This window comes from Alligator mississippiensis, chromosome 1 (assembly GCF_030867095.1).
Source record: "Alligator mississippiensis isolate rAllMis1 chromosome 1, rAllMis1, whole genome shotgun sequence".
Lineage (NCBI taxonomy): Eukaryota > Metazoa > Chordata > Crocodylia > Alligatoridae > Alligator > Alligator mississippiensis.
In genome coordinates, this window is record NC_081824.1 from 123,508,670 (window position 1) to 123,797,027 (window position 288,358).

Below are 288,358 nucleotides of genomic sequence, written 5' to 3' on the forward strand. Positions count from 1 at the left end.
ATATAAATCCTTTGTCTAACCTACTAGACAAACTACATAATCAATCCTGACAGAACCACAAGACATAACACCATACCCTCCTGCAGGTAAAGCACAAGGACCATTATTCACCAATCCCCATAGCCCATACCAGTCTGATCATGGAGTAAACTTCCTTCCTAACCCTAAGTATGGCTATCAGTCTGACCCAGAGGGGAGAAGTCAGGAACTTCTCAGTTTAAATCCCATTGGCACACCCAAGTTGAAATCCCTAGTTGTGGCTACAGCTAACACTCAATGATTCTGCGGAAAGTGGAAAAAAATAAAATAAAAAAACCCAAAACTCTGATACATTGCAGCAGCAGCAGGAGGGGAAAAAATTGCCTCTCAGCCCCATGTGGCAACCAACAAAGCCGAGAAGTATGAGAAATACTCACAGTAGAACATAGACAAAGCTATGCCTAGATCATCCTCAACTTGAACACCTCTAGTGATGCAGATGCTACAACTTCCCTAGGCAGTCTGTTCTACTGCCCCACTGTTCTACCAATGAAGAAGTTCTTCCAGGTATTCGATCTAAACCTGCTTTGCAGCAACTTCAAGCCATTGATCGTTGTCCTACTCACTGCAGCAAAAGAGAAAAGGTGTTTCCCTTTTTCTTAATGGCAGCTTTTTAGACATTTGAAGATTGCTGTCATGCCTCCTCTTAAGTGTCTTTTCCATAAACTGAATATGCATGCCTATTTCCTTCACACTTTCCTCATATAATTTGCCATCCAAGCCCTTTATCACTTTTGTTGCCCACCTCTGGACCCTTTTGCATCCTTTTAAAAATGTGAAGACCAAGACTGCACAAAATATTCTGGATGAGGCCTACCTAATGCATAGTCAAGTGGCATTATCACTTCCTATGTCTTGTACCTAATGCATCTATTGATGCATTCCAAAACTGCATTTGCCTTTTGTGCAGTTGCATCACATTGCAGACCAAATTGAGTCTGTGATCTACCAAGACTCCCAGATCCTTTTCCATAGTTCTGCCATCCGGTCAGGTGCCACACATTTTGTATTTGGTTTTTTTTAATTATTCTATCTGAGGTGCAGCACCTGGCATTTGTCAGCATTGAGCATCCTACTGTTAGCTCCAGCTCAGCTTTCCAATCTGTCAAGATTCTTCTAAATCTTTCTCTTGTCCTCCAGTGTGTTCATAATTCTTCCCAGTTGCATGTTGTCTGAAAATTTGCGCAAGAAGCCTTCAATGCCAGCATCCAAACCTTTAACAAACACATTGAATATCACTGGGCCCACAACAGACCCCTGAGGGACTCTGCTCAAAACTTCCTGCCATTCTGACGTGGATCCATTCATAATTACCCTTTGCTTATGGCTAGTGAGCCGGTTGTCTATTCATCTAATAGTAGATTAAGCTAACACACATTTCTTCAGTTTTTTTTATGAGAAGGTCATGTGGGATCTTCACAAGACACACTGTACCCACAGTATTCCCTTCACCCAAGTAGCTACTTTGTCAAAGAAGGAGAACAAGTTTGTTTCACACAGTTTGTTCTTGGTTAATCCACACTGGCTGCTTATAGTCAGCCTTTCCTCCTCCAGATGCTTGCGAATGGCCTTCCTTAGGATGTGCTCCAAATACTTCCCAGGTATTGAGGTGAGGCAATTCAGTCTATAGTTCCTCAGGTTTTCCTTTTTGCCTTTTTTAAAGAGGACAATCATACTGGCCTTTTCCAGTCCTCTAGCATGTCACACATCTTCCACAACTTCAGAACTATTATTGCCAAGGGCTCCTGGATCTCCTCGTCCATATCTTCAGGACCGTGGGATGAAGTTCATCAGGCCTTGCTGATTTGAATTCATTCAGACCCATCCAAAGCTCCCCACTTGTTTTGTTATTTCACCCTTCAGCTTGTCCTCTTCCTTCAGTGACAAGAAATGGGAGCAGCATTTTTTAGACCAAATGCTGGTCTACAAAATTATGATTCCCAGGATGCCTTGTGCTCTATGACACACATTGCCTCTGTGGACTGCCCCAGATTTTCTCATATATCTTGTTTTTGAAGGTCAAATGAAGAAAAAAAAGCTTTTTTTGAAAATATTGGTAAGCATGGTATTTCTTCAGGGAAAACACAGACAGCTGAATTACAGAGGCACACAAAACATTGCGGCTGCTCTATTAACTCCATAACTGTGGGATGCCGTAAGATACTGCTGGCTGAGCCAACATGCATGACCCCTCTTCTCTTCTGGAGCTGAGCTGGGGGATCTCTAAGGTTAGCTGAGATCTCAGTCCCAGCCAGCAGCACCAGCAGAATCAGCTGAAGGCCCACACAGCTGATTCAGCAGGAGCCTCTGCCCTGGCAGTAGTGGCTTGGCTCTGCTTTAAAAATACAGTGAAACTTCTGCAGCATGAGCTTCTGCCAGGGGCAAGGGAAAGTAATGCTGCACACAGATGATGCAGGGAGCATGCAAGGCTCCTACTGTCCACAGCTAGCAGCTAGGAAGCACCACATGCTCATTGTGCTGCCCCTTGGGCAGCATCTGTGGTGTTACTTTATCTTTCCCGTGGCAAATGCTCCTGCTAAAGAAGCTGCTAGTTCCAGTTTTCCTCACTTAAAATATGCACCTTAATTTCTAGCACCTGATGTTTGGAAAAAAAAGGTGTATCTTGTATGTGAGAAAATACAGTATTTCAAATATAGAGGAGACCATCTCTCTTTTCATGACAGCGGGATTAGTTAGGAAGTTATTCATACTTAAGGTTTGGAATGTATGGTACATTACAAAGCAAGATAATGGGTGAACTGAAAATGCTTATTTTTTATTGTGCTAAAAATGATAGTCTTTAAAAGACCCAGGTGGGAACAGATAAATCAGTCATACTCATAACCAATTTACTATGTTTTCCTCACCTGGGAGGATGTGCCCCCTATAAATCCCTAGGTGGCAGTAGAAATGGGTTAATAAAATTTGTAAACCCAATTAGCCTTTCCTGGCTGCACCTGCAGGTCAGACAGGTAATTGAGTTCATTCAAGCACACATGCAGAGGAGTTAGGTTTCCCTTAGAAGGCCAGGGAAAGCCCAACAGAAGGAAGCTCTGAGAGGGAATTTTTTAGTTTGCTGGATGGAGGCCTTAAAGAGTGGGACTTATAATGTGGCAGACTGAAAGATGCCTGGAAGACTAGTAACTTAAGCTGCAGGTGAACTGATGTTGTTTAATTTGGGGTTTTCCTTAAGTACTGCAGGGAGATTCTAGGGATTTTCTGCATTCTCTTTTTCTGAAGAGACTTCCAGGATGTAAAAAAAATGACATGCTATTGAAAATCAGTATGGTACAAGGCTGCCCAATATTGAAGCTGCTGGGGCCCACCTGCTCTGCAGGTGCTTTCTTCTCCCATCAGGCACCCTGTGTATGGGCCCCAGGCTCCCACTGGGCTGTGCTGCCCTGCCCAGTCCCATCCCCGTGAGTGAGGACTGGCAGCTGAAGCTGTATGAGGGAGGGGGAGCCCAGAGCCCCTGGTAGCAGTAACATTAAAACAGTGGAGGAAGCAGTGCTTGAGCAAGAGCTTGTGAGCCACAAATTAATCCTCCATGGGCTGCCCATGGTCCACAAATTAGACAGCCTTAGCTTAGGCCATTCACTTAACCTGAAATTTAAGAATCCACAGTTCTTAGGGGTGGGTCACAGGAAAAATAGGATGCCGCAAGTCTTATAGCAGCAGTGCTTCACATAAGGATTTAAATTCATGATGTTATGCTCAGTCATGAAGCTGTGCAGCAGTTGGTGAGTTGACCTTCTATGGTGGAGTTAAAAGTCTGAGGAGGAAAAGAGACAGCTAAAATGTTTTGAAGATTTCAGGACCTTGGTGCATGAAATCAATTCCTCTCTGTAGTGCTCTCAGAGTTATGACTTGCATCTCATTATTGTTAAAACTTGCAGGGACTATTGGTGTCTAGTCTCATTTCCTATATGCTACAGGCTGCTGAATTTTACTGGAATACATAAATTCAAAGGTGTTAGTAACACAAACCATCTCACCCTTCAGAAGACCAAGCAATGCTATCGGTAGAGAACAGGGGACACTGATGTTATGGATGTACATACATTTGGAGCCATTTTCAAGTGGGAACACTTCAAAAGGACCTGTTAAGCTGTAGTTCAGTGGTTCTCAATCTTTTTTGGGGGACCACTTGAAAATTGCTGAGGGTCCAGCAGACCACTTAATAAACTCTTTTGTTCTACAAATCAAAGAACACAATTCATATTTTAATATCAGTAGTCTTACCTTTCTAATGTGATGGATGTGGCTGTTTTTTCTGAGCAAAATTCTGGGAAGTCAGGTGTAATGTTTGTCAGCTTTAGCCTTAGGTCACCTTTCTCCAGACCACCTGAATGGAACTCACGGACCATAGTTTGAGAACATCTGCTGTAGTTGTTACCTGTTGACAAGCTTGGAGTGATGGAAATGTAGTAAAACTATTTTGTCCAGGATATTCATAGTAGGGTGGGTAAGGAAATTTGATTGCATAGAAGTCCTTGCTTCTTCATTTTTCTTTAACAATAGCTTTCCCAGCTGACAAATTGATTTGGTCTTTATTCCTCCAAGACTTCCCTTTGAAGAAAAGTTCAGGCACAAAGAATGTTTCCCTTTGCTCAGTTGGAGGAGTCTCTTCATTGTGGATTGGCTCATGGAATTATTTCTTTCCCAGTTGCTGACCCAAGAGTTGAAGGAAACTTCTTCCTCTTGCTCCTAAACAAGTACAAGAACCTTATCTATGCTTTTGCTTCAGGCTTCCTCTTCATGACTAGAAGTAGGACACTTAAATGATCCTAGGAGAGGTTCATTCAAGAGAGAGTTTTAACTGCTCATTACCTGAAAGATGCTAGATGTGTGTCTTTGCTATGAAAAAAGAAAGCCCTCCTCCTTCCCAAGGCTATTTGAGTTAGATTATTTTAATAGAATAAAAACAGGGCACATCCACACATGTCATTAATGTGCAGCAATGAACTCCAAAGCTGACTGCTCCTGAGTTTATTGCTCTGGGAAGCTCCTGGGCATGCAGTTTACACATGTGCCCAGACCACCGCACATTAAGCCAGGTCAGAGCAGCCCCAGGTGGCAGTGGTCCCAGCGGGTCAGCCTGCCAGCCCCAGGCTGCTCCAACTGGGGTCAATGTATTGAGGAGGACCTGGCTGGGGCATGAGGAGGGTGCTTCAGTCTAAGGGTAGCTGACAGGTCTGCAGTAAATATCAGTAAATGTATCCTATAGATGCGCCCACAGTGATACATGTCACAATCCAAAGTTGTGAGTTTTTGTTTGTGCGTGCTTCGGCATCACTAAATTATGTTCCTGCTAAATTGCAGCTTCCTTGCACGGTGGAGTTCTCTGCTGCAGAAGAGAACTCTGGTGCAACAGGGAATTTCCCGCCAATTTGTAGCTTTCTTTGCATGGTGCATTTCTTTTACATCTCAGAGATGCACGGTGCAAAGGAGTTCCCGCCATTTGTATGAAGATCCATGTCACGTTATTGGCCGATTCTAAATTATGCACACGTGGCAGCTAGCGATTGGCTTGTTAGCCGTATAAAGAGGCTTGAGTGGTTTCCGCCCAAGTTGGAGGACTCCACGAACACCAGGAGGAGGATCATCTTTGCACTGTGTGAAGATCTCTAAGCGCTGCGGATCCTTACGGACCCAACGCATTTCTTAAGCAGGCAACAGGGGTCTGATCAGCCTCTAGCCTCTTCCCATTACCGAGTGCAATCCCGGCGTATCCCACTTCCCTGCGCGCAAACAAGGATCCACGGAACCTAGCAAACTTCGTGTGAGTGAATTGTGAGTGAATCCAGAGCTCTTGTTTTTTCAAGTACTTTCTTCGGTTGGCGCGACGGGCTCGCGGTTTAGAGCCTCGAACCGAATGGGCTAGAAGAGTGTTCACGGGAAGGAACTCTAGTCCGCCTCTCTTCTTTTCTATCTGCAACTGTAACTCAAGCAAGTTTTCCTGCCTACACTGTGACCATCTTGGGTGTAAGTAAATAATCTTTAAATCAACCATTACGCCTCTGTGACTAATTCTAGCCCGTGCGTGCCTTGCCACTGCACAGTTCTCTCCGGCCCCGTGTGCCCGGGCTGCTGGCCACAGCCTACGTGCGCAAAGATGGGCCCGGCTCGCCCCCGGCCCACACAATACAGACAAAGAGAACACGCAAGTCACCAGCAGACTGTCTATATGGCTGACAAAGGGTGTTTGTGCCTGAGCGCATGAAAAGAACAATTTTTCCAACTCTGTAGTTGGTCTAATACAAGATATCACATCTACCCAAAGAACCATGTTTGCCAGTTGTACTGCACTAAGCATTTGAATACAGAAACAGAGATTGGGACCCCTGCTCTAGAGACCTTATAAACTACAGAGAACACACTTGAAGCTATTTCTTTCCTTTGAGTTTGGCTTATAACAACTCAGAGATGGAAGACATCATAGACCTGGAGATTTTAAGGTAGTTGCTTCTTAGGCTGCTTATACAGCAACGGCTTTATAAGCTAGAGCTTAATATAGTATAATGCAGAACTTTAGCCTGTCTTATAAACTGTACACTGTATGCCTTTCAGGTGTGTAACATGCAGACTGAAGAAAGCCAATACATTTATTGGAGCACAGTGGGTGCCTCTACACATTCATTAATGCACTTGAGATACTGCAGGTTTAATTTAGTACTTCCTTAATAAAGTACAAACTAAATGCACAGTAACTAGAGTTACTATATAGTAGTGCTGGTGCATAGTTATTTTGTGATGCTTACTGAATATTAGCCTAATAACACTGTGCAGTAGGTTATTAGCATGGTTTTTAACTGCCAAAGTACTGTGCAGTGTTATAAGGCTAATCCGTAGTAAGTGTCTCGTGTAGACGTGCCCAGTGTAAACAATGCTTATTAATGCCACCACACTGTTTAGTGATGTGGGATTAGTAGTAGTCACAAAACTGACTAGCTCCTCCCTTTCAAAGCTTCTAGTGTGGGCTTTAGGATGGCTACTACACATTGAAAATGAGGGGAGATAGCAGCTGTGATACTGAGTAGTTGCTGTCATTATCAAGGCTTTTAATAGCAGCCCTCTGACAGCTGCTTCCCCTTCACTGGTTCTGGCTCAGTTAAATGGTATAGTTACTGGTAGTTACAAAGTAGACAGACAGTGGGGCAGAAAGATGCTCCACTCTTAAATGTTCTATGCCTTAAAGTGGTATGCAGATAAGAGATGCTTTTTTAGAATATGTCATAAACAACAAAGACTGATACTATGTTGTTATGCTGCTAAATGAAATATGCACATAAAGGACTACACAAATACAATATTTTATATAAGGGATATTTAGGGCTTTATTCCACACTTGAGGCCAACAGTACAGGTCCCATTCGCTTCATGGAACATGCCAAGCACTTAGAAGCACATACTGCCAGCAGGCCTGTTCTTTCCTCTGTCTGATCAGCTATGACTTCCCTGCACTCAGTCTGGAGAGAAGTTGATGATTTGCCTACTCCTTTCCCTTCATCTCCCCCCACCTCCAGAGCACCCTGTGACTCACAGCCTATTTGGAGTGGACACCTGTTTTAAATGGACCCACAGGAAATGCCTATGTTGCCTTTTCATAATCTGCCTCTATGAGGGTTGGCTAAAACTCAGTCAGCTGACTAGCTTAAGGAGAGGGGGAAAAAAACCACATCTCCTGCCCACAGTCTGATGTAAGCACTGCCTGACAGCGCTTACTGGAAGGTGAAGTGACAGGGCAGGCAGCTTCTGGTGGAAGAAGAGTCTACTGTTCATTAAAACAAACCGTGACTCAATTAGACCAGGCTCATAGTGTTGTCTTGGCTGTGCCCAGTGGCATCCTGTGTCTACTGCACTCTAACAGCCTGAAAGGAAGACAAATGAAGTCCTTACAAAGGCAAATCTCCCACTGATTTATGGGCAAGGGCTCTACATAATAGAGTATATTAATTGCCATGTACATGTATATGTGTATAAGCCCTAGCTCAGGGAAATCCCGACTTTTATGGGTGAGGCCTCTACATGATAGAATGTATGTGCATATATGTATGTGTATGTATTATTGGGGTAGCTCAGGGAAATTGCCATTTAATTATGGAGCACAGCATTACGTAATAGAGTACATGAATTGGCATGTACACGTGTATGTACACATGCATGTATATCTACATGTACACGTACATGTCTGTGTGGGTAGCTCAGGGAAAATCCCCACAATTCTGGCTGATGGCTGTACATAAGAGTATATGTATATGTGTGTATATCTAGTGTGTCTGTGTGTGTATTAGAGGGTAGCTCAGGGAAATCCCACTTAATTATGGGTCACAGCTTTACATAATAGAGTATATGTATATGTATATGTATACGTGTGGTAGCCCAAGGAAATCCCCACTAAATATGGGTGAAGGCTCTACATAATCGTGTGTGAGAGTGTATTGGAGGGGTAGCTCAGGGAAACCCCTACTTAGTTACAGGGGAGGGCTCTACATAACCAAGTATATGCATCTGCATCCAGGGCATTGCTGTTTCTCTCAGCTACCGTCCCGGTGCATGTCCCGTGCACGTGCCGTGGACCAGAGAGGCCCTGCGTCCCCCCTCCCCCCTGCTGCCTTGAACTTCCTCCTCGCTCTGCACCCCCCCCGGCACGGGATCACCTGCTCCTGGAGCAGGGCAGGTTTTTGCAGATCGCCATGGCAACCCCTCCCTCCAGCACCCCCCCGGCTTGCCTTTCCTTCCCTGGGCCCGCCGGGCCGGCAGCTGCCGGAGGATCCGCAGCTGTGCCGGGCGGGGCCGGGCGCTCCCCGCAAGACGCCCTGCGCCGCTGCCTCCCAGTGCGCGCGCACTCGCATCGGCCCGCGCCGGCCCCGCAGCCGCATCCCCGCGGCCCCGGGCGAGCGGGGGGGAGGGGAACGGGAGCAGGAGCAGGAGTAGGAGGCGGGCGGCAACAGTGGCAACATGGCGCTTGTCCCCTGCCAGGTGCTGCGAGTGGCCATCCTGCTGTCATACTGCTCCATCCTGTGCCACTACAAGGCCATTGACATGCCCGCGCACCAGACCTATGGAGGCAGCTGGAAATTTCTGACGTTCATAGATCTGGTAAGTCCCCACCCGCCTCTTTCCCGCCCCTCCTCTGGGCGTGCGTCCCCTCTCTCCCTCCCCCTGGCTTGCAGCTGCGCCCGCGTCCCAGCCCTGGGCGCGCGCTCCGGGCTGGCACCTCGGACAGGGGACTTTGTCCTGGTGTCACTCACGGGAGGGGACACGACGGAGATCTTTCTTTTTCTCTCTCTCTCTCTCTCCTTTCTTTCTCTCTTTCTTTCTCTCTTTTTCCTTTCCTTTCCTTTTCTTTCCTTAACACTGTCTGCAGTTCCTATTTAAACAGGCCGCACAAAGCACCTCGGTGACAGCACCTGCGCCCAGGCAACAAGATCTACCATAAGGGAAGGTGGGGTGGGGAGGGACACCCCCCCCCTTCCCCCCTGGTAAATCTTCCATAGGGCATGCTACATAGCACAGTAGTGAGGTTTAACTCTCTGGCTGGCTGCCCTGCTTGCATATCCTCAGAGCACTTCAGGAAGGGTGTAGGTGCCATGTCATCTTTCTTACCCTTCTTCTTCTTTGTTTGTTTTCATGGGTGAAGGGACAAGCCAGAGCCTACTAGATCCAGCTAGCATCTGACCCATTCCTACACCCTGCCACCCACATTCACAAAACTGAAAACTTGATCTGCCGCTCTTGGCCCAGCAGAAGAATCATTATCCTGAACGCTTGCCCTGTGTCGGAGTGTCACAGCATTGTATCTGACAGATCGTGCCAGATCCAGCCAGTTTTGGTTGCAGGCTTATAAAGTCACCTGTTAGTAGACAAGAAATGTTTCTGTTTGCTTTTCACTTTAAAAATGTAGACCGTGAACTACTAAGTACAAGACCACAGAAAAAAACCTGAATCCAGCATGTGAACTGGATATCTACAGGCAGATTTGGTTTTCATAATCAGACTGCCTGAATACCAAATGATGATTTTCCTAATCCATCAGGGGAGGGGAGGGAAGGGAGACAAAAACAAACAACTCCAAAAAACCACAAGCCAGGTCTCAATACATCCTGTTATAGGATTATGGTGAAAACTCTGTCTACCACTGACATGCAACCAGCTTTTCCCCCCAAACTACAAATTCTAAGTAGAAAGAAATGTTGACAGGCCCCAATCACAATAATCTACACTCTGATGTCTCTTGATTCAAAAACATGGAAAAATCATGCATCAGCATCTGTTTCTGCTGAACAAGTATAAATGGTCCAACTGCATAAAATGCTAATACACATAATGCCTTCAAAGTTTCTGCGGCCTAAGATCTCTTTAGTTTTCAGGTGCCATATGCAGGCTTTTGTGACAGCATAACACTAATCATCATCTGTCCATATTTTTCTTTTTTTTTTTTCTTTCCCCCCATGGAAACACATATCTCAGACTGCTTATGGCAAGCTAGTAAAGTAATATGTGACTTTGAAGATGTCTAGTAAAGCAGTGGGTTGCAACCAGGTACTGCTCCTTTAACTCACAGCTGTCATCTGTCTTAGAAGGTCTACCCCACAGTTAAGAAAATGTTAATGTTTCTTTCTAGCGTAGTCTTGATTCTTGATCAAACTGTGAGTAAAGGACCTTTACTTGAATGTCTTTCTCAGTTTCATCAGATAAGCATCTTTGCTTGTTGATGTTTAGTAATGGCCCTCTTAATGTCTCCTATTAAAAAAAACACCACCTTTCTTTATTTTGATAGGGGAACCTCTTGTGAGTTTGTAATGGCCCTCTTGTGTCTCGTATAAAAACACCTCTTGACCTTGTGAGGAAAGTTTGGATGCCATTAGGCACATTTCCCATATTTTATATGTTGGCTTTAAGTCTTGCAAAGCTCTTTTGTAAGCTTCAATTTCCTCAACCATTTGTAATGTTCCTGCATCAGTCAGATTCAAAAGATGTCTAGACAAAATATCAGAAACACCAGAGTTTTGGCAAGCACATGTTCTCACTGTGGATAGTATCTCAGCAAGGAGAGGTTTAGTCTTTGATATCTCCCTGGCAATCATAGATGATGTGTAAGTATTGACAGTGTGGGGGGGCACAACTCTATGCTGCCACCACCCCCACTGCTGCCAGGTGCTCACTTTGGCTGGGCTGCAGCCCTGTGCCCTGCTGTTGGGGCAGAAACCGGGGAGGGCATTTGTCCCCTGTGCCCACCACACACATTGCCTATCCTAGCAATGCGGCATGAATTCTTGCTGTTCAGTATGGGTACTAGCAGTTTGTGGGCACGAAGATGTGAATTTAGAACTCTAATCTGAACATGTCATTTGGAAACTTTTCACATGCCCAGACTTGAATGGGACGCTCCTCAATCTCAGCAAGATTTTCAGCATCAGGTAGTGTAGTAAAGACTTGGTATCTGAATTTAATACGTTTTTTCATGAAATGACAGTCTAGAAGCTAAGAGACATTTAAAGCAAACACTAAAGACAGCTAATTTGGACAGTCTCCTTGCAGTAGATTTATAATCCTCTCCTTGTTTATTCAGGTAATTGAACAGTCAGGTCCTATTAAACTACTAATTGTAGTGTTGCAGGGGTTTAGGTTGTAGCCGTGTTGGTCTAAGGATATAGGCAGACAAGGTTCCTTGGGTGAATTTGATATCTTTTATTAGACCAACCCAATTGTAGTGTTGTTTGGTGAGAGGGTAGAAACCAAGGTTAACGGTGGCTCACCCTAACATGCTCATTGATATATTCCTTATTTATGAATTATGCCTACTGATATAGAATTTGGATCTCCATTCCTAAATTATTTTTCTTTAGATGCTAATATTCATGTATGGTCTTTCTTGCTTTTAAATTAAGGGGAAGAAATAGCTCCTAGTAATGCTGACTGATGATTTTGCAGTTGTAGAATGCAGCATCCTTTGTAGTTCTAACAGCAATGGAAGATTTACCTAGTTCATGACACAGTATTGGGAATGTATATTATCACTCAGCATACAGTAATGTTTACCTGCAGCTACGAACAACTGCCTACTTTAATTTCTGTTCTTGAAATTTTGAGAGGCCTTCAAAGGAGTAATAATAATGATGTTCTCCTGTTAGCACAATGCAAAGGAGGTCAGTAATGTTTTACTCAATTTACAAATTTGGTAAACTTAGACACAAAGAGGTGAAATGCAAGTAGCATGAGTTGGGGGGAGACACAAGACTGGCTTGGTCATCACTGTGCTACTGGCAGCACAGCTACTGATGCTGCCTCATTCACAGCTGCCACCCAGGGTGCTCAAACACCCAATTACATCTCTGGTGAAATGACTTGTGTAAGGTCAACCAGCAGGCCATTTGTAAAACCAGAAGTAGAGTACAGGTTTCGGGAGCACCAGTGCAGTGCTCTTTCATCTAGGCTGCATGCTACCTTATATTCTTGGTAAAAACTTCTTCATAGCTTTGTTGCCTTACTTTTAATCCCATAGGTCTAACCAGGCCTCAGAAGTTTACTTTATACAACGTGGTAAAGAACAAAGTGCATGCTGGATTCTTCATAGTGTAAACTATCTTGCTTTATTTAGGTGCCTTCATAAAATCTCCATTCACCATGTAAAATGTTCAGAGTTTGTTAGTAGAGAGCCAACAGTTTACACTTTCAAAGTTAAACAGCACTTTAACCTTCTGTTGAGTTAGGACTGGTGTTGGAGCATTTAGCACAAGGGGACGGGGGCGGGGGAAATTATTTGGCCTCAGGAACCACATAGGAAGTTTTGATGAGTTGTGGTAGGCTGGGTCAGCACCCCACTCCTGCTTCCCCCTCCACTGCAGGACAACTCGCCAAAACTCCTTATGTGGGATGGGGCCATGGGTGGACAGGGAGCAGTGTTTGAGAGCAGGATGGGTAGGTGAGGCTGGGATCATGGGGAGGAGTTACAGGGCAGTGACAGCATGGGGCTGGGCCCTAAAGCCACTCCTTACACACCCCTGCTCTGTGGGAGGGGACGCATGTGGGGGGAGGGGAGGCTTGGGTGCTACATCCTGGGAGCCAGCTGGGGGCAAGGGAAAGGAGGAGGGAGTGCATGCAGCACTTCTCACCCTGGTGTTGTGGTCCATGGCTTCCCCTGCAGCACTCCACATGGGGCTAAGCCCTACCCAGTGTAGCCCACACCTTGCTCCAGCCCACTCCTGGCAGCCCAGCCCTAGCCAGCACACACAGCTTACTAGCAGAGTTGCTCACAGTGCAGCTGCAGCTGCCTGGGTGCTACTTGGCTCCCTTTGTTTTCAGCTTTAGGTGGCTTCTCTTCCTGCTCCTGTTGCACTGCTCCAGGTGCAGAGGAAGCTTCAGACAGGTGGCTTCTGCCCCAGTGCAGGAGGCTCTGGCTCTCACCCATCCAGCTGGGTGGAGTGGGTAGATGGCAGCTGGCAGCTGGAGCCAGAGTTCTATATGGAGGGGAAGGAGCTGTCTGGCTGAAGCTTCTTCTCTGCCTGGAGCAGGAACAGGAGGAGGAGCCACCGCTGGAAGCAAGGAGAGATAAGCAGTACCTAGGCAACTGCAGCTGCACCAGGAGCCATCTCATTGGAAGTTGTGCGTGCTGGCCTGAAGCATGGCATGGGCTGTCCCAGGTGGGGCTCATCCCCATGCAGAGTGCTTTGGGGGCAGCCATAGGCCAGATCCAATCAATTGGTAGGCCATTTTGCCCACCCCTGATTTAGCAGACAAGAGGTTAGCCAGTCGTGTAATGGTGGTGTCATTTTGATGCATCTGTCATAAGTATGTGTTTGAAATTTAGGATTGCTGCTTGGTGATAGTGAAAATATAATAATGAAACCATGACATTGTGGGTTTCAGTGTGGGCCAAGTAAGCTCATTCAGGAACTTGGGTCCTTATCCAGCGGCTGAAGCCCATAGTATTGTGACTTTAGGGCTAGAGACAGAGATTCAAAAAGCCTGAGCCTGAATTGATTCAATTTTGCTGGTTCGTCAAACCTGGCTATGCTGAACCAGTTTGTAACCACACAGACATCCCCTCTGGACTGAGGAAATGCAGACACATGCCTCCAGTGGCTCAGGCTAGAAGCCGGGGGAGCGCTAGAGCAGCCCTCCCTTCCCTTCCACAATGCTGAACTGAGGCGGGGCATGGCTGGTCCCCTTGGATTAGGGAGGGGTTCCCCCTCCACCTTGCTGCTCAGGATAGAGCCAGCAGGGAGTTACACAGCATTTACTTACACAGCAGGGAGTTACACAGTGTTTATCAGCCCATCAAGAAAACAAAAACCTTTGTCATTAATTCAACCTCTTAGCTCCAAAAAGCTCTCACTGGACACTGTCCTGTCTGCCTTTGTCCTGTCTACCTTACACAGACATCTCTTGGCATTAGCTAGCATACCACATGCTGGCTACAGTCTGTGCCCTGGGACAGGGGAGTAGGGAATCCCTGCTTGAGTAGAGAATAGTGGTGGTGTTGGGAGGGGAGGGGTGGAGCAGGGGGAATCCAGGCAGATACTGCTGTGCCTGCTGTCTCTGCCAGAGTTCCAGCTAGGGAGCAGAGGGGAGGGGCTAGTTCAGCTCTCTGGAGCAGAGAGCCCTGCCCAGGGCTGCAAAGCATCTGGAATGCTGGAGGAGTCTGGTTTATCTTAAACCAGAAAGGGGTCTGCGACAGATGTTGCATAAACCAGTGTAAGCCAAATCAGTTAAGTCTGATACTACATTCAACTAGGTTTATCTCGAAGTGTTTTCAGCCATTTCCAAACTGGTTTATGTACAATGAATGTCTGTTCTGTTACAGGTTTAAAGCAGTTCCTGATCACTTAAACAGATTTATGTCTAATGACTGTCTCTAGCCTAGGGCTACCAGTACCTGAGCTAATTAAACAAAAACTAGTTGGGATGATTCTCCATGTGTTGCACTACAGTCACACCTTTGATTGCAGCATAGCCATACCCAACTATACTTGTTGAAGGCTCTTTTCTGCTCCTTTCAATTGGGAAAATCTTCAGTATTGTAAGAGTTAGATTTTATCCTGCCATTTCATATGGCTACCAGTTAGGGAGAGGGATTACTGAGGTGAGGCAGAAGTATATAGACAGTGGATAACTGGGATGAGAGGAAGAGTGCAAAGGAAGAGGTTTCATACTTTGCATTTGTTTGTGTGAAAATTATGAGGGATGTAGCCAAGTATTAAATCAAACGTCTTTAGTGAAATTTTCTAGTCTAAATCATTTCTAACTTGTATCATCCAACTCCTGATAGAAAATTTTATTCATCCACCTATAGAACAAAGTTGGCATAAAACAAGGCACAGTATTGCACACATGCATACAATAAGAGTAGCCTCCCCACGCCAACCCCTTTTTCACTCAGTGAATCTCTGCTGTAGCACCAGTTGTGACTTTCTTTTTAAATTAGGTCTAGATAACTATGATTTGTTAGTAGCATTGCCTTGACTATACCAGCAGTTCTTGACCTTTTTACACTGTTGTACTCAGCTTACCTACTTTATAAAATAAACCTAATGCACCTCCTTCTGCTGCAGCCAGTTCATGGTCTGGCCCCACATGTGCCTCCTCTAAACAGGTGCACCAGAGTCTAGGGTTCAATTCAAATAACACTGGTTCTGCCTGACTTTCCAGGCTGGCATGCCTCTGCCACCAACCAGAAGGAAGTGTTCTGCATGTTTCTGTTTAACTGAGAGGTGTATGTAGGGCTGAACTGATGAGCAGCTGCAGCAGGAGGTGCTGTTCCTGCCTGCAGTGGGTTTCTTTGATAAAACTGCTCCTGCCGTACTTGCTTCAAAGACAGGCTTCTCGTGTCTTTCCTGGGAATGGAGATGCATGGGGCACTTGTGCTTAGTTGCAATGGCACTGAGGTTGATGCAAAGAGTCTTGTGCCACCCCAGTTGAGAATCACTGGAATATATTCATACCTTGTGATTCATGGCACTGAAGCTAGGAAGGGACTGATCTTTTTCCTTATGTACAACTTTGAAGGGATTAGCTAGATAGTTTGTTATTCCTTTAAAAAGTGAGATTGCCAGTGAAGTTATATATAAGAAATGTCCCAGGGGGCACATGGGGGCGGGCAGGGACAGAACACCACCACCCCTCACAGGAGTAAGGCCAGGGCAGGGCGAGAGCAGGATCACACAGGTGCCATGCTGCCATCGCTCCACTGCTAACCATGCCCCCGGTCTGCATCTGGCTGCTCACCACCCCTCTCCCATGCTCCATGTCCAGCCACTCACCACCCGCTTCCCTCCCAGCTCTGCATCTGGCCTCTCACCACCCCCATGTGTAAGAAAACCCCTGATGTATAAGAATGATGATTTGTAGTAACACCTCATAGATGAGTTGCTAATGAGCTAATTAGGCCAACCAATTGACTGCTCCAACATGTAGTGGCAAATTTTTATGTCCCTTTAACCTTAGAAAAACTTTAAAAACTATTTCTGTGATCTGGCAGACATAAATCTACATCTGATTCATCAAGTGTATTGAATAGTCCAAATCCCAGTTGAAACAAGGCTGCTTTTGACGTGACTTGAAACTGAATTAATGCTAAAAGAACTTTGGATTTCTTCCACTTTACTGCCATGATTTGAATCTGTCGTCTTGTGGTCATCCTTGGCAGATGCAATGCATACCTGTAAATTTGCTTGCAGAAAACTATATTACATTTTGTCCAATTTCATTAATTACCAGAGTAGAGTTTTTAAAAGATTTTGAGGGAGAAAAAACCTGAGGCATTGTTTTGAGATCCAAACTGCAACTTGAGTTAGGTTGTATTCTGTTTCTAAGTCTGACATGGTGTGGCAGGACACTGTTTGTGCCTGCCACTTTAAAGGCTGGAAGCCAGCAGCCAGCAGGTGCCTGATGAGGGCAGCCATTTTAGATTCAAGGCTGATCATATAGACAGAGCATTTTGCTGCTGGGAGGCCAGGCAAATACATTGCCTGGCTTCAGGGCTGCTGGTATCGTCGGGAGGTAAGGGAGGAGCTGTAGGGGATGGTCAGGAGGCTCCTGGTCCTGGGCATGACCTAAAACTGCACCCTGCCAGGAGTGGGTAGCCTGGTGGGGTTCCCAGTGGTGCGGGAGCCCCCAGGAAATACCAAGCCAGTTACCATCCTGGTGAAAGGTGGGTCAGGGTGCCTTAACCCCTAGCCCCCACAACCGGGTAGGTTACCCCTTTGTAGGGTCTGGAGGGTAGACCCCCAGAGAAAGAGAGTGAGGCCATAGACTCATGTCTGTCTGGACTTCCCCTGACTGGTCAATGCTGGGGCCAGGACCAGAAGGGTCAAAGGGCCAGGGGCCCACCATGAGGAACGCCCAAGAGCCGAGGGCCTGGGGTCCCGACTGGCCTAGAGGTGGGCCAGGGCTAGTGGAGCCAAAAGTTCTGGGGGGACCACACCCAAAAGGGAAAGCAGTTCAGGGAGCTATGCTGCCCAGGATGAAGGTGGGTTAGGCCGCCGGAATGGAGGGACCATAGAAGGGTTCAACACTAGGATTATGGGGCCCAGCATGGGGCTGGTGACTGTGAGAACAAATGGATGCCATCTGTGAGGCTTGGGCTGCAGTGTAGGGGAGGATTGGAGCCGCAGATAGTGCTCCCTGGCATCGGGGCAAGAAATGGGCAGTCTCCTGCTTGATTAACATCTATTAAATAATTACCAACAAGGCATGGCTGGTGAGAAGGCGGGTGGTTAGCTCAGAAACAGGTGGGTGGGCCACTGGGAAGTTGGCCCCGAGCGGCCCCCTGTTACACATGGATTTGGTGTATAAACTAAACTTATGGGTGAAATCTCCAGTGCAGAAGACACAGGCAAAATCCTGTTTGTCATGTTCAGAGAGGCTAATGTATATATCGGTTTATCCAGATTGTCTGCACCATGGTGATTTTCAGATTTTGTGATCCTTGCTCATCTGAAGTTGGTGTACATGTCTCTGTCAACAGTTTTTTAGGTTTTCTTCATTAAAAGCTTACACAAGTGTAACATATTATTATTTATTATTCTTAAGGGTGATTCACTAACATGTTTAGACTTCAAACTGTTCTTTCTGTGACTGCTGAAAATATAATCAGAAAAATGCATCAATTTACAGAATAGGAAACTAGGGGATTGCATTTAAATGATAACAAGGTGTGGTTTCTTAATGGTGCTTAATGCATTTGAAAAAAGAATGATATATATGTATGGGAGCATTTTAATAAACATTAGTTTTAGAGCTCTCTCTCTCAGGTTGTAAATATGTCATAAAACAGTTATGTATAGCCCTCTAGACACTCTAATAGAATGTAATACACAGTAAAGGTGCACTGATACATCGGTCCAATATTGGATCGGCACCGATATAAAGAAAATTGACTGTATTGGAAATCGTTTTTTTTTTGCCTGATGTGGCCGATAAATGCCCCATGCTTTCGTGCAGCTGCAGTGCAGCATGGAGGCAGTGGGGAGCATAGTCTGGCAGCTTGGAGAGCTGCATCTAGCTGGTAAGTCTGTTGTGGTGGAAGGGGTGGGGGGAGAGATGGGGTGTGGGGGGGGGCAGATCAAGGCCTCTATGGTGAGCAAGAGAGTGGGGCTGGGGCCGGGGCTGGGGCAGGCACTTCCCAGCTGGGGTGGGGTGGGGCATGAGACAGCTGCATCTCATCTGGGGGGTGTAGGGAGGGGGGGCAGCTCCCGCTGCTGTGTGCACCCCGGGAAGGCATGGGAGCAGTGTGCCCCTGGATTTGCAAACAGGGTGGGGTGGGGCGGGCTGCTGCTGTGGGATGGGGCTGGAGGCTGCACTGGGCTCCTCGCAGCGGGCCTGGGCCAGGATGCACTTGGGGCAGGATGGGTGGTGACAATAGGAGGGGGGTTGGAGGAGCTATGGTGAATTTGGGGTGGTTATAGGTCCCCAGTGCCACCGCTACCCGCCTTGAGCGCAGTCCAGCCCCCACTGAGAAGAGCCCAGCACAGCCCCCAGCCCGCAGCGGCAGCCTGCCACACCCCATGTGCAGATCCAAGGGGCACACCCCCCCCCCCATGCCCTCCCAGAGTGCGTGCAGCAGCGGAGCCACCTGCCTTGTCCCCCGTATGAGCCATGGCTCCATCCTGTGCCCCTCTCCACTCTGCCCCAGCTGGGCAGAACCAGCCCTTGCCTCAGCCCCAGCCCCTGCCCCACTCCCTCCCTCACTGCAGGGGCCTCAATCTGCCCCCTCCCCCCGAAATTGGATCAGTCTTGGCCGATATGCCTCCTTAAAAATTGGCTATTGGTGTAGGCCCCAAAAATCTCTCTTGGTGCACTCCTAATATACAACACTGTTCTGTTTGTTTTTCCATTGGTCATGCAGTACCATGCAGTAAATTGAATAGTTGAAGACTGCATCTAAACTTTCTGTTTTAGCATTGTACTAGTATAGCTTTATTTCATATCTAGATTTAAATGCATCGAATGTAAATTTCATAAGAATTTGTGTATGGATACTACTATGAGATTACCTTCCAAAGAGAAACAGCACAGAGTAGGCAAAAACTTAGTTTTCTTTTTAGTGATCAAGAGTTTAACTAGTAACACTAGCACTTTTTTACTGACTTACCTTATGTAAGTTAAATATATGGTTACATAACAGTGCTTCATTATGAAACTTGGTGATTATATTTCATGTTGCCAGAGCAGTGCCATATACAGTAAAAGCTCCAGTAACCAGCACCATACAAACTGGCATGCTCTGTTAACTGACATGCCGGCTTGTAAGGTAAAGGGAAACTGGAAGTGTCCACCATGGCACTTCTGGTTTCTCTGAGCCCCCATGGCCTGGGAGCATAACAGGCTGCGCGGGGCCTGCCTCCTGTCCCATGGGGCCCACAGGGCCTGCAGGAGGGCCGGAGATGCTGCAGGAGTGGCAGCAATGCTGCGGGAAGAACAGTGACACCCCGGATGTGGCAGGAGAAGCAGCGGCCCGAACAGGCAAGGATGCCTGTTTAGGCTGCTCAATTAACTGGCATATTTTGTTATCTGGCATCCTCATTCCTGGGGGATGCCGGATAACAGAACTTTTACTGTAAGGATGAATCCATGTATGTGGTCTATCAGGCTAAGTACAGACTTCAAAAAGCCCAAGCCTGAATCAATTCAATCTTTGCAGGTTAGTCTAACCTGTATAAATTGAACCAAGAATCAAGTGAATAGACACTCACTTTTGATTCCAGAAATGCAGGCACATGCCCTCTGTGGCTCAGGCTTGAAGCCAGGGGGTGCTAGAGCAAGCCCTCCCTTCCCTTTGTCAGTGGCCAGAAAGCTGGAGGGAAGCTGAGCAGGGATGGGGGGAGGGGCAGGGTGTAGCTAGGCCCTGGCTGGCCATTTGGGGAGGGGTTTAAACCCCCACTCTGGCCGGTACAGTTCCCAGCCAGGGTGTGCCTGGAAGGGGAAGGAGGAAGAAGCCCTTGCCAGGCATTTCAGTTCCCCACTGTTGCCGCTAGAGCAGCAGGGGGCATGGCCAGATGCTGGCTCTGGCGGCAGCCTGAGTTGAAGTGGGGAAAGGAGGGGGAGATTGAAGAGGGGTTAAATCCTCCCTTGTTCCCCCCCCTTCACCTCAGGATGCCGCCGGGGCCAGTGTCTGGCCACATCCCCCACTGTTCGGGTAGCGAGCTGGGGAAATGCTTGACAGGGGCTTCTCCACCCCTGCCAGGCAGACCGGACTGGGTCCCCAGCCAGGTTTCCCATCCCACTCCCTTGTCACCCAGCCCTCACTGCTCTGGCTACAGAGCAAAGGAGCGGGGCCAACCCTGCTCTGTACAGACAGCACAGCCGAGCCCAGCCCAGGGCTGCAAAGCATGCTGGGATGCTGGGGGACTGTGATTTGATTTAAACCAGGAAGGAGTCTGGGACAGAAGTTCCAAGCAGCGAGCCCCACCCAGCCCAGAGGGCATGCTGGGATGCTGTGGGAGTCTGGTTTAACTTAAACCAGCAAGGGGTCTGGGACAGACATTGCATAAACCAGTTTGAGGCAAATCACTTAAGTCTGATACTGTATTCAACCAGGTTTATCTTAAACCAATTTCGGCCATTTTGAAACTGGTTTATGTGCACTGAACTTATGTTCTGTTCCAGGTTTAAAACAGTTTCTGTTCACTTAGGGTAAGGACAGACATTACACACAAACCAGTTTAAGTGATCAGAAACTGGTTTAAACCTGGAACAGAACATAAGTTCAGTGCACATAAACCAGTTTCAAAATGGCCGGCACCAGTTGAGATAAACCTGGTTCCACCGCTGCCAGTGGAAGTGCCAGCAGCAAAACTGGAAGTGCTAGTGGAACCTGGAAGTGCCACCAGTGCTTCTCTCAGGGGGGGTGTGGCCAATCTCAGGGGGTGCCCATGCACCTGCATGCACCCCCTACGTGTCTCCAATGGCTGGCTGCCTCTATTGTAGGGGCTCCATGATGTGGGCCTGCATGTGAAAGCAGGGGGCGGGGCTCCCTCCACTCCTGTACGGGGACCTGTGCAAGAGGGAACAGGGGAAGCAGCAGGATCCAGTGTGGGGCTTCCCCTGCTGCAAGTGCTGGAACTGGAGGCATGGGAGGTAGATCCCCAGCTATGGGCAGTCTCTGTTCCACTGTCCAAAACAGTGCCTGCCCATTTAAATGGCAGATTTAATGGGAATGTGCATGGTTAAAACTCAGTATGGCCCACTGAATAATGTTCTTAATTAGTAGAGAAAATTGCCGGGCTTGTGTTTGCACTAAAAAAATTCCTGCTGTTGCTTGTTGTTTTTTTTTAATAAAGAACCAACATAATCAGGGTTTGCTGCAACTATAGCATTCCGTGCGTGGCAAAAAAAGGATGAGAGTCTATGCATGCAATCATTTATTTTTCCTTAAACTAGAAAAGGAAATGGAACTTTTATCACCATATGCCAAGCATGCAAAACTATCAACAGATACAAAGTACACATTTTTAGTTAAATAGTAAGTAAAAATTTAATCCTTACTGACCTTTGATTGTATATTTAAAAATATGTTAATATGCTGACATATAATAGTAAATTTATAATAATATAAAATTATATGACATAAAATCCTCAGGAAACCAAATTAACAAAACTTTGAAATCCCACCAAAGAGTACTTGCTGATTATTCTTGAAACAGAAAGTAAAACCACAAAGAAAGGACAAAGTTCAGTAAATATAAATGATCTGCAACACATTTAATATTGTATAATGTAACAAGATAAACTGTGCGCTGCTTATGCAAAGACTTTCAAATCCACAGGATTGTACACCAAATGTGTATTTATCTGAAGAAAACACTGAAACAAAAATATCTCAAATTCCTTCCATTGTATGCGGTCCCTTTTGTGCTGCAACTTTTCATATTTAAGCACTACAAATGTCAGTGTCTGAATGCTGGAATGAATATAATAATAATTGGAAAGCGTGTTTCCAAAAGTCCTATATTAATTTAGGTCCTAATTTGCAAAGTGCTCATGAAACTGCTTTTAAGAATGCAGTTTTAATTCTTAATGCAATTTCAACCACAGAATGCTGTATAGACTTGAACTGCTGATAGCTTTATATACTTTTAGTAGAATTAAAGATCCTTTTATCTGAATTACTGTTCTAATAAACTTCTGAGTCTAAGACCTGCTATTCCCACTTAACTTGAAGCCCAAATATTTCTGTAGATTTTTGTCACTAAGAAAGAACATGAACAACTTGTCTGCGTCCAGATGTGTGTGGTCATGTGGTATGAGGCACCACAAACCCATTTAGCTTTCAGGTGTTCCCCATGCTGCTACCTTGCAGCGTGAGTTTGGTTTTTTTTCACCCCTGGAGATTCCAGAGTAAAAAAAATACCCCTCACGGGGGAAAAAAGTGGGGCAGTGCATGTGGCAGCACCGCACACCCCCCAAAACCAGAGCCTGGCCCACTCTGGCTGCTGGCCAGGCACCAAGCTGCAGGAACTCTGAGGTTGCAGCTTGCCTGGCTCCCAGGACACCAGGTAATGCTGCTGGGGCCAGCACAGTTGCTGGCCCCAGCCTCCCTACCCCACTTGGGGTAACCTGTGGCGTGCCAGAGGGTGAGCGGCAAGGGTGTTCCTTGGGGACAAGTAGTGGTGACACAATGTGTGCTGCTACTTCTTGTCCCCAGGAAACCAAACATGGGCGCTTGTGTGCATGCAGCTTTTGGCTTATTTTGAGGATCTAAATGGTGTTTAGTTTTTATTGTCCTCTGGGGGGTGAATTTTATCACTAGTTAATACTGTCCTAGGTTCTGCCCTGCTCAGCTGCATTTCTTCTGATAGATATATCTCACAACCTCTGAGGTGTAATTCAGTATTTGTTGCACATACAACATACCCTGCTAAATTCACCGATGTTTCATTCACCCTAGGATTTTCTAAACACACACTTCCCAAAGAGTGCAGTTTTATTGCATAGATAATAGAATCTACATTTCAGGCAAGGTTTGGACATTTTGGTGATTGGGTTGTTTCTCAGTGATAATTGACTTAAAGTGCCTAAGACTTATCTAAAATATAGTTTTAATATAGTATCAATGCTACTGGAATTTCACCTATTTGGAGTTACTGATCGAAAATGACAGTATGGTAATTTGCATCTTCAAGAAATTCCAGAGTATACTGGAAAGTGCTAAACAAAACAGGATGCAGGTAGGTTCTGCCTACATGGATAAAAAAGTGTACTTTTTCCAACTGAATTAACTTAAGTTGACTGAAAACCACATGACCAATTCAAATGACTGAACACTTCTGTTGATCATTTTAAGTGGTCATGTGGTAACCCCAGAGGGAGTTTAATTGTCACAGGATTTTGGATGGTTTGTTCTCTTAAATGGCTTTGAAGGTCTCTGTCTGTATATGTGGCTGAGATCTTTCTTTTTCTAGCCTAGCTGTATAGTATATGTGCCTGCTGGTGAATCTGAGTTGCGCATTTTTTGGGAGGGGAGAGGTTGTTTTGGTTTTGGTTTGTTTTTTTTGTGGAGTTTTTTGCTTTTGCTTTTTTGCCATTGCTTTACTTGTAGTTTATCAGGTGCCTAGAAGCCTTCTGGCATTGGCAACATGTAAGTAACAAATTGTTATTTATTATTACTGCTGTTATTATTAGACTCCAGTGGGAGTGGGAGTTCCACATGGAGAGCACAGGTGGCACATGTTCCTAAAATGTTCTTGATCAGCTATAAGTTAAAAACAGGAACTGCCTACTTTTCAGTGCTGCTATACTTTTTTAATGGAGAAATGAATGTAAAAAAATGTATCTATGAATATTCACTGAGAGATGCTTAAGAAGAGCTTGACAGCTTGAGGAAAGTGTTACAGACCACACATTTAGATAAAGTATTCCTCTGGTCAGCCCAGCATCTGTGTGGAGATCTGAAACACTGGAGGAAGGCCCTCTCCAACAAGGGAGATATAAGATTTGAAATTATGCAGACATAAAGGGACAGAAATTACACACAAACCTGTATAAGTCATCAGAAGCTGGTTCAAATCTGTAACACAACAGAAGTTCAGTGCATATAAACCACTTTCAAAATGGCCAGAACCGATTTAAAAAAAACAACCTGGATGGATGTAGTATAATATTTCACTGATGTAGGTTAAATCAGTTTGTTGAACTGTCTCAGATAACTTGAATCTGGAGGGTAACTCGCAGTCCCCCAGAATCCCAGGATGCTTTACACTTCCCCTGCAAATCCCCCCTCTCAGAGTGGGCACGCGAACCTTGGCCCAAGCTATCTACTCCACCATGGGGTAGGGTGCTTTAGCACTGCCCGGCTTCTTACCTGGGCCACTGCAGGCAGGTGGATACGTTTCTGGAATAAAAAATGAATACCTATTCACTTGCTTATCAGTTAGAGCTACTCAGCTTAGACTAACCTGCAAAGATTTAATTGATACAGCCTCAGGCTTTTTGACCGTCTGTACTTGGCCAAATAGAATTGGAGTCGTACCCAAAAGGTTCAGGTCCGTAGAGAAAGCAGGAGTCAGATAAATTGGGAGATGTTGAATTTGGGGTTACAAATTATTGAGTAGTAGTTGGCATCTAACTGGATGTTTATAAAGGGGCACGATGTCCTTCTGAATGGGAGTATGTGAGTATGTTTAGAATGTGGATCAGGCAGTGCTGAGAGAGACTGGAACTATTGATGTTCAGCAGTGCTAAGGTTAGCAGGGTATGTGAGAGGAAAGAGGGATTGAAGATGTGGAATGTTCAATATGTTAGGCAGTTCTTTGGGGCTTCTCTCCATGTATCATCCATGTAGTACATTCCCTGCACATGATGAGCTGCTTAACTCCTTTCTGCACAGTGAAAGGTGCCTGCAGAATTTTGCCCTTGGTTAGAAACCATATGCAGTGACAGATGTAGAGGTCCCCATTTGCTGTTCATTTGAGTTCACAAACAAAAATTAAAACTCTGTGCTGTGAAAATGCACTTAACCTTAATTTACCTGTTACAGCTATGTTCCAAGGAACACAAAATTTGCAGGCATGTTAGACACAACTGGTAACATTCATATTTATTCCAAGAAGTGAACCCTAAGAATGCATGAATCATAAAGGAAACCTTTATTCTTGGAATTGTCACACAGCATTGTGCTTTTAAATGGGGTATTCATGGCATTGAAAGAGAATGAAATTTTGTATGACATACGGTATATACACTCCTTATAGTTGTTTGGTGGAATGTTATTTCTAGATGCTATACATAACATGACAGGTTTTCTAATTAAAATTTTTTTATTAATAAAGTAATCCTACATAGTTTCTTATATTGCACTGATCTTGGTAGTTATTGCCTTCCAGTAGGAAATTGAACAACTGCTACTGAGGTCAATCTGCTATGTACATATCCAGTTTATAAAAACTCACTAATTAAGTTAACAAGGGATAGAAAATTACATTGCTCTGAGGTCCAAGAATTCCTTTGTTAAGTCTTGGATGGCAGTCAAAATTACATGGCTAGATTAATGGACCAGAGTCCACTACCATATGACTTTAAAGAACTAGAAAACAATGTTCCTGTATCAGTAAAAAGGCTGCCATTTGTTCTTAAGCAGGCAAAACTCTTGGGACAGAGGTGATATCTTTTATTAGACCAACTAAATACTGTAGTTGCAATTTTTTTTCTTTGCAAGATTTTGGGCTTAGATGCCCTTTGTTCTTAGCCTTATATATGTGTACCAGATACTCAGTTCAGTTCCTGAATGATGTCAGAGGCTGCGATCTTCTTTACCCCCAGGATTCAGAGATAACATGCAATAAAATTGTGAAAGCTGGTAACTCTGAAAATCAATTGGTAATGCAAATTCAAAAAAGAAAATGGTATTGTGATGAAATTATGTTAAGCTCCAGTTTACTTGTCAGGCCTACAGATATTTTGCTGTACCAGATTGGGACTCTTCTTCAAGCTATTTTACCAAACTAGTGTCAAGAAATAAGTCACTGAGTGTTGCCAACTGTTCTGGTTTTATTATGAATCTTGCTGGCTTTGGTGTTTTCCTTAAAGTCTAAGCTCCTGGAGTCACGTCACTCTTCATCTTTTCTTTTCTTTTGGAAAGGTCTGTCTCCATGGCATGGCATAGCATGACGCTGTTTTGATATACCCAAAGTTTCTAACCCTCATGATTAAAGATATAACCTTTAAAAGTATGAATTGTTAAGGCTTGAAAATCAGAAGGCAAATAAAATGTCACCCTGCCGCCCCCCCCGCATGTTTTTATGATTTTTTTTTTTTTTTACACTTGTATTTGGTAGTTCTGAAAACAAATCCCTGAATAGAAATTGATGTTATAGTAGAAAATAGACCATACTGGACAATCGGGCATCTCAATTTATTACAAATATTTTTAGTTGGGTATTTTTTTCACATTTCAGGTGAAGAAAATAGTACATGCTAATAAATAATTTAAGTGATTTTTTTTCCCCTCCCATCATTTCAGAGATTGAAATTGGCATAGTTTTGAAATAGGCTTAGAAACATTTTTAATTTATGTTTCACACACTGACACAGTTTGGTTCCATATAAAATAAAAGGATTCTTAGAACTGACCATTTAATTAAAAAGGAAAGTGAGTATTGTTTTTGTTCTTGTAATGATGATTGCAACGGTTGAAATTAACAGTTTTAAGTGTGAGAAACAACAAAGTTCTGGATAACTGGTGATCATCATTAATAGAAAAAGCTTCCTTTTGTCCTTTGTGTACATAAATACTTGATAGGATATTGATAACGTGGTGTATCTGCAGAGACAGCATAGTTACAGTCTAAAATACAGAAAAAAAACCCAGAGAGGGGTCAATATGTGCCAAAGTGCTATCTTGTAACTTTGGGAAAATACTCCTTTTGGACTGTATCCACTGAAGCCCAAAAAGAAAGCACTATCATTCTAAGTCCTCATTAGTGAGTGTTTAAAATTTTTCCTTAAAATGACCATGTGGGTTAAAATATTTTATGCTTCTCATGAAGTATTGGAGGTTAAATTTAATCATCTGAATAATAGTTTAGGCTGGAGAGATTTGGGGCTCAATCCAGGGCTCATTAAAGTCAATGGGAATCTTTCCATTAATGTTATGGGCATTAGATCAGGTCTTTAAAATGCACAGCAAAAGAAATGCATAAAAATATTCACAGTATGCCACAGACTGTACCAATTGATTTTGGTACAAAAACATCTTTCAGATTATATCAGCTAAATTTAAAAAATGAATATAGAATATCTAGTAATATAGGAGCTCCAATTTTATTTCTGTATCTTACATTTATTCTCCAAACTCACCCCAGAACAAAATCGTAATCTTTGAGCCAGAGGTTCTCATGGCATGGATTCTGTATCAAGATTCTCTAATGAAGACCTGTGTATTTGAGTGCAGTTCCATTGAAATTCGTTCTCCAGGATTATCCTATGCATGAACGTCACAGGAGATGTGTGGATCCTTAACATCATTGACAGACATTAAAAAGAAGTCAATCTGACACATAATCCCATGTGCATGGCAAGAGGTGTGATTATGGGATCAAGCATTAGATCCCATCATGCTATACTGCCAGTGCAGGAAGGGCTTGGGATCATGATCCCAGGCTCCCCTTGCACCAGCAATCTTCACTCCCATGGCTGGGAGCCCCATCAGTTGATTGTTGCTTTCAGCCATGGAGCTGGGAACTCAAATCAGCTGGCAGAACTCCCAGCCATGGAAGTGCAAGGTGCAAGTGCAACCCCTATGGCTGGAAGCTCCAGTCAGCTGATGGGACTCCCAACCATGGGGATGGGCACCATGCACTCCCATGGCTAGGAGCTCCATGAGTTGATAGGGAGTTCCAGCTGGGGGAGTTCATTGTGCTGCCCCAGGTGGGAGCCTCAATCAGCTGACCAGTGCTCCCAGCCTCTGGCACACGTGGGACAGTGTTCCGGTGTCTGGGAGCACTGGCCACAAGTTCAGTTAGAGGCATGATAGGACCTAGCCACGAAGTTATTACACATGTTATCATGCCATTAGTTGAATGAATGTGTGGCCAGGTCACTACTTAAGATGTGATTAAACAGTTAATCACATCTCGAGCGTAACATGCGTCGGGGGCCTAAGAAGGTTCAAGGACTGCAGCTGTATTTTGGCATTATTACTTCTGGTTATCAATAAGGAAGAGTTCTTACTCAGCTACCATCTGCCTTCTGCTCATTTTCCTCAGAAGTTAAAATTGGGAATCCAGTTCTTTATTTTACAGAGCTCAGTCACCTCACCTCACAGTAGTCAGAAATGAAGGTGTCCGGCATCTTGCAAGATGAGATCCCAAATACATACAGTCAGGTCAGGAAAGTGACTATTTGCTAACAGAACACACAAGAAACCCAAAATTTCTATCCCAAAGGAAATTCATTGATGTAGAAATTTGGTTTTGTTCCATATTGGCACAAAATCTCCAAATCTTGCCTTTTTTCATGAAATGGAATACTCTGAACAATTTTGTTCCAAACGTATTGTTTTGATAATGCTGAAACAAAACATTTGATAATTTCCAATAGGAAATTTTGGTGAAAACCATATGTTCCTATAAAATCTTCTGGTTTCATTGAATCATCATTTTTATGGTAAATTACTGTGTCGGAAAAATATTTTCCCCGGTCTTACATATTGATATACTTTAAATGTTTTTATTATTTTCCCTAAGCATGCAGTCATTTTCAAAGAAAGAGCCTGATTTTTCAAGGTGGTAGTCTCCCATAATTCTTATCCTCCATTTGCACTGTCATTTAGCTCTCCCAAGATAATTTTTATTTACTTTGAATTTGAAAGTAAAAGCATAGACAAACTACTAGCCACCCCCAAAAAGCATAAGCTGTTGCACGACACAGCCCAAAGATATGGGAACATGGTCAGATCCAGTGGTACAGCTGCACCCCCATTTTAGACTAGAAAACACCATGGGAGCCTCCTAGGACTTTTTAAGTCCTTTAAGGGATGTGAAAATCACCCTCCACTCCTCTTTCCCCCACCTGCACTGCAGGGGTAACTGAACACCCAGCTCCCAACCTCCTCCATCCGTGGCAATGTGGACAGACCACCCTTGGCAGCCTCCAGGGACTTTTTAATGTCACTATAGAAGGTGAAAATGCCCCTTCCCCCACCACCCCCACCAGCTGCTGTTGCTTTCTCTGTTGTCCCGGGTTTGAGGAAGCACCAGAGCTGTTCCTGTCTGCCCCAGGGGTGTGGGCTAGGCTCAGCTGGAAATAGGGAAAGTGGCAGTGGGGATGTTCAGGCAGGATCATGTTCCCCATTCAGGCTTCTGGGGACAGGGCAGGGAAGAGGGAACTACTTTACCACCCTCCTGTTGCCACTGTCCCCAGCTCCAGTGTAGCCCGGCTGGGGCTGGCAGTAACATCCCTAGTGCTTCCCCTACTTCTAGGACAGCAGGGAAAGCAACAGTGGCAGGAAGGAGTGGGGGAATTTTCACCAGCTTTAAGGACTTTTAAAAAGTTCCTGGAAATTCCTGAGAATGGTCTGCCCACATCAGTGAGAGCAGAAGAGGCTGGGAAGTAGGGGTGCAGCCACCTGTGCAGTGTGGGTTGCTGCTACTGCATTCCCCTTTGGGAAATCCTGGTTCTGCCCCTGCATGGGAATTATGAGAAATCGTCACTTTGGAAATGTTTTGTTTTGGTGTCGGGTTAGTGGCCAGAAGAGTATAAAGAATATGTAGTAAATGAGTTCTATCCTTGGCTGGTCTGTTTTCCTTGCAGACATCTTTTGTGTGCTTGAGTTGAGCCCAGTGAATTTGACTGAATAGAATTCCAGTTGTTCTGCCAGAGAAGAAGATAAGGTGACAGGGGTAAAGCAGTCATATGAGAAGCCTATATGTCTTGGCAGCATCTGCCTCTGTGTCAGTGACAAATGCTCAGAGGAGGGTTACACAGAACTGCAGAAGCCAATTACCCTAGTTGCACTCTGTTCTTTGTCCACAGCATATAGATGGTTTTGGTATGCTGATTTTGAATTATAAGCCTTGCATGAATTTGTACTTGCAACTCTGCATCCTTAGTTTTTTAGACTGTGAAAGGTGAAAGTGACCTCTGCAAAGGAGTTTTCAAGCCTCATAGATGGAAATTCAGCATCGTGAATCAAGCTTAGAACAGCTCCATCTTTTATTGATACAACTTCTCCTGATTTACTGCAGGAAATTGCTCAAATGATTAAGAGTACCAACACTGAATAAAATGCCTGGATGACCTCCAAAGCACTATGACAAAGAAAACCCTTAAAGCCTGTGTGATCAGATCATAGAAATTGAAGCCATATCAGAGTTTGAAAACGTTTATAAACAGGATGGAGGAGTGGGGATGAGGGAGATCAGCATCAGGTGGCCAAAGAACTTCATTCTGGGGTTTTTGGCAACTTCCCCCTGTTCTTCTACTTTGAGAAATAGTATAGAAGTGGCTACATGGAATATCTGATTGACTGCTAAACCTTCATCCTTAATCTTATTTACCAAGAAATAGATGAATATACCTATTAGTAAGCATCAGTGGAGAGGTCTGTTTTGTCTCAGGACCAGTATTAATACTATTATTATACCAGTAAAATTATTAATAAACTAAAGTATGTTGCAATTTGGCAGTGCATTTCAGTCTAAGATCTCTAAGCACTTTAAAAATGTTAGCTAATTAAGCCTCACAACATCCTTCTGTAGAAAGGCATAATTTAATGCAATCTCCAACCCAAGTAGGAAAAATATCGCAATGAAGATGCGGGGAATAGTACTTTTTCTTATGGTTAGTTCTATCGTGCTATGTGTATTTTAAGAGAGAGATTCCCTATCTGGAGAAAATACAAAGCAGCCTTTGGAGACTTCCACCCCCATGACCTGGCTTGTAGAACATCTGTGGAGGTTTCCTTTGAAACTGTACAGAGCAGCATTGTCTATACATGTTTGAGTAGGACGTGTGTTTCTTTTGGCTGGAAGGAAATAAGGTACAGTTGCGTTGCCCAGATGGAATCTTTGAAATATGCATGATAGTGGCAGCTGTGTGTGGGAAGAATGACTTGAAGTGTGTTGAGGAGGAGGCTTGTTTACTGCGTTACTGTGTTCATGTAGCTACAAAGTGGAATGGAGAGACAAATGAGGAACACAATTCGTGTCCATATATTACTGCTTCACTGTGCTGGACAGTTGTCTATTGTAAAAAAATATACATATTGTACATTTACTTTACAACAGAAATGTAAAACAGTTGTAAATTCCGAATGAAGCAGACAGGAAAATATAGGTAGTATCTTGGTAAAAAGATGCCATCATTATGGGCAAATTACTAATCTCAGAAAATTTAGTTTAGCAAGAATTCATTGTAGTTCTGTGGCTACCCGCATTGTACAATAATCTTCTATCTTCACCTCTGTTAAAGGTCTTTTATATATATATATATATATATATATATTCTATATTTTATGCTATAATGTACAAATTATCCTTCGTAAAACAAGGTGGTATTTTATATGAATCCTATAGAAATGAACATATTGTTCTGGCAGGCTTCCTTGATTTTGAATTTCATGCATGCTCGCCATATTTATTAGCAGCTGTTTTTTCTAGGTCTCCAATCCTTCAAACACTTGAGCACATGTGTAAGCACTGCATGATAGGAACCCTACTTTATTGTTAGTCGTGTTTATAGTATGCCCTTTGTGCCCTGCCACCAGTCCTGATGTGATATGTCAGGAGAAAAGTTTTTGAGACATTTGGAGGTCAACCCCATGTGGTAGAAAAGGAGCTTTCCTGAAAGTTATGCTTGTAGGTTTCCAGTTCTTGAGTCCTTCCAAGCTAAAGAGATGATATGTAAATCAGGGAAAGAGAATATGAGGAACAACAAAAAGTGTTATGTTAATCTAGAGACTTTTCTGGGATTTTTATAATTGTTTTTCATTTGTATCTTACATCAATGAATTTCAGTCATCTCATTAATTCATGCTTTTCTGTAGGGAATACAAAGGTTTATAGTTTACTTTTTCTCTTTCAAGAGTGTTTTCTAAGGGTGTTTTTAAATTTAATACATTTTCACATTCCTATACCAGAGCATAAAATCAGTATGTTCTGAATAATTTTATTATTTCCCTGTAAGGTACGTAGCCAAAAGATGTTCATTTAATTAAAGAAAATTGGTTTTAAAAGAGAATTTTTAAAAAAGCAAATGCTCTAAGTTCATTTTATGCAAACTTTGTAAAAATTAAAATATTTATAAGCATCAACAGAAGTGAGTATACTTGTACAACAAAAGTATATATACTTGTCAAAAGGTAGAACTGAAATCTTGAAAGAAAAACTATTAAAATTTAAACTTGGTTTTAGATTCTCTAGATCTATAGCCATATCCTATGTACTGGGCTGAATCTCAAAAGGGAAAGTCTGTTTTATACTTTGAATTCAGATAAGGGTGTATGTCTACTTAAATAGAATTCAATATAAAGTGGCAGAAAGCTTGTGTAAATTCAGAAACTCCTGCCATTTTTTCCTGTAGCTGCATTACAGCAATTTTCAAGATGGTGTCATTGCTGAATCTTAAATCTTAACCAGGGTGGCCACCTGTAGCATATGTGCCACAGGTAGCATAGGCAGCTTTTGTGTGGTGCATGGTAGATCAAAAGGGGACAAGCTGCAGAAACTAAGGCAGCAAATCAGGCAAGCAAACAGGATCTGAGTGGCACTCCACAGGCATGGGAATAATTTGTGGCATGCCTATCAAAAAGGTTGGCCCCTACTGCTCTAAACCTACTCTTAATAGGGACAGAAATTGCACACAAACCAGTGTAAGTGATCAGAAGCTGGTTCAAATGTGTAACACAACAGAAGTTCAGTGTACATAAACTGTTTTCAAAATGGCCAAACCCAATTTAAGATAAACCTGGATGGATATAGTCTCAGCCTTAACTGGTTTAGTTTAAATCTGTTTATTGGACTGTTTATTGGAGGGGAAACCCAGAAAATTAAGATTACTTACCTGCTTTAGGGCTCCAGACTCCAGAAGAGAGATGCCAATGAGAAAAACCTGTGTGGTTTGTCAGCCACGCCTATATACAGCTGGGGTCGGCGGGTGACATCACGGACAATCACCGGCTATCCAAGATAAAAGCCGGTACCAGCTGGGAGCCAGGGAGAGTGGGAGAGGTAGCAGGAGCTGTGGATGCTCTCCATGCCAGCGGCGATCAGTGCCAGCACAACAAAGGAGATGCCAATCAAGCAGGAATGCCCAGGCAGCAACGGCTGCTGAAGAACCCCACACCGGTCATGGGTAGAACTGGTGTGTCGGGGGAGACCCAGCTCCAGGAAGAGCCAGGAGAAGATCGGGAAGCGGGCAACACTCCCCATGCCAGGCACGTATGGACCGGGTCAGGGCAGGATAATTAGCTGTGAGACAGAAGCCCAGGAAGCTATCAATCAGGGCAGAGAGCCAAACAGTCTTGAGGGACACTGCTAGGCACAGGCTTTAGGCAGAGTCCGTCTAATAAGGATATCCAGTCTGATTTTAAGTTTTCCTTTTACGTACCTGCCTTCATTTTCTTTCCAGTGTGCTTTTCCCCTTTTGTTTCCTACTAACCCGCACCTGCTCTTTTGTTGTCTTTCATCTTTCTTTGTACTTCTTATTTGTTTGGCTACACATTGGTGAGGGGCCCAGGTGGCTGCTGGACACCAAGGACCGTTCATGAGAAGCGGCAGTCACCCAACGGAAAGTAAGAGTGACCTGCAGGAGAGGAAAATATCCAACGGATTCAGAATCCATCAGGAGAAGAAGAAAACCCGATACCTGGAACAGATGATGGGTAAAAGCCATCAAGACCAGAGGGCTGGCCGCCTCAAGATAAGGTGGCCCGCCGGAGGCTGGCATATGGAAGGTGTATAGGGGAGGTGGAGCCCCACGAATATCTGCCGGGAGGAATACCCAACGTCGAGGGACCACCAACAGGGAATCCCACCACTGAAGGAATACTCAGTCATGGCAAGCGAGTTCTGGGGTTCTCCCCGGGGTGATCAGGGTCCCTGTCAGAGGTTGCATGAAGCCTCCTTACGCCCATCACCAGGCGCCCGCATCAAGCTGGTGTGTGAGTGGGTACTTGAAGCAAGGCGGGCACACCAGGATACTTTGCACCTCATCCACAATCCACCCCTCGCTGGGTGGGCGGACTAGCCTTGGCCCAAGTTGTCTGCCCCAGCTGAATAGGGTGACATGCTCTAGTGCCCCCTGGCTTCAGGTCTGGGCCACTGCAGGCATGTGGCTGCATTTTTGGAATCAAAAGTGAACGTCTGTTCACTTGTTTATTGGTTCAGTCTATGCAGCTTAGACTAACCTGTGAAGAATGAATCGATTCACCCTCAAGCTTTTTGACTGTCTGTATATAGCTGATGTGAACAACTTTATCTCAAGGTTATCTTGTATATAACTTCATATTTTATGTACTGTATATTTCCAAAGTGCCAAGTACATCGAAAATGTTCCACTAAGAAACAGTGAAAATGCGGCCATGAGAAATGGAGAAAAGCCATTTTATATTATGGATTTTCTTGTGCACTGTTTAAAGTGCAGACTATGCTTGTTCTTAATGATACTATTCTTTGGAAGCAAAAATTGAAATAATATTGAAACTTGTAGTTTATAGCATCATGTCTCTACAATGACACAAAATAACAGTGTCAAGAGCCACAGTTATTTGTCACAAAACATTTCATATCCCTGTTTCTTGCTATCTTTAGGAAGAGGATATTTAATAAGTATCTTGAGGCTAATTTTCATGGAGGCCCAAAAAAGAACTGAATTGATCAAAACATTAGAACCATCAATGAGGAAAATTAACAAGTGTTTGTTTCTGTATTGGACAAACACAACATCTTTAGAATACTTCAAACAGAAGATGTTGCTGCAAATGGAGTGTGAAAAAAATATCAGTTTAATTAGTGGTAAACAATCATGGCAGCTAGAGAATTTTAGGTGTTGATATTGTTGATTAATTATAGTCCAGATTTGCTTTTGAGACTTTCACTTCGAGAACTGTGATTGTTGTTTTGTTCTTAGCCTTTTCTAAAGGCTATATGGAAACTCAGAAGTTGAAGCATTAATAAGGTTATGGCAGTCTTCATCTTCTTTTAGAGCATCTGCCTTGAACCTTGTGTTGCCATTAACATCTCTGTGAAGTGAGTACAAAACATAACTATTCTGATTTGCTAGCAACATGCCTTCATTTTGTACAGATTTAAATGGCTAGACAAGGTTTGAGGGGAAGGATATCAGGCCCATCACAGATTGAGCCTTTGTGTCCCTATGAAACAAGTATCAGTACCAGTTTATTCCCATTTTGCAGCTAAGAAAGCTGAGGCACAGGGAGGTTAAATGATTTTTCATTTTAAGGTGAGAGGCAAGAATAAATACTAGTGCTCATAACTCTGCATTTTAACCCCGGACATATTTCTGCCCCATTACAGGCAGGTAAAAGATTTATCATCTATCTGTAATTGTGTAGGCAGGAGGAAAAATAAGCAGTGGTGATTTAAAAATGGGTATTTGCGTATTTATATTTCTATGCAGTGTTATTCAAAGAACGCTACGTGCATTAGGTGCCCGTATCTAACTAAATTTATTTCAAATGTCTCTGGGGCAGAAAGCATAGCTCAGTGATCTTTATCAAGTCAGGACATCTGGTGTCTAGTTCAGACTACTCTATATCTGTTATGGCTGTGGCATGACTGTGTCTGTGTCTTGTTCCTATAGGTTTATATGACATGCGTGTATATGCATGCATGCACACCTGGATTAGTTTTTGTTCTTATGTGTTAATTACTTGTTTACCTCTGCCAGCACAGCCTCCTTCCCCTCTTTTTTTCCCTCCCTCCCTCCATCCCTTTCCTGTATTTTGTATTCAAATCACTCTCTCTCTCTTTGATACACGCTGCTCCGCGCATAAGATGCTGTGAAAGGACATGAAGTGAGCTCCGGCTCATGAAAGCTTATGCTATACATCTCTGATGTAGTCTGTAGTAGTGGTTCTCAACCTTTTTTGTAGCAGGACCCATTTGTAAACATCAGTGGCCAGTCCTGACCCAGTGCTCCTCACTCCCAATCCACTGTTCTCCACCCCCAGGTCCCAGCCCCGAAATGTGCAGCTAGGGGTGGGTGTGCAGAGCAGGGGAGGACCCAAGCAGCCCCTTGCAGGCTGGAACTCCATTTTTAAAGTTTGATCTATTTTTAAAGTTCTTCCATGACCCTTTCATATAGTTTTGTGACCCACTTGTGGGTTGCAACCCATGAGTTGAGAAACTTTGCAAATCTACCGTGCCTTCTATCTTCCTAACCCTTACAGATGCAAACCAAAGTTGTGACATGATCTACAACTACAGGACCTAAAACTTCTGAGATGTGCATGGACGTGTCATTGATTTGCAAACAGTGTTCCAGCTCAAATAATAATTTGTCTTTAAATTACTGCTTAAAATAATGCATATAAATCCATAGATTCATAGATATTAGGGTTGGAAGGGACCTCAGTAGATCATCAAGTCCGACCCCCTGCCCTGGGCGGGAAAGAGTGCTGGGGTCAGACAACCCCATCTAGGTGCTTGTCCAGTCTCCTCTTGAAGACCCCCAAGGTAGGAGAGAGCACCACCTCCCTGGGAAGCCCATTCAAGATTCTGGCAAGCCTTACTGTGAAGAAGTTCTTTCTAATGTCCAACCTAAATCTGTTCTCCGTCAATTTGTGGCCATTGTTCCTAGTTACTCCAGGGGGTGCCCTAGTAAATAGAGTATCTCCTATTCCATGCTGCCCTCCCCTGATGAATTTATAGGCAGCCACAAGATCACCTTTCATCCTTCTCTTGCAAAGGCTGAAGAGATCTAGGTCCCTCAGTGTCTCCTCATGGGGCCCTGCCTGCAGGCCTCTGACCATGCTAGTGGCCCTCCTCTGAACCCTCTCAAGATTCTCTGCATCCCTCTTAAAATGCGGCGCCCAAAACTGGATGCAGTACTTCAACTGCAGCCTGACCAGTGCCACATAGAGGGGAAGCATCACCTCCCTGGACCTGTTCATCATGCATCTGCTAATGCACGATAAAGTGCGGTTAGCCTTGTTGATCACTTTGTCACATTGACGACTCATGTTCATCTTGGAGTCAACTATGACTCCAAGATCCCTTTCCACTGCTGTGCTGCTGAGAAGGTCATCCCCCGGCCTGTAAGCGTGTTGGTGGTTCTTTTTGCCCAGGTGCAGCCCTTTGTGTTTGTCTTTGTTGAACTGCATCCTATTTTGTTCTGCCCATTTTTTTCCAACCTGACCAGATCTGCCTGGATCCGTTCCATACCCTCTGGTGTGTTAACTTTGCCCCATAATTTGATATCATCTGCAAACTTGGACACGGTGCTCTCCGCACCCTTGTCCAAATCACTGATGAAGACATTGAATAGCATTGGTCCAAGGACCGAGCCTTGCAGGACTCCACTGCCCACATCTTTCGAGATCAGTATCGACCCATCCACCAGAACTCTCTGGGTGCAACCCCTAAGCCAATCTGCCACCCACCTGACAATGTAATCATTTACATAATAATCAAGAACTAAAGAAAATCAAGAATAGAAAATAATAAATAAATGAGCAAACTGAGAGAAAAGAATTGTTTTTTATTTAACTGCTTTTCCTCCCACCCCGCCCCACAGTGGCCCCTCTGCCCAACAGGTCCCATGTCACTAGCCACAGCTAGCTGGGAAAGGTCCAGCCCCACTGTGCCACCCTCAGCAGTGCCCAAGGGCCAGCCCAGTTTGGCTCCAGTCCCAGCCCCAGCTGACACAGATGGATGGTGGGGCCAAGCTGGGCCATGGGGCAGGGCACTTCTCAGTCAGCTGCAGCTCGGCCAGGGGCCGCAGGAGCGGTGCAGCCGGATTGCTCCCAGCTCCCTGTGCCCAGGTTGGGCTGGGCTGTGATGGAGCCACAGCTGGCTGAGAAGGGCCTTGCCTCTGCAACCCAGGCCATTCCCTCCACACCCAGCCTCAGCAGCACCTGCAGCCAGCCCCACTCATCCCCAGCTGAGGCAGGCAGATAGCAGGGCTGGCCCAAGCCAGGCAATGGGGGTGGGGTGGGGTGGGGCCCTACTCAGCCAACTGAAGCTCTGTGACAGCCTGGCCTAGTGCACATGGGTGGTGGCTGGCCAGGCAGTAGTATGGAGGCGACACCACTGCAGCTGTGGGTGGGCACCTTGGCAGCCGGACTGGCCATGCAGGACATGTTAATCATGCCCACAGCTGCCTGGGTTGGCTCTGAGGCACCGGCAGGCCCAGAGCCTGGCAGCCGCCTGCCATGGGGGCTTGGGTGTCTGCAGCTGCCGTAGCACCTCCTGCACAGTGCAGACATGCAAGCCCCATGTGGAAGGCATGGCAGCAGCGGATGCAGACACATGAGCCTCTGTAGTGAGCAGCTGCTGGGCTCTGGGTCTGCCAGCACCTCCAAACTGGCTCAGGCAGCCATGGGAACAATTAACATGTCCTGAGCAGCCAGTCTGGCTGCCAAGGCACATGCCCACAGCTGCAGCTGCATCATCTCGGCACTGCTGTCCAGCCAGTCGCCACCCATGCTCACTGGGCTGGGCTGTCATGAAGACACAACCAGCTAGGAAAGGCCCTGCCCCCAGGTTGGCCCGGTTTACCTGCCTGCCTGGACCAGGGCTGAGCAGTGCCAGGTGTGGGTGCTGCTGAGGGTGGGTGCAGAGGGGCTGAGGTTCCATGACTGTCTTGCCCAGACTGGGCTTCGGAAGCCAGAAGCAATCAGGCCACACAGCTCCTGTGGCCCCAGCTCAAGCTGCAGCTGGGTGGGAAGGGACCTGCCCCTATGACCTGCCCAGCTTTGGCCGGCCCCTCTGTGCCTGCCATCAGCAGAGTTTGCAGGCTGGCCTAGCTCAACCCCACAGTCCCAGCCTCAGCTGCAAGTGAGCCAGGTGGATGGTGGGGCCATGCCAACTGGCTGACTCCTTAGCTTTAGGGGGCCATGCCAGGCCAGCATCTGGCCACACCCCTGCTCCTGGTCCTGCTAGAGAGTAGAGGGGCGGGGCCAGCCCTGCTCTCTGGAGCAGACAGTATAGCACAGTCCAGGGCTGAAAAGCATGCTAAGGTGCTGGGGACTATGGTTTAACTTAAAGCAGGAAGGGGTCTGGGACAGAAGTTGCATAAACTAGTTTGACCCAGATCAGTTAAGTCTGATACTGCATTAAACCAGGTTTATCTTAAACCAGTTTCAGCCAGTTTATGTGTACTGAGCTTCTGTTCTGTTACAGGTTTAAACCAGTTTCTGGTCACGTGTGTTTATGTGCAACTTCTGTCCCTAGCCCTGAAGACTCCAGGCAGTCATGCCTGCTTTATGATGATTTCTGATCTCAAGCCACCCATAAGAGCACTAACAGAGATAAGAGGGAAAACACTGTTTTTCTCTTACTACAGAGATTAGAACACACATCAATGTCTTGAAGTTGCAGCAACGTAAGTTCAGACTGGAAATCAGGAAAAAGTTGGTTGCTGTTTGAACAGTGAAGCAGTGGAATAGACTGCTTAAAGGAGCTGTGGAATCTCCATTCCTGGAGGTGTTCAAGAAAAGGCTGGATAAGCATTGGTCAGGGATGATCTTGGAGTATCTATGCCTGTGCTGTAATATGGTTTGTACATGCTTCTGGACTTCACTGGTTGCTACATGAGGCCAGAAAGGATTTTTTTTTCGCCCTTCTACTGCTACATACTGAGGTTCTTCCTCTCTTCTCTCCTCCCCTCCCCCTCCTCCCCCAGAGGCATTGGGTATTGGCTGTAGCCAAGCCTGGGGTTTTTGACGGGTGTGCCAATGTGCCTGCTGAGACTTAAACCCAGGGGTTCATGGCTTGAGGGTCTTGCCCCTTCACTCAGGGTCAGACTGATCACTATACTCAGGGGCAGGAAGAAATTTTACTTCGTGGTCAGATTAGTATAGACTGTGGTGGGTTTCGCCTTCTTCTGCAGCAGGGGATGTAGCCCTCTTGGATCTCTCAATTGTATTTAACAACCTTTTCAGGAGAAAAGTGTCCACTGTGGACCCCTGCTTTCCTATGGCAGGTTAGGGGGTTAATTCTTGTACTTCTGTTGGGGTTGACTGAAGTTTTGCTAATATGTCAGACAGTGGATTTGTATACAATGATATGGATAGGGATGATCCTGCCTTATGTGGAGGACTGGTCTACATGAGATCTGGAGGTCCTTTCTAGCCCTACTTTTCTATGATTTGATGATTACCTCTTTCAGAAAAAGCTTTGGAGCCTAGATTTTTAAAGGGTGCAAGGACACAAAACAACTAGTGCAAATGTGAAAAATTAAAATGAGTTTGAGTTGCAGTAACAACTTTAATAATGCTTCAGAAAATAACGCTTATCTTTCCTTGTCCTCTTATACTCGTCCCTATTTTGTGTGTCTTGCAGTTGAAGCTGGCCATGCCCCCTCCCCACATCTGGATTGGGGCTAGGCCATGCCCCTTCTCCCTGCAGGGCCAGGCCATGCCCATTCCCCCCCATGGGGCCAGGTTGGGGCCAAGCCACACCCCTTTTCCCCCATGGAGCTGGGCCATCCCGCCTCCCCCCTGCAGGGACTGGCTGGGGAATGGCAATGCCTTCTCCCTGCCAGAGGGCTAAGCCACACCCCCTTCTCACAGAGTTAAGCCAATCCTCTTTTTCCCTAAAAGTTTGATGCCAAACTATGCCCGCTTCCCCTCTGGCCCAGGTTGTGGCTTGGCTACCCCCTCCTCCCCCACCCAGTGCTGGATTGGGACCACTGGCAGTATCCAGCCTGTGGACAGATGGGGCACTGCCCATCCAGCTGACCAGGGAAAAAGATTGAGTATCATTGCCAAAGAGCATTTAAAATTTGTATTTGTCAGATGGATATCACCTAGAGCACTTATAGAAGCACCTATGTTACCTGTTTTGCTAATTTGGAAGGAATTTAATAATTCTGTATGAAAATCAAGACAGTTTTACTATTTAGGACACTTGTTCCTCAGCTCTGTCGGTCTTTTAGAACTGTTGTCTGTTTAATAGAAATACCGTTGATAATCTTGTTTTTGCATACAAGACATTTATTTATAATTCATCAAGGATTTGTATACAGTATGTACTTGAATTATCTTATTTCCTATCAGAATATACTGCACATATAGGTTTTTCAGTAGCTAGTCTTCATGTTCTAATTGGAACTAATTCTAAAAGGGCATGTTATATATTCTTGTGGTCAAAGTATTCAACATCAGCTTCCATAAGAAACATTCTTATGCAGCATAAAAGAAAGAGAGTAATAGGAGATGAGTTTAGCCTGTATCTTCAAATCCCTAAGAATGCACAGAGTAGATTTGTTAGATCTTAGCTCTGCCTCCCTGATTCTAATTGATTTATACTTAAGATACTATTTGCATGTGCCCCTTGCCTCATCAGTTAGCCTAGGGAGAAGAGATAAATGGCATTTTATTCAAGGTCTTATCTACATTGCCAGCTCTCATTCGCCATTTCTAAACAGCAGGTTGTTTCTGGTAAAGACTAGTACCAAAACATTTAACTACTAGCAGATTGCCCGTCATGAATGAAGGGAGGTGGGGGGAGAATGGAGCGCTGCAACCCAGTCCCCTGCAGTGCTGCTGATCTGCCTCTGGCCTCATGCACCACCCTCACCCCCTGCATCTCCCCACCCTTCATGTCTGGCCCCATGGGCCCCCTCCACCCCCTGCCACCACCGGCTCCCAGGAACAGGGGGGGAGGGGAACTTGCACACAGTGGCGGCCACGGACACTCAGTACTCCGCACTGCTATCAGTCCATGTCCAGCTGTATGCAACAACCCCACCCCACCCCCCCGTCCTCTCTCCCTCCCTGCCATTACCCGCTCTCTGCTGGCTGTTGTCAGAGCTGGGTGGTGGCAGCAGCAGAGGTGGGGAATGCTGCCACCAGAAACACCCCCATTCTCCATCCCACTCCCCTCTCTCCCTCCCTTCCTCCCCTCTTCCCCACCGCCTCCCCCTCCCTGCCAGGGGGGAAGGGCAGGGATGGAACGTTGCTACCCACCATCCTGCACCACCGCCACCACCTGCCAGGAATCCGGGAGAGGGGAGCTTTCCCCACTGTTCCTACTGCCTGCACCCTGTGTTGCTGCCGCATCCAAGGAGTGGCTTGCCCCCTCCCCCAGCCCTGCTCCATGGAGGCAGTGGCAGCATGGGCTGCAAGGTGTATAGCGCTGGCCTCACCCCCCACCCTGCTCTGTCCCTTCCATAATAGTGGCACTCTACCATGATGGCAGGGACAAAGCTGGCCAGCACCACTGCCACCTCCAAGGAGCAGGGCTGGGGGGACAAGGTCACCCCTTGGATGCAATGGTGAGGCTGGAGCAGGGGGGCAAGGACAGCACTATGCTACCAGCACCCTGCACCACCACCTCCTCCAAGGAGCAGGGCTGGGGCAGGGGTGAGGCCAGCGCCATTGGCCTCACCCCCGCACTCCATCCCCGCCATCATGGTGGCGCTCTGCCATGCCAGTCTGTCCCCACCATCCTCCTCTGCCTCCAAGAAGCAGGGCCGGGGTGGGGGGAAGGCAGGGGAGAAGAGGCCATTTCTTCTGGCCTCACCCCTCGCTTTGGCCCCTCAGTCTCTGCTGTCATGATGGCGCTCCGCCTTGTGTGCATGTCGGTGTAGAGCACTCTGATCAGTTGTTTCAGTCAGCATTGTGATTGGCTGCCGACACAACCAGTCAGAGTGCTCATAAAGTGTTATGGACAGACAGACAGACAGACAAAAGCTTTTATTATATTAGAATGTTCACTGTTTCTTTACTGAACTTCATTGTTTTCATCCTATTGATACTAATGGTAGGCATGTTACCCACCACTAAGAGCTATTTTACCCAATCCATCTCAGAATAAATATTCTTTAAACACTGAAGTGGTGGATAGTAGTCTTGAATGTGGCTTAACAAGCTACTTGGGGATTTCTCAGATGCAATGAAATCTCTTTGATTATGAAGGGATGTTACACCTGCTTCTACACCTCCCATACTGTCATATAGTGTGTGGATGTAATGTTGATTTGAACTGTTTAAACAGCTCCTTGTGAGTTGTTTGCACTAGGCAGCTGCAGCCCAGAAATTGCTCTACAATACACCATGGGTTGTGGGAATGCAAACCTTTTTGTCTTCCCTTCTCCCAGCTGTACTGGTTGAAGCTCTGGTGCATCAGAAAATACATTTCCATGTCTTGCCTTTGTCCACAAACTTGTTAGGACAGCACTGGACTGGTTTAAATGTGGAAGGTAGCTTTGCAACTAGAAAAGGTAATTAAAAAAAAAAAAGTAGTTGTTTTGAAGAAGTTGATTTCGTTGTTGAACCAAGGCCATTCCTTGGTTCTATCCAGTTATAGGGAAAAGTCTCTCTCATCTCTGGCTGCAAGCTTTTTAGAATTTGTCTCTCTTTGTTTATTCTAAATGCTCTGTGCTTTAAAAATTGCAAAATGTTTTCGAAGATTCAGTCAGTACCTACCAAAAGCTTCATTAAATTTAAAATGTTTTTGGCCTAAAACACATTTCAGGATCTAAGAGCTCTTTTTTTCTTAGCTCTCAAAATGTGTAAATTCTTTGAAATAAGGAGCTAGTTTTCATTATACATGTGTGCTTGTCACAGTGGGGTCTCCTTGTAGCAGTATAAATAAAAATATGAATCATAGCCTTGTTTCCATGTTTTTAATGAAATACTTTTCAAATTGCTCTCTCTTAACCAGTTGGTTGTTATTTTGTAATATAAATATACTGTATATATAAAAATATAGAAATTATGTTACAAATAAATGAAAAATGTGATGCAGGATCCTATTACTTGGAGTGCAGAGTCATATGTATGTTAAAGTCATTTTACTTATTGCAAAGCTGAATTTACATACAAGTGCAGCAGATACTTTTATTTCTTTATTTATATTATTTTGCTAGTTATAAAACAATAAGATAATACAAATGCAAATGCACTTTGCAAGTCTGAGACTCTGTACTCTACCAATCAAAGTAATTGAACTTACATTCATATTTATACATTTCTGAAGCAAATCCAAATGTTGCTTTCAGTTATCCATTCTGTTGCTTGCTAATTACATTTCAATTGTTGTGAGATTAGGTACCATCCTGGGAACAGTACTGCTTATGCTGTTTCTCTTGGATGGTGATATCCTACTGATGAATGAAGAGCAAATGTCCATGCTGATATTGTTAGCATTGTCATCTGCATTTAACATTGTTGACCATGAGGTGTTGTTAAAATATTTATGACTGATGGGCAGATTAAACAGTGCTTCTTTTAAATGGATTAATCCTGTTTCAGAGCCATCCTGAAGAATTCTCTTACATGTCTCTTCCAAACAGAGTTCTGCAAAATCCCACATTTCAATATTCAGGATGGATAAAAATAGATTATTTATTTAAAAATTGTTCATCAATTGTATTTTTATGTAAATAACATTTTTATTTTTAGAAGTAACTATTTAAAATTAAATTTGGAATTATGGTCAATGATATTAAGACAAAGTGTTATAAAGATTTAAAATAATTAAAATTTTAAATGAAGCCTAATATTCAAACAATACACAGTTCCTTCTTAAAGTGTTAAAGAAAGTTCACATCTGAACTGGTGGAAGTTACTAGCTAAGTATCTCATCCTGTTCAACAAAATATTGAAGTAGCTTTTGACACCAGCGGCCTCTTCTGCAGTGGCAAAGGAAATATTTTCAGCTTTTTATTGTGTTGATCCAATTCAGTTAATTGTTTCATTGACAGGGTATATCTTCTTCCTTTGTCTTTTAGGAAAGGAAATATTGCTTAAGAGAAAACTTTGAGACAAAGAGATATTGGTTTCTTATTATGTTAAAGATGAGCTTTTGAGCTAACTCTCATTGCACTCTCAACAATATACCAGCTTCTGTCTTTATAGTTACTTGTCCTTTTAAATAATTGTGAGGCCTAATGGATTCATAAGTCTCCACAAGTGCTCATGTGCATTTCCCTGGAGACAAATAGCAGCAGCACATAGCCCCGGGTGGGGTAGGGGAGACTGGGAACAGCACCTGGGCTGGCCTCACCTGCCTTACCTGGGATCTTGGGGGCCTCCCAGTCCCGTGCAGCAGTGACAATTTGGGTGCATAGGAGCCTGGCTGGCAGCCAGACCCTGGCTCTGGCCATCCAGGTTCCAGTTTTGGGTACCATGCGCTGCAGCCATGTGCGCTCCCCCCCCCCCCCCCCCCCCGCTTTTTTTTTTTGCTTTTTTTTTTTTTTAAATGTTGTGGGGGTTTTTAAATACCAGGATTTCCTGGTATCTGCTCATTTGGATGCGTCCCTGGAGTACCAACCCACTGCAGGTGTAACTTTTAGGAAGTTTGAGGTGAATGAAAAGCATTAGGTTATCTATACCATCCTACTATCAGTAGAAGATTTTTTAGTTTTTAGATGACAGTTAATATAGAGGAAAGAGTGGAAATAAAATCTGAATGAAACAGCTTTAAAGACACAGTGTTTTAATTTCACTTGTATTGACATGCATTCCTGAGTGGTAAGTTTCCTTCCTTCTCCTCCCCCTTTTGAAATGGTATATCAATATATCTGTCCACAGCATGAGTCACTTTTTCAGGAGGTGAAAGTGTTTCAGGTATACTTTACTTTCTTATTCTGGGATAACTAGAACTGCAAAAATTGATGTAATATGTGGGGTGAGGAGAAACTTTTTCTGGAGACTGAAATTTTACAATAGTGTAGCACTATTGGTATTCTGTGAGTTTTCATTAATTATTTTATTTTTTCCAGTTAATCAGATTTAAAATATGGAAATTATGGCATGATGGTTTAGCTTTTAGTATGCACATCCTTAGTAAATTTATGATTAAAATACATGACTTTCATTTTGACTATAGAGTTACTGCATTTTCTTTTCAAATGAATAACTTGATATGTTTGCTTTCACCTTTTCACTAAGAATAAAAATGTTGCAATTACGAACACAAAAAAGTTCCTTTGGTTTATAACTTTTTAATGATGTTAAGTGTTCCATAGTACTTATTTACATATTTGCTTTAAATGAAGTGTGCTTTTTTTATGAAGACTACTCTAATATCTGTAGTTGGATAAGAGCTGCCATTCTCTTCCTAACACTACTGAAGCAGTCTTCACCTTATTTCATTGCAGTTAGGGAGGTTTATGATTTAATGTCAGGTTTTTATAGATTAAAGCAATCTTTATTTCATATTTTTCTCAACCAGTTCAGTTGATATAATTTCATAGAAAAGACCATAAAACTGCACAAAATGATATTTTATCTTGGAATACATGGTAACTTTTCTAGGCTGCAGTTTGATTTCAGCATTCTGTTCTTAAAACAGGATGCTTTTTTACCCATATTAGATTTAGTATATTGGTTATAGCTTATTAACCTGCATAAAGGAGAAATTATCTTGTAATTTCAATCTCTTTAGCAGATCTAAAGTAGGCCTCCATGGAGTCTTGTAAACAAAAAGTATTAGCCCCCATAAAAAGTTTACTTATTTTATGGTAACTGTGGTTCTTCAAGATGTTATAGTTGGTATGGATCTCACTAAATGTATTTATGTCTGTTGTGTGTTTTGAACATGGATTCTTTTGAATAGTAGTGTCCTTTAGAGTTGTGTATATACTGTGTATTTCCTCATGTGTTTGTTCAAGAGTGAAAAAGTGGAGCAGAGTGGCTACTCAATCAAATCCCTATCAGTTCAGAAACATTGCTAGCTAGAAAATGGTGATGTAGGTTGGGTCTTCCATTCTGACAGGATCTGAAATGAAAGTAGATTTGCACCATTAGGCTAGGGACAGACATTCAGAAAGCCTGAGCCTGAATTCATAGAATCAAAGAAGTAGGGTTGGAAGGGACCTTGTAGATTTTCATGTCCGACCCCCTGCCCAGGCAGGAAGAAAACTGGGCTCAAATGACCCCAGCCAGGTAGGCATCAAGCCGCCTCTTAAAGACCCCCAGGGTAGGAGCCAGCACCACTTCCCTTGGAAGTCGGTTCCAGATCCTAGCCGCCCTGACTGTGAAGTAGTTCCTACGGATGTCTAATCTAAACCTACTCTCCAACAACTTGTGGCCGTTATTCCTTGTTATCCCGGGGGGCGCTAGGGGAAACAACGTCTCCCCCAAACCCTTCTGGTCCCCCCTAGTGAGTTTATAGACGGTCACCAGGTCCCCCCTCAGCCTTCTCATGTGAAGGCTGAACAGGTTTAGGTCCCGTAGCCTCTCATTGTAGGGTCTGCCCTGCTGTCCCCGGATCATGCGGGTGGCCCTCCTCTGGACCCTCTCAATGTTGTCCACATCCCTCTTGAAGTGGGGTGCCCAGAACTGGACACAGTACTCCAGCTGCGGCCTGACCAGTGTCGCGTAGAGGGGGAGGATCACCTCCTTGGACCTACTTGAGATGCACCTGTGGATACACGATAAGGTCCGGTTAGCCCTGCCGACCGTGACCTCGCATTGTCAGCCCATGTTCATCTTGGAGTCAATGATGACTCCAAGATCCCTTTCTGCCTCCATGCTCTCAAGAAGGGAGTTTCCCATCTTGTAAGTGTGCTGCCTGTTACTACTGCCCAAGTGCAGCACCCTGTACTTGTCAGTATTGAAACGCATCCTGGTTTTTTTAGCCCACCACTGCAACCTATCCAGGTCTTTCTGCAGTCTTTCCCTCCCTGCTAATGTGCCCATCTCACCCCAAATTTTGATATCATCAGCAAATTTGAACAGGTTGCTTTTCACCCCATCATCCAAATCGCTGACAAAGAAATTGAACAGCACGGGCCCAAGGACCGAGTCCTGGGGGACTCCGCTGCCCACTTCCTCCCAGGTCAAATATGACCTGTCCACCACCACTCTCTGAGTATGACCCTTCAGCCAATTCGCAATCCATCTGACCGTGTAGGCATCGATGCCACAGTCACCTAGTTTTTTAATGAGGATGGGGTGGTCGACAGTGTCAAAGGTCTTGCTGAAGTCCAGAAATCCTACATCCACGGCGACACCTGCATCCAATGCTTTTGTGACCTGATCGTAAAAGGCAATCAAGTTTGTCTGACATGACCTGCCCCTAATGAAACCATGCTGGTTGCCCTTGAGCATCATCCCCAATGCCGGCCCATCACAGATGTGCTCCTTGATGATCTTCTCAAAGAGTTTCCCCAGGATTGAGGTAAGACTGACAGGCCTATAGTTGCCTGGGTCCTCCCTCCTCCCTTTTTTAAAGATGGGGCCCACCCCACATGGCTATCTTCCAATCATCTGGCACCTGGCCCGAGCACCACATGTGCTCATAAAGCCGTGCCAAGGGCCCTGCAATAACCCCTGCTAGCTCCCTCAACATCCTGGGGTGGAGAGCAGCTGGACCTGCTGATTTGAATACGTCCAACCCCTCCAGAAGCACTCTAACCTGGTCCTCCTCAACCTTAGGTCTTGAGGCGTTCCCTTCAAGTCCGTCTTGAATCACGGTGGGGGAGTCCCAGTCCCTGCACAAGAAAACGGAGGTGAAGAATTTGTTAAAGAGGTCTGCCTTCTCCTCTGGCGCAATCACCAGATTGCCCAGCGTATCTTGCAGGGGCCCCACATTTCCCGGCGCAGATGTCAAAGGACAAAGAAATATAGGGCCTAGGTACCTGGAGGGGGAGAAAGGGGGAAAACACAATGGCCCCTTTCCACTGCAAGAGGAATTTCTCCTTGTTAGTTCACTCACCCCAAGTCACCAAAGCTGGGACTTGAATTTGGATCTCCCATGTGGTAGGCAGGAACACTGCCACACAGCCACCAGTGCTGATTCAATCTTTGCTGGTTAGTTTAACCTGGCTAGGCTGAACTGGTTTGTAACTGGACAGGCCCATCGCAGTGTGCTGGATGTGCCAGGCATCCCGGAGGCTAGGGGTGGCAGTTGGCCCCCAACTCCACTGCAGAGGAGAGGCAGAGGCCAGGAGTGCAGGCGCCATCCTTATCCAGAACAGGGTGCTGGGCCGGTGAGTTGAGGAAACCCCTTATTTTCCTTGGGGAAGTGGGACAGCAGCAGCAAGGCACTGGGATCCTGAGGAGCAGTTGAGCTCCAGGACGAGGGTCCCTGGGAGCTCAGGGTACAGGCTGGTGCTCAGAGCGGGATTGGCAAGCTGTGAGGCATGTGGGGTGCCCAGCCAATCATCTAGAACAGGGGTTTGGAGCAACGACCCCTGGGAGCTGCCTGTGCTGCTGACCCTCTGCCACTGACTGCCCCAGAGGGGACTCAGTCTTGTCCCTTATTCTGCAGCTGATTGTCATTGGATGGAGTCCCTGAGCGTTGTGCTTGGGTCATGCTGATTGCTGCAGGACCCTACTCTGTTGTTTGTTTCTTGCCTTTTTGGTTGCCATGGAGGGTCACCTTTCAGCCTCTTTGTGGGGTTGGGGTTTGATACAATTTGATTGCTACAGACCAGAAGAGCTTAACCTGTTGCAGTCTGTCGCTTATTGGGAAGCCTGTTGGAGCTGCAGGGAGTGACCACCTTGCTTCCTTGTGGTAGCATCTCAGCAGTGGCCAAAAGCTGCCAGTTACCCTACCTGTGGTTCTTGAGTCAAGGGTTGACTAATGCATTCTGGTTTGTTTTGTGATTCTGGTTATGCCATTTAAGCTCACTTGTAAATAACCTTTCCTATTATTCTTGTTTTATAAATAAAGTGTAAATAGTTAAATAAGGTAAGTGTTAGACCTTCTTGGGACCATGGGCCGCTCTGTGGAGAGCAGGGGCCAGCTGGAAAGTAAATTGGTGCTGTCCAGAAGCCCTGGCAACTATTGGGCCACCACCTGGGTTACATTATTAATAGAACAAGAGAATTTAAAAGGAGAGGGGGGTCAGTAGCACTTGAAATTATCAAGAATAAGGTACATGATAATGAGCCATGAAGTTAATTGACTCCCTCAGCACTGCCTGAATAAAAATGCCACTCCTCTCTCAGGCAGTTGATTTTAAAGTTTTGGAGGAGGAATCCAAGGGGGATGCAGCTGCACCACTGCACTCCCCCACTGCCCCCCGCCCCCGGATCCACCCCGGTAAAAGTAATCGATCAAGCAGCCATATCAGACTTGTCACTGGACTTGTCAGACTGTTTTCATAAACATATCTCCTCTTATAGATTCTTATGGCTCCTCCATGAAGTTCTATGGGACTCTAGATAGGAAAGGATTGTCACCCTCTCCCACCTCAAACAATTCAGGCACAATGATCCAGCAGCTCACAATGCAGAATTAGAGAAAGGCTGATAAGCAGAACTTTTCAAAGCCATCTAATGATTTGTAGTTTTATTCTCAGCTTCTCCTGCAATACAGATACCACAAACAAGCTCAGTGTTGAATGTGTGTGTGAGATTTCATAGTTAAGTTGAGCTGTACATGTTCCTTTGCTGGATCGGTATGCCTTCATTGTTGGAGCAATTTTTGTTGGTCCAGTGAAGGTGAGGATATTGAACAGTCTGTCTGATATAAAGAGCAGTTTATGAAAGGCCACAAAAATCACTTGTGGCTGGGATGTTGGGGCTAGGGTGATAGATACCTATGGCAGGCAGACTGAATGAAATATTTTTGACATTCTTGTACTTGTCTTGCAAGGGAGTTCTTCAGGTTCTAGTAGATATAGGGGTCTGTCTATTGCTAGTAACAGTGAACAGAACTAATATTTTTTCCCAATATATTCAGTGGGGTTTCTGTCTGAGACCTGTTGGAAAATGGAGTCCAATTAGGGCCAGTAAAACCACAGTGGTAAATTGTATCAGACTGTTTAACCTGGTACAGTTACACACAACACAGAAATTCCACAGCTCTCCTTAGGATATTTTTCTAGCCTTACAGGGGAGACTTGCTTGCTCAAAGTTGGTGTGAAAGAGGTAGTAAAGAAGTACACTTCCTGTGATGCTGTTGGATGCAAGTCCAGTGCAGATACTGCTGGTACTGGTGCCAGTTCTGAGCAAAACATTCCTTGAAAACTTGAAGGATTCCAGGAAGGGCTTGTTTGTTGGTGCCACAGTTGAAATCAGGATCTCAGTGCTGATATTGGCATCAGTGCTGTGGTCTCCTCTGTCGTCTTCACAATACCTTCCTGCCAGTAATCAGAGCTTGCCTGGGGTTGGAGCCAGTCCCAGGATGAAGTGAGAAACTCCAGCCTTCTTGTAAATTTCAGCACTTTGAGGGAAAGTACATTAATTACCCACTTCCTGGGGCAAGATAGCCAATCTAGATGCTTAGGAAACAGGCAGATCTCCTGAATCCCTCAAGCACTGTTTAATAGGGGTATGTGAAACATGCTGTATTCAATTCAGATTCAGCCAATATTGGGGACAGTGATTTGATTTGTTGATTCCGATCACTGTCCTTGATTTGATTTGGCCAAATCCAAATCTGAAGATTCGATGCTGATTCAGAGAATCAGCAATTCAGCCATAAACACAGCTTTAAATGTTTTTTCTACATACCTTGAGGTGCCAGGCACAACTCATGAATGCTGCACTGGTGGGGCAGATGGAGTGTCCCACAGGAATGCAGGGGGGGGGCCCTCCCCCCCCCCGCATGCTTAATGGCAAATCCAGAAGCGGACTGGAAGTACTTCTGGTCCGCTTCCGGGTCTGCCGTCGATCACGTGCCCCCCCGCACCCCTGCAGCTTGGCGATCAGATGTGGGGGGACCCTGGGTGCCCCCCCAGACCCAGAAGGCACCAGTCACCAAAGTGGGAGAGTTCAGGGGGGGCCCCCAGCACGTTCCCCCGGCAGACCCGGAAATGGACTGGAAGTGCTTCTGGTCCACTTCTGGGTCTGCTGCCGAGCACGCTGATGCCCCCCCCCCCCCGACGCTCCTGTGGGACGCTCCATCTGCCCCCACCATCACAGCATTCACGAGCTGCCTGGTACCTTGAGGTATGTAGAAAAAACATTTAAACCTGTGTCTATGTCTGAATCAGTGAATCTTTCCAAATCTCTCCAAATTGATTCAGAGGATTCTGATTCAATTCGGAGAGATTAAAGGGTCTCCTGATTCTATTCAGATTTGGAGATTCAGCTACTGAATCAGGCCAAATTTCTGCTGAATTGAATCAGTGACCGAAGCTACTGTTTAATACCTTGGGGCTGGTTACTGCATTGGCCCACCCATTTGTCTAGGGCAGTCCATCTTGCGTTTCCAGCCATGTCTTGATGTATCAATGTAGATAGAAAATGCAGGAGGCTGCCCATTTAACTGCCCTGATCCTGAGGGTGAAATACATGGCTCCAAACCTCCCCTTGATATCATGTCCCATGTCCCGCAGGTGGCATCCATATCCACTATTACTCTCCCGGTCCCTTAGCTGGGCTGCATTCAGCCTGTGGACCAAACTTGACCTCGGGTGTCCTCAGACCTACCTGGTCTACATACCCCTTTCACTGGGGCTTCTACCCAGCCCCCCTTCACTGGGGCTGCCCCCTCACTGGGACTTCTACTCTGTCCTTCACTGGGCTGCTGGGCCTAATGCCTCTTGGGCCTCAGACCTCACTCAGTGGGCTTGGGCCCTGTCTCAGGAGCCCTTTTCTCTGCCTGGACCCTGCCTCAGGCCCCACTCAGTGGGCCTTTGCCCTGTGCCTTTTTGTCAGGGTGTGCTCCCCTAGCCTTCCCCCTCCATGGGGTCACCCACAAAGCAGCGGGGGGCTGAGGCTTTCCGGCACCCCATACTAGCTTTCACTAGGAAGGCACAGGTGTGGCATTTCCTGGAGACTGCCCTGCCACAAGCAGCCCCACCACATCATCCTCCTCAGCAGGCTGTAAAGTTAGGTCATGCTCCAGGACCAGGAACCTCCTCCATCCCCATAGTTCCTAGCCTGAACCTCCAAGTGTTCTGGGAGCTGCAGATCTCCGGCTGGGCGATGTTATTCCAGCAGCATCCCTACAGCAACTGCCAGCTCTGTTCTCAGGGCCTAGCCTTATACCCAGGCTTCCAGCCTCTCCACCAATCAGGTGGCTTCCTAACTACCATGTGACCGCCTGATTGGGTCTGCTCCCACCTGCAGGCTGCTTGCCACATGCTCAAACCCCTTAAAGTGGCAGGCACAATAACTCTCAAAAAAGGGAAAGGGGAAAAGAGAGAGCAATAAAGAGCCCAGCAATTACAGGACAGCTCCACTTACCTTTTCATTGCCCCTTCTGTGAACAAAGAGACAACTATTCCTCTCTTTCCCTCTAGGAGGGGGACTAGAGAAGCCTACTGCAGCTCAACCCTGAACTGAAGTGTGGGGGTGAAGGCCTTTCAGGGCTGAACTGGAATGCAGACTGGCAGGCTGTATGTTGATGAGAGAAGGCATGTTAGAAAAGGGTTAGTCATTTGAAGAGTTGCAGTAAGTAAACAGTATGATTTTACTAAGCTATGTTAGTAAGTTTTTGGTATTCTTTAAGTGCATATCTGACAATAAATAAGGACCTTATGATCTTAAAGTCATGGCCACAAAATTATGGTTTTATCACAATATTTTTAAAACATGGATTAATAAATTTCCCAGGAAGAGCTTACTATTAAACTCACATTGCTTCCTATTTTTCCTCAATTTACAGCTCTGCACAGCACTCCAGTACTACTCACAGTGTTTTCTGAAGAGCAGATTTGAATATAGTAGACCATTGTTAGACTGTCTTTGACCTAACCTATAATTAATGCATGGAAATTGGTAGCCCTTCTTCATCCTTCCAAGAAAGTTTTAAAAGAAGAGTTCTTTACGGAGGTCTAATTACTAAAATGTCCTTAATTTTAAAATGTCTACATTTACTAATGTACTACAAGTAAATAAAAGTTTCCATAAAAGATGCCCTTATAGTAAACCTGAAAAATTATCTGTTGGGTCCAACTAGAGAAGGCTTGAATTTACTCCTCTTTTTTGCCCATCCAAGTTAAGTTGCCTGTGTATCAGCTTCTCTCCTCCTAAATTTACTGAGCATCACAAGATGAGGGCAGTAATGCTGGCTTGCCTAATATGCAGGCCTGTTGGACTAATTTTGTTAGTTAATGGCTTTACAGTGCTTTGAAAATTATGAGGGGACACTATTTTCTTTAATTTCACCGTGACATGGTGCAGCACATTCAGAAGACCATAATTCTTTCTTGTCTGCCTATGTCCTTAGACCAACACGGCTACAACCTACACCCCTATAATTCTTTCTTTTCACCTTTCCAAGGCGGTCACCACACTGCTGAAATGCATCAATCAAACTTGTACTCTGTACTCTTATACTCTGCAACTCTTGGTTGTTCCTGAATACAATGAGACTGACCATCCAAGAATCACAGTTGAGAGAGTATCAGCTGTTGTTGATTTCTTTTTTTTTAATAAAGAAAAAAATCAGTCTCACTTTAAAAAAAAAGTTTTGCTTTTATTTTTAAATGTGGCTTACAAAAATATTTGACCTTTTTTGATTTCTTCTTTTTTTCAGTTAGTTTGTTTTTTTTTTAATTTGAAAAAGCAGATCTGGGGCAGAAATATCCAAAGTATAAGAGCTCTTAAATTTAACTTGCATGTGTACATGTGTGCATGGGTTTATTCTTTTCAGCTGTTTTTTTACATGTAGCATTGGGTAGAATACCCTTTAATCAAACATATTTATTTTTGGGAATAAGTGATTTACTTGTTAAGTTTTAGGGACTTTCCAGCCACCAGAAACCTTATCCTGCAGCTTAGTTTAGTACTGACAGCTGCAGTGCAAGTCTTTTTACTGGACTTAACAAGCTATCCCAAATATTGCCTAGTTGAATGCTGCCTTTGCTTCTGCATGTTGCTGCTGGGCTATGGCTGCTGGGCCAATCACATTGAAATGTGTAAAATTAGCATTTAAACCAAAATCATGGCATAACCTTCTGTGCAGAGTATAGTTCTAATAAGATTAAGCTTTAGGAAAGAAAAACATAAAAGATATAATCTAATAAAATGAAAATCTATTCTGAGTAAACTATATTACACATGTTTGCTGAATGGATGATATAAGTTTAATGAAATTATATTACCTTATAAACAGGATATGGTAAGTAGTAATGGCAGCTTTTCCATGTATGGTGCAAGAAAGCAAAGGGGGAAAATGGAGATTATTACAAAATGAATTGAGTCAAAGCCATTCAAAATAAAAAAGATAAAGATAAAAATTGAATTATAGGTTAAATGCTTATGCAAGTGAACTTTTGCCTCCTTGTATTTACTGACTAAGATAAAATAAAATAAAATAAACATCTGAAATTAAATAAACCCAAGGAAAAACAACTAAGAATATACAGATGAGAGGCTGGCATAAGTTGGATATGGTCCATGTAAACAATAGGTTGAAAGATTTCAGAAAATGTTATACTCCTCAATCTCAGCATCTGGACAAATTCTTATTTATATTGGTGTATGTTGGTCTGTTCCATTTCTTTATATGATACATAATAGAGAATTCCAGGCTATTAGCACTTCTCAGCCAGATGGCATATACTTCTGTCATGTTGAGATCATGCTGGAAATGTCATCTATGCAAAACAGCTAAGATATAGTAGAACTTTGAAGTCAGTTTCTCAGTAGTTTATATAGCTATTGGTTTATAGGAGTTACCATTCATTTCTGCTGACTATTTTTTTTTCTCAAGACTTTTTTTTATAGATATGAATAAGTAAAAAAAAAAAAAAAAAAAAAGGTTGTATTTCCAAGGAGTTTTGACAGTTTGCCTAACTCCAGCCCAATCTACGCAGGCGGTAGATTGTACACAATATATATATATGTTTGGTTACACAACCAAAAAAATATATGGTTTTGAAAAAGATTTATTATGTTAGGTAGACTGCTTCTAAAACTGTATTGGTGTGGATATGCTGCTTTTCTGGCAACAGTTTCACCTAAGATCTTAGCCAAAGGCTAGGAACCTCTACATGGCTCTTGGAGAGGTAGAGAACCACATAAGAGGTTACAGGATAAAGTAAAAGGAGCCAGTGGATCTATGTTATATAAGGAAGAATGACTAACTTTTTATATCTCTGATTCATATTCAATATCAGAGATTCTGAGATGAAGGAAATAAAATTAATTTTCCCTATTGGTTTCCTTTTGTGTTATCATGGGAGCTTTCCCTGTACTCTTACATTGAAGCCTTATTAGGAGAGAAGTTACAGGGCTAGATAAAGGCAGTCCCAGGATTCCATATTTATATAAGCCCACCCATCACTGCAATTCCCATGAATTTAAACATAGAGCCATACCACTATCCTACCTTCTGGTAGGAAAAAAGCTAAAAGCTTTATTGGTTGAACTTAAATATGTCTGTGAGAAGGTGCAAGGCAAAGAAGGAGAAATAGGAGGATGTTTCAAAAGCTAATTGCAGTTTTGAAATAAAACCATTTTGTGTGCAATGATCATTTAGTGGGCCACATCACTTCTCTACACTTCTCATGAATGTTAGACAATGCTACTGTCATTGTTCCCTCCTGCTGCGTAGTTTTCCACTTTGTGGCAAACATAGTGTGGCCAGCCATTTTGCTTCTAAAATACCTTCATACTTCTGCTCCCAGACAAATGCTGTACTCTTTATTTGTCAGCCTCCACTGAATAACTTCTAGTTGAAGAAATGGCTTTTGTATTTAGCTCCTCTTTACCCTGTTCTGTCTTTGTATCCGTGTTGTCTACCATTAGCTATATGTTGTCCGTCTCACACCATTTGCTTTGATTTTGGGAGAGGGGTCTTGAACTCCTTTTGTGCTGTAAAGGGCCTATCACATGGCGAGACCTGCTGAAAACAAATAAGAAAGTAAAGTGCTTCTGGGAACTCCACTTTGCTCAAAGAGGACTGGTTCCATCCCAAAATGGGCTCTTATTAAACAGCATCAACTGAACAATTCAGCTAACTGAAAATGCTGCTGCTCTTTCACCTCTGACTTTCAGTCCACATGCTTTTGTCACTATTCCTTGCAGTGCTTTGAAGCTTTTTATTATATCTTTTGCCATTATTTATATGATTTCATAGGCTGTGATATGCTTACTGCTAGTGAAATGTTGTTTGACACATTTAAATTTTGTTGGATCATGCTTATACTTTCTTCATCGTTGTTGTCTTTTTAGTTCCACTTAATTTCCTTTTCATCAATGAACAGAATGCATTTGTGTGTGCCATAGCTCCACCATCTGAGTGATCTCTGCATATCCTGGTATAGCCGTTCAAATGCATTGCTCAGGTTCCAAGTTAATAAAGAGACAGAAATAAAAATAAGCTAACAAGAATTCTAGAAAAAATGTGGCCATTAGAAATAGGGATGGAGCAGTGGTTGTGGATGCAAAGAGTTAGCTAGAGACAGCCAAAAGCGGTAATAACCTTAGTAAACAATTGCAATCCAACCACTTTGTTACCCTTGACTTACCTAAACTTGCTCAGCACATTTGAACTTTGGAGGGTTTCATTTCTGAAGGTCATAGAATATCTATGCATTCCCAGGGGACATATATATTCATACCCCCAGAAAAAGCAACATGTCCCAGTTCTCCAGATCCAATCAGTTGCACTTATGATAGCCAAACAGCCAAATAGTCTGCCCAAATTATTTCACTGTGTCTATCACACTGTCCGTCTAACTGTTCATGTCTAATACATGTGCATGACTCCAGATTATTTTTCTGATCCATCATGTTAAGAGGCTGGAAGAATGAGAACAAAAGTGCTAGAAGAGGACAAGATGTAGTAACAGACAATCTAAGATAATAAAAATCGTATTCTGGTTATTGTGAAGAAAAATTGGACCATATATTTGGCAAACTCAAAACTGTGAAACTTACATGAATTGACAGTTTACATAAATTCGTTGCTGCATACTGCTAAGACAAAACTTGTGTGCTATCATTTCAACCTGTGTATTGTCTCAGAAGAGAATATATTTAAAGCTTCATGTATTGCTACTTCCGAGAGAAATTTTTCAGGAATTCAGAATATCTGGGAAACAGCAGAATGTTTGAAAATGTATATGTATGAATTATACTCTTGTCATAAAATCCAAGCTACCAGCTCACAATTACACCTCCTCCTTAAATGTATTCTTGCCTTTTGACACCAGAAATTTATCTGTAAAATAAAGAAGTGTTAATTAGAAGTGCATTAACGTTATGCACAAAGAGGGGAGCTTCTGGAATGTGAAAGGAGAATGCACTAGATGTTGGAACTGGATACTTTGTAGGGTTAGGCTTCTTACCCGCTGCAAAGTTGAAGTTTTATGAGCTAGCTTGGGGTACATCTATTTGAAACAAGCAGTCACATGAAACCCCTGAGGGCTTCAGTTTTTTGCTATGAATTTTTATATCAAAGGGCCCCATTTCTTCCAACGGCTGCATGGGACAGCCAAAGAGCTCCAGGCGATTGGAGAAGTGGCATTCTTTTATGTAAAAGCTGCAGCAGTCGAGTAGCTCATCATTAATTCAGCAACCTGCTGCAAATAAGCAGGTTGTGAACCATCTGGATATGAATGATCCAGGTTCTGCTGTATCAGCTTGTTGATGTCTTGTTGCCTTCCTGACATGCATGTTTAATGTTACGTAACTAGACTTTTTATCTTTCTCTGCATATCCCTACCTAAGTGTCTTACTCCATAGAGATACATGGAATAGTTGTTAATATATCTATGTTTTGAGATAATTTTTTAAGATGTTAAGCTGAAATAAATAATGTTACGGGATTATATTTGTTCACATTAATGTCAATGGCAACAGGATGGGAACCAAAGTAGGTATATTTAATTTTGCATGGGAAAAATGGAATGATTTGTTATGAGAGTCACTTAATGAAAAATATTGCAGATGTTTATCCTTGGATTTATATCTCCTTTCTGTAACACGAGTGTACCACAGTAAGCCTGGCACCCTTAGGTACGTAGACGTCACAGAAAAATCCTAGTGAACCACTATATTTTTTTTGTTTAAGAGAAGAAAGATGGATATTACAATAACAGATGAAATCAGGGAATAAGTCCAGAGATGCAGAGTGAAACTAGCACCAAGAAAGTCAGTAGTTTTTTGCCTTGTTAAAATAAATTAAAACTCTCATTGACTACACTGAGGCCACAAATTTTACTCTCAGTGCAGTGGAGGGGATGGGGGCAAGCAGAAAGGGTAGGGCAAGCAGTGAGGGGTACAGGCAACAGGGGGCAAGGTGTGGTCAGGTGAGGGGCAAGCGTCAAGCAGCTTGACCCCTCCCCACTACTGCCTGCCCATCTACCTCCTCCCATGGTGCTTCCCCCACCACCTGCACCTGCCCCCTGACAACTGCTTTCCCGGCTGCAGCAGTGGGGGGGGGGGGGGGGAGAGGGGGGAGGTGACGGGGGACGGACAAATTTAAGATGAACCTCCAATTGTTAGATTCTATACATGGAAAATTATAACAAATTTATAAATTTGTCATGTATAGAATTTAATTCTTAGGGGGCCATCTTAAATTCAGCGTTATCTTGAATTCAGGTAAATACAGTAATACAGGGCTAGTCCATTCCACATCAGCAATTGGTCCTGTGAATGGGTCTAGGCACACCCCACCCACACCTGCCCAGCCAGCCTTAGGAAGTTTAGCAGTGAGGCTCCTCCATGCTTTTCCCCAGCAGCCCTCTCAGGCTTACCAGATACCAAGAGCTGAGGAACGAGCACTGGAGATGAGCCCATAGGAGCTTCATTGGCTACGTTTCAATTCTGGAGCAGGGTGTGCTCAGCCCCTGACTCCCTCCAACATGCAGCTACCACACAATAGACAAATCTCTGATGTTTATTTGTCTCTAATCCTCTGAAAAGAGACTTAAAAAGCACTTTCTCTCTTACAGCATAGTTTAATAAATCTCACAGTTTGGAAAGGTCTCTGGGTTGCTCATTCCTTTATCCCTAGTTATTTCTTCTCAGATCATTCATAATAAGTTCTTTCTCTCCTTGGAATTTATGTAATTGACATATTTATAGATAGTCTTGTCCCTGATTTGTTGCTGTTTATCTAAGCTGCATATTCATACTAACATCCACTGTTCTAGAGCTGAAGATGCAAAATGGAGATTATAGTAGATTACTTTTCTAGTTTTTTTCATTCTGAGAATTTTGCATATACACAAACCATTTTTTTTTCTTGTTGCATTGAGTAAAGTGAGGCTTTTTCCTCCTTCATGTATTGCTATAAATCTGTTTTGTCTTCAAAACTCATTCAGAAGTTAAGTATTGGTAAGTGGTTCCCCTGCATTTTAGACATATGGAAGTACATTTAGTGGAGCCTCAACTGTTGCTTACAAATCCTGAAAAGTAAAATAATTCTCAAGATTTTGTGACTAGGCTACATACAGATTTTTGAAAGCTGACTTCTGTTTACAAAATGTGGTCAATCTGCCAGTCAATAATGTCAGGACATTTTGGCAAACATTGCTGCAGTCTAACATCTACAGATATTTGCATGAAGGAAGCATAGATTCTTAAATACTTTTTTTGTAACTCTTACATGCAGCTTTTATGTCTAACCCACAGAGGATGCAACTCATGCATTCCCTAGCTACAGAACCTAGCTCTTTTCTTCAAGCCATTGAAGCGCATGCTTTCAACTCTGCAGGTCCCCTGTTCAATTCCAAAGTGCTTCTGTAGCATTTCTTGTGCATTGTACTTAAGGGAGAAGAAAGCCCTGTCACTAAAACACATATGCAATTTGTATGATGGAGCTAAGGAAGTTTCCTTTCAGAGCTCTATAGTAGGGTATGTCTTCCCTGGCTCCGAAAGTTCAGTAACTCTCTAGTTAAGGAATTCACTTTACCTCGTGCCTATATTTTTGTCTGTATTTTTCATTGCAGTTTATTACATTTATCATAGAATTCTTTATCACATCATAATTTAGTGACCTCTGGGTAGCTTTTCCCCCATTAGGAGTTTCACAAACTATCCACTATATAATATGTCATTACATTTTCTCATGCATTTTTGCCTTCAAAGCAGAATAACTAAGGGAAGTGCTCAGTTCATGATTGATTGGGGAATGTACAATTTCAATTCCCTTAGAAAGTGGGTGTGTAGTTACTTGAGATTGTATTACTTTGGATAGTTCTGATTTCAGGGAATCATAGTTAGAGCTGCAAACAATCTGTTAGGTCACTCATCCAAACCCTGCCAATATGATATTGTTCCCTGCAGTATATTTTTGAATGTTTTGTCCAATTTAGTTTGAATGACTCAAGCAATAAGGCTTCCACCACTTCCTCTGAGAGACTATTGTATGGCCTAATAGCTCTCACTGTTAGGAAATATTTCCTGGTATTCAGCCTAAGCTTTCTTAGTTCAGATTCATCTTACTATTTTTAGTTATACCTTCTTAATTTTCCCAAAAATTATTTTCCTGCATTGGCAAGTACATATTTATTTCTTGTAGACTTTTTCTTGTAAATAGGCCATCTGCTGAGGGGAAGGGGACTATTTTTTATTAAAAACTGTGAAAAAAATGTTAGCATCACAGGCTTCTGAGGGACCCAGAATCTTATTTTTAAAAGAAAATAATTTATTTTGAAGTATTACATAGAAGTTGGTAACTTCTTCAAAAAAATTAGAGAATTTTGAGAATTTAAATAATAGACATTCTCTAATGGTTTTTCTGGCTGCTTTCTTCTATAAATGTTTCATATACATTCTATACTAGATTTTAAGCAGCAAAGAATTGTGTACTTACACACTCAGGCAGCAGGAGCCCAAGCTGCTCATATTGTAGTGATGACATGAAATGTTCAATGACCATTTGAAGGATTTTTATTTGCTAATTCACAGACGAAATTGATATATTGGGCTCTCAGCATCCCGATCAAACTACATAGGTGACTGCCAGGTGGGGAATGTAAACTGATCTTTCTAAGTATAACTGTTTGATTTTACTCCCTACCCCCTGTGCAACCATAGAGCAAGTTTATAGCCACTCCAATCTGGTTTTTTGGCACTAGTTCTTTTTAAAGTCCTAATTCAGCCTTTACTTTCTTGATTGTGCTTTTCATACTTGACTTAATCAACTTTTGCTGGATCTTTGCCTATGTACTTTCGAAACACTGTACAAATGTGAATTAATGACCTTCATAGTCTTAGTTCCCCTTTGAATAACTATTGCTATCTCCATTATATTGACTGATGAAATAGAGAGATTAAGGGACTTTCCCATAATGATACAGTGAGTCACTGTTAGAACTGACAGTTTGATTTATGGAGTTTCTTGCTGACCGTCTGATTCTTAGTTGACTAAACGCTGTTCCTCCTGAATGGTCCTAATACACTGCAGTGCACAAACACTAAATAAAATTAATTAAAAGTCCATCCTTGTTCAGGAAATAATGGGCTCCTATACACGTGCAGGGAGGCAGCTCCAATGCACTGTGATTAATCGTCTGCTGGGGCGTGGTAATTACCATGCTCCAGCAGACTCCAGCATCACATGTATCAGCATGCCCGCACGGAAAAATGGCAGCAGGGTACTTTAAGCTAAAGCTCATTTGAGGAGTTAAAGTTCAAAGCACCCTGTCACCATCTTTCAGCATGGGGACACTGATACATGTGCTGCTCTGGGTGCATTAATTAGCGTGGGTCTCAGTGCTGCACTAGTTAAAGTGCCCCCCGAAACACATGCACACTTCCTGGAGCATGTTTATAAACACCCAATATGTGCTTAACTCTTAGCCTAAGCTTACATACTTTAATGAACTGAAGTGTGAGGAATTTAGGTATTCATTTAGAAACAGAATCAGTGGCTTAATTTAGATGAATTGTGCCCTCCTATCCACAGCCCAGATTGCAATTTGATGGAAGAAACCAATTCTGTGGGTTTTTTTACTAGTTTTGTGAAAGTGGATGAATGAGCTAATATGTAGAACCATATTATTGTACTGATTCACTGCATCTTCATTATTGGAAGATAAAGCAGTACTAAGATAAGAGTTAAGAGTTAATATGTCAATATTTTGAATGTATCAAATCACCAGCTTGATTTGATTATCTGCTGATTATTAGGTTCCTGCAAATGTCTACAATAACAAAAACCAATAATAAACTGAAATAAGAGAGGTAGGTGTTGCTTCCGTGAAGCAAGGGTGAAAATGAAGAGTTTGGACAGCTTCTAGGGATCCCTCCCCACTTTGTCTTTTTTCCTCTGGTGGTTGGTTGTTACCTGAAACCAGACAGTGGAGTAGGGTGGCCATCATATGGGACATTCCGGTTTTCTGCTATTCTGTCCTCTATTGATATGAAACTGTCACGGGATGGGGTCCTCAAGGATGGCCGTGTTACCCCTAGGGCCCCTTGACTGTGCCAATATGGCTCACTGGGCACCCTCTATTCTCACCCGCCACGTCTTGATGTAATGGTAATGAGTAGGGAGGCTGCCTTCATGTCCAGTTGGACACGATCCTGATGGACTTCCCTGGACCCCGTGGGTCCCCAGCCTTATGGGCTACATGCGTGGCTCCAACCGTCCCTTTACCATGCCCCAAGCCTTGCAGATGGTATTGTCCTTGTCTCTCCCGGGCCTTGCTACGACTCAGCCCCTTGCTCTTACTGGGCTCTCCACGGCTCTGTCGCTGCGCCCGTCAGCACTGGGCTCTCCACAGCCCTGTCTCTGTGCCCCAAAGGCCGTGCTCTCACTGGCACCAGGGTCCCCACGCTGTAGTGGGCCCCCAATGAGGCCTCCTCCTTCCCTAAATAGCCTCACCCAAACCACCAGTTGTTATGAAACAGCAAACAAAACATAAGCCCCTGGGCTATAACATAACACATAAGTTCCCATCGTTCTCCATCCCTTTAAAAGAATCAAACTTTGCCCCAGGCATTCCCAGAAGCTAGACTCGCCCACAGGCCTCTTTCCCTAGCTCCCTCTAGGAGAATCCTTCCCACTTGGCTGCTGGCAGCAAACTGCCCTCCTAGTTCCCGTCCTGTGATTTATATGGGTCCAGGGCTCTGCCCCTTCCGGCCAGCTGACCAGGTGCAGGTGCAGGCTAATTTCCTCATTAGCTGGTTGCCATGGCAACCTGCACCTGGGCTCCTGTCTGGCTTTTTGGGCTCTCCCCAGGCAGTTTCTACTCTTCTAGGAGCAGGCACCTAAGTTCCCTGCGACAGAAATCCTATGCCTTTATGTCTTCTAGAGGCAAGTTTCATGTGAATAGAGGACAGAGTAGCAGAAAACTGAAATATCCTCTGTGATGCCTACCCTACTCCACTCTCTGGTTTCAGGTAATAACCAACCACCAGAGGAAAAAAATAGAGAAAAATAGAGGACATAAAAGCATTAGGTTTTGTATCAGTAGAGGACAACCGGACTGTCCTCTTTGATGGCCACCCTGCACTGGAGATGTGGAGCTCATACATTCTGTTTGTCTCATCCTTGGTTCTCTCACCTCTCCCTCTGGATAGTTTGTCTTAACACAGAAGGCACAAGCAGCTTTGAATATTATTGCTGCCCTGAGAGCGTGAAAGGGCTCATTTTAGTGTTGACTTGTAGAGAGCACTGGTGCACCCCCTGACTGGCCGTTCTTGCCACTTAGGCGATGGGCAAGTGGGGAAGAGCACAGGTGCCCCCCCATGCAAGCACCAGTCAATTGCTGCAGCCACTCCCAGAAGTAACCACAGTCACTCCCAGAAGCAGCGGTAGCGATCAGCCGTCACGGGATCAGCCGCGGGTGTGGGGGGAGACCCCTCCTCCAGTCGGCATGCTCGGCCATGGGAGACCCCTCCATCAGTGGGACTGGTTGCAGGGGGAGCATGTGTCCCCCCAACTAAGGCGGCACCAGTCACCCATGCATTGTCTTGATGTTTTTAGAAGTGCCTTGCCTTTTATTCTGTTTTAGGGCTTCTACCCTCATGACTCTGGGGCCAATTAAGGTGAATTCAAGCACTCAGGAGAGTCAGCATCATCACCATGGAGATTTTTAGGCCTTGGGTAACAGTCAAAAGTTCTGTTGCCAAACACCCCTTACACGTTTAATCAGTTAAACTCTTCCAGAAACACAAAAACCAAGATGTGTGGGGTCATGCGAGGATCTTCTGGATGAGGTAACAGACTTGAGACCTACAGTCAGCAAATCTTCTTTTTAAGAATCTAATGACCTAATTAACACATTCTCTCTCTGCATGTATTCTCCTTAGGGCAATTACTTCAGTTTTCTTATCGTTGAAATATTTTGGACTTAGACTGATGGAGAACTGGAAAGCTAATTTCAGTACGTTCATGATTTGTCCTAAAGGTTTTGGAACTAAAAACACAGGCTGCTTTTACATTTAAGAAAAAAAAACAAGTTCTACTATAATTAAGCTATTAAAGTTTTTGCAGGCCTAGCTCAGTTCTTGGCCTGTGGCCCTGAAATATCTTATGCCTGAATATCTTTGTTTTTACATTTCAAGAGTGCATTTTGTTTCTCTGCAGGTTATCCAGGCTGTCTTTTTTGGGATCTGTGTATTGACTGATCTCTCCAGTCTCCTCACCAAAGGAAATGACAACCAAGAACAAGAAAGACAGTTAAAAAAGCTCATTTCTCTCCGTGACTGGATGATGGCTGTTTTAGCTTTCCCTGTTGGAGTTGTAAGTATGGTGATAAGGAGTTCATTTCAGTATCAACAAGGATAGCTCATATAATCTATTTGTTATTTTCTGGCTGCAAAAAAAAGATTTTTCCATTCTCAGAAAGAGTGAAAAAAAGTAAAATTGATATTAAACTGTGCTCCCTCTTATTTATCCTGGAGATAACAGACTGCTGATATTACTGGAATTATGGTTTGGTTACTTATTTAATTTCATTTTTAAAAACTGCCATAGATATATGATGTACATGAAATATATTCACACTTCAGTCTTGATCTTGCATGTACAGTGAAAACTGTCTAAGACAGAATCTATAAAACTTGGAAACGTGCTCAAGAGAGAGAATTTCTACAGTTCCAGTATGTCTTATAGGGAGTCACATATGTTTAGCCTGTATAAGTCAGAACTGTCTAATGCAGAAATAGAAAGGGAATCTGGGGCCCATTTGTAGAATCGCCCAGCAAATCATGGAGAGTAATTACATAGTGTCTAGGTACAGACATTTGGGGAGATTAGATTGTGTTAAAAATGGCCACCTAATCTTTGTTTCCCCAGGTTTGGACCTTAGACTTAGATCCCTAGTTAGGTCAATCTAAATGTGAACTGTACAGAAGTTCAGGAAGGTTATATTGGTCTAAAAGTGGCTGACCTGATCCAAGTTAACTGTACCTTGGAAGAAGTCTGACTTAGATCAAGTCCAGCAATACCGATCTAACTGAAATTCTGTACAGTTCCCAACGTAACCCCAGGGCTGGAAAAGTTCCCCCACCCCTGACAATGGGGTATTTTTAGTGCCCCCCCCCAGTCCTTTGCCCCCCCACCTTGGACAACCCCCCTCCTGTCCACAGAACAGCCAGACCCTCCCCAAGCCTGCCAACCCCCACTTATGCAAGCAGCTCCTGGTGCCAGTTTTACTGGTGTTCGCTGTTGCCAGGAGCTGAGGAAGTAAGTTGGAGTGGGGTGGGACCAGAGTGGGAGATTTGTTCACTGTGCAGGGGGAGGTAAGGAGGACTGAAAATAGCCCCTCATCCTGGGTGAGAGCCCCACCCATCCTGACACCCTCCCTGCAGAGCTACTAGTCCCCCTCCCCTCATCCAATCTCCTCCCCCACCCTAATTTACTTCACTTAGGCTCCCAAAATCAGTGAATGCCAGTAAAACCAGCCCTGGGAGTGGTCTGCAGGACCAGGAGCAGTTTGGTGGCATCAGGGGAGAGGAGGAGACTGGATTGGAGACCATCTCTGATCTTGCCAAACCCCCGTCCCAATTCCCCAAATCTCCCCCTCGCCCTCCTTGGGCCCCCTGATCCTGCTAAACTGTCTTGGACCCCACCAACCCCACTATGGACCCCACTGGCCCCCCGATCCCATCGACCCCTGTCACAGACCCTGCTAGATCCATTTTACCAAGTCCCCTGAAGACTGAGATAGCCCCTCTGATTCTGCCAAACCCTCCTAAGCCCTACTTGCCCTTCTGATCCTTTCAAATCCCCAGGGACCCTGTTTGCCCCTCCATTTCTTCCATGGACCCCACTTGCCCTCCCACTGTGGGATAAAACTCAGGATTCCAGTGCTTCCTACCCAAAATTTCAGTTTGGGTCAGGTTTGTCCAAACCCTGGCCACAGTTAAGAAAAGATTTGTGAACCTTGAAGTAAACACCTGCCTACATTTTCAAGCTGTAATGAAGCCAGTGGCTAGAGCTCACTCTTAGCTTCTTAAGAAGGCTTGACTATTCTAATTGAGCCTTGTAAACCACTATTCTTTTTTACAGAAATCCACTTAAGGTCTCAAATAAATGTTGTTCCATAACTACTAAGCACTCACTGTAACGTCACAGTTATTAATTGAAAATACTAATTTGCATTATAGATTTTTATATACTTGGATATGTTTCACTGGAACTCGTTTTCATCATCTATGTGGGATTTTACAGTACGTGAAGAAATACAGAAATGCTTGTGCAAGCCTGTAAAATACAAAACACGCGTACAGCACTGCCCAGGTGTTTCTTTTCCATGTTACCAACTGGTAACCTTAAGTTACAGCATGCTAGCTTACTCCTGAAAAAAACTGCCACTTTTATGTTGTGTTAACTAGCTATAGGTTTCCAGCTAAAATACAGTATAGAAAACACACATCATAATTAATTTGTGGGATTAATTTTAAAATGTATTAATAAAAAGGCTTGCAAGTGATCTTTTTTATTTGTATTTTGAGAAAGGTTGGGAATTGTATAGTGTGGGTGTGTGTCCACTCACCTCCCCTTTCTCCTGCTATGATCACTGGGACCTCTACCTCATCTTCACTCCCTCTCTCCCATCTTGATGTTATGCTATTCTTTAGGAGGTTGGATGGTATGTAGAGTGTTAGTCTGACTGATAAAGGTTGGTCTTCCACAGGACTCCACCACCGCTACACCCTGCCCCTTTCCTCTCAGGTGACGAGTCATACTTCTCTGTGGACAGTGAGTGCAAGTCACTGGGTCTTGGTTTCTCCCCAACCCAGTTTGGTTACTTGCTCCACAACTGGTTGGTGTCTGCCCCCTAGATAAGTCTCTCTCTTCAGGTTTTGATGTTCCAGTCTAGTCTGCAATCACTTTTCTTCTCCCTGGGGTTGGTGGACCTTGGGTGGTGAAATCTCTGCCCGCTGGTCTCCAAGATCTTCAAGTAGGCAGCTCTATAGGGCCCAGGTATATGTATTATAACCTAATTAGCTGTAACTCAGATGCATAGGGGATCTAACTTCCCTCTGCTATCCTTTCCTTGTCTGGGAGTGCTAAATAAAAAAATAAATAGGCTCTCACCCTTTGTTTGTAGTACATTCTCTGAAAGACAAAAAAACCCCCTTTGAACCCCGGTTCGAAGGTCCAGCTCAGCTCCCTGTAGCTGGTTCGAACCTGTTGGCCGTATAGTCAGTTCATCCAGGCAAATCCCTCCTTTGCCTGGGCTATCTTGGGGTCCCTTGAGGTTAACCCTGTCTCTGTGGTCGATTTGTGCCCCCTTTCCCAATGGGTTCAACAAACTTTTTCCTGGATACTCTCTCCATGTGTCCCAGCCCCAATGGCTTGTGAGTACACCCACCACTACCCTGCCATCCGGTGTCACTTATCTTGCTCAATGGGTCAGGTTGCTCAATGGGTCAGGTTGCTCATTCACTTGTGGTTGTGCTATCCCGGGGTCCTACAAGGGTTCGGCTGGTTGAGTCTCCAGTGTGGTGGAGTCCTCTTTCCGGTCCTGCTGTACCACTTTTGTTCCCCTGGACACCAAATGCCAAACCTCTCTTAGCATCCTTTTTTTAAATTATGCGTGCTTCCTCTGATCCAATCAGCACCAGCTCCCAGGGCATGTGCTTCCCAGACCCTGGAACTGGCGTGCCGCTCCAGTTTTTCCCCAGAGCTCTTTTTCAGTGCTCCAGGGAAGTGCGGCCTATCCACACACCCCCAGGTAAGCTTCCCCCCTCCCCTGCCTAGAGTTCTCTGGCATGCCGGATTGAGTCCTGAAGCTTGTCCAGACCCTGCTGGGCAAGTTTTCCCCTGGAGCTTGTCTCTGGTGCACCTGAAAGTGCAACTTTCCCAGACCCCACTGGGTGAGGTTTCCCCTGGAGCTCGTCTTCAGTGTGCTGGGGAAGCTCACCCAGATGCCACCGGGTGAGGTTCCCACCAGCACTGCCCCTCCCATTGGGAGTCTAGCAGGGGCTGCGCCCCAGCCACTGGTACATATAGTAATTGTGATTCTGCCTGATAACAGAGGCTTTTTTCATTTATTTATTGGATTTCTATGCTGTCCTTCCCCAAAAAGGCTCGGGGCAGTTTACAATAAAACAGGAAAAATTATAAAAACAGAACAAAATATTAAAGTATAATAATAAGATGACTGCCCAGACAATACCCCAGAAACTTAACCCTACCTACTACTATGTTGAAACTAGAAAAGAGAAAAGCCCAATAAGACCTATGTAATATTGTTTATTTAAATGCTTGAGGGATTTTTAAAAATCCACAATTCAAAGCTTTCATACACATCAAGATTCTCCCACACTCTCTCTCACCAAGTGTTCAGTATCTGCTGTGCTGCTTATAATACTGTGTTCCTCTGTGTACTGTTTCAGCTCTTTGACATCTCCATACTTCCTCTTTTCAGACCTGAAACTTCCCAAAGCAGATTGAGGCCTCCTCAGAGGATGTTAATTACACCCTCTGTTAGCAATAGCAGGAGAGTTTCTAAGTTGTAGATCCTGAGTAGCTGTGATAAACCTCATTCTTACCTTGGGATAACCCCAGAACTCCAGGCCTTCTCCCCATCATTTTGCTGTGTATTTTCAGGCATCTGCCTCCATCTTGTACATGGCAGACTTCTCTCTCACTAGCAAGACTTTGTCCTAGCAGCATCCAGACTGGACCTTACAGCTTAGTGGAGTAGGGGCCTGTGGCCTCCTAGGGTTCCCTGGGTTTGCAAAAAATAGATTTGCTGTCCCCATAGGAATAGCATGCCTGTTGATGCCAGCCACTCCTCACAAGTCAATGGTAAGGTAAAAACCCCAAACAGGTTTATTGTATAAGACAGACAGACACAGGACAAAAGGCTGTTACGTTTGTGAACATGTACAGAAATAAAACCAAAACACTGCACTGGGTAGCAGTTTGTAACTGGGGTGGGCAACTGCCTCAGACAGAGGGTTGGACTAGATGATCTCTGGATGCCCCTTCCAACCTTCTCTGATTTCTGTGACTGCATCAGCAACCCCAGACACCAGCTTAGGAAGGGGGTAGGAAAATATCAGCTGCTGTTGCAGTCGCTCGATCATGTCAGCAGCATGATGGTAGCTGGAAGTCTCCACTGCCCCCAGTGTATCTTCTGACTTAGGCGCCTGGCTGTTTTATTAGACCCCTAATAATTTATTAGACCCCATGCTGCTGCTGCTGCCTTCTAACCTGAAACAGGTTCCTAATATTCTCTCTGTTGCAAGCTGCTAGCAACCTGTTAACTTCTAAAATGATCCTCCAGACTCCTTGCCCAGCATTCCTCGCTTCCATGAGATTCAGGGTGTCTTCCTCTCTTTCCCTCCAACAGACTTCTCCTTAAATCCCTGCGTCCCTATCTCCTTTTGTCTCTTTTCCGGTAATTCTGCAGAACATGTCCTATATCTGCTGATGATTCTAGTGCCTCCAACTGCCTGATACATGTGCTAATGGAGACCCTTTTGATATGGACTCAGCCACTGTCTGACATGCATTCAGTTCCATAGAAACATTCCTTATCTCTGATCCCAGAGTTTGGTATCTATTTGATACATATTTAATCAAGTCTCCCTTTTGATTCTGGAGTCAGCTATTGTAGAGTATTTGAAACTATGATCTTTATGTCTAACACAGGGGTTGGCAATGTTTTTGGGCAGAGTGCCAAAAACTCCCACAACCTTGACTTGTAAGATGTTGGCATGCCAGGGGTAGACAGTGGGGTAGTTGCAAGGGGCCTGATCCTTGCTGTGGCAATGCAGTCCTGGCCCCTTCCCCAAGGTATGCATGCCGAGCAAAATGCCTTCACATACCGTGCTCTAGCATGCATGTCAGGAGTTGAGCATAACACCTGGTATAACACCTGAGTTGAGCATAAACAAACAGATTATTTGTTGGTTAGTTCAGATGACTAAAATCCCTGTTATGCTGAAAAACAATGTATACTCTTTCATACAAGCATACATGCTAAAAATGAACATAACTTATTAGCTGTTGATAAAGACCAAACTTGACAGTAGTTATTCCAATTTGGGGGCATACCTGTGTGTGGAAACAGCAACCCTCAAAATGAGCCACTTCAGATATAGACACTCTTTACTTTAGCAGGCACACTTTACCTTTTCTTTCCCAAGTTATGTGTCTTTTTGTCTGTGACTGAGGAATCCTTGCTGGCTGTATCCTTCTCAGATGTACAGATGAGAACTCTGTAAACTGGCTGGTTCCCTGGAGGCAAGCAGTATACCTAGGAGCTAGTTAGATTGATTCTAAAGGGTGAATGCATACAAACACTCCCTATTCTCAAAAGAAACACTAGAAACTGACAGCAAAAATTGTCCAAGCCTATTGTATGAACATTCTCCTTCTCTAGAGATGACCTTCAAATAGAGAACCAAATATATTCAGTGCATTATTATTTTGAAAGAACATTTTAATTGTTGTGTTTTTCTATTAATTACTTTCAGAAGACACAACAATAGATCTTCAGAATATAACACTGACCTCAGCAGCTAGCCTCAGGCTTAAATTTCATAGCATCATAGAAAATTAGGGTTGGAAGAGAACTCAGGAGGTCATCTAGTCCAACCCCCTCTGCTCAAAGCAGGACCATCTCCAACTAGATCATCCCAGCCAAGGCTTTGTCTATCCGGGTCTTAAAAACCTTCAAGGATGGAGATTCCAAAATCTCTCTGGGTAACCCGTTCCAGTGCTTTACTACCCTCCTAGGGAGAATTTCTTTCATAATATCTAACTTAAACTTCCCTTGTTGTAACTTGAGACCATTGATCCTTATTTTGTCATCTGCAGGGATCTTGGTTTTCTCTGATTAAAAAAATTCCCAATTCTCAGATTAAAAAAAGTAACATAAAATCCACATTTTTCCATGATTAATATGGAACACCTCTAATATATATAGTAGTGCTTCATTTTAATCATGGAAAAAATGTGCATTTGGGGTTACTTTTTTAAATCCGAAAATTGGAGATTTTTTTCATTGGAAAAAAACAGGTTCCCTGGTCATATGTCACCACGGAGAACAGTCTAGCTCCATCCTCTTTGGAACCACCCTTCAGGCTGCTATTAAATCTCCCCTCAGTCTTCTCTTCCACAAAGTAAAAAGGCCAGTTCCCTTAGCCTTTCCTCAGAAGTCATGTGCCCAAGCTCCCTAACCATTTCATTGCCTTCTGTTGGACTCTCTCCAATTTGTCCACATCCTTTTTGTAATGGGGGGGCCCAAAACTGGACACAGTACTCCAGATGTGGCCTTATCAACATTAAATAGAGGGGAATGAGTAATCAGTTCTGCTGGCAACACTCCTACTAATGCAGCCCAGCATGCAGCTAGCCATCTTTGCAACTAGGGTACACTGTTGGCTTCTGTTCAGCTTATTGTCCACTGTAACCCCCAGGTCCTTTTCTGCAGAGCTGCTGCTTAGCCAGTTGTTCCCCATTCTGTACTGCTGCATGAGGTTGTTCCATCCTAAGCACAGGACTTGGCACTTCTCCTTATTGAACTTCATGAAATTTATTTTGCTCCAATCCTCCATGTTGTTGAGGTCTCTCTTAATCCTAGCCCTACCCTCGAGTGTGTCTACTGCTTCCCCAGCTTAGTGTCATCTGCAGAATTGCTGAGGGTGCACTCCATCCCATGTTCCAAGTTGATGATGAAGATATTGAACAAAACCGCCCCTAGGACCGACCCTCTGGGGCACTCCACTTGATACTACCTGCCGACTAGGCATCGGCCCATTGATTACTACCCTTTAAACCTGACAGTCCAGCCAGTTTTCTATCAACCTTCCAGTCCATTCATCCAGCCCATACTTCTTTGGCTTGCTTGCAAAAATGTTGTAGGATATTGTACCAAAAGCCTGGCTGAAGTCAAGCCATGTCGCATCCACTGCTCTCTCCACATCCACAGATCCAGTCATCTCACCATAGAAGGCAATCAGGTTGGTCAGGCATGACTTGCCCTTGGTGAATCCATGCTGACTGTTCCTAATCACCTTCTTCTCCTCCAAGTGTTTAGAAATGGATTCCTTGGGGACCAGACTGAGGTGAAGCTGACCAATCTGTAGTTCCCCAGATCCTCCTTCTTTTCTTTCTTAAAGATGGGCACTATATTTGCCTTTTTCCAATCTTACAAGACCCCTCCCAATCACCACATGCTTTCAAAGATAATGGCCAGTGGCTCTGCAATCACATTAACCACCTCCCTCAGGACCCTCTGGTGCATCCCATCTGGCTCCATGGACTAGTACACAGTACAAATCTAAATAGTCCCTAACCCGTTCTTTTGCCACTGTTAACTGCTCATCTCCTCCCCAAAATGTGCTGCCCAGTACAGTAGTCTGGGAGCTGACCTTGCCTGTGAAGACTGAGCTAAAGGAGGCATTGAGTACTGCAGCCTTTTCCTCCTCGTTTGTCACTAGGTTGCCTCCTCCATTCAGTAAGGGGCGCACTTTCCCTGACCTTCCTCTTGCGACTAACAGGAGGGTAGAAACCCTTCACATCCCTTGCTAGCTGCAACTCCAATTGCTCTTTGGCCTTCATGGTTTCATCCCTGCATGCCTGAGCACTACTCTTATATTCATTCCTAGTAATTTGTTGAAGTTTCCACTTCTTGTAAGCTTCCTTTTGTGTTTTAGCTTACTGAAGAGTTCCCTGCTAAGCAACAGTTTATACCCTGACAGTACTCCAGTTGTGCAAGCTCTCCCACCAAGTCTCTGTTGTTCCAATCACATCACAGTTCTTTGACTGTGCAAGGACTTCCAATTCTTCCTCCTTGTTTCCCAGGCTTCTTGCCTTCATGTAAAGACACCTAAGGTAACTCACCAATTGCCCTACTTTCTCAAAAAGAATGAAAATGCCTCCCCTGTTGCCTCCTTCTGCTTGTGCTTCCTCCAGATCACTCTCTTTCCCAGTTACCTCAGGGCTTGGTCTTCATCTCCTGGCAAATATAGGTAGCCAGCCTATCTGAAAAGATGGTCTTCCCTCTCTTTGTGAGGTTGAACCTGTCTCTTCCTAGCAATCCTCCTTCTTGGAACAATATCCCATGGTTGAAGAAGTCTAAGTCCTGCAGAAGATACCATCTGCACAACCATGCATTTCTGAACCTCTAGTCCTTACCAATTCAATTCCCTCCTGAAACCAGATCTTTTTCAGTTCTACTCATTACATTATATTTACTGCTCATGTAGGTGTTAACTACAGTGCAGAAAGATGATAAAATGTGAAGTGGTAAAATTTGTCCCATTTTCCAGGTGCTGCTTATAAAATAAGGTACTATTCATTGTAACAGAGGGTATGAGGAGTTGTTGTCCATAGGTAACAGAAGTCTAATGCTGCTGTTGTTCTGCAAGGAACTTTTTATATGGAAGAAAATATGCAGTGAGCTGTTGATATATCAAACAGAGGCTGTAAAAAAGTTGTTATATACCAGAGGGACTGTAGAAAATGAGAATAAATTCCCCCGCTTCCCCTATCCTCTTAACAGCTTCCTTCCTTCAAAAAAGAGCATTTGAACATGCACTTCCTTGAGTCACAGAGCTCTCTACAGGGCTTTTCAATACAGTGGTTTCCAGCAGAGACATGTAAAAATTTTAGATAGAAAATTTAACCAGATGTGAATAAAATGCTTATTGGGTTTCTGATGCAATCTCTTCTTTCTTAAAACTTGTCAGTTAACTTAAAAATATTAATTTGGATGTCTAAGGCAGTGGTGCTCAACCTTTTGGCCCTATGGCCAGATGAATGGTGTGGGACTGGTTCAGTGGTAAATGCCAGATTGGGTCCTGCAGCTGGTGCCACCCTCTCCCTACCCTGTGCATCAGGATTGGGCCCAGGAGCCCGGATCCACATCCCTCTCAATTCCACATACTGGGATTGAGCTCAGGGTGCCCAGTGCCACCCCTGCCTGGCCCTGCATGATGGGATCAGGCACTTGATCCGTCACGCAGAACCCAGGGCTCCCCATAGGTCTATAACTTGGCAGCAGGGGATCAGTGGCACCTCTCTCCTGCTGCCAAATGTTCAGACCCATTGGGAGACCAGATGAAGTGGCACCACAGGCTAGTTCTGGCCCATGAGCTGGGAGTTGAGCACACTTATTGTAAGGCATTTGCATTATTTTATGTTCCTTGTAGTGCAAATACAAAGGAAGAGGGCTTTTTATTTTTCAGAGCAAAAATCACTGTAGTTTTTGAGGTTATTCTTATCATTGCTTTCAGCTTCCTGCTTACTAAAGTCCTCAGCTCAAGATGGCCTGTTCTAAAGAACAGATGAGAAATGAGTTTTCCACTCCCAAGTTAAACAATGAAGTGTAGAAAGAAATAATCTATCAAAATAAAGCTCTTCATTTTTTGTTCTGCCTAAATAAGTAGCACAGTTCCCCTCTCTGAGTAGCCTGATCACCAGTCTTCTCCTACCCTCAAAAAAGTAAAAAAAGAAAAGGCCAGAGGGCATGCAAAATCTCCTTGGGTGGTTTTGCAAAAACTCAAATCTTGCCTTTCCTGTGGTGTCTTATGCACTCTGTGTCTCCAGCTGCTCAAATAAAACATGAGCTGACTCTAGCAGCTCCTTTTAGGAGCATCAAAAAATAAACATGCATGTTAGACAGAGAAAAACACTATCTTTTGCCCTTCTGCCACAGAACCTGTACCCCTGGCTCCACCAGCCATGGGAGCTTATGTGGAACCAGGAGACCCAGCATGGCAGTGGCTGCCGCCATTCTCCATAGTCTTTTTGTGAAACCTGTGATAACTTATTGTGGGACCCCACAGTTCTATGGAACACAGTTTGAAAGTAGCTGTTCTACCAAACCGAAATTCAGGGGACCAATGCTGCCCTTCTTACTTGTATTGGCTAAACCCTTACTCCATGATTAGTCTCACTAGGCAACACTCTTGTGCCATTACTCCAATTTAGTGGCACCTCAAGGTACTTGAGTAAGATGTAATCAAAATCTAACTTACTAAAATAATGATGCAATTTGCATAGTGAAGTGCTATTCTGCTCACTAGATTCTGTCATAGGAAGTCCATTTTTTATCTAAAATCAAAGTCTGCGTAATGTAACTTTTAAATGGGAAGAAAATTACACAGTTACAGTGGTGGAAAGTCACCATAGTTGAAATAAGACTCCAGCTCCAAGCAAATAGGGGCATATTATGGCAGAGTTTATATCAATGTTTTTAGCTTATCTCTGTTGTTTTCTGTTTGTTTGTCACAGATCATAAAGTCTGCCAAGTTTTCATCACTAATTAGTGTTTTATGTAAACTTTATATGGCACTACAATCATGTTTCTTGTAATGCATCTAGAACAAGAGGATGACAAATAAAACGGGCATTTCTAGGGGAATAAAAGTGTGTTTTCAGGTTTTTCAGAGCACAGCCTCAAAAAATATTCTGTATTACTAATAATAACCTTTCTTCCTATCATTCCCTTTCCTGTAATCCATTATAAAGTATCATTACAGGTACAAATATCTTTTGGTATCCTGTATTTGGCTTTTTCAATTTTGTTCTTTTAGGCGTACTCTTACCTGGCCTATTCACTACTACAAATCTCCTCCTGTATTATGTAACTAGTCGGGTAGCCTTATAGGCTATGCATCAAAAAATTTGAAGATTTATTTATTTCTTCTTTTCAAAAATAAGCCAATGGCATTTAAGACATTTGACCTTAAGAGATCACAACACCCACCTCTTCCCTGTTCTTATTTCTAAAAATTTTTCTTAATAATTTTGATTTTACTTTTTTTTTCTATTAATTTTGTGCATGGCTTTTATTAGGAAAGCAATTGTATGATCAAAATGCATATTGCTCAACAATCTTAAAAAATAAAGATTGTTGATCTGGATTTTAGTCTTGGAAATAATTGCAGATATCTGCTAAACTGTCATCCATCTAACTCCTTTTCTCCACTAGCTTGAAAATAACAGAAATTTCCATAGAATAACTCAAGTCTATCTAATATGGTATTCTGCCACTTGGACTGGCAATTTCCAAGTGCTTCATAATAAGGCATAAAACCATATGGTACAACTAATTCATAGAATCATAATCATAGAAAATTAGGGTTGGCAGGGACCTCAGAAGTCATCTAGTCCAACCCCTGCTCAAAGCAGGACCATCCCCAACTATATCATCCCAGCCAAGGCTTTGTCTAGCCACACCTTAAAAATCTCCAAGGATGAAGATTCCACTACCTCTCTGGGTAGCTCGTTCCAGTGCTTTACTCCCCTCCTAGTGAGAGAGTTGTTCCTAAAATCTGACCTAAACTTCCCTTTCTGCTCCTTGAAACCATTGATCCTTGTTCTGTTATCTGTTACCACTGAGAACAGTCTACACCATCCTCTTTGGAGACTACCCCTTCAGGTAGTTGAAGGCTGCTATCAAATCCCCTCTTAGTCTTCTCTTCTCCAAACTAAATAAGCCCAGTTCCCTCAGCCTCTCCTGACATGTCATGTGCCTCATCCCTCTAACCATTATTGGTGCCCTCTGCTGGACTGTCCAGTTTGTCCACATTCTTTCTGTAGCAGTGGCCCAAAGCTGGCCACAGTATTCCAGATGTGACCTCACCAGTGTCGAATAGAAGGGAAGAATCATTTCCCACGATCTGCTGGCAATGCTCCTACCAGTGCAGCCCAGTCTGCCATTAGCCTCTTTGCAACAAGGGCACACTGCTGGCTCATATTTAGTTTATTGTCTGCTGTAACCCCTAGATCCTTTTCTGCAGAGCTGCTGCCCAAGCCAGTCAATTTCCAGCCTGCAGTGGTGCATGGGATTGTTCCATTCTACCTGCAGGATTTTGCACTTGTCCTTATTGAACTAAATGAGATTTCGTTTGGTCCAGTCCTCCAATTTGTTGAGGTCTCTCTGAATGCTAACCCTACCCTCCAGCATATCTACTATGCTCCAAGCTTGGTGTCATCTGCAGATTTACTGAGGGTACACTCCATCCCATCTTCCAAATCATTAATTATGAAAGTTTATTCTATAAAGAAAATTCTTTCTCAGTTCCCTGACTCCTGCTCTTTGTGACTTACATGTCCGTATCAAATTGATTAAACCTTGACTGGGCAAATAGGTCTAGCTCCATTAGGAGCTAGGGGAATTAGGGGGAAACTGGGGAATTAGGTCTAGCATCCACAATTTATGGCAGCTAAAATTCGCCTTTAATAATATGTCTTTAGTGCTCTTAATTCTGAAGGCTTCCATATATCCTCACAAACTACGTACTATATATATATATATATATATATATATATATATATATATATATATATATATATGCATATGTGTCTGTATTATATGCATGCACACACATACATATACACATTCTATATTGTGTCTGTGTGTGTGTGTAATAAATTAGTATCACCATTCAACTACCTCCACTTCAACAAAATAGGCAGAAAGGCAGCAAGCTGGCATCAAAACACATGATGGTATGTGAAAATTTAGGTCAAGATCACAGGAGAATATTTTACACCTACAAAAAGTACCACAGAGTTTTCATGCTCATGTGGCTGATATAGACCTCAGTTTTCTCTCGAAAACACGTAGGAAATAAATTAATGTAATTGTGTAGGTTAGTCAGTAATAAAAGTACATAGTAAAGGAAAATAAAGCTCCATTGGGTTTGTTATTCTTTTGCACAGAAATTGTTGGCTGGGTGTATGTAAACAGCAAATTATACAGTTCTTTTGGTTGCCTTCCCTCTGCCAGTTAATACATTTATTTATTACTTGCATTTGTATTGTTTGACTAAAGCACCTTGTTTTTCCTTTTGAGTCACCAACAGCTTCCTGATTTGTGCTTTAAAATTATCCCCTTACTAGCATCACCTGTTTTCTTTTCATGTTCCTTTTTGAAGACTTAAAGGTGAAACAGGAAATTTTAAAGTTTTGCTTTTTCCCTCGTGTGCAAGAAGGAAATTGTGTTTTGTACTGTAATATTGTTTTTGCTGCTGCTGCTATGTAATACTTAATGATACTATAACTGTGAACATCAAGGCAGGCATTTCATCTTCTGAAACATAGCTCAATGCCTACTTAGAAACTGAAGTGTCCACTTGTCTAGAGCATCCACAGAATATGAGTAGCAGCAAAACAAGGTCCTTCTTGTGCTTGTCTATGCTATTTAACTGTGTGCCAGTTATATAAATGGTATTGCCCTAAGAAAATTATAGTAGGAGTTATACCAGGGATGGGCAAAATACAGCCTGTTGGCTGCATCCGGCCCACCAGGAGATTCCATGTGGCCCATGGTACCTCTCCGTAAGCCAAAAGGTTTATCATGGGCCCTGGCCCTTGGCTGTCCCTCTGAAAGTTTGCTCCTTTGGTATCAGATAAGGGCCCCACTGGGCTGGAGGGCCAGGGACTCCTGTTGGGGAAAGGAGGCACAGAGGTGGGAGCATGGGAGCTAAGTGTTATGGGCCCAAGTGGGGCTGGCCCCACACTATACTGCCACTTTGGTGGGAGTGTGGGAGCTGTGTGCTGTGAAGCTGGGCCAGGCTGGCCATGTATGCTGCCACCATATGCAACCAGGGACTCAGGCAGGAATGTGGGAACTGTGTGCTATGGGGATGGGTGGGGCTGGCCCTGCATGTCGCCACTATGTGCAGCCAGGGACTTGGGTGGGAGTGCAGGAGCTGAGTGTTTATGGGGCCAAGTGGGGCTGGCCCCACACCCTGTCACCATGTGCAGCTGTGGACTCCAGTGGAAGTGTGGGAGCTGCATGCTGTGAGGCAGGGCAGGTCTGGCCCTGCATGCTGCCACCACATGTGGCTCTGGGGACTCTGAGGACCCCCCACACACACATGCACCCAACCCCCCATACCCTGACACACACTCTCACCCTCCCACACACACCCCACCCCAACCACATACCTCACCCCCCACACCCACATATACACCCCCACCCACCATATAAGCAACCCACACCCAACCATACATACACACACACTCCCCCAGCCATGCACCCCACGTTAACCCCCACACTCATAATATGCAAGAGTAAGACTGTATTTGAGCTATTATGCAATCACCTCTATACATTATGCAAACACACATAAATCAGGACAAAAATATTTTTTGAAATAAAATTAAAATATGTTATAGTAAATGTTTGATTTTTTTTTTTAGTATATGATTTTTTTTCTGGTTCCATGATGGCCCCTGCCCTCACCCCTGACAAGGAGTATTTCCAAGGGAAAGGGAAAGACTTCAGGTGGCAAGGGTCAGGGTTTAAGGAGGACTTGCAGGGACCAGGGGCGGAGCTCATGTCAAGGGGTGGGACTACCCTTGTGGCCCTCAACAGCTTCCCAAAACTTGTTAAGTGGCCCTCAAGCTGAAATAATTGCCTACATCTGGGTTACACAAAGCATGACTTTTATCCGTCATTACTCATTTGGAATAACACCTTAGTTCAAAATACTCTTTAAGGGCATAGACAGAAGTGCAGCTCCCCACTGTAACTAAGAACACTTTACAGGAAGGATTCTGAGTTACAACGATCCCCCAGACCAAACAGAACTTCACTGTTGGTTGTGCGGGGGGGAGAAGGGAATCAAGATGGTGGCTGACAGTCTACAGCCTGTTTCCCCTAGCTACAGCCATTCCTGTCTCCCAGCCTGTCCCTGTGAGAGACCTGGTTCTAGGGGTTCTCCAGCCACTGCTGGAGGGTGGGGTTCCAATACACCCTCCCCACCCTTGAGCAGGGACTGCAAAAACCTCAGGCCAAACTCCCTCTGCTCCCTTTCCCCCCTCCCATTCTGAAAACAGTAACAGGCTGGGAGACAGTGCAGACAAGTTACAGAAGATGCTCCATTTTGAAATGTCTTCATCTGACCCCTCATGCAATGAGGGCTCAGATTTTCACCTGATTGGCCATTTTTGAAGTGGTCTGAAGCCATGAACTTGTGTTTGGTCATGGCTGTAGATCGTTTTCTGTGACCAGATTGGATGAAAACTGTCACTTCTGTCTGCACCCGTAATGCTCCATGGTGGGAGGGGTGGCAGAAGGTGCAGTGGGCACTAACCCTAACTTCAGCTATTGTATCCTGAGGATTGCTGATGTGGATCATGCTCTGGCCACTCTCTCTCTCCATTCTTATCTTCCTCCCTCCCCCTCTGCTCCCTCAAGTCCTGATACCCCTGATGGACAGGACTGCAAGTCAAGAGGAGCAGAAGCCTATGATGGTGGCTCTTTGCATGCTGAGCCCCATGTCTGGGGTACCTCAGGAGGAGAACTGAAATTTGTGCCTTGGATGCAAAAGTGAACATGCAAACTGCAGTGTTCCTCTAAAGATCAACCCTGTCCTCTGCAGGTGGCCAGCCTAGTGAGCCAGGCAGCACTACGCCATTTAGTCCTTTCTCTTTTTGCCCCCATTCCTGCCAACTGTTCAGTGTGAGAGGAGCAATTCAGAATTCTTACCTGTGATTCCTGAAGCCCAGGGGTCACAATTCTGGCTAGCCTATAAAACATGAGCTGTGTAAAAGAAGATTCTTCTTTTATTATACAGCTTGCTGAAGTTCAGACTACTGAAGTGAAGTTCCACTAATGCAATGGCATACAGATATAAAAACTCTTGAAGAGTATCAAGAGAATTTAAAACCTCTTTAAAACAATTAATAAAACAGTTTAAAAAGTAAATGGGTTTAAGAGAGACTAGGAGGGCAGGTAACAAGTCCTAGAAATACACTTAAGTTGTGTCTACATTCATACAAAAGTGGAGACGCACCATTTTGGAGACGTTGGCCAAACAGTGAAAGAAGACTTTCCCCAGTTAAAAAGTCTGAGGTCAGTGTCATCACCTCAAGTATGAGTCTTGATTTGAAAGACCTGTAACATTCTATTTTTCTGTGCATTTTCTTTACCTTATGCCTGTCATGTGGTAGTGCTTTGCTAAGCAGCAATTACCGTCTGTAGCGCCAGATGGTTGCAACCAGCTACGTTGATCTAATTCTATCCATTGGCTGACTTTGGTTAAGAAACAGATGGTGCCTCCTCTCTTTCCTTACCTTTACCTCATTGGCAAAGTCGATTGTTTTACTCTACACCATGCAGAAATCACAGGCCCAAGTTTTTTGCCAGGTCTGCTAGACTCATTCTGATATGATCCATCTTAACCCTTGGTGCCCTTGCTTAATGTAAGACTTCCTCCATACAGAGGGCTCTCATTCATAGTTTTCAAACTATATACCATAGTTGATCTTAACAAGGTCTTATTGACCCACTGAAATTCAACAGGATTTCTAGGGAACTAACAGAAAAGGGATGCTTTGCTTCTATTTTTTCCACAGTTCACCTATTCCCATTTGGCAGTTGTGTCTTCAGGGCTAGGGACAGACATTATACGTAAACTGGTTTAAGTGATCAGAAACTGGTTTAAACCTGTAACAGAACAGACATTCAGTGCACATAAACCAGTTTCAAAATGGCCAAAACTGGTTTGAAATAAACCTGGTTGAATGTAGTATCAGACTTAACTGATTTGTCTCAAACCAGTTTATACAATGTCTGTCCCAGGTTCCCTGCAGGTTTAAGATAAACCGGACTCCCCCATCATCCTGGCATGCTCTCTGGGCTGGGCGGGGCTCTCCGCTCCACAGCAGGGCTGGCCCCTCCCATCTGCTCTCTAGCCAGAGCAGGGACAGGCCCTAGCTGAAACACTGGTTGGCGGGGCTCCATTAAGGCAAAGTGGGCAGGGAAGGGGTTAATTCATCCCTCCTTCCCCTCTTCACCCCGCAGCTGGACTCAGCCTGTCTGCCACAGAGCAGAGGGGAGGGGACTGCAGCAGTGGACCTGCAGCTGGCAGACCCCAGCTGCAGGGAAGGGATGGAGGGAGGCATTAACCCATCTCCCTGCCCCCTTCACCTTAACAGGGCCATGCTGGGTTCATTGTCCTGCAGGGTGGGGAGGGGGGCTCTGTTCTGTGCTGGGGGGGACTCTTCCCCCTCCTTTTCCCAGGGTGGGGAGGGGACTCTGTCAGGTTCTGGATGGGGACTCTTCCTCCTCCTCTTCCCTTTCTGCCCTGCCGCCCTTGGGCTGGGGCTGGGTGTCTGGCCATGCCACCTGTCCTCAGCTCGGCTTCCCTCGGCTTTGGAAGGGAGGGCTGCTCTAGCACCCCTGGGCTTCTGGCCTGAGCCACTGCAGGCATGTGCCGAACATCTATCCACTTGCAAACCAGTTCAATCTTTGTAGGTTAGTCTAACCTGCAAAGATTGAATCAATTCAGGCTGGGGTTTTTTGAATGTCTATCCCTAGCCCAGGTGTTTAAAGGGCAATATGGTGCCAGTGCAAGTAATGGGCCAGAAGAGAGATTTCTTGCAGAGTACTTTATATTTTCAGTATTTTTCAGACTGTCCATTAGAGGCTCTCTCTTTTTTTTCCTGGTATTTATGCATGAGTTGAAGGATTCACACTTATTTGAGGCAGGCACTAATAGCACTCATAACAGATAGACAAGCAAGTCAGAAATCAAGAAACTATGGTACTGCATGCTCATTAGGGGAAAAGACTATTGGTCCAAATAATCCAAGTAGCTGTCTGCTCTAAATGTGTATGTCTGTGGTTAGAACAAACCATAGACTATTCCATAGACTGTCTAACCTAAATTTTAACTTTTCACAGGCAAGCATAGAGATTGGATTATGCTAATCTCACTACATCCATTACTGACCTGAACATCCCTTACTTTGCTATGCATCCCACATTTTTTGTTTCCATTCCCTACTTCCCTGAAACTAACCCTCATTTGTTCCACAAAGGCAATGGTCTCCACTGGTATTAGCATAACTGCACATACTTCCACTGAATTGACAGTTGGGAGTCATACTTCTAGTTCTAGAGTTAAATTTGGTCCTGTCCATCCTGTGTACAGGGGCCCTTATGTCTCATGAAACTGGTCCCTGGAAGTCTCCTGGAACAGCTTTTAATTTTTCTCCAGTAAATAGTACCTCCTCAGGGATCTGTGATCATGAAACTCAAGTCCAAAGTAAAATAGTGTTTAATTAGGAGACATAGGTCTGCATTTTTTTCTAACATTCAAGACTTAAGGTAAGCTAATTAATGTTTCTCTATATTCTTTTACTTTTTTCACAGCATTTTCAAGAAGGGAAAAGAAAAAAACTTATAAAACAAGCTGAGCTTAAGCTTTTCATAATAGGTACATTGCTTCCATGGACTTAGCTTTGTTATGGGACCCAACTCTGACGTCTCCACCTTTGACTGAGACCAGTATGACTCTGCTGTACTCCTGCTAAATAGCAGGGAGGGATGAGGGGGTTAAATTAATGCTGAGAAAACCTCAAAGTTTAGAGCTTCCAAATTTCCAATACTCAATGCTTTTAGTTGGACAAAAATATCATAAGAAATGGTTTTCAGTATTTCCACTTCAATGGTCTTGGATAGAATTGGGCAATGTGGAGGCGGGTCAAAGTAAAAAATATGATGGAAATAAGCATTCAGCTTTTTTTAAACATCAGAAGATGTTAAAAGATTTTGTGCAAGCTTTGAGCAAAGGTTGAGGCTAAGTTTCTATTTAATCTGAACTGGTTCTGCTATTCTTGATCTAAAGAAAGGGAGGACAGTTAAATGTCCATGCTTTGGGCTCTTAGTAAGGTAATCCCTTTGACAAAATCCAAGGCAAGTTTCATATAGTGAAGTGGGGAAGATGTTACAAATCTATGCTTTGGATCTCTGTGGATCATGTAGGTAGTAGTACCTTAAAATTTAAGTGTGGGGAGGGGGTTTCAGGGCTTAAATGGGACTTAATAAGTGCTAAGGTATGGAAGTGGCCGTTGTTTCAGGGACAAACCTCACACCAAATGATAGAAGTCCTAATACTCTACATACTAGTATGTTCTGTATATTGTAAGTGCGATTGCATATCCTTTTTTCTCTGTTTTCTGTGCTGTTAGTGGTAAAACATTATTTATAAGCCACATCTGCTACTAAAATATAATATTCAATTGTAACTTGGCCACATGCATATAATTCAAAACATTATTTTTCCAAATGGTATTTTTACAAATGTCAAAAACAGGGGGAAAAAATTTCTGAGAATGTAAATAAAAATCCAAGACCCCACTGTGGGTAAAAGCAACCCTGGGTTTAAGAGCAGTAATATCTATATCTGCCTATAGAGCTCTAGCTATATATAGAAAGGTAGATAGGTAAAATGAAGGCTAGTAAAATCAGCCAATTGATTGTAACACCTTCCTAAATCTTTTCTTTCCCTTTTTACCCTCCCAGTTTGTTGTGACAATGTTTTGGAGCATCTATATCTATGACAGAGAACTGGTTTACCCAAAGCTGCTTGATAATTTTATACCAGCCTGGCTTAATCATGGGATGGTGAGTAAAATGACAGTTTCTTACATAATCGAAGCTGTTAAGAGACTGGTTTTTCCATGCAAAAGTTCACACGTCTCTCATACTAATGGCTGTGAAATCCTGATAAAATGTCATTAGAAGAGAAAGTTGTTAAGCAAATGTAACACCTTGTACATACGTCAGTCGCTGATTTTTTGCACTGCTACAGGATTCCTGTGCTTGCCTAGAAACCCCACCTGAAACTTGGTGGCCCTACAGGCTGGAACTAAAGCCAGTATGGTCTGTGATGGAACAGAAGTTTGCACTAGCTGAGAAGACAGCCCTTAGAAGAGAATGATTGATTAGTAGGCCTATCAAATGGACTACAGTGTAGGGCTGGGTCAGAAGTGATTTTCTTGTCCTTTGACATTTTCTGCAAGTACAAATGTTTCCCAGCCCTCATCAGAGCAAAGCTGAGACGTCGTCACTTAGCAGCATGTTCTTTTGGGGCAGATGAGTCTGTTAGCAGAATTTCCACCCTCAACCTGAGAATATTTAGTCAAAACTGATTAATTCCCCCACAATGAATCAACCTTTTTTTCCAATGATAAACTCATACACTGACAAGTCCCCAAAAGTTCTACATCAGGGTAATTTATGACTGAGTTTGTTATATAACAAAAAGTTGGACAGAGGGATAAGTCTGTTCAAGAAATTAAATGCATTTCTGTCGGTCATATGATGCCTTTGTGTGTGGTTAAAAACAAAGTGCTGGTTATCCAAGTATGCCAGAACTCTGTAGCAGGACCCATGTTAGATTATCTTTTAGAAATGTGTGCACCAATGTGATGATAGGTTTTAGAAAATGCTATTGGAGGAAAAAGGATACATTGGTAACCAAAAAATGAGGAGTTCATGCCAAATAAATACATCTTGATGAGCTAAACCCATCCTCCTCATTGCGCGTGACAGTGAAAAGTCCTTCAAAAAAATGAAGATTCTTGCTAATCCTCAACTAACATGGCACTTTGTGGATGAAGAAAACATTTGATTAAGAGTATATTTTTTTCCATCAGGTGTTAGTACAATGCAGGTAATATTGAGCTCAAATCTTTCGTGCTTGTTTCACGCATCTTGTCTTACTGAGTCTCTGCAAGACATTTTTATTATACCTTTCCACTCCTATCAGAACATGGCATGCCATTTGGCACTGTTAATCTGTAGACACAGCAGAAGCCATTTTAGAAGGTGTATGAATTGCATGGTGAATCAGTACTGTTTAGAATAAATTGTTTCTTGACGTAATTTGGTATGTACGCTGTGTAAATAGTTATTGTGCGTTACCCCAAATTGTGTGTATACGATGCAACATGGAAGTTATTAATGCTAAGAGATCCTGAAGTTCTACTAAATATTTTACCATTTTATCCTGGTTTTGGAAAGAGTGTTATGGCATATTGCTCTTTTTTCTGATGACTCATCTTGCATTAGTCCAGACAGTCCTTCTCTCCAAATTTGAGGTCTTATGCTAAGCATTTAGAAGAGCTGCCAAGCCATACATACATTTATTTTTATTTTTCATACAGAATTGTGCTATCTGTAATGACATTTCTTCCAGGTGACATTCTGCATACTGAAAATGCCTAACTTGGGACATTTTTCACAGACATGCTTCAACATTTGTGATAGACATACATTGTAAAACAGGTGACAACAGATGGTCCCGTGTGTTCAGGACATTTCTACATTCATACTGCAGCATAAAAGGCAGTTCAAGTCCATGTTGTTTTGTGTAAATGTATATTCGGTGAACTATTTGAAGAGAGGTTTTGTTTGATATTTTGGACATCATTGAGTGTACAGAAATGAATTGTATGCAAACATCTTAGACATTTTTATGTTCAACTTGAAATATTGTAGAAGGCATTTTCGAAAGTCTTTTGTGAAGGAATTGTTTGCCTTGTCAGTCTCTATTTATCCAAGTGTTCCTTTGGCTGGGTCACAGGGGAGGCTTATGACTGTTGGGCTTTTCACAACCTTTCAGTCTAATTCTTTCTGATGTTTTTGCCATCATATTATCTTCACCATCTTTCATTCTAATTAATTTTGATGCATTGCCCATCAAAATACGAGATTTGAAAGGGGGAAGGTCTAGAAATCTCATCTACTTTTTTAAAGTTCCCTCAGTGTGTTAATACTTTATTTATTAGCAAGGGCTATTATTTTGAGATGGCAGGTGTTAGGAAGTATGGAGATGTGATTTGTTTTAGTTGTTTTGTTTTTTGGTGAAAAGGGCAGAAATCATTGCAGTATAGTTTTAAAAAAGTCAGACAACATGGACTTTACTTTGTGCACAATTAACATATATCCCCCCAAATTTAGTACATTGTAATGGGAGCAACGCATGCCCCATGATAACTGTTTTGTTGGAGCTAAGCTTTGTAAACCAAGCTTACTGAGAGGATTTATTGCCCAGAGAGGAATTAAATCTGTCAGTGAAGCCATGAGGGGGTTAACTTGTGCCAAGCCAAGCTGGCACAACCATGATGCCAACCAAGACACAACCGTGATAACACAAAAGCTGTCGACCCACTCCAACAATGGTGAATTTTCCCCTGAACAAATCAGGAGTGGTATTCTCCTGCTTTTAAATGCATGTTTTTAGTATACACAGTCTGCTTATTTCTCACACTTTCAAATATACAGCCAGCTGATTTGTGGGTAGCTGCCATGGTACAGTTTCCTCTGTTTTGTGCTTCAAGCTTCACTTTTGTGTGTGTCCATAGCCTGAGAGTCAGGTCTTTTTGTCTGCAGCACTGTTCATGAGTTCCTGTTCTGTGTCATGGTGTGGCCGCACAAACTGGCAACCACAACATAAAAGGAGGATAGGGATTTCCAGCACATCAGCTGCTCAGCAGTAGTTGCTTGTTGTGTACACTCCTCCCCAGCTAAATCATGGCAACTTATTCACTTGTCACTGGGCACATATACACAAGATGCTTACTGTGCTCAGCTCATTAGCATCATGTGGCAGGAAGCGTGATGTGATGTTCCTGTGCCGTAGTAACGAGCTACTGCGCAGTCAGCGTCACCTAAAAGCCATTCGGTGACACTACTGCTCAGTAACTCTGGTGCAGTCATTTAGGACTTGCTTATACAAGTCCTAAATGACTGCACAGTAACGAATGCACAGTCAGCGTCTCATGTAGATGTTGCCGCTGAGCCATAAATCCCTCCCCTCCTTTACCTTTCAGTTGCTTGGTTCTTTTCCCATGCCCTTAGGACATGTCCACACTGTGTCTGTTGCAAACCCAGGATCGCACCTGCAACTCATTCCAGTTCAATACATGCCACAGCCCAGAAATTAGGCAGTGTAGCCAGTTTGGAATGTCCCACGCCTGTGCTCAGTTACACTAAGCAGCTTTGGACACGCATCACTTTTTTAATACTATATACACTCTTATCACATTACAGAAAGCTAGCGTGCATACATTCTGGCTGGCTGCAGCTCCGTACATAATGTGTGGGCAGTTATATGTAGAGCTCTCTAGTCCCCAAGCATCCCATAGTGCTCTGCCCCTCTTCCTGTACTTCTTTCGCAAGAGGGGGAGAGGGAGAGTAGCTGGATCCCTGACAGCCTCCAAGGAGCAAAGCTGCAATTTCCTCACTTACAGCTATTAGAGCCACTGCTTCCCACTTCCCCCAGGGAGCAACAACTCTGCTGAGGGACCAGTGCCACTGCCTCCACAATGGCAGCAGAGAGGCTGGCCCCCATTAAGGGAACCCACCCCCACCGTCGCTCCCTAGCTGGAGAACATATCACTGAGACCACTTGACAGACATCCAGTTAAAGACACGATAGGATCTTGTCCTTGATCCCAACAATTGTGCCTCCTGCCATATCATATGTGCATTTGTGATTGGGCATCAGATCCCAATTGTGCCATGTTGCTGATGCAGGGGGAGCCATGAGATCCCCTGTACTGGCAAGTAGCAAGCTGGGTGCCCAGCGTGCCCATGACTGAGAGCACCAGTCAGCTCATTTGTTCCGCTGTTGGCACTCCCAGCCTCAGGAGCACACCAGGGGCTTGAAATGCTCCCTGTCTGTGGCTTATTTCCTGTTTCATCATGCCATTAATTGAGCAACCATATTGCCAGGTTACTACTCAAGTGTAATGTCTGCCAGGGCCTGAATGGCTTCATGGATCCTACTCCCCTTTTCACCAAAAAACTCAACAATATCATCAAAATCATTTCCATCAAGACTACAAGAAAAACTACAGACCTTGATCCCCCCGCTACCTAACCCGGGGACGTTTTACATGCTCCCTAAAATCCACAAACAAGGGAACCCTGGCAGACCTATCATATCCAACCATGGGACCCTAACTGAGGAAATATCAGGTTTCGTTGAATCAATCCTAAAATCACTTGTCATCCACAGAGCAAGTTTTGTACAAGACACTACAGACTTTCTACGGAAACTTAAAAACATAGACCACCTTCCCAGCAACACACTCCTAGCCACCATGGATGTTACCACCCTATATACCAACATCCCACACCAGGATGGCATCCAAGCCTGCCTTACATATCTACAGGAACAAGATTACAACCCAGAATACAGACCCAAAGATATTACTGAGCTTATATACTTCATCCTCACACACAACAATTTCACTTTTAATAATCAACACTTCCTCCAGATGATGGGAACAGCTATGAGCACTAAAATGGCCCCACAGTATGCCAACCTTTTTATGAGCCACCTGGAAGAAGACTTCCTCAAGAACTGCACCATCAAACCCTTGCTGTACTTACGATACATCGATGACATCTTCATCATTTGGACTGAGAACCTGCAATCTCTGATTGAGTTCTACCAGAAATTCAACAGTCACCATCCGTCCATCCGACTTTCTTTAGAATACTCCAGCACCAACATCCCCTTTTTAGACACAATGATCAGTATCCAGAAGGGTAAAATACAGACCACAGTATACAAGAAACCCACAGACCAACACACATATCTGCACAAAACCAGCAATCACCCGAAACACACCAAAAAAGCTGTGATATACAGCCAAGCCCTCAGATACCACCGCATCTGTACTGAAGAGAACACCCGTGATCGCCACCTCACCAATCTTAAAAAGGCTTTCACCCAGCAAGGACACTCCTCCAGAGAGGTAGATCGCACGTTTGAAAGAGCCACCCGGATACCACGTGAAGAACTGCTGCAGTACAGAAGAAAAACACCCACAAATCGCACACCACTGGTTGTGACGTATCACCCATCCCTTGAACCTGTACGGAAAATCCTCAAAAAATTGCAACCCATATTAGAAAGAGACCCTATTCTTAAAAAGATCTTCCCAGAGCCACCCATCCTAGCCTTCAGACAAGCACTGAACCTCGCCAACCTCATCACCAGAAACAAACTTCCTCAGCCCCAGAACACACCAAAAGGATCCGACCGTGCCAGCACAAGAAATGCAAAACCTGCCAACACATCTCCACCACCCCCCACTATTACTACACCCCACAACAGAGCTATCAGTATTCCTGGATCTTACAGCTGCACCTCCAGGAATGTAGTATACCTCATCCAATGCACCAAATGGCCTGATGGAAGATATGTAGGAGAGACCAAACAACAACTGCGCACCAGAATGAATGCACACCGGAAATCCATCAAAGACAGAAACACCCAATTACCGGTGGGGGCACATTTCTCACAGGAGGGCCACTCTCTCTCCAATCTCTCAGTCCTGATCCTCAAGGGAAACTTACACAACACTTCCCAGAGACGAGCCTATGAGCTCCATTTCATCAACCTGCTGGATACTAGAGATCAGGGACTAAACATAGACATTGGATTTTTGATACGTTACAATCTGCCTGGCAACTGACTCCCCAGCCCAGCCCAGCCCAGCCTCTGGCTTCTTTACTTTTCATTCCATCCAGGAAGAGCACGCAGCAACTGCTGCAGCTTCCTTAGCCTGACGAAGGGTTTTTGAACCCGAAAGCTTGCTTAATAACTATTCTCCAACCATTTGGGTTAGTCTAATAAAAGATATCAAATTCACCCAAGGAACCTTGTCTGCCTATGTCCTTAGACCAACACGGCTACAACCCAAACCCCTGGAAACTTTGTAGCACTCCTGCACACATGAATATTCCTGAACCCCATAGCACTCTGTTTTGCTGGGGCACTTTGTAGTGCTGCAAATGAACACGTGTCCTAAACCCTAGGTTCTCTGTCTTGAGTGGATGTACTTCTTGGCCTATGTTGGGAACCATGTGAAGCCAGTTGTTACCTAATTTCTAGGGTGTGGTGTAGGAAGGAGTGGGCAGGTTATGCTTCCCCAGGGTGCTCCCAGGCTTGTCACAGAGTTAGAGTAGATCTGTCCTTCTATCATCCATGCAGCCCAGTGTTGCAGCTTTTTAATAGCATGTGCTCAATAGTTGTTTCAGCCATTAGTGCTGCAGTTATCTGGGAAATGTTCTGAAACAAAAAAATGTTCTCAGTTTTTGAAGGGGGAAAAATCAGAACATTTCAACCAACTACATGTCTAAATCCAAACATCTGGGGCTATTCTTATTTAGGCCCAAAAGAGAGAAAGTTGATAGTATTATTTGTTCTTTCCCATATGAGATAGCTCATATGTCATTCGTACAAGCACAAAGAGAGTGTATTGATTAATATTCCTTCTCTGTCCATTTTTTTTCTTTTTGTGCTAAAGATAAGGAACTATAATTAAGTGCAGATTAGCTGGAAAAAGGGTGGGGTCTGCTGGAATTTCCTAACAAGAAAAAAATGCCTCTCTCTATTTGGAGTGATGGTGGTATGTCCAAAGTTAAGGTTGGGGCTTTTCATTATAAACCTGATTTTTAACTATATTTTCTCCAAAAAGGAACTTACCCCCTTGAAATATTTTTGTGCAGTATCTCATCCTAGATCAGAATTTTCTTGGTGTGATTAAGGAATGTCAGGAAAACAAATGCTTCCCTGCCTGGCTTGGCCTGTAAACTCTAAATTCATATTGTTTCCATCTGCCATGCTGAAAAGTACCTTTTAGGTTATTTTCTTTATGGGGGAGTAAGGGTGAAAGGGGCTGGGTACTAGCAGGGAAGAATTAGAAAGATTTAGAGTAGAAGAAATCCCACAAGTAAGGCAACCAAAAAATAAAGTGTTAACTAAATGCTCATTTAAAGCATACATATATCAAACGTACAAGAAAAGTTAACTCTGAATGTAAGGAGAAGAATTATTTCCACTGCCTGTACAAGTGCAGGTAAGAAAGCAGGGAGGAAGTGGAAAAATAGTGATACCACAGTACTATACTGCTTCCAATGCACCCTTGTCAGCAAAGTCTGTTTGCCCTTTCTCAATCCTTTATTTGGTATGGAAGGTTTTCTTTAATTAATCTGAAGAAAGTCCCAGTCCTAACTTTGTGCTTTGCAAGACAGATGTTTTGGGTAAAGCTGTGTGTGCACTTAGGGACCCCAAAGTTGGACTGCCTAAATAGAATATTGAAGGAAAGCAGCTAAAAAGGATCCCACCATTCAAATTATCACTGTCACACCATCAACTTAAACCACCCAGTTAACCTTAAAATTGCTTCTTAATTTACACAAGACTCAATTTAACAAATTAGTAGCAGTTTATAAAATTTTCTCTCCAGTCAAGGTATCTGTTTCTAGTATATCTTAATAGTTAACATGTACAACATTTTTTCTGTCTACAACAATATCTAGATTTGTTAGATGTGCAGAATATAATTAATAAACAGGCTTGTAAGTTGACATACCGTGTACAGTGTATATAAGCTTTCAATACCATGAAAATGAAGAGTGTTCATTACTTCAACCAGTTCATTCTTAGGTAATATTCTTCTATTCCACTGACACACTATACTATCAGAAGACTTATGGAATCTGAACAAATTCCAGACATAACTTGATGGAGACTGGGACTATGTTCTGTTAAAAAAATTTACAAATCATTTAATTATCTATTCAATCAATGCCATGCATGCAATAGCGTATTTCAGTTACATCACAAAACGAGAACACAGTTGAACATGGTTGGGCAGAAACAAACTGGGATGACAGTGAATAATGAAGGATGACAGCAGTGGGGAAATGGCTAGACCCATGAACTCTCCCTATGAACTTTCCAATTAGTATGGTTAGGTATTAAACTGAAATTATTTTTTAATGATATTATAATTCTTTTTTAGAAGTTAGATTTCACTGAATGCACTTTTTAGTATTAGCCCATTTTAACAGCTTTCTTTCCCTTTTTTTATAAACAATGGTGTTGCAAAGCACTTTCCAATTAAATATGATTTTAAAATAACTTTTTAAGAACAGTAAAAAAAATAACTGAGTGGTAAGCAAATGGTTCCTTCTTTAATTTTTTGAAATGTCACTGTGAATAGAAACAGGTAGACTGGTCACTGGACCCTGTTCAGTTGGGTGAATAGCTCTGATATCCATGCAATTTAGCAAATTTAGATAAATGTTTGATTTGCTTATTGCTAAGAAGCAAATAGTAATATCTATATTAGATGACTACATTAAAACTTCTAGTGGAGGGGACCCTGAGCCCTCAAAAAGGTTAGATACCAATATATCTGATGTTTATCACACACAAGTAAACATCAAAGTAAAGAGAAATACTGATGGCACTTAAATGAAAGGACATTTTGCCCTTGACTTCAATGTAGCCACGATTTCACTCCTGCTTTAATAAGTGAAGTGAATACCACCCCTAAATAGTTTAAATTGACCATGCTGTCCAATAAACAAGCGGCTAAGTTTTCATTTTTCACAAAGCAGATTACCTGAGAACATTATAACAAGTAGTATCTATTTTTAAACAGTTAACTAAATTGGCTTATTTCTTGCATTTATCAAGGTAGTAATTTTATCACACTGCTCATTTGCACACAGCTTGATTCCAGATTTAAATTAAGTTTCAGAACTGAATCTTTCGCTCCAAACAAGTTGTTTCTCATATCTTTGCTCTATAGCCCTGCACTCTGAATCTACTTTATAATTTTTTTTTGTTAACATCATGAAAAATCATATCATTCATTTTAGAAATATGTATTTGTGACTCCAATGATGCTGTTACTATGATACTACAATTAAAATAATATTACTATAATTAAAAATAAAGCTTCAGTTATTTTAAAATGTTATATTGCATCATAATTTTATATATTGCTATATAAAATTTGAATCATGCTCATTTAAACCCTCAGTGACTCTTTATCAGTAGTTGATGATGTGATGTACATATGATATACATGAGGAACTATCTTCTCTGTATTGTTAATTTAAGCTATAAAGCAAGTTTTGCTCATAAGCCAACTTTTCTCAATGAGCAAACAGAGGTAAGTGGGACATCACGCCCGAACTGGCTAGCCCATTGAGGGTGGGCTGAAGTTCAAGTGTTGCTGACCCCAAGCCAGCTTACAGGACAACCTGTATTCGGGACTTCATGTAGATTTATCCATGTTAAGCCCCAACAAGAATCCTTGTTTGTTTCTAACAGCAACATCCCAGATTCTTAAAATTTGAATAACTTTTTTTGTGTCAAGGAAAGGAAAATTCTACAGAAGTAGAATTGTGCCAAAGCTCAAAAATAAGAAACCATAAGAAAGCACTAGAGAGAACCTTTCAGGAAATGTAAGCCTACCTTTAGGGAACATGGAAAGTTGATTATTGTAGGGATTATATATTGTTGGTATTTTCCTTCTTTGTGCAGTTTATTCTTTTGGTGCTATTTACTGAAAATAATAGTTTTACTAGAAAGAGATGTCAGTTCCTTTTTGTTTCGATACAGCATCCAGAAAAATCAGAGGCACTTGGGAGATGTGCAAACAAATTATGGAAAAAGAGCTGCCTGTTTAAGTGATACATTTCTGGTCTCTCTCCCAAGTTCTCTCTCCTCTTTTTTATTGGATACTCAGCATAAAGACTTAGAACTCTTAACGGTAGTGTAGATACGGTTCTATCATTTATGTTGGGGGTTTTTATGATTATTATTGACAGGCATCTTTTACAGGCTTAATAAATCTGAAGAAGTAGTGAGCTGATGCCAAAAGAAATCACTGAGAGAGACTCAGTTGTGTCTTTTTAAGTGATTCAGGCCAATGGAGAAATAAGTAAGCCGCATGAAAGATGCTTTGGATCAAAGCTCTTAGTGACCTAGCTTGTATAGATCGGGGGTTACAAAGACTGGTGAAAGTTATTGACAAACCAATTGCTCCATCAGGAGCTAGGAATTGAGTCAATTTCTACATGACAGTCTCTCGAAGGAAGAACTTGCGATAGCCCTCCTCTTCTCCTTGGTTATTTCATCCAAGGTTTGGTTTTTTTTTCCAGCTATCCTGGCAGATTGTAAGTTCCATTACAGAAATGTTTTAACAGGGAAGAGTGGACTAAATATGTTAAAGGAGGGGGAGGGTTTAAGTCCATTTTTTAATGTAACAATGGTCCAATTGGTGGAACATTTAATTCAGGGCTGTACAACTGGTGGCCCCAAGGCAACATGCAGTCTGCAAGAGATTAACAGGTAGCCCCCCACCTCTTTGCTCAGGCTACCCTCTGCTCCCTCTCCCTCCCTCAGCTTCTGCTTCCTAACCTAGCCTCAGGGGTGGAGCAGCATGGTGCAGCCAGCAGTGCTAGGTGAGCTGACAGCTCAGTGTGCCTGTGCAGTGTGGTGACATGAGAGAGAGCCTGGGAGCTTCAAATGAGGCAGGGTGCTGTGCTGGATGGGGGCAGTGGGGTGGGGAAGTGCCTGCCTGTACATGGTGTAGCAGGTGAGACAGCGCTTGTTAACATCTCACTGTAATGTTGTCTCTTGACTATACAGGACCACTGTCTAATTCCATGTTAAAAATCTCAGAGATCCTCCAGTGTAATTGAGTTCTCTTTCTTTTAATAGATGTGTCGTCATATGTCTGATTATAAGGATTCAGAAATGAGATCTATAATACTTTAGAGAGCAGACTTTCAACTATAACATTAATTGCAAGGTTTTCTGACAGAAAGTATGCAATTAAATAATAAGCTCTGTTTCTTGCAGAATAAATATCTACTGAGGTGATTACTGCTTCAATGTCCGTCTGAATGACAGAACATTGACCAAGTAGAGGTCACTTGCAGGGCCCAGTTTATGTAGCTTGAACACTGCGAATAATGTTCCTGGATTTGTACACTTCTTGCATGCTCATGCTGTGGTTATGTTATTTCTTTTGATAGATCTCCTTATTATCTGCCAATTCCACAACTGGAACATGAGTACAGTAGTATCAATTATCCGCACACTCTGGGGAGAAAAACAGCAATAGTTTAAAAGCTTTTCTTGATTATTCTGTTACTTACGTGGAGTGCTTGAAAATTGGATGCATGTCAGAACTGTGTTAGCACAGCATCTGGAAATTGGGAGAGGCACCAGGGTAGAGAAAGCTGAATTATCTGATTGACATCACCTGACTCAGAAGAGACCCTTTACTCAATGCGGAAATAGCTCAAAGTGGGAACTGTGCCTTAACAATACGATGAATTTGTCAAAGCAGATTTACTGCACTGTGAACAGGCACATTACACTTTTACTGGTATAAGTCATCATCATGGTCTATACCCATAACGGAAGTTCATCACACAAAACTGGTCTATACCCAAAACAGAACAGAAGTTCAACACACCTATACTGGTTTAAAAATGGCAGAACTGGGTCTAAGATTTGCCTGCCCCACCAAAGGGTTAATAAGTATTCTGTTCGCTACCAACTTAAATTGTGCCGCTTACAGAAAACCATACAACTTAGATTGATTCTGCCTCAGGTTTTTTTAATGTCTATACCTAGCCTGTAAGTCTAAGATAGCTTTTCTAACTGAAGAACAGATATGGAGCACTAGCAACAGAGGAGGAGGAGCGCATTCCATTGCTGGAAGAGGCCAGGCCAGGAATCCCCAAGATAGGGAGGATTGAGACCACTGCCGCGAAGAGGAAGCGATGGGTGGTGGTGGTTGGAGACTCCCTTCTGCAGGGGACAGAGGGATCCATCTACTGGCCTGGCCTGTTGTTCTAGGAGATCTTCTGCTTGCCTGGAGCCCAGATCCGAGATGTCATAGAAGGATTACCAAGACTCATCCAGTCTTCTGACTACTACCCCAGGCTGGTCATCCATGTGGGCAGCAATGATACTGCCAAGAGTGACCCTGGGCAGATCAAGAGTGACTACAGGGCTCTGGGTGCAAGGGTGAAGGGGCACAGGTCGTGTTCTCCTCAGTCCTTCCAGTGAAGGGGAAGGGCCCTGGCAGCAGCAGACACATCCTGTAGATCAATGTATGGCTGTGCAGGTGGTGTCGCCAGCAGGGATTTGGCTTCTTCGATCATGGGATGTTGTTCCAAGAAGAAGGACTGCTAGCAAGAGATGGGATCCACCTGACAAAGAGAGGGGAGAGCATCTTTGCAGACAGGATCACTAACCTAGTGAGGAGGGCTTTAAACTGGGTTCACCAAGGAATAGAGAACAAAGCCCTGAAGTAAGTGGGGAAGCAGGGGACCTGAAGGAAGCAAAAGCAGTAGGGGGCAACAGGGGAGGCCTCATTCCTTCTGAGAAAGTGGGGCAATTAGCTAGTCACCTCAGGTGTCTGGATGCACAGAGCCTGGGAAACAAGAGGAAAGAACTGGAAGACCTTGCACAGTCAAGGAACTATGACATGATTGGAATAACAGAAACTTGGTGGGATAGCTCACATGACTGAAGCACTTTCATGGATGGGTACAAACTTTCAGGAAGGAAGGGCAGGGAGAAGAGGAGGAGGAGTTGCACTGTGTGTAGAAGAGCTGTATTAATGCTCAGAGCTCCAGTATGAAACTGGAGATAGGCCTGTTGAGAGTCTCTGGGTTAGGGTCAGAGGAAAGAGCAACAAGGGTGATATTGTGGTGGGTGTGTGCTATAGACCACCTGACCAGGAGGATGGGGTTGATGAGACTTTCTTCAGACAAGTAGCAGAAGTTTCCAGATCATATGCTCTGGCTCTCGTGGGGGAATTCAATCACCCTGACATCTGCTGGGACAGCAAGACAGCAGTGCACAGGCAATCCAGGTGCAAGTGTTGGAGAGACCAACTAGGGGCCATGCTCTTCTTGACCAACTAGATGAAGGTCAGGGAAAGTATGGGTCCCTTGCCAAATGGGGGAGAAGATGAGGGAAAGGCTGAAGTACTCAATGCCTTTTTTACCTCAGTCTTCACAGGCAAGGTCAGCTCCCAGACTACTGCATCTGGTAACACAGTTTGAGGAGACGGTCAGTACCACTCAATGGTGAAAAAACAGGTTAGAGACTATTTAGAAAAGCTGGATATGTACAAGTCCATGGGGCCAGATGCAGTGTGTCTGAGGCTGCTGAGGGAGTTGGCTGATGTGATTGCAGAGCCACTACATTATCTTTGAAAACTTGTGGTGATCAAGGGAGGCTCCGGACAATTGGAAAAGGGCAAATATAGCGCCCATTTTTAAGAAGGGGAAGAAACAGGATCTACAGACCAGTCAGCCTCACCTCAGTCCCTGGAAAAATCATGGAGCAGGTCCCCAAGGAATCCATTTCTAAGCACTTGGAGGAGAAGGAAGAGATTAGGAACAGTTAGCATGGATTCACCAATGGCTGAATGTCTACCTGGCAGCCAGTATTAAGTGGAGTGCCCCAGGGGTCAGTCCTGGGGCTGGTTTTCTTCAATATCTTCATTAACAATTTGGATGATGGGATGGACTGCACCCTCAGCAAGTGTATGGATGACACCAAGCTGGGAGGGGTAGTAGATACACTGGAGGGTAGGGCTAGGATTCAGAGTGACCTAGAGAAATTGAAGAATTGGGCCAAAAGAAATCTCATGAGCTTCAACAAGGACAAGTGCAAAGGCATCACTACTGCCTGAGGACTGACTGGCTAAGCAGCAGCTCTGCAGAAAAGGACCTGGGGGTTGCAGGAGACAGTATGGGCATGTGTAGATGAAACGGTGGCCCTAAATTGAACCAGTGGGTTTTAAAAAACACTGCTTCAATTTAGAGCTGATTAAACCCCCCTGTTGTGCACACACGATGCTGACTTACCTGCCTGTCTGGCGGGGAGGGGAGAGTGAGCTGCTGTCAGGCAGAGCGGTCCCTGGACTGCGGGGGGCAGGGGAGTGCTTCCCTCTGTGGCAGTGGTGGCCCTCCCCCCAGGTGGCACCCACCTGCAGGCACCCGGCTTGGGTGGTCCCAGGGGGGCCTTGGCACCACAGCCAAGGAGGGAAGCACCAGCCCCCCACGCAGCTCAGGCAGGCAGGCAGGCAGGCTGCAGGGGAAAAAAAAAATCAGGCTTGCTACTTTTCTTGAGTGGAGCCTTCTTTCCTGGGCTGCTGCCAGGCTGCCTGAAGGGCTGCCTGCAGAGCCATGGAACTGCATGGAGCCTGGTGCTTGGCTCTACTACTGTAGGGTCAACAAACTAAAACTCCTTGAAGGATTTTTTGTTTGCTGTGCCCCAAGTCATTTAAGGGGCATTATGCCACCAAATTTCCTACAGCAGCTGGAATTAATGCACAATATGCCACCGAGGGGTGCAAATACTGACACCATTAAAGTGGTGCAAAAGCATTTAGCCCATTTTAAAGTCTCATGTACACATGGCTTAATTAGATGTCAACAGTGCGCTGTTGTTGCCAAGAAGGCTAACAGCATACTGTGCTGCATTAGTAGGAGCATTGCCAGCAGATTGAAGGAAGTGATTATTCTGCACTGGTGAAGCCACATCTGGAGTACTGTGTCCAGTTTTTGGGCACCCCACTATAGAAAGGATGTGGACAAGTTGGAGAGAATACAGTGGAGAGCAATGAAAATGGTGAGGGGGCTGGGGCACATGACTTCTGAGAAGAGACTGAGGGAACTGGGTTTTTTTAGTTTGGAGAAGAGAAGACTGAGAGGGGATTTGAGAGCAGCCTTTAACTACCTGAAGGGGTAGTCTCCAAAGAGAATGGGAGTAGACTGTTTTCAGTGGTGACAGATGACAGAACAAAGAGCAACAGTCTCAAGTTGCAGCAAGGGAGGCTTAGGTTGGATATTAGGAAAGACTGTCACTAGGAGGGTGGTGAAACACTGGAACAGGCTACCTAGAGAGGTAGTGAAATTTGGAGATTTTTAAGGCCCAGCTTGAAAAAACCCTGGCTGGAATGATGTAGTTGGTGATGGTCCTGCTTTGAGCAGGGGGGCTGGACTAGAGGACCTCCTGAGGTCCCTTCCAACCCTAATTTTCTATGATTTCTATGACATGTTGGGTGCTTCTCGTTAGCTGTCCATTCCACTTGATGTATATGTGGTCTATAGGAAAAACACACTGCCTTCTCCTGAGGCCTACAAAAGAATCTAAGATATAACCCTGATCTGACTCATAAATTGCAAGTCAGTAATAAATAGAGAGTGGATGTATCTGTATACGAGCCCCACAAAATGAAAATATCGCAAGTTAAAAGTTTGTATTAAGTTAAGCTCTCCAGTTCATTTTTGTGAAAGCAACCTATTGTTGTCCATGAGGGCTCCTAACTCATTCTGGCAGGAAAGAGGAAAAAAACAAGATGCCTAAACACCAAGCCAAAAAATGTGAAGAGGAAAGGAAGTAAAGGGAAGGAAGAGAAAAAGAGAGAAGTCTGAGAGAGGACTAAAAAAGAAAAACATACAGAGGAAGTGAATCTAATGAGAGAAAATAGAAAATGTATGATACTCCAGCTTCTACTAAAAAGAAAAGAAAAATAAATGAGTGATGAAGGGAAAGAATGACAGAGAGAGAAAGAATAACAGAATGGAGACAACAGGAAACAGGGGAGAGGAAAATGTATACAATGATAAAAGATGATGGGAGGAAGAAGCTAAGAAATAGAGAAAGAAGTAAAGAAAAGGAAAAGGAATTTTATTCATATACTTTCTACATTTCACTGTATACCCCTGGAAAACATCCCACAGCTCTGTTAATTAGGGGGACAGAGAGTGAGGTGGTAGCTTACTGATGCTGCTAGTGGGCACATCTACACAAGACATTTACTGCGCAGTTGACTAATTAGCTGTACAGTAAACATGTATACATGTGTGCACATACTAGGCTGAAGTAAACTAATTTACTCTGCAGCAGGATAGTACTTGTATTTACAGTTTTTTGTGAGGGTGCTGAAGCACTTTCGTGCCCCAGTCAGGCACTCTGAAGCACTTTGAAGCCCTGGGCTGGCAAGCTCCTGCCAGCCAGGTCAGAACAACCTGCTACCAGCCAGGGCTGCTCTGACCTGGCTCACCATCCTGTTCATCAATAAATTCTGGAGCTTATTGATCTGGAGTTTATTCATGTGCCTTAATTGCTCATGTAGACGTGCCCAGTGAGACTTGAGACAAATTACTGCTGTTACTGTTGACTGTGTAAATAGGTTGACAGGGAAAGTGCATTTGATATTTGTATGGTGATGAATTACTTCCTTCTCCCCTGCCCCAAATTTCAAGTGCCATTAAAATGTTTACTGAGAAAAAATATTTGTATCTTATTGTTATTGAAGTGTCTGTTCTGCGTAAACTATAGCTGTGATGGCTAGACTGGCGTCGGTGTCTCTGCATCTCTCTTTCTGTCTGTCTATATCTCTATCTGGTAGTAAAGTGCATTATCTCAACTATCTGGCTAGCCCTCAAAAATTCATGTCTCTTCTTTCAAAAAAAACCAACTCTTTGGAGGCTGCCTCTATTTTTTGTACCAGGCATAAAGCATGAGTTTTGCTGCAAATAGTTAAATGAGCTATTAGCTGTTAGATAGTGCTAGAGGTCACTATCTTGCTGGAAGATGGCATGTTTTGAGACACCAGAGGCAAAGAACTTTAGTATCAGTTTCTAACCTTCCACTTTAACATAGGTTTAACAGCCAGATGCATGAGTGTGACTTTGTTAAAAAAATGTTGAAAACATTTACTGATATTTGGACTAGCCGTTTTTATGATCAAACAGTGAAAAGACCTGGGAAAAGCCCAAGGATCAAACGAGTAAAAGGGGGCTCAGATATATTCTTTTATTCAATCTCTATAGGTTATGCCATGGGCATAGCTTGGTTAAAACCAGGGATTGAGCCCTAAAAGTGTAGTAGTGATTGTTACACTAATACTAATGCGAGTCAGAAACTGGATACTGATCTAATATTGGACATCTTTAATTCTGAAAATAACAGAAATGCTGATCTTGATTTTAAAGTGTTTGTTTCTTAAAAATCCAGTTTACATAGCATACCACGGGAACTTTTGTGGCTATGAGCAGGCAATTCCTTTCTAATGGTTAAATTTTGTAAGTTTTCTTTGACAGGTGTATTATATTGTGGTGCACACTTTTTTCTCTGGTAGTGATTCTCTGGAAATCAGAGTAAAATAAATTTTAAATTTAAAATAACATAACATGGTTTATCAACCTTTATGTATTTATGGATAAAAATCTATTCACCATCCTCGCCTTCAATTAACATAACAAACTTGTTCTCTGTGCCCTCTGGTATAACAGATTTCAAGGTCCTTTTCATAATCATATTTCAAGTATTTCTTCTTTTGCAGAGAACATAAGCAGACAATAAGATCAAATTGAAAATTATATACTGTTATGACTAATAATATCTTATATTGAGATAGTCTAGTCTTTCACTATCTGAGGGAACAGTACAGTGCAGTGGAATAGAAAAATTAAATGTAGCTTTTTCTTGGGTTGGAGAAGAAATGTACATACTGCGTGTAATGCAGAACAACCTTCTTTTAACTGGTGTGTAGATTAATTGAAAAAGAGGTGATTACTTGAGAGTTAAACAGTCTATCGCTAAATTTTGTAAAACACCCCACAAGCAAATCACTGAAGATATCATTATGAAAATAGCTTTGTATTTCTTAATATTTCATAAAAGTACAGGGAGGGATACCAATATTTGTATGGAAAAGTAGTACTGTGGAATAGGTCTAGTTTATAATATTTCTAGTATAGTTAAAAGTACACAATTTTCTTTTGTTTATTCTTGCAATCTTAGCAAAAGGGCACGTGGTGTGTGAAGGAAATGGTATATCAGTTAATGTCCACTTACAGTTACTTGGATAAGAATTAATCTATGAATTTTATAAAAATGGAATTCTGCTATTTTGTACCCTACTTTATAAGTTAAAACCTGACTGTTAATATTAACATATGTGGCAAATATGACTTAATCAGACCACAAATATTTTGCAGCATTCCATGGTATCTCATTTATTTGTTTAATTTGCTGCTATAGCAACTAGATTCCACCCTTGTAGTTTTTTTTTTTCCACAGACCTATGATCTGTTGAAGTCTGGCAGACAGCATTTCCTTCAATTGAAGACACATGCACAAACTCTGACAACAATAAATAGGTAAAAATCTGGTCACTGAGTAGGGCTTATTTTACATGGACAAAATACCAGAAAATATTTTCTGACATTATTTTTGTAATATTATCACATTCTACGATTTTCTTTTTCCCCCTTTCTAATTTTCTAATTGATATCTTATTTTTTAACATGCGTTTATATTTGAAAATTGGCAGGATTTCCCCAGAAAGCACTCAATTCAAATGATAAATGTGTTGAACTAGTGCCACATACAGCACAGGGTTGCATACTTGCTGACCTGCTGAAATCTAGGATTTTGCAGTGCCCTTGTGATTTACTCTTATCTATGGTGCCCTGTGAATATTTGAGGTGTTCTAACTTTAGTCCAAACAGTGCAATTCATACCCCACATCCTCCCTCCCACCTTCCTTTCTTTTGTCAACCCCCACTTATATCTTACCTAGTAAAAGTGGGGGTTGACAAAAGAAAGGAAGGTGCTAGTATCTTTTAGCTAATTAAAAAATTAACATTAGAAATGCCTTGAGCAGAGGTCAAGTGGCTTGTCTACTTTGCTGACATGCATAGTTGCTGTGCTGTGCAGTGGGATTGGGCGAAGAAAAAGGGCAAATTGTAAACCAGAAGGTGATACCATCTTTTATTCCCCTTACAAACACGAGTTTATGTTTTATAAGAATCCTCTTGTTCAAAACCAACATTGCACGTGTTTCCTTAGTAAACACAAAACCTACCAGCCTGCCTAGTGGGAGGTAGGAAGTTACAGCTTGACTAGAGAAGACAGAAAAATGGAGTGCTGATGGTACTAACATGTTCTAAAGCTGTTCGCCCTCCTTCCTACCATCAATGGAGAAGTTGTTGCCAAATTTCCTTTTCGGAGTACAGGAAGAAAATGGGCAAATCCATGTAGAATATTGCCCCAACTGTTGGGTTGTGTTACAGTGTGCTTTTATTTTCACTTTTCTAGACAAAACACGGTGTAGCTCTTAAAAGCCATGGCTGAGAAACAAGTGTGTTTTGGCTCTTTCTGCCTCTGCAACTGATTCAATGGATAATTTTAGAGATGTGACTTAGGACTTGATCCTGCAAGGCAAAATTAGTGGGAACTGAGAGTGTTTGTCATTCCCAAGCTCTCTTTATCTTAGCCTACCTTGAGTAATATTTTCTCAGCTGCTTAAGAAAGGTGTTGGGAATTGGGAACTTGTGGGCGCAGTGGAATCTCTGTCAATACAGCTGCATTGATGGTGCCGTGTCAGTGGAGCCCTCTAGTTGTAGACATAGCCTATGTCAACAGAAGGGATATTTTTGTTGATATCGCTATGTGACCTGCCCAGATAGCAAAAGCTAAGATGGCCAAACCTGTCTTGTTACTATAACTACATCCACACTAAGGATTTTACTGAAATATGTAGTCAGATCAAAGGTGTGATGTCTTCACATCCATACCTGCCAAAACTTTGTGTAGGTCAGACCCTAGTTAGCTAATGTTTGTAATACCCTTTGGAGTCCTCAGAATCAACCTAACAAAAAATATCCAAAGTACTGTTACTTCTATAAGAATGTGTCAAATGTTGATTATGATGGTGACAAGATGCTTGGTGTACTAAAGACAGACTGTGTTAATGGCTAGTGTACTAGACTCGGACTCAGGAGACCTGGATTCTATTCCCAGCTCTGTCGCAGGCCTGTCAGATGTCCTCGGATAAAACACCTCCAATGTTCTCTGTAAAATGGGAATGATGATACTACGGCCTGTTTTTTTTTAAAGGGCTTTGAGATCTGCTAATAAAGGTGCTTTGTTATTATGATGATGATTGTAATGATGATCTTTAATAATAACAATTGGCCTGTAGAGTATGATCTCCTATATGGTATAGCATCTCCTATGCTTAAAGCAATAAAATTATCTATGGGTTTTTACATTATGTTTAGCATTACTGATGGCTCATAAAATAGAATAGATTAACATGTGGATGGCAGTAAGCTCAGCTGAGTTCAAAATGGGAGTTTTCCCTTACTTGAGACAGACTGAAACGTATATCACATTTTCAACTTTACTTCCCATAGGAAGGAATTTCATTTATTCATTGGGACTTTGGGACTTTTATTTTGCTATTTTGAACTTTGCTGGCTTTCCATAAACCCTATACACAGAGTTCCTCTTTGCTGAGTCACTGCCATACACGTTTTTGTGGCTGCAAGTACAGTATGCAGTGTAGAAAAATTTTATGAACTAGTTTATGAGAAAGATGAAGTATTTATGTACATAAAACTTCTTAGAAAAGAATCAGAACATGAAATATATTTTAAGTCCTTTTTTAAAGCTAAGAACCAGAACATAACAGCATTTTCTGTAATTCATAGTCTGTATTAATGTGTTTTTAAACACGATACTGAGAATTGTCTTTAATGTGCAGATGTATAAATAATTTTGAAAAGTATGTAAATACACAAATGGATCAGAAATCAAAGTTGACATTTTGGCTTCTGCCCATAGCATACTGATAAGGCAAAGAAACTGCAGTGAAGGAAAAGCCGATGGAGGAAAAATGTCTGTGTCAGAAATTGAGAGAAAAGGTGATAAAATTCAAGTTGCTTACAGAAGATGGGCAGAGATCAAAGGAGAGGAAACCAAATATTAAAATATAGAGGTGATAATAGCAGTCAGCTGGGGAGAGCCATAGAACATGGAGGCGATAATTGTATGTACCGTACATTGCTAAGAAGAAAATGCAAAAAGGAAGTGAGAAATGTTTAAAGTACATAGTGCATATTGAAAAACTGACCCCTTGTTTATTTCAAGCCATCATGCAGAAATTTGGCTTTCATTTGTTTTCCTATGAAAAGGTGTCATGCAGGGTCGCCATTTGCAGAGAGATTTTTTTATTCTTTCCCTCTCATAAATATCTTTTTTTCAGGCTGTCCTGCAGTCATCCTTTTGTATTACCTGTCTTCCTGAATTTACTCCATATAGTGTCCACAGAGCACTTGTGTCTTTATTTGCCCTCTGTTTTCCATGCCTGATGGGTACTTGAATATAATCAAGGGAGTTTCTTTCTATGATCAAATTTTAGCAGCAACCAAAACTAAGATCTAGCATCCCAAGGGAGGTGGTGCTCTCCCCTACCCTGGGGGTCTTCAAGAGGTTAGATGAGTATCTAGCTGGGGTCATCTAGACCCAGCACTCTTTCCTGCTTATGCAGGGGGTTGGACTCGATGATCTATTGAGGTCCCTTCCGACCCTAACATCTATGAATCTATGAATCACTTTTAAAGACAATATTGTTATCATTATTGCTGTTTGTTATTGTATTTTAGACTGTTATGTAGATGCTCCAACTGAGATCAATGTTGGTTGTGTGGAACAGTTGTAGAGACACATAATAAGAGAGCCTCTGCTTTAGAGAGCTTACAGTTCAAATGGACCAGGCCAATAAACAATAAGAAAAGAAAAAAGAATCGGGACTATTCCCCATTTAACAAATGGGAAACTGAGGCAGAGAGTGACTTCCTTGATGTCACTCAAGATATTTGAAGCAGAGGTAGAACATGAATCCTTAGTCTCAGGCCAATACTTTAACAAAAACACCATCCTTCCCTTTCAAAGTAGACAAAAAAAAGTTACAGCAAATAAAGTTCAGTTGTGCTTCAGACTCAAAGGGACTTGAGTGATTCTCTTTGGAGAAAGTTACTTATTCTCTGAGTGGGAGGAAAGAGAAAGACAAAGTGCAGACCTCTGGAGGGAGAGGTGAGAAGAGGTGTTTCAGGTACTACTTCACCTTGCTTACAACAGACTTTTTCATTATTTTCTCTTTATTAGTGTTACTAGAATCTCTGGCTCACTTTACAAGTTGTTCTTGGTCTCCTACCATGGCCCTTCAGATGCTCTTTCAATGTGTTTAGTAAAGACTTCCAAAATATACCAAGCATAAATTCTATGTTGCACACTGGGTTTTTTTCCATCTCCTCTACAATTATATCTGTTTGGGAATGAGAAAAGCTGATTTATAAACAGAAAGGTGATGGAAGAAAAAACAGTTTGGAAATTCAAATGTCAGAGAGAAAGAAGGGCCTCTCTCTTCCATGAGCCACCCTCCTTTTTTTACCATGCTACTTTTGGTATCCAGGAATGTTGGCTGGTGATATGAAAAAGATATTCATGCTTATTTAAAATGACAGAAATGCTAGAGCCTGAGTTCCACGTTTTTTGAAGGTTTTGAAAAATTCACTGCTTGTAGCCAAGATTATCCTTCAGACGGTTTTGTTGGAAGTCCAGTTGCAGATACATTGTTTGTGTGGTGCGTCAGAAAAAGAAAGATAACTTAGATAAGGTTAACAAAAAAAAAAGGGAGGTAGCTTGAATAAAAAAAAGTGTTACCCATATACAGGAAAAGTGATGATTCTAGAGAAGCTATTTTAGTAATTTTTTAGAATTCACGTGAATGATGGAAGTAGGAGGTGCATATGTAGCAGACCAAATATACAAAAAGACGCATAGTTATATGACGTAGAAACCTACATCTACTCTGGAAAGTACTTTTCCTTCAGATGAGAAATCACTGTTTATGAGTGCCTTCTCAAATCTGAGCTCTACAGCTTAATTGGCAATAATACAAATATTCACAGCTGTATAAAAGATGTTATTGAGTTCACAACAGTAGCCATGGTTACCTGCATACTTTCATTGCTTTATTCATGTGTAATTCATTTTTTTTCTGGAAATACCATTACCACGTAACATAATACATTACGGCCTCTTAGCAAGTATTACCAAGTAGAGAAAAACGTTTCTCAGTGAATCTGAAAACGTTTATATCAGACTGGATTTTATACAGAACATGCAATCTATATATCATAGATCCAGAAAGAACTGTATCAAGGATGGACAGAAAAGGGAATCCTGAAGGTTGTGATGAAATTAGTTTAGAATAGTGGCGTAAAACCTATCTGGCCTATAGGTGATAAGTCCATGGGCCAGATGAATGGTGTGGGTGGATCCTGCCCTCCTACCCCCACATGCTGGATCTAGCATATGTGGTTCCCAGTCAGGCTGGCCTGGGATGCAAGCTATATGCATTGCCTATTCCAGCTGGTCTGGGGTGCGCTCCACATTGCAGCATGGGTCCCAGACCAGCTAGAATGGTTACCACATGCAGTGTGTGTCCTGGGGGAAAAAGCTCTGCACCCTTGCTTTAAAACTTTTCAAAATATCTACTTGCCTTCAGCATTTTGAAAACCATCTATTATGTCCACTGCTTGGCTGGCTGGCTGGTTGGGTTGGTCAAATGTGTATTTTTCTCTCCTGCAGTCCAGGTAGGACACTGAAAAATGAGCTAGTGATGAAACTCAATTAAAATAGTTAGCCACATCTGTGTCCCTGCTCAAAGGGCTCAGGGCTTCATGCAGCCAGGCTCTGCTGGCACAAAGCAGAGCAGTATCACCAGGTAGTATAAAGTCACGCATGTCCTTGTGCCTTGCCTGCCCTCTCTTGTCCTCAACTGACGCACCAAGAGTACTCAATAGAGTTGTGGTGCACCAGTGGTGTGTTCACTATATTAATGAAAAGTAAATAATTAATAATTAGTGGTATTGCATCAGAATTTCCATCTGCAAACAAGGTATTTTAATAAAAATAGAGGGTCCTTTGCATTTGTTGGAGAACTTTGCCAATATGAATGCATTAAATTTAACAACAACTCAGGAGACAATGTCACTTAAGTTTGGTGTTTACCTGTTTGCTTGCTTTCTTGGTTTTTCATAGTGTCATAGTTTCTAGGGTCAGAAGGGACCTGAACAGATCATCAAGTCTGACCCCCTGCCCTGGGCAGGAATGAATGCTGGGATCATAATACCCCAGCCAGATATCTATCCAACCTTCTCTTGAAGACCCCCAAGGTAGAAGACAGCACCACCTACCTTGGGAGCCCATTCCAGAGCCTGGCAGCCTTATCCATAAGGTAATGCCTCCTGATATCAAGCCTGAACCTGCTCTGAGTCAATTTGTGGCCTTTATTCCTTGTTATCCCAGGTAGTGCCCAGGGGGAACAGAGCCTCACCTATTTTCCACTGGTCCCCCCTGGTGAGTTTATAGGTAGCCACCAGATCCCCTCTCAGTCTTCTCTTGTGGAGGCTGAATAGATTCAGGCTCTTTAGCCTATCTTCATAGGGCCTGGCCTGTTGCCCCCTGACCATGCGAGTGGCCCTCCTCTGGACTTTCTCAAGGTTAGCCACATCCCTCTTGAAGTACGGCACCCAGAACTGGATGCAGTATTCCAACTGTGGCCTGAGCAGCGCCACATAGAGTGGAAGGATCACCTCCTTGGACCTGTTTGTGATGCATCTGTAGGTTAGCCTTACTGACTACTTCCTCCCATTGGCAGCTCATGTCCATCCTGGAGTCAACAATGACTCCAAGACCCCTTTCAGCCACTGTGTTGTTGAGAAGGATGTTCCCCAGCCTATAGGTGTGTTGCTGGTTCCTTCTTCCTAGATGCAGCACCTTGCACTTGTCTGAGTTGAATTCCATCCTATTCTCATCCACCCGCCTCTGTAACCTGCCTAGATCTAGCTGGATTCTGTCCCCTGCTCCAGTGTGCCCACTTCTCCCCATATCTTTGTGTCATCAGTGAATTTGGACAGCGTGCTTTCCATGCCTACCTCCAAGTCGCTGATAAAGATGTTGAATAGCACAGGCCCAAGGACCGAGCTCTGTGGAAGTCCATTGCCCACATCCCTCCAGGTCAAAAATAATCCATCCACCACCACTTTCTGGGTGCAACTATCAAGCCAATTTGCTACCCATCTGACTGTGTAGGCATCAATGCCACAGTCACCTAGTTTTTTTTATGAGAATGGGGTGAGAGACAGTGTCAAAGGCCTTCTTGAAGTCCAGGTAGATGACATCCACCTCAAAGCCCACATCCAAGGACTTTGTGACCTGGTCATAAAAGGACCAGCAACCCTGCTATAACCTCCACCAATTCCCCCAACTCCCTCAGTACCCTCAGATGAAGAGCATCCGGACCTGACCCTAGGCATGGCATCATGTCCCCTGAGCCTGTCTGTAATCGTAGTGGGGAAGTTGTCCCGATCCCTGCTCAGAAATATGGAGGCAAAGAACTTGTTGAAGAAGTCAGCTTTTTCCTTTGCTGCAATCACCAGATTGCCAAGCCTATCCTGTAGGGGCCCCACTTTACTTGACGCCTTCTTCTTACTCCCTATGTATTTGAAAAAGGACTTTTTGTTATCCTTAATTCTGGTCACCAGCCCTAGTTCTGTCTCTGCCTTGGCTTTCCTAACAACTTCCCTACAATCACGAGCAACAGTGGTGTAATCCTCCTTGGTTATAGCCCCTTGCTTTCAACGATTGTATGCCACCTTTTTTCCCTCAGATCCTCCTGGATGCCTTTACTGAGCCAAGGGGGCTTTTTAGCACTCTTGCCCCTTTGGTTTGCATTGGGACTAACTCCCCCTGAGCTCAGAGGATTGTCTCCGTAAGGAACTACCACCCATCCTGGACTCCCATCTCATTGAAGCTCCAAGTCCCCAATGTCACTCGTACTAATCACCTTAGCTCATCTAAGTCAGCCCTCCTGAAGTCAAGGACTTTTGCCTTACTGCTTGCTTTCAGTACCCTGTGCTGGATAGCAAATTCTAGCAGACGATGGTCACTAATGCCTAGGTAGTCGAGCACCTGCAGATCCCTCACCAGGTCATTGCCTGTGGCAAGAACCAAGTCCAGCAAGGCATTTCCTCTAGTGGGATTATGTACCTCCTGGGTTAAGTGGAGGTCCTATATGCAAGCTAAAAACCTACGTGAGCATTCGGACCTGGCTGACTGATCCTCCCAGCAGATGTCTGAGTAGTTTAGGTCACCCAAGACAACCACATCCCTTGTCCTTACAGCCTCCATAAGCTGACCTGAAAATTCCAGGTCCAGCTCATCCCCCTGGTGAGGCAGTCTGTAGTAGACACCCACTATCAAGTCCCTTTCCCCATGACCCCCTTGCATTTTTACCCAGAGCACCTCAGTTTGCCCCTCTTCTGAACCCATACTGATCATCAAGGACGTGTACTGCTCATTAATATAGAACGCTACATTCCCCCACCCTTTTCTCCCTACTCTATCTTGTCTATACAACCTATAGCCCTCAATGTCTACTGCCCAGTCATGGGTAGAATCCCACCAGGTTTCTGTAAGCCCAACCAGGTCTGGATTTTTGCTAGCCAGCAGGAGGGCGAGTTCCTCCTGCTTGTTCCCCATACTTCTAGCATTTATGTAGAGGCAGTTGAGACCTTCTATGGGTGTTTGTGCTGCCCTTTTGTTCCCAAGCTTGCCCGGGCCCTTGTCGCTTACCTGGGTTGTTCCTGCTTGTTCACCTGGCTTGATGTCGAAGTGTCTCCCTGTACCTCTGCATCTTCATCCCCCGACGACCCTAGTTTAAAGCTTGCCATACAACATCAGCCAACCTGGAAGAGGAAACATGCTTACCTTTTGGGGAGAGATGTAGCCCATCCCACCCTAGCATGTCTCCTGTGCTGAAGTGTGGATTGTGGTCAAAGGATAGTAAAGGATGAAATTCATCCTGAATGGATAAACAATGTAAATCAGGTTAAAATAGCCAACAAGCAAGCAAGCAAACAAAAAGATAGTGATGTTTGCTTTTGCTTTTTTTTTCCTTTAACTTGGTTGTTAACCTGCTCTGACTTCCGCCAATGTGAAAAACACTGTTACTTGTTGACATGTGTATGTTTACTGTGAAATCTAGGTGTGTTATAGGTTAGTACATTGTCTAGAACTGAAGAAAATGTAATGCAATATTTTTTAATGTGATACTGAAAAATTACCAGTATAGCCTGATGAAACCATGTTGAAAAGCATGATAAAGCTTTGATGTACTATACTATCCAGACCTTTTTTAGCACACCTCCCAGGGCAAGATGCAGGATGGTATTAAGATGAAAAGTTCCATAGCAAAGCCGTCTGTTCCTATAGTCTGGCTTCTGTTGCTACTCCAGTGCTGCCAGCTTGGAGCTATTTATAGGCATTACCCTGTATCTATCCATGTGCATAGACAATGCAATTCTCTTTAGTTTCTGCATGTCAAAAGAAGTTAGTCTGGGTGTTTTTTTTTCCTTACAAGGGAGTATTTGTTCTGTACCCTATGGAAGTGATAAATCTTGGCATAATAAATAACTATGGAACCGTATATGTTAGTGCTTGACATTTTCCTGTTATGTAAAACAAACTGTGTAATTTATTTTTGTTTACCCTCCATATGCAAGATTTCAAACTTGATCCAGCCCCTAAATAAGCATAGAGTTCCTCTTAAGCAAAAATTCTGCCTTGGGGGCTAACTGCAGGATAGTACATGAAATTGTAAACCCTGTTACCCAAGCTCTGATAAGAAATGGGCCATGGCCAGAAAAACCAAGGGATGAATTCATTTAGTAAATCCCCTAGCAAACCTCTACCAGCAAACCTACTGTGGAACATCAGTCAGCATTTAAACCTGGCCACTCCTGGAGGTATAGTGGTGGTGCAAAAATGACCCTTCCTGCTGAAGGCGACTTTCCACCCACATGCACAGCTGTCCTAGATGTTTACCAGCTGTGCCAAAAGAGGTAAATTGATCCTATGGCAGAAGATTTACCAACTGAAATATAATTTACAGAATTCGCTCTTTCACATGGACAAGATTATTGGTTTGAACCAAAGAATCTGAGGGAATATGTTAGTACCATGCATGCAAGAAGATTATGTGCTTTTTGTTTGTTTGTTGACAGAGTAGTCAGCCACTGGAAGGTATGGAGAAGCTACAGAGTTCCACTATCAGAGGTTGTCTGCATCCACTACCCAACTTGACATCCTGAATGACATGACCTTTCTGAAACATGTTGGGTCACCATCCAAACTAGGTGATGCCACCTTATTAGTTAAGCATGGAACATCCTTTCTTGTACCAGTTATTTACCAGTTGCCAATTAGACATATGCAAATCATTGCATTTGATTTCCAAAAAAGTAATTAAATCTATTGCAGTTGCCAAGACCTGATCCTGTAACTGATGAATGGGCAGTGACTTCACTAGGGCTCTTTCTAAATATTGAGTCATCTCTGTATGTAGATGAGCTAGTGAGACTAGGGATGTTGACTCAATGCCTCTGTTTTTATTCAGTTCATGTAAGATAGGAAGTCTCCTTCAAACTAATTAGTGGGAATTTGAGGGATACGTCCTTGAAAGAACTCCTGCATCAGCTTTCCAGCAATGGATTAAAAATTGGAATTTCTATACATGACATTCAAAAAAATCTGAAGATCATTCTTGTATGCCACAGGATTCCTCCAGCATCTTGTGAATTTTTCATTCCCCCCGTTCCCTTTTCTTTGGTATACAAAATTGCTTAATAATTATTTTTCATTTTCATTCTCTCAAAATGGTACAACAGCTTGTCTCAATCACAAAAGAATCTGACTTTATGAAAGACCACAGGAGTCATTCCTGGTTTTCCTCTGGCTGCAAGTAAGTTTGTGTTTGTTCATGTTTTATACTGGCAATAAAAATATTTCTTCTTTCATCTCTTTCATCCTTCCTGGACCCAAATACAGGATATAATATACAGCAGGCAAGGAAGACCACAAGAAAAATAATAGTTTAGACATATAGGGTCAGATTTCTTAGCATAAGTATTTTTACATTTACATTACATTAGCATTTTTAGTAAGCTTCTGTTTTTACTTCCACATTTCTGAAGTAAATAATGTTAATAATGTGAGAACAGCAGGTAATGTCTGGAGAGGAAATAAATGTGAATTCTTGTTGGTAATTTGGTATCTCTTTCCAATCTATATTGAGATATAAGTTATTAAAGAACAAAGCACAATATTTTTCTTCCTTTCTACTGCTGGACGCTTGACAATGAATCAATCCTTCCTACCAAAATGGAGACCTAATTCAGGATTGGATTTGGACTGCTAGTAGTATTTCAGTTTACTGATAGCTGTATGGACAGTTGTGAGCCCTAGGCTCCTCCCAATGGTGCATCATATCTTCTCCCAATATAGCCTCTCACACTGAGGATGTACATCACCATCAAAATAGCTGAGTGTGCTGCACTGCACTCCCCTAGCAGCACTGACAACTGTAAGCCAACAAAAATTTGATGGCAAAAAATTTTAGTGTTGATAGGCATTTATGGGAGGCAGGGGGGTGCTTTAATTAGCACAGCACCCAGAGCCGCACTAATTAAAAGCACCTGGAGCATTACATGTATCAGCATCCCTGCACTGAAAAATGGTGGAGGGGAGCTTTGAACTAGAGCTCATCGAACGAGCTTTAGTTTAAAGTGCCCCACTGCCATTTTTCAGCATGGGGACCCTGATGCACATGACAGTGGAGTCTGCTGGAGCGCAATAATTTCCAGGCTCCAGCAGACTTCCGACATGCTGGAATACCAGCGTGTTGAAACAGCCTCCCTGCATGTGTGTAAGTACCTGATATGGCCTGAGAGGTACTAGGGCACTCTCAATTCACATTAAAATGGACTTCACAGAACTAGATCTGTAAACAAAAATGGCTGAATTTAGAGAACGAATTGAACGCTTTACTGGCAGTCACATCAGAGAGGGCAAGAATGTCTGAGAAAACAGAAAAGAAAGCAAATTTTCCATCATTCTAAGTGTTACAATGTGCACCAGCTGAGGGTCTGTTCCAGCTTCTCTGGCCTAGGAAGGATCCCTCTAGTTTGTTATTAAGGCACACTAGAGTGGCAACACAGGGGAAGGGCGTATGACCACAGCTCATAGTTGCACAGCACATGAGGCTGTTCCCCTGGACTAGCTTAACTTTAAGTTAAAACTTTAAAAAAATTACCAAATGTGTTTTTGGTTTTTTCATTTCATCTTCCTGCTATGGTTTATTCCTTTAAGCTATAAAACTTTTCCTTAACATTCTCTTCTCAGGTTAACTTGAATATTCAACAAAAATATTTCTGCTAAGGAATTTTTGCATCCAGTTTGCCCTGTATTGAACTTAGGTTGGGCCTTGTCCTCGAAAGGGATAGCATTAACTTTTCAGATTTATTATCCAAGCAATGTCTTATTTTTCTTCCATGTCAGCATCTCAAAACCATTGCCCAACCTCCAGTCCTTCCTTCCCATGCCCCCCCGCCTCTGCTCCCCTTGTTTTTCTGGCTGCTGCTTTCTTGTAATTTCAAGAAAAAAATTTCCCTTCCTGGAATATTTCTTTCCCTGAAGATTTGAGGCAACACATTTATTTTCTGCTAATGTAATTCTTTCCATGGCAGCAAATTATGACTTTGCAAAAACAGAGGTTGTTACAAACTTCCAGTATCCAAGTGGAAGTTACAGCCATACAGTCAAGTCCGAGTGTTAGGACTTGCACTGTTACCAACTTGTGCACACATACACATACTCAGTCTCTTTTAAATAGAACATTTGTAAAATAGATGGCCTGGTTAGATTATTTTTAGTTTTTGACCTTTTCAGATATGAACTACAACCACTTAAACATAATGAGGTTGCACTATTATTTATTTCATAGGGCAGGTCAAGGTTAAATATCAACATGAGGAGGGAGGAAGAATAAGACCTGATGCAGTATCGTTTTAGTATCAAGTGGCCAATTTGTTTCAGTAAATCTAATTGTATATATGTTTCATGGGACATGTTTGCTGCATCCTTAGACAGTTTGGGAAGGAGTTAACAGCCCATAGATTTTTTTTTTTTAAAGGAAAAGGGAAGGACCAACATCATCCCAGATAATTTGTCAGGTTTTCTGAATATTGAGAAATGTTGCAGCTGGGATTCATGTAGGAAGCTGCAAAGAGAATGCAGTTCAGCTGGGAGCCAGTGAGAAAAAAATCCTTCTTCTCCCTACTATGGTCATAGAAGGAGCAAGTACTAAACTTCCTATCTATCCTGAGGTTAGGGAGGAATTAGGGAATTTATTTGCTGTCCAGGGAAGGCTGGGCGGGGGTGAAGACACGCTGAGTCAGGGGCTGATTTAACCTGCTGTTAGCTCTTGAAGAAAGTCTACCTCAGCAATCAAGGAAGGGCTGTCACTTTCTTGGGTTTAGTGCTGATGGAAACCAGTGAATGTAGGGCATAGAAGCCTCATTAGGTTTTTTCTTATCCACAAAGAGGTCTTGAATGGCATTTTGAATATTGTCCTACTGCTTCCTTCTTTATAAGGATCTGCAAACACAGAGGCTCCCTGAAGGAAACTGGCTGTTTGGGACACTGTTACCTGGAATTGTTCCTGTAGCCAGGCACTCGCAATGAGTTATATTTATATACATTGCTCCTACCTTTTCCAGATATGCTGAGAGATGTATTGGAAGATGATGATATTTAGGATCTTGTTCGTATTCCTCAGATCTTTTGACTGGGTTTATACATGTTAAACTAAGGCTCCTGTCTTTTAACTAGGTTTAGCAATCCAGCTACATGTTCAAGACAAACATAGTCAAATGGCCTGCTCTTAAGAAGCAGCAACTACACAGAAAGTTACTTTTGATATCAAAACTCTGCGCCCCCTTCCCTCCTCGCCTCTGGAACATGTAAAAGATATAATCTGTGGAAGTGCTTGCAGGGAGAATTCTAGACCTATTCCAAAGTGCTCCTCAAGTATTCAGGTTTCCCTCAAGGGAAATCCAGCTGTCCCTTCCATGACCCATGAAAAACTCATGGCTAAAGGCAATGGAAAGTCTCCGGTGTTCAACCCCATCTTGTTTCTGCCCCTAAAATGACAGTGGCATGCTTTGAGTCACATCTGTACAAACTGAAAATACAAGAAGGGTTTGGTTTGCTTTGTTTATCTGCAAGAGCATCCAAGATCACAGCAGAGCCCAAAATTAAGCAGAATCTTGTCACTCAGAGCACTTCAGTTTAGCAACTGATGTGCCATTTTAATATTTATAGCATAGCTAACTAGCTACACTTTACATACAGTGTCTGAAATACTGATTTGTTGTGCTTTTCCCATTGCAAGTATTCTGACACTTTCTGTTTTTCGTGATGAATGTTGTTACTCTCTCAAGGAATTTGCCCATAAAACCTAATTACGTGAAATACAGCACCACCAAGAACCCTTTTCCTAGAGTCAGTTGAAATGTGCTTGTATTGAATATGAACTGCTTCTTCATATGGGTAAGTAAAATATTCCTTTACCTCCACTGCTACATATAGTGAAAAATTTCAATCTATTCAAGATATCCAATGCACATGCTAGTTCATACTGGATAGCTCCTGCTCTCATTGATATTCATGGAAAATTTGCACAATCACCAACCACAGGAATTCAGGGCAGAAAAAAGAGACATTATCTCCCAGAGTCATTAAGGCTAGGGACAGAAGTTACACATAAACTGGTTTAAGTGATCAGAAACTGGTTTAAAGCTATAATAGACCAGAAGTTCAGTGTGCATAAACTCATTTCAAAATGGCTGAAACTGGTTTAAGTTAAATCTGGTTGAATGTAGTATCGGACTTAAGTGATTTAGGTCATATCAATTTACAAAATTTCTGTCCCAGGCCCCTTCCTGGTTCAAGTTAAATCACAGTCCCCCAGCATCCCAGCATGTTTTGCAGCCCTGGGATGGGCTGTACTGTCTGCTCCAGCAGAAGGGTTGGGGGGTGGGGGTGGAGGCAGGGACTGCCCCCCCCCCGCCAGGCAAACCCCAGCTGGGGTCTGGGACCAGGGACGAGGGGTTAAACCTCCCTTTCCCTGATTACAGAGCTACCCTGCCCTGCTAGAGCCATGCTCTAACATCCCCCAGCTTCTGGCCTGAGTCACTGCAGGCATGTGGTTGCATTTCCTGAATCAAAAGTGAATGTCTGTCCAGTTGTTTTTCAGCTTAATGTCTGCAGTTTAGACTAACCTGCAAAGACTGAATCAATTCAGCCATGAGCTTAAATTCTTAAAAGTCAGTGGTAGGTTTTAATTTGTTCCCCATGTGTCTTAGTCTCTAAGGTTCTTGTTTTCAAATTTATCCACAACCACAAGGGCTAGCATTTTTTTTTAATTATCCCCTAAATATATGAATTAAAGATTAGGGGTCTTGAAAGAAATATCAAATATTGTGAAATGTGATAAACTTTCAAGAATTGTCAACGCTGTATTTGTCATGTATTCCACTAGGAGCGTGATCAGGATTTAATTCTTAATGTCAAGATCTAGAATGGATGCTGTTGAAGAGAGTTCTCTTTTTTCCAGGATTTCACACTGGTCACAGCTTTGTGAGCTATTATACAACCATAGATAATACAGATGGGGTAGTATACTAGTTCATTTAGTCCTGCCTCTGACAATGCTAGATGGTTTCTTGCAGCCTAGATGCTAGAACTAAGTGTGTTAAATGTCCCTGGTGATAAGGTTTCTGCCAATTTCCTTGTAAATGCTATGCTGTAAACTAATAGGACTTGTGTCAAGAGAAAAAATTATTGCCAGAACATTTACCATTTCTTAATTTCATCCCATTTTTCTTATTTGTCCTTCTGAATCATCCTAAATTTCTCTGTTCCTGCTGCTTACAACCTTCAAGTAGTTCACAGCAAAACAAAACCTACTTAGTTAAGGAGTGTGTGTGGGTGAGTGTGTGTATGTGGGGGGTGTGTGTGTGCATAAACATTTGGAGCCAGATTATTTGAGGCCAAGTAAAATATCTGAGGTCTACCTTTTGTCTGTAGTGTTGCTTGGATGCTTTTCCCCCTGATGAATTTAACCTTCTGACACTAGATCTGGTTGGAAAATGTATCTCTCCAAGGAACATAGTTGGCCTCTTCATCCAAGTTACTTGCACTATGTTGCTCGGGCTGCACTAAGCAATTGAGCAAGTTTTTTAAAGGTTCTTTGTCAAATCTCAGTGTAAGGTAAGGTAAATAACATGGGTAAAGAAATGGTAGCACTGGAGTACCTCAGTTGTTCTTTCTTTTGAAGTCTGATGTCTGTTTTTTCTGTTGCATTCTCTGTTTTACACTTTAGGTACAGAATCCTCCTAGTCCCTAGTACAGACAGAAATCAAACAGTTTAGTCTGTGCAGAGAAAAACTTATGAGGTCCCTTAGCCACTGCTGGGCATTTGGTGATAGGTGATGGCTGCTTTCTCTCTTGAATGCAAATAAACAAGATGCCCCAAATTACAGCAGTACCTGATGAGCCATCCTTTTACTCCATAAAATGCCATGTTTCACTTTGCTTCAGGCCATCACATCTACAGTTCATCAGTACAATTTTGTTGTCTTATCTTTGAAACCCCAATGAGGCTAAGGACTTCATAAAGTTTAAGGCCAGAAAGGACTATCTGACCACTTGTGTAATACAACCCCACAAATTTCAGCCAGTTACCCCTTGTTAGTCAAATATCTGTTTTGACTAAAGTTTGTTTCCCAGAAAGGCACCTATTTTTCATTTGAAGACACCAAGAAATAGCGAGCCACCGTTTCCCGTACTAGTTTGCACCAATGGTTAGTTTTTGTTATCATGAAACATAATTTCTCTTTTGTATTTTCTGACTAGAGATTCAAGTCATTGTATTTTATGTCTCTCTTCTTAGCATCTACAAGGGGCCCTTAGTATCTGGTGCTGTCTGCCTGTGAAGGTACTCACACAAGTCCCTTTAATGTTTTTTGATAAACTAAACAAGATTGAGATTTTGAGCCTCTCACTGTGGGTTTTTGCTAGCTTTTGAGTAGTTTTTTTTTTTATTCTTGTCCACTCCCTTCAATTTTGCAAGATATTTTCATTTATTATTATTCTTTTTCAAATGTGGCTGCCAAAATGGTCAGGACATGGTCACAAAGGCCAACTGTACCTTGTCATGCATCCACAGATGCATCTCAAGCAGCTCCAAGGAGGTGATCCTCCCCCTCTATGCAACACTGGTCAGGCCGCAGTTGGAGTACTGCATCCAGTTCTGGGTGCCGCACTTCAGGAGGGATGTGGACAGCATGGAGAGGGTCCAGGGGAGGGCTACCCACATGATCAGGAGTCAGCAGGGCAGGCCCTACAAGGAGAGGTTAAGGGACCTGAACCTGTTCAGCCTCCACAAGAGAAGGCTGAGGGAGAATCTAGTGGCCATTTACAAACTAGTCAAGGGGGACCAGCAGGCACTGGGGGAGTCCCTGTTCCCCCTAGAACTACCAGTAGTGACAAGAAATAATGGTCACAAGCTGGCAAAGGGTAGATTCAGGCTAGATATCAGGAGGCACTACTTCACAGTCAGGGCAGCTAGGATCTGGAACCAAGTTCCAAGAGAAGTGGTGCTGGCTCCTACCTTGGGGGTCTTTAAAAGGAGGCTGGATGAACACCTTGCTGGGGTCGCTTGACGCCAGTACTCTTTCTTGCCATGGCAGGGGGTGGGACTCGATGATCTGCTCAGGTCTCTTCCAACCCTACCAACTATGAAACTGTGAAAACTGTACCAGTTGTCATATTTATGGGGTTATTTATACCTTTGACCCACACATAGCCTTCTACGAGGTCTCCTTGTCAGGTCTCATGCCTCCAGCCATAACATTTAACAGGTGTGGACACACACCCCTCTCCCTTAGGACCAGGTTTTAAGACTGCAGTCTTCTTGCTATCCACTCTGATTGCCCCAAGCAGGCTTGGCCTCTGTTCAACACTGACCAGTATACTTATTCTTTCTCTGAGACTAGAAGAGTGATCCAGTGACCAGTTAGTAGTCACATAGTCAAATAATAATTATTTTAGGACAGTATCTTATAAATAAAAAACAGTTGATGTGTATACTATCTTATCAAGCATTATGCTTCAACCACATGGAGCCCTGTTAATGCTATACAGTTTCATAATTTTTTATTCTGGTCTGTGTTCCTGGCAAGGGACAATCCATTTTCAGCAGTAAGAATTTCTGTGAAATGTCTACTGCTAGAAAAATAACCCAGGAGTTGGCTTGCACATGCATTCCAGCTCTCTGGCTGGAGCTACACAGGTGAGCTCTCCAGCCAGGAAGCACTAGGTCTAGGGCCGGACATTGAAAAAAACCTGAGCCTGAATTGATTCAATCTTTGAAGGTTAGTTTAACCTGGCTAGGCTGAACCAGATTGCAACTGCAGACATCCCCTCTGGACAAAAGAAATGCAGGCACATGTCTGCAGTAGCTCAGGCTAGAAGCTGGGGGGCACTAGAGCAGTTCTCCCTTCCCTTCCATAGTGCTGAGCTGAGCAGGACACACTTCTTAGGAAAGGGTTTCCCCCTCCTCATTGCTCCTGACCAGTGAGGGAGACAGCAGGGTGTTGATAACACAACATTTAGCATCCCATCAAGAAAACAAGAGCTTCTCTCATTAGTTGAAGCTCTTAAACAACTTTTTCCAAGGAAGAAACGGAGGGGCATTACCAATTGACCTGTTGATTAGCTCCGAAAAGTCCTAAGTGGATACTGTCCTATCTGCCTTATACAGACACTAGGGCTGTGCAAAATAGCACCGTTTCATTTTGACTTCCAATTCAACATTTCAGTGGGACAGTGTTTCAATTCAAGTTTTGTTTTGTTTCGAAACCACTGTTCCATTTTGTTTCATCCAAATTGTTTCACTGTTTTGACATTTCGCCCATAGCCTATAATGGGGAAGCACAAAACTGCCTATAACTTTGTCATTTCTTTCCTGATTCAGATGAAACTTGCAGGGATGGTGGCCCCTTCTGAGGCCTTGAAGCCTGCCAAGTTTCAAGGAGATAGGTGCAGGGGTCCCTCACTCCTTGTCACCTCCATTTCCATTTTCACTTTCATTTCCATTTGGCTTTCTTGCCTGCATTGCATGCCAGCCTCTGGATTCTTTACTATTCCTTCCATCCAGGAACAGCACACACACACACACACACACACACACACACACACACACACACACCAACTGCAGGTGCTTCCTCAGCCTGACAAAGGATTTTTCAACCCAAAAGCTGGCATCCCAGGCAGCTAAGCTGAGCTCACCTGGAGCCTCACAACTCCACTGCAAGCAGCAAGCCTCAGGCCTGTCAAAGACATGACAGGCCTGGGCTTTCTCCAGCCAGGACTGTGTGCATGCATGTGGTGGCTGGAGATTATGACACCTCCTACCTGCCTTTCACCAGTGGGGATCCTCGGTCCTGGCATTTCCTGGGGCTGCCACACTGCCAGCAGTCCTACCAGGCCTCCCTAACCCTGGCAGAGTGAAGTTTTAGTGGTCATGCCCAGGACCGGGGGCTTCCTCCTTCCTCCGTAGCCCCAGTCCATACTTTCAAGTTTGTCCTGTCATGGGATTCAGCAGGGCCATGTTCTTCTCCTGCTGGCTGGTGATGCAGTGAGTGCCAGCTCCAACTCTGAGAGCAGGGCATTAACTGGCTTTTTAAAAATGAAGAAAGAAAATAGGTGCAGGGTGGAGTGAGGATGGTGGCATTCACTACTTCTGCACCTGGAGCTTGGGGAACCTCAGCAGCAGGAGGTTCACCTTCCGGAACACCAGCTCCTCCACCAAACCAGAATCCAAGCAGGTGCAGTGGGGTATCACTACATCCCCAGCAATGCTGAACAACCGCTCACTCAGAACACTGTTTGGTGGACAGGATGTGTTCATGGGCAACTGCAGCTAGATCTGGCCATGTCTGGCTGCAATTTGGCCAGTAGGCCAAGGAGTCATACAGCAATGGCTCGATGTCCTCGGTGTGATAGACAGCCACCAAGGCCTGAATGCTACCTGCCTGATGGTGAGGTCTGGTGCCTCTGGACTCCACCATTGAAGCCATGCCCTTGGCCCACATTGGCAGTGTCTATGGTGGAGGAAGAGGCTGGCTGGTGGATGGCATGCTAGCATGGGACAATGGATCCCTCTCTTCCCCATCCCCCCGCTTCCGCCATTCTGCTTCCCTGATTCTCTTTACCAGCACCTCCATCCACTGATTTAGGCTTTGGCTGCTGCATACATTGCCCTTCACCCTCAGGTCACACATGGAGGTCAGCACGTGGACTGTACTGGAACACAAGGGATAAAGCCATTTCCTGATGCCCTCTTTCAGCTGCCTCACCAGTTCCTGCACGTCTGGTGACAGTGGCTTGCACCAGCCAGGAACATTGATCCCCTGGAAGCTCTCCATTTGGCTCTGAAGTTCCCCCACTATGGGGATCACCTGGCTAAGGAGGGCATCACCAGCACTGAGGGTCTCAGTGGCCTCGAGGAAGGGCTTGGGAACCACCAAAATCTGGGAGATGGTATCCCACTCATTTCTGTTAAAGTGGGTCCGCTGATCCCAATCTCCCTCAAGTCGTTGCTCCACCAGCCACTTGAGCATCAGGTATGTGGAGTTCTACCAGGTCTCCACATCCTGCATGATTTTGTGCTCTGGGATGTTCACCTCTGCTTGTTTGTCCCACAGCATCTTGCCCCCCTTGATACTCCAGTGCAATTAGCCTGTCATTTTCCTGCATTTGGAAATGAGCTTGCTGGTGGTATTGGCACCATCACTGGCAGCCCTGTCCCCCTCCAAGGTGTCCCTGACAATGAGGTGGAACTTGTATGCCACTCAGCGGATACCAACAAAGTTGGCATCACAGACCACCTTGACCATATTGGCCCCATTGTCAGTGACCATGAACCCATAGGTGAGCTCGCCCTACCTAATGAGCCACCCCTTCACCATGTGGTTCATGGCTCCCATGATCTCATCCATCACCTCAGCTTGAAGGAGACCCCACTGCCAGCCTGACTGGTCACACCAGTGCCCTGTGAGGGAGAGGTAGGCATGATCTCCACCCTGGCTGCTGCAGATGTCTGAGGTGAAATGTAAGGCCACCTGTGGACTTGCCTTGCACAGCTCGTCCCTCAAGTACTCCCTGCATGCCTCATACAGGGAGGGCACCAACATCCTGCTGAAGGTAGTGTGTGCGGGTAAGATGGTAGGATGGGATCATGAGCTGCCTGAACCCTGGCCGCTCAACTAAGGAGAAGGGCTGGCCATCAACAGCAAACATCTCCCCATTGCTTTGGGTGATCTCGCTCACCCATGCAATGCACCCACTTTCCCACCCACTTTCTGTCTGCCTTTCCCCCACTATTCCAGGGTGGCCTGCCTCTGCTCTGGGGTGACGAGGGGTTTGGAGCAAGAGGGGGACTTTCCTTTGGGCACACTCCCACTGGTGCCAGGCTGAGGAAGAGCAAGGGCAATGGGTTGGTGCCTGCCAAGATGCATCAGCATCCCTGTGGTACTCATGCATTTTGTTCCCTTGCCCTGGCTGGTTTTGGCTCAGCAGTGCAGGCAGATAGCGTGCATGGGATCATCTGCCAGCTCACAATGATCCCAGACCACACTACATGCTTGCTTTTGGGGTGCGGGTGCATGGGTGGATGCTGTACTTTCCCCTTCCTCAGCAGGCAGAGGCACAGCAACAGAAGAAGCAAACTCAACTGATTCCCTCTCCTTCCCCAAATTTCCCTTGCTATGGCACTCAGCTCCAGCTCTTCCTCTGACTCTGGAAGGCTCATCATGAGAAGTGAATTGGGGATGGAGGAGACTGTCATGCTTGTGCTGGTGCTGGTGCTACTGCTTGTTGTCATGATGGTGGGGGGTGGTGGTTATGGCTGGTGCTCTTGGAGGGGATGCAGTCTCAGGAATAGGTAGTGGCACTGGCACTGCTCCCCTCTCCTTGCTGCTTCTGGAAGCCTCATCCCTGCTCTGTAGGAAAGAGGCTGCATCTCAGTTTGGCGGGGAGGGGGAGGAACTTACACCTCACCCTCTACCCCCTCTTCCACCCCTCCCTGAAGGCTTGCCAGCTGTCTTTCCACCACGCTTCATGTTGTGATACATAGTGTCTTGTTTTTATGAAAATATATAAATATATGTGTTCCTATATGAATTCTATTATGTAAGATGCTCCAAGATATAAATATATAGAAATTAAAAAATATGTATCTGCCTTCCTATATAAATTCTATAGTGTAATATCGAATATAATTATGAAATTGAAAAGAATAAATCAATTAATATAATAATAAAATAAAAGGGTCTAGAAGACAGCAAAAGGTATTGTAGAATCCCACTTGCTAGACTAGCAAGTAGGAAATCAAATCAATGGTAGTAGTATCCTATGTTGTCTAACGCTCCTGAGCTGCTGGAAGATAGCTAGTAACTGTCAGACCCCAAGGCAGGAAGCAGGCCAGTCAAACAATGCTGCTTTTTATGCTGTTTTTCCATACCTCCCCCAGAGCATTGGGATTGGAAGGGACCTCCGGGAAGGATTACAGTCACTGACCAGGTGCACAGTCAAAATGAGAGCAGGCCTTCCCCCTCCCTCTCCTTACTTTCTGTTTCCCTGCAGGAAAGCCCAGCTTGAGCTTTGAAACCTGAAACATTTCCAAAGTTTCAAAATGTTTTGTCTGCCCTTGTTTAGTTTCGAGGCTGTTTTGAAGCCCTTCATTTCATTTCGATTTCGCTGTTTCAGGCTCAGAACAAGTTGAAACAATGTTGAAATGAAACAACTGGCAAAATTTCACACAGGCCTAATAGACATCTCTCAGAATTAGCTAGCACAGGGGCGGGCAATTATTTTGGGTAGAGGGCTGCTTACCCAGTTTTGGCAGGCTGTCAAGGGCCACATGGATAGCCCCGCCCCTTGACAGGTGCCCCGCCCCCTGCTCACCATCTTGGGACCAATGTCCCAGAGCCAGCACCGGTGGGGCCCAGAGTGGGGCACAGGCTGATGAGGGTCTGTGAAGCCGGGCTGGGCTGCACCAGCAGGGAGCGGGGAGCTGGCCCAGCTCCATAGAGCCCCTGCCAGCTGGGACCCCACGCTCCTGCCACCCTGCTCTGGGCCACACCGGCACTGGCCCCAGGACACTGGTGCGGGCCCCATGCTCCCTCTGGCTCCCCGCCCGCTCACACCCAGTGCCCCCCAGCCCCATGGTACAAGCAGGCAGCAGCACTCAGCCCCGACCCCCTACTCACCAGCAGGGAAGAAGCTGATGCTGAGTGGAGAAAAGTGGCCCCTTGCCTGCCCCATGGCTGGTGCTCCCTGCTGCAGGCACTCACAGCCTGCACGGGGCTGTCTGGAGCAGGCACAGGTAGCCTCATGCGGGCTGCAGGTGGCTGCAGTGTGGAGCACTAGCCATGGGTCGGGCGAGGGGCCACTTTTCTCCATGCTCAGCACCAGCTTGTAACCTGCCCCACTGCCAGCCCGGGGGAAGAAAGCAGCCCCTCCCCACCCCATGCCCAGCGTCCCACGCTGCAGCCGCTCGCAGCCCACATGAGGCTGCCTGTGCATGCTCCAGACAACCCCGTGCGGGCTGCGAGTGCCTGCAGTGCAAGGCGCCGGCCATGGGGCTTTTCTCTGTGCAGGGAAGGAGCCCAGGGAAAAGCTGAGTGTAGGGCAAGCAGCCCCTCCCCTGCCCCACGCCCAGTGCCCCATGCTGCAGGTACTTGCAGCCCACACGGGGCTGTCCGAAGCAGGCACAGGCAGCCCCATGCAGGCTGCGAGCAGCTGCAGCATGGGGTGCTGGGCATGGGCAGGGAGGGGGCACTTCCCCCCCCCGCGCTCCTTCCCTGCCCGGGGTCCCACCACCTCCACTTACCTGAGCCTCCCACACTGGGGCAGCCATGTGCTCCCAGCTCAGAATCCCAAGCTGGGGCTTCCAGCTGGTGGGCGGGACCAAGCGGGCCCTGCTGTTGTGGGAGCCTGCCAGGCTTCCCCTGGGTCCTACTACCCTTGGTTCCTGTCATTTTTGACAGGAACCAAGGGCAGAGAAATATTAATTTTCTACATTTTTTTAGGGCCTCCGTGGGCTGGATAGAATGGCCTTGTGGGCCAAATCTGGCCTGCAGGCCATATTTTGCCCACCCCTGAGCTAGCATGTAACGTGCTGGCTATGGTCCATGCTGTGGGAAAGGGGAGGGGCAAATCCCTGCTTTAGCAGGGAGTGCGTGGGGCAGGGGAAAAGGGGGAAGCCAGGCAGATGCTGCTGTGCCTGCCATCTCCAGCCAGGGAGCAGAAAGGTGGGGCCAGCCCTGCTCTGGAACAGACAGCCCAGCCCAGGGCTGCAAAGCATCTGGGCTGCTGTGGGACTTTGGTTTAAGTTAAACCAGGAAGGGGTCTGGAACAGACATTGTATAAGCTGCTTTGACCCAAATCAGTTAAGTATGATACTACATTCAACCAGGTTTATCTCAAACCAGTTTCAGCCATTTTCAAACTGGTCTATGTGAACTGAACGTCTGCTCTGTTATAGGTTTAAACCAGTTTCTGATCACTTAAACTGGTTTATGTGTAATGTCTGTCCCTAGCCGAAAGGGCTACTCCTTGGGTTATCCCCAACCTTAACAAAGCCCATTGATTGACAGCCTGCCCTCTCCCCTGCCTGGGAAGAGGGCAGGCCATCAACAGGCAGTTGCTCTGGGAGAATGCCCCCTCATCCTGCCAATCAACTGATTGGCAGGATGGGGGAGCCATTCTTCTACAGTGGGAACCCACCCAGTTCTAGCCACCGGACAACAGCCCCTGCTCTGTGCATTCTTCCAGGTCAAACTAGAGGAGTGTATATGTTGGTGGAGAACAGAGAGGAAGGAGCATTCTCTACAGAGGCAAGGCTCCCAGAGTGTGCCAACCAGCTGATCTGCAGAGGTTGGGGGGAAAGGGGGAGGCATACTTCTTCAGCAGGAACCCTTCTGGGGCTGCAGAAGGAATCCAACTACAGGAGAATCTTTCCCCCCCATCCCTCCCCTCTCCACTCACATTTGTACTGGGAGAAAAGCCTAACACCTGTCCATGGCCTCTGAGTATGTGATCCCAGCTCAAAGTTGATCTTCTAAATGGCTTCTCTTGTTTGTGCAGGTTCTAGAACCAAAACCCATCATTTTCCCAGTAAATGAGACTCTCCTCAGATGTATGTACCTGTCTGGGACATTGCATTATTTACCCTCTATTGCAGGGGTTTTTAACTTTTTTTAGTCTAAGTACCCCTGGTAGCCGGACATTGAGTGTGGGGGTGGGGGTGGCACGTGGCCGAAAGCCAAGGGGGTGGGGGGAGTATCACGCAGCCAAACACTGAGCAGTGGCAGGGGGTGGCCAGACACAGAGCAGGGAGGCAGGGATGGAGTGCCGTCGCCTCCCAGGAGCAGGGCCGGGGCAGGGTGGAGAATTTCACTGTGCTGGGGTGAGGGCAGCGGTGCCCCTGTGTGGGGTGGGGAAGCTCACCAGGCTGGTGTGTGCAAGCTTCCCCACCCTGCAGAGGGGCGCCTCTGCCTTCACCCCACCCTGGCCCTGCTCCGGGGAGGTGGCAGTGATCCATCCCTGCCTGCCCGCGCGTACCCACTAGGACTGATCCAAGTACTCCCAGGGGTACACATACCTCCGGTTGACAACCCCTGCTCTGTTGAATCAAGAAGCCAACAATACATAACACTGATAACACGGTCTTTTTGAACATTTTGTCTGTGCCTAGCATCTGTCATCTCAAAATACCATGCTTCTGAGGTCTCTCACTTTTTACAGCAGTATTCATCTCATCAGTACAGATCATATTAACCTTTTTTATTTGGCACAGACAAAAAGTGGAAACAGCAAAATATGGTTTGAAATTTTTCAGTTTGGAATTGGCAAAATATTTCATTTTTCACAAGTTCAACCTTAAAGTGCATTTCTTTTTGTGGTACATTGCCTCATGAAAGCTGTAGTTCTGATTTGATGTCCCAGTTCTTTTCTGCATATTGGAATTACAGTAAAAGTTCTGTTATCCAGCATCTTATAAGCTGGCATGCTTCACTAACCAGCGTACCAGCTTGTAAGATAAAGTTAGACCGGAAGTGCCCACCGAGGGACACCTCAGACGCAACAGGAGTAGCGACGGCTGGGGCCGCTCAATTAACTGGCATATTTTGTTATTTGGCATCCCCCATTCCCGGGGGATGCCAGATAACAGAGCTTTTACTGTACTTGTTGGCTATACCTCTAAGTGTATGATACTGATGCTCCACACCACTCGCTATGAAGGGAAGCAGCATTGCATAATGAGAAATGTAGATTATCCGTAAGGCTTAGCCCAATGCAGAGACTGGAAACATTGAGCACCCCAACCTACAGATCCCCTAAGGTCATGCTTCATAAACGTAGTATACTGTTGAATTAATTTGAAAAAGATCGTTTTGGTTTTCCTAGTGGAGAAGTGAATGACTTGGACAAAATAAAACATTTTCCATGGGAAATTGTTTCCTTAAACTGTATTTTCTGTTGGAGAAATCATTCTGACAGAAACTTTGTAACCTAACTCAATTTGTGACCATGTAGCTACTCTAGCTGTGATGCAAACTCAGCCAATGAATATTACAGGATTGTATTGCAAAATATTGGTTTTAGGCAACATGTTCTAAAGTTTTCTGGGAGGTTTTGTTACTGCTCTTCCTTCACATAAATCCACTCACTTTCTAAAGAACCCACAGCTTCTTGCTAGTTCCTCATGCAAAATAAAAGAAAAACATAGAAGCTTTCAATAAACTAGGCATAGTAAGTTACCAGAACGGGATTGACATTTTGGAGGGAGTTGGTTAATTAAACCCAAAATAAATTTAAAAAATGGCTTTCTGAGGCAAGAGAGTTCTCAAATTTGCTTAAACCTAAGCCCTGGTTAGGAAATTCTTAGACCGCAGAGTAACTCTGTTACTACCATACAGCTGGGATGGGGGGCACTGTCAATTACCCCACAGGGAGCATGCTGGGATTAGTGCATTAGTGAAGGGGAAATGGATAAGTCATGTGTGTGCACATGGAGGATAAATATAAGATGGTCTTCAGTTAAACCACACATTATGGGGCTCAATAGTGTACATATATACATACATAGAGGATGATTCCTGCATGTATATAGAGATTGATTCCTGCATTTCCTGGAGTTACTGTTTGAAACTCTATTGTAGAAGGGCAGGCAATATGATCAAAATGGTCCCTTTCAGCTTTAAATCCTTATAAGATGTTCTTGTGTATTAGTCTTGTGATTAAAAGTGCATTAAAAGATAGCTTGTGACTGTGGAGGTGATACTTAAGGGGCAGATAGGTCTAGGCAACATGTTACAAAGTTATACATATCTGGCATGGTACATTTTAGTTGGGAGTTGAGGGTATCTGACTCATGTGGTCACTGTAGAATATGATGTGTGTCCTAAGTGGATAATTTTCTTACATTGTAAGGAAAGGGTGGCTGTATAGAGAGATGAGGGGTTTGCATTAGCATTATGAATTACCTCACTGTCTGGAATCCATTGGAATCCATTACCACTGTATTTGCTATTCCAGCAAATCTTCCCTTGAGGCCCTGGCCATTAAGTTACTTTAAAAACAGGCAATTCAGCTCCTCTCTGACGGGATTTCCGTCCCTAGAGTTTTAGCAGTAAAGGCTAAACAAATAAACAAGCAACTGAAAAGACTTGTAATAGAGTTAAAAATGGCCTGCCCACAAGATTTTGTGCTCCCAAGTGTTCCTGAGGTGGCTTACTAGCCACTCCCCAGAGGATAGCACTTGAAGCCAAATGAGTTAGATATGGTGACATTAACAGTATTTCCAGTTCTCTCCACTCTCCTGAATTGGTAAGGAGGAGCCTGTTTCTATGTTGCTGTCTCTCCAAGTATGCTTTTTCGACAAATCCCAAGAGATCATGGGATTACATTTTCCAGGATTCCTTCCTGCTGAGATATAGTGGAGCCTTGCACTACCCACACTCAAAACCCTGTCCCAAGCCCTACATGAATTCAGCAACCTGGATTCTTTCCCAAACCACAAACTGCCACCCCAGACCACTTCCTCTTTCTTTGGTCCCGCAGGTCTGCTTTAGTTAAGATACAGCCCATAGAAAGGCCTCAGAGACTTTTCTGTTCTGCTGTAAAGGGCCAAACACACACTCTTGATAACACAGGTTTCTGCCTCTACCTACCTACCTACTTAAGGGCATCAGAAATCATAGGAAGCTTATGCTCTTTTCCACCCAACAGACCACTTACTACCAGCTGGTTTACAGCCAACACGGAAGCAAGAAGTGCAGTGCTGAAGTATAAAGATCCTGTGTGATTGTACTTCCTTTTTTTTTTTTTAAGTTTGGCCTGAGTCAAAAATTTCCCACCTTTCTGTTTTTTTACACTTCCAACATGACTAGCAAATGTAAATACCCTGAAAGTTCTTTAAGTTACTCGTGTAGAATTGCAACTTTAACTCAAGCTTAACAGAAGGGTTTATTATCATTATTTATTTTGAACACTCATGTTAGAATTTAATTTTAAAAGGTCTTGGTTTGTGTTTGTAGGTTTTTGCAAATCTAGAACTTTTCAGTACCTGCTGAATCAGAGAGACAGCTTTTCATAATCTGTGGCTGATGATAGATGTTCATTTGGGCTAAGTACAGACAGCCAAAAAGCCCAAGGCTGAATCAATTCAATCTTTGCAGGTTAGTCTAAGCTGTGTAGATTGAACCAATAAGCAAGTGAACAGACATTCACTTTTGATTTCAAAATGCAGCCACGTGTCTGCAGTCACCTAGGCAAGAATCCAGGGGGCGCTAGAGCACAGCTCCCTGCTCAGCTGAGCAGATAGTTTGGGCCAAGGCTAGCCCACCTACCCTATGAGAGAGGGTTTGTGGGGCAGGTGCAAAGCATCCTGGGATGCTAGAGAACTGAGTTCACTTGAATCTGGAGGGGATCTGGGACAGAAGTTCAATAACTGATTTAACCTAATATCAGATAAGTCTGATACTACATCACTCCAGATTTATCTTAAAACAGTTTCAGCTATTTTGAAAGTGGTTTACATGCACCAAACTTCTGTTGTGTTACAGATTTGAACCAGTTTCTGATTATTTATACCCGTTTATGTGTAATTTTTGTCCCTGGCCTTGAAGGCATGATGAGATCTGAGTCAGTACCAACAATGCTACCCCCTGCCATACCACATGTGTGAACGAAGTTGTAGTTTTGGGATCAGGGATCAAATCCCAGTCAGGCCATGATGATCCTGGGTGCCTGACAATCAGCTGATTCTTGGCTCTCTCTGGGGACCCATGGGGCCAGTTCAAGCTCCATGGGGTTGCCAGAACCAGCTGATCATCAACAGGTTCAGGACCGTGCTTGGGCTCCATTCCAGGGCAGTCCCAATCTGCTGTCAGCTAGCAGGGACCTCACTCAGCATTTTAGCCCCAGTATGGTCACTGCCCTCTGACAATCAACTGATTGGTGGCACTGGGAATAGTTGGAAACCCCAGTGCTACCCACTGTTCTACATGTTCAGTTTAAGACACAACTGCAACATGTTTTGGATAATATCTATGTGGCTGGTTTCCCATTTAACTCCTCTGAACATGTGGCTAGTTTACACTTTAAGATGCAATTAACTGAATAATCATGTCTTAAATGTAATGTCTGCCTGGGGCTCCTCTCACAGACACACACACACGCACTTTAAGCCAATTTCTGTTCTGTTTATAACATTTTTATACTGGAAAAAATGGTGCTTGTTACACATTTTGAAGGGAAGTATATAGTTTCATAAGAATTGTTAAATGTGGTTTCCTGGAATTCACTGACCACTGGAATTCTGACACAAAAATAAAATTTGTTTGAAGTTGAAAGTAGGCACCACAGACCGACTAGTCCGTTGACTACTTGAGCATTTGCTTCTAGAAAGAACATGAGTCAAAATAATTTTGGCACTAGTTTAAATGCCTATCTTTAATTTTTCTAAAGAGCATCCCATTGCTCTTTAGAAGGTAAGCCAGTGAGAGGCATTTCTGATTGGCAGGGTCCTAAGTTTGTAGTTACCATAGTCTGTTCAAGATAACTTTGAAAGCAATCCTAAATTATGCTTTTGAAAAGGAAAAACGTAATTTAATGTTGCCCCCACAGAGTTTTTTTTGCAGTCAGAAGTCTTCAAGTTTAGATATGGCATGAAGGAAAAGAAGAGTAAAGGAAACTCAAATACAAAGTGAAAAAAAAAATCAGTCTTAATGATTTAATACTGGTTTTATGTTCTTTGAAGTGAAATACCTTTATCATGGCAGGTAGGTCGGGGGGAGGGGGGTGTCTGTGTGTAAATGATACAGGTTCTCAACCAGGTGGGCATTCACAGGTGCCATGTAGTTCCAACAGTCATGTAGTTCCCAGATTGCTACATATATGGAGGGAGTGACTCCTGACAGATCTGTACTAGAGCATACATATGGGCAGGGAAAGAGGGAAATCACAGGATCATAGGAAAGCAGGGCTGGAAGGGACCTCTGCTAGGGGGAGGATCATCCCTGCAAACCATCCCAGCCAGGTGTCTGTTTAACCTGCCCTTGAAAATTTCCAAGGATGGAGATTCTAGTTTCCATAGGTAACCTGTTCCAATGAGACTGGACACTGTATACCTGGTGAGGCTTCACCAAGGCTGAATAGAGCAGAAGACTCACTTCCCTTGATTGGGAAGTGACACTTCTGCTAATACAACCCAGTACGCTGTTGGCTTTTTTTGCAACAAGAGTGTACTGTTAGCTCATATTCAGTTTATAGTCCACTATAACCCCCAGGTCCTTCTCAGTGGTACTGCAGTCTAGCTAGTCATTCCCCAGTCTGTTTTTATGCATGCAAATGCAAGACTTTGCCCTTGTTGAATCTCATCCAATTGATTGTGAAGGATTTCTTCAGTCTATTCAGATCATTCTGGTTTCAAGCCCCAGTCTGCAACTCCACCCAACTTGATGTTGTACCAAATTTGCTAAGCAAGCGCTTAATCCCATGGTCCAAATCATTAATGAAGATATTAAACAATATAAGACATAGGATAGACTCTTGGGGAACCCCCCCTTGATACCTCCTAGACATTGAACCATTGACAACTACTCTCCAAGCATGACAATCCAACCAGTTATATATCCACCTTACAGTGCTTTTGTCTAGTCTTTATTCCCTTAGCTAGTTGAGGAGGATATTGTGAGAGAGTATGTCAAAATCCTTGCTGAAGTCAAGGAATATCAATTGCTCTCCCCTTACACTAGTCCTCCAGCATAAGACAAGAACAAAAAAAAACCACAAGCAATTAATTTAAACTCAAGGCCCACCCCCTGGGTCATTATACCACTGCCTGGCCACCTTCCCATTCTCTGGTTCTCTCTGCCCTGGGAGTACCTGCTGTGGCCTGAAGCTCCTATTCCCCACCGGTCTTATCGGACAGGAGCTCCTCTCCCTGCAAGGTCCCAGGCTGCCCTGCCTCAGGCTTATATCTCCTGCATTGCTCCCCCTTCCAGTCAGCTGCCCTTTTAACCACCTGCATGTGTCTCCTCACCTTCATGGCCAAATCACTGCCTATGCTGCAGTTGTTTCCTTGCTGCCTCCCCACACTACAGCTAACCCCCAACTGCCTGGGGCTCTTTCTGCTGTAGTCTCTCCCTTAAATAACAGGAGCCCCTGGCTCCCTGTTACACCCTGTCATACAAAACTGCAAAACTTATTACCACTTTTTTTTCTCTTTGATAAATGTTTCTTATTTGATTTAGGGGGTGAAATCTGAGCTCCATTGATATCAGTGAAGATTTTGCCATTAACTTCAGAGGAGTCAGAGGGTTGTTGGTAGCTGAGCTGTTTAAGCAGCGTGTTCACAGATTTTTCTTTAAAAAGATTACCGTTATAATCACTAACCAGAGTTTTTAAATGTTTTCTAATAAATTTGGGATATGTTAACAAGGCCATTAGATCTCCTTTCCATCTTATCCAAGATACACTGGAGAATTTCTCTATGGATCTGGAGCTATAGTAAGATAATTGCAGAAGATATGTACATATTTATTTCTGTTTTCTTTAAAAAACACACACTGCCAAACCCTAGGTTGTCAAACATCCCAGAAATGGTGCAGTTCTGCTGAACCAGTGATTAGAATGTGTTTATATCCTGGAAGGGATGTCCAAGAAGTGTCTCAAGAAAATGATGAGGGTAGGAAGCTTGGGTGTTGGCTAGGTTTGGAAGTGTGGCTCGTGGTTAGTACACAGTGCAGATTCGGTTTGGCCAGACCCTGAATAGGAAGGGATCATAAATAAAGGGTTATCCCTTTACTCAGGGGAAATCCATCTCCTTTCTCCCTACACCCACAGCCCTACCCCACTGCCTTTCTAAATATTTTTGTCTAAGCATTTACTTGACCATTGATTGATTTGTAAGAATTTGCCCGTTCTCATCTATATCCAAAATAAACGTAAATGGAGTCTATTTTTCACATATAAAAATTAATACTTATGATGTAATTGTTCGGTCCAGCAGGAAAGTGAAAAGATAAGCTATGAGGCAGAGTATTTTTGTTCAGATACTATGAATTTTCCAATTTTAGATAAGGGAAGGACTAGAAGAAAATAATTGGAAGCACATGCCTAAATACCATAAGTGCTCCATGATATTTTTGTTAGATGTGACAAATTTGACAGACGAAGGAAAGGCTTTGGCCTGTTTAAAATGTTAGGAAGGTTTACACCGGCAGTCGTGTTGTAAATGTTCGCAGTGGAGAAGGAAAGGCAGGAGTTCTTTTACGTTTTCAGGGGAGGGGAGAAAGGCAGGGAGAAAAGAAGTACAACATATTGCATCCTCTCTGACTGTGTTAACTGCAATTCCTTTGCAGTGGTACATTAGGCGTTAAAACTTCTGTTTCGCAGGACTAAGGAATAATTAAAATCAAAGTGTAGCTGAAAAAAATACCCCCACCTGCTCTTGTTGTTATTTGTGGTACTGACAGATTCTGAGGTAGGTGCAACACTTTTAACAACAATGAACTGGCTCTGTAAGAGCACCATTAGATGGAGAAAGGAAAAACCAGTTATCACTAGAAAATTAAAGGATAAGGAAAGGCTTTCTATTGCTGAAAGCATTGAGGATGAGGTTTTTTTTGGGCAAGCACCCTAGAAAAGGACTTCAAAATTGGGCTCACTGTGTATTTGAAGTGTTGTTTCCTGTTGGTTGGTGCTCCAGAATTCTCTCAATTAAGAAAAAGTCCACGATCCCCCGAGAAGAGGTTCAGCTGCTCTTCATCAGCAGAGCTGTATTGATATCAAATGTAAATACAAATTCACGAGACTAGGTCATAGAGGACCAACAGCAAAGAGAGATCATAGGTTTGACTTCTCTCCATGCTGGGTATGTCTACATGTGCCCTGTGGCACTGTTGCTGCTGTGCTATCACAGTAGCAGCTGTGACTGTGCTGTGCTGGTGGTGCATGGTTACCTTTAGCCACTGTGTCACCATAGCAAGGCGCTATAGCGAGGGAGCACGTCACTACGGCAACATAGCTATGGCATCACGGGTTGTGCCTACCGATGCTACGTCGCCATAGTATGTTGCCACAGCAACATAGAGTCTTGTGTAGATGTGCCCTTTGTTGCTTACCTGTATGATCACAACCTTAAAATAGCTGCTTTCTGTTCTTGCTTTAATAAGCCCTAAGAGAACAGCTAGACATAGATTCATAGATGTAAGGGTCAGAAGGGACCTCAATAGATCATCAAGTCCGACCCCCTGCATAAGCAGGAAAGAGTGCTGGGTCTAAATGACCCCAGCTAGATACTCGTCTAACCTCCTCTTGAAGACCCCCAGGGTAGGGGAGAGCACCACCTCCCTTGGGAGCCCGTTCCAGACCTTGGCCACTCGAACTGTGAAGAAGTTCTTCCTAATGTCCAGTCTAAATCTGCTCTCTGCTAGCTTGTGGCCATTGTTTCTTGTAACCCCCGGGGGCGCCTTGGTGAATAAATCGTCACCAATTCCCTTCTGTGCCCCCGTGATGAACTTATAGGCAGCCACAAGGTCGCCTCTCAACCTTCTCTTGCGGAGGCTGAAAAGGTCCAGTTTCTCTAGTCTCTCCTCGTAGGGCTTGGTCTGCAGGCCCTTGACCATACGAGTTGCCCTTCGCTGTACCCTCTCCAGGTTATCCGCATCCTTCTTGAAGTGTGGCGCCCAGAATTGCACGCAGTACTCCAACTGCGGTCTGACCAACGCCCGATAGAGGGGAAGTATCACCTCCCTGGACCTATTTGTCATGCATCTGCTGATGCACGATAAAGTGCCATTGGCTTTTCTGATGGCTTCGTCACACTGCCGGCTCATGTTCAACTTGGAGTCCACTAGGACTCCAAGATCCCTTTCCACCTCCGTGCCACCCAGCAGGTCATTCCCTAGGCTGTAGGTGTGCTGGACATTTCTCCTCCCTAGGTGCAGCACTTTGCATTTCTCCTTGTTGAACTGCATCCTGTTGTTTTCTGCCCACTTGTCCAGCCTATCCAGGTCTGCCTGCAGCTGTTCCCTGCCCTCCAGCGTGTCCACTTCTCCCCATAGCTTTGTGTCATCTGCAAACTTGGACAGAGTACATTTCACTCCCACGTCCAAGTCGCTGATGAAGACATTAAAGAGTATCGGTCCAAGGACCGAACCCTGCGGGACCCCACTGCCCACACCCTTCCAGGTCGAGACCGACCCATCTACCACGACTCTTTGGGTGCGACCCTCTAACCAATTCGCCACCCACCGGACTGTGCAGTCATCCACATCACAGCCTCTTAATTTGTTCACCAGTATGGGGTGGGATACCGTATCGAAGGCCTTCCTGAAGTCCAGGTATACGACATCCACCCCTCCTCCTGTGTCCAGGCGTTTCGTAACCTGGTCATAGAAAGAGACTAGGTTGGTCAGGCACGATCTGCCCGCCACAAACCCATGCTGGTTTCCCCTCAGCATAATTTGTCCTGCCGGGCTCTCACAAATGTGAGCCTTGATAATTTTTTCAAATACTTTACCAAGGATGGAGGTGAGACTGACCGGCCTATAGTTGCCCGGGTCCTCCTTCCTCCCCTTTTTGAAAATGGGGACCACGTTAGCCCTTTTCCAGTCCTCCGGGACTTGGCCTGTGCGCCACGAGCATTCGAATATTCCCGCCAGTGGCTCTGCAGTGACGTCGGCCAGTGCCTTCAGCACCCTGGGATGGAGCCCATCCGGGCCTGCCGACTTAAAGGCATCCAGTTCTTCCAAGTGACTCTGCACCACCTCAGGATCTACGCATGGAAGTCTGGCGCCTTGCTGCTGCCTCTCTACAACCCCAGTGAGAGACTTGTCGTGCCCATTTCATCTCAGGCCCATTTCACAATACAAAGATACTTTATTCAGTAGAAATTTTCCAGAATATTTTTAAACAAACAGACTCCTCAACTCAGTATTTTTAATCAGTTCTATTGTTTGTCATCACGCTCAAATACAAAGGGCCTGAATAAAGTTCCTAGATTTGTGGGCCTAAAGTTCTGCTTTCTTTCTCTCTCAGCTGTCTTTCAGGCCTGACAAAGTGTGCTTGGGATTATCTGCTCAGATTTTCTTGTCTTTTTTTGGCTACATAATTCTGACTGCTCCTGAAAGGTGATAAACAGCAGTTTCCTATCCACCCAGCTTGGCTAGAGAGTAGTGGAGAAATAGCATGTGCCATGTCTGATTCCTAACCAGCTTTCTATGAACCTGCACATAGTTTGGTAGCACATCTACGTATCTGATGCACAGTTCATACGCAGACCTTTTTGTTGTTGTTGTTTATTTGTATTGTGGACTCAAAGCTGTAGACTAGGACTGCAATTAGTGAGTGCTGTAGAAACAGAATAAAAGCCACATCCTGCCCAAAGACCACACAATCCATGTATATCATCTCTTTACACTCTCCCCTGTGCCCCAAAGTCAATGGCAGTTTTTTTGGCTGAGTGAAGCAAGCCATTTAACTGGGCAGCATTTCTCTACCAATAATGCCATTACTGGGGATTCTGCATCTGACTCAGAGACCCCCCACATACCTGGGTAGTTCACATATCAGGGTTTCCACAGTCAGTAATTGTCTGCATATCAACAAACTGATTGATGGACTCACCACCCAGCATAACAGCAACCCCCATCTTAGTTCTGAATGGCCTGTCCTTCAAGTAAGAAGAAAGATTCATTGAAGGCAGGGAGCTGGGAAGAGGATGTAGGGAGCTGCCGGCATAGAAGAGAATTTGGGACCCTAATACTGTGGAGAGGGGGACAAGAAAGATGTACAGAGCCCTGGAAATAGGAGGCCATATTGGGGAAGGGAAGAGCACACAGAGTCCATGGTATGAGTGGGGTGAATTGGAGTCACACAGTACACTGGGTTTGGAGGAGATATAGGCAGAGCTGTCCCTAGGGGTGTGCGGGTCCTGAGGCATATCAGCCTGTGTGGGGCTGGGGTAGGGGTGGCAACCACCTGCAGAAGCCAGCGGCAGTGTTGGGGGGGGGGGCAGGGAGATGGGGCAACCGCCCACAAAAGCCACTGGCGCTGGCACCAGCAGGGCTGCAGCAGGGTCTATACAGCACTGTCCACGGGGGCCCCAAAGCACGGGGCCCGGGGCACTCATCCTGATTCACCCCCCCCTACCCCCCCAGGGACAGGCCTGAATATAGGACCCTTTTATGGGGGAGGATGAGAACAGGGAGGGACAGAGCTCCTGGCATATGGGAAAATTAGGATAGGTAGAGTACATAGTCACTGGCAGGAAAGGGAATGATGAAAACTGGTGTTGGGGGTGGGATAGAATAAGAAAAGAGAGTTTTTGGTGTTAGGTATTAAGAGGAATAACAAAATGGAGAGTGGACACAGAGGATATGAATAGAGGGGGATGGGGAAGATGGAAGAGGAACCTTTGACACCACTACAAGAGAGAGCACTTGCCTACATTGTACTCAACTCCCTAGTTTAATTTATTTGAGTCAACGTACCTGAAGCTGAAGGAAGTGTTAGGAAGAGAGGAAATGAACTTGCTGAGGTAAGAAAAATAGATCCAACTCTTAAAGTAATAGGTTAATTTTATCAGGAGTTGTTAGGAAGCAAAATAGATCTGTGCTCATATCAAAGAGTGTTGAACTAGTTTCTTCCGAATCTTTAAGATGTAGTGTGACACTGAATGAAGCTCCGGTTGATAAACCGGAAGGGCAGAACACTGAGTCTTATGATCTCACTCCAGTTACTGCGCAGTCATTTAGTACTTGTTTACACATGTACTAAATGACTGCTCAATTAGTACTTGTTTATGCAAGTACTAAATGACTGCACAGTAACGACTGTGCAGTCAGTGTCTCACGAAGATGTAGCCACTGAGTGAGATATTTCTGCTGCCACAGGCAACATGCTAAAACAGAGGCATAATGTACAAGTAAGACCACCTTTGAGTCCTTCTAGCAGATCTTCAATGCTGTCTTCACTCTAGAGCTAGCTCTGTTTGCTTTTTGAGAGAATGGGAGCAAAAATCAATCAGTGATTACAGAAGTTATTCTAATGGCAGTCATTCTTTCAAATTTTTGTCTGCGTCTCTTTGTGTGTCCCTTTTTTCTTTTTCTTCAGTTTCTTTAGTCTTTACATTCTCAGTTGAAATTTAGGATTGGTACAAAAAATCCTTGCTATGAAAAATGCAACATGACCTCTTCTTTAAGGCCAGGTCTATTAAAAAAAATAAACCAGATTTGCTAAAACGTGACCTTAAACAAAATTAAATAAGGATGAACTTTTTCTTGAAAAGTAATATGCTTTTACTATGAGTTGTATTTCTTTGCTGATCCTAGGCAGAGCACCACCAATGTGACCTGCAGTGTTCTGGTTATTTCTTTTCCACAATACAGACCATTTCTCAGATGGTCTAACATTATAGATAACTTTAAAAAGAGAGGTTTAAGGGACACTGTTATGGTTATATGATGAGCTTCACAATTGTTTTTTTCTATACCCCAATACTCAGTTTCATTCTTTTCTCTGCTTAGTCATTTACAGGTCAAATGCATCTTAAGCTCAAACGGGGACTTCACTTTTAGTGATCACTACTTGTAATGATTACTTGGTTACAACACAGATTAAATTTTATATTCCTGAAATGAGTCCTGATTTAAAACTCATCTGTCTCTTGTACATCACAGTCCTCTTTGAGGAGAGAAAGTCTGTAATTTTGTCCTGCTATGTCAGAGTGTCGCAGTGGTTCTTAAGACACAGCCCCTCACCTCCTTGCACATAGTTTTCAGTAATTACTTTGGTCCTCACAATTATTAGTGGAGGGTTGTTTTTTTTTAAGAATCACATTGAAAAGAATTCCTTTGGGTTTTTTACCCTGAAGATATGAAAGAATATTTGCAAAACTCTTCATTGCAGGAAAAGTGTATCTTGTAGGGCTTCCAATGTCAGCCAGATTCAACCTAACTGAGCAGCTCTGGTATTATAATATTTGACAACGTTTTGTTCCTTCCATTCAAGATGGGACATTGTGCTTAGATGCATTTGTCCATTATATATATATTTACTTTGGTTTTAGAAACTTACATTATCGGTGACCTTTTCATTTTTTTGGCTTTTCTCAGTAAAGTTTCTCTCCTTGACAAGATTTACGTGTGGTACAAGTATTGTTTTTCACTTGAGAAGATGCCATACAATGGAACATTAAGGAAGGAAACTTTTTTTTTCTGTTTGCCACCCACCCCTTCTCCACTAGCTTTAATTATTTTTTTTTTAAACTGTGGAAAAACATTTTCATTGCTCTGAAAAGGGTTCATTCAGCCTTTCTTTAATAGTCCAGGGGTTGGTATTTCTTCTGGCTTCTGAAATGTATTACAGATCACAATCTGGAAAAAGTTCTAAAGCAGTTCCAAGTCCTGCTGCTGAATTTGGATACACTGTTGGGTCTTACTCTTTAGCTCATCCTTAACAACTGACAAAATATTTACTCTGCTCAGTACAGAAAGGAATAACTTTCTCCAAAATATTATACAAGGTTGGAGTCAGAACACAGACAATGAGGCAAAATTGGACTTATCCACTGAGCCATTTACTTGAATCATTTTCCATAGTGCCATGAGAATGGAGCTTCATCAGATCATTTTGCTGGATACCTGCTATTTGAAATAGAAGGGTAGGTCATGAACAGCATAATATATGCATTAAACCCTATGCCTGTATTTTTGTATATGCAATTAATATGGAGGGAATTCATTGCTATTTGAATCACATCTGCATAAATCACTGCTTAATAAAATGGTTGTTTTCTCTCACCTGATCACATCTTTTTAATGTATAAGCTCAGGTGAATCAGAATGTTGATTCTAGTTCCCTATTCTTTTCTTTCGATTTTTCAGTAAAAAAATTTCAATTTTTAAGTCATTAGAAGCACACTGATGTTTAAAGAGCAATGTGGAATCCTGTTAATAGTTCAGTCAGAAAAAAGTTGCTTTTAATATTTCAGCCTTATTTTGAAAAAATATGGTGGGAGCAAAAATTCTTATCCTGCCAAATTGACTCCAGTATAGAAAAGAAAATCCTGGACAAAAAGCACATACTTAATAATAGCTTTTCTTCTGCTTTTGTGTTGCCTTTAATGGGATCCTTTACAAAAGAGATCCTAAATAATTATGTTGAATTGTGTTTTTGACAACAGCACGTTGTCTTTTTTAGGCAAAATAGTACAGCATATCTGCAGAAATAAGATCATACCTCATTACATGCTTAAGAAATGCAGTGTACTGCAGTCAATATTTTTGGCGCACAGGTTCTACGGTTTTTGTTTGCTATATATAGATTTCATTTTTCTTTTCCTCAGTATAAAATAACAAGCCCTTCGGAATCAGAGCTAAATTATTTTCTTAAGTTAACTGTAAAAATTTAGTCATAGTTACCATTGCATTTACATCGACTGATGTCATGTCACTATTTTTTCCCTACTAAGTAAAATAATAAGCAATATCATTTTCAATCTACGTCTCTAAGAATCAGAACAACACAACTGACAGTGCCACTCAGATTTGGAGAGAAGCGTGTAGAGGTTGAGTTTCTGGTTTTGGTTTTGTTTTTTAAATTCTAACACAGTGAAATGCCTTTGCTAATCACAGCGGTATGAATCCCAGCTTTTGGAATCCTGCTTTACAAGGCCATACAGATTGTGTCGTTGTCCTCTCCCTGCAGCCCTGAAGGAAGTAAACTCTTTGATACTTGCTAACAGATCCAGATCAAAGGTGTTCAGAAGAGCAGGGACAAAATATTACACACACTAAATGGAAAGGCAAAAAGCACCCACTTAGCTGTGTTTTGGAACATATGAAAATCAGTCACCTTACTTCTGTCTCAGGCTTCAAAAGAACTAATGTGAACGTCTGAAGATGCCCTTCCTTTTGAAACTGTTTGGATTTTATAAACACTAAAATCAATTGCATTTCTAGTTTTAGACTTTAATCTGGGAATATTATGTAAACTAAAGAGAATGAGGTGTTTGGTGTCATTACTCATTATTTTAAATGCTTTATTTATATGTTCAATAAATTTGATGGCACCGATTGATTATTAAGTCACTTTCAAATCGAAAGGATCTACAAAAAAGAAGATCAAAATCCCCTTGGTATAATTTTGTCAAATAGTCATCCTCTAAGAGAACTGCTTATGATAATATGCTCGGGACAAAGTCTATGTCATGCTTGCATATAATGTTTCATAGGAAATAAGAGCAACATTGCCATAAATTAACAAATATTTCCTCAAAAAACTCAGTTAAATTGAAATAATGAAATAAGTATCCAAGGTACTGTCCTTCTGGAAATCAAGCTATTCGTATTCAAGGAGAAGAAAATCAAATAATGCATCAGCAGCTGAACCAGAGCAAGGTAGTTAGCCATGTTAATCTGGAGGCAGTCAGAAATCAGAGTAGAGGTGCACCTTATAGGGCTAACTGAATCAGAGAAGCAAAAGTTTTTGTGGGCAAGGGCTCACTTCTGAATGAGTCATTTTTAACCACTTCATTACAAGCTTTGTTTTGGCAGTCCTTAAAAAAATAGTCATAGTACCTACAAAAAATAATTGAGATTTTCAGACCCACGCAAAGAATGATTTAGCCAAGCATCTTTTATTAACATCAAACAGAAAGGACGTGGTTTCATCTCTTGTACTACTTTCCTAATTTTGATGGCTTTAACACCACTGTGGAGTTTTGCCAGGAAAAGCAGCAATGTCTTAACTGAAAGTGACCAAAGATTTAAAAATATATCTTTCAGATGTGATGGAGTAGACTTGGCTATGTATGGTTTCCATCCCCATACCTTTAAAAAATTGTATCACTGTCTTGTTATTGGTAATAGTCATAAAGATTACAATTAAAATTCTACTTAAAATAAAGTGAGACATGAGGTGTCACACTCCTTAAGAGGATTCTGGGCATGCTTAATAATTTGGAAAGCAAGAAATCCAGTATGTACTGATTTAAAAAATGATCAAACCATGCTAAGTCCTTATATTCAGGTGAAATATATGCATCTTATATGCCTGGTTTTCCAATAGCTCGACATTTACAATAAAATACAGTGACAATATTGGCTAAGATCTCCTTGGGTCTGGCCAAGTTCTGCCAGGTATAGGACTTCCAGGTAAATAAAGCATACTCAGGGGAGGATGTGGGGGGGACATGTAATGGTACAGTTGCAACCCCTTTCGTTCTTGCTCCACCCAAACTTGAAAACTAACAACCAGGAAAGGGCAGCAACATTTCTATTCAGGCAATGCTAAGTGAGTCAATTGACTTCATGATTCATTATCATCTCCCTGATTCCTGCTAATCTCTCTCCACCCCACAAGTGTTAATGTCCATCTATCCCACTTAATGGTCTTGATGTTCCACTATTCACACTATCCTTTCTTCTGCAATTTTGCTGTCTGTTAGCCATTTCTGTTAATGTGTCTCTTCTATTTCACAGTCCTGTGGACTGTTTTTAGCTCTAGCTTAAAACCTTAACTCAGGTGTAGATCTGACTGACAGTGAAGTATTGGAGGCATTTTTGAGATGCTCAAGAAGGCTAGATTTTGTTTTGTAAATCTGAATATGATGTAAAGGATTACAAAACTAATGTCATAATACCTTTTGGCTAATTTGACTTTTTTTTGCCTGTCTTTTTCTGTATTTTTTTTAACTTTGTATATAATCTACCAAACTAGTGCACATTCCAATAGTTATATTTGTTTTTGCTTTGATCTTAAACTGAATAATATAGTGCTAGCCCCCTAGCATATTAGTAAAATGTCTAATTTCTCTTTAACTGGCAAAAAATGTGGTGTGTTATATGTGATGATGCCCCACACCATGTGCACCCCACTTTTCAAAATCCTAGATCTGCTCATGGTCATAGGGAAGATTGAATCACACCTGGGGATCAGAGCTACCAGAGCTGTCTAGGCATGCCCTGTTATCACCTGGCTGTTTATGCATCCCTAATACATTCTTGTGTACAAAGGCCTGCTGCACCAACAGACCAATACAGTAGCAATAGCACATGGAGTCTAATACTCTGTATTTTAAAAAATATCTAGAATGTGCCAGAATTGGTCTTGGGTACCAGTAACTCAAAATGGACCATCACTAAGTTTAGGTGATGAACTAGATAAAACATAACAGCATTCACTCAACAACTCCAACAGCCTCTTTTACATTGGGTGCAAGAGGGAATGTCAAGGAATGAGTTAAATAATGGCTTCTTTTTATGCTTCTTCCCATAAAGTGAAAAGAGTTGCTACCACATATCTATAATCCTTTAATCTTCCTAGTTCTTCCTCCTGTTTGAAGGAAGGAAAATAAAGAATAGAATTGGAGTTGGATTCTCCAGTCCAAGCATGCCAACCTACTGTTGAAATGGCACACAATGGCAGAAACTGTTTAAAAAAGGCTGGCAAAAAATTCCCCAAGTACAAGGGAAGTCTTTGGTGGTACTAAGCTGATGGAGATACAGTATTTTCCTGCAGAAACTGTTCTTCAGTTCCTGGTATAGGGCCTGGATCTGAGATGATCTTAGAGGTGTGCCACAATAGAGATGCATTGTAGTTATCCACTACTTATGTAAGATCACTTAGCTAGGGCCACACTCCCTTGTACAGCAGAACTGGTTTGGGATATCAGTTTTTGCTACAATTTATACACATGTTGGTTATACTGCTGTTTGCCTATGTAGCTTATTAGCCTTGTGGGGGAGGGTTGGTATGAGCTATACTGGCAGAAGCACTTTTGCAGTAGGAAGGTTATTCATACAGTCATACCAACAAATATTTTCCACTGTAGATTAGGAGCCATACACTAGTGGTATGAGTAGCTGTAACTGCAGTCAGAGAGCATGCGTTCAAGGATCTGCAAGGAATTCCCAACAGCCCCCTTCTCTTCACTGCTTCTGAGCTGAGCTGGGACACAATAAAGAACTGAGCCCTTAACATCTTCTTTAAGTTTATCATAGTATCACTATTTTCAATGTAAACAAAGTGGCCATCTTGGACTTCCTGATTCAGAGCTGTGTATCTTGGCAACTGCACATGGGCATCTGGACATTTGTTACCAGACCTTGTACCAGCGAGGATTGTGCATCTCCACTACACTACATTGTCTTGTCTTCTCTTTCTACCATATCTATACCCAGCTCCAACATTTCCCTTGATATACCTACTCCTTCCTCTAATATTGCAAGTGGGGGAAGTGAGTTGCCCACATGCTGGAAAAGTTCCTAAGCAAAAGAGAAATAATCCACTTGATATCCTCAGCTGACTGATGGCTACTTTGTGCTGCTCGTGTGGTGTACATTGCATTAATTTCTTTTCCTTCTGTTGTAAGTCTGAGAAAACATCCTGAAATCCATATATTAATTAATAATTTATTTGATGATTTGTGTTATTGTATGCTGATTGCTAAGGGCATCTATTTGATTCCACTTAAAAACTCAGAGGTAAATACAAGCTGTCAGATGTAAAGGTCTGAGTTTTAAATATCAGGTATTCAGTCTTAATTCAGAAGTTTTTGACCAGACCTCAGGATGCCTTATTTGTTGCCCAGTTGTAAGAGCTGTTTCAAATAACAATTTGATACAAATTGATACCATAAATGTTTATGTTTTGTTATGAATTATTTTTCTACATGGTATTTCACTTTTACTAACAAATACTATAAATATTCTTAAAACTAGTATTTTTTTTAATTGTAATCTCAATATTATTTTGAAGATTGTTTGTATAGAGTTGGCATGATAGAGACTCATGTACAACAGCTAATGGTAAGGGTGGTCATGCCCTTACCCAATGAAAGTTCAGCACATCTGTGACAAGATATTCAAAAACCACATTAGGCAAGAATGGGTTCAAGAGGGCCATCCTGTAACACCTGCAAGGCATGAAGGAATACCTTTACAAAAAAGGAAGTCCAGTTCAGTTGGTGGTGACCTTAGCTTCCATCCTTCCCATTTTGTTTTACTAAAAATGTAAAAGGAGCACAGCTATAGACAAAGAGTATTTGTGTAACCACATATGTTCAAAACAACTGCCTGAGAATTCACACAAGGTGGGAGTGCCTGGGGGGGGGTGCAGACCTGAACTGCAGATGTGTAGAAGCCTCACAAAGGAAGGGAGGCCTGCTTCTGGCTGCCTTAACTTAGTTTCTTTTCTCCCTTTTTGTCACTTTGGGGTCTTCATATAGCCCTTGAATGGGAAGGCTTGCAGAAGAGTCAGCTAGAGGGCTGTATCTCCTAACCCTGGACCTGTGCTGATGAGTATCTGGGCACTGAGGAGCAGAGGCTGGGTTACTTCTGTAGTCCATTACATGCCTATGTTGTGCTGTTGGAGACGAACCTATAAAAATGTCACAGAATGACTAAAAAGTTTGGCCTGATTTTTCAAAGGCATCAACCTTCCTCATATTTCATAAAAGCTGGTGTAGGTACTTGAGCTTCTGAAAATCAAAACACAAATCTTAACAAGGGAAAGGAGGAGCTGGAATCTTGCCAGGATCTGAGTGAAGCTCAAATTACAGTAGTTGGACATCTAGTTTTTATTATATTGAAGGGCTTTGAAAAGTCCCCTAATCCCATGCCTTGCATTTTGAAATAACAAGGGATTGAAAATCAGCAGTACTTCTACTTTATCTCATGGAAGATCATAAAATGATAGAAAAGTAGGATTGGAAGAGACTTCAGGAGGCCACCTAGTCCAACCCGCCCTGCTCAAGGAAGGATCTAAATCATCTTCTACAAATGCCCGTCTAACTCAGTGGGAACCAACCTTTTTGGCAGGTGTGCCACAAATTAGCCTGACACCCTCACCAAGTGCCACTCTGATCCCCTTCCTCTTCCCAGTCTGCTGCTTTGGAAGACCACAGTCCCTGCTTTAGAGGAAGACAAAAAAACCCACAGCCCACAACCTGATGGGGTTGGAAAAGGTGTCACAGCCAAGTTAGCTCTTTCCTGCCCCTGCAACTACTGCAGTTTTATATGGCAAGCAGGGATCCACAGCCCTTAATTTGGTAGTAGCTAGAAGGCTAGGGAAGTCTGAACCTGGTTTTTTGGCAGTGATACCTCCTCTGGTGAAAGTGTCCTGTCGCTACTTCACTCTGTGCAGCCATAGGCACTGAACACTTGGGGCCTGCATGCCAAGCACAGTGCCTGCCTTTGGTACATCTGCTGTGGGCTGGCCACCCCTGTTGTATTTCTTTGAATTTCCTTGGGCTTCGAATTAGAAAGAAAAACAAAAACCTCTCTTGTAAACATTTTAAAGAGGCCTGAAAAACCACCGCTGTGCACTGTCATGGAGAGGGTCTTTAGAATGGGAGTCTCAGGGCTCGGGGGTTCCATGTCCCTTCTCAGCAGAGATGGCTTTACGACCACAGCTGTAACAAGTGTCTTCACTCTGTGACAGCCACATTTGAGGCATGTGTCTAAAGGCTGTGTCTAAAGATGCTTTCAGTAATGGGTTTGCTGTGTGCCCAGCGACAGCTTCAGGACCCCCGCTTCCCAATGAGACAGAATAAGCAGGGCCAGGGGACAGAGCAGAATGCTGGCATCTGCAGCATCTCATAAGGTGGCACCTTGAGAGCCCATGACCCTGTTGGGTGGCTTGCACCCTTGGACAACTGCCTGCCTGCAGGGTGTAACTGGAGTCTCCTGGAAAAGCCTGTCCCACCCCACCCTCCCACCTTCCAACTGGTCAGCTCTTTAGTGGAAATTCTCTTAATAAGTTTGCCTCCAGTTGTCCCTTCAGGACCTAGCTAGATGGCACCCTCAGGGTCCAGCCAGTTCAATGGGTCTTTGGGATGAGGTGATCCTGAGGGCTGCCTCTGGGGCAGTGCCACCCCATAGGATCCTGGTGTCAGCACTACCTGTGGGGCAGTGATGTTGGGACCCTGGATCTGAGTGCAACTGGGGCCATCCAGGACAGAAGTATCAGTCCAGGGTGGCAGCCGGGTGTGAGGAGCTGCATGAGGTGCATCCTGTTGTGTTTCTGGGAGCTCACAGCATAAAGGGCTTGGTATGGGACAGTGATGGGGCTAGTCTGTCTGGACTCAAAGGGATCTAAGTCCTGGTCTGGGTCTGCCAAGCTAAACTGGACTAGGGTAGAGGAATAAGTAACAAGTTTTGTGCCCTGTGGTGGCAGGAGGGGAGTAAGGGGTGGCATGCTGGATGACAAAGGGCAGGGGGAGAGAAGAAGTGTGGTCAGTCTTACTTGTCCTGAGGAGGATAAGTTCCCAGCTGCAGTTGACTCCTGCACCGGCCCCTCCAGCCAAGTAGTGCAGAGCTGTTCCCATCCAGCCCTCCAGGAGGGCTAAGTTCCCTGTGGAGCAGCAGAGCAGGTAAGTGAGGGCAATGCAGACCCCACCTCAATCTTCCCTTCCCCTCTACACTCACAGCCTCATCCCAGCCCTCTCCCCTTAGCAGTCAGCATGTGCCACACACAGCAGCAACATATGCCACTTGTGGCACTCGCGCTGCAGGTTAGCCATCCCTGGCTTACACAGTGTTATACACTGGGACCTAGCATAAGCAAGGACTGTCGTGTTTAACTGCATGTCTTCTGGGTGCAATTAATCCTGAATTCAATGCAATAGTCCCCCTCTGCACTGAGCTTTTTATAAAAAATCCTCTTTATCCCAACGATGCAGTTGGTCCAATAAAAGGTATCACCTACGAAATCCTTGCCTCCTGCATATTTTGATATGTTAACTCTACAACATTTCTGTGTGAAGATGAAGCCAGAGAGGTTACATTTCAGTTGAATTGTTTGATCCAAGTAGAAAAGCTCAGGAAAAAAGCCCTGTCCTTGCCCCTATGTTTTTGGCTTGGCAAGCAATGACCTAGTACATTTATTGTATTTCATAATTTCTTGGGAAACTCTCTTATTGTTGTTGTACAGCAACATTTCCCTGGCAGAAATACTTCTCAGTTTTACTGGAGGAAGACCCACAATCCTCTTCCTATTCCCAGACTATCTTCTGGAGTTCCCTCAGTTACTGCCTGGGAACTGATTTATTTTTCAGTATCTGCCTCATCATGTGTTGTCATGTGCTTGCTTCATCATAAGGCATTTGTCAGAGCATGGAGAGCATCTTCAGCTTATTACATGGGATGCAGCTGAGAACAGAACATGCTGTTATCAAGAGACCATATCTGTGTGCAGGTGGTGACTGTACAACTTCTTTGATGCTGGCCAGTCCATAATTGGAAGTTCTACTTGCAGCCTTCAGCTTTTCCTCGCACCTTACCTTTAATTTACCAACCCTCATTGGGGTCAAAACCTAGAGTTGGATTCCTTGCCACATCCTAAAATGAGTAAGAGTGGTGAAACAATGACTTTGGGTGTGGTGGTTATGCAGACTGGTGAAGAGTAACAAAAACCTCTGGCTGGAAGGAGGGACAATTGACTGAATGAAGGTCTTATTTCCTTTCGTGACATTTGCAAAAACCTAACACCACATGAAATGATGGGGCGGATGCATATCAAGTGATACAGTGATGGCATGATTCAAACACTGGTTCTACTTTTCCTGATAATGTCATCTGTGCCCTATGTCATACTGGGGATGGGGTGGAAAGCACCACTAAATTCATCCATCACCATCATCAGCAATGAATTGATGGAGAGTAGGGGGAAAAGTGGCTATCATTGGTTTGGTTCTTTAATGGTGATTCATGGCTTGTATTTTATCTGTTGGATGTTTGCTAGAGGAGTAATGAATAACAAGCATCTATTTTTGATATAAGGAACATATGTCGAAAAAAATGGTGGCATTAAGATTCCAGAATGCGGGGTGTGTACAATAAAGTCTTAGTATTTCATATTCATTTTGTCAGGTGGTGTACATATAGTTCTTAATGGGTAAGTAGCAGCTATGGAGATGTAACACATCAGTTTCTGAGAGAGGACAGACAACAGAGTCTGGGATGAAGATCTAACCTAAGATAAATGTTTCATAAGTTCCTAAATAGTTTAGAAGCCTAAATCCCACTTTCAAAAATGAGTGAGATTTTCGGTCATAAATTACAAAGTCACTTTTGAAAATGGGAGGTAGGCTCCCAAGGTACTTAGAAGCTTTTGAAAAGTTTACATATAGCTGAATGATGGAAAATAAAGAAAAAAGCACTGAATGCCATCATTCTTGATATAAAATGTCCCTGCTTAATTCCAGAAATAATGCTAAGAAATGATAAAGCAGGAGTGTTGGGTGTTGGGGTAGTTGCAACATCACAGTAGCAGATGCTAACTTGTCCTTTTTTTCCCTTCACCAATATTATCTTAGAGCTTTTCACAACAGTGCAGGCTAAAAACCTGGGAGAGCTATGAGAGGTCCATTCAAAGCACTGTGGATACGTGGGAAAACTACTGATAATGTATGAGTGGGCAGTGGATAAGCTTTAGCAGATTGCAGGAGCAGCATTAGCAGCATGTGCTGCTATCCATGTGTGGCCTTGATAAATTATAAAATATTTTTTCATTGATTCAGCAACTCAAGCAGGCAGATGATGAAATGTCACTCTCCTTGAAGCACGACATGCAAGACCATCATTGTATTGGCAGCTCAAAAGGGATTTACAGCCTGCAGAGGCTAGTGAAACACAGATAGGGAAAGGTTATCTTCAGATCTTGTGTTTTATGTCTGCTAACAGGGAATCGCTTTTGTGTTGGCAACACAAGAGGGATTTGTGGCCTGCACTATACAAGTAGCAGTGCATTATCTAACCCATCTGCTTCTCATTCTGCTTACTTAGAATATATTTAGTGTAGCAGGTACAATTGTGACTTTATTATAACTGTTAGATTATTTATAATTGTGTATTTTACTATTGATTTATTAAAAGCCCTATATGTGCAAGCCACCTAACTTACAGAAGATAGCAGTGTCATTGTTTTCATAAGTTGCAAGCTGTAAATTCTGCCTTTCTGTTAAGTTCTGGGTTATTGTTACCTCATCCTTCCAGACCATGTCCATCCTATCTATCTGCTTCACCCACCTGTTGTATTGTGTCTGGAAGTCGGGCAGTCTCATGGGGCAGGGACTGTCTTCTTTGTCGCTTGTGTACGTTCAGTGCCTGCAATGAGATTCTTGATTCTGGTTCCTACAATCTTTCATAATAATGAATCATGATATTAAAGATTAATTCCCTGAGAAATTTAAAAGCAAAATATGAATACAATGCCAACAGCAGAACTGATCAGAAAGGGAAACAAGTTTCCATAGAAATTGCATAGATTTTTTAATATAAACTCAGAATTTTTATTAAACGATCTAATTTCAGAAAACGTATGCAAGTTCTAGCTGCACATTATCATAACAGACAAGAGTGAGGGAGATGGAAGGTTGGGAGTTGCAACAGCATTTGATCATTCGATTATTTGAGGTTGGCAGCATATGTATGGCTTTTTGTACAAAAATATTGTTTCCAACTCTTTTGAGTTAAATTTGGGGAGTTAATGATTAGCCTGGATGTTTGGCATAGCATAGGTGTTGGTGGAGAAGGAATGGAATAGGCAAAGCAAGGGAGGCTAAAGGGAGGTGTGAGATAGATCATAGGGAAGATAAGTAGAAGAAAGAAAGGCTAAGACCAAAAAGGACTAAGAAGAAAAGTAGATGACTTGGAAAATCATGTAAATGATTAGATGATTAGTGTGGGAAAATTACCAGATCTGGTTAAAATTAATAGGCTGCAGAGCATCATGGACAGGGGGGAATCAATAGACGTTTGCCCTCATTGAAATTAAGAAACACCTGCTTCTGTGCAACCACTCAGCAAATGCACTGGCCAAGGGTACCATTTGTGAGGATGAGTGAGGTCTTAGAGAAGCTCCTGCCAAATGAAGTATTTGTCCCCAGTTGCTCTATACTGTTCCTCAGTGAGCTGGCCCCCCAGACCATTGAGTCTAGTCCCCTCTATTTGCAGGCAATCATTTGTCCGAAATGTTCTACGACAGCATCCATTTTCAGCACTCTTGTACACCACAGCCACGAAGTGCATGATAGGAAAGAATGTGCCAATAGGAGAAAAGCCTGAGAAGAAACCACCAAGCCATGGGGATAACCCAAGGATACCAGACATTTCCCATGTTCACAAGCAACCCTGAATAAAGATCAGATTTCCTCTCAACCTCCACAAGGGGATACTAAACACGAAGGGTCAAATCACATGCTCTACTCACTACTCCAAAAACATCCCATCCTATCATCCACACCTTTTCATAAATTTCTGAAGCTCTATCTTAAAATAATTCAGATTCCTTACCCCTACTCCAGAACTTGATTCTTGAAATAGTTAGAAACATTTTGATTTCCAGTTTAAATTTGTTCAATACCCATTTGTGCCCACTGAATCTTGTACCAATCTAGACCATTAACAAATACCTCCTCTCCTTCCCTGATATGTTCCCCTTAATGCATTTATAAAGAGTAATCCTATCCCCATTCACCCTTTGTTTTGTGAAATTTAAAAGCCAAACTCTTTTAATTTCCTGTCATAAAATAGATTCTCCAACTCCATTTCCCAAGTCAGCCTAGTAGACCTTCTTTGCACCTATACCAGCTTAAATTAATCTTTTTTCCTGAATGTTTTTTCTGGAAAAAAAAAGATTCTATTCTAAATGAGATCTTACCGGTGCCTTCCAAGGTCATACTACCACTTCCCTATCTCAGCTAACAACGCCCTACCTAAAACAGCATAAACCTTTGTTAGCTTTTTAATGGCTACACAATACTGGCAGCTTATGGCCATCCTACAGTTGGCCAATGCATGTTTCCTTTTTGTCTCTACATTTCCTGTTCCTCCTTTAAAAAAAAAAGTCTTATCAAAACTTTCCCGACAAACTTTTGCATTTTTATGATTGCTGTGACCCGGTACCTCACAGAGTGAGTGCTGTTATAAATAATGAATCACGAGACTGCAGGTTAATACCACTGAGATGACCACAGTGCAACCAAATGTTCCACTTACTGTACATACAGAGCAGCAAATCTATATTTAGATGTTTATAAATGCTCCTTCTAAAAAAAATATAATAAAAACAAATCATCCCAAACTTGGCTTGCTGTCACTTGCAAACTAGGTTTCTTCTTATTTATTTTTAAGTACACTGAAACATGCTTTATAGATAGCTGGGGGTTTGTTGCTTTTTTGTTTTGTTTTCCTTACAAAACAAACATTCCCCTTAAAAAAAAATGATTTGGTTTTTAATTAAGGGATGGGTAATGGCTCAGGTTTGGAGTGTTTCTTATTTTATCCAAACTGATTCACTCATCCCTAGTTGTTAGATCATGCTTCTCTGGCTTTCTCCTATTCTTCCTTATTCTCTAAGGTTCGCCAACTTCCCCCATATGCTTTGCCCTTCAACTTTTGTTAGGTTCATCTTTCACCCTGACCCTAATGTATCTGTCTTGGTCAACACCACTCTAGCCATATTTGTATGAGACTGGGATGTATACGATCAGGGTTAGAGACCTGAAAGCAAGAAACAAACAGGGACATTGTCACAGTTTTTCCCAGGGTTAGAATAAAATAACCTTTCAGCCACCAAGGAGGGGAACCTCCCAACCAATCCAGGGGATTTAATGAGCATGCACATATAGGTTTACTTTGGCTTTGTGTGTACATAATATTCATTATCATTGTTCCCTCTCAAAAACCAAAAGTTTTTGCTTTAGAAATTTTTTTTGTGATAATTTTGATCTTATTGTTGTCTATGTTATATTCCTCTATGTGAGGGTTCAGCAGAGTCATGCAGCCATTGATTTACACTACTAGCTCTTCTGTGATTTACAGTCACTCTTCTCTACTGTCCACTCATTTCTGAGCCAGTTGCACTGTTTTTAGGACATTTGAGGCTTAGCCAAACTGGCAGCTATAAGTTTCCATCTATATAGGCTCTAACAGCAGTAGGCTCCTGTTCATTTTGTCATTCTTATGCCATCTGTTCAGGTTTTTATTTTGTGCCCAAATACACAGGATATACTAAAAATGAGAGGAGATTTTGGATAGTTTTTAAATATCCCAAATGAAATATGATGTACCTTAAGCACCACAAATTCTGACATTCCTTTTTTGGCTAATTATAGTAGCTGAAGCACTGACCTCTACAGCTAATGTTACATAATGGTTTCCATTCTAATTTCCTGTTTTGAGTTGCTCGTAACTTCTTGAAAGTCTCACCATTTGGATTGTAATATTCTAGGATTGGTCTCTAAAAGTAATATCTTTCAAAAACTTGAACTATATTTTTCCAATGTTCTTGAACATTAAATGTGCAGGAAAAAAGTAGGTATGTGTCAAAATAAAATAAATCTTATAACTTGCTTTGACTCAACCAAAAAGGCTGGGATTTGAAAGGAGAAATGGCATGGAAATTAACTTAATTCAGAAGCAATGTTTTTCACTGTTCTTATGGAAATTAGTGTGATTTGACTGAGTGAACTTGTTTTTGTAGGTATTAGATGTGCATGTTTTGCCTTGGGTTTTTTTTTCCTCCTGTGTTTAAGTAAAGAAGGATTTGTAGCACTTGTCTGAATGGCTTAATTTAGCTACCTCAAAAACACCCTGTAAGATAGCCAAGGACCGAGGAAAAGATTGCACAAGTGAGACTCCACCTTCTTAGGCCCTTGAATGGCTATGCCTGGGAAAGTTTGTAAGTCTCCCTTACCCTTTATTGCCAGAGAAAGCTGTAATATCTTTGCTGAGGAGAATGTCAAGGGCTAATCGTACGCAGTACCCCAGGGCCACAGGTCACAAGTCTGAATGCTTCTTCCACTCTCCTACTGCCATGACACAATCTTTAGCTCTCCACAGGTCAGGGTTAAGTAAGGACTATCAGGCACCCAACTAGTTTCCAGTGCAATGTATACTAATTTGTGTCAACTTGGAATGTCCGACAGACAGGGCCGGATTTACACCTCATGCACCCCTAGGCACACGATCTTTAGCGCTGCCTATCTGGACACAGAGCAGGGGGGGTGCCATGCGGCCAGACACAGAACGGGGAGGTGGGGATGGCACGTGGGCAGGTGGGGACAGTGGCACCCCTTTGCGGGGCAAGGAAGCTAGTGGGTGGTGGCAGTGGCCACCGTCCCTGGTACATCAGCACCCCAGGTAGGTGCCTACTTCGCTTTATGGGTAATCCGGCCCTGCCAACCGAATGCAGTGATCACCAGATTATGCTGTATGCCAGCTCCGACTGTCTATTGCATATCACCTAAATCAGCTGGAGGGTGAGTAGAGGAGGAAGGACCAAAAGAGGCTGATATAAAGCAGATTTTATAGAGTGCCTACAGATGTTTGAGGGCCCACTCTAACTCATGGCACTTTACATAAAGTGCCATGAATTAGACCCCCCACCCCTCCCTGACCCAACAGCTGTTCACCTGTTGGGATAGGGGGACTTGAGCCTGCCTGCACTGGCCCTGGCCAGCAGGTGGGGGTGCTTCAGCAGCTTCTGAGGAGCTTCCCCCCACCCCCAGCTCCTGGGGCTGTCAGCAGGGGTGGGAGGGGAAAAGGAGCAGCACAGAACTGCTGGCTAGGATTTGCCCAGCTTGATCTGGAGGGGCAGGAAGAGATGGTGTAACAGATCCTCCTCACCTCATGGACCCCTATCCAGCTATCCCAGCAAGGGTAGTGGTGGGAGCCATGCTGGGCCCACTTATACCCCCCTCCAGGTCAGGCCAGGTAAAACAGCTGGAAGCTACTGCTGCCACTCTCAAAAGGCCCGGCTGGAGCTGGGGGGTGAGGGTAGAATGAAGCCCCCTTGCCCTGCAGGTGTGGTCCAGTGCCCTTCAATACCACTACTGGGGTAGCTGGGGGGGGGTGGGGGCACAAGGCAAGGGGATTCTGTTCTACCCCGCTCCAGCTCAGGCCAGACAAACCCTAACTGGCAGCTCCGTGTTGCTCCATCCCCCGTCCTTCCCCCACTGACATTCCTCCCCCCATGTGAAAAATTAACCTTCAAGAGGAAACACAAGGCACTCTGCTTCAGACTGCCTTTATCTAATACATGATTTGATGAGGGTTACTTTTTTGTGCAATTGGTCATTTAAAAAATACTCTACAGTCATACATGTGTGTTACATGACAATTATAGAGTGCTTTCAGGGGCCCAATCATACAAAAAGTGTAACTTATATAAGTTCCCATAGTGGCCAGGATTTCCCTTTTTCTGGTGGAACCCTCCATTTCCCATTTAATACTGGTTTAAGGGAGTAGCACAAAGAAAACCTAGTAGGACTGAGGATCTAGCTCCTGGTCTTTTAGTGGGTGTGTAGGAAGTCTCTGGGTCAAAGGTCCAGACTCAGGCATGCCTTCTTGTTCTTCTTGTTCTTCTTCTTGCTTCTATCTGACTCTCATTTCCTTCCCACTTCCACGTCTATTCCCACGTTGTCTAGAGGAACAACTTCTTTGCCTAATTGGCTATCTGCCATGAGGTAATGGAAGATGAGGTTATATGGGAAAACTGGTGTAGCTGAGCCAAGAGGAATGTGGACTTTGGAAAGTAGTCAAATTAAGCTTATTTGTACATGGTCATCTGCACCTGTGAGGTGGGGCAGGGTGGTGAGGATATCTGAAATGGACTCAGCAGTTGCACACACAAAGCCTGGCAAGGATTCTCCCTGCTCCTGTTGTCTGTTTATTATCTCCACCAACGCCCAGTCATCCTCTTCCAGGTGCTAGTAATCTTTATTGAGAAACCAGGCAAGCTTGTCCCAGGAGATCACACAAAGCTCACAGAAGAGAAACAACTACTTAGTTACTCCATTGAGGAAATATCTGGCCTTATGTCTATTCCCTTTCCCGTTCTGTATAGCTCCAAAGCCCATGACTATGTTGACACCATTGGTGGTTCTATTTGACAGAATATCTCATCCCACTTTGAGCACAGGTAAAAAATGAGGTCAACCTTAGCACTGGAAGCCAGTTCTTTTCACTCTAATTTTGTTACCCTTGGGGCAGTTCCTCTGGCACAGGGACTGTGATATCACAAGATTAAGGGTAGTATTTGTTTCTGGTTTTAATCCTGTAATGCTGATGGAGGAGGAATCCTTTTTTTCATTAGCACCAAAAGTGTGGACTTTAAACACAAGAAGAGGACTTTAAAAATAAGAATATGAGATCCTTGCCGCAGAGAACCTACGATCTTTAAAAAAAAATTTTTAAGAAAAATACTTTATGTATGGGTAGATCAAGGAAGTTGAAGTGCGATGTTTGATAAATGATGGATGTGCCAAATATAAGTGGCAGAAATTGTGATACCTATAATCACCCATGATAAGATCCTGCTTTCAAAAGTTTACAATTTTGTCAAACTTTAACCATTTCAGCTGAAATTTTCCATGACAGATGTCTGCCTTAGGTTGAGGACGTTTTTATGGGGGGAGGGGAGAGCTGGGATAAGGGTGTATCAAAGGTCAGAGAACTTCACCAAAATCAGCCCAGCCATTTATCAGAATTAGTTTAGGAGAAAAAAAATCAAGTTACTGTTTAACTGAAAAGCTCCAGAGGCTCCCCAGCCCTTTCAGGTAGGGACTTGCAATCTAACTAGTTGGTGGCTTTGGTGTCAGGATGTGCCTAAGACTTCAATATCCACCAAAATTATCCAGTACACCTTGAACATTAGCAAGTAACTGTCAGGGTTGCCAACTATCCATAAATTTAAACAGTTGGTAAAAATTCAGGCTAAAAAAAATTGTCTGTAAAGTCTTTAAAAAAAACCAAACCTGTCCAAAAACACTGTAGGTAGTCAGAGCTGATTGAAGATCCCTGGTCAGAAAGAAGTTGGTTACAGTGTTAAAGGACAGAGCATAGCAGCAGCACTACCTGGTTTCAAACCAGGAGCACAGCACCCTGCAGGAAACCTTCTCCCAGTGCTTTATAGACCCCTACACCATGGCCACATCTACATGAGACACTGACTCCTCAGTTGTTACTGCACAGTCATTTACTGTTTAGTAACAACTACTTGTATAAACAAGCAGTAGTGCAGATGAATTACTTTTTCATGCAGAACTATTGCACAGCAGTGCCACATCACACTTTTTGCCACGTGACGTTACTGCGCAGTAGTCATGGGCTTCTGTGCAGTCAGCATCTCATGTAGATGTGGTCCTTGAGTCATGTGCTACTGCTGCTACTGATTCCCATCACCTGCCTAAAATACTTCTGTGTTGTGGGTAGGCTTCTTTAGCAGTCTGTACTGAGAGCATGGGGGAGGGTGAGTGGGAGAAAAGCTGAGGAATGGGCTGGGGTGGCAGCAGGGTGCTATCAGGGGCATCAGGATATAGAGGTAGGTAGCAGACCCCTGAGTGGGGAAAGCACAGTATAAAACCATTGCTGTAGTGAATCAGGGTTGCCAACCAGAGACTTTTTTAATGCAAACTTTTTACTGACAACCACATTTTTTTACTTGTTTGCTATAGTTGGTGTTAAACCCTTACATTGAATCCAGCCCTTCTAACTGGGGCATGGCATCAGGGCGGGGCCTGGCAAAATAATTACATTTACATTATGTAAAACATATATCAGTAAAAAATGTGCTAGTAAAAAAAGTTTGGTTGTCAGTGAAGAGTTTGCAGATTGTCTGTAAAAAAAAAATGAATGCTTTGGGTTGGCACCCCTGATAGCTGTGAACCTTTCCACACCTCCATACTACACCTCCATACATACACCTCCCCCCTACTAGTAAAGTTGTTTCTCTGTCCCTCTCTAGTTGTAAGTCCACAAAGAGCACTTATGCCATTAAGTAAAGAGGCAGAGGATTATGCTGTAGACTGGGACGGACAAAATACAGCCTGCAGGTCTGTATAGTTACACAGGGACTTGGTCCAGTCCACAGCAAGTCCCAATGTCTTGGCCTGGCCCAGGCACTGTCTGACCCATGGCATGTCCTGCCACCTCCAGGTGTGCAGTGGAGCTGGGGTGGCTCCATGGCTGGACTGCATTTCTAGGTAGCCCATGCAGTGGCAGCTCGTTCCAGCTGTGGCCACTGGCTACTGCGGCTGGCCCCAGCCCCATGGTACTGGCAGGGACCCGTGTGCACAGCCCCAACTGTGCATGTATCCCCAACCCTGGCCCACCCTGTGCCTGCTCTGGACCAGCCTGCCCACAGTGAGCAGTGGTGGCTATGGCAGCAGCCAGGCAGAAGCTGCTGCTGGGTGTGAGGGAAAATCAGCCACCTCCCACTCACCACTCCTGGGCGCTTCTTGCTGCAGCTGCCCAGAGCCCATGCTCAAGCTGCCCTGCAGCTCCCCTCTGCCACCATCACCACCACCCCCGGGCCATCCAGCAGGGCAGTGCTGGCAGTGGAGAGGAGCTGCAGAGCAGGCTGGGTGCAGGCTCTGGGTGGCTACAGCAAGAAGGGCCCAGCAGCAGTGAGGGGGAGGCAGCTGCTTTTCCCCCATGCCCACGAGCAGCTTGTGCCTGGCTGCTGTCGCTGCTGCCACTGCTCATTGTGGGTGGGCTAGTCCAGAACAGGTGTGGAGTGGCCCAGGCCTGAGGTTGGGGCTGTGTACATGGGTCCCAGCTGATTTAGAGCTGGTCCACTCTGGCCAGGGTGAGTTGGGAGTGGGGGCAGGGTGGGCCAAGGCCAGGACCAGGGCTGTACGCTCAGCTGCTGCTGGACACCAGTGGTGGTGGTGAGGAGGAGCCACAGGGCGCACAGCCTGTGGGCTGTTGTGGGGTAGAACCTGGGATTTTTTGGTAATTTGCAGTTTGTTGCTGAATTAAGGAACAGCCACTCAGCTGTTTGCTACAGTCTTTATTTCAAAGGGTGTTACTTTTCTCCTCATTTTGAACTCATCAGCAAGCCTTTGCAGCTGGTTGCTGAAGTGATAGATATATATATCCCTAGTTAGAATGCAATGCCTTATCTTTACAAGGGTCTAAGGAACCTAACCCTATGAAGAATCCAGGTCCTACTGCGCATACAATTTATACGAACGTTTGACTCTTTTTCTTTGGGAATTGGACAGAATGAACCATGCTCACTGAATATGTAACTATTCAGTATCTTTATATTCAGCTTTCAGTGTGTGACTCAATGTATTATTTACTGCTTGCTCTCCAAGGCGTTCTAAGTAATTGCATTCATCAGCTATTAGCAAATAATTGTGGAATCAAGTGGCAGAACAAATGTTTCATCACCCTTTAGTGGCTGGCCCACTTAGAAGATGACAACATACTGTTGCTGTCTCTTTTTCTTGCAACTTAAAAGGCAGCGGTATTTACTGCAGACCTGAAGGTTCCAACCCTAGCGGTAAAGTATGTGAAAGTCATTAGGGTCCCATATGATGGAATTTGGGAGGGAGGTAGTTTGCTTTTAAAAAAAAAAGACAGAAAATTACATACAAAAACTAAATTCAAACAGCATTAAGATTGCAAAATTGAGTTCTCACAAGTTACAAACTTTAAATCAGTCTCCTTCAAGTATATTATGATACAGAGTTTAGCATATTATTGTGAGAATACAGGAAATTCAATACAGAGGACAGGATTTGAATAATGTGCAATAAGTAAGACATAGGACAATACAAAGATTACTGTGGATAAAACATATTATTGAATAACTGCTTGTTAAGCAAGCACCATTCATCTTGTGAAAAAATAAGGCAAAAATCTTGTGGAAGACATGTCATTAAAGACTATTATATGCATATGTAAAACAAGATTGTGCAGATGACCTTAAATCTGGTAACTCCAAACTTTTGGGCACTTGGCTTAGCCATCTCAAAGTCTATATGGTAGTTTTTTGTATGAGGTTTATTGTTACTCTTCTCTATTTTTCTTGGCTCCTTGTCAAGAGGAAAAGAAGTCCATACATAAGTATCATTTTACCACCCATAATGACAATGGAAAGAGTTCTTGGACAAGGAGTTTCTAGTTCAGCCTTGACTTCATGCTCTCTTTTTTCTATCAAGAATAACTTGGGTCTGACAGGAATGGAGTCAAATAGTTGTCTCATAATAGGCCAACTGCGTAACTGCTAGAGCCCTTAAAATTAACTAGACTAGTCCTTTTTTTCTGAAAAGCATTAAAATTGTAAATCTTCTATTTACCAAAATGTAGATTCTCCCATCACAAAGTGTTCCTTAACCTCTGTCTCTATGCTAAATCCTGTCCTGTAACCAAGAACAACACTTATACCTGCTGTTTTTTAATGTTCTGTTGAAAGAAACCTTCTTGTTATGCTTATAAACATGCATTCTAATCAAGGTAATAAAACATATTACCAAAACAGCATTTTCCTTGCAAATATGTTGTGAAACTTATACTCTCTCTCTTGAACTAAAACTGAATGTGTGTAGAATATAAAGTGTGATAATATTCAACCACGTATGTGACACCACAAAGAATTAACCATCTCTAGGAAGCTGGTAGGTAGCTTTCATATCCTCAAGCTGCAGTCATCCAATGGGAACTTTTTAGGGTAATATTAGGTTTGTAGCTTGATTTGCTTTTGGACAGTTTTGGGGTAGGCAGTTGGGCTCTCTAGTCTGCCTAAGCAGTTTCTATTAAGATAGTTGTATTAAGTTCTTAATATAAACTGCAATTATTTTTCTTATCCACCATCAGATTCTTAATGTTATTCCAAATACAGCACAGAACTTTGAAATCTCCTGGGGGGTTTAAAAAAAAAATTACAAGATTGTGGTGGAGATAGATCTTTGTTCTGTAGTATAGGGAGTTTCAGTTGGATGCAAATCTGACATAACTAGCTCCTATACCAGTTTGGATCAGGCCAATGACTAGAAAGAGTTTAAGATCTTCATGTAATTTGTTGCTGTAACAACAAAAATTGTTATAGTCAAATGATATGTCATAACTTGCCAACTAGCATTATTATATAATGTTAATTGCAAGCCAGAATTACTTACAATCCAAAATAATCTTTCCATCATACAGTATTGCTCTGTTGAACTGAGCTTGATCCCAGGAAAAAAAAAAGAGTCCTGAGACATCTGGCAATTGACGTGCATTGGTAAGACTGTGAAAACGTACACATACAGTGTCTGTCCGCACACACACACAGTTTAACTCAATATTGATATTAGTTCCTACACTTCCAAGAGTGCTAAAGTCACCAAAAAAAGTAAAGTAAAAAAAAAAAAAAGAAGAAAATGAGAGAGATAGAAACAGACTAGTAGTGTGAAACTGATAAGGAAAGAGAGAAAATATGTTGGTTACAGGACAAAGATGGAGTGGTTTGATGTGGTGGGTGTATAATTAGTACAATGTGACAAAGCAGAGGCAATTGCAGGATGTGTTGTGTCAGTTCTTTTTCTAGACAACATTTTGATTACGTGCCATAGCAGAGTGCACTGAAATGGCATCTATTTATACATAAGAAATAAAGAGAGTATACAGCTTCCAGAAAAAGAATATGCATTCAGTCTAATATCTTTGTCCTGTGAACCACGCTACACATTGCCTGCTTTTTTAATGACACCTTGGATCTGATGGTATTGGTATTTCATACTTCACGTGAACCATAGGACTTCATTGAATTAATTTGCTCTAAACAGTTCCTTGGGTTACAAAACTAGGCTAAAGGTCACGCCTTTGTGTGCATGTAAGCAAAAATAACACAGGCTGTGTCTACGTGGAGATGCTCCCTGCGCAGTTGTTACTGCGCAGTCATCTCGTACTAGCATAACCAAATACTAAATGACTGAGCAGTAACCAGCATTACTGCACAGTAACGTCTCCACACAGCTTCACGGTGACACTGGCTGTGTGGTAGCTCATCATTACTACTGCCCAATAGTGTCGCATCACAGTTCAAGCCCCACGACACTACTGTGCAGTAGTAACGAACTGCTGCTCAATAGTAACGAGCTACTGAGCAGCAAGCATCTCATGTAGACATGGCCACAGGGACCAGGGATTACCATTTCCCCTGCTATGGAAGAGTACAAGAGACTCCTCCCTTACCAAGGGATTCAAATTATACTGCAGTGTTTGGGGAAGAAGGGGCCATATCCCACTCCTCTTTGCAGCAGGCTACAAAACTGTTGGGTCGTGCTGGAGGATACACCATCTCACAGGATGATGGAGTATGTACACACTGGGTCATTAAGAAAGGCATTGTGCCCTAAGGAACAGTCTCTCCCAGGGAACACCTGGGACCACATACCTCTGTTTTATCTCTTATTAAGCTGAATCCTGAAATGAAGTTTCAAATTACTATATTTAAAGAATTGTTATAAAATAGTCTCTAATTAGTAGAGTGTTTAAATATAACAACCCTTTTTTAACAATGTTCCATTGCTCTTCAAAAAAAGGAGGTGTAAACTTTTACTTTCCAAGCAAGGCAGCCGCTATACTTTGAATATGACCTTTTATCTTCACACCCCAATTTTCTTACAACTGTCAGCTATATGTCATGTGATCCTCCCTCCAAAACTGCAGCCGATGCTGAAGAAAGCTCCAGAGTGGTGGGAAGGCTCTTAAATAAATCCTTCAGAATTTTTTTTTTTTTATGCTCTCAGATGCTCCTTGGGACTTTGAGGGCAGTTTGAGTTCAGCCTAGTCTAAGCCATTGGGTGCCATTTCCTCTCCAAGGAACCATTCTGCAGCTGCTTAGCTCTGTGCAGGGAGCAGAAGTCTTTAAAATGACTGCAGCTTCACTGCACAGTCTGTCAGAGTCCCCAGTACTGGGAGAGGAGACAAAAAGAAAAGAAAAGCTTGTGTCTGTTTAAATTAATTATGCAGGCTCCAGCAAAGTTTTAAAGCCAAGCAGTCAGATGAGAGCTGTGGTTTTTGAAACAAGTGACTGCTGTTGTGTGCACCAGCCTCTCTTCCCTGGGCACAAAAGAGACCTGCCATAGCAGTGATTTTTTTTTTAAACCAGGAAATGTCACTTGTGGGCTGGACAGACTGCTTGAGGGCCAAGTTCAGTGGTCTCAAAACTGTTAAGGAGCAGCAAAGAATATTAAAACGTGGAAGATCCAAACTACAAGAAGCACAAAGAGTTCAGTTTAAAAAATATTCCCACCCAGAGCTTTATATCCACCCCAGGCAAAGCCTTGGGACTGCCCTAGCTTCTGTTAGTTTCAGCCTTGGCAATAGCTCATGATTTGGAACTATAAAAGTGGCATAAAGACATCTTACCTCCCTTCTTTCTGGACTGTATGTTCTGCTAAGTGTCTCAGGAAATGCTGCACAGTATCTGGCTGTTATTTAGTTTGTGAGCATGGTGATGTTCCCAGCTGACACATGGGGAGAAGGCAATCCACAGCTAAGAGCTGAAACATGAACTTGTCAGCTCATCTTCACCTTGGCCTTGCACTTGGGCAGTTTGTGGTCTCGGGGCAGGCTAAAAACTAAAAGAATCCAAGTGTGTTGGCAGGCAAGTCAATTCTATTGCTTCAGCCTGGCAGGATGAAAGGAAAGAAGTAATCTTTCCTTGGACACAACACCCCTCAAACCAGGAGAGTACTCAGATCTTGTAAAGAGGAAAAGCATATAAGTACCTACACAGAAAAGAACATTTGTAATATCCTCACCATATACTCCTAGATTGCGGGTCAGAGCCAATGTCTGCAATTGAGCCTGTGAGATCACCAGGGATCAGGTTTTCCATTTGCTGTGGAAAAATGCAGATTTTTCTCCTTTAACAGAGAAAAACACAGATTTTCTCCTTTAAAAGAGGATTATACCTCTTTGCAACGAGGATTATTCCTCCATTGCTCAGGACTGTAGGGGGGCTGTTAGGAAGGCTAAGGCAGAGACAGAACTAGGACTAGTGACCAGGATCAAAGATAACAAGAAGTCTTTTAAATACATAGGGAGTAAAAAGAAAGCACCGGTGTAGCATCTTGCGCCCTTCAGACTGCCTGGCCTGTCAGGGTATAACCCCTCTCCTCGACTCGCCTGTCATGACTTTGATGTAAAAAAAACTACTATGAGAGGGGTCTTCAGTGGAGATCTTTCCGGGGGGGGCCCTCCCAACGGACGGCAGTACTTACAGTCGTTTGGTGTGATGTTCCACGGGGCTCCGCCTCCCCTACACCCCATCCACTCGCCAACCGGGTGGATATCCATTAATGATGGTTTTTGGCCCTGTAGGATGGCCCAGGGCCTGCCTTCCTGGTTTCAGTTGCTTTTTCTCCCCTCTCAGGGTTTGTCTTGTTTCAAAAAAAAATATTCCTCTGAGGGGGAGGGGGCTACAGAGCTGCCTCCTTTACCCCTGCCTCCTCTAGGGGGCTCAAATGCCTCCTCCCTCCTGCTGTCTGCAGGGAACTCCCCTGCCTCCTCAGTCTCTGCTTCTGCCGGGGGCTGGAGGGGCACCCCTACTTTGCCTCCGGCAGGGGGCTTAAAGATCTCCCTGGTGCTGCCTGTGGGAGCTACGTAGGCTGTGTTGCTCACTTCCCACACTGGAGCCGCAGCCTGCCTAGCAAGCTGCCGGCCTGCACTCTCTCTCTCCGGCTCTCTCTCCACCCTAGTTCCGGCGGGCTTTTAAACCTTCCCGCGGCAGCCGGTACGGCCGCTGGGATCGGTCCAGCTGTTTCCCGCACCAGAAACAGCTGATTAAACAACAGGCATAATGCCGGTTTGCGCGGTTGCGGCCACGGTCGCAACTCCTGCTCCGGCTGCCCTGCGGGAGGTGAGTTGGCCCTGCTGGGGGTCTGCTCCTGGGGTATGTGGCCCACGGGGTTCACTCTCTCCCCTTTGGGAGCCTGTGGTGGTGCCTCGCCGCCACAACCGGGTAACGTGGGGCCCCTGCAGGACACACTTGGCAATCTGGTGGTTGCACCAGACAATCAAGCTGACTTCTTTAACAAATTCTTTGCCTCCATTTTTCTGAGCAGGGACCGGGACATCCCCCCCACCGGGATTCCGGACAGACTCAGAGGCTTTGCCAGGCCTAGGGTCAGGGAGGACCTAGTTAGGGAACTTCTGGTGGGGCTGGACATGTTCAGGTCAGCAGGTCCAGATGATCTCCATCCCAGGGTGCTGAGGGATTTGGCAGAGGTCATTGTGGGACCTCTGACACAGCTTTACAAGAACTCATGGTGCTCTGGCCAGGTACCAGAGGAGTGAAAAAGGGCCATTGTGGTCCTGATTTTCAAAAAGGGGAGGAAGGAAGATCCAGGAAACTATAGGGCTGTTAGTCTTACCTCAGTCCTGGGGAAGCTCTTTGAGAAAATTATCCAGGAACACATCTGTGAGGAACCAGCAGGGGAGATTATTCTCAGGGGCAACCAGTGTGGGGCAGGTCCCATTAGACCAACCTGGTGGCTTTCTACAACCAGGTCAAAAATTCCTTAGATGCAGGTGTAACAGTGAACGTAGTCATTCTGGACGTTAGGAAGGCCTTCAACACTGCCTCTCACCCCATTCTCATTAAAAAATTAGGTGACTGTGGTGTTGATACCTACACAGTCAGTTGGGTTGCAAATTGGCTGGAGGGCCACACTCATACAGTGGTGGTGGATGGGTCATTTTCGACCTGGAGGGACATGGGCAGTGGGGTCCTCCCGGGCTTGGTCCTCAGGCCCACGCTGTTTAACATCATGGACAAGGGGGTGAAAAGCATCTTGTTCAAGTTCACAGATGACACTAAGATGTGGGGAGAGGTGGGCATGCTAGAAGGGAGGGACAGGCTACAACTAGATCTGGACAGGTTCCAGGGGTGGGTTGGATGAGAATAGGATGGGATTCAATACTGACAAGTGCAAGGTACTGCACCTAGGGAAAAAGAACCAGCAGCATACCTACAGGCTGGGGAACTCCCTTCTCATCAGCATAGAGGCAGAAAAGGATCATGGAGTCATAATTGATTCCAAAATGAACATGGGCTGCCAATGTGGGAACACGGTCAGTAAGGCTAACCGCACCTTGTCATGCATCCACAGATGCATCACAAGCAGGTCCAAAGAGGTGATCCTCCCCCTCTATGCAACATTGGTCAGGCTGTAGTTGGAGTACTGCATCCGGTTCTGGGTGCCGCACTTCAGGAGGGATGTGGACAGCATCGAGAGGGTTCAGAGGAGGGCCACTTGCATGGTCAGGGGGCAGCAGGGCAGGCCCTACAAAGAGAGGCTACGGGACCTGAACCCAGAGGGGACCAGCGGGGAATGGAAGAGTCCCTGTTCCCCCGAGCACTACCAGGAGTAACTAGGAATAATGGCCACAAGTTGATTGAGAGTAAGTTCAGGCTAGCCATCAGGAGGCACTACTTCACAGTCAGGGCAGCTAGGATCTGGAACCAACTTTCAAGGGAAGTGGTGCTTGCTCCTACTCTGAGAGTCTCAAAAAGGAGGCTAGATAGATACCTTGCTGGGGTTGTATGACCCCAGCATTCTTTCCTGCCCATGGTAGGGGGGTCCGACCTGATGATCTGCTCAGGTCCCTTCTGACCCTACCAACTATGAAAAGAGAGTTTTCACAGATTCCTCCTTGAAAGAAGAAAAATGAGCAAAACGGCAGGTTTCCCCTTGCAGTTTGACACAGTTCCAGCCTGCAAGGGGCTGCTTGGGACTGGGGGAAGCGAGATGCAGGGGGTGCCACATGCATGTGCACATGCACGTGCCAGCCATGCAGGAGTGGACAGCAGCTCTGGCAGCTCCCTTCAGGTCTATGGGGTCGGGGCTGAGGGGGCACAGGTGATGTGTGCCCCCTTCTCCACATACCCACCCTGTTCCCCACACATCCACTCCCTTCCTCACACGCTAGGGGAAGTGGGTTGGGAGTAAGGGGTACCAGCAGGGCTGGGGGAATTATGGGTTCAGGAGTGAGGGGCACTGGCAGGGCCAGGGGGCTGTGGGCTGGGAGTGAGGGACACTGGCAAGGCCAGGAGGCTGTGAGTCAGGTTAAGGGGCACCAGCAGGGTTGTGGGGGCTGTGGATTGGGAGTGAGGGGCAACGGCACATCAGGGCTGCAGTGCTCAGCACCACAAAACATCAGGGGAAGACAGCTGCAGCTGGACACACTTCCTGGTGAGCAAAGGGGGCAGGGGGAGCTCTGATTTTCAATGACAAAAAAACCAAAATCAAATGCCAAAATATGTAGGTATTTAGAATTTATTTTATTGTAATGACTGAGTTACTGGTAGGCTTCCAATTTGCTTTAAAATTGTAAATATATCAATAAAACATTGTGTTGCACTGATACCTATACTGATAATGGTGTCTCATTTTAATTGTGGAAAAATGAGGACTTGGGGTTTTCAATTAGAGAATTTAGGATTTTTTATCACAGCATTTGGGATTTTTAAACAGAGAATAGCAGGATCCTTAAGATCAGAGGTTATCTGTGGAAATCCCAGGAGAGATGAGTTTGGGTGCTTTAGGGTAGGCCTGTGCGAGTCAGCAGTGATCCGATCCGGCTTCGGATCCGGCCGTTTTGGATGGCCACGATCCAATCCAGAGCTTCATACTGAGTTTCTGCCTTTTTCCGGCCAAAGCGGCTCCGAAGCTTCGGAGCCGCCTCAGAGATCCTGCCATAGGGTATAATGGAGGAATCAATAAAATATCTATAATTTTGTTGTTTTTTGTCTGATTTGGATGACACTTGCCGAGATGGTAGCCTCTGCTGAGAGCATAACATCTGCCAAGTTTCAAGAAGATCAGTGCAGGGGTTTTGGGGAAACTGTACCCCAAATTCTGAAAGCCAAACTCATGTCACGGCTGTGTGTTACACCACAGGGGGTGAAAACTGCAGGGATGGTAGCCCCTGGTGAGGCCACAGAGCCTGCCAAGTTTCAAGAAGGTTGGTGCAGGGGTTTGGGGGGAACTGTACCCCAAAATCTTGAAAGCAAAACTCCTGTCACGTCTATGTGTTACACCACAGGGGGTTAAAACTGCAGGGTGGTAGCTCTTACTGAGGCCACAAAGCCTGCCAAGTTTCAAGAAGATCAGTGCAGGGGCTTGGGGGGAACTGCACCCCAACTGCACCTTGGGGGGAACTGCACCCTGCTGTGGCCATGACGCCTGCCAGCTGTCATTGAGATCGGTGCAGGGGGGTTCTGGGGCTCTGCACCCCTAGCTGCTGACAGACAAAACTCGTGCCATGAGTGCCTGTGGGACTGACTTTGTCTGTCTTGGGGGAGTTGATTGTCTGTATTGATTCTTTCCTCTCCTTAGTCTCTGGTTTTCTAGGTGCTAATTGATGGCAATTAACTGGCTACATTAGCTAGGTCCTGTGTATTGAGCTGGTCCCTGGGTGAATCATGATTGATTGGTAACTAGTAACACAGCAGCTTAGCAGCCAGGCCTGCAGTAGTGTCTCCCACACCCCAAGACAGAGACAATCCCACAAGCACCCATATCATGAGTTTTGCCTGTCAGCAGCTAGGGGTGCAGGGCCCCAGAACCCCCCTGCACTGATCTCCTCAACAGCTGGCAGGCGTCATGGCTGCAGAAGGGGCCACCATCCCTGCAGCTGTCACCCCGCTGCGCCTTAACACACGCAGTGTCACCCATGTCATGAGTTTTGCTTGTCCACAAGTTGAGGGGAAGTTTCCCCCAAACCCCTGCACCAATCTTGAAACTTGGCAGGCTTTGTGGCCTCAGCAAGAGCTACCAGCCCTGCAGTTTTGACCCTCCTGTGTTGTAACACATAGACATGACAGGAGTTTTGCTTTCAAGAATTTGGGGTACAGTTCCCCCCAAACCCCTGCACCGATCTTCTTGAAACTTGGCAGGCTTTGTGGCCTCAGCATAGGCTACCACCCCTGTAGTTTTCACCCCCCTATGCTGTAATGTCTAGACGTGACATAAGTTTGGCTTTCAAGAATTTGGGGTGCAATTCCCCCCAAAAGCCCTGTGCCGCTGGGCCGCAGTATAGTTCAGGGATCATCAACTGGGGGTATGCATACCCCTGGGGGTACTTGGACTGGTCCTAGATGGTAGGTGGGGATAGAGTGCCACTGCCTCCCAGGAGCAGGGCCGGGGTGGAGCGGGGAAGCTCACTGGGCTGGGGTGTGGCAGCAGTGGCCGCTGCGTGCAAGCTTCCCCACAGAGGGGTGTTGCTGCCCTTGCCCCACCCTGACCCTGCTCCTGGGAGGCAGTGGTGCTCCATCCCTGTCGGCCTGTGTGCTGTCCCGTCCTCCCTGATCTGTATCTGGCCGTGCCCTCCCCACTCCCGCTCGGCATTCAGCCATGTGCTACTGCCCTTCCCCCCCCCCCAGTGTTTGGCCATGCCCTCCCCACCATGTTCAGCCACACGCAACCCCCCTCTCACTCCACTTGGCACCTGGCCACCATGGGTACTTAGACTAAAAAAGATTGAAAACCCCTGGTATAGCTAAATTACCTTGACATTCTGCCTGGGTTAATTAGCCATATGAAGAAGCAGGATAGATGAGCTTTGCTGACATGGATATACTGTTTCCAGGCTCTGAAATATTTAATTCAGGACTGGCTGAGGAATCCACTGTGGCACATATATATGTTGCTTCATACCTTTAATCCTTTGTCTCACAGACCATCTGGATTTGTTTCTAGAGTAACTGAGGAGGGACATAAGGGTAGAGGAGAATAGGGCAGCTATTCCTCTTCCCCTTTTCCTTTTTCTTTCAGCTCATGTGGGAGGGACAGGTAACATATGCTATGTGGCAGTATCAGCTTTACCTTAGATCTCAGTGAGGTAGGCAGTTAGGTGTCTTTTCAAAAACCAAACTGAAGATAGTTCTGGTTATGGCAATCTGGTTACCTTATTTTCTAGTATAAAACATGCTTGTTTTCCCACACACCAGCTGAGGGAAATATGGGTGCACATTATATGTAAGAAATATGGGTCCCCAAGGATCCAGAGAGTTGGTGTCATGGGAACTGCCATGGGTTTCAGAGTGGCTCTGGGGGCAACAGCAATTAATGTTGCCACTGCACCCCCACCATCAATTCACCAGACCCCAAGGGAACCCCCAGCCAGCTGTTTTGGCTTCATGCATCAGGTTGGGCTGGCATGCAGGGCCAGTCCACACTTGAACCCAATGTTCAGCCTCAGACCTGAGTGCAGGGTCAGACCCAGCATACAGATTTGGCCCTGCTATGCAGTCCCAAATCTTTTTTCCTTCTTTGGGTTTACCAAAACAGGGCATATGTTATAGTTAGGAGTGTGCTAGGTGAGCAAAAAAAGAGAATGTCAATTCATTCATTGCTATGATTTTGCTGCTTTGATTATTAATGTTCTGGGAGACTGTACCAACAGAAAAGTTAGTCAAAATGTCATATTGTAGGGCTGTTCTTATAGTGTGGAATTCTTAGGTTATATTTCACCACTGCAGGAACTGGTAGTCAAAAGACTGGGCAGATATGTATGTCCCAGCTCCCAGTTTCCAAGGAACTAGTTGTGTTCAGTTCATAGTCAAGGAGTTCTCATCGTTTGTTCTTTGAATCAGGAAAGCTGCTGGAATACTGGCTCATTTTTGAGTACTAGGAAACAATGTGATACAGGGTTTTCTGCCTATATCCCAGTTATGTGAGGGCTACTTGGCTCTCTACAACTTTGCTGAGGGAATGGAGCAGAAGTGTTAATGGCTCCTTACTTTAGGAAGGAAGCCTGTTGGGCATGCTGACTTGGGTCTGCTGAAATGATAGCTAGCACTGGCTGTCTAAAGAAGTTACTCCTTCTCAGGTCTGTAATTCAGAATTTCTCTCCTATTCTTCTGTTGGAAAGAGTATGCACTGCTTGCTATCAATTTGCACTGCTGTCCCTCCATAACTCAGTCCCAATGGCATGACCTGGCCAAGGTGTTTTTTGCCCCCATTACTAAACTAGGGTTGATTGATAGCCATTTGGTTTCTCAAGGGATGGGGCTGATTGATAACCCTTCAGTTTCTGGCTAGAAAACTCAGATAGTCTGGTCAGTCCCTCACAGGAGATTATTATTCAGGAAAGCTTGAATTACCTTCTATCCTCTCCTGATGTTGAAAAATTGATTTGGATGACATTTTCAAGGTGTTGTCTTGAAGATGTCTTCAGCAATTACTGCCCTGCCATGGATGTTTAGTGAGACGAATAACAAAAGACAGTCCAGGAATTCACAAGAGGAAGTGTTTAAACAATACTGCTTAGCAAAAATCCCAGATGTTTTAAATCCATGAGTATATTTAAACTGTGCCAAGGGAATCTAAATGGTTTTAGGCAATCCAATCATTATAAAAAGTAGCAGAGTATGTACTTCATGATATACAAAGGTGGTAACATTATTTCTACCTTCATATGGTGTTACAGTTATTTGACCATATCAGTTGTAACATGGCAGCAAAGCTCTGAGGGTATAAAATCAGCAGTAGGGAGAAAAATAGAATTTATTACCTCTGCCTGGGGCAACATGTTATTACTCACTCAGAGCTTTGGTTTGGTAAAACACAAGAAAAATGTCTCTATATCAACTCATCCTTTCAGCAAGCAAACCTCCAAATTCAAACATAATATGAAGTGAGGGAAGAAGGGAAGACAAAGTGTGGTCTTAGCTCTTGCATGAAGGAATACCTTGAAAATAAATTACCTGGCAAAAGGCAGGTATCTACCATCAAGGTAAATACAGGGTCCCCTGAAGTTGAAGCTAAAAGTTCCTCCCCAAAATTTTATGAAGAGCTAACATATATCTAATAATAAAACAAAAAATTTAATCAAGAAAGGAAACCTCTATGTCATAGATATTTCTAGGGGCGCGGAGGAGGACATTATTTGTAATTTTATAGAATAAGAACATTAAACTAAACTTTTAAGTTGCATAATACATTTTTCTTATTAACACCTTTGTAAGAAGCATTTCAAATATTTTATAGCTATACAACTCTGATTTTAAGACTGCAACAATTCTGAAGTCTTAGAAGTCCTGTATCTCTAAGAAACCTTTAAGATATCTTGAGGAGTTTAAAAACTCCATTATGCAACTCAAAATTCATTGTAAGTTTTTGATATCTTTCCAGTAATATCTGTAAATAGAAATAGCCATTTTTTTCCTTCAAAATTATTTTCCAATAAAGAGTAGCATTTTCTTTTCCTGCAAACTTTCTCTTCCCCAGTTTTCTGTATTTTCATTAAAATCAAAAGTTTTAAAATTTCCAAATGTCACAATTTTGTTTTTTGTTTTCCTTTCATTTTGCCTTCTCCTGAATATTTTACTTTTCCTCCCTTTTTATTGTTATATCCAACAGAATGAAAGAATAACCAGTGATTTGGCTGGGTTTATTGCCAGACCATCTTTCTTCCTTCAGTCTTTCTTCCTTATGTTGTAACTTTTCAGGAAAGAAAATGAATTACCAGGACATCATTCATTCTATTGTTCTGTGTCACAGCAAAAGAGGGGGAAAAGAGGGAAAATATTAAGAAAAAATAAGAGATTATGAGAAAATATTAAAAGTGCTTCAACCTTCACTCTGTTAAAAAAGTCTCCCATTACAAAATGTTTTCCATCCCTAGGGTAAGGGCTTGTTTTCTTCCATGTTTTGCACACAAACAGTAATTTGTAATAATTAGGATTTTTTCTGCCTAGCTAAAGTTTTCCTATAGCATCTATCTCCTAATAACTAAGGCCCAGATCCACCAAAGGACTTAGGCTTGGTGAATCTGAGTGTCACTGGGCTGGACATCTAGGTGCCTGTCTCTAGGATGGGAATCTACAAACCTCGGTGATGTGCTTAGATCCTCTGCCTTGAGAATGGAGAGACTGCTGCCAATGAATGGGATTCACAACAGGCAACATATCTAGTGGGAAGATGCCTAAGCAGACCAGTAGGAAACACTGACAACAGATGCATCAGAAACCATTACTCGCCCCAAACCTTTCTGGGTCTTAGGTAACTAAGTCATCCCATTTAGGGGAGGGTGCCTTGCTTACTCTTTTCTTTTAAAACAATTGCAGCTGTGGCATTCTTATGTTGAATCCCAGTGACTAGGGCACTCATCCAAGTAGTGGGAGCCTTGAACTATAAAACCTCCACATCTCCCACTCCTCAGGAACGTGTCATCTGGTTAGAGTTGGTCATCTGGTTAGAGTTCAGGCTAATATAGAAATATTCTCTACCCATCCTGTTAAAAGGAGAGCAAAACAAAACAAAACAAAAGGAAGGTATGATTACAGTGGACATACACAGTAAGCACAGGGATCCTGACTATATCCAGTGATGGGGGCACTCCCCTGAAAAGGGGAGACTTGAGTTCCAGTTTCTGTTTGCAGTCCCTGGAACAGAAACCAGAACCTAAGATTTCCAGGGAATGCCTTCATTACCAGGGTACAGAGTCAATTCCTTGCTTACTCTGTCTTTAGTCCCATGGATCTTGTATACATAGCTACATAGTGACCAATCTTCAAAGGAAGGGTGAAGAGGACTCCCAGCCTAGCATTTCCTAGTAGGTAGGGCACTCTACCAGGAGTATGAATTTCAAAAACCTCCAGTTTTAAAAAAAAGAAAATTTGACAAAATTTTACATGAAAAACAGTTGAAACTTTTTTGATTATGTTTGATCCCTCAATTCTATGGTTTTATAGATATTGCAGAGGAGATTAAATAGATTCCTCTTGGATTTTTGGATAAGGACTTTTTGGGGAACCCACCTCTGGGTCATTCACTGGGTCATGTATGAGAAAGATAATTGAAACCATTATAGTGCTGTGTTATTTGCTGCTATTTGAGTGCGGGCCGGGAGCGGTCCGAGGCCCTCGGGGGCGCACAGTGGGCTGTGGCCAGCAGCCCTGGCACGCGGGTCGGGGAATGCAGGCCGGCGGACTAGAATTAGGCACGGACGCGTAGCGGTTGATTAAAGATTATTTTACTTACACCGTAGATGGTCGCAGTGCAGGCAGGAAAACTTGCTTGAGTTGCAGTTACAGACAGGAAAGAAGAAAAGCGGAGAAGAGTTCCTTCCACACGAACTCTAGCCCAATCCAGCTGAAGGCTCTAAAACCGTGAGCCCGTCATGTCAACCGAAGAAAACAACTCGGAGAAGAGCTCTGGATACACTCACATGAAGCTTGCTAGGCTCCGTGGAACTTGCGCGCAGGGAAGGGGTTCGTCGAGGGATCGTTTGGCGATGGGGAGAGGCCAGAGGTTGATCAGACCCCTATAGCCTTCTTAAGGCACGCGCTGGGTTCGATAGGCTCCGCAGCGCTTAGAGTTCTTCACAAAACGTGAAGCCCTCCTCCTCCAGATGGTTGTGGAGTCCTCCCTTGCGGGGTTCTCCTTGGAGTTCTCCAACTTGGGCGGAAACCGCTCAAGCCTCTTATACGGCTAGCAAGCCAATCGCTAGCCGCCACGTGGGAATAATTTAGAACCAGCCAATAGTGGGACACAAATTTGCATGCGGGTGGCGGGAACTCCTTTGCACCATGCATTTCTCTTTGCAACTGAGAAATGCACCCTGCAAAGAAAGCTCCGAGTGGCGGGAAATAATTTAGCAGTGCCAAAGCACACACAAACAAAATCACACCCTTGGGTTGTGACAATTTGTACCATGTAATGGGTTCAAAAGAGCCCTGTGATAGGCAGTGCTAACAGCAGCAAAGAGGTCTGTTAACTTTTGACCTATGGGAAGGAGCCCAGGACTTGTAGTCAGGAGACTATAAGAAGGATGATCAGTAGCGATCCTAGATCTTCTGGATCTTAGGTCACCTGTATTCAGCTCTATCACAGACTTACTGTAAGAACATTTTAAAATTTCTATTTACTGATCCTCCTCAGAGAAACGAGTGGATTATGCGAATCTGAGTCCAAGAACCATCTCAGACATTAAGGCCTATCTATCTCAATGGCACAACTAGGGTAGGGTGACCAGGACAGCCACTCCAGGCATTGACTTGGGGGGCTGAGGGGGAGCAAAAAAACCCCCAGCTGCTGCCAGTAGCCATGTGATCACAATCATGATCATGGTGACAACCAGAAGTCATTGGTGCCGCTATGGCCCAGGGTCCTGGCGGTGTCCCTATGCTGCTGCCCTATCTAGAAGGGGTATTTAGGATAAAAATACTGATATTTGTGGGTTGCTCAGATATTATAGTGATGAAGCAGTATAAGTCCCTAGGCAGATACAGACTGTGTCATCTAAGCATTGCGGTTTGTATTTTGTCCATAGCCATAGGCAGTAGTATAAAAAGGAATGGGCAACCCAGGACACCAGCCCCAGGCACCCACTTAGTGAACGGTGGCCACTGCCACAGCCAACCCAACCCCACACTGCTGCTGCCACTGGAGTGCTGACCCTGGCAGATGCATCCCTAGCCAGGGTATAGGCTGACCTAACAATTGTATTGCTATCAGAGGATACCAGTGTAAACTGTTGGGATGTTAACTATTCAATCCATTGATTTGGAAGCAAGACATGTAACAAGAACACTACAGCTTTAAGTCCACTTCAACCAGGATCAAAGTTAGGTTGATTTAGCTTACTAGTATTGCTACTGGATCATGGAGATGTTGCAGTTACAGAGTAACAGCTGCTGTATTCTCCTAAGCAGCAATCTCTCCCTCCCTTTTTAAAGCAGTTAAAAATGTACATTTGCTCATATGCATAATGAGGTCACCCATTAGTGCTGATAAGGTCATTTCCATGCCTTGATCTGGTTTGAAAACTGAGTGAGAGGAATCCAAAATGCCAGCACTTGTTATCTTTTGATGATATAAGGATGTTGCCATCAATTTTATGCTTTTGCCTAGAAAGGGATGGTTGGAGAGAGTAGAGAAACTCTCTCCCAGAAGTGTTTGTGATGCTCTTGGCTCCCTATTCTTCCTTCTGTTTTCCATTTCCCAAGGTGGACCTTTGCATTCTCTGGCAGAAGAAATTCCCTGGATCCTTGAATCCAAGCTGATGGGTCACTGGGCACCCTGCTAGCACTGGCCCCAGATCCCCAGACCCTGTCTACATCTACTCCTGAGGCTTCCATTAGTTGAAGTCCCAGTTGTTCTTTGCCAGATTTCACCAACCAAAAGATCAAGGCAAAAATATTTTTTTCAGACAATGGCTTTCCAGTTTTCTTGTGTTTCTTCTTGTATGTTGATCTGGACATTTACATGGGCAGATGCACACACATTCAATAAAAACATTTCAAATAATCTGTTTTTATTTGGGGCCTGAACTTCTGGAACTTATCCAGGTAATGGTCTCCTTCTACCCATGTGGTTAGATAAGGTCAGTATCTTCAAACCCTACTTAATTATGGACCTCACACTGAGAAACTTTGGAGCCGGAAGTCTTGGAATCTTTCTTCCCCCACCCCTCCTCACCCCCCACAATAGAAAAAGACATTTGCTCTAATGCTGTGAGCACAGCACTAAACTCAAAATACTCCAGCATTCCAGTCTTCACTCAAACATCCATTTCCTTTGTGTTTTTAGGCAAGTTGCTTGTGGTTCTCTCAGCATGTTTCGTTACTGGTGAAATGGAGCTGATCCTATTTTAATAGTTGCACAGGGCTGACATAAGGGTTAATTAGTGTTTCTGTACAGCACCCTGAAAATTAAAAATGCATAGAAGGGCTATTATTTATTAATAACAAAATAAATAATATAGCACTACCATTATAAATTACTTGGTGGCAATACTTGATGACCCAGTAGGGATTATAAAATGTCTAAAGTCCCTTAATCCTTGGAACCAGCCCATTCTGTTTGGGATTCTGGTTTGGTTTGGTTTTGTAAGTAAGGTGGCACACAAGTTATGCTTTATGTCTGTAAGGAAAGAATGGAGTCACATGTTAAAATAGAGAAGTTGCCTAAGAATTTTACCTAGACCCACGATACAGCTGAAAGTTTCTGCTGCTGCTGGGTCGTCATAAAAAAGTAAGGAAAAAATTGCTAAATTATTTTAGTGCAAGAGTGCAGAGCTAAAAAGCTGGTTTGAAGCTAAAAAAGACCCAAGACAAAACTACCATAATACAGGCCAGTGGTTTGGTTAGCATACATAAGTATTTGAGAAAGTGGAAGAATGTAAAGTGGTAAATTAACCTGCCTCATCCGGTTAATACAAAGCTTAGTAACTAGGTAAAAAATGTGTACAAAAGGCAGAAGATATGAAAAAAAGGATTTCAGTTTTTAAACCAGGCGAAGGTGGATCAGTGAACCTTTTGCCAGAGGGTGTCATCAGTGAAACGGGACAAATTCAATTACTGAGGTGTTCATTATGAAAATCATCAAAAAACAGTGGTTTGTGCCACTCCCCCTCCTCCTTCCCCTCTTCTCCAGTTAAACTAGTTTGAGTAGCATTATTTCCTTATTTACAAGCAATAAGTCCAAAGATTTAGGAGAACAAACTTTGGATGGAGAGGGGAGAAGGAAGAAGAAGAATGAGGAACCTTATGTTTATTTATTACAATACTAAATCAGCATTATTGAGTAAGATAACCCCCTGTTTCCTTCCCCTCCCCCAAGCATTTTGGCAATAGGCTTAAACCTCAGTCTTCCAGTCATGGTTGTGGGTAGCTCATAATAAAGCAATGCATTTAAGCCTTGGCCACTTCCCTTCTTCCCTCCACCATTATACTATATTCAGTTTGTGGTCCAGGGTTGGCAGAATTTGGATTAATCTATCTCTTTCCCCTAAAGGAAGTACTCTACCTGTTAGCCCTGCTAAAATGATTACAGTGCTAATATAGGTTCCTTAGCTGGGCTCTCTGCTTACCACCTTATAGAGGGGTCTCTATGCTCTCTCAGACCTGTTAACTCCTTCTATGCCACCTAAATCTTCAGAAAGGGATTAGAATGACAAGACACTTTTTGTCATAAAGGACAGAATCGAGGCAGGAACCTGCCCAGCTCTGGGTGGTCTCACTTAGTTACTCCCAACAGCAGTTCTGGTCAAGGTGACCCCTTACCCCATGCAAACTTTTCCATCCTTACTCAACAAAGTTAATAGCATTTTACTACCCACACTTTGAAACCTTAACATTTTAAGCAAAAGCTCCAAACCATCACAACGAATATGTAAATGAGGCCTGGCCCTTTTGGACCATACATTTTAGCCACTTCAAAAGAGGAGAGCTACTGTTACTGTTACACTGTAACTGTACATCTGAATGACCCTGTAGTGATAGCAGTGAGCTATATTGTCCTAACTTTGACCCTGGAGGAAGCAGGGTTAGAGCTGGAGCGATTTTGCTACACTTGTATCACTACAAAATCATAACAGTTTGTATCAGTGACTTTTGATATAAATACAATTGTTACATCTGTCTGTTCCCTCCATTCCATGAAGGACTGGTGCCTCCTGAGACTGGGGGAGGGCACCATGGTGGCGATCAGGGACCGCCCACAGACGCTGGCAGCAGTGTTGGCAGTGGGGGGAGTGGCGAGCAGGGACTGCCCACAGATGTCAGCTGCCACGCCGGCAGCAAGGGCTGCGGGGGGGATGAAGAGCAGCAACCACCCACAGAAGCTGGTGGTAGCTTTGGCAGCAGCCAGTCTCAGGGGGCATGTACCCCCTCCCCCCATGTCCTCCCTATGCATAACCTCTGCTCCATTCTGTTCCCTTGCACAGCAACATTATCTGGTAGAGTGCTCCTTCCCTGTGGAGCCTCTATCCAGGCATCTCTGGGCCACGTTTTTTAGCTCTTTCTGAGCTTTCCTATACCTTAGGGCTTCAAGCTACCAGGCTTGCAATGAATGTTTAACAGGACAAAACAGGAATGTGTACCTAACGATGAGAAATTTATCTGGACATTGGTAAGGGCAGTCATCAGCAACATTTTGAAGTGTAAAGCTGCTTTAACAGGGCTTAGCTCTATGCATGAGCCACGTGCAATCCAGCCCACGCTGCTGCTTCTCCTTGCCACCTGGATGCTACATGGGCAAAGCCCCCATCACAGAGAAGCCCCCCACTGCTGAAACACCATTGAGTCCATCCCATCCAAAATGCCAGCAAACCCCCAATTCAATGGGCTGGCTTCAGCCCATGGGCCATAGGTTGCCAACTCCTAGAAAGGATTGCATATAGGCCAGTGGGGCCATCTTGTGACCTCCCTGTTTCTCAGCTTCCCTATCTATAAGGTGGTAACCCACTTCACAGAGTTGAGAGGATTGTTTATAACATTTTTCAAGATTTGAAGGTGGAAGATACAATAGACATGCTAGGTATGACAAATGCTGTGGGAACTGTGGCACAAAGAGTTCAGTTATAATTCCCTCCTTCCATAGATTTTTTGGACAAGCACTAAGGGCACCTGTCACATGAAGTAACTTCCTGAAAAAAGGGACTAGTAGTCTGTTTTTCTTCTAAAATATATGTCAAACTTTGAATCTGTACTGAGGCAACATTATGCTTGCAGACATAAAAATCTGAAGATACAGATATAGATACAAATTCTGGACAGCAGTCTAAACTCAGCCATATTTCACATCTACATAAAAGAAATATATTCATAGATAAATATATTAAACTATATGTTTAAGAAGAAAAATTTAGGGGACAATGCTATAACCAGTTTCCTTCATGTGGCAATAGTTTTCTCTTATGAGAATCTTAACTGTCACTTTCTCTGACATTTTTAATTGTAATTGTACAAACTTAGAATCACATTTATGTTCCATTGTCATAATATATAAGAAATGGTTAACAAAAATCAAATTTATGTGGATGAAAGGCAAAATACCTGTTAGTTATATAATAAGAAATGTTGCCTCTCCCTAAAATCTATCTACCATAGTATACTGGCTGTATGTCCTCTTCTAACCTTGAAACAAATTTATAACTTAGAAAGACTTGTCATTATCAAAATGTATACATATTTGAACAAAAACAACCGATTCCTTCAGCATATCACATTGGTTAACAGGGAAATCTTTCTCTTTCTAAGCCTGTGTGTGTGTGATTTAATGTGATGCCATTTGTAAGAAGTATGCCATCCTCTTGAGACCTTTGTATTTATCTGCTTTCAATTACACTTGAAGTATTCAGAAAGTCTCCTATACTAATCCTATCCAACTTGGAAGCCACATAGCTCATGCATGAGACTGTCAAACATGAGTAGTTGCAGATGTCAATGCACCAATGGCAGGAATCCAGGAAGATAGATCAAGGCTTAGTCTTTGAAAAATACATGCCAGAACATCTCAGATACATAGCATTGTAGCACCTCATAAGGAAAACGTGTCGTGACAGGAAATCAATAACCTCTTGGAGGCAATCCGTTTCTGAAATATTCTTGATTAATTATGCCAGTGCATGTTTGGCAACATTGCTTGATCCAGCATTAACCTAATGCTTTTTGCATGAAGCAGTATTGTAACTGGTCTCATACGTCAAACTTCATGGTTCAAGTCAGGTTTTAAAGGGTCAGGTTATAGATTTTATAACGTCTCTATGTCAAACATAGCTGCCTTTGCTGCAGCTTGTAGACTTTTACTGATCAATCAAAATAACATTTATTTTCATATAAACAATGGCAAATTAAGCTCCCTGAAATAATTGCATGTAGAACACAAAGTAGTGCATCTCTGGAAAGAAAAAGCTCACAATACAGTAGGTGAAACATGTTTGAAGTGTACAACGGTTTGTAAGACAAAGCACATAAGTGCATCTCTTTCACTGTGGATGCCTGGTATTTAGAATATATAGTACCATATGCATCATGCAAATTAAATGGAAAATCAGTGCATCAGTGATACTGGTTTCATATTGTTTTACCTCCTCCATTTTATAATTAAGAGGGAAAAGGCCAGGAATTAAGGAATACCTCAGAAAATTGTTTATTAAAGTTTGTGTGTGTGCAAACATGCACACATGCACATATGTAATGTAAATTAATAGGCTACACTACATATATGGAGGTAATGTCCTTGAACTGTGTTAGAAGCTACAGAGCTATAGGATAGATCAAACTTCTGACCCTTGGAACCGTAAGTGCACCACAGCCAATAAATTCGCCTCCCCAGTAATTAATTCCAAGGGTTCAAATTTCTGAATAACATCAAATCAATGCTATTTGAAAAATAAATGTTTCTTGCTTTTCCCAAATGTGAAATTTTCCCCCCCCAAATTTTGCTGATCTGAAACCTAAGCAATATGCCGTACTGGACAAGTGACAGGCTCAAAGTCCAAAATCTTTAGGTTGCAAGAAACAGGAGCTTTTTGTTCTTGTAAGGTCAAAAATATTCTTTCCAAAGTTTTATAAAGCTTTTGTTAGAACACTAGTAGACTACCAGATATTAATCTTTAAATGGCCCATTGCATGTATCAATAAGCTATTTTAGGTCATCTGAAGAGATTTATAAAAGCTATTGATTGTAATTTCTCTCCCTCTGAAGCCTGGACTCTGAAGTTGGACTCATGTTACTTGAGAAGCCTAGCTTTTCCAGGGAAGAGTACTACTTTCCATATCAGAAACGTTCTTTAAAGTAATCACTTTAAAATAGGTACAAGATTTCTGGATTTCTGGGGTTTTTGTGTTTTGTTTTGTTTTGTTTGCAGTGTATTCTACAAAAAAATGTAGGTGCAGCCTGATATAAAGATTTTAGTAGCAGCTATGCATAAATATGACAATCCAACACTCATGATAATAAAAAAATATTCAGACAAAATACTTTGTCTATGAAATGTAACTATGATATTAATGATAATTTGGAAGAAACAAAAACATATTTCTTTGGATGGATCTTTTTTTTTTTTAAATGGCATCTCTTTGAATTAGTCCCAACACAGATGGTTCAGATGGTAGAATACAGGAGAGTTGGTCAAAAGTTCACGTTAAAACCAATTTGTCATATAGTTGTAACTGTGTATGTTGTTCTGATTTGGCTGTTTCTACTCCTTAATGAAGGCAGAACCTGGGTTTCCACTATAAATCAAATTCTGTTTCTTTCCCCCTCTGAAATTCAGAAAGAAATACCAACCTCAAAAACAGAAGATAAGGTGAATTATTTTTTCTACTAAAATTTAGATCACTGGGACGAGGAGTGAAGAATAATGACAGTCATTAAAAAGTAGTAGTGATTGCAGTCAGAAAATCAGTTAGTATTCTTTCTTTCTCTCTCTCTCTTTTTTTTTTTTCGCCATTTTTGATGAAAATTATTACTTGAAATACAAAGATGAATTAGCTTTCACAGGACTCATCTAATTGTGATCCATTGCATAGAATTAAAGTTCAGCTGAGTATGCCTTCATTTTAAAAGAATCCAAATAGTAGCGTCAGAGTGGGCTATTGGGAATCTGACAAGTCAATTTGGGCATGTTGGTAGCTAAAGGCCCCCTCTACGCATTACAGGTGTAGTGTTATTAATTGGTTAATTGTTTGATTACCTTAAGAACAGCTACACATGCAAAGTAGCTATCACATGATAAAAATCTCCAACTGGCTATAAAGTTAGACCTTGAAAATGTGTACTAACTTTATCGTTGGTTGCTATCGAGCTTTAATTTGTGTGTAGAAGAGTCTCCCCTGCAACAGGAAGTCCATCAGCCAAGAGGGCTTCCAGCTGCAGGGTGCACCATGCCCAGTGTGAAACCCCCAAGCCTTGGGGATTGTGGCTGCCATGATCCCCAAGGCATGAGGGTGCATGAAGCTCCCAGCTCACATGGGGCTCTTGATCCCAGCTGTGCCTGAGGTGCAGCCAGAATCAAGAGACCATCAACTCTGAGTGCAGGTAGGGCATAAGACACAGCCAGGGCTGAAAGCCCATAAGTTGTGGGACTCTTAGTCCCAGCTGCGTCTGGCTCATGCTTTTTGCCAGTTCAGGGGGAGCCCAGGATCAGGCTCCCAATACACCAGCAATAAGCCTGTGATTGGATCTAATGTGCAATCCCAGTCATGCCTCCTGCCATGCACATGTGGAATAGCGGGAGGCATGATTGTGTGAATCATTCATTAGATCCAATCGTGTCTTTAACCACATGTATAGAGGGGGCCTCAGAGACAGTGAATGTATCTACATAAGATGCTAATTGCATAGTAGCCTAATAACACTGCACAGTAATGTCCTGGGCAAAACCCATGCTAATATGCTACTGTGCAGTAGTATTAGACAACTGCAAAGTTAAAGTCCAAAAAAACCCATGTGTCGCCACTATTGCACAGGAGCATAAGTTACTGTGCATTGATTTAATACTTGATTATCCAAGTACTAAACTTAATGCACTGTAACTATGGCCCATTAATGAACATGGAGATGCACCAGTGTTTAGAAAGCAGAAAGGCTAGATGAGGGATTCCAAGTAAAGGAAAGAACTTTCACAGTTTCATACTTTGCCGTTTATTTATTATTTATTTAATTCTTTTTTTCCATGTATTTTATCCCAGTGACATTTGGGATTGTGAAACAAATTAAATTTAACCAATATATTTAATTATGTCTCACTGTGGCAGCATAACCAGTTCCAAACTCATTATAAAATGAACCTCCTTAGCTGTGGCCTTCAAAATCTTATAGATATTTGTCCAGAAGGCTTTTCTTCTTCTGTTCTGCAAAGAAATGATAAACTCAAGGTCTGCCAAGCTTTTATAAGGAACACTTTCTTCAGCCAGGGACCTTCCACTGAAAACCCCCATCTACCAACAACCCCACCTCCTGGGGTCATGTACAAAAACTATTCCACTGACTCAACTTGTCTAGAGTAATTCTTTCATGTTTGTCACCTGAAGCCCTCCTGGATAATGCAGGCCCCAAGATCTCAGGAAGAAGAGAGACTGGATCCATTATTGGAGAAATGTCTAAAAATGATCAAAGTTCTGTTCTGATTTAGGTGATAGATTAAGCTAGTGTGCTTAAGACTCACTGATTCTACAGCCAACAGTGTGAAAGGAGGTGATATGGTAAGGGCCATTCATTTAGGCTGCAAACAGAGGTTGCATTTATTCCTGAATAAGGCACTTCATCCTGGGATAGAGTGCAGTTTTTCATGCCCATTGTTCTGGGATAAATCTCAGAAAAGTTTCCTGGATAAGAAGTTATAACCCTTTATACCAAGATATTGGGATAAAAGTACCTTTGTACAATTATCCTGGGGTTGCATTTTTGAATCAGTGGCAGAAAAGTGGCACTGCATTCAACCTTTTGCTAAACCCTGTACATGCTGATCCCAGGATATTTTTGTTCCAGGATAAACAAGGGCACCATGTGTCCAGAGACAAGTATAACAGTTAGATTATTATGTTCTGTACCATCAAAAGGGTAAAGAAGACACAACTTGTATTGTGTGGCACTACAGTTTCAATTAGTGGCACTAAAATAACATTTTTTTTTTAAATTTTACTACACAAACTTACATAACAACTTGTTGCAAGTCCCAGTGCTGGTCTGGTCCAGCATTGTGGTATTTTATATATACCTGAAGAAGGAACCACTTAATGCAAAGAGGGAAACTGTGACAACTGGAAGGTACCAGGAAATCTAAAGCGAGATGAAGTGTCATCAGGGGGTTAGAGAATAGTGGGGGGAAGGCAAAGAAGGAGCAGCTCAGGACACCAGAACAAAAACAGGGAGCAGCCTGAAGCAGCAGGAGCTAAGAAGTGGGAGAAGAACATCTCAGAGGGCGGTAAGCAGAGCAGTCTACAGTAATTGATGGAGAAAGATCGAGGGCAGAAATTAGATCAAAGGAGCTGAAAGAGCCAGACAGGTCCAAACATTAGTGCTTGAAAATGATTTTAGCCATGTTGTTGTTATCCCTCTACATGGGTGGATCCAATTTTTCATGCTGGGGGGTGCAGGCTGCACCCCAGCTCCCAGCCTCCCCCTGCCCACAGCAGGGCAGGCAGACTGCACTACACAAGCAAGAGTGGGTATATCTACACATGCATCTTAATGCACAGTAGCCTATTTTACTGTGCATTAATGCGGCATGTAAAAAAAGGGCTATTATGCTAATGCACAGTAACATAGGCTACTGAGCATTAAGCATCACCTAAAAAGTGTGCACTTGTACCACTGCACATTAGGGCAGCCTAATGTACATGAATTTAGTACCACACTTTGGACATACTAAATGTAATGTGCATTAGGTCCTTACTGTCCCCAGCTGACCCAGGGAGAGGTGGGAAGCTCCAGAGCTGCTCTGGCCCTGTTCCAGCTGGGCTCCATGTGGAGCCAAGCTCAAATACACACAGAAGTACCAACAGCAGCAGTGGGCAGGTTAATTTCCCAGTGCCTGCTCCTGGGCTGGCAGAGAATATCAGGGGGACTGGGCAGGGAGGAGGGACCCACCTTCTGCCACCACTGTCCCTGGATGAACCCAGCTCTGCATAAAGTCTGACTGAAGCAAGCAGGAGTGACTCTGGAGCACCCCCTCCAGTCCCACCCACCTCTAGCCCCGCCTTTCTCCCCCCAGTAGTTGAACAATAGTGGCAGTGGTGAGAGAGGGAGTGGGGAGAGGGAAGCAGAGGGGAGGAGAAGTGCTGCTGAGCAAAGAGGGAAAGGGTGGGGGGAATCCTTATTTGCTTTGAGGACTTAAAAAAGTTTGCCAGCTGCTGCTCCTGCAGCAGAGTCAACTGAAATGGGGTATATCCACACCATTGCATCCCCCTGGATCCACCACTGCCCCTCTATATTGTTCAGACTGGAATCCAGAATTGTGTTGTATTCCCAGTTTTGTCTCGGACTTCCTGAATGACCTCAGGCGAGTTACTTAATCTCCTACACCTCAGTTCCCCTTCTGTAAAATGTGGATCCTCATACTGATACTGTGAGGACAAGTTTTTTAATAATTATGAGGTGCTCAGATGCAATAGATGGATGCTATGGCTTTAAATAAATACATTCACATTACTTCCCCTGACACCTAATAGCAGTAAGGAGGAAAGAACACATCACTGGGCTGGCTTAATGTTCATTATGTATGTAGACATGTGTATATATGTGCTTACATATCTAGATATAAATATATATCAGAAAGAAAGAGGATCAACCCATCAACAGTTGGTAGGGGTGAAGTGAACTAGTGTGTAATTCCAGCTAATTGAGATATCTTGTATCCTCTATATGTATGTACACAAGAGAGGAAAAGAGGAGTTTACATTAAAGAGGAAGTGTTAATTTTTTCAAAGAGCATTACACTCTCCTATCGATTAAAAACTGTTATCTCTAGCTCTTGTGTGTTGTGGCATTTTAGGCCATTGTTTAGATCATAGGATATTTCTTCCTCCCTTTAATCGTACAATAATAATTAATGAGCTGTCTCTGGCTGCCTTGGACTACATCCTGTGCATCACTGTGTCTCAACTAATAGTAATAATTTCTTATTTGTAAAAGAGAAAGTGCTACCAGCACTCTGCTCACTCAAGGATTCTAATTTATTATACACCCTGTTCTGATATCCTGCTGCTCTTTATGGATTATACTGCCTTGGTATAATCCTTCAGATGACACATAAATATTCCCCCACTGACTGTACTGTATCTCAAAAGTTTTCTCAAAAGATCGGTTAAATAATTATACTGCCCCTTGTTTTACAAGTTTGTTCTCTGGTCTTCTTACACAAAGACAGCTGCATTATGACTACAGTTGTGCTACAAGTGTTGCTGACTGCTATTGTAGAGATTTTTAGATATGTCGATATCAGTTTCTCGGATGAGCACTTTGGCAAGGATTTTAAATGTAATGGAAAGTATGCACTTCCTTAATATTTTTTCGTTTCTCCAAACCTTCAATCTCAGAGTGTTTTACATGCCTCTGAGAAGCAGGAAGGCAATGGAGATGGATTACATCATTCTCTCTAACATGCAGCAGCTGTTTACTAGCACATAGCTACATGAGAGTGTGGAACAGAAAGTGAAGGATCATACCATATCTGATGGAAACTGCAGAAAGAAATTTGAAAAATCCACTTGTAATTTCCCAGATTGGACTTTGGTCAGGACACTGGAACTAAAAATATAGGAATGGCCCCACACAATCAGAACAATGGTCCATCTGGTCCGTTGTCTTGTCTCTGACAGTGATCAGTACCAGATGCTTGAGAAAAATGTATAAAATCCTGTTAGTGAAAGGACAGCAGGATGCCCAGAAGGGATGTTAACATCCCAGGATTTAACACTCTTGCTCTTGGAAAAAAGGGTCATGGGATTGTATCCTTAATGAACATTAGTACTCAGGATTTCAGTTTTCTTTCTTATTTAAGCACTAGCACTTCCAGTCACTAGCACCATTCTGGAGCTTTATCCAGTAATGGCTGGGATGGGACAGAGCTAGCTATTGAAGCACATCAGCAGTTCTGCCTTATTTAGGGGTCTGCCATAGTCTGTAATTTAAGCACTGCATTCAGAGCTCATTAAATTTTACCTTGCACACTCTAATGTGAGGATGTTAAGGCACATGTTGGATGCATAAGGCCCGTGGGATGGATCTGGCCAATGGAGCCATTTCATCCAGCCTGAGGGGCTCTTGGAGGGGCTGGGAATTCAGAGGTGAGGCCAGCCACTGAATTCTAGGGACAGAGGCCTGTTGGAGCCACATATCATTAGTTGTGGGGCAAGCAATACCTGTATTATTATATTAACCTTAGCAGCTCACCATCACCACCTGCTCCATTGCCAGAGGTGGATACACAAGGAGCCCCCGGTTCCAGATCCAGTGCAGGGGCCAATGGGTTTGCCACCCCTGATCTGATCACAGCACAACTCCAATGTCTTCATACTGCTGGACCCTGGTGTCCATTTGTTAAGAGGATTCTGTACATTTATCTATTGCATGTGAAGAAATACCAGCTGTATGTAATAAGACAATGCAAACTGAAGAAAACAGATTCAGGTTGCAAGCGTTTGATAGATTTTAGGGGCTCAGGAACACAGACCAGGGCATTAGAAGCATTAGTCACTGGCCTCTCACAGTTTCAAAGTTCTGTTTCCTGCATTTCTGCCTGCCTCCCACCTTGCTTATTGCTAATGAAACATTGCACATTTTAGAGCCTCACATTGCATCAGTGGACATGTACTTACTATCACCACAAAACAGTCATGATATTACTTATTGATTCCCGCAGAATGCTCTGAAGCATTTTGTTCTGGGAAGGACCCAGATTTCACAGCCCCCTCCTTCCCCACTCCACAATCAATCTGTTGATACTGTTTGGACAAAAGATTTACTTCCTATATCAAAGCCACTAAGCTCCATCACTTTATTTATATATGCTACTTATTAAGAGAGTGCTGAATGCCTGTCATAATTAAGTCTTTTTAGGACAGAGATGGGGTGACTTGATGGGGTTTCCATAGGAAAATAATCTTTCATCTTTAACCTCTAGTTTTAAATCAAATCTAGTTAGAAATCAGTCTTTTGCTGGCTTCTCACTGGCTCATGTAGAATCATCACAGTGATCACCATCCAGCTCCTAGTGGACAGGTGATCACATTACAAGGACCACGCTCAAAACTTCAGCCTTCCAGAGAGTCTCAAGGGAGCCAGTAGGCTCTAGAGTGAACTTCTCACTTAGATTTGGGGAGGTTTTTTCAGGTGAAAATTTGAGTCACATGGGTGCAGAACTGTAGTTATTGTTCCTGTCCTATGGAAGGGAGATGTTAGTATTCAGGGATATCCATTTAGTGCTTTTTAAAAAACACTAACATTCACTTGAAAATGCAGTTTGGGGAGGGGGAAAGAAAGCTAAGCAACTTGCTGATGGAAATAGAGTTAAAACCAGAAGCACTTAGTGCTTGGAAGATAAAACATATAATCAGGCTTTCAGCACTGAGCATTTAAATTTCTTAAAAAGACTATTACAGAGCTCATTCTTAATGTACTTGATTTGCATAAAACCTTTTCTTCCAAGTACCTGTTGCAGAATTAAACTAAAAAGGGGAAGTATAGTCCCCCATCAAATGTCATTTTGTTATGCAGACGTTACAGATGTGCCTGTTTGTAACACGATTTTCCAGTCTAACATTTCATTAGGGACGTATACATATATACAATGAAAGGGATGGGGAGCATTTTTAAAATACTCTTTGAACAGGCATTACTGAATTTTCATTTTAAGAGTATATCTTAGTACAATTCAATTTCAGAAGGTATTACAGGGGTTAAGAGAAGTTATTCACCTGTAGCTTTCAGGAGAGTTTATTGCAGTGCGCGCTAACAACGCCATTCCAAAAAGTCACTCTTTAAAAACATGTATTGGGAGGGGTTTTTTCTTCTGTGTTTAACTTTTCTAAGTGATTTCTTTATCAAATTTGATTGTAAAATGCCTGAAAACTCAGCCTGCATTCTGAGAGTCAAGCTTATCTTTTTCCTCCATGTCATGCAGTGTTACAGAAATGAAGGTGATGCAAATCCACTTGCCTTCACTTATACCAGTGCACTCCTATGCCCTGAGTGACACCTGTACAATCTCTAGGCCTTCAGATGGTTGGCATAGATGTAACCTTGGGGAACAACTCTATGGATAATGCACAAGATGTGATGGGACCTGCAGTTCACTCTCCCATAGAGAGGAGTACTGGCTCTTTGGAGTTTGCAGGAATACAAAGCAGTACAAGCTTATTTTTATCACTAAGTTAAAAGAATTCTGAATACACAGATGAAACAGAGCTGAGTAAGACTGTGGCATTCATTTTTGCTTTGCCAGTTTTCAGGGTATACTACTCTTTCAGGTTCATTACTCTCCATGTAAATAAAGTCTTAGTTCACAACTTGATCATTTTAACTTAACATCCCAAAAACGCGATATTGAATTTTTTTTGCTAGCTTGTTCAGTTGCTTATTATTTAAGTGACAACAAGGTGCTGGGAGCCACAGAAAAAAGTGAGAGACATAGTGTCCACTAGGTTACAGACTAGAAGCACAGCAAAAATGATAGAGGCACAAATAGGTGTTAACGACCAGAGCAGTTGTTATTTTCTTCTTAATGCATGCATTTCACAGTGCTTCTAGCTTAGGAGGTAGCCTTGGTAGAACTGTGTTTTTAAGGACTGATTTGAATAAAGGAAACATTGGTTATCTTTCAGGCACATTGGGAGATTCAGATATGTAGGCTCAAGTCTACATTACTGACTGGTCAGTGTAGCTGTACTAGTTAAAGGTCTGAAGAGGTGTGATTCTTTCAGTGTCATAGCTGTGCTGGTAGAAGCCCCTAACATAGATTCTCCTGTGTATACAAAACTGTACTTTTACTGGTATCGGTAGTTGTAGTGTGGGTGGAATGAGCTATATTGGTAAAACATAGCTTTGCTCATACACATTTTATCTGTACTAAAAGTGTTTCCTCAGTACAATATAGCAGCATTCCTGTAAGTTACAAAACCCTCTTGGCACAGATGGCCTCTTGGTTCATGGAGGGTGATGAAGAATCTATCATTTCCCCCAGTAAGTTGCTTCTATAATTATTTACCCTCACTATTAAAAACTTGCACCTTAGTATTTGAAGCTTCCTATTACCTGAACCTTCTCACCCTTTGTTCCCTTTAAAAGAAAGCTTAGGGAGACATGTGGCAACTAGGGTAAGAAATTTTGTGCTTCTGTTCTCACTCTTGCATGTATTTTGTGAATAAGTAAAGGATTTTGGTCCCAGAAATGTCAAATCAGGCAGCTTTCACCAGCTAATTTTTAATGATTTTTAGCAAATTATGTCAAGGACAGTGAGTGAGGCAGTTTCCCCTCTGAGCAGCCAATCACAAAATGACCTTAGATGTATTTGGAGAGCTGAGGGTACAAACATACTGACTTTTCACAGCTTCCTTAGTCCGGATAGGTCTGACACCAAGACCTTTGAATCCTGCTTGCCATTATCAGATCAGATCCAAACTTGATCAAAGTTCCAGTCTGAATCAGATCCAGTATACAGACTGAATATTAACCCTATTGCTGCTTGGCATAATTAAATAGAAACATGTCTGTTTACAAGATGTCATAATTTAAAATTAAGCCTATTACAATGTTTGGAATAGGGAGATTGCAATTTTTTTAGCATAAGTATTTTTGCATTTTAATCATGTAATAGGACACTTTTGACTTAAAAAGCACACTTTCAGCTAATAATGCAACACATTACTAGTGTTGCAAATCAAACTTAAGTTTTCCATAATGTTATAAGGATTCAGGATACACCTAGAAATAGATTTCTGTGAGGTTTGTGTTTAATTTTGATTACACTGTGCTTTGGTACCATTTTGTACATAGCCTGTTTGTTAGGGGCTGGAAGGGACCTTACAGATAATCAGGTCCAGCCCCCCTGCACTTCACTGGTATCAGTTAGTTTCTTTTTTGTTTTGTTAGTCTTTCAAAAAACTGCAGAGGAGATCATTTAAAAAAACACCCTATGAAAAAATGCACAGCTATAAAAATTGGTCAGGGAACTGTAGTGTTGTACAGTAACTGAAATGTTAATTATCATTGGTTTTTAATTGACAAGTTAATGGATTGCCATGTTCAAACATTGTCATATTGACAACTTGCATGTAGTCTCAATTAGGAACAGAAATTACACATGAACTGGTGTAAGTGAATGGAAACCGGTCAAATCTGTAACACAACAGAAGTTCAGTACAAATAAACTGTTTTCAAAATGCCTGAAACCAATTTAAGATAAGCCTGGATGGATATAGTATCAGACTTAACTGATTTAGGTTCAGTCAGTTTATTGAATTTCTTTCCCAGATCCTCTCCAGATTCAAGTTAACTCACATTACCCCAGCATCCCATGATGCTTTGCACCTCCCTGCAAACTCTCCCTTTCAGGGTGGGTGGGCTAGCCATGGTCCAAGCTGTCTGGTCCAGCCAAGCAGGGAGGCATGCTCTAGCAACCCCAGCTTCTGGCCTGGGCCACTGCAGACACATGGCTGCATTTCTAGAATCAAAATTAAATGTCTGTTCACTTGCTTATCGGTTCAATCTATGCAGTTTAGATTAACCTGTGAAGACTAAATGGATTGAGTCTCAAGCTTTTTGACTGTGTACTTAGTCTTGCAGATGTCAGTGGAAAAAAAACAGTTTATAAATTCTATTTCAATCAGGTGTATCAGGTATAATTAAGACTGGGTGAACAGATCACATAGAACATATAACCTGCACAATATCAAGGTGTTTTTTGAACCAAACGTGTCTGCTGATTTGTGCTTCCTAAGCATGCTAGTCAGCCTGGGCACTTGGTGTTCACATAGCTCTAACCATACTAGTTTAGCAGAGGCACATAGCAAGGGATCAGCACCTAGTTCTAATGATGTTTCATAGCAGATCCAAAACCTCCAAGTGAATCTCCAGGGGTTGGTTTGCTGCCAACCTCTGTTAATGGACTCTGAAGATATTGCTCAGTTAATAGACCTTTCAACTACTAGTGGGCGCCACTATAACAAACCACATGTAAAACATACATGCATTCCCTTGATGGTGATTTATGCTGTTTAAAGGGATGGGGGTGGAACAAGCTGTTAAAAAGATGAAGAAATTGAAAGCTCTCCTAACTGCTGTATTATCCACCTGACATTCTCTAAATGCCAGTCATTAATTACTAATGTATTGAAAATAAGTACAGTTATCCAATTCAGATTATGTTACATCTGTGAGGAGGAGAATTTTTTCACGAGTTTAGCATTCCCCATCCAAATCATTCCCTTTTTCCACTGTTGTTAAAAAGCAGGGCTCCAAAGCACTGTTCTATTTTATCTCAATTAGGTCTGTTTCCCCAAAAGATATTTCTAAGATGTGTCCTTCCTACTTTAAACCTAGGGTTAAGATTGAGTTTACTTTGTGACTATTAAATTTCAAATTCAGCGTTCAATCTGCCTCTTCCATGGAGGTCAACCAACAAAAGCTGCATATAAATATCCAATGGCAGAATGTGTACATAGACAATATCATACTTACCCAATTGCTGAGCCACTAGTGAGAAAAGATAGAAACTGGTTTCTGATGTAGACTGCCCCTGAAATCTTTTCACTTTGCAACCTTTCACTGAGCTCAGTGGGAGATTCATGTGCAGATTCTTGGCAAGGGACAAATCCTCAGCTGATATAAACTCCATTAAAGTCAAGGGTGTCACACAAGTTGATAACTTGCCCCCAAATCTGCCCTGCAATATATGTTAAAGCATTTTTCTACAGCTCAAAGCATGAATTTAAAATCTGATCTGCTCAGGACCCAGAGGCTGCCCCCAAATTAGCCCAACTGTAAATTAGTTCAGACTATGGAGTCAAAATGGCCTGACATGATGCTAGCCTCACGCTTCCCTTGTGTACTGTTGGCCACTAAAACTGCTATGCCTTGACTACACTGGCCAATGGGCTGGTGGACTTGTGTGGACACTTAGACAGGAGGTTCGGTGGAAAGGCAAAGGAATGCACTTTTTCACTCTGATGTTGATTGGATGAGGAGACCTTTTTAAAAGGTGCAACCCAAGGAGACATGAAAAAAATAAGGATTTTTTCCCCCTCTAAATAAAGGCAGGTGACTCATATATGTTCTTAGAGCAGTGGTTTTAGTGCCCTTCACATGAAGATCTAAAAACATCTTTTCTTCCAAAGATTAACAAATGGAGACTTACGATACATCTGCAAGGAGGATATTGTTCCCATTTCTCAGGTGGTGTGACTGAAAAACAGAGATACTTGGGTTGACATTTCCTCAGACTGAGACATGCTTAAGGCTAATTTTCAAAAATGCTAATCCCATGCAGCTCTGCTGCTGCTCACAACCTCTGAAATTCAGGTCCTAAAAGCCTAACAATGCAATGGGCACACACAACAACTGTGCAATACCAGAAGCAAAACCCAGGTCCCATAATTCTGGGTTCTGACCCTTAATTTCAAAATAATCCGTCCATGCAGTTTGAAGGCAAAATAAAATGTATGTTCTCTCTGCTTCTTCCAACTCTGCCCTCAGCAATTAACTATCAAAGAGACAGATTTAAGAAGGGGTTATTGATCTGCTTTCTAAGCTCACAGTTTTGCTTCTTCTCATACCCACAAAGAGTTTATCTCTAAATTTAATTTTCTTGCCAGAAATCTTTCCTGTTAGGTTTTCTGTTGTAGAGCAAGTGCTGAAATGCAGTGAGAATCATTTGTATCACCTGCCTTTTTCCTGTTGTTTTGTTTTTTTAGCATACAACAGTTTTGCCCTTTGTATTAATCGAGATGAGAACAGCACATCATCAGTATCCCAGCAGGAGCAGTGGACTGGCTGCAGTATGCACCTTCTCCATTGGCTATATTTTATGGTAAGGACTGTACATGCTGTGTTTTCATATTGTATTGGGGTTTTGTACTGCTAAATTTGGGCACATATTTCATTATGGATATAATCACTAACAGATTCACACTGCATGCTTCGTTTGGTCCAAGACCTGGGCTTTGTCTGGTTTCCCCAGATGCTTATATTTTTAGAAAGTATATGCCAAACCTCACACAACAGGAATTTGTTGAACAATCCCATGTAAGCAGTGGTCTTTCCAAGGCTACATTTTTCAATCTTTTTTCAAGATAAATGTTTTTCTTGGACCCTGATTTTATTGCTTAGGGTTTTTTGTTCTATCAAACTAAATTGAGAGTAGTCAAATGATTTCCTGCAACAACATTTTAAGCTCCACCAGAAAAGATAGAACATAGATTTCAGTTCCTGGCTTCTTGCTATTAAATTGATTACAGAATTATTACAAACAACTTGCAATTTATTTTGATATATGCAAATATTTTGGGGGAAACTAAATTTTAAAAATGACCTTTCATTAGCAACACTGACCTCTACTTTTATGACCACGTTCCCATTCAAATGTCTGCCTTATCTGACAGAACATTGTATTCATTGACTTTGTTTTCACAATGCCTTTTTTAGTCCTTCTGGCATTTCAGTTTTTTCATTAAAACCTTTGTTTTAATAACAAGCTTCTTCCATACTATATTTTGTATATACGTCTGTGTGTGTGTGTGTGTGTGTGTTTGTGTGAGTGTGTGTTGCATGCACACATACTCCCTATATTCTACCACAGAGAAAGGTTGCTATGCTGTAAAGCCTCTGAAGGAAGGGTCAGAATATACATATATCCCTTCTGGTGGTCCATTGTGACCCCATCCTTTACAATTCTTCAGAAGCACATCTGTCTTTTCCTATGGTAGAATGAAAAACTGGATACAGCTCTTTCCAAACTACAAAATGCTGCTTTATCCAGCAACCAAGGGGATTACTATAGAAAAACACAACAGGCCAGGAAGTGTGACTTCTACACCATTGTCTGCCCCTACCGGCTGGGGAAAGAAAGAATGCTCTACATATTCACACATATTCACACATACACATACGCATATTCACACATACTGAATAGTCATACCACAGCCAAAATGAAAGCTGAAAAGGAATTCACTGCTCCAGGAGGTCTGAGTCACATGCCATGGGTAACTATAAAAATAGCTAATTTTTGCTTAATTTGCTTAATTTTTTGACCAAGAATAACCTTTGTAATTGTGCTTGATAAAATAAGGTTAATTGCATCTCAAGCATAAGAGCATAATATGATTGCACCATAAGAAAGGAAGAACTTTTTTCACCTCCATGCAATAAAGTGCAACTGGCTAGGTTATAAGGGATATGTTTTATCTTTGAAATGGTACAGAGGGGCAGGATACAAGACTTATTGGACCAATGTTTTGATCTAGCATGGCAGTTTGTCTTTATTAAAAGTCATGCAATGGAAAATTTTTCTTCAGGAATGGAAAAGTTGAAACAATCCAGTTTTGTAAGAAGAAATAAAATCAATTGGTATCTTAACATCTTTTTAAGCCGATGTTACGAAATCAGTATGAAGAGAATTGTTCCAAATGTTTGTTTTTCCCCTCCAGTGACTTCCAAACATAAATTGATGCTGACTCAAGCTGCTAGGGGTGGTCTTGAAGTTACTACACCATCACATCACACACTTTATATCAGTTGTTGTCATTACGTTTGGAAGTATAAATACTATAATAGCACAGCGCACATGCATCCGAAACACTGCTCAGCTTATTTCAAACAACAAGAACAGTACAGAGGGTTTAATGTTGCCAAAGGATGGGCATCTGCCTCCTGCTTCTCAAAAGGAGATGATCTGGACATAAAACACAGGGAGAAACTGAGTCTGCATAAGGAGAGAAATTTGCCATTACATCACTCCTTCCTAGCAGCTATTCTCAGTATTATTGATCATGAGGTGTTCATGGCTTACCTGCCAGGAGTGGCTAGGGTGGCTCTCACGTGGTCCCATTTCTTCCTTGATGAGCATTCCCACAGGGTGAGTTGAGGCAATTGCTCATCCTCTCTAAGGACACTCCTGTGGGATTCTGCAGAGTTGCATTTTGTTTCTCCTCCTGTTTATCATCTGTAATGGTCTGCTGGGAGGCTTTGTGAGGAAGCATGTCCTGAGGTGTGCCACCAGCCAGCTGGTAAGCAGTAGTTGTATGCCTCTCAAGTGTCCAAGGCAGCAAATGCTATTGAAGGCTTTACTGGAATGAAGATCAGGGCTTGGTGGTTTTAACTCAATCCAAATTGAAGAGAGGATAGAAGACTGGAGGAAGCAGCCAGAAATTATGGCAAGGGTTATATTGGCCCCTTTTATTGAAGGTATGCCTGTTCATTTTAACTAGATCTCCTAAATAGAGCCTTGCTTGCATTCCCAGATGCTGTTAAGTGACTGCATAGAAGTGCTGAGAAGGAGTGCTTTCATTCATTTCAGGTGGCTGTAGTCATTTAATCCAGATATGGCTCTTGCTACCATGATCCATCCATTTGTCACTTGAAGGTTAGTGTAATGCATTCTATCTGAACCTCCCCCTGGAAAACTGAATAAATGGAGAAAGGAACACCATGCTCCTTAAGAAGTGTCTCTTGCTTACCAGGGCATAACACCATTACCCTCTGACCTGGTTTGACTGTCTGTGAATTTCTGAGTAGGCCTTGTCATGTTATTTTTAACTTACAAAGCTTGTTATCAGCCTGAGAGACTTTCTTCCTGTGCCACCCAGCCACTTTTGCAATCAAGAGGCACACTGAAGCCAGAGCTGCTTCAGTACAAATCAGAGAGCGTGGCTGGCAAAATGGGCTCTGTGCTCTGCACTCAAATTCTGTAGTCCCCATCTTTGCCTGAAATAGTCTGTGGCCCACTACAAAGCTTTCTTTGAAGGAAAAAGAATATTGGTTAGTTTTCATGTGGGTCATTTAACCCAGATGCTGGCATGGGTGCTTTATAATAGATACTTTATTGATTGAAGAAATATGCAATTACATGAGTAACAAGCAAAGCCAAAGACAGGAGCATGTGACTAAGTTACTTAGTGCTCACTAAGAATTATGCACAGGTTCATGTCTCCTCGAAAACTGTGAGGCTCTCTGTCTTTGTTTTCCACCAAAGCAAGCACTTAAATGGCTAAGGCTCACTTTTCCCCTGTCTGCAGAAGCTAACCCTAGCACTTTAATTAAACTTTCTGATACCCAGGCATTGCATTCGTTCACATTTGCCCTGGGCACAACAGCCCTTGTGTTGCCAGCTGTACACCTTATATGGATTTTTCAGGCTAAAGGCCAGGGGATGATGTGGTAAAGGCCAATTTGCTTGATTTAGAATGAGCTTGAAAAGGTCATCATTTTTAATGGATTGTTTAATCTGTTTAATATTGAGAAAATTCACAACTATGCCAGTGCTACCAAAAAACACTGCCAGTGGGTCTAGGTGGTTGATTGTCAATGTAAATAAAACAGCCAGAAATGTTTTGCAACAATGATCATGTGGGAACTAACATTTGAGCCAGATGTGTCCCTAAAAATACAAATAGGTGTAGTTCAAAGAGCTTTTTGTTCCTTTTGCCCTGAGCTGTGTGTGATATTAAATGTCCATTCCCAAGAATCCAACTCCACTTCTTTGGTCTGGGAACAAAATACCTGATCATTCTTGGTCCCACGTGGATAAGAAGGGGAGTTACACCTACATATGCTGGGGCTGAATTTGATCCATTCTTTTGTTACTTCATAAAATAATTCAGGCAGTGCAGTTACATCAGAAATCCCATTTAGAATGCAATTTCCTTTTAGGTGACTTTAGGGAGGTCTGTTCATTTGATGAAGGGAAGATGGAGAGTTAAAATAGTGTAGTACATTGTGTGATCACTACGTGCTTTTAAGGAAAAATAAAAACTCCTGGGCAATTTGGGAGGGTGGTAGTAAATCCATCTATGCTCAGTCTTCTTAAACAGTTCATAGAATCATAGAAGTAGGTTCGGAAGGGACCTTGTAGATCTTCAAGTCCGACCCCCTGCCTGGGCAGGAGGAAAACTGGGCTCAAATGACCCCAGTCAGATAGGCATCAAGCTGCTTCTGATGATGAAAAGGAAAATCTGAATTGACTTTCTGTTACCATAGATATCCTACATGTTTTCATGCACCACATTGCACGCAGGCACGCGCACACACACATGCATCCACAGAGCCTCCTGTTAATGTATTAGGCTCATATACTGAGCCTCCTGTAATGTATACTCATATACTGAAAGTATATTTATTTTTCCAATCTTTTCCACAGATAACTTGTATTCTTCTTCTTCTTCTTCACATTACTATAGACATAGGACCCCCCCCCCCCCCCCCAGTCATGGACCAGGACTCCATTTTGCTACCCCTTGTACAAATACAAAACACCCAAATGGTTTCTGTTCTGAAGAGTTTACAAGCTATGTATAAGACAAGAGAAGTGATAGTTTTAGATCACTGGGTCCAAACCTGGCAGCATCAGTGGTGTGGGAGTTAACGCAGCTGTTGCTCACTTCACCACTGATATGCATTGCCAATGGGGCTCTGTAGCTGGAAATGTAGCAATGGGCCTCATCCCAAAACTCCTAGCTACTCTAGAGTTACACTGGTGAAACGCTTCTGTGAGCCCAGTTTCTGACATCCCTGCTTTAGATAGACAAGGAAGTACAAGAAAACAATAATAGAATACTGATTAGTATTTGGGCAAGGGCTTCAGGACACCAGTGGCCTAAGTGTTGTCAAGCTTTCTTAGTAGGGATCATGACAAAGAATCATTTTAAATAGGGTTTTGAAGGAGGATACTGAAGTAGTTTTGTGAGTTCTTCCTACAGGTGAGAGGCAGCATAGGAAAAAGCACAAAGGTGCTTGTTAGGTGATCTAACAATGAAAGTCACAATGAAACATTGTGATTGAGCAGAGGCAGGAACTGACCTTGCCTTATTGAACGAAAATAATAAATAGAGTGGGTTTAGGCCATAAACAGCCTTGAAAGTAAAAATAAGCAGTTTCTTTTGAGGGGAAGAAGGCGGGGGAGTCAGTGGAAAGATTAAAAGAAACAGATGGTCTGGTCAAAGTGATGGGCTAGGAAAATACTCTTTAGACTCAGACTGACATCAATTTCTCCTGGGAGACTTGCTGCTCTCCCAGGAGAAACCATAAATGAACAGGTGTTCAGGCTTTTTCTCCTGGAGTAAAAACAGCAGCTCCAGGAGAACAATAACCTAGGAACAACCAGGGTTAAATCACTCCCAGGATAGTTTCTCCTGGGAAAGCTAAAGTCTGTACATGCTGTGACTTCTTTAAGAAGAGTAATAAAACACTGAGCCTGTGCACTGATTTAGAAGGGCCACCAAGCAGTGCAGCAATCCCTACCGCTGCACTCTCCGGCACACAGCAGCACTTCTCTGTCCAGGGCATCAAATGGGGCTAGTTATGCCTCTAGAACTGAAGAAGATGGAACACATTAATAAGTATATCAAAGAATAGTATAAAAAAGGTGAATGGGAGTTCTGATGTATCATTTATCATAGGACTCATCTAACTTCTTTCCCAACCTGTATCACTGTCATTTATCACTCAGCCTGCTCCTCCCCATCAACCTTCCTCTCTGATTTCTGTTCCCAGCTCTCCCTAGCTCACTCTCACTTTCTCTCTCTCTCTCTCTCTCTCTCTTTCTCTCTCCCAGTCCTTACAATTTTCAATACTCAGTGGCTGCGTCTACACAAGACACTGACTGCACAGTCATTACTGCACAGTCATTTAGTACTGTATAAACAAGTACAGTTATTTAGTACTTGTTTATATAAGTACTAAATGACTGCACAGTAACCAAAGTTACTGCACAGTAGTGTCGCCAAATGGCTTTTAGGTAACGCTGACTGCACAGTAACTCGTTACTACTGCACAGTAGCGTCACATCACACTTTCTGCCATGTAATGCTGCTGTGCAGCAGTAATGAGCTACCGTGCCATCAGTGTCTTGTTTAAATGAGGCCAGTGATTCTATCTTCCATGGCCAGCTCCTTGGCTGTAACAGCTCTGCTTCAGTTCTCCCAGTCACGAAAAGAGCCATTCATCAAACGCTGCTCTCATCTTCTCATCCCTCTGTTACAGAGTTCCCCCTCTCCAATCACCACTTTGTGTTTTTCACCTGTTTTCCATACATCTGTCTGCCCAAACTAAGATCTTTCTCTCTCTGATATCTCCTTAGGGGTATCTAAGCACTGGCTTAAGCTCAGAATGTCTAAAATGGACCTTTTCTCCCTGCCCACTTGTCTCTTCATTATCCTCCACAGTACCTCCTTCTTTAATCACTGAGGCCAACACCACCATGATATTTTTTTTTAATTTATTATTCAAATTCCTAAATTTCTAAATAATATAAATATGCTGGTTTAGAGGATGTGTGCTAACTGAAATATTAAAGTACCCAGTAAAAGAGCCAAGCAATTCCCATTGAATTTGGCTCATCACAGAATCAGCAAGAAAAACTAGGAAGAAAAACATATCCCTGATGAAAACATTCCTGTTGTCATTATATTTACCTTGCGTCATAGAAACCTGAAATAGAATTGACCTACTGTGGGCCATTGTACTCCCACCCTTGGATGTGCAGGGTTGCTCCTTATGCTACAACTTCAAATGATTCATTCACTAGAGTGACTCAGTTGATGAACCCCATCATCTCCTCTGGGAGGCATTCCACAGTTTAATGGTTCTCATTGGGTAATATTCTCTTGTTCTGCGGAATAGCTTGTGGATAGAAAAAACAAAAGTTGAGAAAAATCAAGAAATGACACTGCACAAAACATGCCACATTCTGCCATTGAGGAGAGCATTGCCAACAACAGGAATTGGCAGGAAAAAGGCCTTGGAGCTGGTGGGCTCCCTGGAATCAGCTGGAGATCTATAGTTTTCAAGGCAACCATGCAAAATATCTTACTCTGGCCTGATACAAGATTATCTCCCTCTCTGAATGGTAATGGTGATATGGAAAGGGATTTACTTTTAGTAAGAGCAGCATCCAGTAGCAGTCACAAAAAACTGCTCCGGTGGATCACATCACTAGTCCAACTGGTTCAGTATCTAGTCTCTGACAGTGACCAGTGACATGTTTCAGGGGAAGATGCAAGAAACCCTCTGGTTAGTTTATGGATGACTAGCCATATAGGAAATTCTTCCTCAATCTCTATCAGTACATGAGTATCTTCTGTTCTGAAATATGAGGTCTTAGAGCCCTCATAATTTTTATTCTCACTAATGTAGCATTAGGTGTTTTGGTTACCAATGTAAGGTCTAATAATGTCAACTTCTAAGCAGACTTGGTCCTGCCCTCAGAACAAGGGAATGAATGAGGTGACCACTTGTGTCTCCTTCAGCCCTACATTTGTATAGTTTCTATGCAAATATTGGTTTCAGCGATACCTTGTAGCAAAGAAGTTAATTAGGTATTGTAGAGAGAGAACTTTTTTATCAGTTTTAAATGTCTTACCTTCTCATGTCATTGAATGTTTCTTTGTTCTTAAAGTGAGAAAGAACATATCAGAACTCCCATTCACCTTTTCTGTACTATTCTTTGATATACTTATTAATGTGTTCCATCTTCTTCATTTCTACTCTAAAATTAAACAGCCTTTTCTACTCTCTCCTCCTACAGAAATTTTCCACATCTCCAAGAATGTCTGATACCAATTTCTGGTATATCCTTTATGAGTGCCCAGAACTAAATGTAGTACTCTAGGTATAAACACAGCTAAGGAGCCCTGTGTGACAGGGAAACAGCTATTTGCTCCTAATCCCAGTGACCACATATGTATATTACAGGATTTTATCCTGTAGAAAGAGTGGGAACGACTAAGAAGCACCTGTTCTCTGCACCATGCTCCCACAATAAAATCTTGCATATTTCATGGTTGATAGAGTTGTAGATTGATCTCTCAGGATCCCATTTCATCCACATTGTTTTAAAGGAAATATCATCTATATTACTGTCACTCAGAATGTCAAATAGACAGACTATGTATAGAATGTAAGATCACCCACAAGCTTTGGATTAATTGATTTACTTCTCTGAGCTGTAAAACTAATAGAGAGAAAGAGATACAGATCTTCCACTTTCTCCAGCAAACTTGTTTGCTATTCCATGTGCCAGAAAAATGACAGTCAGGAAGTCTCATACTTTGGCAGGAGATAGATAAAGGGTCCATTACAGTAGGGAATTAAAAGGTAGCTACAAACTTATTTTTTTGAAGCCCCCCTTGCCTCCAGTAGAGCTGGTCAAAAAAAAAAGAGAGAGAAAAGTCTTTTTATCTTGTTCATGTTGTTCAATCTGCCATACAGGTAGTTGAACTTTAAAAAAAACAAAACTTTTTAATAAAAAGTATCATACATTTTGGAAAAAAAAATCTTGAGAAATGTATCTTTTTTTCAAGTGTCTATGTCCAATTATAATGACAGGATTATACTCAGAATCTATTCTTCTTTGACAGTCCCTTGCAGTTGAGGATGATTGTCTTCCATGATTATGTTATCTATGGGTCTGAAGATGGCTGATGAGGCCAATCTGAGATCGATAGACTCTGCTGCAACTCGAGCACACGTTTCTGTGTAGCATGGATGGCTCTGGATTCATGATTCAGTCTATGATACGCTGTTTCTGCTGCTCCTGCATTTCTTTCTCCTTTTGTTATCATAAGGTTTCAAAGTACCGAGATCCTTGCAGCAAACTCTTCCTCCATTTGGAGCAGTCCTGGATGATAGACTCTCATGAGCTGATGTCAGTGTTGCATTTTTTTCAAGTTGGCCTTGAGGACACCCCTGAAGTGCTTTCTCTGCCATCCTCTTGAGCATATGCCTTGGCTGAGCTAGGAGAATAAGACTTGCTTCAGGAGTCTGGAGTCTGACATCCGGATGACACGGCCGAGCCAGCGAAGTTGATGTCGGCTGATCATCACCTCAATGCTCATGGTGTTTGCTTGTGAAAGGACACTAATGTTGGTGCATCTGTCTTTCCACTGGATTCAAAGGACTTTCACAGGCAGTGTTGATGGTACTTCTCCAACTACTTAATAAGTCTCCTGTACGTTTTGCACATTTCAGATCTGTATAGTAAGGTAGGGATCACAACTGCTTGATAAACCATGAGCTTGGTTTCGCATCTGATATTGTGATCTTTGAACACCCATTTCCTCAGGTGTCTGAAGGCTGCACTTGCACATTTGAAGCTATGTTGGATGTCATCGTTGATGTCAGCCTTCTGCGAGAGATGGTTTCTAAAGCATGGGAAAAACTCAACGTTCTCCAGTGTCTCACCATGAATCTGAATTACATAAGAATTGCCTTGCTGTCCACCACAGAAAAGATCATTGAGAGACCCCTTCTGAACTGTTATCTCCTTCCACTTGGTGAAGAGCTCCTCCTAGAATCTTAATGTGGGTTTAGGGCATAAAGAGGCACAATTGACATGATCTTAACTGATCACCAGCTGCAGGAGAAATGCCAGGAACAACATAAACCTTTCTACATGACCTTTTTTGACCCCACAAAAGCCTTCAACTCTGTCAGCCAAGAAGCGCTGTGGAGGATACTTTTGAAGTATGGATGCCCACTGAAATTCACCACCATTCTTTGCCTGCTCCATGACAGCAGGCAAGCAGTGCTTGTCAGATCCCTTTGAGGTTAAGACAGGAGTTAAGTAAGGCTGCATCATCACTCCAACAGTCGTCTTGATATTCCTTACCATGATGCTACATCTGAGCACCAACAGGTTTCCAGTCAGCATGGAGCTAAACTACCGAATGGATAGTAAACTGTTTAATCTCAGCCAACTCCAAGCCAAAACCAAGACCACCCCAACCTCAATCATCAAGCTCCATATAATGATGATGCTGTAGTGTGTGCTCACTCAGAAGCAGACATTCAGGCAATCATCAACATCTATACTGAGGTATACAAGAAAACGGGACTGACGCTTAACGTTCAGAAGACTAAAGTCCTCCATCAATAAGCTATTAATGTCCCCAGCTCTGCAGCAAAGCATATTCACCATAGTATGTCCACCATACAGAAGACAGAAAACACCTTTTTGCTCTTGCTTCAGAGAGTAGGACACAGACCAATAGTTTGAAGTTTCAGCAAAGTAGGTTTAACTTGGATATCAGGAAAAAGTTCTTCATTGTTAGAACAGTGAGGCAGTGGTGTAGACTGCCTAGGGAAGTTGTGCAATCTCTATTACTCAAAGAATTCAAGAGGAGGTTGGTCAGAGATGATCTAGGAATAGCTATGCCTGTACTCCCCTATGGGTATTTCCCGTGCTTCTCAGCTTTACTGGTTGCAGCATGGGCCAAGAAGGATTTTTCCCCTCCTGCTGCTACATTTGTCAGGCGGCTATAAAGCCTCCCTCAGAGGCACTGGATGTTGGCTGCAGCCAAATATGGGGATTTTGTCTGTGATGTGCCAATGATTTTGCTGAGACCTAAAAAAGCCAGAGGCTCCTGATGAGACAGTCTTGCCCCTCTGCTCGTGGTCACACCAATTGCCATGTTTGGGGTCAGGAAAGAATTTTATGCCATGATCAGATTCGTAAGGGCTGTTTTGCCTTCTTCTGTAAAAGCACAAGGGGGGCATGGCCCTCTTCCTGGGATCTCTTGGGCATATTTTTAACAACCTTTGAAGCATCAGGACATAGGCCACCAGAGTTCACCAGCTTTATCTGTGGCAGATTAGAATGTTATATCTTGTATTGTTAGGGTTGACTAGGTAATTTTGCTAAGAGGTTAGATCAGTGCTTCCCAAACTTTTCCACAGCATAACCCATTTATAACCCCATTTCCTCAGCATAGCCCCTCACTCCCAAACTGCATTCCCCCACTCCTCCCAGGTACCCCTCACTCACACCCCCTGGTCCTGCTGGTGCCCCTCACTACTGACTCACAGCTCCCTGGTCCCTGCCAGTGACCCTCACTTCCCAACCTGAAGCCCTGCACTCCCCCAGGTGCCCCAAGGCAAGGGCTCACAGCCCTCTATCCCCCCCAGCAGTGCCCAAGCCCCAGTTGCTGCCCCACAAAAGGCAGCAGCTGCTGTGGCCAGAGAGGAACATGGAGCCTGATTCCACACATCCCTTCCCCTGCAGGCAGCGTGGCTGGAGTGGAGCCTGTGCAAGGGAGGCGGGGGAAGGACATGGGCTTCCTGCTGTGAGCTTGGAGCTGCCCTCCTTGCTGCCCTCCCCTGGGGGTTTTGCAGCCCAGAGGGCAGGACTCAGTGTGGGAGGGAGTGCCAAACTACCATGGCCACCAAGCTAAGGTGCTCCCTGCCTGCTCTGCAGCAGGGGGCACAACTCCATGCTGCCACCACTGCCATGCCTCACTGGGTGCAGGAGCTACTCTCCACCGCTGCTTGGCTACCATGTGCATGTGCACATACACGTAGTGCCCCCTGCCTCTGATCACCCTCCCCTGCTTTTCCCAGCCCTATAGCTGCACAGGTTCAGTTTACTTGAGTATATTTTTATTTAAACTAGTAAATTTTTTGTAGAACCTGTACAATAAGCAGGGTCTTAAATTGGCTGTAGCGCTGCACTCCAAAATGTATCTTAATGCATGCTCCCCTGTGCTTATCTAATAATGAGGTTGGACAAGAATAATGACTACTAGAATTGCAATGTCAAAGACATTCATTAACGTTAATAATCAGTAGTCTTGTATGGAAGCTTTATGCCTATACTTGATCAGCCCGTTATTCTGCAGGATTGAGTTAGCTTGTATTCAAGTAGGAATGAACTCACTAACAAAGGGCATCAGGTAATGTTTCCATGGCAGCAGTCCTACTTTTGCTGTTCACATTTGTGGTATAGACAATGCAGAAATGCTCACTGTGTCACTGCTGAGTGGAAAGAAGTATAACATTAGTACTTCCAGGTGTAGTAAGCTCAGCTGTGTGGCTGATTTTAAATGAGGTCAGGCTGCCTAGCCAGGTGTGCTTTTGAACTTTACCTCCTAAGTGGCACTTGCTTAATTTTCTTCTTATCAGATTAGTTCCTATTACTGAATCTGTGTTGTTGCTCCAGGGACAGACTAAATTGAAAACATAATTTGCAATCCATCACATGATAGGTATTACTAAACAAATAAAGGGATTTCTGCTTTGGCCAGCAAAGAATAGAACCTATAAAATGTAGGCGAGGATATGCATTAGCAAGGCAGAGATGACATACAGGAATTCTTTAGTGACTCATTGGATGGATTTAGACTTTATTTCTACTGTTCAAAATAAATGTATTCTAGTAAATGTTACCAGCACTTGGTTCATGAGCCAGTCATTTGCGTATACAGGTGCAGATAGAAGACACCTTTGAGTAAGTCTCTTATAAAGGTGCCAGAAATTACTGGACAGTTTCACCAAACCAGGGAAGAGAAATGAAGTTACAAACATGAATCTTTTTAGACTGTTTTCGTGGGACTTGTTTTATTGCACACAAAAGTATCACAAAACAAAAGAAAATTGACTGAAAAACAAAAAGCAATGATTGTTATAGGCGTTCCCTGCCTTTGCAAGACAGGAGGGGGGCATACATTCTACTCCTTTTTCACTCGGCTTCCCTACTTCAAGGAAACTAAGTGATCAGCTGTAACATCTTAACCCTTTACCTTGGTATGGGTACATTCTAGCATTTTTCCCCTGCAGAAGACATGTAATAAATAGGTCTAGAGAAACTTTTTCATATGTGGACTCCTTCATAGAGGCAGTTATATGATCCACAGCCAGTTACAGATTCCTCACTGTTTAACTTACTGCCAGATGCTAATTAGTGTGAAAATTCACTGATAAATCAGGATTTGACTGTATAATCCAAGTTTTTACAATGATCTGCAGGAGAACACAATAACTACATACAGTTGCAGCTTTGACTAATAGATTTTTAAGGCCTGACGATCATCAACATTTAGATCATCCAGCATGGCCTCCTGCATGGCACAGGCCATAGAATTGTACATAACCGAGTTAGATGTGAGAATTTTCCCAACTTTTGCAAGAGATTTCTTGGAACTAGAGCCTATATGAGCCCTCCCCAGAAGAGTCAGCACAGCACTGCTGTTCTACCAAGATAATATACTATGTCATCAACCCCCTCCACAGGGACTTTCAGTAGAGTTCGCTAGAGTTCAATATTCTGTTTCATGACTGGATGAGTATCATGACACTATCATTTTGACAAACCAATTCAGAGGCTTATGAAGCCAGAAAACTGTTCCAAAATACTGGTACAGGCCTTGTGGGGAGATTGATGAGGTCTGCAGCTGAAAAAAAAATATTACAGTTACAAATGATAAGGAGCACTCTTGGTAACTTCATCAGCCTGAATGTCCAGTAGCAGCTGTAGAATCAATCTATCTTTAAGGGGGAAGCCTATATAACAGGGGGAAGATCTGAGACAAATGGCTAAGAGCAATTACCATGGTTAAAGGACTGATTGTATTTCTCACTCCTTTCTGGTGCACCTTACCAGGTGTTAGGCCTCAACCCTTATTTGTACCTAGGGGATTGGAGGAGGATTTCACATTTCCCCACATTTATGGGAATGGCTACATTTCTCGCATTCAGGAGCCTGTGACCAGCGATTTAATGACCAAATGCTTCTTAAAACAAGTGTGTGTATTAGCAGATGCAACAAAGAATTAGATAAAGTGTTTAAAAACAACAGACAGCCTACCTGCGTATTCAGTTTCCTCTAAATTTATGCTTCTCTACACCCCAGTTTAGATAGGCCACCCTCTAAAGCTACAGGGCCAGAAGGGAACCAACTTACTTTCTTCTAGGGCAGAGGTTGGCAACATTTTTGGGTAGTGGACCAGAATGACCCAGCTCAGGTACAAGGTGGGCTGGCACTAGGCCCCAACTGTTGCTCTGTTGCTACTGCTGCTAACACGTCCCCCCACTACCCAGCTACACTATGGACAAAGCCCCTTTCCCCATCCCCCCAGCCACCAAAGCTGCTCAGCACTGAAGACCCCCAGCTCTGCACGAGATGGAGCGGCGCTGTGGGCCAGATCTGCAGGCTGTAGGTTGCCAATCGATGTCATGTTCTAGGGAGTCAAGTTGCTCTTGGGACCTGACCTGGTTTCTGTTGGCTTCCACCAAATGACTGTCCTAATTTTGTTCCCACTTTTAGAGAACATTTTCCTCAAAGCCAAACCCTGCTTCTGTGTGCTCCCATCCAACTGACATACTGCTCAGTGATTTCTGCTAGAGGGTGTGGTGTCTTGCCTTTGACTGTCTTTTTTCCCCAGTGGCCCATCTGAGAGACTGCCCTTGTGATGGTGCTCTGATGTTTGCCAGATGGTTCCATTTATCCCTGGCTGGCAGTCACTGATTCTGTCACTTGGTGAGGGGAAAGAGTATGCTGACCTTTTCAACTGTTTTCTGACATTACACTTACCATCTCAGAAAGCCAATGTAGACTCCTTATTTAGGGAATACAGGGTGTGTCTACACATGCATTAACTGCTCATGAACTTACTGTGCAGCAAGTTACTGTGCAGTAAGCAGTTTTTAGATCAGTGTCTACATGTGTAGATGTTAAAGCACAGTAACACTGTGTGTGCTCCAACTTGGGAGTAAAGTTACTCCTAAGTCAGTCCACATACACAGTATTACTGCGCAGTAAGACATCTACATGTGCCTTACTGCACAGTAACTAAGCAGGTATAAATTTGCTCCCTGCATGATTCAGGGAGCATGATGCAGGGAGTAAATTTACACCCAAGTTGGCATGTCACCATAATTATTGTGCAGTTTAGGCGCACACATGTAGACGTGCACCCGTACTGTGAAGCTACTGTGCACATGTAAACACGCCCGCAGATCAACATCCACCAGCACACATCACCAAGAAATTTTGCACAGAGGAAAATGTACTCAAAATGCTTTTTGGAGACTGTTGAGCTTGGCATGATCAAGACACCAGCAACTTGAGCTGCCAGTGAGTGCTGGAAATTTGAGAGTGCCTCCAACATTTCCTCCTCTGTTTGGGTTCCATTTATATGCACCATATTGTGGGGCTGCACAAAGTTTGATTTACTTTGATAGACATAATCATTACCCTTCAAGCAGGATAAATGTAAGATATAATCAAGCTCCTTCTTGGAACAGGGGAGCTGAAGCAGTAGGAATCACCACCTACAACACATGCACCTATGGAAGCTGAACTATGGGCACTGGAAGATATGCAACTCCCTGCTGTAACTCATGGCAGTTTGCAGGATCCCCCAAGATGGGGGGAGCCATCTTGAGGGGATCCAATTCACTCACCCTACCCTCCAGCACAGGCTGGGCAAGCCCCAGATGTAAGTCCCAGCGCCACTTCAGTCCAGCCCTGCTCCCGGCATGCACTGAGACTTATTGAAAGCACTTCGCTTTGGAGTGCCTTCATTTGATCCATCATGTAATGGCGGTTCAGATTGTCATGCAATCAGGCATTTTTAAAGCATTTTGCAGTTGTGCACATCTGGCAGTGCATGGCTATAGAACGCCCGATCGTACAACAAATCATCACTATCGGTGCCCTATGTGGCCAAAGAAGAGTAATATTGGAGAGTGATATACTAAATGCAGGGCTAGTAGAAAACACTGATTAGTGGAACATTGTATGAGAGAGAAGCAGTGGAAACATACCAAATGAAACAGAGCAGAAGTGAAGAAGCCCCAGATGCAGAGAGTCCCAGTAACAAGGCCATGAGAAGAAAACCAAGACACTTTGAATGAAATATTGGACGAAAGAGGTTTAAAATTGGGAGCAAAGATACTATCCCTAGCTGTCTGCTATGTTCAGTGATTTAGGACTTTGTACATTCTTTATATAACCCAACAGGACCGCATCAAAGAAATACCTGACTCTGTTGTCAGTTTCTCCTTCTCGCTGAAACAACCCATAAAATCTGAAAATTGGCTCAGGTCAAAAGGGGGAACAGCATTCCAGTAAATCTAGTTTTGTTTCTTCCTCTTGTCACCCCTGTTTTAGAAGGTGATCCTGAGGATCAAAATGTGATTGCAACCTCCAGTTCTTTAGACTACATGTCTGATTGATAAGCTGGAGTCAATAAATGCTCTAACTCAAACTACTTTCAAAAACAGCATAAAGACAATATCTGCTTTTGTCTCCTTTTGATTTCATTTTAGGGTGTGCTGGATTCATCATGTAACAGGAGTCTGGGTGTACCCTCTCTTGGAATACATAAGCCCAGGTGCCAAAATCATCTTCTTTGCAACTGTCACCATAATCATTAATGTGTTCTACTTGCTGGGAGAGGTTCTGAATAATTACATCTGGGATACACAAAAATGTAAGTATTTATTATTTTGGGGAATACTAAATGATGGAATTACTCTTTAGGGTCTAGAACCCATCCCATTGAAGTCAATGGGAATTTTAGAAAACCGAAAAGGGAAATGAGAAAATGTCATTGTAACTTTTTTCTTTTTCCTCTTAAAAATAGGCAAATGAATGAAATGCTTGCCAGAGAACATGATTAGCTATGAATATGTATTCATTTTTATAACATCTAATACTAATTTAAGAGCCGCTGGCAATTACCTGAAAGGTTTACAACCCACTTGGTTTTATTAGCTGATGAACCAGTTAAATCAAGCTAGAAGAAAGTGCTATTTTGTGGAAATGATTGTACTGATATGCTTAGGATTAGGGAGATGTGCTTTTTAAAAATACTTTCAGGCATAATGTTTCTTCTGTTTATAAATCAATTTACTCAAATAAATTAAGCATATCCATATTAAACAGGCCATATAAAAGGTATAACAGATAAACTTGCTGTTGATTAATTCTGCACAAATAATATCAATCTACTTCACTCAAACTACTAATCACTGTAGTAGTAAGGAAAAACTTAAAAGTACATCCTGCTTAACTCATCCTCATGGTTTACTCCCCTTCGGTAAGTCAGAGTGAAGTAGCTACAATGCTGTAATTCTCTACATAAAATACAATATGAAGAATTAAACTCCAGGTACAATGTTGAAACAAGAGGTTCAAAACTGTTGCTGTGTGGGCTCCATCTGCTGCTTATCCATTGTTAGAGTCTGGGTATCAGGCACCTATTTTCTCAACCCAAACCCTTCATAGATATCAACCCAATCCCTTCAATGCCTTCTTGGCATTTGCCTCATCTTCCAGTAGTGCAGGAAAGATGCTTTAAAGAACAAGCCTGCCACAAGGAAGAAGGGTTCACTTTATACAAGTCCCAGGTAATATAAAATATAATCATGTGATGATGAAGCATGTGTTCATGTTAACTTCATGAATAAGTAGTTAAAAGAACATCTCCACCAGCCTTCCACAGCATATATAATAGAATCTCTGGCTGCTTTGTTTCTCTGCTGCAAGAGAACAGAGGTTGTTCTAGCCATAATCATAATTTTCTATAATTCTATAATACCCAGGCCATAAGCTCCTCTCTGATCTGACTTCTGTGTGATTAAGAGACATTGATCCAAATTCCTTTGTGGAGCAACCACTTGCCAGCCTGCAAATGCCATGAGTCACCTGTTGTACGGCCATGTTTAAAGGGCTGTACGTAAATGTAAGTGAAAGCGAATGGTTAGCCTACCGCAAGCAGCAGAAAAATAAAATCATGGTGATCGCTCACCATGTAAGGTTTGGAAAAAAAATATTTGGAAACCATGTATTTAAAAGGGGGGTTTTGAGCTCTCAAACTTTAAAATTAAAACAATCTGACTTGAGAAGGTTTCAATTTTTTTTTATTTTCCTTTTCCTCTGGAGGTGCATTAAGTGAAACCTCACTACTGACAAAATGATTTGTAGTTAGTTTTTCCAAGTTAAACCACAAACATGGTAGGCAAGGAAAAATTTGCCCTTTCTACAGGCCAGTGCCTACCCACAGTCCTGAAGATACCAACTTTTCTGCCAAACTGTTTGATACATCTGCGGCAGAATATTTCAGAAGAAAGGAAAGAGGCTCTTTTAAAAAGAAAAATAAAGCATTTTACGTAAAACCACTGGAAAAGTTCCTCACAGCAAAAGACACAAGGGACCCCAGATTGGCTCCAAAGCAGGCTCTTAAGCCAATTGTACTCTTTTGGAGCCAACCCATTGTTTTGGTTTTAAAACCTTTGACTATGGCTCTCCTATTATTTTTGGTTTGCCTACATAACCCACCCTATTGTGTTTAGATTGCTGGGAACGTTCAATCCATTTGTTTACTTACTGCTTATTGCCAGGGATCCTGGTTTTCTCTGCTTAAAAATAGCAGATTCTCTGATTGAGGATTGTAAATTCTCTGATTAAAACCCCCAAGAACTGCATTTATCCATGATTAAAATGAAACACCACTATACACACACACATACACACACAGAGCAAAAACTCTGTTATCTGGCACCCATGGGGAATGGGGGGTGCCAGATAACCAAATATGGCAGCATCCAGCGTCCAGCGTGCCACTGCCCCTCCCTGGCATCAGTGTGCCAGGGGACAGGGAAGGGGGCCCCCACGCAGGCTGCTTTGCCCCAGGCCATGGGAGCGAAACCAGAAGTGCTGGTTTGTTTTTGCCGCGTCGACTGGCATGCCAGTTAATGAAGCATACTGGTTTATAAACTACCGGATAATGTGGCTTTTACTGTGTGTGTGTGTGTGTGTGTGTGTGTGTGTGTGTGTGCGCGCGCGCATATATATGTGTGTGTGTGTACATATATATGTATAGGTAACAGTTGAACACAATGTTTTATTGATCTATTTACCATTTTAAAGCAATTTGGAAGCCTACCAGCACCTCAATCATTATAATAAATTATAAATACCTATACATTTGGGCATTTGATTTTGGGGGGGTTTTTGTCCTGGAAGATCAGAGCTACCCCTGCCCCCTTCACTCACCAGCAAGTGGGTCCAGCTGCCTTCCACCCCCTGCTCCCCCCAGCCCCTTTCAGGCTGGAACCCACCATTTCCCATGTTTTTCTTCTTTAAAGGAGATAATCCAGGTTTTTCTCCTTAAAATGAGAAAATCTGCATGTTACCACATTTTACCATGGTGAACGGAAAACCTGGATCCCTGTTTATTTCAGTAAAGTCACCTCTGCAGGTGCCTTTCTGTTATCCCCATCTTGCAAGCAATGTGATACATTTACAAAATGGCCCATGGAAAGAACTACCGTTTGTGCATGTATTCCATTAGCAGGTACAGTAAAATCTCCACTATCCAGCATTTAACTAACCAGAAATTCCATTAAATGAAATTTCCATTAACGGGCCGGCCAGACACAGGGGGAGGGGGGAACTTTGCATGCGGAGGTGGCTGCCACGCACCACCCTGTACTGCTGCCACTCTGCGGGCAGCCGCAACTCCCCACCCACACACACACACTCCTCACGTGGCCGCCAACCTTCCACCCACTCCACATTATCTGGAAAGCCCTGCCAGGGGGTTTCAGATAACCAGAATTTTTCCATAAGCGGCAATCCCCCTACCTCAGGGATGCCAGATAATAGAGATTTTATTGTAATATGATTTATGGTCAGGTGTCCTTTTCCTTTTGCTTTCAAAAATTACTTCCCGTTCTCCATAAGTCCTGAGATACCTTTCTTTTGCAATCTACAACAGTCCTGCAAGCATCCAAAAGAAACATTTTTATACTATGTTGAGATGTTTGGCAGGGAGCTTTGCTTAAAAGAAACAAAATGAACAAAAGAATACCACTTTGGCCAGAATCTAATGACAAATCATTGCCCAGGAACATGCACCTGAAAGAGATGGATGTTTTTATCTCCAGAAGAATACATATACCCTTTTGCCCATCCCAGCCTCCTTTCAGCACAGACAAGAGGGAGAGGAGTTCTGCTGCACAGGCAGGTCTTAAGAGGATATACTGTATATTCCTGCTACCTGTCACTGAAAGGAAGGGGCATTAAAGAGAAGGGCGGAAGAAACTCTTAGCAATAATTGATTCTTTGTGTGCTTTCGGGAAAGAGAGTTCTGCTTACAGAGTTTTTAAAAATCTGAGACTGGAGAGGAAAAAAGCTTATTGAATTAAAGACAATTATAGTTTTGCAAATCTATTTTTTTTAAAAGGTAACCATTTAGCTTCAGCTACTGGTAGCCATAATAGAATTCACTCTATTTTGTTTATATATAAGCAGTGGGAGCTCAAGGTGATAGTTATCCTCGCTCCCCTGAAGCAGTCAGAGGCAGACTGTGCCACAGGGGTTTCATACTGCAATTCTAAAAAGGGTCCTGGGAGAGAAAGGGTTATGTACTTCATTAGCAGACAAACACTGATATCAGGTGTGCAGATGTTCTTTTCCTTCTCAGCAGGTTAAGTAAAATCTGACGGATGTTGCTAACAGACAGAGGAAAGCAACAGCAACAAAAGAAAAAAGCAGAATTAATGTATTAGGACATCTCTGAGTCAACGATCAATGTTTGTTCAGTCAGGTATTATAAAAAGTTCTCTGTATGTTTCCAGGTACAGAAGAAGGAAAAGAAAAGCCTAAATTGGACTGAGCATTAAATACCCACAGGCAGAGATTGCCTGTTATTCCATGGAAGATTTCTCAACACCAACAGAGGTTGGCTTGGAGAAGAATCTTTTGGCAAGCTGTTTATATGGACCCTGTACTCAGGGCAAGGATCATCGTTTTTTTATATAGGTAGAAAGTACTTTTAGCTAATAACACTAACCATGTTTTAATCCCCCTTTTTCCTATACTCGCATGTGCTGTGTATTCTAAGATCTATACTATCTCGAAAACGTTTTCAACAAGTAGTACAACCTATGTCAATGTAAATGCCTTTTAATTTATTATGAGAGAATGAGTCAATTCTTTGTATTGCTTGGAAAGAAGTTAAGCAGATTGGCCTGATTTGGGTAAATATGATAATCCTTTATATTTCAAAGTGCACTCTAAAGCTTTATTAAAAGATAGCAACATAAATTTACCTGAAAGAATCCAATCAAACTTCATTATTTAATGTAACTGTATATAGTGGGTAGGCAATACTAAGAGTTATATCAATTAATTGCAATTAAAGACTATCTGTAAATGATGGAACTTTTGTTAAATGCAAGAACACATAAATAAAGATCAAAGTATCCCCAGGATTCTGTTTCTGGGTACTGCTTTGGAGAAGATGTGTTGATTGTGTATATATATTCTATTTCTAGTTTTTGTGAGTTGAGCTGTCAATGACAGCATTATTTCCATTCTATGGTTTTGGGGGCCGGGGGGGGGGGGGGGGGGGGGTTCCTGTGACTTTGACTATAAAAGTAGCTGTGTTATGTAAGCAATATCATGTACAAAAGAATTGAAAAAGACCTGACCCTGGGACCTTCATTCATAACAGTTAACATTGTACCAAAGAGAAAACACTCAGGCCCCAATTCAAGAAAGCCCTTAATATGGGTGGATCTAGGATTTTGAAATGGGGGATGGGTGCACGGGGTGTGGGACATCATCACATACAGCAGAACACAATTTTTTCTCCAGGTAAAAAGAAAGTAAACTCTTTACTAATGTGGTAGGAGGTTAGCAATATATTATTCAGTTTAAGATCAAAGCAAAAATATGTAACTATTGAAATGTTTGCTAGAGCAGGGGTGTTCAACCTGACTCCCGGGCCAAATGTGACTTAGGGAGCCATTGCATTTGGCCCACAGGGCTTCCCAGGGGTTGGCAAATTTGGTGGTGGAGGAGCAGTGGCTATTAATGCAGCCACCACCCCTGCTAAACTCCCAAACCCCAAGCCCCATGAGCCTGGTCTGAGCCAAGCCATACCCCTTTCCACCCATGGGGCCTAGTGGCAGATTAACATTTATTGGAGACCCCCACCAGGTGAGGACAGGTTCCCACTGTGCCTGCCAGGGGGCTGCAGCTCGGCCCTCCCAGCCTCTTTTGTGCATCCGGGACAAGCCAGGTGGCATGAGTACCGCAGAGGTGAAGGTGACCCCAGCCCCAGTCCAGCCCCTCTGAACAGCAGGTGTCCACAGCAGGGGCTGTGCCCCCCGCCAGTGCCATGGGATGGGCTGGGGATGGCTCCAGCTTGGGGGGGAGAGGCATGAGCTCTGCCCCTAGCTGCCCGCCTGCCCCTCTACTGGCCTGGGCAGGGCAGGGCAGGATTGAGCTGCCCAGTGCTGTCCCAGTGACGCTGGTGCCAGTGGCCACCCGCAGATGGCAAGGAGCAGGAACAGGGACACGCATGGGGCCTCCTGGCAGTAGACAGCCCTGGGATATCACCACTGCCTGCAGGGAGCCCTGTGCCTGCCCCTAGCCCCTGGCTCTGGCCTGGCTGAAGGGGAGGAGGTGCGCGCTGCCTGTCCCAGATGCCCACAGCCAGGATGCCCACCCAGGTCGTGCTGCCCCTGGCATCCCAGGGGGACCCTGATTGGTAGGGGCCCCTGGGCCCAGATCCCAAAGGTCCATGCATTAATCTGTCCCTGATGGGGCCACATTGCAACTGGGCCACACTCCCTTACCTCTGCAGGACAGAGATATGCCCCCTTTTCCCCAGTGGGGCTGAGTTGGGGCTGGGTCATGCCCCCTTCCCTACTTGCAGAGCTGGGTCAAGCCCCTTTCTTCCTGCAAGGCTGAGCCATGCCACCTTCACCCTCCTGGCCAGGTCACCTCCTTCCCCTTCCCCTTCCCCTCCCCCTCCTCTGTCTCCCACACCCCCATGTGGCCTCCTTCCCACACTTGTGGGGCTGGGCTCAGGCTGGGCTGCCTCCCTACTGTCTCCATGTGGCCAGATAGTGCCCACTGCACCAGCCCCAGGTGCTGGATCAGAACGACCATCCAGCCCACTAGTGAAAAAGGTTGAGCACCACTGTGATAGAGTATATATGAAGCTGTAGAAAGCACAAGAAACTAGGCAATAAATTCAAAGGATATTATATCATTAGTCCACTAGATTAATCAGACAAACTCTGCCCTTCTTGAGTGTCTTGACAGTGCCTCCAGTATTTCAATGTCAGTCATTTCTATGCCTGAATTAATATTACCACACACCTAAGTTAAGGTTTTTAGCTAGAGCTAAAAACAGTCTGCAAGGCTGTAAAATAGGAGGGGGACATTAACAGGAAGAGCTAACAAAAGAGAGAATGGTTTGAATAGTGAACCATCAAGACCATTTAAAAAGGAGAGAGGGTTGTTAACACCTGTGGAGTGGAGAGAAATTAATGGGAATTAGGGAGATGATATTAACCCATGAAGTCCATTGACTCTCTCAGCACTATCTGAATAGAAATGTTGCTGCCCCTCCTGTGTAGTTGGTTTTTGCTTGGGTGGAGCAGGAGTCAGAGTGGGGTGCAACTGCACCCGCCCTCCTCATCCTCATCGTCCGCTAGGTCTTCAGCAGACACATAAAGTTAAGCACATGCTAAGGTGCATTCAAGTGTTGACTGCTGCCTTCTAAACTGAGATTTACTGAATTCTATTTGATTTTCTGATAATTAAAAGGGAAATGTCACTGCTGTGGAAAGCAGCAGGAATTTAAAAAAATAAAGTCAACAGAATTATTAATAATAAGATCTTCTTATGAAAAATTAATTTAACAAGTACACATGCTTGGATGTTCAGCTCACATATACTTTACTAAACTTTCATATATACAAATATGTTTTTGTAAAGCATTTTGCACATGCAATGTTACACATGTTATTTTAATTAAAGGGACATTGTCTAGGTTTGATTTAGTTTAATAGTGGCCTTCCTCTAGCACTAGAAGTTTGCTTGTGTAAATTGTGGACTTAACTGCAAAACCTGCTGTGCAGTTTTCAGGGTGATTTACTGTCAATGCATTGGTGGCTGTACGTCCTAATATGACAGTTGGGGGGGTGATTGTTGGTGTTTTCTAATAAAGATTTTGGGATACCACTGTTTGGTTGCTTGCTTTTTAAAATAACAATGATTGATGTAAAATAGAGTCAACTTTGGCAATCCAGATGGGTCCCACGTAGCATATTAATCTGTAGTAAAAGAGCAGAGGACAAATTTTAATTCTTAAAACTTTGACAAGTGTTCTTTTGAAAAAACTTCAACAGCAAAATCTCCAACAGTGCTCTTAAATTGACACTCTTGTGCCTAAACAATATGGCCAGTACAGTTATTAATAAATGAATGCTCCACAGCAAGTGGTAATGTTAAATTCCATTGCAGATACCATATCATCATAGGTGAGTTGATAGCTCCTTCACAACGGTGTGGATCTTAGGAAAAGGCAGGGAGACTTCTTGCTCTCATTAAGCCTTTATTGTAACAACTGTCTGAGCCTGAACAAGGTCTGGAATTTCATAGATTTCATAGACATTAGGGCTGGAAGGGACCTCGGAAGATCATCGAGTCCAGCCCCCCGCCCAAAGGGCAGGAAGTCAGTTCGGGTCATAGGATCCCAGCAAGATAAGCATCCAGTTTCATCTTGAAGGTGCTCAATGAAGGCGCTTGAACCACCTCCGGTGGCAGGCTGTTCCAGACCTTGGGGGCTCGGACAGTAAAGAAATTCTTCCTTATGTCCAGCCTGAAACGATCTTGTAGTAGTTTGTGACCATTCGACCTCGTCATCCCTTGGGGCGCTCTGGTGAAACGTTCCCCTAGATACTGGTGATCACCCCTGATAAACTTGTAGGTGGCCATCAGATCACCCCTGAGCCTGCGCTTTTCCAGGCTAAAGAGCCCCAGGGCTCTCAGCCTGTCATCGTAGGGTCTGCTTCCCTGACCCCTGATCATGCGCGTGGCTCTTCTCTGGACTCTCTCAAGCTTCTCCACATCCTTTTTGAATTGTGGAGCCCAAAACTGGACACAGTACTCCAGCTGTGGCCTCACTAAGGCCGAGTACAAGGGGAGAACGACGTCCCGGGATTTGCTTGAGAAGCATCTATGGATGCAAGCCAGCGTTTTGGTCTCTTTACTAGCTGCCGCATCGCATTGGAATGGCCTGCAGCTGGAGGTGGTTCAAGCACCTACTTTGAACACCTTCAAAAGAAACCTGGATGTTTTTGTTACTGGGATCCTATGACCCCAGCTGACTTCCTGCCCCTGGGGCAGGGGGCTGGACTTGATGATCTTCCGAGGTCCCTTCCAGCCCTAATGTCTATGAAATCTATGAACTAACTGCTGACCCAAAATGGTTGGCCCATCACTTCCTATGGATGACATCACTCTTTAGTAAGGAAGTTAACCCTTATTACTACAAATGGCAGCTCCGGGGTGGGGGATAAATCAGTGCAGCCATACCCCCATTTGGTTGTGCTGAACATGCACAGTGAGCTCTGACCTCACCAGCTGATTGGTGTGAGCTCTGGTCAGAGCCACCACTTTTGCAGGGCTCCAGAGCCCAGGGGGTGAGTGCTGTCACTGTTTGTCTGTCCCACCTTCCTCCTCCTCCCCCCTCACCCCATCCCCTTCCCACTGAATTCAGCATCAGAGAAAAAAGGGGATGAGCAGCAGTGGCACTCACCCTCTGGGCTTTGAAGCCACAGCAAAAATGGAGGCTCCAGAGAGAGCCTGCATGGACCTGCTGGCAAGCTCATAATCCTCACTACCCATGAGGAAGTCTGGCAGGAGCCCACACTGATGGGCTCAAAGCTTACTATGCATGTATGAAACAGCCAAAGGGGGGGGTGATTGTACCCCCCCCTTGTTGCTCTGGGGTCAGGCCAACTCTCAGGATCTCAATATTGCACTCTTAGACAGGAGGCTGTGACACAATTGCACATATACAAACACACAAATCGATTAGGTGCATACACACACACACTACCAACTCAGGGCATACACATCCAAACCAGCCTAGGCACATGCATACCTATCACCAGTTCAAGCACATACACTATACACCCCAAAAGTTAGACACAGATCACGAATTCATATATCATGCACACACAATGCTATATATATATATATATATATATATATATATATATTATATTATTTCATAGACATTAGGGCTGGAAGGGACCTCGGAAGATCATTGAGTCCAGCCCCCTGCCCAAATATATACACACACACCCACCAGTTCACACACATACAACCCACCTACACATACACACAGGTAAGTTCCTAATTTGGATGGTACAGTGTGTATGTGTATGCTTGGAGTACCTGGGATACTTAGAGGAAGGTTCAGGTAAGAGAGAGAGAGTTAAAGTGTAGGGAGTGAAAGTTGCCAGAACCAGGATTAGAAATAGTGGGCTACAGAGAATTTGGCTGAGGAACTGAGGCTTGGGTTTACTTAAGGTAGACTGGGGCTGGAAACTGAGGCAGACAGCTGAGATTTTTTTGGGGGGGAGAGAGGGGCAGATAAGTGGTGGCAAGGAGGAGGCAGCCAGGAAAGAAACTGAGGCAGAAACCTGGTTGCTCAGGGGAAAAGGAAAAGGCAGTGGGGATAAGACAGTGGCAAAGAAACAGGGGTTTGAAGGCAGAGAGGAGCTCAAGACAGGTGTTGGAGGTGGCAGTGAGCCAGAAGCAGGAGAGGGAGAAATGAGACAGAAGTTAGAGGGGTGAGGAGCAGAGATTGGAGCAAGGCCAAACCATAGTAAAGTAAAACCCAATTTAGGGGCCCAAATAACAGTTCTATTAAACAGACAACACACTACATAGCTCCATGAAGTTATTGGTTCACACACACACACACACACACACACACACACACACAATGGCAGCAGGAGAAAGAGACTCAGTGGAAGGGCTGGAATCCAGGTAGGGAAGAGAAGCAGAGTCCAAGTCCTTGGTTGAAGAGGGGGTGGGGGGGGGTGATAGCTACCTATCCAGGCTGGAAAAGGGTCCTTGTCCAGTAGCTGTTGTCCAGAGGGGGGTCTCTGGCAGGGCCTCTGGGTGGATAGGTGATGTGACATGGTGCTGGTCCAGATGGAGAGGGCGTCCCACTGGGTCTGCCCAGGCAAGGGTCAGCCCCTGGCGTACTGAGCATGTGTGCTCCATGCAGGGATGTGCAGTTTCAGGTGTCTGTAATGGTGGGGTACAATGGTAGAGTTGCTGGTTCTGCAGGGTCTTTTGTCTTTCAAATGCTGGGTTCTTGTCTCTGTTCCCGGGTGAGGTCTGTTGTTCCTGGATGAATCAATGCGAGGTGATGGCCTGGTCATTACAGGCCATTAAGTAGAGGCTTGCTACCATTGTATTTCAATCATTCCCAATCACTCTCATTCATCCGGGAACCAATTTACATGGGAGGGGTACATGAATTATCCAATTGCAACACAGGGGATGCCTGGGCAGAGGACACAAGATGGAGGCTTGACATACGAAATGGAAACTTGACATGATTTACGTTAACTTACATATATAGGCCTAAAACAGTAATCACACAATATAAAATCAGTACAAACATAATAATTATCACTTATAAAACAGTGGGTATCGATATCAAAATAGCAGGTAACTTATTTACAAAGAGGGGAGAGAAAAATAAAGCTTACTACCTAAAATAAAATGTTAAAGCTTATCCTACATCTTAGCTTACTTATACTTATCTATAGGGAATAGAGAGGGAGAGAAAAAGTCAGAAATGGTTGGGGAAGGGGAGGGAATGCATTTTAAAATAAATTAAAAAAGAAAAATAGGGGGTTTTACTACACCCTCACCCTACACCTGGATCCACTGCTGCTCTAAGTTTTCTAATACTCTCCATTGTAACAGATTTTTTTCAGCTGTTACTGAAGATGGTGTGATGCTCTTGTTTTATGATGCAGACCTTTGAAATTCAACACCGACAAAGTCCACCCAGGTTCAGCTTAGCTATAAACTATTAAAAATCTCCATTTTTCAGCAAATATTGTACTGGAATTGTATTATTAAGTGTGGTTTAGGTTGGGGAGACCAAGTAAAACTATTCTGGTAGTTGCATCCAAGTGCTGTTATTAGGGAGAACCTGTATAATTCATTCTTCACTTCTGGACTTCCGGTGTCTGCTTTCTTCATCTGTATCTCATATTGATTGTTTTCTTCCCAAAACACTGGCTATTGGTCTGGCTCTTTGTGATTCATAGGTGTTAAATAAAAGTAAGAAATGGTGAAATATTGTTCAGCAATTCACATTTTGCTAGAACATATTCTGACTGCAGCTGATATACCTTTATTATACTGCTCAATTACTAATGCCTCCTTCCAGAAGCACATTATTGATGCAAAGGTTTCTCCTTGGGCGCGTCCAGACAAGCATACATGTGCTTCTTGCAGCGTCTCAAACCCCTTTGAGATGCTGCAAGAGGCACGTGTGGGAACAAAAAAAAATGCAAAGTTAGACCCCTGGATAGCCAGGGGTCAAATAATACCCCGGAGGAAAAAAGTGGGACAGGGCATGATCCTGGACCGTGCCCTGAGGCAACCAGAGGCTCAGTCCTCCACAGACACGCTCTGGTCAGCAGCCAGAGCATCTGTGTGTTTGGCCCTTTCCCTGGTGCTGAAGCACGCTGCCTGCCAGTGTGGGGCAGGCAGTGGTGCAAGCTGCAGGGACCTGGACCCAGCTTGCCAGGTAAGTAGGGGGTTGGGGGGCTGGAGGAGGGGACCATAGGGGAGGCCCCACCCAGCTCTAGCCCCAGCCCCTGTTCATTTCCCCAACTCTCCATTCATTCCCCTCTCCCGTTCATTCCCCACACCCCCCGCTTATTCCCCCAGCTGCCCGCTCGCTCTCGCAGCCCCCCGCAACTCACCAGCAGTAGCAACAGCCTCCAAGGCTGGAGATGAGCAGGGGAATGAGCAGGAGGCTGGAGACAGCAGGGGAACGTCTCCAGTTCATCTCCAGAGGCCTGTCTCCAGCCTCCTGCTCATTCCCCTGCTTGTCTCCAGCTTCCTGCTTGTTCTCCTTCTCATCTCTATCCTGGCCCCAGGCTCTAGCTCCCCCTGGCTGCAGATCTGGAAGGAGTCAGGCAGGGTTATTTTGCCCCGAGTGGCACAATTTGCTCCACAACACAGTGCATATCCAGGCACTGAGGGAAAAAGCCCTGGCTCAAATTTGCACCTCTTCTATCTGAGCTGCTGCAAGTGCATGTGCTTGCATGTGTGGACGTGCCTGGTGAGTGTTGCTACTGTCCAGGTCATTTTTTTCCTTCTTGTTCTACACCCCATTTGGCAGTCTTGGAAATGCAGTGATGATGCATAGAAATCAAAGGTATCAGACAAGGTAGGTACAAAATTCAAAGTTAGGCATTTAAATGAAAGCAGGCTTACTTGCAAAGATACTAAGTACATGCAAGTGATGTTGCCTTTTTCTGGGTCTGTGAGTGCTCATCCCACCTCGTAGGTAGGCAATTTGGATTTAGGTTTGTCAAATATGGATTTAGGCACACTTTTGGAAATTTTAGCAAGTGGCAATAGATGCAGTGGAAATTGGTTTGGTATGAAACATTCATACTACACTGATAAACTTAGTTGTGCGCTTTGGATCACAGTCACAAAAGAAAAGAAATACTAGACCATGTATCCAGTGCAAAATCAATGTTGTAAATATATACATGGCTAAATTATCAAATGGAGAACACAGCTGTGAGCAATATTATTTCTCTTAAGAATTACATGATCCTTACTTCTGACAGAAGAAGTGCAGTGGGTCAATAGTAATGAATAAAATTAACTTGCTTCTAATTTGGCCAAACTTTAGCCATTTGGACTGCAATTTCCCATACTGTCTCTTTCAGGCAGAACAGTTCATCATTTTCCAATATAAACCATATAAAAAGAGATTTTGCCCACATCAAAAGATTTTACCTGGGGTTTTTTTAGAAGCTTTGATGCCCCCATACTTTAGAAACAGGACCTGAAATTTGGAAGGAGGATGACATTTATGTCAGGGATGTACCTGTTACAGTTCAAGTGAAAATCCACTCAAGTTTGTCCAAGTCATAAGACTTTAAAAAACCACAGTTCACATATACTCAGTTGAGACTTGTCACAGCTTTGCAGGTAAAATCCCTGAGATCCCAGCATTTTGGAGCATGTTATAGCTTGTAGCTGGGTGGGATTTTCTTGTGGCAGTGAGCCACAGGATTTTCCCTCAAGTTCCAACTTGAGCTTCCCTCTGGAGCAAAGAGAGCAGGAAATTTGTTTCTTCTGTGCTCTCAGTCTGAACTGGTGCCCAGGGAGAGTGAGGGAATCTGCCTGAAATATGTAGAGCAGAGTGGACAACCTGCAGCACATGTGCTGCAAGTGGCAAGAGCAGCGTCTGTGGCTAAACACAGACAGTCAAGGTTGAATCAATTCACTTTTCACAGGTTAGTCTAAGCTGCATAGATTGGACCAATAAGCAAGCGAGCAGACATTCACTTTTGATTCTGGAAATGCAGCTATATGCCTGCAGTGGCCCAGGCCAGAAGCCAGGGGATGCTAAAGCATGCCTCCTTGCTTGGCTGAAGCAGACAACTTGGGCCAAAGCTAGCCCACCCACCTTGTGTGGTGGGGGTTGCTGGAGAGGTGCAAAGCATCTTGTGATGCTGGGGGACTGTGAATTAACTTGAATCTGGAGGGGATCTGGGACAGAAGTTTAATAAACTGATTTAAACTAAATCAGTTAAGTCTGATAACTACATTCATCCAGGTTTATTTTAAACTGGTTTCAGCCATTTTGAAAGCAGTTTATGTGCACTGAACTTCTGTCGTGTTACGGATTTGAACCTGTTTCCTATCACTTATACCAGTTTATGTGTAATTTCTGTCCCTAGCCTTCATGTGGCATGCAGCAGACTAGGGAGGGGACAAGGAACACAGTGTTAGATAGGGCAGGGAGCAGAAAGCAGAGTAAGTGAAATAGGCAGGGAAGGGGACCAGAGTGGCATTTGAGGAGAGTGTGAGACTAATTTGTGGCACATCTGCCAAAAAGATTGCCTCCTTCTTCTCCCCCCACAGGTGTAGAGGTAACAACAACTTGCCTGGGAGCTAAGCCAGGGGATTCACTGGAGATCAGTAAATTGAATGAGGTTACCTCAACCCACTGCAGCTCACAGGGCTTAGGGAAAATAATTTAATTTATATTTATGGAACACTTAGTTACTCTGGAGATCAGCCCCATCAGGAAGCCCATGAAAAAAAGTAATAATTCTGTCTTCAGGTCTGGTGTAAATAAGGCGCGGTGCTACACATTAAAATGAGTATAAACCAGAATCTTAACTAGCCACTCATTGAATGAAACTCATTCATCCTGGGCACTAAATGAGGTAGGAGCCTGTGGAAAAATACAGTATGTGAGGATATATTTAAAACATGAATCATAATGCAAATGTACAAGGAGCACTAAATTAAGGTTTCACAAGCAACCTTGAACCCGGCATTTCCCAATTCTTGAGTTCTTAACTTTCACATTCTTAATAACGTTCTCGTCACATTGGTTTTGGGGGGTAATAATGAAATGATGAATTTTCGGAACTATCTGAGTTGGCTAGTCCACACTCACTAATTTCACAACAGCTTTGAAAATATCACCCCGCATACTTATGAGTTAGAGGCTAGTAATATGAAGTGCCAGCATGTGTGCACAGCGCTTTGTGCCTTTGACCACTGTTGTGAGATTTCCATATTTTTGTTGATTGCTCCCCAGATTTGAAGCTCCAGCAGATGAATGCCTGGTTCGTTGTCTCTCCTTTGGAGGCAATACTGTCACATGGTTTTCCCCATACTGAGCCACTTGTTCACTTGACCCCCATGCAGTCTAGAAGAACTAGCTGTGACTGCAGGCCAAAAAGAAATAAAAAGTGTTGATCACCAGCTTATTGGGCCCTGTCCTAGAAATTGGTAACATTGGTAACATTAATGCCAATGCATGCCAAGGCCATTTGGAGATAGTGATTAGGTTTAGAAATGGCTACCCCTTGCACAGGCTTTAAAGTGAGATTTCAGATGGCAGAGGTAGAAAGTGAAAGCCAGTCAGCAGGGGGGCAGGCTCAGGGGGGCAGGCATAGGGGAGAAAGTGCTGGGGGGGCAGGCAGCAGGGGGGTAGGCACTGGGGGGAGCAGGGAGGACAGACAGTAGGGAGGTAGGCACTGAGCAACGCGCTCATTGGGGCAGCAAGTAGCAGAGGGGCAGGCGAAGTGGACAAGGGATGGGGGTCAGGTAACCTGCTCCCCTACCCCGCACTGATGCTTTCTCAAATGCTTGCCCCTTGCTGCTTCTTTCCCTACCACAGCAGTTGGGGAGGGCAAATTTAAGACAACTCTCCAATAATCAGATTTTATACAAGGAAAATTATATCAAATCTATAATTTTCCACGTGTAGAATCTAAGTATTGGGGTCATCTTAAAATTGAAGTTGTCTTGGATTCAAGTAAATATAGTAAGTATCTTGCCTATGAAACTATTTACAGGAATGATTTACAACAAAGTGCACTCACACTGAATCCCCCAAAATGTTCCCCACTATAGCTGTGGGCTAGAACTCAGTCCTGTTAACCCTTTTTTATAACAGTATTCTGCATTATGAATGCAGCTTGTGAAATGATAGACTCCATCATAGAGAGCCCCCTGCTGCAGTACAGGTGTACATGTTGGTGTTGAGTAACTGCCATCCATCAGCAATGAAAGCAAGCATTCAGACAAAGCACAGCTACATAATGGTTTAAGATAGGCCTGATTCCGTGGCATGCATCAGTGCAGCATACACCAGTTTAGCCAGCTACTTTAGCTGGGCTCACAACTGCTTTATATTATTGGAGCAAAACAAAGTAACTGGAGGGGGCTGGTATATCTGGCCTAACATACTGTATATGTGCAAAAACACATGTATCACTGAGACAGAGTAAATGGGTGCGTCCCCATGAATGTCCACATGCGGGGGCATGCATTTCCTGTGGGACAAATAGCAGAGGCACATATTTTTTGTCCCCGGGCATGCCACTGCACGCATGCTCAAACATGTAGCAAAGGGACCCAGGTGGGGTAGGGGGGGCTGGGGCCAGCACCTGTCCTGGCCCCAGCAGCCTTACCTGGGGTCCTGGGGGCCTCCCAGGGCAGCAGCAGCGCCGAGCCTGTGGCTCAGAGCCTGGCCAGCAGCTAGAGCATAGCTTTGGCTGGTCAAGACCTGTTTTCTGGCAGCACACACTACTGCCACATGCACCTCCCCACTATTTTTAGTGGCATTTATTTTTAACTGTCACACTGCAAGTTAGCAGTGCAGCACATGGGTGCATGTGCACCACATGCAATTTGCGGTCTCTCAAATGGCTTTGAGGTGCCGCAAACCACATGTGCACACCCATGGAGACATGCCCAAGGTGTCTAACTGTCATGTGAGAGCTAAGGTGTGTGCATAGAGCTCAGATTACCGTAAAACTCACAACAAACAAAATTCAGTTTTTAATTTAGACTGTTGAATTTTCTAACATTCAATGATTGCTTTGGTGGGAGGAGGGATGGAAATATATAACCTGTCCAGAAGAAAATCTATCCACCTGTCTATCCAACTACTTACATAAGATGGTTTAGATAAGGACCACTGCAGCTGCTCCAGGAGTGGCACAAAGCCACTGCCTGCCCAGCAGCATGATAGATGTGGCATCACGCCACTTCTGGGGCAGCTGCAGTGGGGATCAGGGCACAAAGCCCAGCATGCAGCAACAGCCGCCTCCAACCCACACACAATGGGGGGGGCACATGCCCCCCAGGCCTCCACTGGGGTGCATGCAGTGGCAGGAGCCCCTCCATGTGCCTGAATAAGCTGCTCGGGCTCCGATCCTCCCACCGCACAGCCCCAGTTGGGACCCCACTCACCCCTGCCCCTGCTTCTGCTCCACTCCCTCCCTTACTATGGGGGCCTCAACCCCCATGCCCCGCCCCCAATCACCTTTTTTAATTAAAGTGCAACCCAGGATCTACCGTGTGCCACCCTCCCATTCCCTCCACCATAGACTGACCTGCTGAGTGGGGTGGGGGGGACAGGGGTGGCGCACAGTACCCTGGGTTGCACTTTAATTCAAAAAGTGATCTGGTACTTAAAAAGGTTGGAGACTACTGTGCTAGCTCAAGTTTGGAGCAATCACACATTAAAGCTAAAAACCTTCTCTGACTGTTTCCTACCTAAACAGCTGTGATTTGCCATGAAAGAGCTGGTGAGCAGGGGCCCAATTAGGAGTTACAGCTGTGAGTTGCTACTACAGGGCTGGTAAGCCAGGACAGGCTTCTGTCCCTGCTCTTGGTGGATGTGTGAGAGAGATGAATTGGAGAGGGTATGAACATGAAGCTGAGAGGTGGAGAGCTAATGGGATGGGAGTGGGTAATTAAATGGGAGGTGAAAAGGAAATGGGTTTGGGGAAAGGGTAGTGAAAGGAAGGAAATCAGCCACTGAAGGATAAAATAAAAAGAAGTTGGGTTTTTTTAAAGAAATAAAGAGGAAGTCAATTAAAGGAGGTCTCATGTTTTAATACATTGGGATTTGGGTGTGCAGGGTGCTGGTTGTACCTTCTGGGATGGCTGGGAGGTGGGAGCAATGAGGAAAGGTGTTTTTGGGGGTGCTATACCCTCCACCAGGAAGGAACCCCCAGCTCATAGGGACCTGATATGGCCCCCTACCTTGTTCCCCCCATCCTTCTAGACCCCACTCCTGGACTCACCCATGCCCTGGGACCTGGCTAGCTGGCACATGATCTGCAGGCCATTTGCATGCATTTGCATCCCTGGGGGTGAGAAGGTCACAACCCTGGAGGTGGAAGGCAGGAGTTGGCTTGGCGTCAGAACTGCCGCCTGGACAGTAGAGTTCAGCAAGTGGAAAGTAAGGAGGTGGGGAGGAACACTGCATCCTGGGATGCTGGAGGATTGTAATTTGGGCATCTTATCTGTGGGGAGTAGCCACACATTAATAGAACACAAGCTGGGAAACATGGATCAGAGATAAACCTGCCCTGGAGTGGCATAACTTTAAACTGCTTAAAGCATGCTTAAAACTAGTTTCAGGTGTGAATGTGCAGACAATCCAGGGTCTAAGAGCTCCAGGACTCACCTAAAATTATGGTGAGTAACAAGGCCCTAAGAAAAATTGTCTTTACATGCTTACTGTCAAAATAGGTTTATGTGAATACTATGACTTCTTCTAAGTTGGACTCTTAAATAACAGAAATAAGCATAATGCAGTGAAACACACAAAAAATCACAAACAGCAAAAATAAATAAATAACTATTTATATAAATAAATAAATACATACATACATACACACACATATATGTATTTGCTGTTCGTGGAAATGTATATATTTTCCCAAAATAAGCAGTTTTATTTTTATCCGTGGTACACACTGTTTAGTTCAAGCAACAGATGGAAATCAATTGATTTTAAATTAACCATAGGAGAAAGCTGTTGTCTTATTCCCTTAAGTGCCCTTTTCTTTTTCAAACCACAGTTGTAAAGGGTTTTGAGCCTCAGCACAATAAATGCCATGGTAGAAATGAAGAAAATAAGCCAGAAATCTTTTTGTCCAGCTGTGTTTGAAAACCAAACAAAATAATACAATAGTAAAATGGCAGCTTTTTCATAAAATTCATATTGGACCTAGCCATGGCTTCCACATTCAGAATTTTATATATAGTATGCATATTAAAAGGAAAAGATTTACCATGATGATGCATAAAAATTCTACCTCTGTGGTGCATGGACTAAATAAAGGGAATATTGTGGGAAAGTCAGAAATAAGATACAATATGTGTTTACTTTTCTGACACAAATAGAACCCACTGAATTTGTGTATATAAGATGTATTAAAGTTACAAGCACATTCTGGTCTCAAGTACACTGGTACAACTTCAAATCTGTCCTTTTCTAGGTAAATAATAAAATACTGGTACGCGTTAAATGTGCGCTAGTACATAGTTAAAATAAAAAAGAATCAGCGACTGCAAACCTAAGATTATTTACATCTATATTACCTCTACTGTTACAATGGGTAGTACGTTTTGTTTCTTTTATTCATTCAGTGTACTTCTTGAGATACATTTAGGTTGGATGTGTGACATTACATGCACAGGATACATCAATTGGCTTTGATAAAGCCACTCAGGCAAAATTTATGTTCTGCATTTTTCCAGAATTTTAGCTCTGCAAGCGGAAGGTTCCCTGAGCAGGTTTCCAAATTCAGTATTCTTGGTTGATTTATTTTGTGCAGTAAAGAGTTGTTAACGGTCACAATTTTGCTTTTATGTTTACACTTGGTTGATATAATGGAGTTAGAGAGTTAGGTGCTCTGTTCTGGTGCTATTATTTAGCCAGAAACACTTATATAGAGCAGGGGTCAGCTACCTACACCCTGCGGGCTGGATCCAGCCTCCAGAGCTGTGGCTTCTGTTGCATTCAGTGACACCAGGCTCTTTCCAGCATAGGGCTCTTTCTGTGCTGCACCAGCAGTACTCTGGGGGAAAGAAGCTCTCCCTGAGAGATGCCACAGCCAGCTACCTGGGGCTCTGGCAAAGGGAGCTCTCCCCAATGCTGCACCTCAGTCTGGTGGCAAAGTTAACCTGAGCTATAACTCACGTGATGCCCTTAATCTGACTTCTATCCACACACAGAAACATGTAGCACAAAGTTGGGTTCTTTTAAAACACATTGGCCATAAGTTGCATATCAAGTACTGAAGGTGCTTCAGGTCCTGTGTGCTCTGTGGATGAAGCAACAGTTATATATAAGCACTTATAGTCCCCCAGTGTCTTTCCAAAATATCCATTGGAGTCCTTGTGGTGCCTACTAACCAATCCCTCATTCCAGGCCACATGATTTCCAGCCAACATTAATAGTCTGCTGTGGCCTCTGCTTACATATTTCTGTAACATTTGTAAATCACTCCTGTTGTGTTTTCATAGATTCATAGATGTTTGGGTTGGAGGGGACCTCAGCAGATCATCGAATCCGACCCCCTGCCCTGGGCAGGAAAGAGCACAGGGGTTACATGACCCCAACCAGGTGCATGTCTAGCCTCCTCTTAAAGACCCTTGAGGTATGGGAGAGCACCACCTCCCTTGGAAGCCCATTCCTGATTCTAACAACCCTTACTGTAAAGAAGTTCTTCCTGATGTCTAACTTTAAAAAAACAGCAGCTACCAGGAGTGAGGTTTGAACCCATGCAGGTATACGTCCATTAGATCTTAAGTCTAACACCTCAACCACTCAGCCATCCTGATGCTACTATTTGGTGATGATATCTGGGGAAGGATCCTCCCTTTGACACTGAAGTGCTTTTGGATTCATATTGTGAAGCCAGCAAAGTTAGTTGAGGAAAGACTCCACCAGATTGGAGTGCCAGGAAAGATATCCTTGAAGAACCTGTAAATCCCATGTTCCTTCCCTATTATCTAAGGAGCTGGACTAGGTGCTGTGCACCACTCCAAACACAATGCCTGTGGACACCGTCGACTCCTCTGGGTCTCAGGCAATGTGTTTAGGCAACTCAGCATCAAGGATTTAGAGGAAGAGTGGAAACCAGCACTGGTGCAGGCCAGAGCAGTCTCAGCCGGGGCATGGCAAATGCTAATTGCTTCCATCCACAACTCATCCAGCTTTGTCTAGGATTCCCAGAACCAACCTGGGGAGGAGAAGTAGAAATGGGTGAGCAAGAACAGAGCAAAATAAACAACATCATCTCTGCTGAGTAAGACAATAGCTCATGATTGTTGTGGTGGTTATAGAGAACATGACAAGACTGATGAGCAATGATTGCCTGTTTAGGACCAACCTCTGTTAGAACCTCTAATCCTATAGCAGGACTGGAGCACAGGCAATGTCAGATGCACCTTGACTTGTGGGCAAAATAAAACCTCCAGGATATTCTCCTTCCTTTCCTTCTAGGCACTCGCAGTCCAAGGCAGGGTCCAAGCAAAGGGTGACAAATATAAACAAATGGGAAGTGGTTTACAGTGGCACACAGGAGTGGATTATTAATGCAAGTCTAGCAATGGCTGGAAAAGGTAGGACAAGGATGATACACACATGATTACAGAGCTTATATATAGCAGTGTATTTTACTTAAAATCTTCCTCTAGTGTCAGAGCAGGTTTAGAGACAATATTAAAAGATAATGGTGGTCTCAATCCACTGTTCAGTCCATGGTGGCATTAAGTCTAGCACATTTGTAAGGTCTTTCAAAAATAAAGGTCCTGCCTGCACTTGCCACAGGTGGCAAGGCTGCAGAGACACTGAAGGAGTCTCTATCCTCCTTCATTTGAGTCCAATATCCTGTCTGTATTGGCCCAAACTTTAGATCAGTCCTGGGTAATGACACAGAAGGACTTCACATGCAAGAGGAAGTCCAGTCTGTCAAAATTCTTATGTCAACCATTGTAGTTTATTAGTCCCTTTCTGTCATTATTGTACATATCAGTCACCAGAGAATGAAACAGTCCTGTGGCATAGGTCAGGGGTGTCCAACTGGTGACCTCTGGTGCGCTGGAAGCAGCCCACCAGGAGTTAGGTTGCAGCCCTCAGGCTTCTGTTCAACCACTTCTTCCCCATATCGCTCCAGCTGCAACAGCAGCAAGTGTCTCCAGGCTTCCCCTCCAGGAATAGGGCCAGTCATAACAATAAATATCATTTTTTAAAAGCACATGGGACATATATTTTGGAGCTAGTCTGTGCTTATATGTTCCAGGCCTTTAAGTTATTTTTTAACTAATGGAGTTCTATTCTCCTTAGGAACAGGAATCAATCTGAACTGGCATGGCAGGTGCTAGGTTCTCATCTATATACAATGCCATAACTGTATCTAGACAACTGCTGTATCTAGAGACTGCTGAACCATTCTCTGGTTAACCACAAGACCTGTCCACCCTTCAAATCAACCAAGGTCCTTGTCAACAATTGCCTAAATCCTATTTCAACTTTATATGCCAAAGTGGCTCTTACATAATTATATAAGTGCAATATTTGGCACTTGTATAACTAAGTCCATCCTGCATTTCCCCTATAAGCACACTAAGAAAGCTGCTCCATGCCTGGTCTAGGACAGAACAGAATTATTGGGGTATGTGCTCAATACCATGTAAGTCACAGAACTTTAGGACAGTATTGGACCCACTGCATCTCAACCATGCAGTTGGTTCAGTGAAAGGTATCACCCATAGAAATGGTCATTGGTTGCATATTTCCTGTACCAGCACAACTCCAACACTACCATAGCTAGATGACAAAGACAGCCCTCTTATCTAAGCCTAGAAATTAAGGCCACTGGCCTGAAGAATTACTTATCCAGAAGTGTTTGAACTTCAGTCTCCCATTTCACGGCAATTTGTCCTAACCACCAGGCCATGGGCCAGGTATTGCCTAGACTACATTTCTGGCATTCCTCTTGAAGCTGACTCACTGAGCACCCAAGGGGAGAAGATAGTCAGGAGGAACAGGCCAAAGCAGAAGGTATGTAGTTCAGTGTGACAGTTACTGCCCATGAGGACATGCGAGGGACCTTGAGATTTAGCCTGTGATGGCTTTTTCTGCATCTTCCATTTACTATTCTCTGGGTAAACAGTAGGGGACAGTTTCTGCCCCAGTGGGGTTAGGGGGCAGGGCCAGAACTAATACTGATTTTGACTGAAATTGTGTATTCCTGTCAATGAGCAGCTATCAAATATGTTCTTTTTTATTCAAAAAGGCAATTAAGACTTTCAAGGCTGTCACTGCGGTAAGATTGCCCTCAGCACATGAGCTGTATAAAAATTGCCTAAGGCTGATATGAAGTTACAATTGCACCATTGTATTCAGAGGGCACATCTACACATGCATTAATATGCCGTAATTACGGCACATGAAGTTAGTAACAGGTACTGACTTTTAATGCACTATAATCAGCGCTACTGCACAATAGTACCGGTGCACACTTTTTTTGTGATGCTAATGCACAGTAGATTAATGCTACTGTGCATTAGTGCATTAGCACAGGTTTTGCCTACCATGCTAATGCCCAGTAGCATCAATCCACTGTGCATTTGGCATCTTGCGTAGACATGCCCAGATGGTAACCATACCATCTGTTTGGACCTATTTGTGTAAAATAGGTTTTGAAAAAGAACTATGAATTATTACAAATCAGGCCCCATGCATCATCCACTCTGATGACCCTTTGACTTTTACGAAACCGCCCAGCCACAAAGATTTGTGCCAAAAGATTCCTTTGTATCATTATAGCATGCCACTCACCACAACTACTATAAATAATGGAGAGATCATGCAAGATGCTCAACTGCAATGGGGTTTGCGGGCTCTTGGCACTTGAAATCTTTATCAAAGCTGGAGGGTGGCTAAGGGCTCCATCACTCATGCTCAGAGAAGCTGCAGCACAACAAGAAAAATCCAAAATCTCACCTTACATTAGCCTAATCAGTCAGGATCAAAGACATCTGGGGCAAGAGGTTGATGGAGCATGTCCTTTTCCTCCAGTCTATCAAGTCTGCATTTGAAAGCTAAAATTAACGGCACCCTGGAAAAAGAATTAGGGCTACACATTTGAAATATATTGGGCAAAGAGAGATTTATGCAGAGACAGAGTAAAAGACAGAAAGGAAGAAAGACAATAAAAACTGTTCCTTGCATATATAATGGAGAAGGTTGGTAGAAATATTTGGAGGTGGAAGATTAACTAAAAGAACAAAGAAGTAAGGTTTTGCTCAACAGAACAATAATTATGCAGGCACTGGCAGATTTTTATTCCCCTTAGTACTTGTACTCAGAATTTAGACTCCACTGGATGTACTTAAATTAAAAAAAAAAAACCCTGCATTTTGCAGTTACACATTTGCATAGCGTAGGATTACTGTCAGGAACATATATCCGCAGATCCGGGGGAGGCATGAGCTGTTTTCAACATTTCAGTGGGATGGAGAGAAAACAGTTTGAAGAAGCAGGTAGGGGAGAAGAAGGATTTTTTATTATTTTTAAAAGGAGTAATAAAAAAACCACAGGCAAATGTGTCAATCAGGAGACATATCTTCTCTTTAATATTATCAAAAATACAAAAGTTCATAGGGTATGTATGCGAAAGTGTGTTGTGTTTCCTTGACTGCATGATCTGCATGATATGTGTCAGAAGATGTGAGTGTTGCTATGGTAATTGCTCCCTTTCCTGAATATTAAGCTAACGAATAAGCCAGTCCACAATCAGTCATGTTAACTTATGAACTCACCTGCTTGGAAATGTTAAACAATATTTATACATTCTTGTGAATAGACATGCCATTGTCTTCTGCCCTAGGCCTCATAAGCCCTGTTCCCAAGGCATCTGTAATACAGAAACTATTGTAGATAGAGACTTAATTGAATTCTGTATTTAGCTTTTTTCTCCCAGCTTATACTGCGTCCTTTGAATTGCAAACTAGTTAAGGAAACACCCAACACATGAGCCTTTCCACAGTGTCCTACATGTCCCCAAATCATTTAATTGGTTTGTAGTAGGATGGCTCAGGAGATCCAGTACTGTAAGTCTGCTCCATAAAGGATCAATATTATCCCTTTGACCCTTGCTGCTACTGGCAGTATGCCTACAGAGGGACTCATGTTGGTTATTCCTCACAACCCCAAATTATACCCTCTTGTGGCCATAAGTATCAGGTACGTTAACCAGATCTTCCTTCCCTCCTAGCCACCTTCCACGTACTGTAGAGTAAACTGTAGCCTGGATTTCTATCTTGCTGTGCCAGAACCAGAACTGATGTCTTTCACATCTTGTCTTCCTATCCATACCTGTGTTTTACATTAGATACGACGTTCTGTTTCATTTTGCATTCTAAGCACTTGTGCATTGTTGCTTTGGCTAATTAAACCAACTGGCAGATCCATTTCAGAGGCAGCTATATTTCAATGGCAGACAAATTAACTCCTGTATTACAAAAGGAGTTGTCAGTAGTGTTTATTATTCAGGTTGTCCAACACCGCCTTTTATCAGACCCACCTTTCAGTTGCATATAATTTGGCCAGACCTTAAGCATTTGAGAGACTGAAATGTTACATACTGGATGCTGACTTCAGCCTGAATGTTTCAGGGAAGCTTCTGCTAAAAGAGCTCAGCTATTTCTAAGAGTAGGGACAATACACTGTTTGGACCATATTTTTTAAAATATTCACACAAGTATTTAAATGAAAACTAGCATTTTTCATGTCCATGTGCTGGACTTGAAAGTTAGTGAGGGAAGGTCATTGTATCTGGAATGCACTTTTTGCTGATTGTAATAGGGTGCCACCTCCAGGGGTGGCCATGAGTCCCCTGAAGTCCATTTAGCCCTGGCAGTTGCCGCTCGCCACCCCCCCATCCCGTCAACACTGCCAGCGGCCTCTGCGGGTGGTCCACAATCACCACTGGCTACCGCCGCCTCCCCCATCGCTGACAGTGCCGCAGCTGCCTGCAGAAGCTCCCCACCTACCGCCACCATACTCCTGCCTGCGGGAGGTCACCGTGCCCACCCAGCCTCCGGGGGCATATGGCATTCATGCTTAGGGGAGAAGCACAAAAATAGCACATGCCACAGCCGTCAACTGGTTGCCAGTACCACCATCAGTGGCAGGCCAGTCGCTGCTGCTGCCCCATGTTCTGCCACCACCCAGAAAATGAAACTGCCCTGTTATTCCTCTGTCTCCTCTGTGCATGTGCCAGCTCCTCACAACTCCTGTATGTAACCAGGCTAGACCCCACAGGCTGAAGGGTTGAGCAGGATTCTTACCATAGATGCTTCTCCTGCAGCTGGAGGCCAGCATGGCATACTGAGCAAGAACTGAGGGCAGTGAGACTCTGGTACTATCCATGTCCCTGTTTTGCATATTCACAGGCTACAAGGCGAGGAAGCCCACTGACTGGAATCCGCAGGGGCGAATGATGAATGACATTGTGATAGAGGGCTACAAGGTGGGACAGACATGATGTGGAAGAGGAGGAAGTAGCCAACAGGCTGGGTGCGTGGATAGGAGAAGTGCACAGAGGCAGGAAGCACAAAGGAGATCTGCTTCTGTTATGCAACACAAATAAATCATTCATTTTCTAATTCCAAACAGCATAGTCCTAATTCTTCTCTGTTTCACTGCAGCCTTCATCAATTCTGCAGGGCTCTGAGGGATTCATTTCAAAAGCCACAACTCTTGCATGCACTTTATAGGTTTTAAGCAAAGTAGCCAGCAAAAGATCAGATGGAGATATGCCTAATGTAACTTACAGTATCTTCCAGATACTAGAAAACTTGATGTGTGACTGCAAAAACAAAAATCTCCTCCATCCTTTATACAAAAGTGCAGCTGACTCTGTGGAAAGCAGATCAATATAAATAATTTTCTGCTGATTATCAATCAGCTGCAACTGCCAGGTTGGATTGAAGCTTATCTAGGAAAGCCCCCACATCCCAGAAAGGACTGAAAAGCTGAACTTTCAGTTTCCAAAGAAACATGTATTTTATACCCTAGAAATTGGTTCCCACCCATGGTCATTAGGCATTTCCTGTTGAATCACTGTAAGAGGACTCCTTAGTCCATATTCTTTTGGCTGAGTTCTGCAAGAAACTATTAACCTCGTCTTTCTTTCCTTTAAAATTAAAGGTTGTTTCACCTCTTCCAGAAGATGCGCCCATATTCATAGCCAAGAAGAACTACAGGAATTGTAAAAAAAACCCTAAAAAACCCAAGATGTATTAAGAATAGGGGTTGGGACGGCTATTTGATTAGAGAAAAATAAACAGTGGACATGTGTTCTTCACCTCTGCACATCTGAATCCATCTGATCCCTTTTGTATTGCAACAGGAAACAATTGATATTGTATATTTCTAGAGTGGGAATCTTTTCTCTTTGCTGACTTTTGCAGATAGGATGGCATGTCAAGTCATGCCTGACCAACCTGATTGCCTTCTATGATGAGATGACTGACTCTGTGGATGTGGGGAGCCCAGCGGATGTGGTATACCTGCATTTTAGCAAGGCTTTTGATACAGTCTCCCACAGCATTCTCTCAGCAAGCTCAGGAAGTATGGCTGGATGAATGGACTGTAAGGTGGATAGAAAACTGGCTGAAGCATCAGATTCAGAGGGTAGTAATCAATGGCTTGATGTCTAGTTGGCAGCTGGTATCAATCAGAGTGCCCCAGGGGTCAGTCCTGGGGCCAGTTTTCTTCAATGTCTTCATCAATGACCTGGAAGATGTTTGCAGATGACACAAAGTTGTGGGGAGTAGTAGATATGCTGGAGGGTAGGGCTAGGATTCAGAGTGATTTAAACAGATTGGAGCATTGGGCCAAAAAGAAATATCATGAGGTTCAACAAGGACAAGTGTAAAGTCCTGCACTTAGGACGGAATAATCCCATGCACCAGTACAGGCTGGGGGCTGACTGGCTGGACAGCAGCTCTGCAGGAAAGGACCTGGGGGTTACAGTGGACAATAAGCTAAATATTAGCCAACATGTACCCTTGTTGCCAAGAAGGCTAACTGCATACTGGGTTGCATTGGTAGATGTGTTACCAATGTAGATGTGTTACCAGTAGGTCCAGGGAAGTGATTCTTCCCCTCTATTCAGCACTGGTGAGGCCACATCTGGAGTACTGTGTTCAGTTTTGGAGCCCCCACTACAGAAAGGATGTGGACAAATTGGAGAGACTCCAGTGGAAGGCAGCAAAAGGGCTACACTCATAGGGTAGTAAAACACTGAAGCAGGTTACCCAGAGAGGTGGTGAAATCTCCATCCTTCAAGGTTTTTAAGACTTGGCTACACAAAGCCTTGGCTGGGATGATCTAGTTGGGGATGGTCCTGCTTTGAGCAGGGGGTTGGACTAGATGTGACCTCCTGAGGTCCCTTCCAACCCTACTTTTCTATGATTCTACAGCAGAGATAGAACTAAGTTCCATGTATGTTCCTTTAATTTTACCAGGATTATATTTGTTGTTCTGGACAAACATCACTAATGCCCATTTTACCTGTATCATCTGTGCATGTTTCAAAGTTTCCCTGGCATTGGGTCCCAGCCCCATGTACATTTCTTACCAATCAGCATCCACCTCTAACAGCTGCCTGCTCTTTGTTTTGCCCACCCTGATGTGAGATCCCTAAGACAGATGATGTTCTAGGGAAAAAAAAATCTTCCTCTGGGCTCTTGAGATAAAATCTTCCAATGTACTCCTGTCAGAAATCTTGGCATTCTCGCAGGCTGCACTGACATCCTGTGGCTTGATTTCTGAGGCTGAAATGAGCACCACTCTGAAACTTAGAAACACTTAACTGTTCTGATTTCCTTTCCCATTGAGCTTCCATCCTTTTCCCTCCCTTCCCTCATGGCTCACTAGTGCCTCCATCTAAACACATTTTTGCTGGCTAGGAAAGCAAATGAGCACCTGCCCCTTAACTGACACCACTGTTGTTTGTAGTCCAGCTGGCAGGGGCCGGAGCCTATCAAGGAGCCTGACCTCACCACTTCCATGACTTGCTCAAAAACCACTGGCCTTGGGAGAAAGGATCCATCAGCCTTTTCAGTCTATGCAGCTTTCTCCCTCCAGTGAATCACTGCCCACAGCAACAGTGGTGGGTGAGGATGAGCTGTTATTGACCCAGCTGTGGGTAGAGTGTTGTTTTAAATCTCTATTTTTTTTTCCACTCATTCTAAAGAGGACAAACCAGTGAAAATCCCCCACATTGCCTGAATTCAGACTCTGCTCTCCAGCTAAAGTTAAGATCTGGGGCATGCCCCATACTCACCCTTGAATGATGAGCCTCATCACAGTCTGACTTAAAGTTATGTTGTCCCCAGTCACCGTTCCTATAACACATCAAGTAGCACCCAGTACCAGTTACTGGTCACATTTCATGTGACTTCTCCAGTGGGAATAAGATCAGTCTGTAACTTTTTAGACATCACCGTGTCAACTGAATAGCAGCTCTTAGGTTTGGACTCTTGGCATTTTTATAAGTTATTAGTTCCAGGGCTTGTGGTCTGGCATAAAGAGCATATTATTCACACACAAAACAACTACATTAAAATAACATTAGGAATCTGGCTTAAACAGACAAAAACCTAGGAAACTCAGAATTAAGGCTGAAAGTATGTCCTTAACTCACCCACAATGTGTCTTAGTGCTGCAGTTTCTTCAGTGTGTTAAATTCATTGGCTCTGAACATTGAGTCCAATGAGCTCTGCTTAACACACAACTTGGAGGAGAGGAAGGGGAAGAGAAAGAAAAAAAGCAGCTATATACCACACTAGCAGCTCCTCAATCCCCCAAATTGGTGGATGGGCATCAGCCTCTTTTATAAATTAGAGCAGCCCCCAGGTGTAATTGGCTCTGAGGGCTGATCTACTTTAGGCTGGATAATAAAGAGCCACAGGGGGATATTACACCAGCTGAGAAGTTCAAGGGCAGAGTAGTGCCTCAGTCAAGCCCTCTTCTCCCTTTCCCTGGGCTCACACCCAACTTGCCCCTAGAACAGGGGCCAGAGGAAGATTTTTTACTACCCACTGCAGTGCCTCCGCTGGACAATTCCCCCACACCAGCTGTGTAGCACTTCTATGCTGCTAGAATTTATGCCAAGAATCTGTATTGTGGTCCTGATTCAGATGCCCAGATTTGAAGCCTTCCAATCAAAAACTACACCAACGGAAACACTTACAGGCAACAGATTGAAGTAAGAACAAAATTGCCTGATTAAGGGGTCAGAGCACGAAACTCACAGCCAAACAACAAAATCCACAAGGAGAGTTACATATGTAACTGCCAATCTAGAGGCCAAATCCCAAATTATCATCGTCAAAGCCCCTGCTCAGCTACTGCCTTGCCCTGGAGGTGCCAGAACTAAATAGGTGCCTGAGTTTTCAACATTAAAGTTGCCTGAGCTAAGAATCTACTTTTGGGCAAGCCCGGAAGTGCCTCAGTCTTGCAAAGGCAGCAGCTTAATGCTGCTCTCCTGCCTGTCCTGCCTGCAAAGCTGAATCTGGTATGCAATAAGATCAGGACTGCCTACAAAAACTCCAGGGGGTGATGCTGCCCCCCCACCCTTCCCCAATCTACTAGGTCTGTGATAAAAGTGCTCACTGAGGAACAGCAAGACCTGGGTTCAATTTCCTCTTATGTCAGGGAAGTTTTGAACCTACATTTCCAACCTTCTAGGAGAGTACCCTAGTTACTAATTCAGCTGTAATCGTGCTGGCTCACTCAGTCAGGCTCAATGAATATTTATTTCATGCAAAGTAGCTTCAACAAGGGGTGCTGAAGGCACAGCCACCCCCCAGAATCCTCCATAGTGTCTTTTGAAAGTAAGGCTTGACCTCCACCTCAGCTTTTGGGGGAAAAGAGGCTTAGGTAAAAATCCAGGAGAAGGTTTGAAGCTATATGAAGGGAGACTTTCTCCTAACCCAAAGGAAGATAAATACCTAGGTTCCAGAGAGGAGTGAGGTTTCAGAAACACCCCTGTCACTTAGGCTGCCTATACACATGCTTGGAGGTGCTTTAACTGAAGTGGTACCCAAAGAGCTGCTCTAATTAAAATGCCTCATTGTCATGTGTATTAAGCCCTCTCTTCCCCCTGTGCCTTTCAAAATGGCCATGGGCATACTTTAACTAAAGCTCATTCAGCAAGGTTTAGTTAAAGCACCCCTGTGGCCATTTTGAAATGCAGGGGGCTTAATACACGTAATGATGAGGCGATGCTGGAGCATTCTCATTAATACATTAATTAGGTTAATCAAGTCTGCTCCAACTTGCTCTAATTAGAATGCAAACCAGCATGTCTATAGACAGCCTTGCATTTCCTATTGGCTAGCTTAGGAAGCTGTCTGCACAGCCAATTCTGAAGTCCTGAACTTTTCCCACACTTTCTATAGGGAGCCTACAGACCTAATTCAAGACTATGGATTCCCCTAGGCAGCAAGATACCTAACAGTTAGGTCCTGCACCACTCAGTAGTGAGGCACCTAAGTCTCCTTTGTGGATCCATTTATTTTTTTTTTAATCTTTCTGACCCACCATTGTGGGAAATCAAAATAATATCTGGATAGTGTAGCATTAAGCCACAACACTATGGGCTGCATTGAAATTGTGGTAACACAAAGCTTTTCCAGGATATGTCTTCAGTCACACTATGATACAACAGACTCCAGATTGGAGGTTTGGAAATGCTTAAAAATGTAATGATTAAAGCTTCTACAGTGTTCCTAAAGGTGTCCTCGCTCATAAGAAGACAAACCTTCATACACACCTTGGACACAGCAAAAATCACAAAGAAGCCTGAGACTAGTAGCTGCCCCCAAACATTTCTGAATGGAAGCCCAGCCATGTGACTAGGCATAAGGCAGGAGATGAAGGGAACATGTCAGAGCAATGCCAGAGAACATGGCTTGCATTAAATGTACTGTGGGAACAATTCAGCTGCCCCTGCAGTGACTGAAGGAGTTCCCAGAGTGAAAAGACTGGCTCTTGCATGGAAAGACTGAATCTAGGCTGCACAATACCAAGACAGAGGTGGGCTAATCAAAACCCTCCATGAGAAAGTGCTGAATCTAGACAGAAGGACCCATTGCGCAGTGGGAGGATTAGATAACTCCCAAAGGAGATGGGGCATGGAAGTGATTCAGGTGCATAGATCACTAGCACATGAACTTGTGGAAAGGAAGAAGCCAGAGAATCTTCCAATTCATTACTGAAGAGCCCCTGTCTCACAAAGCCTATGAGCTGATGGAGCCATATTCCATGTGAGAATTAAATCTTTGTACTTCAAATACCCCATGTCTGAAAAATGTGGGAGGATCCTGAAGGGGTAGGCAGTCAATAAGGAACACTGGGATTTTGGCTTTGGCAAATGAAATGTGTGACTGGAGGATGCTGACACATTTTTAATTAATTCATCTCCTGAGCCAAAACTTATCATGTTGTTCACTCCTTGGCATTTTATAAAATGCTGCTTTTTGTCATAGAGCTCAACTAACCAAGAACCCCTATATAGCCACAAGCTTTCCAAAAGATATATTTAAGCCTTGGAAAAGCAGACCTCAGACAATACAGTCACTTGGAAATAAATAAATAAATAAATAAATAAATAAAAGCAGCAATCTTCTTGTGGGTCATATATTCCAAAAAAAGAATTATCATGTAGGTTTCCAGAGCCCATGGCCCAGAACAGAATGGCTGATTGTAAGGGATTTTTCTAAGGCCAAGAATTTGCCTCCAGATTGCAGTTAAATTGTTTCACCTGAAAACCATGTCTGAATGAGTTTTACTTTTCCCTCAACTACTTTTTGTTGTTGTTATTATTTATGAGTTTTGCCATTTTACAGGAAACAGCCAAGATGTTCAAGCATGAAGCATCTCTCTCTGCTAAATTACATAAAACACACACAGAGTGCAACAACCAAAAGGGTGTTTGTACCCGAAAGCTTGCAAAGAACAATTTTTCTAACTATTTATTTCGTGTAATACAAGATATCACATTTACCTAAAGAACCTTGTCTGCCTACAGCCAAAAAATGGCTTTCAAGTTTCAAAGCTGCAGTCTGCAGAATAAGAAGGGGTGCTTCTGGTTACAGTGGGCATGATTTTCCCCCCCAAATGAAGTGAGAAATGCATTTGTTATTCAAATCTTGGAAGCAAAACAAATACAGTGAGTATTTCCTTTGCTAGGAAATATGAATGCAGCTGAATTTGGCTCTGTTCTTTTTTATTTGTATACCATAAACCACCCGATTCCCCAGTAGACTGGCATTTGCAATTGACCACAAAAACACTGCTACAGTTGGCATTGTCAGTGGAGATGCCAAGGAGTGAACACGTATATAGGCTGAGCTGTTGTCTTGCTATTCCATGTCCAAATTGAGACATACCAGTGATAAGTAGAAAGGCAAAGCTTCTTTCTGTGCTGTACCAGTTCTGTGGAAAAATAAAGAACCCCCTTTCCAGGAGCTTGGCAGCTTTCATGAGCACTGAATACAGAGTAATTCCAAGTTAATTCTTAGCAGGACTTTTACTGCAAAATAAATATTTAGATTACACAGGGCCTCATTTTTCTAAGTGGTCACTTATTTTTAATGCCCAGCTTCAACCTCCTGGGGCCTAATTTTCAGGATGGCTGAGTACCTGTAACACCCATCAAATTCAGCCCACATTGTAAGTGCTCAGCACCTCTGTAAACCAGATTAGCTACCCAAATGAGAGGGTGTTGGATAACACAGGCCACTGTGAACAGTATGCATCTAGAATATCCTAGGGCCTCTGTATAATCTTAAGAGTGACTTAATCTTATGACACTCAAGAGCTGTGGTACAGCTGTGGGACAAGAAGTAAATGAAGGTTTATGTCACCCTTGCATAACCTTAAATTTGAAGAAAACAGTTCCAGGCCCCAATAAGGCTGCAACAGCCCCAAAGGAAACCACTAATAGTCCAGAAAAGCCAGAGCATAGACTTCTCCTCCACCCTTGCATGCCCGTACTGGGATCTAAAATAAGACCAAGTATAGAGCTGTTTTAATGGCCTTTTGTCATCCAAAGAATGCCTCTACATTGGGAGGATTCCTGGACTGAGTGACTGGAATGTTCAGAAATGTTACTGTATATGTCCTTACAGTTTAATTTTCTGTACAATACCCCTTTAAATGTCTATCACAATCAAAGGACCAAATTAAAAAGAGCTGTAGCAAAGCACAACATGCCTGTTGTGCATACACAGCACCCTGAAAGTCTGAATACATGACAACAAGCTCACCTGAGACACAGCTTTTGGCACTTGCCCAGCACTGCATTAAAGGAGGCTACACTACCACTTTCCAGAGTACAGTGCATGCAACACAGATATGCTGTGCTTCACTTCAGCACTCTCTGATGGTATAAACATGCCCTGAGAGTCTGTTTGCGAAGGCATTGGCCATTTTGTGAGACAAAGTTAATGCAGCTTGTCATGAAGAATATGCATGCTGCTTTCACTGCCATCATCTACAACGTACATTTTACAGGCAGCCCTAGACATGTTACCGCTGCAGATAGGTGCAAGCACCCAGGCATATGAATTTCATGGGGTAACATTTCAAGATGTTTGAATGTGTGTGCATTTGTGCATTTGCAACCAATTTGTGTAAATCCTAACACACAGAGAACAGGCCTTCAGGTGCACACAGCTATCCAAGTACGAAGGACACTTTCAAACTGTGCTGTCAAATGCAGGTGACTGTTTCTATATTAAGAACTGAGGAATAACTGACAAGTTCTGCTTTTGCCTTGTGATTTCTGCCAATCAAATTACTGAGGGAGAGAGTAAATGAAGCATGTTTGGAAAATGTATTTTTAAAACTGTGCTTCTCCCAAAGCGTTACTACTATGTTAGAAACCCACCCAACCAGCTGTGATGAAAGTACAGTAAAACTGAACTAAAAGGAATAAAGAACAAAGCGGGTAATCAAAATGAAAATATAAAACAACATAGAACAATGTGGATAATTCCTGGCAGCAGCAGTTACATGAGACAAGTATCAGACCCATATATATCTTTTAACATGTACATAGGTGAGAACCCAAGAGACTAAAAGGAATCATGAGTGCTCACTGGTCAAGATAATATATAACCTTTTCCTTCCATCCTGGTCACCTCCCATTCTTTCAATCTTCCTTGGGTTATTGGTTTTTGCTACTAGACCATCTGATATTCTGCTAGTTCAGGCCTCAAAAGAATCTGTCCTGTATATGGAGATTAAAAAATCTCTCCTTAAGCAGGCAGGAATGTCCCCAGGTGCTAGTCCTCATTGTGGAGATTATAATAGGAGTGGAGCCTGGCTGGAAAAGTTTCCTCATTAGGATAACAAAGTTGAATATGCAAGGCTTAGGAGGTAGGTGCCCAGATGCCTGAAGACAGCTGTCCGTGAGGCAGAGAGGGAGAGGTATGCCAGAGGCAGACTTTTTTAATGTGTGTATTTATTATTGCTTTAGTTCTTCATTACTCCAGGAAAATAGCAGGAGAAATGTGCATGGTGCTTTAAATACAGATAAAGCACTGCCCTGCAAGGTTTACAAGGTAAGAACCAGGCTGCAACTAGTCCTAATGAGGCTACTCGGAGCAGTAAATGGGACTGTCCTGTTTGTATGGTTGTCCTCCTCCAGATGAATTTTGGGTCCTGCACTCCACAGAGCAAGTGAATGGGAAGGGGAAAGGAGAGAAGGCCAAACCCTTGTTCTGCCCTTCACCACCCCAGTATGTGCCATTGCAATGGGTAGGTTTGGTAGGAGAAGGGTATACTCAACATTGACATAAATTTGTTGCATCCATGGACACCCCCTGCCTCCCTCAAACAACAGAATATGGCTAGACTAGAGCTCCAAATAGATGGCATTTAGGCTAGGTACAAGCATTTAAAAAGCCCGAGGCGGATTCGATCTAAGTTATGCGGTTTTCTATAAGCGACATAGGTTAGATCAGTAGCAAAGAGAGCACACGTTCACCCTTTGGTGGGGGGCAGCAAATCATAAACTGGGTTCTGCCATTTTTAAGCCAGTTTACATGCGCTGAACTTCTGTTCTGTTAGAGGTATAGACCGGTTTTGTGTGCCAAACTTCTGTTCTGTATAGAGCAGTTTCTGATCATTCATACTAGTAAACATGTAATATTGCTACCTGGCCTTGCTATTATGTATCTCATCATGACTGGGAACAGTACAAGCCATCCCAATTAAGATAACAGAAGGAAACAGAGCAAATAACACTGAAAAAGCCTGCTGGGCTCTCAGGTTTCCAAGCTTTTATTCTGCCTGTTACAAAAAACTCCATCCACTTTAGCAGTGACTAGTTCCCCTCAGTGGCGGACACCTTCACTGCTGTTAGGCTTTCTGGAAACTTCCCTCATATGGACTTAATGTGGTTGGTAAGTGGTCGTGCAGGGCTTTGTTGTCTGTCCGATCGCTGGTGGACATTATCGGAGTCAACTGAGCCTTAACGTACATCCATGCATCTTCCCCAAAGTCAATAGAAGGTGTCTGTGTATCTCAGGAAGAACTGATTCTAGCTGTAATTTCTGTGCAGTTGAGGCCATAGCCAGACCCTTATTTGATTTAGCATAGTGAAGGAGATGCACTCACATCACTTCTGGTTAACTTAAAAATCATCATATGTAGGCTTCGGGGGGGGGGGGGGAAGAAGATCCTATAACAAGCCAACAATTGCATTTGTTTTGCTTGATAATGATGATAAAACATATACACGGAGATGACCTTACTTGGTTATGGAAATCATTTCACAATCACTGACTCCTTTTATTCACTTCCAGTCCTTATTTTACCCTTAGGATTGATGGCCTCTGCCAGACACAACACAGCTTAAATGCCAACCTAACACATGCCTGATCACATTTTGTGACACACTGTGTTTGTTATCTCCTCTCCTTAATACAGCTGTCAGGGCCAAAACAGCTCTCAATTTTACTGGTGAAGCTGCATTTTAACCATTGCATTCTAAAGAATGGACTTGGGGAGAGAGAATTTCTAAAAGCACATTGAATTATCCTTGTTTTTGTCAAGTAAACATCAAAAAAATAATAACCCAGAGTCTCTTCACAATAGATCCTAGGAACTAGTTCCAATGAGGGCATAGCATGATTAAAAAAACAGAAATGAACTGCCAGGCTTCAAAGTTAGTCCAGCTCATCCATCTCTCTCTCTCCTTCTTCAGTGAAGGAAGGCTTAAAGCTCTACATGTAGGAAAAATATTATTATTGAGTCAAGTAATTGTGAAACTGGCCATCTGCCCCAGCCAGACTGCTACAGTACTTGTATATTAATGTTCAGATTTTAGCAGCGAGTAATGAATGTCACTCTTTACTTTCTTCATGCACTGTTGAATTGTGTTTATGCTCGCTCTTGCTGGCAACAAATGATTAAACGGATAAAGCCATGGGTCTTTTATTTCTAACCATTAACCTATCTGTTAATAAAACACAACCTATGTCATCCATATGGACTCTCTAGAGCGGAGTCATATTAAAAACAGGATCTGAATACTGGAAAAGATGCCATGGCTTTTTTCTCCCTTCATTTTGAATTTTGGGCAATATCTTCCTATAAGGAAAACCTGAGTTTAAAGGTTTTGTCCTGTGGGACCTAAGCAAGGGTTGGGTGAGGAAAACAGCTTGTGGATGGTTTGATTATGGCTAATACTGTAATATGGAGGATAGAAGTGATCATGATCCACAAACTGCAATGGGTAGCAGTTCTGTGCTGTTCACATAGTAATGTATCCCTGATATTCCTAAAGCCAGTAGCATAACTGTGAAGGGTGGGGGTGTGATCAGGGCATCAACCCTGAATGCTGACTGAGACACACCACAATAGTGGCAGCTGCCACTGCTGCTACTGCTACCACCCGAAGGACAGAAACTGCTTGTTATACCTCGGCCTAAAACTGCCCATATATTCCCCCTCCATAAAATTCTTTGCAATGGACTATGGACAGCGCACAAAGGGTATGTAGAGTCTTGCTTTGCCTACCCTCAGGGACAAACAGGTTGCATATATCTGACTTGTATGCTGACAGGGTGACAGGAATCCTCCATCTCACATGAATCTGTTCTACCAGCTGCCTTTCCTTCAAGGTACTTTACCTTCAATGAGAGTTGTGATAGAAATCACCAAAATTACTTTGCAGATGTTAAGCTTCAAAACACCTGTGTGAGGTATCATCACATGCATCTTATGATAGAGGAGAAAACTGAGACACAGGGTGGCTGTGATATTATCTGCACAAGGTCACTGGGAGAAGTGGAAAGTAAAACCTGGAGTGCTGCACTCTCCATATTCTTCCTACATTTTATGGCAATAAGCAGCATAAGCGAGTATTATCAGGGTCTTGGTGAATGCTTCTAGTACAATTTGCCGAGTGTCCTCATGCACCAATAACCTACCAATGTGCATCCCAGTCTGACTCATTCCAGTTAATTTAAACACATACAATTTAAATCATTTAAATTCGGGGGGATAGGGACATAGTCTCTTGCTATATGTCTGTGGGGCAGAGCTGTACTGCTACCCAATGCATCCACAGGTGGTGGATAGTGGCATGACCTTCAGAGAAGGTTACCTGTGAAATAAGCAGGGGGAACTCTGATGAATAAGCAGTTGCAGACCGAGAAGCGGCAGCACCACCAGGATGTGGTGAGAACAGCAGATGGCAATGGTTTCCCTCCTGAAAAGCCATATGCATCCTTTGACAGTGCTGTGACATGGCAAATACAGGTTGCCACTATAAGAAGCCTGCCTAGCCACCAGCCATGGGCCTACAAGTCCTCGACGGTGGAGCAGGTGGAAGAAGATACTAGAATCTCAGCAGCTGCAAAGGCAAATGAAGGCTGCAGTGGAGTGAGACCCCCAGTTGTCTCGGTCTTCTTGCCGTTGGATCATGGTCCCATTCTGTCAAGAGCCATGTAGAAGCTGATGTACAGCAGCTTTACAAAACAAAAGAAGCCACACACAGGCATCTTCATTCCTCAAGCCCTTTGGCAACCAGCTAATGACAATGGGAGCAGGATTGTGAGGTCTGGAAGCTCCTAGTCATGAATTGGCATGAAGGTGGCAGTCATAAGAAGGTCGTCTAGCACTTGGACACGACAGGAGTGTGTTTCGGCCTAACTATGACTGAGCAGTCCTCTTCAGGATCTGTTCTGCTCACAGCACATGGGGAGGGGGCTAGAAAAAGTGCCCTAAACATAGCCTAATACAGTATTTTGAATTGCTTCCTGATTGGATAACTGCATCCAGTGGGATCACCTTTACTGTAGTCGAAAATACCTGCGAAGATGCACCATCATTTTCAGGACCTGGAACATCACATCAGGACCCTCATGGACAACCCTAATAGTGAATGCCCAGAGTGCCTTACTGCAATTTTGGCCTGAGAACTCAGGTGACACAACATCAATGTAGCTGCACTGAGTGAGACCCAGTAAGCAAGAGGTGGGCATCTCAAAGAACATGGAGGCAACTATGCCTTCTTCTGAAAGGGTAAACAGGAAGGAGAACACCCTCAGAAAGACTGGAGACAGAGCAGGAGAATGAGAAGGAGGCTGGAGACATTCCCCTGCTCGTCTCCAGCCACCTGCTCCTTCCCCTGCTTTTGTCTAGCCTTCTGCTCATTCCTCTGCTTGCCTCCAGCTCATTCTCCTGCTCATCTCCAGCCTCCCAAGGCTGCAGATGAGCAGGGGAATGAGCAGGAGGCTGGAGACAAGCAGAGGAACATCTTCAGCTCGTCTCCAGAGGCTTGTCTCCAGCCTCTTGCTTATTCCCCTGCTCATCTCCAGCCTCACAGGTGCTGGTCCTGGGCTGTAGCTCCCCCGGCTGCAGATCCAGGAGGGGTCCAGGCAGGGTTATTTTGCCCCAAGTGGCACAATTTGCCCCACACCAAAGTGCATGTCCAGGCACATGCGCTGAGGCAAAAAGCCTAAGCTCAAATTTGCACTGCTTCTGTTTGAGCTGCTGCAAGCACATGTGCTTGCATGCGTGAACGCACCCTTTGAGGTTAAAACAGGAGTTAAGCAAGGCTGGGTCATTGTTCCAACACTCTTCTCAATATTCCTTGCTGAGATGCTACATTTGACCACCAACAAATTTCTAGCTGGAGTGAAGTTAAACTACTGAATGGATGATAAACTGTTTAATGTCAGCTGACTGCAAGCCAAAACCAAGACCACCCTGACCTCAATCATTGAGCTCCAGTACACTGATGGTGCTATAGTGTGTGCTCACTCAGAAGCAGACCTTTAAGCAATTGTAGACATCTATACTAAGGTATACAAGAAAATGGGACAGACACTTAACATTCAGAAGACTAAGGTCCTATACCAACAAGTTCCTAATGAACTGTCCCCAGCTCCAGTAACCCAGATCCATGGTGGGACTCTGGAGAACACTGAGTATTTCCCATACCCCAGAAGCCATCTCTCACAGAAGGCTGACATCAACAAAGAAATCCAACATCACCTCAAATGTGCAAGTGCAGCCTTTGGATGCTTGAAAAAAATGGGTGTTTGAAGATTGCGACAGCAGATCCAAAACCAAGCTCATGATTTATCAAACAGGCATGATCCCCACCTTGCTGTACAGAGCTGAGACATAGCCAACATACAGGAGACAGCTAAAGTTGTCACACATCAGTGCTGCCTGTGGAAGATCCTCCGAATTCAGTGGGAAGACAGATGCACCAATTTTAGCATCCTCCTGCAAACAAACAGCACGAGCATTTAGGGATGATCATCCAACATCAACTTTGTTGGGCTGGCCATGTCATCTGGATGTCAGACTCCAGACTCCTGAAGCAAGTTTTATTTTCCCAGCTCAGCCAAAGCGTACACTCAAAAGGAGGGCAGAGAAAGCATTGCAGGGACGTTCTCAAGGCTTACTTTAAAAAATGCAACATTGATGTCAGCTTATGGAAGACTATCGCCCAGGACCACTCCAAATGGAGGAAGAATCTGCTGTATTCTCCTCAGCATTTTGAAACCTCAGACCTCAGTACTTTGAAACCTCATGACAAAAACAGGAGATGGAAAAGTGGGAGTGACAGAAACAGCACGTCGCAGACCAAATCAAGAATCTAGCACCACCCACCCCACATGGAAACACGTTTGAACTACAGTAGAGTCTGTCAATCCTAGATAGGCCTCATCAGCCATCTTTGGACACACAGAAAAGACTACCATAGAAGACAATCATCCTTGACTGGAAGGGACTGCTGAAGAAAAGGGGATTGCTATGTGTGGAATATGCCTAAAACATCATGGACCCATCTGGCAATGGGTCTAAAATCCTGGTAAGTCAAGTGACAGGGACTATTTTACTTCCATCTCTCCCTTTGGCTGCCCTTAAGCTCTACCCTTTTAAATAATGTCTCATTGATGGCACAGGCACAGGGGGCATAAATTGCTGTTGTGGGGCTCTGCCCTCCCCCTCCTCAGGCTGATGACGTGTGGAAGCTTACATGCAGGTGCAGCACATAAAGGCCCAGATAGCAGGCAGCTTTGCAAATTGGTCCTCTATGTGTTATGTTCCAAAAAAACCATGAAGCACTTCCTTACAGGACAAAAATTCTTCTCTGGTGTCATTATTTTGGGCTTTATCCTACAGCCATTACTAACATGAGTAAGGGCTGAAGTACTGGGCTCAAGTTATTGGGAATACTGATTTCCTTCTCCTTTATTTTCAAGAGTATCTATACCACTAGCAGAAATATAGAAAGCGTATCAAAGAGTGCTGTGTCAAAATGAAGTGCTATCTTTCTGTATGTTTGGTTTTTGCCTGTGGAATTCTAGTCAAAATGAGTGGCTTACTATTTATTTAGGTCTGTGTTAGCCTAAGTTCCTATTTCATTGTTTCTGTCTTGGTTCTAGATGTTTAGGGGCACCTATATACGAGCAGTGAAGCTTTCCAATGCTCTATAATTATAACACATCAGCTTCCACATGGCTCTTGGCAGAATGGGACCTTGATCCAAAGGCAAGGAGACCAAGACAACTGGGGGTCTTGTTCCGCTGCAGCCTTAACCCACCTTTGCAGCCATTGAGATTCTAATATCTTCTTCCACTTGCTCCACCATTGAGGACTTGTAGACTATGGCTGAGGGCTGGGCAAGTTTATTATAGTGGCGACCTGTACTTGCCATGTCACAGCACTGTCAAAGGATGCATGTGGCTTTTCAGGAGGGAAAGCATTGCCATCTGCTGTCATCACCACATCCTGGTGGTGCTGCTGCTGCTTGGTCTGCAACTGTTTATTCGTCAGAGTTCCCCCTGCTTATTTCACAGGTAACCTTCCCTGAAGGTCATTCCATTATCCACCACTATCACAGACATATGGCAATAGACTGTGCCCCTGTCTACCTGAATTGAAATTATTTAAATTGTATGTAATTACAGCACATCAGAGCATGGTAATTACTGCACTCCAGCAGACTCCAGCATCTCATGTATCAGCATCCCCAAGCTTAAAAAATGGTGGCAGGGGAGCTTTAACTAAAGCTCATTTGATGAGCTTTAGATAAAGCACTCCCACTGCCCTTTTTAAGCACAGGGACGCTGATACATGAGACTCTCCAGACGTCTTAATTAGAGTGGCTTTTGGAGCCACTCTAATTAAAGTGCCCCTCCCCCCCTACAACCAGAGCACACGTATAAATATCACTTTAGGTGTCTATATAGCTAAACTATACTGTCATACTGTGCGGAATTAATTTTGCAGGATATTATATAGCATGAAATGAAAATTTGCCTCATCTACCAAAGGTGAGATGATAATGAATGATAAAACAGGCCTTGCTTTATCACATCTATATATTTTTCCCACTAGTATAACTAATATTCTATATAGTGTGTACATATAAAAAAACCTCCTATTTTAAAATAACTATAGAATTGTGAGAGTTCTCATTATCATTATTCTATAACATATTATTTAGAAATGATTTATGAACTCTCTCTCTCTCTCTTTTAGCTTATACATACTGAAGGGGAGCACAATTTAGCTAAGTGAGCACGGAATCGATTTTATGTCAGCTAGTTTTATGTGAGTTAATATGAGGGTATTAATGAATTGAATTGTCATCCCTTGCTGTTGAGGTGTATTATATTCTCTGCTTTTGAATTGCTTGTTAATCTATAAGGAGTGAACACTTAATTTAACATAACACTGAAAATTAATAAAATATCTAAAAAGCAAATGTATCTTCACAAATGGGGGCACTGGGCAATCATTTGTTTCCATTTCCTTGTACAAGATGGGAGGAGCATAGAGTCCAAAAACACATGAGAAATTCATGCAGACCTGGATAAAGAGATCCAGCACAAAAGGTCTGCCCACACCCTGCAACACATTTGCAGTGACAATTGTATGTAGTAGCACAGACACACAGGGACTATAGGCTGGCAAAGCACTAGTGTAGCCAGCAAATGTCCACTTGGTATGAATCTGTTATTTCAGTACATGATGGAAGGCAGCAACCATCCGTGTCCATTGCTTCTATTTTAGCCCTCAGAAAAAGCTACAGAGAAGCTTTACACAGGTTCCTACTACTAGTAAGGAAGAGACCTCTCAGCTCCCCTGCATTCCTGTGAGTGCTCAGTTCACTTGTTTAATCCCTCTGAGCGCACAAATAAATACCTATTTTTCCTGTAATTTAACACCCAAAGGTGACTGTCTTAAAACAAACCTATCAAAGGAAAACTGAGGGGTCATGTTTTAGAAACAACCATGTTTCCTTCTATGGGTGCTGAGCTGACTCCATTGAGTGCCTTGGGTACAACATGCAGTGTGAGTTTCCTTGGAGTCTAAATGACTGCCTCACTGCATCTGTTGCTCTACTAGATTTTTTCTTGCACACACTCTGTCCTGTTTTTCTCTATCAAAATTCTATCATTCCCAGTTTACTGTAAGGGATTAAATAAGTAAGAGAATTTTGAAAGGCCAGATTTGTCATATATTTAACTGCACTACCATTTGTCAATCAATCAACTGCAACAAGGAAATCTTGATGTGAATATGGATGTTGATTTGGTAGCCCCATTCTCCTGAGTTTCTGGTCAGACTACATAAGAATATGTTGGATCCATACTTATTTATCCAGGTTCATCACCATTGGGATGTAAGAGCATTCCACTCCCGCAAGAATCAGCTTCACTGAGTCCACTCATATTTTACATGCTCTGTTGATGAGTAATCTGCATGGGTGGCTGTGTAGAAGCAATATGGGAAGAAGTGGTGGCCACTGTTCACTGGAATGCAATCCCCAAATTATATTGTTTGGGGAGCAAAAATAAAGATATTCATTTAGTGGATATGCTCCTGCCATGCACGGAAACCACAAGCATAAAGAAATGACTGAGCCTTTTCTGGCAGCATGGTTTGAAAATAAAGAAAGCACAGTAATATCCTCTGCTTGGTCATCTGGTGCATGTGTTATGAAACCTGTTCATCTCAAAGATATCTGAGTTCTAAAGAGCCTAGTAACTAATCTGAGTCATTTACCACATCTGAACAGACTCAAGGTCTCTTAAATAAATTGGAAATACCTATAATTCCTCAGGAAATTAGAGAACAGTTAGGTAGTCCTATAACAAAGGAAGAAATAAAAAGTAACCATAAAATCCGTGGACGGTGGAAAAGCTCTGGGTGAAGATGACTTTCCAAACAGAATTTTCTAAACTCTTTCAGTCTCACTTGGCTCCTAGTCTATCAAAATACTTTTTGAGAAGTAGAGGACAAGGGATCCATTTTAGCATTAATTGCAACCTAAGCTTTTCTTACCTCTTTCTCCCAGTGACAGGCCATTCGCAATAATTAAATTATAAGCCAATTCATCTGATTGAATGTGGCTCTGAAGACAGGTTAAAATATATCCAGAAAATTCATAAATGGTACATTTCTGTGGACAAAATGTAGCATGTGTCTTGAGGTTTGCATTAATCAGAAAACTTGCTACAGAATCTATAGGCCTGTTATTATCATTTGCTATTTTTAAAATTCTCTGAAGTAATCACAAAAACAAGTAGCCCAACAAACCCTAACTGAGCTGTCCCCCACCCACCAACAGTGGCTGACTTGTTTACACAAGAACCATTTAGTTCTCTGTCTACTGTTCTGCCACACCATATACTATAATTGTATCCTTAATTTTTGTCTTGTTGAAAGTCTGCTGGAAAGCCGAGCTTGTGAGTCCTCATTAGAAGCAATTCATATGTAAATGGTCTAAGATGACAAAAATAAACTTACAAAAAAACACGCACACACAGAAAAGTTGCCCCAAGACTCAAAGATATTCTGCAGACTATCTGCAGACTATCCCTTATCCCTCGCACGTGCAACCAATGAGTCAATTGAGGCTGTGACTTTTGCTGAATATGCAATATGGAGTGTAAAAGATGTTTAAACCTTAGATGCCAGAAAACGCATTTCAAGTCTCTTTCTCTGTGCCATACAGGCACTCTCAGAGGTTGAGAGAGGCCCGAGCCACTTCCATTTTTTGAGGCTCAAAATACAATGCAATAATTTGTAATAAATGTTCCTTTTTTATTTAACAAGTGCTTTTATAGCTTTTTTCTTCTTCTTTCAATCCTGTCAATGTATCTCTGTGTCTGTATGTATAACCTCATTTGGAGATAACATCAAAAGTCTAAATTTGAGGCCCTCCGTGAATGAGAGGCCTGGGCCAAATGGCCCTCCTGGCCACCCACTGTGATAGGCCCTGGTGCCATATTGCCACAGCTGTAGTAACTGGACACCAACCTCATTTGTATTAGAAAGAGGGGGCAGTAGACAGGGCACTTGCCATAAGCAGCACAAGCCTCTGGAATCCACTTCTCCCCCCAGTCTGTAATAACACAAAACGTTCAACTTGGAGGGGCGTGTTGCTTTTGACGATCTGGTGGAGCTGGAAACAAAACCAGACGGCCTGTGCCATCAGAGGGTGGAAGGCAATATTAAGACAGAAAGGAATTCACAAACTTTTCCCTTTGATTTTATGGCTTTAAGGTGTTGGTTAGATGAGATATGCCTTGTCACAACCTTCCTGTTACCTAATGTTTCTGTCTGCTAATCTACAACAACATAATTACATGTGGGAGACCAGGGCACCAGCTCCAGGCACCAGTTTTGAGGGTATGCAACAATGGCAGATGTCACCATTGCTCAGAGACATAACAAGTAGGTTTTGTGATCTGGCTATGACAGCAGATACAAAAATGAGAAATCAGTCAAAAGTAAATATGTCAGGTTCCCTATCAGCTAATTCTTACTTGTGATTGGAAAAAGAGCTATTAATTGACCCAACAGGCAGGAGTACCTCTGAGGACACAGGCTTTTAACCTGGGATCCATAGAGCGTGGATACCCTGCTAAGTGCTGTTGATCACAGAGTGTTTCTTTACTAAGGGATGCAGAAGAAATGGGGAAATAAATGAAATGCAGAGGAAAAGAGACAGACAACCACACTCTCTAGCCTAGCTAACCTGCACTCAGCAGAGTGTGGGGTGGGTGCAGAAATGGCCTTAGGTTACTTTTGCAGCACATCAATACTTAGATGACTAAACCAGAGATTAGAGAACAGAATAGCCAGCTGAACACTGTGCCAGGTAAGGACGGGGGAGGACTGTAAACACAGCCTAAATGTGTAAGCAGAAAAAAGCACAGGAAATAATGTCCCGAACACTTTATACTTCTCCCATTTATACAGCTAGCTTATAACAACAGGGAATTGAGCAGTAGGAGTAAAGATGTACCACGTTTTCATTAAGAGCTGTAGCATTGAAAAAGGGAAATGGGGGAAACAGGGAAAACTTATAACACAACCTTGTGAGGCAAACAAGCACTTGAAAATGGCTATGGCAGGGAACTGGGGTGAAGCACAGGAGAGGACAGGCCAGCAAGTCAATTAGCTCTGGAAGGCTCTGAGCCTCTGACATCTAGTTCCCTAGCTGCCCCCTAGTGTATAAGCAAAGAACCACACTAATACTGCAAGGATATTAACACCCAGAGATTTCCCAAGCTGCTTTTGCCCACTCAGCGGTTCCCAGACATCCCGTGGGATGGAAAATGCTGTTACAATGCACTAATTTTAAATAATTAAGGGTTCTGTTGTGCATGTTGCTGAAGGCCTTCACAACTCCCACAATAGCCAACGGGAGTAAAGGGTCCCAAACAGCTTACTGGAGATTTACAAGATAAAACCCCATGTTTACAAAAGAAGAAGAAGGAAATGTCAATATTATCAAGTGCACTTGACAGCTGTGCCACAGATAGTCATTACCAACAGCAGCTGTCCTGCAAACCCTGGTTGGAAATGAACTGTAGAAGATGAGCAACAGAACTGCTTGGAAAGGAGGCATCACCTATCTCCAGGGACCTGATGAACAGAACAGGGTTGGCCGTGAGCCTGGGGAATAGCCTGGTGATGTTGTATCATTTAAGGTGAGGCCGATAACACAAAGTTGGCTACATAGTTCCAATCTAATGTACAATTGACATAATTTGATTGCAAGAGAGCATTCATAATGCTGGAAATCACATGACATGCATTATTATTTTCCCATTTAACAGAAGAATTTAATTGAAATTTAAAAATAAACTAGGCTTCTCCCTTGAGCATTTTACTTGGCAATACAATGCATAGGAGCTGAAATATGTAGCATACACACATCAGTTTTAACTTATTTAAAATCGGGAGGGCTGAAGGAGGCACTTACAGCAGTTGAGATGGCACTGCCATTCATAAGGGTCAGCTGTAGAGCAAGAAGCTGGATATGAAATAATTGTGACTTAATGCGCTACTTCACTGCTCTTCATTGTTCAGTTTGGTGGAACTCAGAGGAATGAAAAACAAAGAAAAAAGCCAGGCATGAAAATGTAGGTGGGAAAGGGATAAATCAGACATGCCCCCACTAACCCATGTGTCAGGTATCCATGTTGTAGCCATATTGGTCTAGAGGAAAAGGTAATCAGGATTCATAGTAGAGATGATATCTTAAAAGATAAAAGATATCATTTCTACTACGAGTCCTGATTGCCCACTAACCCAGGTATCCCCCCTACCCATGTAGCCACTAATGACACCTCTGCAAAATTTCACATAGCAGAGGTCTGGGGCTGGAGGAATTAAAGAACAGACACACTAAGCATGATGTTCCCCTTCTTCGTGTACAAGAAGTTATTTCTGCTTCAAGCAGTTATTTATTATTATTAGATTTAATAATAAACACCCACAGACAGTGCTTCTGGACCTTACCAATTAATTATATGTAATGATGACCACTCAGAAGTATTAAATTATCACAGAAGAGTAAAAAACTCACTCAGCTGACTAACCTGTCATTTCTCCTCTAGGGAATGCATCCTTGTTTCTCCACTACAAAACTGGCAAATAGGGGGGTGTTGCAGTATGCCAGGAAGATCTTCCAAATTTGAGTAGTTTCAGACCGAAGTGAGGAACAACTTAAAAGTCCTGGGATGTTCATAGATCTTATCTCCTCGAGAATGAGGGAATCAAACTTGAAAGCTTCTGCTTCTCAGAGCTATCATGGTGTTGTGTTTCACAGGACAGTGACAATCTTTCCAATATGCAGTTTTTATCTCAGGGGCCACAGCCACCCTTTAAACTCCACTCAGACCAAGAGGCAACAGACAGAGATCCTGGTGTCCTGTGTTGTGTGCTCCCAGAAAGAGTTGCTAAGAAAAGCATGTTGACAAGATCTGCACATGCCTCAGTCAATGCACACCTTCAACAGCACAGCCTCACAGAGCACCCTGCAGCTCTCTAATCTGGACATGATAGCATGGGCAACAGCAATAAGGGCTGCATCTGCTAGGCACACACTGGAAAAAGCCGTGTCAATTATTGTCCTCACAGTGTCATCTAGCAACCACTACATGCCTAAACTCCTTAAACTGTGAAATCTGGTAATGAATGGTGGACATGCCTGCAGGCATCAAGGCTGATATTTTCTCCTCCATCCCCTTTATTGCTTATTCTAAGCCATGTTCAAAGGTGTAACCGGCCAACACTGTCCTGGGTGGCAGTGCAGGAACAGTGACTGGAGGTTTGCTGCGGTGGGGGGAGATGTCACCTCCTTTTTATGTCACAGATGTGGTGTCCAGCAGCTGGAGCACATCCAGGATTTCCCAAAAGGAGGTGTATGGGGCAGCAACTCACACTGCTGTGGGGGCTGCACCCCTAGCTGCCAGTCTTCTGTGCCCCCACTGATGAAGGAGCCTCCAGGGATTTTTTTAAGCCCATAAAGCATGTGAGAATCCCGTCTCCTTCCCTTTGCCTCATTTGCCTGCTGCTGTTGCTTTCCCCACTGTCCCAGGGGTGGGGAAAACACTAGAGCTGTTCCTGCCCACCCTACCCCCACACCACGCTTGCACCAAGGCTGGGCTCAGCTGGGGATGGGGACAGTGGCAACAGTAGGGCAGGAGAATAGTTCCCCACCTCCCTTTCAGCAGGCATGGAGAAGGGAATACCCCCCACCCATCCCCACTGCAACTTTCCCCATCCCCAACTGAGCCCAGACCACATGCAGCCCAGCTGGGGCAGACAGGAATAGCTCTGCTGCTTCCCCCACCCCCAGGACTGCAGGGAAAACAACAGGAGAAGCATGGGGAAAAGTGGGGAAAGAGGAGAGCAGGAAGATTTTCACTTCCTTTAATGCCTCAAAAATCTCCTAGAGGCTCCCATGGTGCAGTCCAATCCAAAAGGGAGGTGCAGCTATGCCACTGCACCCCTTCTGGATCTGCCCCTGTCCAGCAGCTATTTAAACACTGGTTTCCAATAGCAAAAAAAATGAGGTGGCATCTCCCTTTCCCCAACCTTGCATCTGCTGCACTGCTGCTGCTCTGCCCTCCCTGCTGCCGGAGCTTCAGCCACCGCAGAGAAGGTTCAGAGTGCAGGAGGAGGGGGTTATGAGGGGTGAGACACCCCATAGCTTCATTCAAGTCCCTTAAACAGGACCTGAGGCTTGGATCCCACTCATCCACCCACCATTAAGCTCTTGGCCACATTATCATCTTCTCTACACTGACCTCCAGCCAAGTCACTCTTCCCCAGGTCCCAGCCTCACCTAGATACTAGCTGAGACACTGTATCAGAATGAACTTCTTTCCTGTTCTACAAAGATGACACTTGGATGTTGTTAGCATATACAGAGCACTGCACCCATTGCTTCCATGCTAGTCCTAAATGCTCCCTGTTTGTGCTGAACAGGAGAAACTCACTTTTTCTGGTGCTGTTGCCTAGGATCTTTCTGGGTAGGAAGAAATCACTTTACTTCCTCATAAATGGTTTGGTGGCCAATAGCAGCATGGCACATCTGCCAATGGTAGTGACACTGATATTTGTGGGAAGCGAGGAAGGAGAGTCTGTGCTGGGGAGATCATCATAACTCCTTAGTCTCCTTATTTCTTATAAGCTCTTTCACCTATCCACACCCATTTACAAGTGGTCAATTTGTCTGGGTTTTTATGCATTCCCCATTACCATGGTACCCACGCATGTAACGTTTCATAAAGTTATACAACCTAATGGTTTCATCTCACAATTCAACGAGGAGGGTGGGGGGAAGGATTGGATTACTTTTATCCAGGCAAGCAAAGAAGGGTGCTGTTTTTCAGTGAATTTTTCACATTCAGTGACTTTTTCACATTCACTTCACATGTAAGCTTTAAAAACAGGATTACATCTGAATTATACATTGTAAAAAATACAGTGCAAGAGCCACAATCAAATCCTGACCCCAGTGAAATCAATGGCAAGACTCACACCAATTTCAGCCAGGCAGGATTTCATCCTATGTTATTATGGTCTGATTTTGGAGTGCCTTAATTTCAGAAACTAACCCTATTCCACACAACAGCATTAACAACCCACGCAACTGCTACTCGCTGCACACGTGCGCATACATGCGTGTCGCTCACTGAAGGAAAAAGGATAAGATAGCTGGCAGACACATTCACAGCTGAGGTCACTGAGTTACTCTCTAGTCAGAAAGGAGTGAAGCAACTGAGTCATTCTTCCTGTCCCCAGGCTACTCAAGGCTAAGAGGCATAGGGTCCCCTGAGAAGACAAAATTATACTGTCCTAAAGGCTGCAGAGTTATAAGTCTTTCATTTTATCTTATCTTTTCCTTACTCTTTCTTAATCACTCACATTTTGAAAAGTACAAATTCAGACAGCACTGAAAACATTCAACATCTCTATGGAAACACAGGCTAACTCATGTGCAATTGCCAAGTGACTACCTAACTGGAGTTTTACATCCTATTGGATCACTGTAGGCCATCTGCCATACCCAAAACTGTTCTGAATTCTTTATTTCCCTTAAAAGATCATTGTAAAAAAAAAAGAGAGAGAGAGAAAACAGCATTCTTGGCTAACATAACAATTTCTGAAAAGTGAAGATAACTTCACTTTGGAGACAGCCCCCTAAAAAGGCAAAAGCCTGCATTAGTGAATTAATTTAATAGAAAGTACCCCATTCTAGAACTATTTTAATAAGATTGTACATTGGCAGCCACAAGGCAAAACAAATAATTAAACAGCTGCTTCTAGTACTCTAGCACTAATTGTCTTCCTCTCTCCTTCCCCCTGTTAGTGTCAAATATAGTTTCGTTTAAAATTTAACAGTTGCTGGAGCTCCTGGCTGCAGGCTCTCTCCCTAGTTTTGCTCCAAATACAACACAGGAACAGGTTTCCTGCCAAACACTGGGAAAGTTTGAAGACTTTACTTTTCAAAAATATAATCTTTTTATCAGTGCCTTGAGCCTGCCAAGGTAATTACAAGCCCTGCTGCATATATATTATTGCAGAAGACCGGCAGACTTTTCAAATGCTTAAATGAAAGAACTCCATGACGGTGTACATTTAAAAATACATGTATTTTAAAACTATCATGTAAAGGTATCACTTAATGTCAAAGAGTGGAAGGAACTGGTAATGAGAATGGATGGCTCTAGAAGCCTTTCAAAACTCAAAGCTGTCATCTGAAATTCATGTTTTCTCTTGCAATACCAATCAGGAGGCATATTTATTAAATCTTTAAATTGTCAATTGCAATCCATTTAGCAAAGACAAAGCCATGCTATTTTGATTTGCTGCCCTTCTAGCTAGTTCAGTATATTTTGACAAGCATGCCAATGCCTGAAATAAGATCACATAATTCTGACTCAAACTAGAGAAGACTCAGTCCAAGTTAAGTCTAATGCTACTGCATATTTTTGAGGGGGTAGAGGAATGCGCACAGAATTTGAAACCCGTAACTTAATTTCATATTTAATACAACATATGCATATGTTGACAGCAGCTTTAAAGGCTTTCCTGCCATACTGTAGCAGAGATACAAAAATTGAAATAGGGAAGCAAAAGCAATGAGAAAATAAGGCCATGGACAGACATTATTTTTGTAGCACCTATATATTCTCTTGTAGCACTACCAAAATTGGGTGTGCAGATGTGCACCCTGCTTGTAGCACTACAACAGCAGTGCAAGTGCTATAGAAATGTTTGCTGGATAAACAGAAACTTCTCTGCAGTGTTATGTTTTGTAGCACCAGATATAATATCTGTATAGTTGCATTTAATAATATAGGGGGTCTCTAACTTCCCCAATATCCCACAGTGCTCCGCTCTGCCAATCCCTCCAAGGGGGTGTACAGAAGCTGCTGTCCCAATATCAGTCTTTGGGGAAGCAGAGCTGAGCCTGCAATCCTGCTCACCATAGAGGACCACTGACACTGTTCTGATGACAGTGGCAGGGATTGTTTCTACTGCCCCTGCGGCAGCGGAGACTGCTGCCTTCAAAGCAGGCTGTAACAAATCTGTCAGTGGTCGGCTACCTGCTGATCTCCTGTGGAGGAGAAGACAAGCGGCCAGTGATTGGGTTCATGGACAGCCTCGCCTTCCCAGTGAGAGGAGGGAGCAGAAGAGCAACTCCCTATAGTCTGGTCAGTGACCATGCCATGAGGCAACTTTGTAGTACTACAGCAGGGGGACCTCAGAACTTATTTATACACCCTCACCAGTACATTTGTGTAGCACTACAAAGTGCTAAAAGGACTTACGCATGTCTGTCCGGAGCCTAAGTTGGATAATTATTAAAAGGCTGCTCTGAGATTTCCAGGTGGCTACATTCATTTAGGGTTTGAGACCAAGTGCAGTGAAATAATCCCAGGCTGACTTCAACAGGCTTTGGGTCATGCCCATGGTGAGATTACAGCCATTTTCCTTAGGTGGAACCTAACAGCTTTTGTGCTGCAGGCACCCCCAGACTGGTTCACTGCATGGCTCTTTAGCCATTATGCTCGATGACAAGGCTACACTTGGAACGTGAGTCCATGCCGCATGCGCCTGGATGGTAAGCAATGATTCTTTTGTGCGGGGCATATTACCTGTATTCCTGTACCTTACTGTCTGTCTCATTTTTTTTACAGCTCTAAATCAAGGGTTTGATTTGGACTAACAAATTGTTATGTTTTAAGTTCAGGTCATAAGTGTCTCACACCCTTTATTTCATCCCAGTAGTTAAGACAAGCTGTAGACCTCTGGATAATTTTAACCATAGGGCATTAGCAAACTGCTAGTGAGTGTGCACAACTCCAGAACCAACAGCTTCCTCATAGAGCTAACAGAATCAGATTTTAAGATCTGTATAATGTAGATCTTAAGAATGTGTCGCAAGCTCTATCAAATGTTGCTACATGTTGCATGGAAACATGTTTTGACTGGTGGGTCCAAGTGGGTTTAAAAGACTGTTAGGGAAAGAAAAGATTGCTACTCTAGAATGGACTATTGTCATCTACTTTAATATCCTACTTCTGTGAAAATTTGAAGTATTTTAGACAAGGATGTTCAAAGACCCAGGGCCAGCCTACAGTTTTTTGGGCCCCCCTGCAAGATTAATAGATTGTAAGGCTGGAAGGGACTTGGAAGATCATCGGGTCCAGCCCCCTGCCCCAAGCAGGAAAGACAGCTGGTGGTCAGGTGATCCCAGCAAGGTGACTGTCTAGTCTCCTCTTGAAGATTTCCAGGGTAGCTGATTGCACCACCTCCGGAGGGAGCTTATTCCATAGTCTGGACACTGACTGTGAAGGAGTTTTTCCTAATGTTGAACCTGAATCAGTCTTCTAGAAGTTTGTGACCGTTACTCCTGGTTTTCCCCTCAGGTTCCCTAATGAACAGTTGCTCACTGAGCACTTGATGTACTACTCTAATGTAGTGGTAAGCTGCTTCCAGGTCCCCTCTCAGCCTTCTTTTTTTCAGGCTGAAGAGTCCCAGGTTCCTCAGCCTTTCCTCGTATGGCTTGCCATGTAAGATTATGATCATATTGGTAGCTCTTCTTTGGACTCTCTCAAGCTTGTCAACATCTTCATTAAAGTGTGGTGCCCAGAACTGGATACAGTACTCCAGCTGCGGTCTCACCAGTGCTGAGTAGAGCAGAAGAATCACCTCCTTGGTTTTGCTGGAGGGGCATCAATTGATGCATGCGAGAGCATTATTTGCTCTACTGGCTACAGCATTGCATGGCCAGCTCATATTCATACTGCATTCTATTACTACCCACAAGTCCTTTCATTCGTGATGCTAGTCAGTTTGGTGCCGCCAAGCCTGTAGGTGTGTTGGGGATCGTTTGTCCCAAGGTGGAGCACTTTACATTTCTCAAAGTTGAACTTCATCAGATTCCGATCCGCCCAACTTGCAGGCCTGTCTAGGCCTGCCTGTATCTGTAGCTTATCTTCAAGCATCACCACGCTTCCCCATAACTTGGTGTCGTCTGCAAACGTGGCCAGTGAGCTCTTCATGCTCACATCCAAACCGTTAATAAAGATGTTGAAAAGTACTGGACCAAGCACTGACTCCTGGAGGACACCACTGCCCATTTCTCGCCAGGATGACAGATCCATTCACTACAACTCTCTGGGTCCTATCCTGCAGTCAGTTTCTCACCCACCTGATTGCCTCAGAGTTAAGCCCACAACCCTCCAATTTTCTCGCGAGAACATCGTGGGATACTAGATCATAGGCCTTTTGAAAGTCTAGGTATATAATGTCAACCTGCTCTCTCATGTCCAGGTGGTGAGTTACCTGGTCACAGAAAGAGATGAGGTTGGTAAGGCAAGACCTGCCTGCAATGAAGTCATATTGGCTGTCATATAGAATCTTACCTTCTGCAAGCTTATCGCAGATGGACTACATGATGAATTTTTCTAAGATTTTCCCTAAAATGGAAGTTAGGCTGATTGGCCTATAGTTACCCAGGTCCTCCCTCCTGCCCTTCTTGTGGATGGCCCTCTTCCAGTCCTCAGGAACTTCTCCAGAGCGCCACAATTTCTGAAAGAGCTTTGCCAGGGGTTCCACAATGACTTCAGCCAGCTCCTTCAGCACTCTCAGATGAAGATCATCCGGTCCCACTAACTTGCATACGTCTAATTTTTGTAATTGGTCATACACAAATTCTGTGGCAATAGTAGGAAGACGATTATCCCTACTGTGCTCATCCTGTACTCTACCTGGCATTGTTTTCCCCTTGGTCCGGTGAAAGACCAAGGTGAAGTAGTCATTCAGTTCAGCTTTCTCCTGGATGCCGGTAACTAGCTCTCCTGAGTTGTTGAGCAATGGCCCCACACTCCCATTTGTTTTCCTCCTGTTCCCTATGTACCTAAAGAAGAACTTCTTGTTGTCCTTGATTCCCACTGCTAATCTAAGTTTAGTCACCGCTTTAGTCTTTCTTATCTGTTCCCTGCAAATGTAGACCGTCATGGAATAGTCCTCCTTGGTACCTCCCCCAAGCTTCCATTGTTTATAAGCCTCTTTCTTCTTTCTTAAGGGGACTGTGATTTCCCTGTTTAGACAAGAGGACTTCCCAGCCCTTCTGTTACCTTTTCTCCCCATGGGAATGGACTTCATTTGTGGTTTAAAGATTGTGTCCTTAAAGAACAACCGCTCTTCATGCACACCTTTCACCTTCGGTCCCTGGTCCCACAGCACTTCGCCTACTAGTGACCTAAGCTTGTTGAAATTTGCATTTTTCAAGTCCAAGACTTCAATCCTGCTATCAGATTTGTCTTACATTGGACAGTGATCACAATGGTTTCATGATTGCTGTCTCCCAGACTTCCCTCTATATTTAAGTTGGTCACCAGGTCATCTCCTTTGGCCAGGACCAAGTCTAGCAGAGCATCACCTCTGGTTGGCCTATGAACCTCCTGAGTCAGAAAGAGCACCTCAACATGGGTCAGGAAGGATTGTGACGGATCCAGCTTGACCAAGTGTTCCTCCCAGGAGATGTCTGGATAATTAAAATTGCCTATGACAACCAAGTCACGTGCAAATGTGGCCTCAGTCGATTCTCGGGTGAACTCTAGATTCAGTTCCTCCCCCTGGTTTGGTGGTCTGTAGTATACACCTAGTTAGGTCTCTCTCGCCACACCTCCCCTCTCCTCCCCCCAACTTGCAACTTAACCCAGAGGGTTTCGAACTGTTCATTTTTGGAGCTGATATTGGCCTCCAAGGAGGGGTACTGCTTTTTCACAGATAGCAACGCCACCACCTTTCATCCCCACCCAGTCCCTTCCATGCAGTGTGTAGCCCTTTATAACTACACTCGTAGTGTGAGGAGTCCCACCAAGTTGATGTAATCCCTACTAGATCATATTGCCCACTGGAGAGTAGGAGGGCTAGCTCGTCCTGCTTGTTTCCCATGCTCCTGGTGTTAGTATATAGGCACCCGAATCCTCCTACTGAGGCCCTCATCTTCCTGTCCCACTGATGGAGAACTATTCCCTCAGCTCCTGCAAGAGTGGTTCTTCCAGTGTCCCTATTTGCAGGGCTTACTTGTATGTTGGTCCCTGGACACGTTTCAATTTGTTTATCCCTGTCTCCCAGCAATCTTAGTTTAGAGCTATAGTTTAGGGGCCCCCTGATGCATTGAAAAATCAAAATTGTGGTTAATTGTGGTATAAACTCACTGAAATAAAGTAGTCGGGGCCAGGCTGCATGCACATGAGCTGCATTGTGGGGGGAGGGGCCGCAGCATGTGCTGGGGTTCCCTCCATGGGGCTGGGGCAGGAGCAGAGCCAGAAACTCCTCCCCCACTCAGCCAGGAAGAGGCTCCTTGCCTGCATCATAGATTCATAGATGTAGGGTCAGAAGGGACCTAAGCAGATCATCAAGTCCAACCCCCTGCCATGGGCAGGAGAAAATACTGGGCTCATATGACCCCAGCTAGGTAATTGTCAAGCCTCCTCTTAAAGACCCCTAAGGTAGGAGCCAGCACCACTTCCTTTGGAAGTTGGTTCCAGATCCTAGCTGCCCTAACTGTGACATAGTGTCTTCTAATGTCCAGCCTGAACCTACTCTCAAACAACTTATGGCTGTTATTCCTTGTTACTCCGGGAGGTGCACGAGTGAACAGGGCCTCTCCCATTCCCCGCTGGTCCCCCCCCGGTAAGTTTGTAGACGGCCACCAGTTCCCCTCTCAGCCTTCTCTTGTGAAGGCTGAAAAGGTTCAGGTCCCTTAGCCTCTCCTCATAGGGTCTGCCCCACTGTCCCCAGATCATGCGAGTGGCCCTCCTCTGGACCCTCTTGATGCTGGTCATATCTTTCCTAAAGTGTGGTGCCCAGAACTGGATGCAGTACTCCAACTGTGGTCTGACCAGCGTCACATAGAGGGGGAGGACCACCTCCTTGGCCCTGCTTGAGATGCATCTATGGATGCATAACAAGGTGCGTTTACTGACTGTGTCCTCACATTGGCTGCCCATAGATTCATAGATGTTAGGGTCGGAAGGGACCTCAATAGATCATCGAGTCCAACCCCCTGCATAGGCAGGAAAGAGTGCTGGGTCTAGATGACCTCAGCTAGATGCATAACCAACCTCCTCTTGAAGACCCCCAGGGTAGGGAAGAGCACCACCTCCCTTGGGAGCCCGTTCCAGACCTTGGCCACTCTGTGAAGAAGTTCTTCCTAATGTTCAGTCTAAATCTGCTCTCTGCTAGCTTGTGGCCATTATTTCTTGTAACCCCTGGGGGCGCCTTGGTGAATAAAACCTCACCAATTCCCTTCTGTGCCCCCGTGATGAACTTATAGGCAGCCACAAGGTCGCCTCTCAACCTTCTCTTGCGGAGGCTGAAGAGGTCCAGGTGCCCCAGTCTCTCTTCATAGGGCTTGGACTGCAAGCCCTTAATCATACGAGTGGCCCTTCTCTGGACCCTCTCCAGGTTATCCACATCCCTGTTGAAGTGCGGTGCCCAGAATTGCACACAGTACTCCAACTGCGGTCTGACCAGCGCCCAATAGAGGGGAAGTATCACCTCTTTGGATCTATTTGTCATGCATCTGCTGATGCACGATAAAGTGCCATTAGCTTTTCTGATGGCTTCGTCACACTGCTGACTCATGTTCATCTTGGAGTCCACTAGGACTCCAAGATCCCTTTCCACTTCCGTGCCACCCAGCTGGTCATTTCCTAGGCAGTAGGTGTGCTGGACATTTTTCCTCCCTAGGTGCAGCACTTTGCATTTCTCCTTGTTGAACTGCATTCTGTTGTTTTCTGCCCACTTGTCCAACCTGTCCAGATCTGCTTGCAGCTGTTCCCTGCCCTCCGGCGTGTCCACTTCTCCCCATAGCTTTGTGTCATCCGCAAACTTGGACAGAGTACACTTCACTCCCTCTTCCAAGTCGCTGATGGAGACATTGAAGAGTATCGGTCCAAGGACTGAGCCCTGCGGGACCCCACTGCCCACACCCTTCTAGGTCGAAACCGATCCGTCCACCACGACCCTCTGGGTGCGACCCTCTAGCCAATTCGCCACCCACCGGACTGTGTAGTCATCCAAGTCACAGCATCTTAACTTGTTCACCAGTATGGGGTGGGATACTGTATCGAAGGCCTTCCTGAATTCTAAGTATACGACATCCACCCCTCCTCCTGTGTCCAGGCGTTTCGTAACCTGGTCATAAAAAGAGACTAGATTAGTCAGGCACGATCTGCCTGCCACAAACCCGTGCTGGTTTCCCCTCAGCATAATTTGTCCTCCCGGGCTCTCGCAAATGTGAGCCTTGATCATTTTTTCGAAGACTTTGCCAAGGATGGAGGTGAGACTGACTGGCCTATAGTTGCCCGGGTCCTCCTTCCTCCCCTTCTTGAAAATGGGGACCACATTGGCCCTTTTCCAGTCCTCCGGGACTTGGCCCGTGCGCCACGAGCGCTCAAATATTCCCGCCAGTGGCTCTGCAATGATGTCAGCCAGTGCCTTCAGCACCCTCGGATGGAGCTCATCCGGGCCTGCTGACTTAAAGGCATCCAGTTCTTCCAAGTGACTCTGCACCATCTCAGGGTCTACGCATGGTAGTCTGGCACCTTGCTGCTGCCTCTCTACAACCCCAGTGAGAGGCTTGTCTTACTCCTCTCTTAGGAACACTGAGGCAAAGAACTCATTGAAGAGTTCAGCCTTATCCCCCCCCTGTCCGTCACCAATTGCTTCTGCCCATTTAGCAGGGGTCCTATTCCTCCCTGGGCCTTCCTTTTACTCCCTATATATCTAAAAAACAATTTCTTGTTATCCTTTACTTGGGATGCCATCCTCAGCTCCATGGTAGCTTTGGCCCATCTAACTGCCTCCCTACAAGTGCGAGCAGAGGAGGTATACTCGTCTTTGGTGATCTCTCACTGTTTCCACTTTTTATGTGCTCCCCTTTTGGCCCGTAGGCTGCCCTGGATTTCTCTGGTCAGCCAAGGAAGCCTCCTGGCCCCTCTCCCTCTTTTTCCTCGCATTGGGATCGTCTCCCTCTGTGCCCGAAGGATCATTTCCTTAAGGCAGAGCCACCCTTCTTGGGCTCCCATCACTTCAAAACTCCTACTCTGCAGTGCGTCCTTGACTAATCACCTGAGTTCATTGTAATCAGCTTTCCTAAAGTCTAGCACTTTCACCCTACTAGTTCCCTTACCCACTCGATGTCTTATCAAGAATTCTATTATTAGGTGATCACTGTCCCCCAGATGTCTACCAATCTGTAGGTCCCCTACCATGTCATCCCCCGTTGCCAATACCAGATCCAGTAAGGTATTCCCCCTAGTGGGACCGTGTACCTCCTGTGTCAGGTGGAGGTCCTGTACACAGGATAGGAACCTGCGTGAGCGGTGGGACTTTGCTGTCTGCGTCTCCCAGCAGATGTCTGGGTAGTTTAGGTCCCCCATGACTACCGCCTCCTTAGTTTTTATGGTCTCTGAGAGCTGCCTCAGGAGCCCCGAATCTATTATAGTTTGTCCACTACATAAGACAGAGAGAATATAATAAAGTGTCCCAGTCTTTTCAACCTCCTCATTCTGCTTCCCACCTACTTCTGATGTGTCTTTGTGAGGCTACCATACCATACAATATTATTCATAATATTTGTATGCTTTTCAATAAAATCTAACATTGAGCTGAACTTTTCAATGAGCCTCTTATGAAGGCTTTCCAAAAGATTTAGAAATGTCCTGTTAACTGTTGTCAATTGTTCTTGCCCATTGTATGGTAAAGCTCTCAAAAAATTCTAGGAAATTGGAGGAATAATTTTCAATCAGAAAAGAAACATTACTTAGCCTTCAGTTTTTATTTTACACTGAAGGTTTCTTCAAATATCTGATCTGATGTTATTTTTAAAACTCTGTAAGTATTCAAAAATCTGGTAAAAATGCATATTCTATAATATAGGCCTGCACTCTCCCAACAGAACAAGTCTTGAGCCTGATGATCCCATGACTAACTTCCATGGTTTTTTCTTAAATATTACGATGGATGTTCTATTTGAGCACATTAAAGCTTAAAAATATCAAACATGGTCACCTGAAATTCAGAGACAGACTTAGGTGTTAATTTTTCAAAGATGATGACCATCTGTAGCCCTAATTGAAGTTAATATGATGTCAGGTGCTAAAGGCAGAAGATGTTGGATTGTTGTATTGTGTCATATTTTAGGGGCCAAGTAGCTGTTACAAACAGATTATCAGTCGATCCATCAATGTATTCTTTACAAGTTAGAATGGGGAAAATGCTCCTCAATTTTTTAACTGTCTAGGGATATGGACAGATGAACAGATCAAATGGTTTAAAATTATAAATACTTCACAGCTGATGTGCTGTAACAGTTCCATCTGTCAGCTCTATTCTGCTCTAGGTAGAAGCTAAACCGTTGTAGTTTTAAGCCGATTCTGTTTGGATACAAAGATATGGCAGTTTAGCTCCATTAAACTGGTAGAAGAGTAGCCAGACAAAATATTTATGTAAGTTCAGCTGATGTGCACAACCAAGCAGCAAGTTCCCTCCTTTAAAAGCTGTTTAGAGTGACATCTGTCAACAGCATATAAACAAGGAATAAGATTGCAAAGTAGCTTTTACTGCTTCAGGAATTCATACTATTTCAGCTAATTCACCAAGGATTCCTTGGTATTTAAGAGCCAGTTCTGAGACTTATTGATCAACATTAGGCTAAAAGACTGAAAGGCTAATAAAAAAGAAATGTTGACACTAGAAGCTCAAGCAAATAACCCTTCAAGCAAGTAGCCCTACTGATTTCAGGTAGGTTATCATCGAAAAGGTTTTTAGCACTGTAATTGTGGCCTTTTCCCTTTGACTTACAGAAAACAACAATGAGCCCTAAAACTTAGAAATGTCACCACCTGATGCAAATTAGTTATAACCTAGAGGATCCTGTTTAGTAGGTAAAGGGCATGTCAGAAAAATCCCACTGGCTTTGGCAAGGCTCTCTTAGCTCCTCTGCTATCTGGAATACATAACCCCACCATGTATTGGGCTTCTCATGAGGACTGATACCACATGCTTAGAGAAAGAACACTCTCTCTTAAGTAGGGGTTCAGTGAAAGAATCCCACTTGTCTAGCTTTTCTTTCAGTTCAAGATTTCAAGAAAACACCTTCACTGTGTCACTAACCTTTTAGCTGCAGGGCATCATGTGGTCTTGTTCCACAGTGTCTTCTGCTCTTAATTATGATGAACAACTATTCAAGCAAACTGTCCTATTCATTTCAGCGATTGCTTCTCCCATGAGTAAGCATTTCTCAAGAGAAAGGCTGCAGAATCAGATTTTGCTCTTCAAATATACTTATTTTTCCTCCAATTATCTAGTTATGTACTCTAGTGCCTCCCACATCAGCACAGGATGTGAGCTGGTCACAAATACTAACTGAGTTATCTTTAAGACACTATAGTATGGAATGAAAGTATGGTCAGCCATTTTACAGATCTGGAATGGAGAGAGATGACATGGTCAGTTGGAAAAAAAGGCTTAATTTAAAACCAAGGACTGAACCCATTTCTCTTGAGGTCCCAGTGACTTAGTTAAAAATTCCTCTGCTGTCAAAGGTATTTAAATGGTTGTGTTTACATAGCAAGTATTTAGCAGGTTATTTCATATTTCCCTTGTAGCCTTTACTCACTGAAGGATGAGATTCAATGGCACCTCCTTTCAGCTCTAACTAATCTCTGCTGGTGAAGAATTTAAAAATGCATTACTACTTATTTGCTTAGAAGGAGGAACAAACTGAGAAGGCAGTAACCAAGGTCCAATAGGTCAGACAATACAACAGATCAAGAATATAAACAAAAAGGAACAGTATTTTGGTATGCCTGGTCCAGAACTGTAATATTACATTACACTGAACAAAAAATTCTCCTCCCCCCATTCAGTAAACTATAAACTAATAAGATTATATTAAGAAGGTAAATTCCAAGCTGATGGGGAAAATGATGGCAAATATAACCATGTATTTGATCTTTTCTAACAAAAAAAAATCCACTTCAACATATTTTGTTCAAATAGATACAGTATTTAATTGTATATAACTTTTGTACCCAAGGAATTTTAATTGCTCTTTTGTAATTAAAAAAAATCTTAAGGCTTTTTCAAATTTCTGCAATTTTTCTCCAACCAATTAAATTGCAAGCTGATTTTTTACTTGATAAATATCCACTTAGGAACAATGCAATCAAGAATTCAATTTAGGTTTACATTTTAATTCATTAGTGGAACAGTAAGGCCCTCTTCTGGATTACATATTACAGCAATGCCAAGCAAAAGTAAATGTAAGTGACATTTAGCTAACCAATGTCCAAAAAGTTAGAATATCATGCATCTCGTTCTCTTTTTGTTACTCCTATTTTCCTTTCCTGGTTTTCATATCTCCAATTAAACATGCAGATGTCAGGACTTGGCAACTGAAAGTAAGTCCAATTTACTTGTGGATTCTTAACCATTATTTTTTCCATATGTTAATAATCAAGAATAAGTGAATTTCAGAAAGGGACAGATGTTCATGCCAGCCTTCAATTCTTCACATATAAATCACTAGTATGAAAGACTTGTATTTGCTTATGCAAATCAGCATGCACACACAAATCAAGTATTAAGACTATATATACAGTTTTTCACATACATCTTCCTGCCTAAACATGACTTTTCAGAGCTGTTTGTTCTATAAGAGACAAAAAGAATAAAATAATGAAGAACTCTTACACTGGTCTGGTATCAGTTTTCAAGGTCTGTTTGTTTGCCCTTTGTGTTGCCTCTTATGGTTCTTAATTAAGGTATACGGTGTACAGTAAATGTACAGTTGAATGTTTATAGAACTGTTTCCTTCTAAATGGCTTAAGTGAACTATTCTCTAAAAACACTTGCTATCTATAACCATAGACAGGACCCTAATAGAATATTCCATCCACATGCTGTGCAGACAGGCCATTACTGTAGTGCATCCATATAAGATCCATGTGGCGCAAATTGTTCAGTCTCAACTATAACTTAAAACCTTCTCCCTGCCCGATAAAGGCAAATATTTTTCACAAAGACTAAGGCTGGTGATTTAGAAATCATATCACCTACTAGACACATAAAATGGAAGACACTGATAATATTCAAGTAGTAAAACGGGAGCAGATTTGAAGTTCATTAATGTTGCCATTCCCAAATGCTGCACTGAAGACGGTGAAGAAATCTTTCCCCATGGGCCATTATTTCCTGTGCTTCAGTCTTCTCTTAGCAAAGGGCTTTTACTTACTGCATTCCTTTTTCCGTACTTTTGACTTTGGTGCTTTCAGAAAGAAAAAGGACAGGAAGAAAAAGGATATGAAATATTAATGCTGACAATGCCAGTGCCCACAATTTTTTGAGAAATTATTAGGGTTAAAATGAGTGCATAAAAAGGAAACGTACCATTTGGATTTTCTTGTCTGTAGAAGGTTTTTAACATTTCCACTGCTTCTTCAGCTCGATAGCCAGCAATGCACTGTTAAAATTAGAATACTAGATTCATGAAAACAAGATGTCATGGACCTCACCATAATATCCAATGTGTAGGTTAATTTCAAAGACCTGTATTGTCTCCTTTATTTACCTGAAGTATATCTCTAATTATCTGTGATCAGAACCCCTCATTACAGGGTGAAGATTTATCTGTTTTGATTTAAATTGGCATGACGCTTAGTATGGTAATTCAGATTTGTTCACATTCTGCAGAAATTATGAGGAAAAGTCTTCTGCAAACTCCTTTCCCTTTACTGAATACTAATTAGCGTGCTTCCAACTTACTCCAGGTAAATCATACTAACACCTGGGAATGCAAGACAGCCTCACAGCTATTTGTCTAATAGGCTCCTACCAAGAAGCTCTTCTCTATAATCTTGTTTTTTATTCCTAACAACAAACTCTCAGGCCTCAGTTGCCCTTCAAAAACAATATTCTTGCCCACAAAATGTGTACTGTAACTTCCCCTCCCCTGTGTGAATGAAAACAACCGGAAAAACAACAAAGTAGGATGTTTTCAATGACAGCACTAATTTCAGATCATCCACCCACATAAGAGGGTGCTGACTTGTATGTATTCATCCTACTGCAATTGCTTGGGAGAAAGGAGGAAAACACTTGCAGTAGAAATAGCCTTTTCCTTTATACACTTGAACATATAAGATAATTAAATACCCCTTGCCAGCTGAATGTCAGGAAAGCAATGCATCAAGAGAAGGCTGTGCAAAGCCCTCTCAGAGTCCTATTTCACAATAAGCTTTTTTTCCAACTCCCAGTTATGAGAGACAGGTAGTCAACTGGTAAGGAAAGGGCTTACACTGGGTTGAACAGAACATGGCCTTGCTGATGAGAATTTTTTACGGCCACACACCCTAAGAACTTTATTGCCAAAAGCAAACATATCACCATTTTTAAACCATGGTTGGCAACCTTGGTGTGGCAGAGAGCCAGAAGGACCCAGTTTAGCCCAAGGCAGGCCAGTCGTAGGGTCTGGCCACTGCTGCCATTGCCACTTCTTCCTGCTGCCCAGCCATAGCATGGGTGCATCTCCTACCTGCCCAGTCATGGCACTGTGCAGGCAAATCCCCACACTGCCAAAACTTCAGCTGCCCAGCTGCAGCATGGAACAGACAAAGTCCACCAGCACTAAATGCGACTTGCGTCCCCAGCTGCTTGGAAATCTGCTGAAGCGCCCGCCTCCCCCCTCCCCACAAAAGGCCACAGGTTTGATCTAATGGCTCTGTGGGCCTTAGGTTGCTAACCCTGTTTGAAATATTAAATACATGAAAGGAAATCTTTGGATAGCCTACCTGGAATGGTTCCCCAGTGCCTATTAAATCATCAGAGGAGATGTTCAAGACCGAGCCACAGCCTCCAAATCTCTCATTTTGACAACCGTATACAACCAGTGGAATTTATGCGACTGAGTTAAGGTATTAAGCAAAGAGAAAACATGTCTCACAGAATATCTTTATGGCACAAGGCATTCCATTTGGCTTGCTGAGGCTTGCCCTTTGAAAGAAGCAGTCTGTACTCCATTCCTTGATGCTGGGCTGGTTGTATTCTCAGCACCTCCTTTTCGGTAACACAAAGACGTAACATAACTGAAGAGCCATATCCAGCTTTCTGCAGAGCACAACACGGGCCAGCCTGATAAGAGCATCAGATGGGACAGAGGAAGGAAATCCCCAAAAAGATGTGCATGAAGCCACATATTGCTGGTTTGCTATATTTTCCATATCTCCCTTTTTTTAAATAGTGACAATATTGGCACTCCTTAGGTCAGGACACACATGGGCCAAAGGAAATGCTTCAAGGATGCCCTCAAGGAGAACATTAAGTATGGCACTGACATTACAAATTGGGGAAAAGTAGCACAGGATGGGGCTACATGGCAATGTTTTGTGAGAGAAAGTTCATCTTACTTTGAAGAAAACTGTCCCACCCTGGAGGAAGAAAAACAACAGAAACAGAAGGAAAGGAAATGAGACCGGTAAATCAGTGGTTCGACCCTCCCTTTAACCACTATCTGTGGCATCTGCCAGAGTCTGCAGCTCTAGGATTGGCTTTAGCCATTAACAGACTCATCTACTACCCTTTACTTGACCCATGGGAGTGATCATCCTCAACAATGACGGCCTGCCAATGACGACATAGCTGGATGCTGGACTGAGATTTATTTTTCCAATCCTGTCAGCGAACATCTTGGTCATGGTCTTCAGTACAAAAGCATACTGCGGGTATGTTCTCTGAGCAGACAAACTGATCCCATGTACAGCTTTATTTGACAGCATCATCCTCTAATGTGCTGGCTCATAACCAAATGATTTGCTTGAAAACAACATGCCACCATACGTTTTACCAACATGAATATGCCGCAAAGGATACTCATCATGCGCAGGGCAGCTGCACACATGATGCAAGGCTCTACAGTTACGTACAACGCTGTGTGTGCAAACACTTCATCAGGATCCTTATCGTGTTGATGACACCAATCTAGAACCTGATCAATTGCCACCATCTCTGCATGTCGCGTTGCCTGGGAGCATACACAGAGACAAAAGAAACGTTTTTAAAAATGCCATGAATTGATCTGCAGTTGTTAAACTTCCTTAGAACCAAGAGAACTGAGAATACCACACCACAAAAACCAATTCTCCTTTGTGCGAATGTACGTGCCTACACCTACTCTGTGAAGGGTCTAATTCTTTTCACTTCCATCAGAGAAGCAATTTAATACTCCTTGGAAAAGGATCACTGCTTTGCCTGGTTCAAGCTGGAAAACTGAATTCATAATAAGAGTGGATTTGCAGTTTGGCACAGCCTGAGCGGAAGAAGCAACATTCAGCCTCAAACTATAGTCACATGCAACTCACAAGGCAGGCATGGGTCAGACTGCTTATTCTGTCTGCCCCTGGATAGAACAAGCAAAGTTCTGAAACCAGGAGTACACCTCTCTCTCAGATGGACAGCAGGTGTGGGTAGTGATTTTCAATCAGGTGCGACAGCATGCCTTTTTAAGGGTGCCGTGCGGATGTGCTGTCATGCAGACACACACACACGATTTGCAAGCTAAACCCAGAGATTTCAAAGAGGAATCCAGACTGTCCAAGCCATTCTGCCTTTCTGTGGGCCTGACAAGTTCTTTGCAATATACAAATTGCACTATTTTTCCATAGTCAAGAAATGAGTGAAAATTAAGATCTGGCATATTTGCAGGGGAGGGGGGTGCATCTTGAATCTGACAGGGGGTACCTGGAGTTGAAAAAGGTTGAGAACTGTTGTGAAAGGTAATGCTACACAGATCAGAGTGACTATGATTCCTCTTTGCAGCCAATAAAGGCTGAAGAATGGTTGGTGGAGTTAAGAAACAAATGCTAAGCCATCACAAGGATAGCAACAGCACAAAGAACCCAAGTGGAATAGAAAAAGCACCAGAGTTGCAGAGAAAAATAGCACTGCCATAAAGTAATGTCTTAACAATTCATCATAATGTCTATTACAGTTACTGAGATGTCACAATAAAAACATCACAAAAAAACTGGGTCCATATTTGGATTATTTTTTGCAGCTCTATGACACCAGTGGATTACAAAGTGGCGAACACAGTCAACATTTTTCCCTTTTTCTAAATCCCTATCTAGAGATATGATGCGTTTGTGGCATAGATGCTAGACTAAGACCTGGAACATCAGAGTGCAGATCCTAGCTACGCCCATATGCTTCCTGTATGACCTATTTAAATCTCTCTGAGACTCTTTTCAATCTCTACCAGATAATGCACTCTACTAATCCTTCCCAGAAGACTAAAGCTCAAGGGACCATTAGGCATACAAGTATAGACAATTTTATCTTCCTCTTCACCAAGCATGATCTGGACACACCTGACAACTGAACACAAATTAAAGGAACACCATTGCCTTAAACTGTGCCCCAGTAATTAGGGATTTTGAAATAAGCCTAGTTGTGGAATGTTTATGCAGCATTAATGTGTGCATATGAAAAAACAACTTTCACACTGGGTCATAAAGGTCCATGTATACTCTTCTATTAGCTCAATAAATGAAAATCACTATCTACTACCTGCATACTATTATTTGTTTAATACATATGTTTAAAACACATGAACAGCAATAATGGGAACGAATTCTCTTTGTAAGAGATCCAAAAAAAAGTGGTGGAAAGAAACACATTATTTGAAGGTGATGTCATTAGCCTATAACTCAGGACTACTAATACAGTGCCCAATATTGCGCCAAGTGTTTTACAAATAAAAGATACCATCCCTCCCCTACAAAGGCTATATTCTAAATCTTAGACAAGAATTAACAAGTGAGAGCAACAGAGCTGAGATAAAATAAAACTGTATTACTGGTAATTTGAGAATAGAAACAATACTTCATTTTAATGATTACATACTGAACTTGCAAGATGCCCCAGGAAAGAGACGTATGCTGTAATGGCCAAACCAGGAGACAAGAGAGAGGATGAGCCTGCATGTGGTAACAGAGCACCTTTCTGGGAGAAAACATTTCAATGGAGCAGTATGACTGCCACATAATTGAGGATGGCAATGCCAGAAAAAGTCTAGTTGGAAAGGGCCATATGTAATATCAGAGGGGGAACAGTAGAGTTGGTTTGAGGAAGGGCTGTGAATGATCAAGCAAGCTAAAGAGCTGCCAAAGGAAAGACAATGCTGGCAAGGTCATGAGAACCTACTGCCAGGTTTTTTAAAATGAGAATCTTGCAAAGATCTTTGTAGCGATATTGCCCAAGGCATACAAGTAATGACAAGCCTAACAGTCTTGAAGGGCTGAAGCTAGAGACATGCTCCTACTATGCAATCAAAAAGACATAGTAAAACATAGCCCCCCGCATCCCAATCTTTGCCAGAAGAAAACAGCCAACTATAAAACAATTTATAGATAAGCCTAGTAGAAAGAGACTACGTGTATATTGCTATTGGACTGTGGAACAGAGGGAAAGTATACATGACAAAGTTCCCGACTTTTGGCCTTTAAATTCTGTCCCTGCTGACCAACTAAGTAGTGGGGCAGGGATTGCAAAGCCCCAGAAGTTGGGAATCGGGGCCAGGGAAGCTATCAGAGAAATTCTTAACAGTAAAAGTGAACACCTGTAGCCAGACTCTTCTCTGTGGCAGGAGAGGACAAAGTAGGAACAATGGGCTCAAACTGCAGCAGAGGAAATTTAGGTTGTGTCATGACCCAAAGGTCTGATTTTTTTTGTGCGCTTCGGCACTAAGAATTATCCCCGTGGGTTTACGGCTTCCTTGCACGGAGGAGTTCTGCTGCACAGAGAACCCGCGTGCAAAGGAGTGTTCCCGCCACTTTGCAGCGGTCTTTGCAGGGTGCATTTTCTTTGCAACACAGAAATGCACGGTGCAAAGGAGTTCCCGCTCTTCGCATGCAAATTCGTGCCCCGCAATTGGCTAGCGCTAAATTATTCACACGTGGTGGCTAGCGATTGGCCTGCTAGCCGTATAAGAGGCTTGAGCAGTTTCCGCCCAAGCCGAAGAGGACTCCGCATCCATCTCGTGGGGACTCTGGGTGTGTGCGGCAGAGTAACAGAAGCCCTGTGTGTTGCTCAGAGGAGTTTGGCGGCCTGATCCACCGCCCACCTCTTCCCGTCTTCGAACGGAACCTTCTATAAGACGTATCGACGAGTTTTATGTGCGCTTGTCCTGGACATCCGGAGTTCTGTCTGCGTGGAGCCTAGCAAACTCCACGTGATTGTTCATGTTTTGTCTGAGTGGAGCCTAGCAAACTCCACGTGATTGTTCGTGTTTTCTGTTGTAACCGCAACTCAAGCAAGTCTCCAGCCTGCACCGCGACCATCTCGGTGTAAGTAAACAATCTTAAAATCAACCGTTACGTGTCTGTGCCTAATTCTAGCTCGACGCCCGCCCTCTCCAACCCGGCCTGCCCGCCACAGTCCGCGTGCAGAGCGACGAAAAGGGCCCGGGGTCCAACCCGGCCCGCACAGGTTGAAGATTAAGAACTGCCTCACTGTGAACATGAATAAGCACTGGAAAAGGGAGGTCATGGAATCTCCATTCCTGGTAATTTTCATAAGCTGGTTGAACAGTCCCAGACACTTGGCTGGAATGGTTTAATCAGCAATAACCCTGTCTTGAGCAGGGGGCTGGATTAGATTACCTAAGGATGTTCTTTCCAGCCCTCCTTTCCTATGATTCTATACCTCATTGGATGAATAACCACTTCAGAAAGGATATTAGGAGTGAGTCCGCAACGAACAGAAGAAAGGATTCATCAGAAAGTTTTATCTTGGAGGCCAGAAGTTTCTTTAGACTTATAAGTAAAAGCAAAACAAGGAAAAATAAAGTGGGGTTGCTGTGCAGTAATCACAGGGCATAGATTAGGTAAAATTAAGGTATAGGTCCAAAACTGTATGCTTTGGTTTAGTTTTCAGTATTAAGGATGGGGGCAAAGGCAGGAAAGGGGTATGGACATGGAAATCACAGCATCTAAAGTAGAAGTAAAACTCAAAAGAGCAGATACCATTCCACCTATTAGACATCTGAGTAGATTTAAGTGCCTAAATGCAATCCTAGTTCACCCTGCTCAAGTACCTGAAATGTTAACACACCTATTTTTGGAACATAACGTCACTTTAGCCTTCAGACAAAATTACAAAAAAGCAAAAACCAAGAGGTAGAGGAGGACGCGCCCACCTTCTGCGTTAACTGTTTTTCAAGGGCTTGTGCAGGGTGGAATAGGTACCTAATCTCACTTATGCACCTGATAGATAGGTGCATACAATCTGTTCACCCATCTTCAAGAAACATGAATTCAAACAAGAATGGATGCAGAGAAGGACAAATAGGATGATTTGGAGAAAAGAGTGTTTTGGTTAACCTACAAATATATATACCAAAGGCTGAGAGGCAATGCAGTTCTTTTCTATAAATACATTAGGCACTAAATATCAGGGAAGGAAAAGAACCGTTTAAACTAAGTGCCAACACTGGCACGAGAACAAAGGGCCACAAATAAGTTCAGGTAGGAAATTAGAAGGCTGGTGAGTGTCAGAGGAGTAAGTTTCTGGAAAAGCCTCCCAATATGAGACAAGAGGAAAAGAAACTTAAATGATTATATAATGGAAACTGACACATTTATGAAAGCAATTACACACTATATTTGCTGCAATAGCTTTAATGACCCAGGAGGTTCCTTCCAGTCCTATGTTATTAAACAATGCCAGAAAATGTCATAAGAATAAAAAGACCAAGGGAGAAACTGAAGGCATTTTGGTCTTTTCCTGCTTACCACAGTTCCTGGTATGTGTTCATCTTCACTCTCCCACTGTCAGACTGCTTGATGTAATTAAAGAACAAAAGCCAAATATTCAAAAGCACAGTACACCCAAAGTTCTCACTGACCTAAATGAGAGTGATGGGTACCCAGAACTTCTGAAAATTAAACCATAAAGATCTGAAGCTCGGCAGCTTAAACAAAAATGGCTTGAGTTAGAAAGATCCAAATCACTTACTGCTCCTGCTGGAAACAGTGGGAATGGTGATTCCTCAACACTTCTGAAAAATCAGGCCACTTGAAACAAGCTTAAAGAATTAGCTTATCTTTACAGGCTCATGACTGAAAATTTGGCTGGAAGCTTTCTTGATACTTTCTGCAGTACTAAAGATGTTCAGTCTGATTTTTGTGATGATCACTTTCTGTGGTTACATTCTGTCTTCCAGTACCCAAACCATTTCAACTGGTGACAGTATTCTTCGCTTACTCTTTAAATTAGAAAATAGTAGTTCTTTATTTTGCCAAATACTTGGTGTGGTTTACTCAATACATGATTGAATTTCAGTGATGTTTATAGGTTTGAAACTGAAACCTCTAATGTGTTCTAAACTTAATTTTCATGAGTTAGAGATGGAAATCAAAACTGATATACAAAGTTTACGAATATCATCCAACAGATATAAAAGACATATTTACCATCGTTTCTGGAATTAAAAAACAGCATGATCAATTTTAAAAATAAAATTAAGGCTTAATTCTGCAATCGGATCTATCCTCACAGTCCCACTGTTCTATACCTTTGGGTATAGAAGGTACCCATACAAATAAGGCTGCTGGAGTGGGATCCAAATTTTGAGAGCAGAAGGTTTAAAAGAAATCTTGACTGCTGGCATAATTCTGGTAAACAGTACAACAGACCTTTTCTCCCATGATGTGCATACAAAACCCAGTAATCTTAGTTGTCTGCTTCCCAGAGATGTTTTCCCAAAAGAGAGCAGGAGTTAGGCTTTGTAAAACAAGACCTACTTTACTTTTGGAAAAACTCATGATATATTATCAACTACTATCTTATAAAGTATTATTGTAAATAATTCAATCATACTTATCAAAGCATGTCTTGCAAAGCAATAGCCTTGTGGTGTCATTTAATTGGTAAATTACTTCAATATTTTGCCATCTATTTTCCAGTCATTAGTGTGAGCAAGGGTTTCCCGTATAATATAATGATGCGTAAGTATGCACATGTAAGTTGTAGTATCCTATCATTACAATCCATCATCTTTACCACAGCATATTGTAGTCTAAAGAAAATTGGGTATTACTTTAATTGCATACCAGAATTTAGTAAAACAAGCTGTACTTACTATACGTATTTGTATATAGCTACACTGTATCTGTATGGATCTACTTTCTTTTCTAATTTTTAATGCCTATTATTATCAATATTTTTACCTAGTAGAATTAATTAACATAACTAAACAAGTACAATTCATTAAGAAGTTTTCAGCAAAACCATTTTTTGGTTGGAAAATGCTAGTTTGTCGAAACCAATGCCTTACGGGAAAGTTTTCCCAGGTCCAAGACGAGAATGCTAGAAAGGGGAAGGAAAGAGGCCCACAACAAACTAACAGACTATTAGCAATCCTGGGTGAATGGTTCTTGCTCTCTCTCACACTGGCAAACTGTGAATAGTTCCCTGTTTGTACTAGAGGGTACAGGAAAAAAATTTAAACCTCAAAAATGCTTTTGGGACATTTCCCCCCACGTCTATTAATACTGCATTTACTCACATACCACATGCAAAAATTAGTCACCCAGAATTGGGGTGCATGTTTTTAGTAAGAAGGCTGGTTTCTGTGCTGGAATGGAAGCATGGGGACACTGTAATGGCTACCCCTGGGCCCATACAGCAAAGATGGAGTCCAGCTCTCAGTAGGCGTGTCTACACAAGACTATTAGCCAAATAACATCATGCAGTAGTGCTAACAGCCTACTAGACAGTATCTGAGCTAACGCACAGTAAGCATCACAAAATATCCATGTGCCAGCATTACTGCACAGCCACTCTAGTTACTGCACATTTAGTTAGTACTTTATTAAGTAAGTACTAAACTAAATGCGCAGTATCTAAGGCGCATTAATGTACGTGTTGACATGCCCAGTGTCACTCAGCCTCTCTTTCCAACTCCGAAGCTCAACCTGTCACAACCGCTGCCAAACTGGCTTAAATTTTGGAGCTGGAAGGAGAGGGCGAGCGATGAATGCACCAGGGAACATTCAGCCAGTGTGAGCCTATGTTGAGGCAGGGAAGACTCTGGAAAATATCTTTTTTTCTTCATTCTGCCTT

The 288,358-nt window shown here is 43.5% G+C and overlaps 2 protein-coding genes and 1 long non-coding RNA gene across 6 annotated transcripts in view; 1 reads left to right on the forward strand and 2 right to left on the reverse strand.

Moving 5' to 3' along the window:
- Positions 1-8,762: 8,762 nt before the first annotated feature.
- AIG1 (androgen induced 1) lies at positions 8,763-219,131 on the forward strand. 2 transcript variants are annotated; one of them, XM_006265734.4, is made up of 6 exons: positions 8,811-9,141; positions 66,012-66,167; positions 86,164-86,265; positions 197,840-197,955; positions 214,179-214,342; positions 218,496-219,131. In XM_006265734.4, the coding sequence occupies exons 1-6, from the start codon at positions 9,001-9,003 to the stop codon at positions 218,531-218,533; spliced, it is 717 nt and encodes a 238-aa protein (XP_006265796.1). In that variant the 5' UTR covers positions 8,811-9,000; the 3' UTR covers positions 218,534-219,131. The 2 variants fall into 2 exon arrangements, with proteins under 2 accessions (XP_059569598.1, XP_006265796.1); XM_059713615.1 differs by lacking the exons at positions 66,012-66,167; positions 86,164-86,265; positions 197,840-197,955; positions 214,179-214,342; positions 218,496-219,131 and adding an exon at positions 9,683-10,071 and having other exon boundaries at positions 8,763-9,141.
- Positions 219,132-233,114: 13,983 nt separating this feature from the next.
- On the reverse strand, positions 233,115-250,999 carry LOC132243572 (uncharacterized). Its single transcript, XR_009455209.1, has 2 exons — positions 243,999-250,999; positions 233,115-243,699 (listed from the first exon to the last, which is right to left on the reverse strand). It is a non-coding gene; the product is annotated as an uncharacterized LOC132243572 (long non-coding RNA).
- A 26,227-nt stretch (positions 251,000-277,226) lies between these two features.
- Positions 277,227-288,358, reverse strand: part of ADAT2 (adenosine deaminase tRNA specific 2) — a 13,284-nt gene continuing 2,152 nt past the window's right edge. For all 3 annotated transcript variants that reach the window (XM_006265733.4, XM_059713639.1, XM_059713636.1), the window contains exons 3-6: positions 281,108-281,258; positions 280,030-280,136; positions 278,630-278,702; positions 277,227-278,507 (exon numbers count right to left, since the gene is read on the reverse strand). In XM_006265733.4, the coding sequence (XP_006265795.1) occupies positions 278,467-278,507; positions 278,630-278,702; positions 280,030-280,136; positions 281,108-281,258 (372 nt within the window). In that variant the 3' untranslated portion in view covers positions 277,227-278,466. The remainder of the gene's footprint in view (positions 278,508-278,629; positions 278,703-280,029; positions 280,137-281,107; positions 281,259-288,358) is intronic.

Bases quoted from the DNA above. Each gene is read 5' to 3' on its own strand.
- AIG1 (XM_006265734.4), top strand. From the start codon at position 9,001: ATGGCGCTTGTCCCCTGCCAGGTGCTGCGAGTGGCCATCCTGCTGTCA. The intron at 9,142-66,011 runs GTAAGTCCCCAC...GTTTCTCTGCAG, and splicing joins TTCTGACGTTCATAGATCTG to GTTATCCAGGCTGTCTTTTT. The intron at 214,343-218,495 runs GTAAGTATTTAT...GTATGTTTCCAG, and splicing joins CATCTGGGATACACAAAAAT to GTACAGAAGAAGGAAAAGAA.